This window comes from Macaca mulatta, chromosome X, assembly GCF_049350105.2.
Source record: "Macaca mulatta isolate MMU2019108-1 chromosome X, T2T-MMU8v2.0, whole genome shotgun sequence".
NCBI lineage: Eukaryota > Metazoa > Chordata > Mammalia > Primates > Cercopithecidae > Macaca > Macaca mulatta.
The window spans coordinates 142,998,961-143,264,106 of NC_133426.1; the positions used below are offsets into that span (position 1 = coordinate 142,998,961).

Below are 265,146 nucleotides of genomic sequence, written 5' to 3' on the forward strand. Positions count from 1 at the left end.
CAGCTTTATAAGTACAGGCAAGTCATTTCACCTCCTCTAGTCCTCAGTGTCTTCATCTGTAAAGTGGGAATAAAAAGAAGACATGCTGGTCCAGGCATGGTGGCTCACGCCTGTAATCCCAGCACTTTGGGAGGCCAAGGCAAGTGGATCACTTGCGGTCGGGAGTTCGAGACTAGCCTGGCCAAAATAGCAAAACCCTATCTCTACTAAAAATACAAAAATTAGCCCAGCATGGTGGCACTTGCCTGTAATCTCAGCTACGTGGGAGGCTAAGGCAGGAGAATCACTTGTACCCGGGAGAGTGAGGTTGCAGTGAGCCGAGATGGCGCCAGTGCACTCCAGCCTGGGCGACAGAGCAAGACTGCATTTCAAAAAAAAAAAAAAAAATTTATAAAGATTCAGTGAGATTGTCCACAGAAAGTCCTCAGCAGAATCTGTTCTCTAGAGAAGATCACCATGTAAGAAGCACTAAGGTGGGTCTCTACATGGTCCCCAGCACACCTGTCTGCATTCGGTGGTGCAAGTGGACAGGGTACCATCTTAAATGGTTGAAACCTCTGAGACCAAGGAGAATGCCTGGCAACCCAGGTATACATGAGAGCCCTTGCTCATGTACTAGATCAAAGACCACACCCAATGTGAAGCAAAGTGAAACCAAAAAAAGAAAGAAAGAAAGAAAAAGCAAACATTACAGTAGACCTGTGGATAGCAAAGACCCTTTTTTTGTGGTATAGTTTTATTGTCAAAAAATGTTAAGCGCAGGGGGCTTGGAGTTGCCAAATTTTTCGATAGGTTTGAGAAGATGTATGTGTGTGTGTGTGTGTATATATATATGTGTGTGTGTGTGCGTGTGTGTGTGTGTGTATATATATATATATACTTAGACGGATTCTTACTCTGTCTCCAGGCTGGAGTGCAATGGCACGATCTCTGCTCACTGCAACCTCTGCCTCCTGGGTTCAAGCGATTCCCCTGCCTCAGCCTCCTGAGTAGCTGGGGCTACAGGTGCGTGCCATCACGCCCAGCTAATTTTTTTTTTTTTTTTTTTTTTTGGATTTTAGTAGAGATGGGGTTTCACCATGTTGGCCAGAATGGCCTTGATCTCCTGACCTCATAATCCACCCACCCCAGCCTCCCAAAGTACTGGAATTACAGGCGTGAGCCACCGTGCCCAGCCGAAGTTCTATATTTAGGAATGTTTCTTTAAAAGATGATGACCATTGATTCCCAGTCTAAGGGGCATCAGCACACAAACTTCCCCCTTCCATACCACACTTTCGCACTCCTCTGAGTCATTCTTCAAGCAATTCAGCAACTTTCAGGAAAACTAGCTAAATATGTAGTTATTTTTCCCTGCCCCACTCCTGCAGTTCCACTGAGTTATCTATAAGGTAGCTGCATCCATGGGTCTGGAGATTAGGAGAAATGTCAGAATGGAAAACTGTGGACATTGATAAATGAAGTTATGGGGGTAGTCAAGGTTGTCCAGGAATAGTCTACAGATTGGAAGAGACGAAGAAAAGAGGATCAGCAATGTTCAGGGGACAGCCAAATGAGGCAGGTCCAGCAAAGGAGACTGAGGGATGACTGAATGAATGCCAAGAAAGTATGGGCTCATGAAAACCAAAGAAGGAGAGATTTATCAAGAAGGCAAGGGTCAAATACTGCAGAGACATCAAGATGAGGATCAAAAAGCCCATGGATTTGTCAATTATAAACTTAATGGTGACTTCACAAAGGTGGATGGCTGAGGTAGGAACCTTAGCATGAACCAAGTGCACAGGAGGATATGTGCTAGAGACAGCATGAGTCCGACAGGAAGACAGACTAGGGTTTCAAATCCCAGCTCCACCATGTACTATCATGTTACTCAACATCTCTGTGCCTCTGTTCATTTGTAAGTGGAGATAACAATAGTAAATACTTAATAAGGTTGTTGTGAGGCTTACATGAGCTTAATGGTATACACCACTTAGTACAGTGCCTAGCACACATGAGGTGCCATGTTCTATCTATTGGCTCAGAGCAGGAATCATAAACCACTGAAGGTATCTCATGCAGGAAGATAATTAGTTGTCTACAAAACCACTGGGCTACAGAAGTGGAAGTAGGGGGAAGTCAGGAGGCTGCCACTGGACTTCAAGGTCATATGGCTTCAAGGTCATATCATTGCAGTTGTGATCCACATGTTAGGAGGCTGCTGCCACCACTACAGTCTCTCACTCACAAAGCTGTAAATAGACACACTGGAATGTGGAGTACAAAAGCCACAAACACATCTTTGGAATCGCCTGCTGGCCACCAAACCCCAAGAAGATAGCCTCTGCCCAACTTAAGCCTTCCAAATTTTGTTGGCAGAAGTGAACATGTATCTGAACCCACATTTTATCCAGAACCCTAGCTGGAAGGGAGTCTGGGAAATGGATTTTTCAGTCTTTATGTTTTTGGAAAGAAACAGAAAAGGGGTAGGAATGCATGTGGAGCAGCAGATAATTTCCACCTCATCAATCTTTAAGTGGAACGAATATTTTCATCCTGAGTGCTGACACCAGCATTCCAACTGCGGTCAAAATATAGGATTATCACTGACTGACAAAATTCTGCCAAATTCAAAGAGGAATCAGGACAGGAATAAATATCAAGGGATAAACTTGAGCAGGAAAATATATTTTTCTCTAATATTGAAAAGCAGATGGTGAGCAGGGATATAGTTTATAGGTTTATAGGTTTGGGCCAGAAGAAGAGAGGTAGAGAAGTTAAGGAAGGTTCTATCTCAGGCCATGTATTATCTCTGTAAAGTTGGGAGCAAATGTCATCTGCCCTGAGTGAAAAAGGCTGAGACTGGCTAGAGGGCTTGGTGAGAGCAGACTAGCTAATGAGGGAAATGAGAGAGGAAGCTGACACAGCACAAGAAATCTTTCTGCACACCGGCTAGCAAAAAAAGAAGCAAAAGACTTATTTTTATAAAGCACTGTTTATTTTTATGTATTGAAAATGTCCATTTTAAAAGTCTTCAAAATAAAAACAAGTTAGAAAATTTGAGCTTGTGTTAAGAAGGGACAGGACAGAAAAGGAACCGAAAGGCCTCTACGGGCAGCAGTTTAATTACAGGGCAACAGGAACCCATTTATAGAGTATTGTAAACAACACAACTATGGCGACACTGCTCTCAGGTTAACATGGCTTCATTTCCTTTATATTATTGTTTAGTGTGTAAGCATGGTTACCACTCTGCACAAGCTTTGTTACTCAGAGTACCGAGGGCCCCTCATCAGAAGGGCCAAGTCCCCAAAACATGCATATGTACACATCGCTACAAAATGAAGACCTTTCAATATTTTCAGCAATCAACTAAAGTATTTCATAATCACAAAAATGTTTCCTACAGATGCAGTTTGCACATTTATTGCAAGCCATTGACTAACCACAGAATGGGCAGATGTGAAGATCTGTGTTGATGTTGTTATTGGTGGTGGTAGTAGTGATGATGTTTTTAATTTTTAAGTGAAGGATGTTATATCTAAATGGCTGTGCTAAAAAACAGAACAACAGTCATTCCTAGAAATTTCTTTACTCTTCAGCTTCCAAACACGGCTGTGTGTGGTTGGCTGATGTTGGACTACAAGAATAGTCCATTTCCTGTGGATGGTATAATTTCTGCTGTGCAGCAAGCAGACAATAGCCCTGTACCACATAGCTATGGGACCTTGAGAGTCTCAGTACCAAAAATAAAAAGGGCTCCTCGCAAGCTGGGGGTTTCAAACTTCAAGTTTTGCTTTTTCAGAGACAGGGGTGTCTCTCTGTTACCCAGGTTGGAATGCAGTGGTGTCATCACAGCTCACTGCAGCCTTGACCTCCTGGGCTCAAATGATCCTCCCACCTCAGCCTCCTGAGTAGCTGGGACCACAGGTGTAGGCCACCATGCCTGGCTTCAAGTTTGGTTTTTAAACATTTGCAAAACCCTCACTTATAGGCATCCATCAAATTTATTATAAAGGCAATTTTGATCAGCCCTTTGGCCTCACTTTCCAGTGACCTTCCCCATCTGGCCAAATTTCTCTTGTCTTTGGGGAAGAGAGGGGTGAGTGGCACTGAGCCTTAGGCCAACTTTCAACGGTGCTGAATTTGGATGTGTGCTGTTCTGTGACTGTCTTCTAAACCCGGTTTCTCACGGTTCTAGTTTCTGGGATAAAGTGGATGGTGCGATTCAATGAGCAACTTGAGTTAATCAGTCCAAATAATCCAGCACACAGCTATTAGAGGGGCCCTTTTGTTCTGGATGTACAAATTGGACCAGAAGCATATTTCTGTAAACACTGCTTAGAGTCCCACCCAAAGAGGCCAATGAATATTACAACTTCTCACAGCATATATGAGAGAGTAATAAAGTGAATGAAAGCTGTCTACTAGGGCACAATATCTCCTTAATACAGATTGTTTTGAAGGATAAAAGGTCACAGTTTGAATATGCAACATACATAAAGTAACTGCTCACAGTCTAACTACATTTTTTTAAAAGTAAGCAAAGCACATACATACTAGTTTACACACCACTTGGTACGGCTGGCTAAAAGCACTGGGGAAATAGAAAACTTACACACTAGGCAGAAGATGAGGGAAAGAAACCTATCATGCAATGGGAAAAGGCGGTCAACTCTGCTACTGAAAGGGGGGATTGTCCAGTAGAATTTGCTGATGGATTTGATGTTGGTGTGGGTGACCAGAGCTTCTGCCCCCGTGAGTTACAGTTTACATGACATAAAAGGAATAAGGGTACTACAGTTTTCCTGGTCTTAGAGACGACATAGGGCAGTAATTTTAAAACCTGTGATTGAGGGGAGGCATGTGATGGTCTAAGGAAGGGCAGCTGGATCACTGGGCAGATGTGTTTGTCCTTCATCCTACTCTAGCCATAGTCTGGAATATCTGCCTTCAGTAAATTAAGTACTAAGAGGCTTGCAGGTACAGGAAAGCACTGGGGGAAAAGTTGGGTTCACATTTAATAAGCCTTGGCCAGCTGCTTTGCAAGGGCAGCCAGCCCAAAGAATGTGACCTGAGGGCAATGGCTGTTGCAGAGGCACTGTGAACTGAAGGCAATCTGAAGACCTTTGAAGTAACTGGCCTGTGTTCCCTTTCTCTTTCTCACTGAATGGAAAAGACTCTGGGGCCATTTCTACCACCACCTCCTGCTTTTTCCCCTGTTGAAAAAGAAATGAACAGCCAACCAATAACCAAACAACAGCAAATGCCCAGGCGCGCACACGTGCGCACACACACGCACACAGAGGGGAGAGAGGGAGAGAGAGAGAAGAGAGAGGGAGGGAGGAAGGGAGGGAGAGAGAGAGAGAGAGAGAGAGAATGAGACTCAAACACAAAACAAAAGCCAAAGAAGTGAGCAAACTGAGTCAAATCATTCAGCGGGACATTTCAAGATGCCCTGAAGGCACACTCCACCCGGTGGCACAGTGATGGTTATGGAAGAATTGAGGTCTTGCTACTGGACTCGGCTCGAATACACTCATCTGTTTGCTTCAAAAGCCTCCGCACCAGCTTTTCTAGGTCCCTTCTTGACTTCAATTCTTCTTCCAGGCATTGCTTCATTCTTTTATTTTCCTATGATGGAGAAAGATTTCTTGATTACGAAACAGAGGGGGGCCCTTCCAAGGGCTCCTCCTGCTCATCCTCGGGGCAGCTTTCATCACTGACTCTCTTTCCTTCCTCAACCTTCCCTCCCTCAGCATCTATGACAAACCAGCCTGTCGATCCTCCTGCCTGTCTCTGGGAAACCTTTTGGATTCTTCTTCCCTGCCCTGACCCTCTTCTAATTTAACTCGCTGTTCACTTAGTGTCACTTCTCTTTCAATCCAAGTGTCTATTAAGGGGACTCCCAAATATCTCCGGTACTGACCTCATCTCCTGAGAATCGGGTCCACAATCTCAACTGCCAGCCTGGTATTTCTTTTTATTATTATTGTTATTTTGAGAGATGGGGTCTCACTCTATCGCCAGGCTGGAGTGCAGTGACATAATCATGGCTCACTGCAGCCTCAAACTCCCGGGCTTAAGTGATCCTCTCATGTACCTGAGATTACCTGGCAGCAGCTTGGTATTTCCACCTAGATATGTCACCTTAAACTAATCAGGTCCTAAAGTGAACTCAGTATCTCTCTCAACACCTCACACTTCTCCTCCTCCTGCGGTTATTGATCCCCATGAAGGGGGGTAATATTAATCTCAAAATCACATTATCGTTGTCCATAGGTTCAAACTCTGCAATATGCCATCCTTTACATTCATTTTCCTCCTCCCCAGCCTCATTGCCCTGCCTCAGTTCAAGACTCTGACAGATCTCACCCTGAGTTTTGTAAGAACCTCCTAAGTGGTCTTCTAGTCCCTGATCTCTCTCCCCTCCCATCCATCCTTCACTCTGTCACCAGATACAGTCAGTCCTCACATACAAGGCACAGTGTGACAGTGTGCATCACTGAGCCATATCGGCAGTGATGCTGGACCACATCGGCAGAAAAGCCCACAAACCATGATTAATGGTTCTCTTTACACTTACACACTGATGAATGACTAGTCTTTTCTTAAAGTCTGTTTATGGATGTCAGAGAACAGGAAGGTTGTAACTAACTTTGGGACTCTATTGTGAACTACTACATGGAAATACAGGCAAGCCTCAGAAATTTAAATTCAAGGCTACATGATAAAATCAACAAACAAAACCTACCTTGATGACACAAGGAAAATAAAAATGCCCCCTTGCTACCTTCCTCCTAGGCCTTCCCTGAAAGCATGGGCAGTGTGAGGCAAGGAAAAGAGAATGGTTCTGTTACCCAAGAAAATGACTTTTATATTTTATTACCTGCTTCAGTTCTTTGACCTCGTCCTTCAAGGCGTAAACAGTATCAACAAGGCTCCTAGAACATAAAGATAAAATTCAGAGACAAATGGCTTGCACTGAGGTACTGTTAAAATACTAAACAATAAAAGCCACTTTATAAAAATACAGATCCTGAAAAACAGTGAACTTTCTAGCTGATTGGGAATGGTACTGCTCTAAATGGCTTCCATCTTCTTCATTTTGGTGGAAGAACAACCACCACCACACATGCTTAGCCAAATGCAATGTCATTACACTTTTTCTATACTTCCCTCCTCCTTTTCTACTCACTTCCCAGCTTGGGTGAACAAAACACAAGAGACTAGGGCCCATCACTAAGTTTTTCTTTTTCTAGCTTTGTTGAGGGATAATTGACAAAGGTGTACAATGTGATGTCTTGATATATGTATACATTGTGAAGTGGTTACTACAATCAAGCTAATTAACATATCCATCTCCTTACATAGTTACCTTTCGTATGTGTGTGGCAGAAACACTCAAAATCTACACTCTTAGCAAATTTCAAGTATACTGCATTGTAAACTATACAGTCTTCCCTCCCTCGGTATCCATGGGGTATTGGTTCTAGGACCCCCATGGATACCAAAATCCACAGATGCTCAAGTCCTTAATATAAAATGGCATAGCATTTGCATATAACCAACGCACATCCTCCCACATACTTTAAATCATATCTAGATTACTTATCATACCTAATACAATGTAAATGCCATGTAAATAGTTGTTATACCATATGACTTAGGAAAAAACAATATGGTATAACACAGTGCATACATATATCAAGACATCACATTGAACACCATTGTCAATTATTCCTCAACAAAGATGGAAAAAGAAAACCTTTATTAGGTATGAAAAAAATCTGTACATGTTCAATACAGACGCAACCATCCATTTTATCTGAATTTTTTTTTTTTTTTGATCTAGGGTTGGTTGAATCCACAGATGCAGAGCCCATGCAAGCAGAGGGCCAGCTGTAGTCAACATACTGTACATTAGTTCTCCAGAACGTATTCATCCTGCATACCTGAGATTTGGTACCCTTTGACCAACATCTCCCCATTTCCCCTTTCCCCTCAGTCCCTAGAAACCACCATTCTGCTCTCTGTTTTTAGGAGTTCGATGTTTTCAATTCCCATCATAAGGTTTTGATTTATCTAGCTTTGGGGCAAGAATGAACATCACCTATCACATAATGAGAGGTATCAGAAGACTGCCTATTCTACAATATCTGTGCTGTGACATTGCCCTTTTCAGTTCTCCACTGCACATGACACAAAGTCAGAGGCATTCTTTCTGGAATATCCCAGTCAAATATTACCCAAAAAAGGATGAAGCACCCTGGCTGGATTGCATAATAGCCTTTTCCTCTCTGGGTCTCTCCCTGGACAAAGATTTTGGAGATCTAAGTTTTGGTTCTGATCCTGCCACTTACTAGTCCTCTGTTCTCCGGGAACCAGTTTCCTTCTCATCCTCCCTTCGTCTTAGTTTCTTTACATGCAAAATGGGGATAATAGCACATTTTCTGAAAACCTCACAAAGTTGTAAAAATGAATATAGTTATAATAAGAATTAACTATCATTATTTATTGAGTGCTAGCCTTTATACTTACTTCATTTAACCTCACAACAACGCTGAAAGCATTACCATCATCCTTATTTTACAGATGAGGAAACTGAGGCACAGAGAGGTGAAGCAACTTGCCCCAGGTCACACAGCTAATGAGTAGCAGAATTGGGAGCTGAACCACACTGTTTTTCGCTTGAGCCCAAGTACTTAACCATTTTGCTGTATCACTTCACACAGCAGATGTAAAATGCATTGACAGTGCCAAGCACCTTGAAATATGCTGTCCCATGCAAATTTAGGCCTGACTTCAGAAATGACTCAAGTTTAGACAAATGAATTATTTGGCTACTTTGTGTTAATTTTATGAGCCAGAAGGCACTTAACCTGATTTTCCCCCATTAGGTCACCCACACTACTGTGTAAAGGTAAGTCGGCGACATAATTTCCCTGAACTTCCTGTACCTCAATTTCTTTATCTGTGAAAGTGGTGAGAGTAATGTTTATCTAACCGGATTGCTGTAGGATTTTAAATGATGTCAAATACGTGAAAGCACAGCTTCTGACTCAAAACATGTGAGTGGCATCTGTCTGGGCAGGGAAATCGGTTCTGTGGCTGGAATTCCCAATCACTTCCTAAACCCATCCAGGGCACTGATGTTCCCATGTGCTCAGAAGCAGCTTAATGGCTGGGGAGCTGGCTACAAGGGTAGCTGCCAGCTGGAGCTGCTTTAGAGGGCTCTGTCACCTCTGCCTTTCCTTCCTCTTTCGTTTTGTTAGTGGGCAGCCCTCTAAAGTCTCCCAAATGCATGCTCAGCAAAGCAGGCCACATTCCCAGATAAGGAGGGGTTGTCCCTCACCACAGGCTCTCCATGTGCCCTACCGTCCTACCAGACCTTCTTGCCAGCTCCAAGATAAACTAGGCAAGGTTTTGCCTGCTCTACTCACTTTTCTTCCATGATGGTCTGGCCGTTGCTTCTGGTTTCTTCAATGATGAGTTTCTCTTCCTCAGGGAGTAGGACTTGCGGAATGGAATCTTTTCGAGTACCTACAAACAAGGGTTGCAAGAGGGAGGAGGAGGGAGAGTTACTAGTGAAGAGTAGAAATAGTGGGTGTTAGTTCCTTTCCACTATTGTTACAGAAGGGTCTTTGTTCATAGCATGTTGCCACATTACACCCAGAGGACAGTCACCCATCATTTGCTGACTAAATTTTCCTGACATGAGAATTCTAAATGGCCAAATATACTGATTCAATCTTCCCAAGGTGGGAAGCATTTTGCATTCAGAAAAATAAAGCAAAAGAGCCCCTGTAATACCTGTCCACAACCAAGACCTCCATTCTTTCCTGTTTTGCCTCCTCCAGAGCAAAGAGCTGACCAGTGATCACTCTTCCCTGCAAATCTCCAGGGAAGGACACACTACATCCTATGCTACAGTGTTTTGTCACTGTAGCAAAAGTCAGGTTGACAGTAGCACTGCACTGAAACACAATGTGCTTTAAGGGCCTCAGAAACATCATCACTCCCATTTGTTCTCTTTACAGTCTTATAGGGTAAAGTAGATATGTCTCCTAAGACCATTTTAATCAAGGGTGGAGTGAGGTTTGGAGATTATCACATCATCAGCAAAGATGCAGATGTCCACTACTCAGAATGTCTCCAGGCTCTGGGACAGAAGAGGTGACACAACAGGCATGGGGGCCCAACCAAACAGCTCTCCTGCACCTCCCTCACTCTGGATCCTTCCTCTCAGAGCTCAAGTGCTTAATCTTTGGTCTCCCTGAGTCACTTCTAGGCCAAGTTCCTTCAGAGGTGTGTACACTCACTGCCTTCACTTGACCACCTCCCCTTTCTTGAGGTGAGATGTGTCTCTGCCTTCTCCAGTCCCTAGCACTTTGTAGGTGCTTAATACGGGTGGCCCCCCATATCCGCAGGTTTCACATCTGCAGATTCAACCAACCGTGCATTGAAAATATTCAGAAAAAATAAAAAGCAATACAAATTTAAAACCCAATGCAGTATAACAACCATTTACATAGCATTTACATTTATTAGGTACGATAAGCAATCTAGAGATGATTTAAAGTATATGGGAAGATGTATGGAGGTGATATGCAAATACTCCACGATTTCACATCAGGCACTTGAGCAATGTCAGATTTTGTTATCTCTGGGGGTCCTGGAGCCAATCCCCTGCAGATACCAAGGGACGAATATAAGTGGAAAGCCAACTGAATGACTGGCTGAATGCAGTAAGAGCCGACGGTAGTCAGTTCTAGAGAAACAGGACTTCCAGTTAGAGAGGGATAGAAGATAGGAGGTCACCACAATGCTAAATGATCTGCTGTGTGACAAGCACAGTGCCAGACATCTTCCACGTGTAAAAGGTTGGGTAGGGAGCAAGGGTGAAGATGTGTCTTTTTAAGCCAGAATATCTGGCTGCACCTCCCAGCTGCAGACCCAACCACTCCGTCAAATGTAAAAATAGGTGGTGCAAGAGGAGATGAGGTCAGATTTTGTAGAAGGGATGCTTCTGGTATCTCTTTGTCCCCCTCTCTTCTCTAGTTCTCAAAACAAAAACTGCCCTCACTTTCCTCTCCTGGTTCCTTGAAACATGTTATCAGAGATGTGCATGCCCAAAGCCACAGCCAGGTTTTCTCTGTGAAGCAGAGTGTGACAGTCCTCTCTTCATGGCCAAATGTGTCAACTTTCACATTGAATTCCCTCCCTTCCTTCCTTCCTTCCTTCCTTCCTTCCTTTCTTTCTCTTCTTTCTTTCTTTCTTTTTTTCTTTCTTTCTTTCATTCTTTCATGCTTTCTCTCTCTCTTTCTTTTTTTCTTTCTTTCTTTTTCTTTCTTTCTCTTTCTTTCTTCCTCTCTCTCTCTCTCTTTTATTTTTTTTTGATGGAGTCTCACTCTGTCATTGGAGTGCAGTGGTCCAATCTTGGTTCACTGCAACCTCCACCTCCCGGGTTCAAGCGATTCTCCTGCCTCAGCTTCCCAAGTAGCTGGGACTACAGGTGTGCACCATCACACCCAGCTAACTTTTGTGTTTTTAGTAAACACAGGGTTTTGCCATGTTGCCCAGGCTGGTCTTGAACTTCTGGCCTCAAGGGATCTGCCTGCCTTGGCCTCCCAAAGTGCTGAATTACAGGCGTGAGCTATCATGCCCAGTAGAATGCTTCCTTTATGTCAGCCTTAGAGATGCATTACTCTGAAAGAATATGTCAAGGCACCTAAGAAATCCCCTCCCACATTCAAATGATTGGTCACTGGCTGTCCAAAATGGAGTGCTGTGGAGTATTCATTTCTTATGTAGGTGCAAAAACCTCACAAAAGGTATTCTGAATGTCTATAATAATGGGAGACAAAAGACATAATCGAAGTGACCTGGCTTTTAAAAAACATAAAGATGAATCAGAAAATATTATCTCACTTTCGTTTGTAACCTGAAAGTTGTTTGGGGAAATACCCTAACCCAATAGCTCCCTGATAAATTGTATACATTTTGGACAACCTCTGCTAAGCAGCTACATTTCCAGATTTTCAGAGCAACTTTGAAACTTGAGTTTGGTGAAGATTGTTCGTTTAAATATGCAGCTGATCAAAGATAGTATTTTGACTTCCTTTCCAAATCTGCCTATAAGAAGAGATTAGCATCAGTTCACAGACACAGGAACTCTCTGGGCCCTTTAATTCCTAACTAGTGCTGGTGAAGGTATCTGTGTACTTCAAAGGAGAACAACTTTTAAAAAATTTTTTCACTTCTATCACCTCCAACTCTTTTACTCTTGCATCTCTCTTTCTGGGTGAAAAACAACAGTGGGTAAACAAACCGCTTGGTAGCTAAAACCACCTTATCTGAAAGATGCAGTCCTGCACCACTCCTCTGCACTAAGTCACCTGCTTTCCACACCCTGCAACCCATCTGGGTTGCTTTTCTCTTTTTCTAAAAGACACTAAGCAGTAAAGAAGAAACGTCACTCACTAGAGAAAGTAGTTTGGGGGAACCTACTTGAGCCATGGCCTTGTTGAAAGTTTGCACTGGTGCAGTAGGCTTCGATCACTTTAAGGATCTGAGCATCCTCTTCCAGAGCAGCTGTACCTGTGAAATTTAATTCATCATGACTTTTCATAGATACATGCCTTTGGACCCTCAAAATGATGCAGTGCACTCTACTGCCTGGGACTGGCTTCTCTGACCAGTAGAGTTTGTGAAAGGCAAGAGAAAGAGCTGTCCAACGCTGTTTATGGAGAAGAGTGACAGCATCCTCATGGAGCTTTGGAGTCAGCCTCAGTGAGCTCAGCTTAGTGGAGGGCCTACTCCTGAAGCCCAGAGCTCTACACTGGGAACCAGGGTAGCGGGGTGGTGTTCTGTCAGTGGTCTCAGTGAGGCCAAAATCACAGCACTGAGCTTGTTGCTAGCTTAGTTCCCATCGATATACCCCAGCCTTCCTCTCCTTTAAAGTTCAAGGTTCACCTTTAGGAAGCTTTCCCTCATTAACCCCACCCAATTTTCTAACCAGTCAGTGTAGTCACTCATTCTCCCTCCCCCCTCCTCTTCTACTCCAAACTCATTCTTGCCATGGCTGGATGGCAGCACCCTGTGAACATGCCAATGTGCATAACCAGGTGTGGGGTGGAGGGTGAGGCATGCCAAAGCTGGGGTGGAGCAAATATTTATCCAAACTATATTCCCAGCTGATACACACAATTCTGCCACCTCTTTGTGAGACACCGCTTACTCCTTCACATGTGTCCTAAAGTACCTTGTGTCCCTAAGTACCTTGTTGACAGCCTTATAGCCAAATATGTCCATATCGACTGGCTGACCGACTTTGCAGTCTGTCTCCAAATGAAGCCATGTTTCTAGATGTGGGCAGGCTGATTCCCTGAGTAACTGTGAGCATCACTGAGTATGTGACTTCCGGAAGGACTTCAGCCTTCGGGTCTATTTAGTCTATCTCCCTGGAGAAAAATATCTCAAGTATCAGAAACTAAGAGGGAAAAAAATGTATCCATAAGAAATGGGTCCCTTTAGAGGTTCTAAACCAGGTGAGGCAAAATGCTCAACACAAAAATGATACAGATGACATCTGCCTGAGATGACATGAAGTGCAGCTGTAAGAAGCTTATTCAAATGTTTAAGAAGTGACCAAAGCTTTCCATGCATTCTTCTTTATATGTAAAAGACAATGTCAAGAAAAAATTGCTCCAATCATCTGCTTTCAAATAAATCCTCACATAAAAGAAGATTCTCATGTTAATTTATCCATAAACAACTTTCAGAAAGTACAAAACACATACTTTTCCTAATCACATATTCCTCCTCTGATGGTTTTCTCTCAGTCTTCCTTTTATGAAGAAATTTCTTCATCGTTTTAGGGCTTTTACTAGACTCCTGTAAGGACAGAGGTTTCTTAATGAATTAAAATTCTCCCTCAAAAACAAAAGTAAAAACACGAGTGAAACTAAATAGGATTCCTCTCCCTTATTTTGACAGTCTCAGTTAGGAGTACATCAATGTTTAACACTATGCACAATTAAAATGGTTCCAATAAACTCTAAAAGGTTAAATAAAACAGAGGCAATGACATTATCCTCTCAATTTGCACACAGGTGGGACTAAGAGTGGAGTGTGCCTACTGAAGACATGGCAGATTCTCCTGGAGGCCAAATGGCTTTAGGGAACCATCTGCAGAGAAAGTAAGGGATGTCACCCTAAAAACGTAACAGTATTCCTAATTTGGCTTACATTCCCCACTGATACAGTTTTAGGGGAACTAAGCCACTGTAACCACTAATGTAGTATTGATCACTTTTCAAAGAGCTTCAGAGCTATTTAAATAATTCTGCCTTAGAAACAGTCCCACAAAGAAGAATATAATTTCCATTTGTGAGACAGGAAAACTAAGGCAGAGAGACTAAGTCATTTTTCTGCAGAGAGAAGAATCAAATGAAGGATTTCCTAATAAATAATTTTGGGTTAGAAGTAACACACCCACAGCCAAACTTAATTTTTCATATATAAAGCCATGTATTTAACTAGTAGACAAAATAAATGTATTGAATTTGTTTTTGCCATATGAGTAACCAGCAGGTCAAAAAAATACTCATTGACAATATCCTTAATCCTTAATCCAATAATCTGTAAACAGATTAGCAACTTAGACTTAGGAAAAATCTCTCATGATCACCTTATCCCAACTTTCCAAGAAATGTGTATACATGGAGCATGGATATTAATTATTAATAGTAGCTTAAAAATACAGGAAACAAATCATTTAATTCATTTCACTCAGCCACAGTACTTATACTTGAAAAAAGACAGATATGAAAAACTCTCACATGACAAAAATAACAGGAAAAAGCAGCACTTTAAAAAAAGGCAGGAAAATGGGGCATTTTAGGGCATTATGACATTTTTATATGTATTTCACACAAGCCTGCTTTTTCAACAAAGTACTTACATGTCAGAATTGCATCTTCATATTTTAGCCACCAATTACAACAAGGGACAAAACAAGCATAAGGGAAAGCTTCATTCATCAAAGGTTACAGCACAGCATTATGATGTCACTGTAAGCCAAAGATATTGTTCTACCCTTACCTTTAAGATATAAGACATCCTCTAAAATGAATATGTAAAGAAAGAGAAGATGAGCGTGAGAGGTCGATGGTTATAATGACCAAATCCACTTATCAATAATTCTAAAACAACATTTGAAATGTTAGTGTTATCATAAATTACACAGAGGGAATATAATCACATTTCCCACATTAGTTTCAGATGCAATATTATCATGCAAAAGCCTGAGGAATACAGTTCTGTGCAGAATAACAAATGCTGAAAACAACTGAAATACATACTATCTAGTAGGAATATATTAATAACTCTTTTCCCCCAGCAGAAACGAAGTGATCATGCCTTAGTTTTAATAGATTAGTTATGTGAAGGATTAAGTCAACTTTACTCTTCAAAGCTCACCTTAATTTGAACTTAGTAACTGATAATTACAAAATATCTGTCATTAAAAAGGAGACCGAGGTAACTATGAAGTGGCACTCCTGGTTTACATAATCAAAGAAGAAAATTGGATGACTGCAAGAATTGCAGGTAAATTTCCAAAGTAAATCTGTGGGACTGCTTCCTGACCAAATTCTAAATACAGTTATATAACAAAGATTCAGTTCAAGGGTTGTTTGTCCTATCATGTCAAGTTGAAAGGATCAAAACATCCTCCAGTGTCCAAATATTGTCTTATTTTTACTGCACTTAGAGTTGGTAGCAACAATTAATCGAAACAAAAGCATGGTGGTTTAAATCAAAACACTCAAAATTGAGCTGAGTCTGCATCACTCATCAAAACACACATTTGATCTAGAAATATATGCTGCCTTTGCCCCATAATTCTAAGACTCATCTCATAACTGTCACAAACTTAATCTTCACCCAATGAGACTGATTTAAAGAACAGTTACTAATAAATGAGTATCTTTTCTGAAATCTGAAATGATTTGAGACAGGTTAGGGATAAAGCCACTGTTTGGATGGAAAAGTAATACTCCACACAGTTACAGAAGCTAGTGAGTGACACTTCCTGACTGCAACTTCTAGAGAAAAAAAAAATACACAAAACCTTTAAATCCCCACACTACCCAAATATCAAATGGCCTTTAAGGTTGTCTCTGAGAAGCCTCTTTTTAAAAGACACTCCTTTCATCAAATTCTTTTCTCATTCCAATTGAAGCAAATATCACTTTTATAGTTTGGACTCATAGCTTGGTCCCATAACACTTTACTAATTTGGTTCAAATTGATCAAAATGATCCCAAATGCTGAATTAGGTCTGCTTCATTGGCAACTCAACTACAATGAAGTAGCTCTTGAGATTTGTGTACATTATTAATGAATCTAAAGAATTATCATAATAATCATTAAGGTAAACCAGAGGCACTTCAGGAGGAGACTGGGAACACTCAGGCAGTGCACATAGATCCTATAGATATTCAGTACATATTTGCAGATGGATAATGGGAAACGGAAAATTAAGAAACCAAACAAATCACTGAGTCTAGCAATTCAAGACTGACTCACATATACCACCTATCTTAAATTCTAGCACATTCCCACAGAACTATTTGTAACAAGCTATGAAATTAACTTGTCAGAAGCATTTTATACCATAGGTAGCAAAATTACCTCTTTATAACCTAGTGCTGCTGATGGTCTAAGTGGAGGTGCAGGTCGTAGACAACTTAAACTCCACGGTTTTATAATTTGAGGAGGCTCCAAGGGTCCTCGGGGCTGTCCAGTAGAGCTAAAAGACTGGGAAAATGTCTGATGAGATGTTGGCAATCTGCCATCTGAACCCGACCTTGTGCCACACAGTGAGAGAACAACAATAGCTTCATTGGATCAGCAAAGACAGCCATAGAAAGGGATAGACGGAAGAACAAAAGTCTCCAGTTTGAGAACTGGCTCTTTCCAGTCAAGATTACGGGGTCTCTAAGAAACAGCACAAAATTGACTCAACATTCCATGATCCTGTCCTCTCTTTCTCATCTGGAATTTAATTAATTTAATTTTCTTTCCTCTGTAAGGAAAGAAAATGGAGTAGCAGTCAACATTTGAGTTCAGTGATATGTTTGGCACTCTGGTAGGTGCTTAAATAGATTATTTCATGAGAACAGCCTAAAACATAGACTCAGTCAAGTGAAGTAACTAACTAGTAATTGGCAAAGCCAAGATTTGAACCCAGATCTGAAGCCAAAGCCCATATTCTTCCGACCACAACACACAGTGCTCAAAACTGGAATTTTGGCATCATAGGTTTGTATGTTAACAAACAACACAGTATATCTTCCATCTCACTCAGCAAGTACAGTAAAATCTCATCAATTCAAATTCCAAAGTGTAAATTTGTGATAACTCAGAAAGAGACAATGCTGAAAGTTTACCTTTGAAGAAGGTTACTGAGCAAATGTGAGAGCATGAGTGAGATGACATGGAGATGTTTAAGTACTTAGGGAGGTAAACTATTTGTTTCTACTTAGCCCATTGTTAGTAGGAGAGTAACCATTGCTGATTGAAATAAGCCTTGCTTATCATTAAAATATTTTAGCAGGACTTCTGGTTAGAAATACTTTGCTGGCAGTTAGTTGGGGTACCTGAATACTGTCAAACAGAACTGCACACCTCTAAGTAAACCTTTTCATTAATTTGGATGGGCCTCATAATGAGAAATCAGAATGAGTGAGGTTTAACTGTACTTCAAAATCTACAAATATAGGCTGCCCAAAAGGCTGAGGGTGTGCTTGTTGCTTCTTCTAAATAAGTCTCCAGCAGGCAGGAGTTGATGAAAGACTCAATAATCTCTGGACAGAACACATGGACTACTTACGGAATGAGCACTGCATGATGACGATGAGGTTTTGGATAATGAACTGCAAGAAGCAGGTCCTCTGATCAGTCTGTTCAGCTGCTCTAACCATTCCTGGAAGTCCTGGTTGTTGTTGCAATGGACCACAATTCTCTCCACCACGTTACCTACATCCCCCAATTATGATCAATTTGAAAACAGAAGGCAAGGAAAAACTTGAGCTTCTCCCATTCATAAATACACTTCATGCAACTAGGACTTGGGTGTGTATTTTCAGGGGTTTTCATACCTATGGGATAACCCTGTTGAAATTTCTACAGCAGAAACAGATAACCTGTGATGATAAAGTAAATAAATATTCATGTCTGATTTAGAAAACTGTCCTTGATTTTTACTGCTTACAGAAGCTTAAAAGTAGTGTAAAACTTCACTATATACAAACTTGCAATCCAAAAACGTAAGTACATAGTCCATCTAGTTAAGTCTAAAGTGGGAATATTGTACTGGTTCCCCCAGTATCAATGTTGGAACAAGATCCAATTAAGACTATTTACAACCTTTTGGCAAATACTAAACCTTAGGCTCCTTCTTGGGAAAGAAGAGGGTAAGGCCATGATCCCAGTCTTAGCCACTGTGCCATATCAGCACCAACAGTGAAGCCACTACATATAAATGACACAGGCCTGGCAAAAGGGATCATAAGCTAAAATGTCAGGGAGAATTACTGAAGCCTGGCATTATGCTCAATTTGTGAAGAAAGTTTGATGTCTTTTCAGAACTTTTTAGAAATACAACCAAGTCTTACTAACTCATGGGCTGATGATAAAATTGCTGATAAAAGTCCATATCTTTGGCTCCTCTGCCACCAGGGAACAAATGACAGAAGGGAAGAAAATTGCATTTACATCAGTCCATTTTGTTATTCCTTAGCTCTCACAAGTAGCTCTTATGCAACAGAAGATTGAAACTAATGGCAAAGCCATGGCTTTTGAATGAGAGGAGACTTCTCTGTGCTATTGCTGTACCCTAATTATCCCAGGAAATGGAATATACTTTGCCATGCCTGCGTAAAATTTGCTCGTGGCCTATGTAACTGAAAATAATGGCATTTATTTATTAAATTCCCCTTCATTCCAAAAAGAATTGGAAGTAGTTACATGAAAAAGAGAAAATTACCTACCAGTGATTTCAAATGTGCAGTCATTCCCTTCAATTTCATCTAATCTAGTCACCACCGTTCCTGCTATTGGTATTTTTCCCTATTAGAAAAAGAACATTCTCATTAATTCTGCAGTCATACAGGTCTCTGTTTATTTCACTTAGATTTGCTGACCCTCTCAGCACTGCAAAATTATGGCTAGACGTATTTTTCCACTATGTCAAGAGCAGATAATATGATTCCCTGTTCTAAATTTTAATCAGACTAAGAAAGCAAGGGGAAAATGTGGATTGTGTTTGGCTAACACACCCTAAACTATAAGATCAGGATTTACAAAGCAGTTTCCTTTTCTAATATATTTTCATAAGAATCAGTAAAAAAAAGTGAAGGCTCAGATGTTATAAAAACTACTAATTGTCAGGCCAAGATGTAACAGGCAATAGTAACTTATAATGCTCTATATCTTGGGAGTTGACTGAGGGACGTTTAATTTCCTAAGGAATAACATGCTTCTTTAGAAGCCTGAATCATGTGCTGTGACTATAATAAGACAAACATAGGAGCAGGTCCCAGCTTTATGTTTTCTCAGCAATAATGACATGGGCCTGTACAATACTGCTGCTAATTTATCTAGTTTCCATTTATGCATGCAAAACCTAGTGCATAACTAAAGCGGTGGATATATTCAAGATAAACTCATTATACTAATACAAAGGTCTTTGATCTAAGGAACATCTGCTCTTACAAGCTCTTTAATTACAATGAAGGGTCAGAACATTCTGGTTCTCCTGGCTTGAGCTTTTAATGCCATAGTGGAGATACTGCATCTGGATGGAAACCTGTTTTCATTAGCGGGTCTGCTATGTGTTTTATGTGAAATCTACTAACCTGATAGATAAAGCCACTCATCCGAGGACTTGCAGATAACATTATCAGGACATTTGAAAATAACATAAGGTACCGCTCCTCTTTTTCCTGAGAGAGAATGAACAATAACACATGAAGAACAGAATTGGACATTTTATCTGTTGAAAATTTCTGGAATCACTGCCTTATAACATAGACCTTATATAAACAACTGAAACGTTAACAATAATTTTTTTAAAAGATACCCAACTTGAAAACATAAAACTAGTTGAATTTTACTTTGACATGGATATAAACCCACAGTTTATCACTCTTCTTCCTATACATAACAATTAAATACAAATAACCATGCTTGCTTTCCATGTATGAAAGCCTGAGGAGTCACCACAGTTTATGCAGCCAGTGAGATGTGCTAGACCTGGGCACAAAATAAGTCTCCAGGTTCACAAAATGAAAATATGTTTTACTTTGAAAAAATGGCAAAATGAAGGGGTTTTCAGGTGATAAGAAATTTAGTATGCTCTAACGTGTTAAAGTCATATTCATAAAATTAACTTTAGTCATTAAGAACAAGATAATTATTGGATTTATGTAAAATGTAAAAGTAGATACACTTTTTTTTTTTTTTTTTTTTGAGATGGAGTTTCGCTCTTTTTGCCCAGGTTGGAGTGCAATGGCACAATCTCGGCTCACTGCAACCTCCACCTCCCGGGTTCAAGCAATTCTCCTGCCTCAGCCTTCCAAGTAGCTGGGATTACAGGTATGTGCCATCACTCCTGGCTAATTTTGTATTTTAGTAGAGATGGGGTTTTTCCATGTTGGTCAGGGTGGTCTCAAACTCCCGACTTCAGGTGATCCACCCACCTTGGCCTCCCATACACTTTTTTAATGGCACTGAGGAAACCTCGACACATGAGGGCTGCTGTGAGCCCCTTCAACAGATATGCAATTAGTATACGCAAAAATTACATTTAGCTTCCATGCCCAGTCATCTTAGCTGAAATTATCCTTATGCCTGTCTCCATCTCCTTCCTTCCATTTGAGAAGAGCAACCCTTCCAGGCTAACTATTCTAACAAGTGCTCCACATTCTCTCACATCTTTGTCTCACTTAGTTTTCCTCTACAGACATCTCCTCTTCTTCTCCCAGCATCCTCTTCTGTTTTACTAGCTTTTCCTCTTTTTCTTTAACATATGTACACCTCCTATCCTAACAGACCTTGGCTTGCCCCCATGTGGCTCTTTATGCATAATATCCCATTTCTTGACATTTTATTGCCAAATTACTTGCTGCCTTCATTTTCTCTGCATTGATCCATCCCTAACTGCACCCTCCTTGCTCTTGCAAAGTCATCAATAACTGCCTTCTAGCAAAATCCAATGGCTTCCTCTTGGTCCTCACATTCCTTGCCCTCTGAACCTTCAGCAGCAGTCAGCACACTGGCCATTTTCAAATGCTCCTTGTGGAATTTCCATGACACCATGCTCCCCCAGTTCTTCTCTACCTTCCTCTTTGTCTTTTTATTTTTTCTGGCACTGATTCCTCCTGCCTTCACCCAAGAGGTTTATCCCAAAGGTGTGAATGACTAATAGTTAGACTCACTGCATTAACCTTCCCTGGGGTATCTGCATTTTAAATGAGATTGCTTATTAACCCAAAGTAATGAATCTCTGCCAAAGACGTGTCAGAGTGTAGGAAGATGTTTTGGAAGAAGGAAGACAATTCTAACACCTGATAAATCAAACCAGGTGCCATAATCAACCTTTCTCCCTTTCCCTGGCCCCTTCTTAAAAGAAATAATCCATCTTCAGCTCCCCCCCCCACCAACCCCCCGGGCTTCTCTCTGGATATTTGCTTCCTAGGAAGGCACATCTGTTAGGGACATCTAAGTCTCTGCCTCTAACTCTGACCTCTCACTCACATTTCCATACTACGTTAACAGTTGCCTATGGTACATCTCCACCCAGATATCTACAGGTCTAAAATTATATTCTTCATCTCCTCTAGCCCAGGGGCACCACTTCCTGTTGACTTTCCCTTCTAAAGATGCCTCCAATTTGCCCCTTCTCTCCATTCCCTCTGTCACCACTGTCTTAGGGGACTCCTTCTCACTTTCCATCCCAGCTGGCCTTTCTGCTTCTCGTCCATTCCCTCCAGTTCATTTGACATATATGGGTGTCAGATTAGTGTGAAACATCCCTTTCAGAGTGTTGTTCTATGACTCTGGACTCTTTCATTATTTCCCACGGCCTGCTGCATCCATCTGAACTACTCTTGCCTGATGTCAAGCTTCTGCATAATCTAATTCAACCTGACTCTATCAGTCTTTTACTATGGCCAAGTTGCTTCTTTTGCTCCCTACAGGCTGGTTTCCTTACTGTGCTGCAGCAAACCAAAGCCACATTTCTATTCTCTCCTAAGTAACAATGACCTCTGCCTTGTGAAATCCTCCCCTTTTGTTTTTGTGCCCCCTCCTCAATTCCTGTCTCCATAAGGTCTTCTTGATCTCTCCCTCCTGTGAACTTTTATGGACTCTATTGTTGAGATTGCAAAATCGAACGTTGACTATTTGGTTTGTTTGCTAGTTGCAACTTGTGTTTTAGTCTGTTTTTAATGAGTTCTTTGAAAACAGGGATCATTCTTGTTCTTTTCTCCTATCTCCCACAGCACCTAGCAGAATGTTGAGCAAAGAATAGGTGCTCAGCTTCTGATTTCAATGTTGTACCATTTCACTTTGATGGAAGAACAAGGAAGAAAAACTACTTAAGAGGCTCAGGCAGGAGGATCGCTTGAACCCAGGAGGCAGAGGTTGCAGTGAGTCAAGATGGCACCACTGCACTCCAGCCTGGGTGATGGAACAAGACTCTGTCAAAAAAAAAAAAAAGGAAGAAAAATATGAAAGATGGAAGAAATGATGTTGAGATTTGAAACACCTTACCTCACATGCTCCATACTGCACCATTACTTGTGACATAAAAATCACACTTCCCAAGTTTTTAATATCTTCTCCTTCCCATGCCTGAATAGGTTCGGACAGTATCTGTAACTCCAGCTGTTTTCTCTTCCTCAGATCTTGACATTGCCCCTACAGAACCAAAGCAGAACATAATGGAATAGGAATTCTTATGAAATAGACTAAAATAAGACCAAAGTAAGATGTGGCTTCTGACTCTTTGGTTCCCATTGAGTCCCTATTTCCTCATCATGAATCCCATGACCAGGTCTGTTTTTGATAGACAGAAAGATCCACTACCCTAAATCTCTAGGCTTGAGCCCCCAAAAGTTTTGTGAGGGAGGCCTATTTTTCATTTTGCCAAAGCGTCAAAACAAAATGCTAGAAAGAGCTTATTTCTCCCTCCCTGTAAAGAACATGGGAAAGCAAGCAGCCAAATCACACTGACCAGAGCCAGGTGAGGACCTAGTAGATTCAGATCTACTGGTTGGTGCCCCTGCTTGAGCTCCTCTTACGTTGTCTATCTTTGCATAAATAGGGCTTTAGTGACAAAATAATTGTATTTCGAACATATGCTCAATTTCCAACAAGGTAACATCCTGAAAATAATAAAAAACAAAAAATTTCTCCTGGAGTTATAGTGAAAGAGAAAATTAAATTCTTTATGCCACAGTGAATCAAACTGATAATGAAACCTAGGCACTACTGTACTTTCTTTAAGGACCAAGATTGCTATGAAAAAAATACTAAATTAGTTATTATTTCTAAAAGGATTGGAAAAAAGAGATACAACTGAATTTCATGATGACATACTGAAAATTCAAACCAAGAAACAATTTACAGTTTGCCAACACTATGTGGGGTATGAATACTATATATATATATATATATATATAGCTTAAGACACTGAGTTTATCTTAGAGTCATTTAACAGCATGCATTCCAAATTGAATACAAAACATAAGCACATGGCTAGTTCTGTTACTGTTTCCAAATGAATGCAAGATAATATTCTGGGGGGTATATTTTCTACAAAATCTCTGCTGTCCCTTTCAGCTACATGGAAACTCAAAGAAATAAATTCACTGTACACATATTTTAAGAGCACCTATAGTAGGAGTAAATATACTAAACCATCAAGGCAAGTTATATAACATAATCAGAAAGAAATATAGGTTTTCAAAAAGACTCATTTTACACTCCTATTTATACAAGAAAAAATAGAACCATAATTATAATAAATGCTGTGGGTTTCACTGGGTTGTTCTATTAGCTTGCACCATGTAAAACTGCCAATATTGGACTGTTTTTGGCATATAACAATGGCAATGTTAACCTAATACTCTGGTCTTCAACTTGTTGTTCAACTACAGACACGTCAATTACTGATCTTTCAACAAGGATTAATAATTAAACATTAGTCCAAATCACTTATAATGCTACAGAATTGTGTAAAATGAAGCTAAGTTTAATCAATTGCCCCAAATGAAGTTTTCTTTCCCCCTAAAATGGCACCAAGTGGTTTTATATCAGTGGGCTCAAGAAGATACATTAACCATCATACTGAAGATACAAGATCACAGGTACTTTTGATAGCAACCTATATAAAGCAATTGCATTTTAGTACTTTGGGTTTTTTCCCCCCTTTTAAATTTGACGAAGGATTTCTTCTTCATATGCAAAGAAAAAACTCATACCCTTTGGCATAACTAGTTGAATCCAGTATTGATGCAAATCAGTGAATGACGAGTTACACAGACTCGTCATTAGGTGAGCAATGGGGGTAAAGACAAAGAGACAAAAGGAAACCCCCCACCTACACACCAATGCTTAATGTGGCTTAATGTGGCTGAGACTGTAAATGTGATTGCTTTATACCCTCAGCCTGGCAACCTTTCTTAGGTAAGCATGATTTTTGGAGGATAAAATTAAATGAAACAATCACTGCTATACTGTCATGAAAGCTTATTATTTCCATTCTAAAGACCTTTGTATAGGGAAAGAAATGTTACATACAAATTGCTCTTTCAGGAATAAAGTATACAAAATGGAGAATTGTGATTTTAAAGTATCACCTACCATGAGAGTTTTGAATGCTACGATTGCTTTCAGAATATCCTGGTGATCTGGATGAGTATCCTATCAAAGGAATACATTTGAAAACAATGTTAGAGGAGAGAGGATCAGCAGTTGTCAAGGGTTAGGGGTAGAAGGAGGGTATGGCCACAAAGATAGCAAGAGAATTTTGGGGGATGATGGAACTGTTCTGTATTTTAATTGTGGTCATGGTAACATGAATCTTTACCTGTGTGAAAACTCATAGAACTGTGCACCAGAAGAAAAATATTAATTTTACTGTATACTAATTTAAAGATTAAAAAATAGAGCAGCATGGAAGCATCTGGAATCTCAGCAACTCTAATTATTAGGTGATTTAGAAATTAAGAGAGTTGGTAATGCATAATATATTTAGTAACTATGTAGCAAAAGGCAAGAGTTCCCATTTCCCTTTTTGCTATTATACTTTGGATAATGACTATTTAATAATAAATATAATAAATAATTATTCGGGGGACATCATTAGGTCATACTGTTGGTAGATGACAGAAGGTAGGGAATGGTGGAAACAAGAGTCGTGGTTAGAGAAAAATCAATCTATCAGTCGGGCATGGTAGTGCATGCCTATAGTCCCAGCTACTTGGGAGGCTGAGCTGGGAGGATTAGCTGAGCCCAGAGGTCAAGGCTGTGATGAGCTGTGATTGTGCCACTATACTCCAGCCTGGGTGATAGAGTGAGACCCTGTCTCGAAACAAACAAACAACAACAACAAAAATCCAAGAGAAAAATCAATCTAATTCCATTTCCTAAAATGCCTCCATTTTCTTTCAGCAATGTGAACATGGCAGATGGGAAAAGATTCCAAGTTTCATACCATATTTTCCTTCTTAAGCAAGCTCTTACACATGGCCTGCAATCCTGTGGTACTTGCAATTCCGAAAAGTGGACAGATTCAGAAATGGCTTAGAGGAATCCACAATTCCATAACTGTTTATGAAGGGAAGATAGAGATTCTTATGGGTAGATGTGCACCTAACATTGGGGCATATGGGGTATGACTTTTGGAACTCAGCTGGAGTAAGGGACGACTAAATTTCCTGCCCCACTAGTCTCAGGTGATAAAATACAGAGCTGAACAGATTAAGGGCCTGATATAAGCCAAGAATTACATTGCTCATAAAAAGTAAGGTTGTATTCCTTTACAGTAAAATTTATCCTTATCCAAATCAACTGACAGCCAAGAATTTCAGGTTTTATTCTACTGTTACCAGCCATGCCAAATGCTCTGAAATCTGCACAAAGTTTACAGTGGTGAACTAGTACTAAGGGCTTGTATTTTCTGATGATGGGAAATGAGAGGCAGCCAAAGACATGTGACCCACAGCAAATGGAGGCAGGAGGAGAACAGGCTCCACTATAAGAAAGGCTGAGATATAGGATCCAGGCAGCAGGAGCGTCTGGGATTTGTTTCTCCCCAAACTAAGTGCATATTTGTATTTCGACACTGAAAAGTAATAGAAACTGAGGCCACTCGTTTCTGGATTTTTGTGATAAGCAAGGAGGGGCAAACCTCAAACGGTTCAGCAAACTGGTTTAGCTTATGGAAAGGCATCCAGAGGTCAACACCTTCCTGAGCCCTAACTGAAATTTCACACTGACAGGCTTTGCTCACAAGCTCCCCACTGCCTCCAGCTTTCAGGCAGGTCAAATACCCTGAGAATGTGGTTTCACTCAGAGAACATGCTTTCAATCCTGACAAATGCTGACAAGCCCGGCAAAGTGCGGGTGCACCCTTTTTCTTTAAAGATAATCAAACCCCTTGAAACCTCAAAACCTTTCCCCAGACACAGGAAGAGCAACTAGGGTAAATGCAGCCTCCTCCAGCAGGCCCTCCTCTCCCACCCACACTTAAATCCCCCATGAACAATCACAAAAGAAAGCCTCAAGGAGCTAGCTCTGCTGATTGGTTTTTCATAACACGAGGCCTTTGGTTCTTGGTGAAAAAATATTCAATTATCAGGCCTCATTGCAAAATCTTAATATTTAGAAAAGATTACAGCTATGCTACAAGAGTTGCAAGTAAACTGTAGGTTTATAAATAAAAATGTGGAGGGACTCTGATGTACATGCATGATGTGTAGAGAGATACCACTAATATTGTACCCATTCATTGGTCTTTAAGGAATACCAGAATCTTCCATTGTCATCCAGAGTCAGGAAATTGAATGATGGCAGAATTCTACAGATAAATATTCCTGTCTATAGTGAACTTGTTCTTTGTACATTCTGATGTTGTTCTGCTTTATCTCCCACGATAAAGTTGGTTAATATACCAGAACCAGAGAAGATTTCTTAGTTGGATTTTGACCAAACTACTGAGAGGGCAAAAGAAAACCCCAGTTAGCAAGTAAGCATAGACTTAAGGGAAGCCACAGGACCAAGGCTTGGAAGAGAAGAGCGAAAAGGGCAAATGATCATTAATACCTAGTAGCAAAGAATAAGGATCTTATTTTGCTGCATAAAGATGAAAACTAGAAGCCTGAGAGGAGGGAAGAACAGATAAAGTAAACTTTGAATCCAAGACCTTGATTCCTCTGCAAGGCCATTTTGGAGGCAAATTGGCTACGTCCTCCAGAGCACAGGATCATACTTGGCACAGGAGCTTGAAAAAGTTCACCTTCCCTTACCTCCATATGCCGTTCCAACTCTTGCAAGAGAGTAACATATTTCTCCAGTCGCATGAATGGTTTGCTGAGGCTTGTTGTTAAAATGAGGATACCTGGGCTCGATGCACCTTGATTTTCCATGAATTGTTCCAACTCATCACTAGCAAAAGAACAAATATAGTTTTGTTACTGCTGAATATCTCATGTAAAGAATTATCAACCTAAAATTATTTTACTGTATTTCACACAACATAAAGCCAAATAAAAATGCGTTTCACTAGTCCAAACGCTGTTCAATTTGTTTTGGCTCAACTAAATCACGCTTTATTAAGCTCCTTCTGTAAAATCAGCATCAGGGCTCCTTTGGTGAGCCAGACAGTCGTGATTCCTGGTGTCATACATTCAACAATTGCTGATTGAGCATCTACTAAGTGACAGGCTCTGTTCTCTGATGGGGCTACAGCAGTAAACAAACAAACAAAAAAATCCCCACCCTTAAGGAGCCTACATTCATGGTCATGAGATATACAGTGTATCAGATGACCCAGAACTTAAAGTATAATTTAAAAAATAGATTTTCTTAATCACTTCAAATGTCCTAGTTATGGACTGGTCAGGTGCCTAAAGATAACAATCCACAAGGTTGTATCACCCACTTGTAATGTTCTAGAATCACTTCCTACATTTAGACACCAGCATGTTTGTATGACTAACCACAAAGTCACTTAGCCCAATATCTAAAACCAGTGCAGCAGGTTAACCAAACACTTACATAAGGCAGTAACTTGATGAAAAAAATGTATTAATATTTTATGAACTGTGTGTTGTAAATGTCTAATTCTAAGCCGGTGCTTTCTCTGCTGTTTAGCACCGTTCCAGATTGTTTACTTTCCACCAACAGGGATATTGAGTCCTGGGGCTGCAAGATCATTTTAATACACATTTAAGCAAAATATACTTAGAGAAGGAAAGCTACTGCCTAAGTGTCAGTTTATGTTGAAACTTCTGCTTTATTACATGGCCCTTTTACCTCTTTGGTTGGCCATGAATATCCAGTCAGTCACAAATCTTCTTGGATCTGTTGATTCGTTCCCATTCCTGCTGCCACTGCCTTAGTTCAGGACTTCAGCTCATCCCATCTGGCTCACTTCAATAGACCAACTGTTTTCCTGGCTTCCAGGCTTTTCCCAGGTCCTGCAGACTACCATTTTAGCCTCACTGCTTTCCTACCCAAGCTCTGAGTGCCTACAAGATCAAGTCTTGACTTTTTAGACTCCTACTGGCTCCACCATCTTTCTCACTACTCCCCAGCAGGAAACCCCTACTGCAAAGCGACCTACTTATTCTCCCTAGAACACATTTTATGCCATGGTTCCCAACTGTGGTGTGCTGCTATAAGGTGTGAAGTGTGTTCCAAAAACTTGCTGTAAGTAATAAAGTACTGGGAGGCTGGAAACAGAGCGGATTGCAGGTTATCCCTATTAATTATAGACACCCACCCACACTCTCCCTTCGTGGGTTTTTCTGAGCAGGAGAGAAAAGATGGAGTTTCAGCTAACGCAACAGCAGCCCAGTGTGGCACGTATGTCAGAGAAAATAAGGGCTGGGAATGGCTGCCTTAATGGAGTCTAGATCACACATGAGAGGTCATATCTAGCAATTGCTGCTATCCTTTTTATTAAACTTACAAAAAATTACAGAGACGGGGTTTTGCCATGTTGCCCAGGCTGGTCTCGAACTCCTGGGCTCAAACAATCCTCCCACCTCGGCCTCCCAAAGTGCTGGGACTACAGGCATGAACCACCGCACCCACCCTGCTGCTAATCCTTTTATCAGTTTTTGTAGTCTTGTTCCAGAAGTAGCCAAAAGGAGGGAAATGTCCTAGACTTGGAGTCATAAAACAGAGTTGGCAACCCTGAATGAGTTGCCTGAGCCTCAACTGACTCATGTTTATAAGAGAGATAAAACCTACTTCCTAATAAAATTGCAAAGCTTAAATATTGGGGGTTTTAACGCTACTATTTCATGCTAAGAATTATACATGCATTCACTCTTGTTTAATGACAACAACATTTCAACATAGGTGTTCTCCCCATTTTACAGATGAGAAAGCTGAGAGGAAGAGTGATAGTAAGTGGCTACAGTGGGATTCATACTCAGGTCTGAAGCCAAAGTCTCAGGTCTTTTCAGGATACCATACTGGCTCTCTGCAGGACAGTATTTTGTAAACTTTAGTCAATGGATGCATTATTATTATTATTATCCCAAGACAAATACCTTGCTAAAATCACATCTTTAAAAACTACCAGTACCTGTGGTTTCCAACTTAATGGAAATTCAATTGATGTTTAATTGCCAACCAAGAGCATAAAGTGCATAAAGAGGTTTAAAAATTCATTGCATATAAAATATAATTAGGGAAATAACTCGGGTTTGGAGTGCATTTGAGTAGAAAAGTAATTTGGAGAAAATCATTTTTCTAATTTATTTTCAATTTAGTAAACAAGTTTTATTTTTTCTTTCAGTGACTAAATGACTGCCCGCATCCTCAACGTTTTACTCTAATTGATGCAAGAGTTACAGCAATTAAAAGCAAATGCTAATGTGTACTTTATTATTTCCATGCAGCATTCTAACTTCTAGGCTTGCTAAATATTATAAAAGAGTTTAAATTTATTTCAATACAACATGAGATCACTATCTTGGATTAAAACACTGGTTCTTCAGAAAAGATAATTTTACTAAGGCAACAAAAGAACAAAATTGTCCTAAAATGCCTTTTGTCTGTGATAAATAGATCCTAAAAGACACATTTTATTTAGCCAAATAAACATAATACACAAATTAGTATCATTATACACAAATATAATACATAAATATATATTATTATACCAAAGAACAATCTTTTAAATGCAGTTTTTAATTTTATACAGCCCATTTGAAACAGCAGTGAATCGATTAAGACTTGCTTTTCAAGCTTAACATGTTCTGTGTATGTGGCGTGATACAATAGAAGCAGTTCTCAGTGTATAAATGCTGTTTAAAACAACACACATTTATTTCATAGAATGCATGGTGGATGGGGCTCTGGGATATTCTGGGTTGGACTGGAAAACTGAAGAAAATTATGCATACTACAATAACGCTACAGAGCTTAGCCATCTCATATAGAAGTGTTTCTGTGGCATCTTTGTATAGGTTTCTAATTTGAATGATCATAACTCTACCTAGCAGATCAGAGATTCCTCCTTTCCACCTCAATTACTCCCCCAACAGTCCTTTCAGGGGAAATCACTGTGGCCCAAAAGGGGAGGTGAGGCAAGAGGAGCTGGCTGCCACAGCCTCTGGCCAGTGGAAAATTTCAAGAGTGCCACTCACACTGGATTTAGTGGTTCCCTTTCTTCTCTTTTTCATTTATCCAGCCCCAGAGATTAGGTGGTGTGCGTCTTTTGCTTCTTTTTTTGTCCCCACTCCTTTTTTTTTTTTTTTTTTTTTTTTGGAATGGTCTTGTTCTATTGCCCAGGCTGAAGTGCAGTAGTGCGATATTGACTCACTGCAACCTCCGCCTTCAGGGTTCAAGCGATTCTCTTGCCTCTCAGCCTCCTGGGTAGCTGGGACTACAGACGCACACCACCACATCCGGCTAATTTTTGTACTTTTAGTAGAGATGGGGTTTCGCTATATTGGCCAGCCTGGTCTCGAACTCCTGACCTCCAGTGATCCACCTGCCTTGGCCACCCAAAGTGCTGGGATTACAGGTATGAGCCACCGCGCCTGGCCTTGTCCCTACCACCTTTGGTTTGTTATCAGTCTTACTTTCTCCCTTCTCTGGTCCTTCAAAGACAGAAAAGAACAGAACCCAGGCTCAGAATTTTTTCTGTGCTCCTTGTCCCCAGAGCGAGTACACAACTTTTTTTTGGCGGGGGGGGGTTCTCAAAGTCTTCATTGCTGGCAACCATGGTAAACAAAGAGTGAAGAGAACTAAGGAGAGCAAAAGCACACCACAGCAGAGACGGAAGTGAGGTCCGGATCTGTCTTAGCACCAAGTCCTCTTCTCTCTGATCTCTCATTTAACCCTCTCCCTCGTGAAAAGGATAAATGCCACACTGAAGCAAGCACAGGAGAGAAGAGGGTATTTTTGTAAAAGAGAGGTTATTCCCAGGAAGAAACAGGAGCTACCGTAGCAAGCTAGCAGGGGAGAGGGAGGGGAAATCCCGAAAGACCTTACCCAGGGCACAACAAAATACTAGAGCGGCCATTCAAAGATATGCAAATATGGGGACACATCAAGGTTGGGGTCTGATTACATATCCAAATTCAGGCCATACACGACTGCATTTTTAACAAGACACCTGCATGCAATCATACAATTTTAAGGCTGGATCCCTTCTCAGGGCCAATTGTTATGAGCATTCCTGGTATGGTACTGCCACCTAAAGGCCGAAAGAAAGAAATTCACCTGAACATTACAGCTTCAGCAAGGAAAGAACAGAAATCCACCAATGTCCCTATTTTAGCTGAAATCTTCATCTAAAAAATGTTTAATGTGAATTTTCTATGAATTTCATTTCACTGTGCTTTGCCTTTAATAGGTCAGCATAAATTGCCACCTAGATGCATGTAAAATAGCTGAGATTATATTAAAAGCACATGTGAGAAAAACCTCAAGTATTTTAATTTTCATCCCTTTTACCTGTAAATAAACCAGTAAGATAAAAATTTAGTTCTATGAGGACTCCATTGAGTCTTCCATCATTTCAAGGGATACTGTAAAATTCTCAAAAACACCATTAACTAAAATTAAACAGGGCATTATACTTCACCAAAAAGTTGAGAATCTTTTAAATCAACTGTGTAACAAACTTTAAACCATAATGTTTGAGGGAACCTTTACTTAATTTTAATTATAAAATTAAATTCCTAACATAGGTAAATGTAGTCAGTAACATTTTAACACACAGAGTTACAATGGAAACTTCTCTAAACACCACAGAAAGTCTGCCACTTGAGGTAAACCATTTCTTTCCAGTATTCATCCAGAATACTGTTTTCATATCAAAAGGAGAACATGTGCTCATTTTATTGGTGTTAAAGAATTTGCCCTTATACATACAGGACATTTATGTATTCATCAAACGAAAAAATGTCTCTGAATCATTTTTTCTTTATTGTAGATATGTAGAAAATTATGAAAACATTCCTGGAAATGACAAAAACAAATTTAGGACTGTGGTCCACTCTGGTGAGGGAGAGAAGAGCAGGAAATATTGAAGAGGACACACAGCACTTGAACTGCATCTATAATTTGTTTGTGAGCGGAATAGTGGGTACATTGGTGTACTTTATATTATCTCTGTTCTTTGTATGCTTGAAATATTTTCTACTGTTTTTTCTAAAAAGAAACTAGTAGCTGGTAGGTAGAAAATGTTTAAAGGACACATGGGGCATGGTGACACTGTACTGGGTGCTTAGTATACATTATTTCATTTAATCCTCACATCAATCCTACAAGGTAGGTGGTTTGACCCTCATTTTACAAGTGAGGAAATTAAGGCTTAGAAGTGAAGTGAATCACCTTGGGTAAAACAGCCTCTAAGTGGTAGAATTGTGAAGTGAGACATTATAAAAGTGGTAAAAAGTTTAGGCTCAGATCAGGCAGGGGCACAGGATGTAAAAGGAAACAGTAAGGAGTTCCACTTTTGAGATGGTGGCATGAGACTCATTGGACGTACTACTCAGTAAAAAAAAAAAAAAAAAAAAGCATAACAGGTGAAAACCATTTAGGCCAGGCGCAGTGGCTCACACCTGTAATCCCAGCACTTTGGGAGGCTGAGGCAGGAGGCTCACTTAAGCCCAGGAGTTTGAGACCAGCAAACTCTGAGCAACATAGTGAAAGCCCTGCCTCTACAATTTTTTTTAATTAGCTGGGTGTAGTGGTGTGTGCCTGTAGTCACAGCTGCTTAGGAGGCTGAGGTGGGAGGATTGCTTGAGCCCAAGAGTTCAAGGCTGTGTTGAGCTATGATTGTATCACTGCACTCCAGCCTGGGTGACAGAGCAAGACCTTGTCTCTAAAAAACCAATAATAATAAAAATAAATAAAATATCTAGAAGTTGTCCTAATGATATAAGATAAATGAAAAAAAAAATTCAGGAAAATCTACTAAAACTCAGTAAGAACAGGGAGAATTTACAGCATTTGAGCTATGACCAGCCCTCCCTCTTCTCCCTCCTCCCAACTCAGTTTGACAGAAGTTCCATTCTGGGCAACTGTGACCAAGAAGAGAGGCCTCCCTGGCCTCTCAGCTACCAGTCAAAAAATATGATATCTCGCCAGGAGGGACAGGCCATCAGCACATCTCTCCCCTTCAACTCTGTGTAAAAGAGACTAAATTCCTGGTGAGCGTGCCTGAGAGGTCAAAAGCTCACTTCACGCAGCCACTACACAGGCTGGAGGGTAGGCCCAATCACCCTCACCCCAGCCCACGTGTAGGGTAGAGAGTTCCATGCTGGAAAAGGCAAGCTGGAAGAGGTAACCAGAGGGTACCCATGCTTCCCAGCTCCCAGAGTAGTGAGATTTTTTCCAGAGGGAGACACAGTCCATGGGAACAGAAGAATTCTGAAGCTCTCCATGAAGAAATTTGTTTTATTTGGAAAAGGGCATGTGGGGATATTCAAGCGTAAGGGCTCATGCCAAAACAAAGGAGATTTTGGTAGTAAGCAAATAAAAGGAGGCAGGTAGTTCCTGTCACTTAAGTGCAAAAAGCTAACCCATAGGCCAGCTAGGTCACCAGAGAGAGAGCCAGGAAAAGAGACAGCTAGGAAGTGCTAAGAAGGATCAGAACAAACCTCAAAGTCTGGTCTCAAAAACTGTCTCCACTTGAACTTAATTAGATCAGATGGTGAAGCCATTTATGCCCCCATGAAATTGTCTAAAACATTAGAGCCAATCAGCTGGAAATTAGGAGAGCCTAACACCTGGGTGTGATACCAATGGGGCTTAAAAGAGAGATCAGGGAGTGAGACAGTCAAAGAGAGCTCTGCTAAGACCACTGTCATTCCAGAGTGACTGCATGGCTGACCAAGGCTGTGCCCTCTGAAGAGTGATGCCAGAGATTGTACACTGTGAGCAAAATAGACTTCACTAAAATAGTCCAATCAAGTTACTAAATAAACACACAAAAACAACAGAAACATGTCCCAGAGAGTGGGGAATGAAATCAGTATCACAGTTGTGAAATCTAAAATTACCTAAAATGCCTTGTTCTCAACAACAACAAAAAAAAATATGGCACACAAAGAAACAAGAATGTGTAACTCACACAAATAAGAAACAATAGAAATTGTCAGTAAGAGAGACAAAATGTCAGACTTAATAAAGTCTTCAAAGTAGCCATTATAAATATGTGCAAAGAACAAAAGGAAACCATGCTTAAAGAAGTAAAGGAAGCTATGATGACAATGTCTCACCACATAGAGAACATCAATAAAGATATCGAAATTGTAAACAAAAAGAAAGAAGAAGAACCAAATGAACATTCTAGAGTTTAAAAGTAAAATAACTGAAATTTAAAATTTCATTAGAGGGGCTCAACAGCTGATCTGAACTGGCAGAAGAAAGAATCTGTAAACTTAAAATACATCAATTGAGATTATGCAATATAAAAAAAGAGAAAAAAGAATAAAGAAAAATGAATAGAGCCTCAGAGAAATTTGGAAAATCTTTAAGCAAAATAACATATGCATAATGGAAGTACTAAAAAAGAGAGGAGAGAGAGAATGGAGCAGAAAAAATATGCAAAGAAATAATGACTAAAAAATCCTAAATTTGAGGAAAACATCAACCCACACATACAAGAAGCTCAATGAATTTCAAGTAGGATAAATGCAAAGAGGTCCATGCCCAAATTATAATAAAAATCCTGAAAGTCAAGGAGAAAACTGTAAGCAGGAAGATAAAAACAACTAGTCATGAACTAGAGAACCTAGATAATATTAACAGCTGATTTCTCATCAGAATCTTGGAGGCCAGAAGGCAGTGGGATGACATACTCAACAGAACTGCCAACCAAGAATTCTGTATTCATCCAAACTCTCTTTCAAAATGGAAGGTGGAGGCCGGGCGTGGTGGCTCACGCCTGTAATCCCAGCACTTTGGGAGGCCGAGGCGGGCGGATCACAAGGTCAGGAGATCGAGACCACGGTGAAACCCCGTCTCTACTAAAAATACAAAAAATTAGCCGGGCGCGGTTGTGGGCGCCTGTAGTCCCAGCTACTCGGGAGGCTGAGGCAGGAGAATGGCGTGAACCCGGGAGGCGGAGCTTGCAGTGAGCCGAGATCGCGCCACTGCACTCCAGCCTGGGCGACAGAGCAAGACTCCGTCTCAAAAAAAAAAAAAAAAAAAAAAAAAAAAATGGAAGGTGGAGTGAAAACATTCCCAGACAAGAACTGAGAGAATCCTTTCTAAAAAATCCATCTTACAATAAGCACTCAATGAAGACATTCAGGCTGAAAGCAAGTAAACCCAGATTTAAATTTAAATTCACATAGTAAAACAAAGAGCACCAATAAAGGTAAATATGCAATTATGAAAGACAGTATAAATACGTGCTTCTTCTTCTCTTAACTGATATAAAAGCAATTGGACAAAGCAAAATTTTATAATTTCATTGTTGGACCTATACACACATAAATTTAATATATTTGAAAAACACAGCATGAAGGAGATGGGTGGGAGCAAAGGTCTATTGGAATAAGAATATACCACCAGATAGTAACACAAATTCACAGGAAAAAGTGAAGGGAAACAGAAATGGTAAATAAGGAAGTTAATATAACAAACACTATAAATATATTTTTCCTTTCCTTTCTTCTCTCAGTTGTATTAATGGACATAAAATTAAATAACAATTATAACATGTATTATTGTGTATATGGAGTTAATATTTATAATAACAAAAAGGGAAGAGGAAACAGTTATACAGGAATCACGTTTTTGTATATAACCAGAATTAAGTTAGCATAAAAAATGAAGTCCATTCTCATAAGATATATATGGAAAGTTTTAGAGTAACCACTGAAAGAAACCCCAAAATATAGTGAAATATTGTAGAGAATATTTATAACAAAAACGTTTAAAATAATAGAAAATTAAAATATAGTGAAAAAATCATTAAAGCACTTCTGATTTCAGCTCTGACATCTAAAGAGCTTAGAAGTCATCACATTATAGTCATAATTTTAAAAATACTGAACAAACTGAAAATCAATGACTTTTCTTAGATTTACTGAGAACTGAGATCACAGAAAAAATCACCACCTCAAAATCTGGAGAGACAGTGAATACAGAGAATTACAGCTGAGATTAGCTTCTCTAAAGCAGAAGCCACTGGACCCAGTAACTGGCAGGAACACCTGCATAGTGATTTTAATGAATTCCTGAAGTCTGAATGTGGACCCCAACTTGAGATTTAAAAACTCCTGGAGAACCATCTTGAGGAGGTGGGGCAACACTTTTGTGGGTTTGGGATCCAAAAACCCAAAAATGTTCTCATAGTGAAGATCAGAGAAAAATCCTCTCACGTTTTGGGGTAGGAGTGGGGGCGGGGTGGAGCATCCATTTTGAAATAATCCCAGAACCTTTCCCAAAACAAAGGCCTGTCCAAAACAAAGGGAAACTATGTTGCCAAGTCTTATATGACCTGGGGAAGGTACAATAGGCCAGCTTCAGCCTTCTCTCATCTTCCTGCTCTATGTGAGAGGACTAAAAAAGGCTAAGAACTGCTTCTGGAGGTCAATTTCCAGGGACTCAGGTCTACTAAAAAATTGAGACTTGTTCATAACATTATAGAATGTATCCCCTTCCCAACACCTTATCACCACATTGACAGGGCCCCAATATATAATAACAGGGAGGGATCTGCAAGACACAGACTCTATTTAAGAAGGAGTTCTTAAGAAACCCAAAGATAGGCTGGGCGCGGTGGCTCAGGCCTGCAATCCCAGCACTTTGGGAAGCTGAGGCAGGTGGATCACTTGAGGTCAGGAGTTTGAGACCAGCCTGGCCAACTTGATGAAACCCTGTCTAAACTAAAAATACAAAAAATTTAACCAGGCATGGTGGCACATGCCTGTAATCCCAGCTATTCAGGAGACTGAGGCATGAACACTGCCTGAACCTGGGAGGCAGAGGTTGCAGGGAGCTGAGATCACACCACTGCACTCCAGCCTGGGAGACAGTGAGACGAAGGAAGGAAGGAAGGGAGGGAGGGAGGGAGGGAGGCCAAAGCTAATAAGGGAGAAGAAAAGGAAACAAGAAAAATCTAAAGCCCCTCATACGTACAGCTACAGCAAACATTAAACACAGGCAAGATTCTAGCCAGATTAACAGAAAACCTCACAGTAAACACCTAGTTACCTCAGTTCCTATTACTTAATTTATCAAGTCTACCTTCCAACAAAAAAATTACAAGGCATGCTGAAAGGCAAGAAAAAAACAGTCTGAGGAGACAAAGCAAGCTTTAAGCAAGCTTTAGAATCAGACTCAGATATGACACAGATCTTGGAATTATTAGGGAATTCAAAATAACTATACTTAATATGTTAAAGGTTCTAATGGATAAAGACAGACAACATGTAATAAAAGATGGGTAATGTAAGCAGAGTGATAGAAGCACTAAGAAATGATCAAAAGAAAATGCCTGAAATAAAAAACACTGTGACAGAAATGAAGAATGCCTTTGATAGTCTAATAAATAGGCTAAACATAGCTGAGGAAAGAAACAGTGAGCTTTAAGATATGTCAACAGAAATTTCCTAAACTTAAATGTAAAGAAAAAATTTTTAAATTGAAGAGAATACACAAAAACTGTGGAACAAGTACAAAAGGTGTAATATGTGCATAATGGGAATATACACAGAAAAGAAAGAGAAAGGAGAATAAATATTTAAAATGTTGAGCCTATTAGGCCAAGAATTGTGCAAAATTATTGACAGGCCCCAAACTGCAGATCCAGGTATCTCAGAGAACACCAAGCAGAATACATAGCAAAACATATCTATACCTAGCCATTTCATATTCAAGCTGCAGAAAGGCAAAAGCAACGAGAAAATCTTGTAAGAAGCCAGAGAGGAAAATACACCTTACCTATAGAGGACCAAGGATAAGAATTCTATCAGACTTCTCATTATAAACCATGCAAACAACAGAATGGAATGAAATATTTAAAGTGTTGAAGGAAAAAAAATGACAACCTAGAATTCCGAATACTTTCTCAAACAAACAAAAAATGTGGGAAATTGTGGCCAGAAGACTTGCCTTGCAAAAATGTTAAAAGAAGTTCTTCAGAGAGAAGGAAAGTGATATAGGTTTAAAAACAACAAACAAACAAAACTTGGATATACATGGAAAAAAGTATCAAAAATAATAAATGCAGGTATAACAAAATATTTCATTTTTCTTTTTTTTTTTTCTTTTTTTTTTGAGATGGAGTCTCGCTCTGTCGCCCAGGCTGGAATGCAGTGGCGCGATCTCAGCTCACTGCAAGCTCTGCCTCCCAGGTTCACGCCATTCTCCTGCCTCAGCCTCCCGAGTAGCTGGGACTACAGGTGCCCGCCACCACACCCGGCTAATTTTTTTGTATTTTTAGTAGAGACGTGGTTTCGCCGTGTTAGCCAGGATGGTCTTGATCTCCCGACCTCATGATCCCCGCCTCGGCCTCCCACAGTGCTGGAATTACAGACATGAGCCACTGCGCCTGGCCTCATTTTTCTTATTCTTAATTGATTTTATAGATAACTGTTCAAAGTAATAACAGCAACAGTGTATTGGGTGATTTTTACTTTATGGAAAAGTGAAATGAATTACAATAATATTATAAGGGATAAGAGGGAAGAATTGAGAATATTCTGTTATAAGTTACCTATGAAATGGTGTAGTGTTATGTGAAAGTGTTGTTAGATTTAGCTGTAAATACATGACATAAACTCTAGGGATACTGGTAAAATTTTTTAAAGAGAGTATAATTTACTAAGAGAAAAGTGGAAATAAAATAATATAAAATATTTACTAAAAATAGAAAAGGCAGAAAAAGGGAGGTAAAAAAGAAACAAAGAACAATTGCAATGAATAGAAAACAGTTACGAACATGGTAGATACTAATCCAAATATATAAATAATCACTTAACATGTGAATTTTCTAAATATGCCAATTAAAAGAATGAGACTGTCAGAGAGGATTAAGAAGCAAGACTCAACTATATTTTGTCTACAACATATATTTTAATCTATGACAATTAAAAGTAAAGAGATGAAGAAGGATATATCCTATTAACAATAATTGAAAGAAAGCTGGACTAGCTATATTAATTTCAGACAAAGCAGACTTCAGATCAGGGAAAATTATCAGGGATAAAGAGGGAAAAATATACAATGATAAAAGGGCAAATTCTCCAACAAAACATAATAATCCTTAATGTAAATGCACCTAACAACAGAGTATCAAAATACATGAAACAAAAATTGATAGAACTGAAAAAAGAGATAAATCTACTATTGTGGTTAGACTTTAACATCCCTCTATCAGGAATCGACAGATCCAGCAGCAGAAAATTAGTAAGTAGACAGTTGAACTGAATAGAACCATCAATCAAGTGGTTCTAATTAACATTTGTAGAATATTTCATTAATCAACAGCCACACTTTCTTCTCACGCTCACATGGAGCATTCACCAAGATAGACCACGTTATGGGCCATAAAACACAACTTCAATTTGTAAGAATAGAAATCAACAAATGGTGCTGGGACAACTAGATATCCACATGCAAAAGAATAAAATGGAACCATATGTGCAAATTGACTCAAAATTAATTAAAGACCTAAATATAAAAGCTAAGATTATAAAACTCTAAGAAAATAAATAGGCATGAATCTACATGACCTGGATTAGGCAATAATTCCTTAGATATAACACCAAAAGTGCAAGAAACAACAACAAAACAACATATTGGACATCATCAAAATTAAAATGTAAAATCAGAATTTTTGTTCTTCAGAGGACACCATCAAGAAACTGAAAAGACAACCCAAAAAATGAAAGAACATTTTTTCAAATCATATATAGGCACACCTCATTTTATTGCACTGTACTTTATTGAACTTCACAGATAATTGCATTTTTTACAAATTGAAGTTTTGTGGCAATTGTGTGTTGAGCAAGTCTATCGGTACCATTTTTCCAAAAGTGTGTACTCACTTTGTGTCTATGTGTCACATTTTGGTAATTCTTACAATACTCCAAACTTTTTTTAAATTTTTTTTTTAATTTTTTTTCTCGAGACAGAGTTTTGCTCTTGTTGCCCAGGCTGGAGTGCAATGGCACGATCTCAGCTCACAGCAACCTCCGCCTCCCAGGTTCAAGTGATTCTCCTACCTCAGCCTCCAAAGTAGCTGAGATTACAGGCGTGCACCACCACGCCCGGCTAATTTTGTATTTTTAGTAGAGACAGGGTTTCTCCATGTTGATCAGGCTGGTCTAAAACTCCCGACCTCAGGTGATCCGCCCACCTTGGCCTCCCAAAGTGCTGGGATTACAGGCATGAGCCACCGCGCCCAGCCACAATACTCCAAACGTTTTCATTATTATTATATCTGTTATGGAGACCTGTGATCAGTGATCTTTGATGTCACTATTGTAACTGTTTGGGGGCACTATGAACCATGCACATATAAGACAGTGAATTTAATCAGTAAATGTTGTGTGTGTTCTGACTACTCCACCCCTGAGATACAACAAAATTGAAATCAGGCCAGTTAGTAATTCTACAGTGGCCTCTAAGTGTTCAAGTGAAAGGAAGAGTCACACGTCTCTCGCTTGAAATCAAAAGCTAGAAATGATTCAGCTTAGTGAGGCAGGCATGTCAAAAGCTGAGATATGCTGAAATCTGGGCTTCTTGCACCAGTCAGCCAAGTTATGAATACAAAGGAAAAGTTATTGAAGGAAATTAAAAGTGACACTCCTATGAACACACAAATGATAAGACAGCGAAGCAGCCATATTGTTGTATGGAGAAAGTTTGCATGGTCTGGATAGAAGATCAAATCAGCCACAGCATTCCCTTAAGCCAAGGCCTAATACAGAGCAAGACCTGAACTCTCATCAATTCTATGAAGGCTGGAAGAGGTGAGAAAGGTGCAGAAGAAAAGTTTGAAGCTAGCAGAAGTTGGTTCATGAAGTTTAAAGAAAGGAGCCATCTCCTTAGCATAAAAGTGCAAGGTGAAACAGCAGGTGCTGATGGAGAAGCTGCAGCAAGTTACCCAGGAGATCTAAGATCACTGATGAATGTGGCTACACTAAAGAAGAGGTTTTTAATGTAGAGGAAACAGCCTTCTATTAAAAGAAGATGCCATCTAGGACTTTCATAGCTAGAGAGGAGAAGTCAATGCCTGGCTTCAAAGCTTCAAAAGACAGGCTAACTCTCTTGTTAGGAGCTAAAGCAGCTGGTGACATTAAGTTGAAGCCAGTGCTCATTTACCATTCTGAAAATCCTAGGGCCCTTAAAAATGAATCATGCTAAATCTATTCTGCCTGTGTTCTATAAATGAAACAACAAAACCTACATAACAGCGTATCTGTTTACAGCATGGTTTACTATTTTAAGCCCACTGCTGAGATCTGCTGCTCAGATTAAAAAAAAAAAAAAAAAGATTCCTTTCAAAATATTACTGCTCATTGACAATGCACATGGTCAACCTAGAGCTCTGATGGAGATGTACAAGGAGATTAATGTTGTTTTCATGCCTGCTAATATATTCATTCTGCAGTACATGGATCAAGGAGTAATTCTGACTTTCAAGTCTTGTTATTTAAGAAGTACATTTCAGAAGGCTATATATAACTGCCATAGTGAGTCCTCTGGTGGATCTGGGAAAAGTACATTGAAAACCTTCTGGAAAAGAATCACCATTCTAGATGCCATTGAGAACATTCGCAGAGGAGGTCGAAATTTCAACATTAACAGGAGTTTGGAAGAAGTTGATTCCAACCCTCATGGACAACTTTGAGGGGTTCAAGACTTCAGTGGAGGAAGTAACTGCAGACATGGTGGAAACAGCAAGAGAACTAGAATTAGAAGTGGAGCCTAAAGACGTGACTAAATTGCTGCAATCTCATGATCAAACTTGAATAGATGAGGTGGTGCTTCTTATGGATGAGCAAAGAAAGTGGTCTCTTGAGATGGAATCTATTTGTCATGAAGATGCTCTGAACACTATTGAAGTGACAACTAAGAATTTAGTAGTCCATAAACTTTGTTGATAAAGCAGTGACAGGGTTTGAAAAGACTGCAATTTTGAAAGAAGTTCTACCGTGGGTAAAAATGCTATCAAACAGAATCACGTGCTACAGAGAACTCTTTCATGAGAGGAAGAATCCATCGATGTGGCAAACTTCATTGGTGTATTATTTTAAGAATTTTCCCCAACCACTCCAACCTTTAGCAACCACCACTCTGATAATTTAGCAAGCATCAACGTTAAGAGAAAACTGTCCACTAACAAAAAGATTATAACTTGTTGAAGGCTCAGATGACCATTAGCATTTGTTATCAATAAAGTTTTGTTTTGTTTTGTTTTTGAAACGGAGTCTTGCTCTGTCACCCAGGCTGGAGTGAAGTGGCACGATCTCAGCTCACTGCAACCTCCACCTCCCAGGTTCAAGCGATTCTCCTGTCTCAGCCTCCTGAACAGCTGAGATTACAGGCATGCACCACCACGCCTGGCTAATTTTTGTATTTTTAGTAGAGACGGGGTTTCACCATGTTGACCAGGCTGGTCTCAAACCCCTGACCTCAAGTGATCTGCCCACCTCGGCCTCCCAAAGTGCTGGGATTACAGGCGTGAGCCACCACGCCCAGCCAATAAAGTATTCTTTAATTAAGGAATGTACCTTGGTTTTTTAGACATAATGTTATTGCACACTTAATAGACTACAGTAGAGTGTAAACACAACTTTTATATTCAGCTGGAAACCAAAAATTTAATGTGACTCACTTCATTGCAATATTCACTTCACTGTAGTGGTTTGGATCCAAATGCACAGTATCTCCAAGGTAGACATGTATCTGATAAGAATATAATATCCAGAATATATAAAAAACTGTTGCAACTCAACAATGAAAAGACAGCTAACTGAATTTTTTTTAATGAGCAAAAGATTTAAATAGACATATTCCCAAAGAAGACATTAAAATAGCCAATAAGCAAGATGAAAAGATGTGCAACATCATTAGCCATTAATAATAAGGAGTGACTGCTACTGGGGACGGGTTTTTCTGGAGCTAGGCAGTGGTGATGGCTACATAATCTTGTGAATATATTAAAAACCACTGAATTGCATAGTTTAACATCGTGAATTTTATGTTATGTAAATTATATATCAATAAAGAGACAAATAACTTGATTTAAAAACACGCTAAGGATCTGAATAGACATTTCTTTGAATGAAGGCATACAAACTTCCAGTAGGTACATGAAAGATGCTGTATTAGTCCATTTTCACACTGCTATAAAGATACTATCTGAGACTGGGTAATTTATAAACAAAAGAGGTTTAATCAACTCACAGTTTCACATGGCTGGGGAGGCCTCAGGAAACTTACAATCATGGTGGAAGGTGAAGGAAAGGCAAGTACTTCCTTCACAAGGTGGCAGGAAAGAGAGCAAGAGCGATGGGGGAAGAGCCCCTTATAAAACCATCAGATCTCGTGAGAACTCACTCACTATCATAAGAACAGCACGGGGGAAACCACCCCCATGATCCAATCACCTCCCACCTGGTCCCTCCCTCGACATGTAGGGTTGACAATTCAAGATGAGATTTGGGCGGGGACACAGAGCCAAACCATATCAGATGCTCAATATCATTATTCCTGAGGAAAATGCATATCAATCTCACCATGAGAAACCACTTCATATCCACTAATATGTCTATAATCAAAAAGACTGCCAATAACAAATGTTTGGTGAGGTTGTGTAGAAAATGAAACCCTCATACACAGATGGTGAGAAAATAAATTGGTGCAGTGACTTTCTTTTCTTGTTGTTGTTGTCATTTTGTTTTGTTTTTTGTCTGAGACGGAGTCTTGCTCTGTCAAGTGAAGCCAAGGCAGGTGGATCATTTGAGGTCAGGAGTTCGAGATCAGCCTGGTCAACATGGTGAAACCTCATCTCTACAAAAATTAGCTGGATGTGGTGGTGCATGCCTGTAATCCCAGGTACTCTAGAGGCTGAGGCAGGAGAATCACTTGAACTTGGGAGGTGGAGGTTGCAGTTGCGCTCCAGCCTTGGTGACAGAGCAAGACTCTGTCAAAAAAAAGGAAAGGGAAGGGAAGGGAAGGGAAAAGGGAAAAGGGAAAAGGGAAAAGGGAAAAGGGAAGGGAAAGGGAAAGGGAAAGGAAAAGGAAAAGGAAAGGAAACTTTCTATTGCATAAGCTGGGTGGTAGATACACAGGTGCTCATTTTATTGTGATCCTTTAAATTTGCATTTATATTATTCTTTCTGTGGATAAAATATATATCTTAATAAAAGCATTTTTTAGAAGTCTGACAGACCCAGATTCTGGTTCAACCACTTAAGATTTCTGAGTTCTTGGGCACATTACTTAACCTAAGCCTTCCAATGTCTTATCTGTAAAGCAGAGATGGCAATAATAACAACTCCCTCATAGGCTTTTACATCATGTGCCTGGCACATGGTCAGTGCTATTATTAGCTAATGTCAGCTATAAGCAGTTGAGCCACTTGCCTAAAAATTCCAAGTTCATGACTTCTCTTTCTTTAAACTACAATTTCCATATTTGCTATTCCGTAAGAGTTCAAAATTTGATCAGAGGAATAAAACTGACCTTCAAACAGGACTTACTGCAATTCAACCTTTAAAATGTCCTTACATAACATCTTTGTAAAGCCAATAAATATCGCACCTTAATAAACCAGGACAAGAACCAAAATTTCTCAATGCCATCCCCATCACGCTACCAATGACTTTCTCCACAGAATTGGAAAAAACTACTTTAAAGTTCATATGGAACCAAAAAAGAGCCCACATTGCCAAGACAATTGTAAGCCAAAAGAACAAAGCTGGGGGCATCACGCTGACTTCAAACTATACTACAAGGCTACAGTAACCAAAACAGCATGGTACTGGTACCAAAACAGAGATATAGACCAATGGAACAGAACAGAGCCCTCAGAAATAATACCGCACATCTACAACCATATGATCTTTGACAAACCTGACAAAAACAAGAAATGGGGAAAGGATCCCCTATTTAATAAATGGTGCTGGGAAAATTGGCTAGCCATAAGTAGAAAGCTGAAACTGGATCCTTTCTTTGCTCCTTATATGAAAATTAATTCAAGATGGATTAGAGACTTAAATGTTAGACCTAAAACCATCAAAACCCTAGAAGAAAACCTAGGGAATACCATTCAGGACATAGGCATGGGCAAGGACTTCATGTCTAAAACACCAAAAGCAACGGCAACAAAAGCAAAAATTCACAAATGGGATCTAATTAAACTAAAGAGCTTCTGCACAGCAAAAGAAACTACCATCAGAGTGAACAGGCAACCTACAGAATGGGAGAAAATTTTTGCAATCTACCCATCTGACAAAGGCTGATATCTAGAATCTACAAAGAACTGAAACAAATTTACAAGAAAAAATCAAACGACCCCATCAAAAAGTGGATGAAGGATATGAACAGACACTTCTCAAAAGAAGACATTTATGCAGCCAACAGACATGAAAAAATGCTCACCATCACTCACCGTCGGAGAAATGCAAATCAAAACCACAATGAGATACCATCTCACACCAGTTAGAAAGGCGATCATTAAAAAGTCAGGAAACAACAGGTGCTGGAGAGGATGTGGAGAAACAGGAACACTTTTACATTGTTGGTGGGACTGTAAACTAGTTCAACCATTGTGGAAGCCAGTGTGGTAATTCCTCAAGGATCTAGAACTAGAAATACCATTTGACCCAGCCATCCCATTACCGGGAATATACCCGAAGGATTATAAGTCATGCTGCTATAAAGACACATGCACACGTATGTTTATTGCGGCACTATTCACAATAGCAAAGACTTGGAATCAACCCAAATGTCCATCAGTGACAGACTGGATTAAGAAAATGTGGCACATGTGCACCATGGAATACTATGCAGCCATAAAAAAGGATGAGTTCTTGTCCTTTGTAGGGACATGGATGCAGCTGGAAACCATCATTCTCAGCAAACGATCGCAAGAACAGAAAACCAAACACCGCATGTTCTCATTCATAGGTGGGAATTGAACAATGAGAATACTTGGACACAGGAAGTGGGAAGAGGGGAGGGATAGCATTAGGAGATATATCTAATGTGAATGACGAATTAATGGGTGCAGCACACAACATGACACATGTATACATATGTAACAAACCTGCATGTTGTGCACATGTACCCTAGAACTTAAAGTATAATAATAAAAATAAAATAAAATAAAATAAAAATAAAGATTGTTGAGAAGAGTGACAAAAAAAAAATTTCTGTCATTTCTGGAGGTTGGTGTCAACTAATGTTCTAGCCTAGCTCTGGGAGCTCAAATCTAGGTCAGATTAAGAGAATATTCTTTTCAGTCTTGAACAGCTTCCAGAATCCATGTCCATTCTGCATCTTAGTCTCCAAGTTAAGTGAAGAGTCTCTATGTTGGACTTGCTTTTGTCCCACCTGGATTTCCAGCACATGACTTCAAAGGTAAAATTCTGTCATCAAGCCTACACTACAGTTTTCTGGCCCAGATGAATGTGTCAGTGAATGTGTCAGGGTTGGGTAGTCAGAAGCTAAAGATGAGCAAGACAGGTGTGGCACTTATCTAGGTCCCTTGCAAGGACTCATATTCTTAAAGGAGACACTATTCTATTGTTCATCATGAATCGGAAGCAACTTATAGTCATGTATAATTATTATCAGAGCCCTTTGCTTAAAGTATCTGTCACACAGCTCACACCTGCTTTGTAGCTAATCATTGCCTAAAACTTTCTCTACACAGACAAGGGAAGGCAAAAAGAGATGAACCTATGCAGTTTAGCTATGTGTCAGCAACTCAGATAAAACATTCACTGGGGCAAGGGAAAGCTAAACGATAGGCTCTAAATAGAATTTTGCTTCAGGAAAGCCCTCTCTGACCCTTTCTCCACATCCCACTAAGTTGATATCATGTTACTGTTGTCTCACAGAACCCTTTTAATTTACTGTTTCATAATATGACATGTTTATAACGTTTAATTTAATATCTGCATTTCCCTCAAGATTCTGTGCTCCATGAGGGGAGAGACCTCCTCCTCCTTGTTCATTCCTGTATCCCCATCAACCGGTACAGGGCCTTGCACATAGTAGGTGCTCAAGAATTTACTTGCTGGATTAATGGACAATCAATCCATGTAACAATGAATCAATTCCTGGCATCATGAACAGGGATAATCAAGAGTCCAACTGAAGACCTTGGATTTCCAAATGACGTGGTCCTAAGAAATGATCTCATTGTAAAATCACCTAGTTGGGGAAATGTTAACTATTTACCTGTGCTGAGTGAGTACATTTACAGCTGAAGGATGGTTTGCACAGTAAGCCAGATACATAGATTTAAAATGAGGCATGAGACTCAGTAGACAACCTCCTACTTTTTGCTGGTTTTCTGGAAACCTGTAAATAAAATGGACAAAACACAGAATGCAAAATAGGAAACAGGAGGCAAAGGAAGATTATTCCAATTATATCTGGCAGCATGAAAGCCTTCTGAATATTTTGCCAAGGTTAAAAGAGAAACTATATTATAACCATTTTACCCATGAAACTCATATTCTTGCCCACTGCTTTAAACTCTAGCCACCAAACGTAGTTCTAATACATAGAGTCAGATACTCACTTGGAATTAGTAGGTACGGTTGCTTGTTTGTTTTTAAGATGATTATTTTCAAATTTAGCTGGGTACACTAAAAATACTCTTGGTTAATTTATCTAAAGTTTGAGTACAGACAAAACTAATCAAATCCAAAAATGACATACCACAAAAGAATATTATGTAATCTTGGAGGCCTGGTGTTTGCTAGGCAGGGTAGCCTCAAAAGTTTTTAAATTAATGTTTTAAAGTATAAGCCACCTGTCTTCATTTGTAGAAAAATCAGAAAAGCATAATAAGAAAAATGAATTTCTCAGACTCCCACCATTTGGAGATACTGACTCTAAAAATGTTGACATATTTCTTGGGCTTTTTTCTAATGTTTCTCGATAAAATGGAAAACATAAGGATTATGAATCTAGTTTGCAATCTGCCCTTCTCGCTTAGTGAACATCTTTTCATATCAATAATCTAGATCCCTCTTGGTCCCTCAAGTCCCTTTAGTGTGGGCCCTCTCCATCTTTCTCCCTGGACAACCACCTCTGTCCCATTAAGCTTAAATAACAGGTAATCATCTCAGTTTCCCTGTAGAGATGAAAGCTGCCAACTTCTTCAAGATAAGCTACTTGAAAAATTAGTCTTTCTATAGAAACATGTTGCCTGATGATCATTATAGTTCACTCTGTAGTATGAAGTTAAACATCTGGACAATCTAGCTAACCATCAAAAATGTGTTGGTTCACATAAAGATATATTTTTCCTTCCCTCACTTTCTGTGTGTTTCAACTCTTAATATAATAGACACAGTATCAGGAGCAATTCAAAGAGACCAAATCTGTTAAACTGAATGAATCATTTGAATGACTTTTCCAAGTAATTTGCAATGTACAAAAGAAAATATGTAATCAGTGCCAGAGGTGTCATTCATGGTCAATTAAGACCTTATGTGTCTCCAGCGAGGGGATCATCACACACTGGGGCCTGTCGGGGAGTGGCGGGAAAGGGGAGAGAGAGCATTAGGACAAATACCTAATGCATGTGGGGCTTAAATCCTGGATGACGTGTTGATAGGTGCAGCAAACCACCACAGCACATGTATACCTATGAAACAAACCTGCACATTCAGCACATGTATCCCAGAACTTTAAGAAACATTTAAAAAATTAAAAAGACCTTATTTGTCTCTTATACTGACCAGAAACAGCAAACTCAGGTATTTTAAAATAAAGTCAAAAGTAATTTACGAGATACAGAATTCTAATACACAACTAGTGGTTTGACACTGTGAACACTGCCACCTAGTACATTGCCTATGTATTGCTACTTTGTTCAAAGCTGTAACAAATACCTAACTATGAAGTGCCCTTACCTAAGGCAACAGGTAAAAGGAAAACAAAACACAAACAGCAATGTTGCTGGCTATCCTATCAGAAATATGCCACACTTACTTTGAACATTCTTCCAAGGCTTGGCAGAGTGTCTGTTGAAATGTGCATACTTCCTCGAAGTTTCCCAGTAAAGACGTAACCTCCACAGTACTCAGACTGAAAAAAAAATACAGTACTTGTAGTTATCTCTTCTAGTCTAGTTGGCGAATAGTTTGCAAACATATGGTAAATACAAGGGAAGTAATCCCTGTATTTTAACTTTTGCCTTTCAATTTACAACAATTCTATTGTCTTAGGCAACTTCTTAAGCTTCTCCCCTTGATTTTCTTTTATATAATAAGAATAATGATCCTAAAGAAAAGGAGTGGTCGTAAGGGACATTTAGGTCTTTTATAAAGCAAGGAGTAAATTAAAACAAGTGTTTAATACTGAAGTATATAAATAGATAAAAATACATCATAGCTATGAATAAGTGTAAAAAAACCCTTGAGTACTTTCCACTGGATGAACTGGAAAAGTAATTGAAAGACATTATATATGCTCATATAATACACAAGAAAAAATAGCAAAATCAACTTTCTCCTAAACTAAAATGCTCATATATCAATTAAAGGAAATCTTTATGAGATGAAGTAGGAGGGAAAAAATAGTATCGATTTGTTTGTTTTTAGAGTGGAGTGAAGTCAAATAAAGTTTTTAGAGTGGAGTGAAGTCAAATAAAGGCAAACTGAACCACTTTATCCAGGGCCTCTGTATGAAGAATGTTCTTATCCATTCCTCCCCTACCAAACAGTAAGTGATAATAATAACAAGAGCCAACACTCATAGAGCACTGAACACTTACACAAGCATTTTACAATTAAAATCTCATTTTAACCTTATAATAACTCTATAAGGTAGGTATTATGCCAGGGCTATTACCATTTTACAGGTGGGGAAACCCAGGCATAGAGAGGTTAAGCAAATCATCCAAAGCTACAATGCCAGGAAATGCCAAAGACAGAAATTGAACCAAAACATTCTAGCTGCAGAGTCCATGCTCTTAACCACTTTTTGGGAGAAAACGTTTCTGAAGATTTGCTTAAAAAGCCAAGTTTGGGCTGGGCGTGGTGGCTCACACCTGTAATCCCAGAACTTTGGGAGGCCGAGGCAGGTGGATCACTTGAAGCCAGGAGTTTGAAACCAGCCAGACTGACATGGTGAAACCCCATCTGTACTAAAAATACGAAAAATTAGTCGAGTGTGGTGGCAGGCGCCTGTAATTCCAGCTACTCGGGAGGCTGAGGCAGGAGAATCGCTTGAACCTAGGAGGCGGAGGTTGCAGTGAGCTGAGATCGTGCCACTGCACTCTAGGCTGGGTGACAGAGTAAGACTCTGTCACACACACACACACACACACACACACACACACACACACAAACGCCCTTGTCTGCCACATGTTCTTCTCCTGGAGTGTATGGTAATACTAGGCCGGGTGTGGTGGCTTACGCCTGAAATCCCAGCACTTTGGGAGACCAAGGCGGGCAGATCACTTGAGGTCAGGAGATCAAGACCAGCCTGGCCAATATGGTGAAATCCCATCACTACTAAAAATAGAAAATTAGCCATGCGTGATGGCCTATGCCTGTAGTCCCAGCTACTCAGGAGGCCGAGGCAGGAGAATCGCTTGAACCTGGGAAGCAGAGGTTGCAGTGAGCCGAGATCTCGCCACTGCACTCAAGCCTGGGGGACAGAGTGAGACTCCGTCTCAAAATATATATATGTATAATATATTATATATTTTATTTTTTATTATATATTATATATTACATATATTAAATATATAATATATTATATATGTATATTATATATAGAAAATACCAGGGGAGTATTCCCAAGAGAATATTTTTTTGCTGACTAAGAAAGAAAGGGAAGAAGACCAAAACAAACATTACCAGTAACTCTGAGAGAATAAAAAACTGCTAGTTCCTCTGCTGTAATGCCATCCTGAATCACAAGCTGGAAAACCCCTATTCTAAAGTGAAACCTTTAGCCAACCAACTTCCCTCGTTGTTGCTCCCTCAGAGCAGTGAGAACTTAAGTTGGGGCCTTATCTGAACCTGACCGGGGGCTTATCTGGCCCCTTCGCGATCAGATAATAGTCAGTCTGGTTTGCTCAAATCACTTTGGGGCCAACAAGACAGTCAGAAGTAATGGAAACTTACTATCACTGCATTCTGAATTCATTTAGGAACAGTACAGGTCTGACTCAGGTCTCTCACCTCCTCAGCCCTGACTCTTTTCCAAAGAACTCAAACAAACCAGTAAGAAAAAAAACAAATAATCCCATCAAAAAGTAGGCAAATGACATGAACACACACTTCTCAAAAGAAGACTTACAAATGGCCAAACAACATATGAAGAAATGCTCACTATCACTAATCATCAGGGAAATACAAATTAAAACCATGAGATACCACCTCCGCCCAGCCAGAATGGCCATTATTAAAAAGTCAACAATAATAGATGTTGGCAGCCGGGTATAGTGGCTCACGCCTGTAATCCCAGCACTTTGGGAGGCCGAGGCAGGCAGATCACGAGGTCAGGAGATCAAGACCACCCTGGCTAACACAGTGAAACCCCGTCTCTACTAAAAAAATACAAAAAATTAGCCGGGCGTGGTGGCGGGAGGCTGAGACAGGAGAATGGCGTGAACCTGGGAGGCAGAGCTTGCAGTGAGCCGAGATCGCGCCACTGCACTTCAGCCTGGGCAACAGAGCGAGACTCCGTCTCAAAAAAATAAAAATAAATAAATAAAATTTTAAAAAATAGATGTTGGCGTAGATGTGGCGAAAAGGGAACACTTACACACTGCTGGTGGGAATGTAAATTAGTACAGCCTCTTTGGAAAACACTACAGAGTTTTCTCAAACCTAAAAGTAGATCTACCATTCCATCCAGCAATCTCACTACTGAGTATTTAGCCAAAGGAAAAGAACTCATTAAATCCTTGTATTGTTTTTTGATTGCTAATCAGTCCCTCCTTCATTTAAAATCTTACCATCTCCCCTCCCAGAGTTACCACTTCAGTTTCCATCTCCTCTGCCTGTCACTTCCAGAAAACAGAAAGCATGTTTCACTTGGCAGCAGGGGGCACAGTGGCTCCAGCCTGGCCACGTACTGGCTGTGTGATGGGCAAGGGAGTAAACTTGTCTGGACTTCAGCTTCTTCTCTATCCAATAGAGATAGTCATTTCTCCCAGGATACTAGACCCAATGATTTACTGATTTACTTCAGCTCTAAGAACTATGATTCACAGAACACTTCATATTTCACATGATAAGAATAAAAAATACTTTGTTTTTTGTTCTGTTTTGTTTTGTTTGAGATGGAATCTCACTCTGTCCCCCAGGCTGGAGTACAGCGGCACGAACTTGGTGCACTGCAACCTCTGCCTACCGAGTTCAAGCGATTCTCCTGCCTCAGCCTCCTGAGTAGCTGGGACTACAAGTGCGCACCACCATGCCGAGCTAATTTTGTATTTTTAGTAGAGATGGGGTTTCGCCATGTTGCCCAGGTTGGTCTTGAACTCCTGGCCTCAAGTGATCCACCGCCTTGGCCTCCCAAAGTGCTGGGATTACAGGCGTGAGCCAACGTGCCCAGCCGGCCACTGCGCCTGCCCCAAATAACACTTTGTTATGGATCATGTTTAAACTCTTACAACACAGGAATAGAAAATCTTTTCATACTGAAGTAGATTTCCATGGTGCCAGGAGAATAAACAAGTGGGAAATTTAGCAAGAAAAAAGACATTATAACTAAACAAGCATAATTTGGAAAAGGGGAGAATTTTTCTCACGATATTTTTTTCTTTTCTTTTTCTTTTGTCTGCTTGGTTTTTTTTTGTTGTTGTTGTTGTTTGTTTGTTTTCATATGGAGTCTTGCTCTGTCTCCCAAGCTGGAATGCAGATGTGATTTTGGTTCACTGCAGCCTCCGCCTCCCAGGTTCAAGCGATTTTCGTGCCTCAGCCTCCCAAGTAGCTGGGATTACAGGCTTGCACCACCAGGCTCAGCTAATTTGCTTTTGTATTTTTAGTAGAAACAAGGTTTCACCATGTTGGCCAGGCTGGTCTTGGACTCCTGACGTCAAGTGATCTGCCTGCCTCAGCCTCCCAAAGTGCTGAGATTTTGAGCCATCACACCTGGCCAAATTTCTCAAATACATTAACTTATTTAAGTTTGAAGCTGATAGTTTAGGCAACTGTTTATCAATAGTAAACTCTTTCCAAGGTAAAAAGAGAGGTTTTTGTTCTCCATTATATGGGCTGACTGGTAAATTTTCTATTTGATCATGATCTCTAGTGAAATTTAATTAATTAAAATAAAAACAAATAAATGCAGTTTACCACTATTTGTTAAATATGCTGTGCCTACGAGGATTTAAAAAAAATGGTCACTACTTTTCTTTCATGAAAACTGAAGCTTTCAATTCAGGCTTTACACAATCACTTCAGATTTCTAAGACCAGAGTAAGGTTTGAACATTTTGTCTTTAAAAACACTTTAGCATCTCTTTATCATTCACATTTGCCTGGGTGAAATAATGGCTTGAATAGTTCTTATGAGCATTCACAAAATGCCATACTCTTTCCATTCTCAGAGCATGGGAAAGAAGTTCTGCCCTGGCAAACAAAGGTCAGAGTGAGCATGAGAATTTCCAGTTGATGTGCTTTCTGAATAAAAGAACCAGGGAATTCTTTTCCTATAAGGTAAAACCAGGCACATCACTTTTTTTTTTTTAATGTACAAGATAAAAACTGTGACAGTAAGAAACACAGATCTGCTCATTCCTTTCACAGCCAGAAGAGAAAGAAAGCCAAGCTCTCCACAAGCAACATCTTGCATAATTTCTATTGCCCTGACCATGTTCTTGGCAACCTGTGATCTGTGGAAATTCTTCTAAAGGGCAAAATCAATTATTCAGTGACTGACATACGAATAATGAATCCATATGCTGACATTATGTTGCTTTACTTAGTGAGGGGTTTAAAATAAACATCTTACTTGTTATTGGACTGCAGGGGTCTTAAGTAAGTAACAAGAAGAGACTGAAGTTCTTTAGCATATTCTTTTTCAGTGTCCAGGATGTTCTGTAACACCTATGAAAAAAAAAAAGTCAATATATTATAATCATCAAAATAGTCTAAGGCAAAATGTAGCTTTGATCTTTTAACCAAGTTACTAGGAAGAGAAAAGGTCCTATTTACTCAGGCTACCATTACAAGCAAAGAACACAAAATCTGAATGCGCTTTCTTTCAATCTAGCAAACTACTTTAATTATTGCATGACAACTGGTTATATTGCACAATTCATATGAATAAAATTTTTCAGTTACCCATAACTGAATGGGCCTTGCCATTTACACAGTACTGCTTGGTTATTTATTTCTTGTCGAGACAGGATCTCTCTATGTTGCCCAGGGTGGTCTCAAACTCCTGGTCTGGATGAATCCTCCTGCCTCAGCCTTCCAAAGTGCTGGGATTACAGGTGTGAGCCCACATCAAACCCCACAGTACTGTTTAAAATGTTTTCGTGTGCTGTAAATCATTTTATCCTCAGGAAGTTCTCAGTTAGTTAACAAAGAATCATTACTCCTCTTTTATGGAGGAGAAAATTGAGGCCAGCTACCTTAGACACAGAGACTTAATGTCAGTATAATTTAAGGATCACTGTGATATCAAACATCACAAGAGATTTTTGTTTAAGTTATGTTTGTGATAAGACCTTTAGGGAATAAAATCTGAGGATACAGTGAATTTTTAAGCAGAGTTAAAACTAGTCTTTTATTAAAGGCAGAAGGTGCTACCATGAACAATTCAAAGAACAAAGTAGGCTGAAGCGTGAGAAATTTAACAAGAGAAATAAAAATTATCATTATTATTAATCATGTAATTAAAATCCTATAGGCAAAACAACCAGTATGGGGGTTCACAATTTCTCTTCCCCCACCAGTTCTAGGGTCATGTCACAACCCATTTCCAAGCCTCTTCTGGTGGCAGGTTAAACCTTCATTTAATACCTAATGTAAATGACGGGTTGATGGGTGCGGTGCAGTGGGCCAGCATGGCACATGTATACCTATGTAACGAGCCTGCACGTTGTACACATGTACCCTAGAACTTAAAGCATAATAATTTTAAAAACCTTCATTTAAGCTCTTAGAGACAACCCAGTTAACATTCTGGTATAATTTTCTTTCATATATTCTAATTCATTCAACAAAATCGACTGAGTGCCTACTCTGCCAACTGCTGTGCTGCCCACAGGGAGTTTATACTGTATTTGCAGAGACATTAAACAGAGAGTTACAATACGGAGTGAAGTCTCCTTAACTAGGAGAAGTGTATTAGCCTACCAATATGCCAGCCATATACTCACAAGACAATGCATGATGATCTGCTTTTGAAAGGTGGAATGGTCAAAACAAGTGGAGATCCTGGTAACCGTGGGTTTTCTGGGAAACAACTGGAGTGCAGGGTGGTAGTTCTGACTCTGCTGCTGACTGAGAGGTTGCTTCAGTTTAAAACTTTGCTTACATCATCTCAGATTATGATATTGCACCTACCTTGGGGACCATTATGAAGATGTAGTGACACACTGTACAGATAGGTGCTGGGTAAGTGGGAAACAGACCTACCAATTTAAAGGGTTAAAAAAGGGTTTCTCAATAGCAACATTATTAACATTTCAAACCAGATAATTCTTTGTTGTGACGGAATGCCCATATCATTGCCATGACATTGCCAAATGTCACCTGAAAGGCAATATTGCCCCTAGTTGAGAATCACTGGCTTAGAAGAACACAGGATGGCTTCAAAAGCTCGGGGTTAAATTGCAGCCCCTATACCGAGCCACTCATGTCTACTTTCAGTTCCTCTATTCCTCAGAAACTACCCTCTAAAAGTGTAAATGCAGGGTTCTGGAGGTATTGATGTTCTCAGAAATTAACCCAGTAATGGAATAGAAATATTCCCCTCCATAGAAAGTCCAAGCACGAGAATGGAAATTAGAAACTACTTTGAGATGAATGAAAATGAAAACACAACATACAAAACCTCACAGGGTGCAGTTAAACAGTGCTTAAAGGAAACTATATATTTATAAATGCCTATTTTAAAAAAGAAAAAAAGACTTTCGTTTTTCAGTCTGACATGTAAGGAGCTTAGAAGTCATTACTCCATCGTAACAGGAAGTAAATAGCTAAACAAACTGAAATAAACCATCGTTTTCTCTTAAATCTGTCAGAAAAGTGAGGTCACAGGGAAAACTGCTACTCTAAAAATTGGGGAAACAGACAGGCAGATAAAGAGAATCACAAATCACCAGAGCAGAGAGGTTCACAAGCAGAAGCCTCCACAGGAACCAGCACTAGGATAGAAAAACCTACACTGTAATTGACAAACTTCTGGGGGCTCCGGATGCACAAGTCTGAGAGTTAGGAACTCCAGGGGGGCAATATTAAGACAGCACACCCACAGTTTTGTGAGTTTAAGCTCCAGGTTCTCTCAGTGAAGATTAGAGGAAAATACCCTCATGCTTCAGGCAGAGGGAGGGAAAAAGTTGCCTTTTTGAATATGCCAGAGCACTCTCTTCATCTTAACGAGGTCTGCCCTCAGGAGAAACTATTTTACCAGAGCATAACCTACTTTTTGTTTGTTTGTTTGCTTTGTTTCTTTCTGTTTTTATTTTTTGAGACGCAGTTTCACTTTTGTTGCCCAGGCTGGAGTGCAATGGTGGGATCTCGGGTCACTGCAACCTCCGCCTCCTGGGTTCAAGCCATTCTCCTGCCTCAGCCTCCCTAGTAGCTGGGATTACAGGCATGCGCCACCACGCCCAGCTAATTTTGTATTTTTAGTAGAGACAGGGTTTCACCATGTTGGTCAGGCTGGTTTCGAACCTCTGACCTCAGGTGATTCGCCTGCCTCGGCCTCCCAAAGTGCTGGGATTACAGGCATGAGCCACTGCGCCCGGCCCAAGCATAACCTATTGAAGTTTTATCAAATACTAACTGTTATGGGAGAAGGTCAATAAGCAACTCCAGCCAGTTCTAGCCTTCCACATGGGGTAAGGAAGATAACCCAACTCCAGTCCTTTCTAGTCATCCTGTCCCACCTAAGGGGGAGAACTAGGAAGCACTGGTGAAGTTCATGGTCCAAGGACACAAGCTCATTAAAAACCAAGACCTAATCATGAAAATATAGAATGCTTCCCCTCCTTCTACACCTTACCACTACATTACTAAAGGATTATTTGCCACAGTTCCTTTACCCAGTACATCATGTCAGGCTTCCAACAACAATTTACAAGGCATATTAAAAGGCAAAAAATACAGTATGAAGAGACAAAGCAAACACCAGAACTCAAGTCAGATAACACAGGAATGTTAGAATTATCAGACCAGTGTTTTTAAGTAACTGTGATTAATATACTAAGGACTCTAACAGAAAAAGTAGACAACATGCAGGAATACATGGACATTATAAGCAGAGAGACAGACATTCTAAGAAAGAATCAAAAAGCAATGCTAGAGATGAAAAACACTGTAACAGAAATGAAGAATGCCTGCCCATGATAGGCTCCATAGTGGTCTGGGCATGGCTGAGGAAAGAATCTTTGAGCTTGAGAATATGTCAATAGAAACTGCTACAACCAAAAACCAAAGAGAAAAAAGATTGGGGGGAAAAATACAGAAGAGAATACGAAAGAACTGTGGAACAACTACAAAAGGTGCAACATTCGCGTAATGTGGAAATATCAGGAGAGGAAAGAGAAAATAATTAAAACAATAATGGTTGAGAATTTACTCAAAATTAGTTAGACACCAAATCACAAATCCAGGAAGCTCAGAGACCAAGTAGGATAAATGCAAAACAAAATTCTAAGCGTATGATATTCAAACTCCAGAAAATCAAAAATAAAGAAAAAATTCTTGAAAGAAGCCACGGGAAACAAAGTTTATCTATACGTGAGTTCAAATGAAAGTTACATCTGACCTCTCCTCAGAAACAATGCAAGCAAGAGGCGAGTGGAGTGAAATATTTAAAGTGTTGAGAGAAAAACCCACTAACCTTGAGTTCTGTATCTTGTGAAATTATCCTTCAAAGTAAAAGACAAATCAAGACTTTCAGACAAACAAAAACTGAGGGGAAGTGTCACCATTAGACCTGCCTTGCAAGAAATGTTAAAAGAAGTTCTTCACAGAGAAGAAAAACAATATAGGTCAGAAATTTGGATCTACATAAAGAAGGAAAGAATATTAGAGAAGGGATAAGCAAAGATAAAATAAAAACTTTTTTTCTTATTTTTAATTGACCTAATAGATAACAGTTTATTCAAAATAATAATAGCAGCAATGTATTTGATTATGTGTGTGTATATACTAATGTGTATTTATGTGTAAGCAAAATGAATGACAGCAATCATACAAGGGATGGGAGGTAATCATTAGGAATACTATGTTATTATAAGGTACTTGCACTACCTGTGAATATAGTGTATATCTTTGTATAGTATTATATGAAAGCGAACTGGGACTAGCTATAAAGGCATAGAGCAACCACTAAAAATGTTTATTTAAAGAAATATAATTGATATGTGAAAAAACAGAAATGGACTCATATAAAATGCTCAATTAAAACAAAAAGCAAAAAAATGTGGAAGACAAAAAGCGAACAACGAAAAGGGCAACAAATAGAAAACAGTAACAAGTATGATAGGCATTAATCCACCTATATCAATAATCACTTTAAATGTCAGTGGTCTAAATGTACCAATGAAAAGACAGACATTTTCAGAGTGAATCAAAAAATAAGACCCAACCATATGCTGTTAATAAGAAATTCAATTTAAATATAAAGACATTTATAAATTAAAAATAAAGGGATGAAAAAGGAGGTATCATGTTCATACTAATCAAAAGAAAGCTGGAGTGGCTATGTTAATTTTAGACAGAGCAAACATTAGAGCACGAAAAATTATCAGGAATAGAAAGAGCCATTACATAATAATAAAGAAGTCAGTTCTCCAACAAGACATAACAGTCCTTAATATGCATGTGCCTAAAAACAGAATCAAAATACACGGGGCACAACTTTTATAATCAAATGAAAACTCTTCCATCAAAGTTGTGGTGGAAATGTTCTCCCTTCAATCAATAATTTAAAAAAAAGGAACACTCTAGTTCCTTGTCAGTGCAAATGACAATAAATTTGCTTACTTAACCTACTCTCATTCAAAGATCAGGTGAATAAAGTATATTGATAAATCTGAGAGTATATTGATATATCTAACTTCCCAAAGAATAACAATAACAATTATGAAAAACTGTTAAATAATTTATACAAATTTCTTTATGCATAGCGTTTTAGAACTTTTAGTATGATAAGTATATTTTGAAACTCTAAGCAGGGCCAATATGATACTGTGTTTTTCAAACATATGCGACAATGGCATCATGTATTTTTTAGGCATTTTATACACATTGGTACTTGCTAATTGCTATTCCAAGAAATGAGCAAAAGAAATGAACAAAAGAAACATTTTCTTTGGCTGAGTTATATTTTCATATTATGCCTTTCAGTGAGTACTGACATTAGAAGCAGCTATATGAAAGGCCATTATAGTTGTAAACTATTGTTGTAAACTATAGTTAAAGACATTGTCCAGTATGTTGATTGGCATTCTTGGAGTAAATTCCTCCTGTGATTTAATACTCGGTAAAAAACAAACAAACAAAAAAAAAATGTGAGGCAAAAACTGCTAGAACTTCAAGTAGAAATAGATAAATCTATTATAGTTGAGACTTCACTACCCCTCTATCAGAAATGGAGAGATCCAGCAAGCAGAAAATCAGTAAGCACATACTAGAACTCAATAGTACCATCAAGCAACTGGATATAGTTGGCATCTATCGACTACTTCATCCAACAACAGCAGATTACATATTTTTCTCAAGCCTACATGAAACATTCCTCAAGATAGACCACATTATGATCCATAAAACCCACCTTAGCAAATTTAAAAGAATAGAAATCATGCAATCTATGATCTCAGACGACAATGTAATCAAACTAGAAATCAATAGCAGGAAAATACTTGGAGATTAAACAACACATCTCAAAATAACACATTTCTTTTCTAAAAATATATTTCAAAAGAAATTTTAAAATATTTTGTACTAAATGGAAATGAAAGTATAACTTATTAAAATTTGTGGAATGCAGTGAAAGCAGTGCTTGTGGGGAAATTTATAGCACTGAATGCATATATTAGAAAAGAAGAAAGATCTAAAATAAACAACCTAAACTTTCACCTTAGGAAACAACAAAAAGAAGAGCAAACTAAACCTAAAGCACACAGAAGAAAAGAAATAATAAAAATTAGGGCAGAAATCAATGAGATTGAAAACAGAAAATCAGTAGAGGAAATCAATAAAACCAAAAGCTGGCTCTTTGAAAAGATCAATAAAATTGGTGAACTTCATTGAAAAAAAGAGAGAAGATACAAACTGTTAATATCAGAAATGAAATGGCAGGATATCACTAGAGATCCCATGGAAATTAAAATAATGTTAAAGGAATATTATGAATAACTCTGCCTACAAATTTGATAACCTAGATTAAATGGAGTTTTTTAAAGATACAGTCTGCCAACACTCACAAGAGAAGAAACAGATAATCTGAATAGGCCTACATCTAGTAAAGAAAATGAATTGGTAATTAACATCCTTCCAAAACAGAAAGCATTAAGCCCAGATAGGTTCACTGGTAAATTCTACTAAACATTTAAGGAAGAAATTATATCAATTCTTTACAATCTCTTCCAGAACATAGAAGCACAGAGAATACATACTTCCTAACTCATTTTATGAAGCCAGAATTACCCCAATACCCAAACCAAAGACATTACAAGAAAACTGCAAACCAGTATCTCTAATGCATATAGTTACAAAAATCATCAATAAAATATTAGCAAATAAAATCCAGCAATAGATAAAAGGAATGCTACAACACAGCCAAGTGTGGTTTAACAAAGTATGCAAGACTAGTTCAACATTCCAAAAAATCACTAATGTAATCTATCACATCAACAGGCTAGAGAAGGAAAATCACATGATCATATCAACAGATGCAGAAAACGCATTTGACAATATACAACATCCATTCATGATTTTTTTTTAGTTCTCAAAAAACTAGGAATAGTTTCTCAACTTGATAAAGAACAGCTATGAAAAAAATAAGAGAAAAAAGAAAATGAAAAACCAACCAACAAACAAAAAAATCCCCGACATCTAACATTATACTTAATGGTAAGAAGCCAGATGCTTTCCTACTAAGATTAGGAACAAAACAAGAATGTTCCCCTCACACCATTCCTTTTCAACATCATATTGAATGTCCTAGCTAACGCAATTAAGACAAGAAAAAAATAAAAGGTATACACATTGGGAAGAAAGCAATAAAACTGTCTTTATTTGCAGATAACATGATTGTATATGTAGAAAATCTGAATAAATCAAAAAAATTTCTGGAGCTAATGAGTGATTATAACATGGTGGCAAGATGCAAAGTCAATACACAAATGTCAATCATTTTCCTTTATATCAGCAATAAACAATTAAAATCTGAAACAAAAAAACATAATATCATTTAGATTAGCACCCCTAAAAATGAAATACTTAGGTATAAATCTAAGAAAATATGTACAAGATCTATATAAAGAAAACTACAAAACTCTGGTAAAAGAAATCAAAGAACTAAATAAATGGGGAGATACCCTATATTAATGGCTAGAAAGACTCAGTATTATCAAGATGTCAGTTATTTCCAACTTGATCTACAGATTCAACATAATTCCAATCACAATCTCAGTAAGTTATTTTTTGAATATTGACAGATTCAAATTCCAAAAATAAAAATAAAATCAGTATGTTAATATCTGCACTCCCATGTTCATTCCAGCATTATTCATGATAGCCAAAACATGAAATCAGCAGATGCATGGACAGAGAAAATGTGGTATAAAAACACAATGGAGGCTGGGCATGGTGGCTCATGCCTATAACCCCAGCACTTTGGGAGGCTGGGGAGAACAGATTGCTTGAGCTCAAGAGTTCGAGACCAGCCTCAGCAACATGGTGAGGCCCTGTCTCTATAAAAAATTAAAAATTAGCCAGGTGTGGTGGTGCACACCTGTAGCCCCAGCTACTTGGGAGGCTGAGGTGGAAAGATCACTTGAGTCCAGGGGCAGAGGTTGCAGTGAGCCAGGATCACACCACTGCCCTCCAGTCTGAGTGACAGAGCAAGACCCTCAAACAAAACAAAACTCAATGGAATACTATTATACAAATAATATTTGTTTTGTCTCAAAACAAAACAAAACACAATGGAATACTATTCAATCATTAAAAAGACGAAAATCCTGCCATTTGCAACAACATGGATCAACCTAGAAGACATTATGTTAAGTGAAATAAGTCAGTCACAGTAAGAAAAATACCACATGATCTCATCATATATGTAATCTTAAAAAGTTGATCTCATAGAACTAGAGAATAGAATGGTGGTTACAAGGGGCTGCAGCAGTTGGGGGACCTGGTTGGGATGATGTTGATCAAAGGATATGAAATATCTGTTAGAAGGAATAAGTTCAAGAGAGCTCTCGTACAACATTGTGACTATAGTAAATAACAATATATTGTACTCTTTAAAAATGCCTAGAGAGGGAATGTTAATTGTTCTTACCACAAAAATGATAACTATGTGAGGTAATATGTGTGTTAATTAGCTAGCTTTAGTCATTCCACAATGACTAAACATGACAGAACATCATGTTGTACACAATTAATACATATAATTTTATCTGTCAATTATAAAAAAGACCATTCAATGGGGAGAGAACATTTTTTTCCAACAAATGGTGCTGAGAAAACTAGATATTCACATGCAAAAGAAAAAATTTACACCCGTACCTCATATTATATACAAAAATTAACTCAAAATGGATTTCAGAGTTAAATCTACAAAAGTCTTAAAGTAAACAGAGGAAGAAATCTTCATGACTTTCAATTTGGCAATGGATTCTTGGGTGACACTAAAAGCATAACAAAACAAAAATAAGTAAATTGAAATTCATCAAAATTAAAAATTTTTGTGTGTGAAATGACATTATCAAGAAAGTGAAAAGACAACTCATAGAATGGAAGAAATATTTGCAAATCATATATCTGATAAGAGTCTAGTATCCACAATATATATAGAACTATTACAACTCAACAATAAAAATAATCAATTAAAGTTGGCAAAGAATTTGAATAGAAATTTCTCCAAAGAAGATATACAAATGGCCAATAAACATACCCAACGTCATTAACTATTAGGAAAATGCTAATCAAAACCACAATGAGATACTACTTGATACTCAATAGGGTGGTTATATTACAAAGAAAAAAACAGATAATAACAAGTGTTGGTGAGGATATAGAGAAACTGAAACTCTTACAATTGTTGGTAAGAATGTAAAATGGTACTGCTACTGTGATAAACAGTTTGGCTGTTCCTCAGAAAGTCAGACACAAAGTTACCACGTGACCCAGCAATTCTACTCCTAAAGAAGTGAAAACATATGTCCACACAATAATTTGTACATGAATGTTCACGGCAGCATTTTTAAAAATAACCAAAAAGTGCCGGGCACGGTGGCTCAAGCCTGTAATCCCAGCACTTTGGTAGGCAGAGGCGGGTGGATCACGAGGTCAGGAGATCAAGACCATCCTGGCTAACACAGTGAAACCCTGTCTCTACTAAAAATACAAAAAATTAGCCGGGCATGGTGGCAGCGGGTGCCTGTAGTCCCAGCTACTCGGGAGGCTGAGGCAGGAGAATGGCGTGAACCCAGGAGGCAGAGCTTGCAGTGAGCCGAGATAGCGCCACTGCACTCCAGCCTGGGCGACAGAGACTCCGTCTCAAAAAAAAAAAAAAAAAAAAAGTCCATCAACTGACAAATGGATAAATAAAAGCTGGTCTAACCATACAATAGAATATTACTTAGCTATAAAATGAAAGAAGTACTGATACATTCTACAACATGGATGAACCTTGAAAATACTATGCTAAGTGAAAGAAATCAAACACAAAATATCACATATTATAGAATTCCATGTATGTAAAACTTCCAGAATAGGCAAAATCCATACAGACAGAAAGTAGATTAGTGGTTGCCAAGGGCTGAAGGGAATGGGAAATGGGAAGTGACTGATAATTGATAGAAGGTTTTTTGCTGGGGTGATAAGAATGTTATGAAATTAGATGAGACAGTGGCGATCATTGTGCAACTCTGTGAATACACTAATAACAGTGAATTATACACTTTAAAATGGTGAATTTTATGCTATGTGAATTATACCTCAATAAAGCTATTATTTAAAAACAAAGCACAAATTTCTCACCTGTCAATAAAAACTCTTCTGTTTTTTCTCTGACTCCAAGTCCTTATCCAGGGTCATGGCCCTCAATACTCAAGCTTGTTCATCATGATAGCTCTTTGTCCATCTGGGTTGTTGTTCACTGCAGTTCCTCAAGTAATCACTTATACTCAGCACTGATATTCATTTTTTTAATTCATAGAAATAGAGATAAATGCACTAGAATTCAACAGTACTATAGTTTATTAAGTAAAAAGGAGGAGGTAAGGCTCATATGCACATTTATTTAAAATATTTATTTGGGCCAGGCAGAGTGGCTCACGCCTATAATTACAGCACTTTTGGAGGCTGAGGCAGGCAGATCACTTGAGGCCAGAAGTTTGAGAACAGCCTGGCCAACATGGTGAAACCCCCGTCTCTACTGAAAATATAAAAATTAGCTGGGCATGGTGGCACATGCCTGTAATCCCAGCTACTTAGAAGGCTGAGGCAGAAAGATTGCTTTAACCTGGGAGGTGGAGGTTGCAGTGAGCCCAAATCAAATCGCGCCACTGCACTTCAGCTGGGTGAAAGAGGGAGGGTCTGTCTCAAAAAATATAAAAATAAAAATAAAATATTTACTTGGTTATCTATAGTATTGGTGTTGGGAATCAAAAAGGATGGGGCCCTCTTATATTTGGGAGGGAATTAAGTCTTCTAATCTTTTTGTTCACTCTTTTCTTTTCTTTCCTTTTCTTTTCTTTTCAGACAGAGTCTCACTCTGTTGCCCAAGCTGGAGTGCAGTGGCACAATCTCGGCTCAGTGCAGCCTCTGCCTCCTGGGTTCCAGTGATTGTTCTGTGGCGCTATCTTGGCTCACTGCAGTGTTGGTCTCCCAGACTCAAATGATCCTCCTGCCTCAGCCTCCCAAGTAGCTCGGCCTACAAGCACAAGCCACCATGCCCAGCTAATTTTTAATTTTTTGTTGAGACGGAGTCTCACTATGTTGCCCAGGCTGGTCTTGAATTCCTGGGCTCAAACTGTCCTCCTGCCTCTGCCTGCCAAAGTTCTGGGATTACAGGCATGAGTAACCATGCCCAGCTGTCACCCTCCCTTAAAGCACTGTCGTATATAACTGTCATAGTCCCTGAATTATAATATCTGTTGAAATAAAGGAAAACAACAGCAAACAGTCATAGCTTGAAGGGAATTTTTTAAATTAGTAAAATCATAGATATTATTTTCATCATAAAATGTGATTTTTAAAACAAACACTACTTTAATTCCATTGTTTATATAATTCACTCTCCTTCTCCGCCATTGAAATAGCCTTAATATTTCAATTCCCTTTAAAATGCTATCATATGGGGCTCTTGTACATGAAATTGCTAAGATTCTTCAAGAAAGATGCCAAGTGTCCTGCTCCAGTGGGTTTATTTGCTAGGTGAGGCAACAAACTTTCTAGGAGACCCATCTCTGCTGGAACCACTGGCATAGGACAGTTACTTCCCATGGGAGGGAGGCACACAGACACTTCCTGCTGCCTTGGAGTGAGATCTGGAGAGCTAAATGGAAATATACATTAAACTCCTATGACTGCAAGTTTTGAGAGTGGCAGAATGGACTTTACAAAATTAACATGACAAAAGTGGTTAATAAGTCTTTTTATCAAATTATGCCCCCCTCCCCCCCCAAAAAAATGCATGTGAGTAGTAATATACTAAACAGAACTTCTCTTGCTGTGGCTGGATGAGCAGGAATGCTCATCAGGGTGGATGTCTGGGATTCCTTCCCAAAGTCACTCGGAACTTTATTGCTTTCTTCAATCTCAAAATATCAACTGATGAACTTCTGAGACTGGTTCTTTATTTTTCAGGCCACAGGGCATCTAATGTAAAAGGATAAGAAGGGAAGCAGACAGAGAAGGCTATGTGCTCCCAAACAGAAGGCCTCAGTGGTGAGTCAGAAGGCAAGGAGTTTGGCAGGCCAAGCAACTTCAGAGCAGTACAATTTGATCTGATGAAATCCATTCGAACTCACTAAAATAGACTCTGTCCAGACACTGCCTTTGCCTCCCCGACTCTGTCTTCCCAAGGACAACTGGGCATCCTTTTGCTCAACCAACCTTTGCCTGAATTCAGAATAAAATAGATAGTGAGAAACCATAGGGAAAAAAAAGGTGGAGGCCTTTGCTACCGCCATCCTGGGCTATTGATTTTCCAGTAAAACACATTTCCTACATTTCCTGGAGAGGCTTTAGAGTGAGTTCATTTGTATAACTACGTTTTCCACAGGGAAGGAGTCATAAAAGTATAAAGAAATTATTTTAAGAAACTAAAATGCATAAACAATGGCTGAAAATAGAGATATTTCCAATGATAAAGGAGTCTATAATGGTCTCAGGAAACCTCAAATCAAAGCAAAATTATTACATTATAGGAATTCTGAGATAATTATGATGCCTATGAAAATGAGCTAATGTTGGTGAAGTTCTTTGAGAACAAAAAGAGCAATATATTATAATATTTATGTCATATTTGATTTATATGCCAGTAGAACCGCCTGCAGTGATTGATTCCGCACGCCCAGGTCCTTGGCTTTCACAAAACAAGCAGCACTAGTCCCCATTATCCACAGACAGATTCACGAACTCCCTAGGATCCTGTCACTTCCTCCACCTCCAGCCCTCGAATGGAAGAGTAAGATGGGAAGAGGGTAAGAAAGAAGTAAGAGCGGATATGGAAAAGAGAATCAATGGATATATGTGTAAGGTAGTTTAGGCTAGTAGAATTGAAAAGGTGAGTGAGCACTAGAAAGGTAGAAAAATCCAGGGTGGGAGTGAGAGGGTAGATAGATGAGTGAGAGAGAAAACGAGGGTGAGCAGAAAACGGGAAGCTACAGCAAAGGTTACCCAAAGCTTCCTAGGATTTTTGTAATGTAACATGCCACAGCCTTCCTCCCACCTTTTCTACCGCAGGCAAGTTCTATAAAACATGCCCTTAAGGCATCTACCATATGTTACATAAAGTAGAATAAAGCAAGAACAAAATAAATTACATTGGTCCTTAGTGATTATATTTTCCTACCTGGATGTGGGGAAATACCATCTTTCACTCTGCACACAGATGCTCATCCCCAGAGTTGAATATTAAGATTACTGTGAGTCTGGCCTATTTGTGACAGCACAAAGGACAGCTTTATTAAGTGTGCTGCAATAGTTGCAGTGAATAAAGAATTTCATCTTACAAGGGACATTTGGATGGGAGAAGAAGAGAGTGCAGTCCACTCTCTGACCTGCAGGGACTAATTACAGACAGGCACACTCTTGCCAGGGAGAATCTGCTCATATAGCTCCCCCTGTCTGAATAAACTTTCAGCTCTTCTCTGCTTGTCTAACTTCCGACCTTCCTCCAAGATTTGCCTTGAATCCTACATCCTCCATTCAACCTTTTCCTTGATTGGTTCTCATATTTTAGGTGAAGTGAGCATCAGAGCCACCTGTGCGTTAAGGGGAAGTGGTTAAGGAAGGAGTGGGAGGAGTTGTTAAAAATGCTATTTCCTGGAATCAACAGCCAGAGAATTTGATGTAGCAAGTCAGGTGTGTGGCCCAGATGTCTGCAGTTTCTTTCTTTCTTTCTTCTTTCTCTTTTCTTTCTCTTTTCTTTTCTTTTCTCTTCTTTTTCTTTCTTTCTTTCTTTTTCTTTTTCTTTCTCTCTTTCTTTCTCTTTCTTTCTCTTTCTTTCTCTCTCTCTCCTGTCTTTCTTTCCTTCCTTCTTTCTTTTTCAAGACAGAGTCTCACTTTGTCACCCAGGCTGGAGTGCAATGGTGCAATCTCGGCTCATTGCAACGTCTGCCTCCCAGGTTCAAGCAATTCTCCTGCCTCAGTCTCCCATGTAGCTGGGATTACAGGCCCGGGCCGCCACGCCCAGCTAATTTTTGTATTTTTTTGTAGAGACAGGGTATCGCCATGTTGGCCAGGCTGGTCTCGAACTCCTGACCTCAAGTGATCCACCCGCCTTGGCCTCCCAAGGTGCTGGGATTACAAGCGTGAGCCACCACACCCGTATGTCTGTAGTTTTAACAAGTTCCCCAGGTGCCTCCGAGACAAAGGATCCCAACTGCATTTTGAAAAACCCATCTTACAACACTTTACAACCTTACATCATTCTCTACCATGTGGCTTACACTATCATGTTTGTCCTGCCCTCCCAATGAGACCATGGGTGCCAAGACCTAAGTGCTGCATACAAATAAAGCCTCACAACCAAGCTGCATCAATTCCTTTCTCTGATTTTTACTTTTTAAATCTTCCTGGTATATAACATTAAATTACAATGAGCAAAGAAAGACAATGGGCAGAAGAAGATTATTAGAAAAAATAATTAATAGTGAGAGAAGTTTAACATATGGCAGCAATAATTGAGGACAATTAAGGAACCAAGGTCGGGGCAGTAAAAGCTTTATCTGGACTGCCATGACTCTCAAGGATGCTAAGTTCCTATTCAACAGGCCAGGAGTGGCCAAGTCTCAGTTACCCATATTAAACATGCCTAGTAGCAGGTGTGGGTCTGAGCTGGGTGCCACAGCCACCTTGGTCACAATGGACAACTACTTAACATTTCAAAATTGACATGACACCAGAATTGCATCAAGGCCTAAATGGGGCTGAAATCAGCAGATAATCCCTTAGAAACTTGAAAAGGGGGAGAATATGTCTGCAGATTTACAAATTCCCAGAGGTCTCTATCCTGCCCAAGTTCACAGGATGTGATGATTAATTGTATGTGTCGACCCAAGTCGTAATCCTGTAAACTTGGGCAGGATAGACAGGGTGCCCAGATATTTCGCTAAACATTATTTCTGCGTATGTCTGTAAGGGTTTTCCAGATGAGATTAGCATTTAAATTGGTAGATGGAGTAAAGCAGATTGCCTCCCTATTGTGAGTGGGCTTCATCCAATCTGCTAAGGACCTGAATAGAACAAAAAGGTAGAAGAAGGGAGAATTTGCTTTCTCTGTCTGCCTATTTGAGCTAGAAAATTGATCTTCTCCTGACCTCAGAGTGAAATTAACACTATCAGCTCTCTGGTTCCCAGGCCTTTGGACTTGTACGGAATTACACCACCAGCTTTCCTGGGTCTCCAGCTTTGAGACAGTAGAGTATGGAATTTCTCAGCCTCCATACTCACATGTGCCAATTCCTTATTCATTCTCTCTCTCTCTCTCTCTCCCCCCCACCCCGCCATTGGTTCTGTTTCTCTGGGAAACCTAATACACAGGACCAAACTAAAGGGAGCCTTGGGCTAGCAAAGACTCACTAAATGGAAGAGCATAAGAACAGGTCTAGTTGGGTGCAGTGGCTCACACCTGCAATCCCAGCACTTTGGGAAGCCAAGGTGGGAGGACCACCTGAGGTAGGAGTTCGAGACCAGCCTGGCCAACATGGTGAAACCCTGTCTCTACTAAAAATACAAAAATTAGCCGGGAATTGTGGCGCATGCCTGTAATCCCAGCTACTCGGGAAGCTGAGGCAGGAGAATCGCTTGAACCTGGGAGGCAGAGGTTGCAGTGAGCCAAGATCATGCCACTGCACTCCAGCCTGGGCAACAGAGTGAGACTCCATCTCAAAAAAAAAAAAAAAGAATAGGCCTGGTCAGAGACAAGTATTATTGGGGTGTGGGGATAGAAAAATCTGTATGGGCCAGGCGCAGTGGTTCACGCCTGTAATCCCAGCACTTTTGGAGGCCAAGGCGGGCGAATCATGAGGTCAGGAGTTCGAGACCAGCCTGGCCAATATAGTGAAACCCCGTTTCTACTAAAAACTACAAAAATTAGCTGGGCGTGGTGGCACTTGTCTGTAGTCCCAGCTACTCAGGAGACTGAGGCAGAAGAATCACTCGAACCCGGGAGGCAGAGGTTGCAGTGAGCCGAGATCGTGCCACTGCACTCCATCCAGGGCAACAGAGTGAGACTCCGTGTCAAAAAAAAAAAAAAGAAAGAAAGAAAGAAAATAAAAAAGAAAAATATTTATGAAAAAGAAAATACGTAATTTCCTGTTTTATTTGAAAAATTATATACACACATATATTACAGGCTATATATACATATATATGCATATATATGGATACACATACACCTACCTCAAAGAAAATTTGGCATGAGATTCACTAACATGTTAATAGTGATTATTTCTAAGTGGTGGGATTACATGTGGTACTTACTTTCTTTTTTGTATTATTTCTGTATCGTCTGATATTTTAAAAACAGCTGTTTATATAACTAGTTATGTAAGAGAAAAATGTTATTTCTTTTTTTAATGAAGTAAAAATCAGTCATTAGTATTCTTATAGATCTAGCAACAGAAAATATCTACAATTAATGACTCTTGGAGGGAAGAAGAGTTAATATACCATCAGTTGAGGGCACTTTTCATGTGAGTGAAATTGATTTTACAAGTCTACAAATCCTGTGGATGGAATAATTTTTTTTTATTCAACACAGATTAGGAGGACAATCAGAACACTCAAAACATATTTTGAATTAATTAACACTAAAAATTTGCCTAAATATTCAAGGCCAAAGAAATGTGGATTTAAAAAACCCAACCAACCAAAATCTCTTCACATCCATATCTAGTTACAATATATCCAGCTGGTCAATAATTAAGCAATATTCACATCAAAGTTCTACAGGTTCTTCACAGGCTATCATGGTTCCCCCAAGACATTTGTTTTCTTTATTAGGTCTGAGGTTTGGGATAATATCTACCAAAAAAATTTGTTAAACATATATATCCTCTGACCTAAGCACTTAACTTTCACCCTACAGATCTTCATATACTTTGACAAGTGATATATATATAAGCTATTCAATGCAGAATTGTCTATAACAGCAAGGAACTAGAAACAACATGTCTTCCAACAGGAGGTGGGATATATAAACTGCAGCATGTCCAGAGTTCAACCATTATATATATAGGATTGATATAAATTCCATGAGAATCACAGAGTTTACTCTGCCTTGGATAATCCCAACCACATTTTAAGTTGGTGGAATCAGCAGAGGCAGAGAGAGATCCAAAGCAGAGTGATGATATGCTCCAGACCCACAGGTAGAAGCAGCTATGGTAATATTTTCATCCATCATTCCACTACAACTTTTCTTTAAAAATTAAATAATTAGGAGTTATCTAAAAGCTAAAAGAAGTGATCAGGAAGTAAGGGAGAAGGGAATCTACCTCTGCTGGGTAATCTATTTTAGCCTTGGAAACGTAAGATAAAAGATATTAACAAAATAGTCCCCTGTGATTATTTATTGTCCATGTTAGCTAGTGAGTTCCTTCTTGATTTTTCATATTCTCTATTGCTCATGTCATCATTATGGAGCAAATTCACTGAAAAGTGAAATTCAACTTTTTGAAACAAAATGATATTCACATACCTGTATAGAGATGTTTAAAAACTCTATCCATGCACAAAGGGAGATGAGTATGCAAGACAAATGCACATAGAACACTGGGTAAAAAAGTGAAACTGTATTTCAGCTGAGGTAGTGAGGCGGGGCCAGGGGAATGACAAGGCTACCAGACAGGGAAACTTAGAGGTTAATCATGACTTGACCTTTTAATTAGTGACTGGACCAAGTCTGGAAAGGAGACGTGAAGAGAAAGCAGAGAGTAGATGAAGGAGAATGATGCGACTTCTTTTTCAAATAGGGATTTATTTTGAGTATTGCACATACCCTATTTATAGCTAACATATTTTGACATATCTGTGTTTAAGCCAGAGCCATGTCATTCCTCCCACTGTGCCAAAGGGCAGTTTTCCTTTTGGGCTCTCTTTAAAGGATGATAATATTCCAGAGGATATAATAATGAAGTCATTGATTCTGAAGTAAAATCACAAAATGCAACCACTTAAAATTTATTGCATTACAGGAACTTGGAAATTCACCTTCTAAATATCTGTTAAGGGTATATTTAACTGCTGAATTTCACCATAATTCTTACATATTAGCCAATTTCTATTTCATGCTGTTTAATAGGGCTTGCTCTGAATCCATGCTACCTTTGAATTTTTCAGCATGGTAGATATAAGACTTCTAGATATCTGTAAGAAGCATATAAGTAGAAGAGCTCCACTGTAATGCGAATGGCATTGGACTCATGCATGCAACTTTATTCAGTCTTTCCTTTGTGTCACCTCAACACATCAATGGTTTGACAAGTGAAAAAGTTCCATATAGAGTCAAGAAAATTTTTATTCATCATCTGAACACTTACCACAGTATAATAATTCTTGGTAAGTGGAGCAGTTTCAAATCCTTTGATGGCCTTGGGGGAGAGAGGTCTCTCTGTGAAAAAGACATTTAAATTATGTTAATATCACAGGAGGCTATTATGAACATTTTATAACATAGGTCAACCAACATGCTATAAAGATTCCCAGTGGAAGGATCAATGGAAATGTACATTCTTAAACAAGTGAAACTACAACTGTGCTAAACTATAGACGGTCAAAGTTAGACCTTCTTGTCTAGACCCCTCAATTTCCAAAGGAGGAATAAGCCAAGGAGTTAAGACCTAACTAAGAAATAGCAGGGCCAGGGCAAGAACTTTACTCCCGGTTGGGGTTTGTCTGCCCTCTCCATTCAACTTATTCAAAACAGATACGCAAAACCAATACTAGCCAAATGCATACAGATAGTCGCCAACTTATGACGGTTCAACTTATGATTTTGCAACTTAACAATGGTGCAACAGTGATACACATTCAGTAGAAATCATAATTTGTTTTGACATTTTCCTGCCTTGGCAAACTACTGTGTACATGACCTAATAAATACTTTATTATAAAATAGGTTTTGTGTTAGATAATTTTGCCCAACTGCAGGCTACTGTAAGTTTTCTGAGCACATTTAAGGTAGGCTAGGCTAAGCTATGATGTTCAGTAGGTTAGGTGTATTAAATGTATTCTTAATTTATGATACTTTCAACTTACAATGGGTTTATCAGTATGTAACCCCATCGTAAGTCAAGAAGCATCTGTATTTATAATGTGCAATTTACTATACAAGTATAATAAAATATAAATAATGGCAAGCATGCTTTTCTTGGGTGTGTCTACTATGCCAACAACAAAATAATCAGAAGGTTTAACTCGATGAAAACTAGCAGGACATTATTCTCTTTTAAGTATAATTTTAATATTATTCCATTGCGTTGTAAAATGCTGCCCTTCTTTTACCTAAATTAATCTTACTTATTAAACTCATGACTAAAGGAAATCCTAGGACATTCTTTAAAAAAAAAAACACACACAATAAAAATATGAGACATTCATAACAAATTTTTAGCAGTGTCACAACATAGCATCTTTCCTACCTGCATTTTCTCCTCTGCTTCACTTTGTTTTATATTTTAATTTTAACTTGCTATACTGTATGCTGTTTTAAACCCTTTCTAAAGTATGGTGCAGTATAAATAACCAAATAATAACATATCATCAGATCTTCATTTTTCTTTTTTAAATAATATTTTCAAATTATAAATCTATTGCAATCCCACCCTCAAAAATTTAAAATATAGAACAGAAAACAAAACCCAGCAATTAGCCCATTACCTAGAGCTAACCATCATCATTTAGACTGTTTTTGAAATGTGTCTTCCCTTTCTTTTTTGTATGTTTGTGAACACACACATGCACACACTCTTGGATCTTTCTAACCTTACCTGCAGTTTTATAATTCTTCTATTACAATATTATTTTATAAATATTTTCCCATTTAACCTTGATTTTTAATTATTATTGTATTGGAATGTCCCTAATATTTATTTCATACTTAATAGCATTTAAGACACATTATTTGATCTTTACAACAACTCTGACAGGCAGACTATCTTCTCATTTTACAGAAGAGGCCACTAAGATTCAAGGAAGTGAAGTCAGTTGTCTCACGTCATGCAGCTAAGAAATGGCAGAGCCAAGACTGAAGCCCAGGTATGTCTTGACAAGAGCCTGTGTTCCTAACCAATATGATACCCAGAGATAAAGCTACTGAAGGGCTTGGTCAATGGCATGGACCGGGGTTCCTGCTGGAGTTCAGAGAGGCTATGAGTTTGATCTGGGATGGTTAGAGAAGACCTTGCTGGGAAGGAGGTACTCGATCTGGCCCTGAAGGGCAGATGGAATTCAAACAGGCAGGGAAGGCAGTACAGAGTTTTCTTTTCGGGGAAGATTTCAGAAACACAGATGTATAAATGGCAATGCTCAAGGCAGAACTGTTCTTGTGACAGTGAGTTATCCAGTGGGACCAGGTTAGGCAGAGTGAAAATAAGGCAGAAAAGTAGCAATGAGGGACAATTCTGTCACTCCCCGGTGAGGACAAGTGGAGCATAGCCAGTTCCTGGAAGCTTTATGCTAGTTCAAGATCCACCTGGATCCACTGGTGGTTCATAAGGCTTTCCTGGGAAAATGAGAGCACTATCAGAAATGAAACAGGGAACATCAGTCCAGACCCTGGAGATATAAAAAGGATAATAACGGAATACTACAAACAACTCTACATACATAAATTTGACACTTAGGTGTGAAATGAACCAATTCCTCAGAAAACAAAAACTACCGCAACTCACCCAATATGAAATAGATCATTTGAATGGCCTTATAACTATTAAGGAAATTGAACTTGTAAATTTAAAACTCTGAAAAAGGAAATCTCCAGGCCCATAAGGTGTCACTGGAGAATTCTATTAACTGTTTAAGGAAGAATCAATACTAATTCCATATAATGTCACATAGAAAATAAAAGAGATCACTTCCCAAGTCATTTTATGAAATCACTATTGCACTGACACCAAAACCATACAAACGCAGTGCAAAAAAGAAAACTGCAGACCAATATCCCTCATGAATATGGATGCAAAAAATTTACAAAATATTAGCAAGTAGAATTCAGCAATATTTTAAAAGAATTGTATACTATGGGATTCATCCTAGGTTGGTTAAATATTTTAAAATCCATTAATGTAACCCATGATCTTAACATTCTTAAAAGAAAAAAGTCACATGATAATATTAATCGATGCAGAAAAAGCACTTGACAAAATTAAACACCTATTTGAGAAAAAGTAACTCATGGAAAAAATAAGAATAAAGAACTTCTTCAACTTAATAAAGTGTGTCTACAAAAAACCTACAGTTAGCATCTTATAAAAGGGGGAAAGACCGAATGCTAAATGCTTTCCCCCTAAGATCAGGAACAAGGCAAGGATGCATGTTCTCACCAATATTAATTCAGCATAGCACTGAAGTTCTAGCTCTCTCTGCAGTCTTGGTCTAAGCTGGGGAATTAACACAAAGAACAGAAGGGAGACAGATTTGGAAGGATAAACTTGGAAAGTCTAAAAAAACGTAGACCTTGCAAATGACTGGCTACATGAAACACTACAAGAGGGAATGCAAAGAGAAAAACACCAGCACTATGACCTCAGTGACAGTTTCTGGCCTCTTGTTCCTTCTTTGCTCCCCACCCCCACCCCTACCACTTCTTACTCCCGCCACGTGAAAGACTCTCTGAAACCCACACTCAGCAACATGCAAAGAAGGAATGAATATGTGGAGGTTCTGAGGAGACAAGTTCAGTCCCTGGTGGCGGATTAGAAAGTGACCTAACTAGAACGAACATGAAAATGTAAACATTTTAGGTGGTGTTCTAAGGCAATGAGGAGATTGGGTAATCCAATCAGTGTGGGGGGGGGGGGAAATCAGTCAATATAGTGAAGAATTCCAGTGGATTGTTTGTATGATATAACTCAAACAAGAGTGTCACACAAATACAGGCATAAGAAATCCTCCTGATTCTGATGTAAAGATCCCTTTCCAATTAATTTTTGATTCTTTCTCTTCCTTTGCTGGTGTGCAGATTACTATTGCCTGTTGGTGGTGATAGGACAAAAAGAAATCGAGTGACAAATAGTCTCTCTGGACAGGAAACATCTATGTGATACACCCAGGGGATTAAAACAGGAAGTCTAAATATAAAGCTCAATCCTAGCTTTGGTTTATAATGAGCAGGAAGACTGATTTCTTAATCTGCCTTAATACAAATTTAATTAACCATGTACCTAATCCCCTCAATTGATATCTATATTTACTGCTAATAAGAAGTTTTAGAAGAAGGATTTGATGACCTCTTAATTGAATCAGTGGGAGAAAATAGAATTTGTTTAAAATATCTGCTCAATCGCACTTGCCTCAATAATTTCTTGGCTTAAAAATTTTGCCAGGAAATTTTTAATGCAAAGTACCAACAAAACCCTCAACCTTTCTAGGTAACAGAACAGAGACAAAAATTTAAAAAGGATATAATCACCATTATGTTGCCACTGTACTAGCAGAAATTACTTTGATGTATTAATAACAAGTTAACTTACAAGTTACCACTGATTTTTAAGAGAGAATGGAAAATTGTATATAAGTGGCTAATTTTCTCATTTATAATGTATCTGGCTCAAATGAAATACAAGAGCAAAGCTCCTTAATATATGTTCTGTAGGCCAGGCGCAGTGGCTCAAGCCTGTAATCCCCAGCACTTTGGGAGGCCGAGACGGGCGGATCACAAGGTCAGGAGATGGAGACCATCCTGGCTAACACGATGAAACCCCGTCTCTACTAAAAAAAAAAATACGAAAAACTAGCCAGGCGAGGTGGCGGCGCCTATAGTCCCAGCTACTCGGGAGGCTGAGGCAGGAGAATGGTGTAAACCCGGGAGGCGGAGCTTGCAGTGAGCTGGGATCCGGCCACTGCACTCCAGCCTGGGCAACAGAGCAAGACTCCGTCTCAAAAAAAAAAAAAAATGTTCTGTAACTTATATAATGACTAAGTTATTAATACATGTATTTTTCATGAAATAAGATCCTTAAAAAAACATATTTTTGGTCAAAATAGGGGTTTTTTTTTCATGTAATAGGAAATCCAGAGGTAGGCAAGCAGAATTGATGACAATGGCTTCATGATGTCATCAATGTCCAGGTTCAATCATCCTTGGAGAGAGGCTTTTATCATCATGGTCACAAAAACTTACTCTACTTTCAGCCACAAGCTCATGTTAAAAAGAGGTGTGTGTGTGTGTGTGTCTGTGTGTGTTTCATACTCAAGTCTTCTATTTCTTAACTTTCTATAGTATTAGGTGGGTGATTCTTTATGCTATACAACCTCTGAGATCAGCCTCTTCTCAAAGAGCGGGAAAAAGCTATCCCCAGAGCTTTGGCCATAATTATCTCTAGATGAGAGTTACAGTGGAATCCAAAACTTAAAATGCCACTCTCCAAGGGCAAATTTACCAGAGCACAAAGTGCTCTTGTCAATGACAGACTGAAGGGAGGAAAACTATGCACAGCACTCCCATGGCACAGCAATCTGCAGGGTGAGGGTTGTATGGCTTTGGGCTTGTTTTGTTCTGCTTTTAAGACATTACAAAAGAATGTGTAGTATCAGGCTAAATGTCCCTCCGCCCTCCAGGCTGCATGTATGAATGTGTCAGAATTACTGACTCTTCAAGTGGCCACAGTGTTATATGTTTGACCCAATAGTAAGCAGACTGAGATCACTAAAGATTTTTAGTTCCATGCCTGATTGAATTTTATAAATGGCCTAAAAGGTTGTATGGCAATGGGGTTTGAAACTCTACGTTGGCTGGGCGCGGTGGCTCACGCCTGTAATCCCAGCACTGTGGGAGGCCGAGGCGGGCAGATCACCTGAGGTCGAGAGTTTGAGACCAGCCTGATCAACATTCCTTACTAAAATTACAAAATTAGCCAGGCATGGTGGCGCATGCCTGCAATCCCAGCTACTTAGGAGGCTGAGGTAGGATACTCGCTTGAACCCGGGAGGCAGAGGTTGTGGGGAGCTGAGATCGCGCCATTGCACTCCAGCCTGGGCAACAAGAGTGAAACTCCATCTCAAAAAAGAAAAAAATATATACATCAGTATGGAGTTCGTTGAAAGAAATGAAGGCCAGGCATGGTGGCTCACCTCTGTAATCCCAGAACTTTGGATGGCCAGGGCAGGAGGATCGCTAGAGCCCAGGAGTTTTGAGACCAGCCTGGGCAACACGGTGAGATACCGTGTTTAAAAAAAAAAAAAAAAAAAGACAGAGAGAAAGATTAATTAATTAATTAAAAATGGAAAAGTATTTTCTAGACCAAACGTAACACAACATAGCATTTAATTTAAAATATTCCTTGGCAGCATCCTAGATAGGTTTTGGCTTACCTACTATTTTGTGGTGGTGGCAAGAGTGGGGTAGGAAAGAATTCAAGTCAACAAAGATTCATTGAGCACCTACATTCCCAGCAAGACATTTTTATTACCTGAAGCTAGTCTCTTCCATTGTCCCTCAAGCTCACTCTGCTCAGTCCTACCACAGAACCATCGTGTGTTTTGTTTTCCCTGAACAATCACTATGATTTAGATTGTCCTTGCCTCTCTTCTGGGCCTATTCACAGCCTATCTGTCTTTCAGTGTTCAGCTTAAGCCCTATCTCCTCCATGAAGCCTCCCCTAACCTCTTTAGGCACAACGCATTCTCTGTCTCTGAACACCGATGCTCTGCTATATATTTCACACTTCATTGTCCACTGACTTATACTGTCAGTTGCCTCATCACCAGCTCTTATCTCTCTCCTGTGCTCCATAACCATACTGCCAACTACTTGCTAGAAATCTTCAGACCTATGACTCGGTGCACCTCTGCTCAAGTACAAAACACTTCATCATTTTCAGTACCAATCACCCCCCCAACACAGACACACAGAGAAACATGCACACTCAACCTCTGCCTCCTCCTATCTTCTCTATTAACAGAGTTCAGCACACATCAAACATTTCCTATGTCTAAAGCACCATGTTAGGCATATGGAGACAAGACGGTATACAAAGATGAATAAGTCCCCTTGACTTCCCTGTCAAGATGAGTTATATTCCTCTCTTCTCCTCCCACCTCTCCATAGCATCCTGTATTTAGCTCTATCACTAAACTTATCATATTGTATTCTAATGATGTCTTTCTACAATGGAGTATGAACACCCTGAAGGCAAAAGCCATGACTTAGGCTTCTCCACCACACCAGTGTCCAAGACAGAGATTGACGCCCTCATTAAGAGAAATCAACCTTTGTGGGCTGGCTAGGTGCATGACACTGCATGCCATTAAGGAGCTCACCATCAAGCTGGACCTCTAGACTTGGTATTGTTCTCATCTGTTCCCTTATCCTCAAAATTAATCATCAGCAAGTTTTTAAAATTTCATTTCAACAGTATATACTGCATCCATCCACTTCTCTTCCTCCCCACTATCCCCACAGCAGTCCATACCACTATCTGGATTGCCTGGACCTTAGCAGTAGCCTCTGCTAGTTTCTCTACACCCTTGCTGGTTATTCCCACCACTTCCCTGAAATCCATCCCCCACATTACCTCCAGAAAGATCTTCCTCAACCATGTTATCCCTTGCCTAAAACTTGACATTGACACCACCTCTTAATGTAGTTCCAGCTCAAGGTCCCATTCCTTATCGTCATGCATCTGATTCTCAACCCAAATTACCCCACCATCCACTCTTACTTCCATGCTTGAACTTAAAAATTCCCTCTAATCTTCTCCCATTCAGAAGCTTCTTCTGTCCTTCAAGACCCAATTCAAGTGCTTCCCCACTCCTTATGTTATTGTTAATCAAATTGTTTCTTCACTGTTCCTACAGCATCTTACTCAGTCCTTTGTCTGTGTTACTTACTCTGTCCTGGCCTGTAACAGTTAGTTGTGCACAAACCTGTGTTGATTACTAGACTGTAAGGTGCTAGGGGACGGCGTCTATGAGGTATAGATTGTTATAGACCCCCTGAGTGCCTAGGAGGTACTCAGTGAACAGGCTGAACAGAATTGAATTACCTATCCCATAATATTCATTCATTTTACAAATATTTACTGAGTATAAACAAAACGAACGGTCTCTGCCCTTGTGGTATTTACATTTCTAATGGTGAAATATAAACAGTAAATGAAATAAATAAGTAAATGTGTATTATGTTAGATGGGGAAAAATAATAAGCAAAAAAATTTAAGCAGGGAAGGAGGATAGAGGGAGTGGGGATAGGGTTAAATTTTCTCCTGGGTGACCAGGAAAGGCCCTCCTGTGAAGTGGACAAGTGAGTGGACCTGAAGGAGGTGAGGGAGCCAGCCGCGCTGACAGCTGGAGAGTGTTTCAGACAGGGGGACACCAAGTGAGGCAGGAGCCTGTCTGGCACAGGCAGCCAAGAGACCAGTGTGGCTAAAGTGGAATGAGTGAGGGGAAGAGAGATGAGAGAGGAGGCCAGAAGGGCAATGGAAGGCCAGATCCTGGAGGGCCTTGGAAGCTATTGTGATGACCTTGGCCTTTTCTTTTTTTGAGATGGGGAGCCATGACAAAAGTTACATTATTATTATTATTATTATTATTATTTTGAGACAGAGTCTCGCTCTGTCACCCAGGCTGGAGTGCAGTGGCACAATCTCAGCTCATTGCAACCTCCACCACCTGGGTTCAAACTATTCTCCTGTCTCAGCCTCCCAAGTAGCTAGGACTATAGACATGCGCCACCATGCCCAGCTGATTTTTGCATTTTTAGTAGAGATGGGATTTCTCCATGTTGCTCAGGCTGATCGTGAATTCCTAACCTCAAGTGATCTGCCCGCCTCAGCCTCCCAAAGTGCTGGGATTACAGGCATGAGCCACTGCACCCGGCCCCAAGATACATTTTGAAAGAATCACTCTGGGTGCTGAGTTTAGACTGGATTACAGGAGTGACAAAAACAGGGGCAGAGATGCCAATTAGGAAGCTGCTGTCATAAGCTAAATGAGAGAGGTTGTTCCGTACACTACTAGTTCCAGGCCTTCCCTGACTAGCACTCATTTCCTGGCCCAAGCAACTCAGACCTGTCCTTGACAGTTGGGTTAGATGTTTCTAAGGGTTACCTAAGTGCTCAAATCAGAGCTGGAGCTTGCCACATGAATCCTAAGCTGAGTCCTAAACCAGAGAGAATATAGAAGAAATTTTAAAAAGAAGAGCCCTAAGACCAGGACAAATAACCTGGGGCAGTCTATAAGGGAGTGGCCGGACTGCTACAAGGAATCACAGTGAGGGACATTATAAGGAGAGTCGTCAAATTGAGGGTGTGCTGTTCACTTCCCAGGTCCCCTCAGCAGTGCTTGGGATTCCTGGACAAAATTACTGCTCCTTTCAGTTTTGCAGATAAAGACACTGTATCAGGGAACAATGTTAGAGTGAATCTGGAAAATCTTTCAGGGATCCTGTCAACAAAATTAAATCAATTGAAAGATGTAGTGAGAGGTAAAAATATCTGTGAATATCGTCTGTGAATATCATCAAAACCAAGGAAATTCCAGGCAAAGCCTGTGGAAATACTCCAGGGCTCAACAGAACCTTCTTGATTCCCAGTAATTAAAAATGCTGAGAAGTCTCCATATAGGTATATAATTATAAGTCTGCTAGTAAACATGTTCCATTAAAGGAGATACCCCTTTTAACACAACACAGAACACAGAAAAGTGTGCAAATTAATTTTATCTTAAACACTTTAGGAAAAAGCTCCTAACTCTGGTTATCTGGGGGAGGGTGCAAAGAGAAGAGGAACTTTCATTATCTACATTATACAGCTGACCCTTGAACAACATGGGTTCGAACTTTGCAGGCCCATCCCATTTATACATGAAGACAATGAAGATGAAGATCTTTATGATGATCTACTTCCACCTAACTAATAGTAAATGTATTTTCTCTTCTTTATGATTTTCTTAATAACATTTTCTGTTCCCTAGCTTACTTTATTATAAGAACACAGTATATAATACATATAACATACAATCAGTAAGGCTTCCAATCAACAGTAGGCTATTAGAAGTTAAGTTTTGGAGGAGTCAAAAGTTATACATGGATTTTCAACTGCATGGGGGCTCAGTGCCCTTAATTCCCATGTTGTTCAAGAGTCAACTGTATATTTCCACAACGTTTCGTTTTACTTACAGTGAGCCTATAATTTTATTAATTAATTAATAGTATCAATTTTGAGGCATTGAAAAAGCAATAAGATATCTACAAAAGAAATGATGCGATGAGGAGCTAACCACTCAAAAGAGCCCTTGTGTAAATATTTTTGAAAGGTAAAGAGATGTAGTCATGTGAATAACTAAATGCTGTTTTATGTGTATTGTGACATATATATTTTTTTTTTTTTTTTTTTTTTTGAGACGGAGTCTCGCTCTGTCGCCCAGGCTGGAGTGCAGTGGCCAGATCTCAGCTCACTGCAAGCTCCGCCTCCCGGGTTCCCGCCATTCTCCTGCCTCAGCCTCCCGAGTAGCTGGGACCACAGGCGCCGCCACCTCGCCCGGCTAATTTTTTGTGTTTTTAGTAGAGACGGGGTTTCGCCGTGTTAGCCAGGATGGTCTCGATCTCCTGACCTTGTGATCCGCCCGTCTCCGCCTCCCAAAGTGCTGGGATTACAGGCTTGAGCCACCACGCCCGGCCGACATATTTTTATGTATAAGGGTTTGCTGGGTTTTTTGCAATATCAGTGGAGCCTATCTTCTTAAACAATATAGGGCAAGTGAATTATCAAAAGAACTCTAAGGAAAACTACTAAAGAGTGGCCAGGCGCAGTGGCTCATGCCTGTAATCCCAGCACCCTGGGAGGCAGACACAGGAAGATCACTTGAGCCCAGGAGCTCAAGACCAGCCTGGGCAACATAGGGAGATCCTGTCCACAAAATGTTTAAACATTAACTGGGTGTGGTGGCGTGCACCTGTAGTCCCAAATACTTGGGAGGCTGAGGCAAGAAGATCACTTGAGCCCAGGAGGTTCAGGCTGCAGTGAGCTGTGATAGTCACTGCACTGTGCCTGGGTAACAGAGCAAGACCCGGTCTAAAAAAAAAAAAAAAGAGAGAGAGAAAGAGAGAGAAGAAAACACTACTGAAGAGCAATTCGATGTCATTCTCTGGCTACTGTTACCAAACAAAGGTAAACAGTTAGCAGTATGCAGTGAGTTAAGGGCAATCTTGTTCAGAATCAAAGTGGCCAGCTTCCTGCAGCCCTATCATTATCATCTCTCATGTCTGAGGCATTTAGTCTTAGGTCTGCTTACAGGGCTTAGGGCTAAAAAAAGGAAGTTAGCACATGGCCTCTCTTATTATTGGATTCTGCCATGGTAAGTTTTAGAGTAGTAAGAAGGACTATGTACTATATAACATGTGCTAGAATTAGTAGACATAAAGGGATACAGTTAGGGTGGACCAGTTGTCTGAGCTTTGAATTCCTTTGCTTTTTTTATTTTTCTGCTGCCTTAATGTAATCTAAATACAATTTGTTTCAAAATATCTAATCACAGATTTTTCCCAGTTCTGTTCTACTCTTATTTTTGGCATACACATACAAGTATAAACAGTTTCTGTTAACCAATTAAAACTACACAATTTTCAGTAAGAATACCAAGAAAGTACAAGAGTCACAATCAAAAAGGCTTTGAAAAACTTCACTTACCACTGGATTTAATTTCACGGACATAATTACTGGGAAACCAGCCTGTTCTCCCATTTAATGTGCCTTCCCACCAGCCTCCTTCTTCAACTCGAGTGACGTAAATGATGTCCCCCTTACAAACTGACAGTTCATCCTCATTAGTCTGCTTAAAGTTGAATCTTGCTTTTACTATTAACTGATGACTTCCATTTTCCGTCATCTCCTAGAGAAACAAAAGCCACACCAGATTAAGCACTCATCTAAATAAGGCAGGGGTAGAAATGATATGGATTTAGGCAAATAAAGTGGAGGAAGCAAAGACAAAACCCCAAATCCATCTCAGTCCTGAGTTTTTAACTTAGGAGTCCATGAATGGGTCTCAGAGGGATTAATAAATCCCTCAAAACAGTATATAAGCTTTGGCATTTGTGAGAATGTGTATTTTGAAGTGGGTCATAGCTTTCATTTTTCTCTCCAGACCCCTCCCCATTATCTAAAGATTATCTATTTAACTAAGCCAGATAACAAAGTAGAGTGATAAGCTATTCCACCGTGGATAAGCTATTCCACCCTGCCTCTACTCAACACACAAACAGTCCACATAATTATATAACTAAGATGTACTAACCTACCCTCCATAAAAATCTGCCTCCCATCTCCTAATTACTAAGGATATCTTAATTTGGCTAAGACTTATTTATATGCAAAGATCAAATACCCCATAGTTGCCTAAGTCAGGAATTCTTTTTTCCATTTTTTTATTTGTATAGATTTAGGGGGTACAACTGCAGTTTTATTACATGGATATATGAAGTCAGGAATTTCTAATCTGTCATGTATAAACTGGACTTCCTTTCTGAGGGTCACAGACCCCTTAGAGAATCTGATGAGCACAACAGATCTTTGTCTAAACGAGTTCATACACATGGGCTTTTGTACACAATTTAAGAGGGTACCAGGGTGTAGAGCCATAGTGTTCATCAGCCTTTCAAAGGATCTGTGATCTAAAAAGGTTAAGAACCACATACTCAAATGCTTTGGAAGTAATTGGTCATAATGTCTCACTAGAAGTGGGTAGCTTTTGACAGGAAATAAAGGTTTCACCCAAAGAGTAGAAGATGAGGCATTTCCTCCCAAATAAAAGCTCCCAATAAGACCAAGTGAAAAGGCAACTGGGAGATCCCAATATAGAAGCTCATCATAGACTGAAATTTAAAATCAGGCCTTCCTCATTAGGAATGGAAAGAGAAAAATAAAAATGACAATAATAATGAGGATACTGATCAATATTTATTGATTGCCTACTATGTGTCAGGCACTATTTAGTTCTAATAAAACAAAGGATAGGGAAAATAATAGCAAATTGCCATCAGAAAGTAGCCATAATGACTTCCGTTTGCATAGCATTCTCAGTTAAGTGACTTGCCTAATTTTGTAAGGGACAGAGCTGGAGCGTCAATCTGGATTTTTGCCCCCACCACATGCCTTTGATTTGCTCCTTTGGGCCAGCCTGAATTGGTGCTCAGTTTATAATTAGTTTTCTCAGTGATGCCCAAAACAAACCGGATGGCTGTCTCACCACATATGGAGATGCAACTAGGATATCAATCTAATTTTATGGATTTTAAAACAGACGGAGAATTGGGGACTATACTTACCACTGTCTTTGACTGCCTTTGCAGCCCTGAAACTGTGCTAGAAACTGCTCCCTGTGGGTTTGTCTGAGAATTATTAGCAGTACTAAGAGAAGAGGAACGTCCACATGGTCTTTCTGATAGCTGATCTGTGAAAAGAGGAAAAGGCATGTTAAAGGAACCACTCAGGTCAGAAAAACATCTACCACATAACATTATCTTTCTCGGGATACTATCAGAGGCATCCTGGCTGTAATTCTAACTGTTATCATCATGAACACGGCAAGTGTATTTCAATCCCCCTTCCCTTTTTGGTGGCCAACTTCCTGTTCGTAACCTTACTGGCCATTGTGCTCCAGTAGAATGAAAAACAGCGACAGAACCACATTTTCTCTTAACCATTTCCCTACAACTCTTCCCTCCTGAACCAGTTGCAACACTATGCCCTGTTATCCAAGGCAGAACTATATTGGGCACCAAACAGCTGTTTGTGGCTCTTATTACTTTGAAATATTTCAAATTTCTCTCTTTGTTTTTTGGCCCATAACTCAGTGGCTCATTTCTTACTCACACGTAACAATATGTGTGGCATATATAATGTAAAATCTCCCTGATGTGTGTGGGGCAGGGTGGAGAATGAGAGTGAAAGAGAAGGTGTGTTTGGGAAAGATGCAATCTTGATACTAGAATAATTTTTTTTAACAATCAGATTCAAGAGTCTTCTCTTCCTTGAAACCTTGTGAAATTCAACCAGGCCAGAGCTGAGCTGGATGTTTTCAGTTTGTTGAGAGTATACAAAAGAGAGAAGCTGGCTTCTTGACAAATTTAAATAAGGGTTCTTTTCCTCTCCATTTATTTTTAAAAGATATAAACTGCAAAAGTCTAAAGCCCAAACATTCCCTAGGCGACAAGCTCAGTATCCAAGTAATTTCCTTGATGCTGTGGGTTTTAACTTTCACCTCCTTGTATTTTATAAATATCTGTGGCAAGGGAAGAGACTGTAAAACTTGCTAGGAGAGTTTGGCAAAAGAACGTATAATTTGTGTGGCATAATGTTAGAATTACACGATCCTCCCTGACTAGAACTGGATAGTTGTCATGTGTGTTAAATATAGTTACTTGAATTAGCTGTACTTTCAGCTATACGCCATGCAATAGCTCAAAAGCATTTTTTTTTTCCAAATAGCAAAAGAACAACTTTGGAGAAGTATTTTTACATGTATTGCTATTATATACAGCTCTTTGGACTAAAACTATAATTACTCGATAGCTTCCTAGATGCTCTAACCTATTTGGCACTTGATTATATTGTCTGTTCTTGTCCTCTAATTGTTTCACATGGGTAAGTTGAGTCTCCTTAAATAGACAGTAATTTTCTCAAAGGCAGGGACCATAGCTTTGACATTTTTTGTAGCACCTGGTGATGCTGGCTACACAGCCTCTTGACTCTCCAACAGTTTAAGCAGCAAGCCTCGTGCTTGGGCATAAGGGCTCGGTAGTCAGTTAGATGTGGGTCTGAATCCCAACTCAGCCACTAACTTTCTAGTTGGGCAACTGTTGGCCTGACTTTCCTTATCTGTAATATGGACCTAATAATAATAATACCTGCCCCCAGTGTTGTTTCAAGGATTGAATGAGATCACCTGTGGCTCTTCTGACAGCCTAGATCCAGGGCAAGAGCTCAAAGCATTTTAAGTATGATTATTACTATCCAGCTGTTGGTTAAATATTATACCAGGGAAGCAGTGAAGTTACATTCTACATGTATCATCATTTTCTTCACATTTACTAGCGTTTATATTTAATACCTCTAGTGTGGTAGGTGTTAAACATTTAAATAAAATATATTATTTTCACTCCCTATGAACCCAAGATTTCATTTTTGGTGCAAGGCTACTGAAGGGTTCCTTTACATGGACAAAGGCATACAGAAAACAATGAGAAAAATATGTCTCTAGTGGGGAAAGGGAAGTGACGGCTGTATTTTGTAAACTCTATGAAAAAGGGAACTGGTCTTTCCTTTTTCTTTTCTATTTTTTTATACTCAGTTGGCTATTCAGAGCTTTGAATGGAATAACTTCTTGGCTCTTATCATTATATTAAGGGCATTAGAATAACATCTATCATAGGTATGTTTTAAATCCTAAGCTATGAAAAATTCAAGCATTTGACATTTGTTGGGGTGTATTTGGGGGAGCAGGGGGAAAATTTGCATCAAGAGAACAATCCTGGCCAGAGTTGGCTCCTAGGGTAATCACAAACACATGGATTCAAAAATGTCACCCAGAACACATAAATCACAAGCCCAGCTTACCTTCTGTTGCTTTGTTGACAGCTAAGAGAGTACTCAGAACCTTGGAGAAATTGACCCCTGAATAAAGGTCATCAGGATCAAATACCTATGAGAAAGGAAAATTGAAACCGTAAGACACTACAAGTATTCAACTCAACAAACAAAACTATCAAAAGGCCACTTCCTCCAGCTCTCCGGAAAAAAAAAAAAAAAAAAAAAAAAAAAGTGCAAAAGCCAAGACACAAACCTCCGTATACCTTTGGGAGAAATGAGAGCAGCAGCTGAGCTGCCTAATGACATGTGGCAGGCCATCAGTGAGTCAGAGCAAAGCAGTAATGGGAAATGAGAGCCAAGCTGAGAAGGCAGCGCCCACCAGGAAATGAACAGCGCATACTCAGACCCACTCTTCTGACCTGAATGTATCAATAGTTTCAGCCCAGTTACAGGAAGCTCATATGCATGGGTTACAATTAATGTCCATCACCTACAGAATGTCCTGGACAGTCCACAAATAAGGAGGTGGAGCCTTTTTGACATGCTTGCATCTGTACAGTTTATTAGCTGTGCCTAGTTGAGTCATTGTCAGAAGTGCCTTTTTCTCTGCTCTCCTTTCTCCCCACTGCCACCCGCTGCATCCCAACTGCCTAGGATCCCAATTCCATGTTGCCCAAACTTTCTGCCCAGGTCTGCCCTTCGCTCCCAGCTTCAGTTCCCAGTTTCTGCTGCTTGACCTTGCCCCTCTCAGCTCATCATGAATTCGAGTATTTGTCTGCCTGGGCCTATGGGCTCTTCCTGGCTTTAGATGACTTTTCCAAATATGACCTCTAGCCTGTGTGATACTACTCAACTCTTGGCAAAAAACACATTAAGTAAATACATTTCACTTTACCAGTCAACTGTCAATCTGATACGCTATTGTCCCCAGTGAAGATACCAATCAGATGTTGTTGTTTACAATGCAATTTAACTGTTATCTTTGAAATGTGGTCAGTGTGTTAAAATATATTGAACCCCAAATACGTATATTTGAAATTAGAAGTGTTCTCATGCACAGGTACAATCTATTAATGTACCAGCCAACAATGTAAATATGTATATCTGTAGGTAACCAGATGCCCACTTTCTGGATGGAAATGCCCCTTCTAAAAACATTTTGTTCCCGGATGTCTAGGAGTCTCCTAAAGAAAACAGATTGCATCATTTTTTCCCCAAATGTGGTGACGGAAATAAAATGTACCTTTTCATATGGGACATGATTGGTAATGGGCATAGGATTTTGAAGGGTCTGTCTTCCCATTAGGTAGAGGCATTTGTTCCATTTTTAATCTGCATATTTTCTGGGAACCATATCAAGACAAATTTCTATCTTTTTTGTACATGTTCTTGAAAACCTATAATCTGTTTTTAGAATGAAAATATGTAATATCAATTTTTTCACGTTTTGGGGGGTCAATAAAGATACATGCAAATGCAAACCTACACCAGTCTGCCTATTCTAGGATTCACCGCTTTATTCATTTAATCAATGAATGTTTTGCATTCAAACTTAAAATGACCAAAAAGCCCAGTTGCATCTAAAAATGAGACATTAATATATTTCTGATAAAAGAGTAATACTAATATTACTAAAGAGTTAAACAACAACACAATCCAAATATATTTCTGAATGCTACAACATAAAATTCAAAGTTTTCCAGAAATACATTGACAAGAGTTCTGTTTTAGTTTGTCAAAGCCTGGGTGAACAAGAGGCAACAGACTAGAGAGAGTGTCTAGTATCTCAGGGGATTTCAGACTTATTGAATCTCCCTTAGAACTGATCAACTGGGAAAATGTTAATGACATGTATGCCAAAATAGTAGCAAAGCAAAAAATTCACTTGTTTTTAGCCCACCGGTCCTAATGGGAGTGTGCATGTGTGTGTCCATGTGGATACATGTTTTGGGTGGGTGTGGTAGAGATGAGTAGATCTAAAATAACAAGCAAAAGTTAAATATTAGCAGAATAAGGCATGAGAGCAAAAGTTGTGATTAAAAAAAACCTCTCCCTCTGGTTTTAGTTGTTCCTTATCCAGGGTTATTAAATGCTATACATGGCAACACTGGTATTATTCATTTGTACTGGTACTTGACTGATTTTGAAAATAAATAAACTGATCAGAAAATGAAATGTGCATCAACAAGAGTCACTGCATCTGCCTGAGGGAAGCTTCCTGAACTGTACCCGGTTCTCTTTTGAGAAAACCCCAATATACTCAAGTTTATCCATGGATACTGTTCTTCTTGCTGCAAGCCTATTCTGAGGCACTAGAAACTACACAGGAAGGAGTTGGAAGAAGCCTCTGGGAACTGCTAGAGAAAGCAACGCCTAAGCATTATTATTTCAGAGTAACTGGAGAATCAGATACAACCACAAACACCCTCCACCACACTATACCCTTCTGAGTCCCAAATTGAACGATATTGAAAATTCCACCCTAGATCTTTCTTCCATGCACTTCAGAGAGCTCCCCTATGAAAATGGAAATATTATCTGGAGGGATCACATTTTCAGCCACTATCAGTCATTTATGTCTTAGTGGAAATGAGAAGTGTGAGACCAAGTTTAGAGATGATGATGTGGAGAAAGACTAAGGGCTCTGGTCCCCAAATAAGGAGAAAGCAAAGGAGAATTCCCCAGTGTAGAGAGGGTGTGAGAAGAACAGGGAAAGGTAGATTACAGTACCCACTCATTTATACATTCAAAATAGAGAACCAATTCCCCTTTCTGCCTGCAAAGCACTGGAATCTGTTAAAAAGCTAATGTAAATTTGCACATTTATGCTGTATGTAATTTTCGTAAGTCATTTTCAATGAAATTTTAAAGTCAAAGTCAAATCATGGCAAAGTCATGATGATACTCATCTTCTAGTACCCTGTGCAAGCCTCACTAGTCTGTTCAGTGTCTCTGGCTTGTGACTGAGTCCCAGATTAGCTGAACTTTCTTTATACCTATTTTGGTGCACAAAAAGCCAGTTAGTTCCAGTTGGATCCGTGAAGGCCAGATGAACAGCAGGATTCCCTCCCTCCATTCATCTTACCACTACTGTGACTCAGACAAGAAAAAAGTACTACTTCTTAGACTACTGCTAGGTGGTGTCAAGGTATCATTCCTGCAATCAGATGATGCAAGGTTCAAATCTAACAACAATAAAAACATTTACTCTAACCAATAGGACAGACAGGGATTAAACTTTATTAAAGATATTTTAAGTATTTACATATAGCCAACCGAAGTTGCATTCCTACATCAGCAGATGAAATCAAACATTTATTTATTTATTTATTTATTTTTTTATTTGTGTGTGTGTGTGAGGCAGAGTCTCGCTCTATCCCCCAGGCTGGAGTGCAGTGGCGCGATCTCGACTCACTGCAACCTCTGCCTCCCAGGTTCAAGCAATTCTCCTGCCTCAGCCTCCCAAGTAGCTGGGATTACAGGGATCTGCCACCATGCCCAGCTAATTTTTGTTTGTTTTTGTTTGTATTTTTATTAGAAACGGTGTTTCACCATGTTGACCAGGCTGGTCTCGAACCCCTGACCTCAAGTGATCCGCCCACCTCGGCCTCCTAAAGTGCTGGGATTACAGGCGTGAGCCACTGCACCCAGCCCAGACATTTAATTTTTAAATGTTTCCTCACAGCTTTTTATTCTAGATATCCACAATGACAGCAAAACCTATTTGCAAACCACTAAACACCAGGTGTTAATTGCGAATTATTGGGGATCTGCCAATGTAAACTGCAAGAAGTTAATATTTCTATAGCATTACAAATAGAACCTTTTGGAGTAGTTCTTAGTTTCAACATGTATGCTATTTTATGACACTTTCCCTAAACTTAGAAAAGCCAGAAAGCATATGAGAAGAAACTTTCCCAGCTCCCTGTTCCATTCCCTCACTTATCGTATAGCTACTGTTCACTGATTTACTGAGCTCCTGCTATATTCCTGGCACCACGCTTGGACATCACATACATACTGCTATGGTCTGAATGTTTGTGCCCTTCCCAAATTCATATGTTGAAACCTAATCACCAGTATAATGGTATTTGGAAGTGGGGGCATTTAGAGGTAATCAGATCACGAAGGCATAGCTCTCATGAATGGGACTGTTGACTTTATCCAAGAGGCCCCCAGAGAGCTACCTTGTCCCTTCCACCATGTAAGGAAATAGAGAGAAGGTACTATCTACGAATAGGGAAGCAGGCCCTCGCCAGGATACCAAATATGCCTTGATCTTGGATTTCTGGCCTCCAGAACTATGAGAAATATCCTTCTGTTGTTTATAAGCTACCTGGTTTATGGCATTTTGTTCTGGTGGTCTGAACAGACTAAGATACAAATATATTTTTTATGTGCATTTGATTCTCCCAGCAAGCCCATGATGTCAGTACAATTATTTTCCCCATTCCATGGATGAGTAAACTAAGACTCAGAGTAGTTAAGTCACAGGGCAAGAAAATGATGGAGCCAATAAAGATACACAAGAAAGTGCTCTGAGGGGCATTGTAGTCCTCCATGCACGCCTTATGTTTCCATGAGACATAGAGAAAAAATGAAAAAGCAATCCATGAGTCTGTATACAAAAAGAAATCCTTTGCTTCTGTCAATACAAGTAGCATCTGTGTCATCTGCATCGAGTTTGTTATAGCCTCTAAAATGATTAATTCAACTAATCACAGCAAAGAGAAAATCTTCCATATTACAAGACTGTCTCCGCAGGGGCCTTGCTAATTCCTGTGCTGTCCTTCTCATTTCAAGGGTCAGCCTCCACCCAGGAGGCACTTGGCCACATTTGCCAAAAGAGGGGAAAAGCTGCACTAAGCTCCTCCTATTTGTTGAACCAGGTCTGCCTCATGAGCCATGGCCCATATTTGTGAGGTCCTGGTCTGGTAGGGGTCCAGCTCGTGATTACAGAACCAAGCTAAAACATCTGGGCCATGTGCAATGACACCTAGCCTCCTGATTTTCTTGACATCATGCTCTAACCACCTGAGTTAACCAGTCACAGCCGTCTAGCCACATCTTGGTTAAGAAAAGAAGGCATACCCTATCCTGGTTCAGAACTGGTCATCCTTAACGTCATGTGGTTTCAGTAACACCCAATCAACTTCTATTTAAAGGTAATTTAAGGTTGGGGGTGATTATAATAGGTTCCATTACTCAAGAGTTAAAAGTCTAATCAACTGAAAAGCAAGTGATTCATTGGGACCACAAGGACATATAGCTTATACTTCAAGCCTGTTTTTTAAAAAAGATTCCAAATATTTAGGAACATTCCAGCTCTTCCTTGTTCTTATTGCTCTTATTGAACAAAATCTTAAATTAACTTAGCTTATCTTGAATCACATTCTCTAATTCTCACAGCTGAGCACACTGCCTCTGTTAACCCCTCAACTTTGGTGGAAATGTCATTACATAGTGCAACAGAGCAAGCAAATCTGAGCTGCTTAGTCATATTTCACTGGGTGGTACCGCTCCTGGCTCTGTGAACGTGATCTGGGATGTGTGCACATAGCTCCTACTAAAAGCAGTCACAAAGTCAGCAACAAATAATGCTCTTAGCTCAGAAATTGGATTCATTACCCACTGGTATTCCACTTACTAGAATATAGTGGGTGGCATTTCTACTCTGCCTGGTTTTAAATAATAGCTGTTCCTATTTGATATGGACCAAACTTAAGCGAGCAAACCCGGCTCTCAACTTTTATTTCCTCCCTTTCTCTCCAAGATCTAATCTGTGCCTGTAGCTGAAACAACATACAGTGTTGTGGAAAGAGCACTGATGTGAGAGTCAGAAGACTGTGACTCCAATCTCAGCTTTGTCACTATTGAGCAGTCGTGAGGACCTTAGGAAAGCAACACTACCTTTATGAGGCTCCATTTCCCATCTGGAAAGTGTCTTTGAGCAAAGGAGCTCAGCGAGAGGTCTTGTGGTCCATCATCTAAATAGGAGCTCTTAAAGGCAGCATCTTGGCTGGGTCCCCAAAGCCCAGAATCTGGTCTTCAGTTCTCAAGTCTCTTGAGAATGGACTCACACAAGCCAAGCTCACAAAAGGCCAATGAATAAACCAAAAGGCCAATTTCTTAATTTTTACTAAAAATAAATGAAGCACTAAGGAGACTAAATACTCCCATTTTGTGGCCAGAGCACTCTCTCCCAATAGAGAAATCTCTCTGGTGAGCTAAATTATAATCAGAACTGTGTTGAGTACTACAGAATCAGAGCAAAGAGAGTCTGGGGTATTGCAGCCTAACATGATTATAACCTGTTTACAAGCTGATTTTCAAAATGTCATTTTTAAATGGCCTATTTATAAATTCTGGCTTTATCTTGCTGCCACTGCATCATGGCATTTGGACTGTGATCATGGACAGCTTTAACTCTCTATGTTTTCTTTTTGGCTCTGTGGATTCCTATAAAGTCACTTTACATAACTAATACGGACTCCTAGATTATTCGAACCTCATGGAATCCAGAGCCAGGAAGTTCAGCTCCATGGAGCTCCTATGACAGAAGCCAAGATCTGAGCTTGCTCCCTCACTCTTCGTTAAAAGTCACCAATCTCATTCCTGATGGCTACCTCAGCATCACCATAGGACTCTCATTCTTCCTTGTTAGCACTCCTATAGGGGAGAACCCCTTTCTCTATAACAGAGATTTATCTTTAGTTGAGTAATAACTGTTCAGGTAAGAGGGGAATTAATGAGGAACAATATAGGCATCTTAGTGGGGCCAGTCACAGGATTAAATAAAGGGAGAGCAAAAGAGAACAACTGATGGCTGGGCACACTGGCTCACACCTGTAATCCCAGCACCTTGGGAGGCCGAGGTAGGTGGATCACTTGAGTCCAGGAGTTCAAGACCAGCCTGGCCAGCATAGTGAAACCCGTCTCTTCTAAAAATACAAAAATTAGCCAAGCATGGTGGCAGGCACCTGTAATCCCAGCTACTCGGGAGGCTGACGTAGAAGAATGGCTTGAACCTGGGAGGCGGAGGTTGCAGTGAGCTGAGATTGTACCACTGCATTCCAGCCTGCGCAACAGAGCAAAACCCCACCCCAAAACAAAAAAAAGAAAAAGAAAAAGAAAGAAAAAGAAGAAAAAGAAAAATCAAAAGAAAGAAAAGAAAAAAGAAGAAGGAACAAATGGTTTTGAATAATCTCATCAAAAAGAGAGTAGGCACGAAGGAAAGGGAAAAATGAAGTATCTCTCGTCAATAGCGCTTGCCAAGCCAAGGACAGGAAGCAGGAGGCCTAGACTCAGCTGCCTCACAGTCAGCCAGCCATTGTGGCTTGGCCGGCTCCTGCCCCTCCTCCTGTGCTCCTGTCACCAGAGCCTTTGCAAAAGCACACTGGTTGCCAGTTTTGCGGGGTGGAGTGGATGGGTGAACCCTCAGCTGCTGGAGCATCTGTGTGCCAGACCTGAGGGTGTCTTCCCCAATGCCCCCACTCCCACCTCTTCAGAAACAGGGACTGACTCCCTAGTGTTCCAAATTGGAATGCGGAACACATTTTCCCAGAAACAGCATCACACCTGCCACTTAGCCTCTGTGAGTTCTATAGTTCAGCCACATTAAGTATTCAACAGGCTGTTGCGGGCCAGCCAGAAAACATAATCACCGTGTAGAGCCTTGTTTCTATGGGAAAATGTTTTCTGTGTCCCTAATAATCACTTAAAAATGAACTTTTGGAAAATAATTTGTTTTTATATTGAAGAGTGGCCAGACATGTGTTCCCAAATCAATGTCCAACATCCTTTATGCTTTTTCCTTGTCCTTTCATATAAAAGATGAACAAATGCCCGAGACATTCAGGGTACTATTTATTTTAGAACTCTTAGTGATGAGAGAATCAAGGTAAATATATGAAGTCTATGAGAATATCCTCAGAAATTTCAGTAGTCAGCAGCTCCTCTCTGCCTGTTTAACAATCCAGGCAGTTAGAGAGGAGCCTCACCTATGGAGAGAGGGCTCCCTTGGTCCCTGCTTTCCTAGCAGCTACTAAGATTTAGGGTGGGAGCCCCAGAGCCTACCAGAATTTACAGCAGAGACTGGTGGTAAATAGCCCCACACAAAGACTAGGGAGAAACAAGGGCCATGAAACAAAAGAGCCACTGCTAGTCATTTTCAGCAGTAGCCCTTCCAGTAGTATCACCTGTTGCTATCCATAATGTCCTCACTGACCTACCTTCATGTTTCTTTTTTTCCAAACAGCTACAGCTTTACAGTCTGTAGAGATATTGTAAATTTAAGCTCTCAGTGGTCTATCAGCCCAGTATTCTTTATTCATTATGCAGGTGTTGAGATTATTCCTGAATTTCCTATTAAAAGGTAGGCTCTTTGAAGTCCACATTCCCCCACAGCCCTGGCCGCAGTATTCAACATATACAAAATACTTGATAAATAACCATTCATTGGTTGATTGACAGGATGCTCTGTCAGAGAGACTTAAAGGTAAATTATGCCTAAACACAAGCCCTATGATTTCAATTTTTTTTTCACTTCTGGATCCTCAGTGTCTAGAAGAGTGCCTGTCACATAGTAGGCACTCAACAGATATTTGATTAATTAATGAGAGTTTAGATGTTCTCATCAATAGATAATTAGTCATACTTGAAGAAAAAGCATTGCAGAAAGTATAATAAACTCAGAAAGAGATATCACTTAGAGAAGAAAAAAAAAATCTCCACGCAATTTTCCAGGAAACATGTAACATCTAAAATTAGATGTACCTGTACTCATCAGCAACATTAAGCTGTGTGACCGTGAGGTGACCAAAGGTGCTTCAAACTCTATGGTTGCTAATTTTTTAAGTTGTGTGCTGAGTGTGGGCAACATCCGCAATTGCTTGCCTGTCCCAGGTAATAGAGGTTCCTCTAAACGTCATCACAAAGCACCACGACCTCATCATTACAGAGAAGAGAAGCTGCAAAGAATTGTGGGATTTTACTGCTTTTTCTGGAATTGGTTATATTTTTAACCATTTTTGTTGTAAAACTGAATAAATGACAAACACTACAAGCCACCCTCCCCTGTTCATGCCCATGCTCTAAAACTAGCTCCAACTCACAGCCAGAGCACAACGGGACATGGCAAAGCAACTTACCAGCAGCAAGAAGGGGTAACGTGTAATTGGAAAGACTACAATTCACATGCCCCAAATCCTCCTAACACCAGCTAAACTTGGAGGAAAGGATGCTGTGCCAAAGTTATTATTATTTTCTCTCTTTACTTAGAGATTACCTTCAGTCATTCATTTGGCAAAGACTTTTGGCTCTTCCCGTTTATATATCTGCGTGATTCACTTTTTCAAAAGTATGTCATTTTCAGAGACACTCATCAATGCCTAACAGACATCAATTAATTAATGAATCCTACTCCAACTTATTCCAAACAGGATTTGCACTTAGGAAACAATCCAAACACTGTTAGGTGGGCATTCAGGAGCTCAGATCTCAGAGACATCAGAAATGGTGCTTTTAGTTAGCACTCGTGTCTCTCAAAATACAGCAAAGGCATCCAATAAAAAGCCTAATATAACCCAAGATCAAGTCCACCCTCTTCAGACTAGCATTCAAATTTCTTCTCAAGGCCAGGCGCAGTGGTTCATGTCTGTAGTCCCAGCACTTTGGGAGGCTGAGGTGGGCTAACCACTGGAGGTCAGGAGTTTAAGGCCAGTCTGGCCAACATGGCCGTCTCTACTAAAAATACAAAAATTAACCGGGTGTGGTGGCACATGCCTGTAATCCTAGCTAGTGGAGAGGCTGAGGCAGGACAATCGCTTGAAACTGGGAGGCAGAGGTTGCAGTGAGCCGAGATCGCGCCACTAGCCTTGACAATCTAGCCTGTCACACTCTAGCCTGTCGCACTCCAGCCTGGGTGACAGAGCAAGATGCCATCTCAAAAAATAGTAATAATAAATAAATTTAAAATAATTTCTTCTCAAGTATCTCTAAGACAGACCTTAGCAGGCCCACCGTTTCTCACCATCATCTCTTTATATGCTCCAGAATCTTCTTTCTTCACTGTGCCTCTCTCTGACATTTATACTTCTCCTTCAGAAAGTTCCCTCAATCATCTGAATGCTAGCTATCCTTCAGGGCCCATCCCAAATTACTCCCTTCCATGCTGTTTTCCCCAAACACCATGTGTCAGTACACAACAGGCTTCCCTATTTCTGAATTCCTCTTGAATTTAGACTCTAGATTCTAGAACCACTAACTTGGACACCTAACCATACACTGCTAAATGTTGTTAAATTCCACTCTTTCACACATACATGCTGCCTCTGTCCAATAGGTAGGAGCCCACAGTGCCAGGCATGGTGCTCACTTTACAGACATTGAACAAGTTCTTGCTAAGTGTCAGTTTTCTCTCCCAATCTAAAATTCAAACAGGTATTTCTTCCACCAGAAGCACCTGCCCTTTGGGCATGCCTTTCCCAGAAGGAAAGAGAGGAGGAAAAGGCAAATTTTTTTCTAGTAGAATTTGATAAATCAAGGCTCATATATTTTCCACCACCTGGTAAAAATACATTCTTTTTTTTTTTTTTTTTTTTTTTTTGAGATGGAGTCTCGCTCTGTCACCCAGGCTGGAGTGCAGCGGTGCCATCTCAGCTCACTGCAAGCTCCGCCTCCCGGGTTCACACCATTCTCCTGCCTCAGCCTCCTGAGTAGCTGGGACTACAGGCGCCCGCCACCACGCCCAGCTAATTTTTTTGTATTTTTAGTAGAGACGGGGTTTCAGCGTGTTAGCCAGGATGGTCTCGATCTCCTGACCTCGTGATCTGCCCGCCTCAGCCTCCCAAAGTGCTGGGATTACAGGCGTGAGCCACTGCACCTGGCCAAAAATAAATTTTTTTTTTGAAGAATATGATTAAAGAATGCTGACAAAGCATTTACCTCACCAAAAAGAAGTGAAGTTACTGCCTGGGATCACTTTGGAGAAAACCACAGTTAGAGAATCCTCACAAGCAGAGCTCACACCTTGAAAGCCCAGTGAAAGCAAGAGAGTTTCAGTAATAGAAGAAATAAGAAGTAGCCTAGAGACTGGAAAGGTAGAAAAAGGCTTCCATATGACATCACAGGAGCTAGTATCTCACACCTTTAATTTTCTTTTTTTTTTAATTTTTAAAAAACTTGAAACAAGTACTCTAGCTTGGCATAAAGTAATGCTGTCTTAGGGGAAACCCAGCTTTCTTTCTGTCCTCATTTTTACCCATTAAAGAGTCATTTTTATGAATAAAAGTCAACTCCTGACCATCTACATGTAGACTCTTAAATACACAAGCTGTCTACAATGAAATTTTAAAAGTTCATTGCCATTCAAATACTCATTCATTATCCATTCAGCAAATATTTATTGAACACCTGGTGTCTATGCCAGGCAGTAATACATAAATTTGTTTTAAGATGAGAAATAAAAAGAACACTACATAAAATCTGGCAAATGAAGTCACCCACAGGTATATTAGCCCTAAAACCATTTTCTATTCTGTTGTCTCTACTTGAAGGTGATTTTTTAATCTCAAATCAAGATTTGCCCCAATACACAACACACTCCCAAATACCAGTCCTTCTTCAGAGAATGCAAAGTGGTTATACAAACAGTGTAAATGCTTATTTCCACTATCACAATGTATATTCTCACAAAGAAGTCGTTAAACTTCTTTTGTTAGTGAAAGACTGCAGTCTCCTGATTTGCATACATTTCTCAGAAATTATTAGTACATACCTCTTTTTTGCTGGAGACCTCCACATGAAGAACATACAAATTAGTGTTCAGGCCTGCTTCACAGGCAGGGCTTTTCATAAACGATGTTAAGAGTTTGACACCTTAAAGATGCCTCTTAAGGCCAGCGCGGTGGCTCACACCTGTAATCCCAGCACTTTGGGAGGCCAAGGGGGGCGGATCACTTGAGATCAAGAGTTCGAGACCAGCCTGAGCAACATAGTGAAGCCCCAGCTCTACTAAAAATACAAAAAATTAGCCAGGCATAGTGGCACGTGCCTGTAATCCCAGCTACTCAGGAGACTGAGCCAGGAGACTCACTTGAACTCAAGAGGCGGAGGTTACAGTGAGCCAAAATCGCACCACTGCACTCCAGCCTGGGCAACAGAGCAAGACTCTCTCTCAAAAAAAAAAAAAAAAAAAAAAAGCCCCTTAAAATAACGTCCATGCTTCCAAGAAGTAGGGAAACATCTTTGTTATTGTCAAGGTTGAGACAAGTCCTTAATAATAGTTTCACTTGCCACTTTGCAAACTGCTGCATTTTATCTCACCTTAATTTAATTCCTTCTTTTCCCTGTTGCCCTATTCACTCACTCAATTGACATGTCTGATCTCTGGAATAATATTCAAGTCCCCAAGAAAGTATCAACCTTGGATTTTACCAGATTTGCCTAAGTAGAACTTAATTAGGAAGGTAAATCTTCTGCCAGAAGTCCAACAGAAATGATATGTGACTACATGCTGTTTTGGATGATCCACTCTAAGCCCATACATCTCTTTGTGTGATAAGGCCCAGTTTGCCAGGGTATGACAAAGCCTGGAGCTAATCGGACAGATGTCTAGTGTCATAGGTCTTTCTTCCAGCTGACAGCAGAGGAAGTGCCATTGCCCATGCTGAAATGCAGATACAGAGTAGCTTCTGGACTAAGTGGACATACACTACCTCCTCTAAAAAGCTGGTAAAGTGAGGGCCCTAAGAAACTGGCAAGTGCCTTCACACTTCCTCATTTGCAATTCAAAGACCCGACCCTGCATTTCCTCTTGGTACTAACCCCAGATGTCATCACCAATCTCTCTGCATACCTTGTGCTGTGCTGGCAACATCCCATCACCTCTCAGACTGATCCTTGAGGGCCACCTCAATGATAACTCTAAGACCAAGTTAGAATGGGACTGGAGTAGGGGATAGCTGGCCAAGATTATGTGGTTTGAATAAAGAGGTGTATTGTGTTTTGTTGTCCCCAGAAACAGCCTGGATTACAGTCAACATTAAAACCAAATTAGAGTGAGTTAGATTTAAAACAAGATAATTTACATCTCCAGTCAGGAAGAGTCTAATAATTAATCAAATTTTCTAACAAAACGCATTCCTTTTGGTATATATTTGGTACATTCACTCCAATTCAGAAACAATGCCTTTCTTTTTTAGATATTACATACTGTGTTTTTTAAATAGAAGCCATTGATTTTTATTTTCCCCCTCAACTATGCCCAATTCATCAGGTTTATTGCTTATTTCCTGAAGGCAAGAGGGGGAGGTTTTTGGCAATCATCACCAAAAATAAAAGACCATTCACTGCATTGTTTAACTTAACTTAAACGATCATCTTGCTTTGGGGTGGATTTTTAAATTTCAAGCTATTTTAATTTTAAAATAAATATGTCTGTTTTAAAAGACAAAAATTAAACTAGTTCATCCAGGTAAACATGAGCAACTGAAAATAGTCTTTTCTCACATTCTTCTAGTTTATGCATAGACTAGAAAAGAATGAAAAGATCTGATTTTTCAATACCCAGAGGAATCCATCCAAACTGTTTCTATTATTAGAACACAAAATGGTAGCTCAAGAAGTTACTGTGGTTAACAACTGAATAATTCATAGTCTCTGAAGAATTCAGTTGCTTTGTCTTCTCCAGTTCCTCTTTACAACTGAATCCCCAAATATATTTCTAGTCCTGAGCTGTTATAAAGGAAACCATACACAAATTGTTTTCAGCAGTTAAAAATTGACCATGCTAAGCACTGAGAGCAACAGCAAGTCAATAAGCTAGGGAAAGAACAAGAACTCTTACAAGCAGTTCCTAAAACTCTTCAGAATGCATGTATATTGTCTGAAACTGTAGTTTAAAATTCCAATCTCTGTTCCATGGGTATCACTGGGCTGCAATATCACAGAAATTTAAACTGTCTTTATGTAGCCTTCCAAATAAAATATAAAAACCAATTAAATATAATATCCAAATTATTTTAAACACATTTCAACATGCTGTAATCTAAATTTGAATTATTTCTATGATGAAAACACAAAGACTTTTAAACTCAGAAACAAAAGCACTTTAATAGTGAGTGAAAGATGCTAATAACGTTGAAGGATTAATTTCTGCTGTTAAGCATGGAGAACAGAGGCCAAGTCTGACATCACTATTCATCTAAGAAGCCCAGAAATATTCAACTTTGTTTTGCCTTCTAGAGATGTGTTAAGTATTAGAAAATATTTGAGGATTTTACCTTTGACTTTATTTTTAAAAACGTTTTCCCAAAAACAAGTGGTCTCTGCCGAATAGAGCATAGAACTGAGAGACAAGATGGCTGGATTTTGTTTTTCCTATTTCAACTTTTAGCCCTGTCTAAATTCCAAATGTAACTAGTAAAACCTCAGAACTCTTGGAAAGCCCACAGTTTACCCTTCCAATTTTTTTTTTTTTTTTTCTTTTTGAGATAGAGTTTCGCTCTTTTCGCCCAGGCTAGAGTGCAATGGTACAATCTCAGCTCACTGCAACCTCCGCCTCCTGGGTTCAAGCGATTCTCCCACCTCAGCCTCCTGAGTAGATGGGATTACAGGCACTTGCCATCATGCTCAGCTAATTTTGATATTTTTGTGGAGATGGGGTTTCACCATGTTGGCCAGGCTGGTCTTGAACTCCTGACCTCAGGTGATCCTCCCGCCTCAGCCTCCCAAAGTGCTGGGATTACAGGTGTGTGCCATCATGTCAGCCTACCCTTTCAATTTTTTTAAATGTTAAATCTTCAAAAGGAAATCTTTCTAAAAATCAGTGACTCACTTCTTAAACAGAGTTAGCTTAACATAACTGAACTAAGTGAACTTTTTTTTTTTAATAATGCAATGTTTTTTATCTAATATATCCCAGAACACTGATCTACTGGGATATATTAAAATTCCAATTAGGAACTAGCTTGTATTGAGAGTTCACTCAGTGCCAAGGACAGTGCTAAGTGCTTTACTTGCTTTCTTTCATTTAACCCTAGGAAGAGGCATATACTTTTTTTTTTTTTTTAACCAGAGTCTCTCTCTGTCATCCAGGCTGCAGTGCAGTGGCACAGTCTTGGCTCACTGCAACCTCTGCCTCCCAGGTTCAAGCGATTCTCCTGCCTCAGCCTCCCAAGTAGCTGCAATTACAGGCTCATGCCACCATGCCTGGCTAATTTTTGTATTTTTAGTAGTGATGGGGTTTCACCATGTTGGTCAGGCTGGTCTTGACCTCCTGACCTCAAGTGACACACCCACCTCGGCCTCCCAAAGTGTGAGGATTACAGGCATGAGCCACCGCGCCCAGCCAGAAGCATATACTTAATAAGTGGTATTACTACTACCTCCTAGGAGGTTAGCATATACCTAATAAGTGGCCAACCAGGTCAGTCCAAGTCCAAAGCTCAAGCTCTTTAGTCCCTGCACTGGTATACTACTTCTGAAGAAAAAAAGGCTGCCCTGACCAGGACTCAAACCCAGACCAAGGCAGGAAAAGGAACATATTCTAGTGACTAGACCACATAGCATGCCTGACACCACATCAAAAGTCCCCAGAGAGTTATGTGTTTGGGGGTCTGCTTTTTATAGATTTTCTGTCTCCTTTGCTGACATGCTGTTGATTTCAGTTCTTCCATGTTATACATGGATACACAGACTTTCTGCCATTGCCAGTGTACCTAATCTAGAGCAGCCCCTCATTTCCCTTTATCACAACTTTCTATTTAGATGCTATTTTCCAGTTTACAGTGTGCTTTCACATACCTTACCTCATCTCATTTAATCTGCTATTTCTAATCAGTTTCAGGGTGAGCAACCAGATTACCCATAATGCTAACATGCTGAGATAAGTAAAAGCAATTAGGCTTTGAGCAAGGGCCTGAAGCAGTGTCCTATGAATAAAGTACATAATTCTTAGTGCAAAGATGGGACGTCTCTTTTGCAGCCCAGATCTTCTCTGAGTACTCAGTCATTCTATCAATCTTTCATCTAACAAACCCTTCCTAAGCACTTGCTCTGTGCCATGTCCTGTACTGGGTGCTAGGGTTATAAAGATGATCAGGGCTGGGCACGGTGGCTTACACCTGTAATCCTAGCACTTTGGGAGGCCAAGTCGGGTGGATCACTTGAAGTCAGGAGTTCAAGACCAGCCTGGCCAATATGGTGAAACCCCATCTCTACTAAAAATACAAAAATTAGCCGGGTGTGGTGGTATGCGCCTGTAATCCCAGCTACTCAGGAAGCTGAGGCAGGAGAATCGCTTGTACCTAGGAGGCGGAGGTTGCAGTGAGCAGAGACCGCACCACTGCATTCCAGCTTGGGCAACAGAGTGAGACTCTGTCTCAAAATAAATAAAGAAATAAAATAAAGATGATCAGGCTTCAGTTCCTACCTTTGAAAAGTTCTGAGATTAGCAGATGTGTTCACAGATAAACCAAAGCAAGGGTGGACAAGCAGTATAAAGGTAGCATGGCACAAGGGATTATGGGAAAATGGGTGTAAGCTGCCCAGTTTTGCTGAGAAGACTACCCAGAAGATTCCAGGCTGAGAAGAAAGTTGGGATCTCCCTCTGTATGGTTCTCAGTTTAGTGGCAGACACTTGAGGTCACTAGGTTGCTGAACTGTGGATAAACCAGGGAAATGGTTCTCAACTCTGCATGCACATTAGAATCACTTGCAGAGCTTTCAAAACAAAAAATCACGAGGCTTGTCCAACTTGGGAAACAGCTGGACAGTACCTACTAAAGCTGAACACATACAGACCCTATGACCTACCAGTGCCACTGTAATACATAAAACCCAACAGAAATGGGTGTACATATGCTCCAGGAGACACTCACAAGGATCTTCATAGCAGCATTGTTCACAGCAAACAAAAACTGGAAACAATGTAGATGTCCATCAACAAGTGAATAGAAAAACAAAACATGGTATAGCCACACAATGAAATATTATACAGCAAGAAAAAAAGTGAACCACTACTACCTGCAACAACATGGGTGACTTGTACAAATATTATGCTGAGTGAAAGGAACCTCATGCAAATGAGTACATACTGTATGAGTCCGCTCATATAGAGTATCAAAACAGGCAGGAAGGCAGAGAATCTACTATGATAGTGGTGGACAGTCATGATAGTAGTGCCCCTTGGTGAGGCATAGTGACTGGGAAGGGGCACGAGGATAGCTTCTGGGCACCGATACTGTTCTGTTTCTTAGTAAGGGTGCAGACTGTACAAGTGTGTCAGTTTGTGAAGATTCACCAAACTATATACTTAGGATTTGTGCAATTTCCTGAATGTAAATATAAAGTTGATTTAAGCATTTTTTTAAAAAGGAATACCAGTGGCTGGGCCTCATTGCAGACCAATTAACTCAAAATCTCTGGGTTACAAGACTCCAACATTTGTATTTTTAAAAAGCATCCCAAGTGACTCCAATGTACAGCCATGTCTGAACACAAAGGAGCTAGCTGTTCCTATATTTATTACTAGCTTTGGGGGCAACAGCCTAGCACAAGACAAAGGGAATGAGTTCTGGAGTCAAGTACATCAGTGATTACATTCCGGTTCTTCTTGGTACTGGCAGGATGAGGCATCAGTCTGGATCATCTCCAAACCTTAGTTTCCACCAGGGTATAATGAGTACAATGCCACCTACCTCCCAGGAGTGTTGCAAGGGTTAAATATGATAATAGACTTAAAGCACCTAGCATAGTGCCTGGAACATAGGAGGTGCCTGAGAAATGGTAGATACTCAACTCCTTTTCCTCCTTTGCATCTACGGTCCTAAGCACAGTGATAAACAGATTGCTATAAAGGAACAAAACTCATACTCTTCAATTTCCTCTCCTGAATGAGTTTCTTTGTAAAGATTGAAGTAATATTATACTTGGACTAATGATGTCAAATGAATATCAGAAATTTCGGGGCCCTGGCTACTCACTCTATTCAGCACCTGCTATCCCTGAATGTGAGTGGAGAGGAGGCAGACTGTAGGTAAATACAAACCACAGACCATCCCTTGGAAAACTCTGCTCTTGTCCTTACCCCTAAGAACAGCACCAGCCCTGCACAAGCAAAGACAAGGCTGAGATGTGAGTAGGCAAAAAAGAATAGGAAAAATTAGTAGCTTGGAAGACATACCATCCATAAAATGTGCCAAATAAAACACTTTTGTATAAAATGCCACGTTTTAGTAAAAACAAATGAACAAAGAAAAAACCTAGGCTGAAAGCTGGAGATGCAGGTTAGAGTTTTGATCCTACCAGTGATAAGCTGTATGACTTCGATTAACTAAACTTTTCTGTTTCTCTGTCAAGTGAAAGTAATGCCATCTCTCCTACATCCTTTCCAAGGGCATGGGGAGTTTCAGATAAGTAGAAGGCATTCAAAAAATTAAGCACCAAAGAAATGCAATATGACAATAGTAGCTGGAAATTTACTTTGTCCAAAACTCCAATCATCTGCCCCAGCACCCAGACTAAGACAGAACACTCCCTTGTTTTAATTGCTCTAAGCACACCCAAAGTGTACACCGGCCTGAAGCTGGCTTATTATGTAAGAAGGGACTGCAGCATTGCCTGGCACGTAGCATAATACTTTGCGAAGAGAAATCCTTGGAAATGCCTCAGCTGAAGCACAAGGGCAGGACCAGGCCTTATGTTTTGGAGAGAGGTGCTCTCAGTCACAGAATTCCAGACTGTGCCTGGAGCAAATGATGTCATCAGAGATCCTCTTACCGTGGTCAATGTCAAAATTAAGATAGGAAGTCCAAGGACACTATGAGTTTTCCAGGCAAATATAAGTTTAAAAAAAAAACAGTTTGAACCTTTGAATCTTGCCTTTAAAATTATTAATACTTTACAGAACATCAACTGAAATTTATCCTATTTTGTAAGGTTCTTTTTGTTTATGCGAAGCTTTTATCGACCAAAATACACATAATTGCAGAGGAAAATATATTCATTTACTGTATTTTTACTCCCACTACACATTAAGAAAAGGGAAAAATATCATGTGAGTTCTCCCTATATCCAAAAACAATAACAAATCAAAAATGAAAATATAAGACCTTTGAAGAGGCAGAGATAAACTTGAGGGCTCTCCGCCGTAGTGCTAAGAAACGAAATAGCTCATATACCTGTTGGGTTCCTAAATGACTAGAAAATGAAAACTTGAAATTAACTACAGGCACTTTGGAACAGCTTGTAGAATACAGGTCTTTTCCATCCACAAACCATTTCTGCGACAGATCTCTGTACTCAACGCAGAAAACATCCCCAAATGTATGGATGCTCGGGGTTGGGAGGGCATCAAATTAGTATTAAAAATGGTACTGTTAACTCCTGCTCTGGTTCTGGGGGAAGGAAAGAATCCAGTGGGATGCAAACCTTGCGGCCAGAGCTGGACAACTCGCCCCTAAGTTTGGCGCGTCCTCGCTCTGCGCCCTCGGCCCCCATCTCCCCCTTCCCGGCACCCTGGATCTTAGCGAACTGTGAGGCCCTGGCAGAGAACGGACCCCGCAGCTGGGGCTGCGAGCCACGGCAGTGGGGAAGAAGGGCGGTTCCTCTCCAAAGGGGGTCCTTCGGCACCCACCCCCGGGCCCTCGCGCGCTCCCCTTCCCCTGACCCTTTTGCCCCCAGGCAGGTCACCTGGCTCGGCCGCTGCCCGCCTGTCCTCCGGCTGCTCCCTCACTCCAGCCGTGCCGCCGCCGCCGCCTCCTGGAAGCCGCTCGCCCTCCCGAGTCACGGGGCCGGCGAGCGGGCGGGCAAGCCTGTGCCAAGGCTGCGGGAACCGATCAACCCAGCCGGAGCTGGGACCCTGCCCTGAGCGCGGCCGCCACCAGGGCGAAACTGGAGAGCTGGGCTAGGCTCGCCCCAGCGGGGAGGGGCTGCTGCAACTTTGCGCCTGGACGCGGGCGAGGAGGGGGCGCCCGTCTCCAAACTCTGTGCCGCTCCCGCAACCTCTCCAGCCCAGAGATTATTTTTTAATCTAAAGGGAAGTCAGAGTCTTGTCCTCAAGTTCTTGTTGCCATAGCCGTACCGCTTGGCGGGCGGAGGATCGCGGGGCCGAACTGGGGGCGCCGGGGGCGCGCCCCGCTGGGTGCGCTGGCTGCGAGCCGGGCGAGGGTGCGCAGGGCGGCGACTGGAGGGTAGCGACTGCCGGGGGAGCCAGCCCGCGAGGCTTCTCCAGACCACGCTCAGCTGCCCATGCCGGTCCCCTCCTGCCCGCAGCCCGAGCCAGAGCCGAGCAGAGGAGGGAAAGCGGCCTGGAGGCACTGGGCCAGCAGCGGGTAAGCAGTGACCCGGACCTGGATCGCAGAAGTAGGAACTGGAAGTGACAGCGGCGCAGGCAGAGCAGCAGCAGCGGCAGCAGCAGCAGCAGCAGCGGCAGCAGCAGCAGCCCTGGTAGCTGTGGCAGCAGCAAAAGCCGCGGTGTACTGGCGGCGGCCACACTGCGCATGCTGCTGCCGTCTGCTTCAGCCTCTACCGGGAGGGCTGCCGGTGGTGCCTGGCATGCTGCGGGTCACTGCCAGAGCTTCAGGCGGGATTCCCGGACTCATGGACTAGCCCTTTCTGGTGGCCTGCTTCCTCCCTCACCCCCAGATGCAACTCAGAACCCCCAAACTCTAGGGTGAGCCGCCGAGACACCCGAGAAGCGCTGGCTCTCCAGAGGCCCTTCACATACCACCCTGCCTCCAACTATCCTCGATGCCCTTCCCGGCCTTTCCGATAACAGGCCCCAAATCAAATAGTCTCTTATGAGAGAGAACGAAAACGTTCATGATAGATGGGAAATATTTAAAATCGTACTCAAAGTCTAATTTTTACAGAAATACAATGCACTCTGTAAAACATTAGGATGGCCAGACTCATGGGTGACGTTTAATGTAACTCTTGGAAATTCCATTAAGCATGTCAGATTTGCACAACAGAAGAAAAGAACTTGCCAAAATCCTCTTTGGTCTTCCTACTAGTTCCAACTGAGCAGCTAAATATGCAAAGCTTTGCCTAGCAGAAACTGATGGAAATGGGCCAGTTAAAAACAGACATTACAACCACCAGACATTACCCAACCTCTACTCTAGTCTCCTCATTTTACAGATGACTCAACTGAGGCCTGGAAAAGGAGATCCTGACTTCACACAAGTGGCAGGGTCAGGGCTTGAAAGAAGATCTGCTGATACCCATTACAACTACTGGTTAGTTGCTGGGCCTTGTGCCTAACTCCTCCCAGGAGGCACTGCGCTGCTAGATATTTAGCCTTGACTCATAATCATTAGTAGAGCTGCCTTACTTTCAGAACTCCTTCCCTGCAGAGCAGACCCTGGGAAATGGCAAATCGTCCATCCCACAAACCTCACTTTGGGGAGGGCACCCATGCTGTTCCGGTGACAAGGCAGATGGAGTGACTCAGGGAGACAGGAGGGAATGAGGGGGTGGGGGCAGAGAAAAAAACATACTGCTACCAGCTGGTACTGGAAAGAAAGAGAGAGGGGGAGAAAGAGAAAGAGAGCGAGAGAGAGTAAGAGAGGGAGTAAGAGAGGAGGAAGTGAGGGAAGGAGGAAGAGAGGGAAGGAGGAAGAAAGAAAGTGAAATAAGTACTAATTGAACCTCATATACATTCAATGAAATCCCTCCAGAATGAAATATCTTTTTAAAAAATAAACTTGGGGCTGGGTGCGGTGGCTCATGCCTGTAATCCCAGGACTTTGGGAGGCAGAGGCAGATGGATCACTTGAGGTCAGGAATTCGAGACCAGCCTGGCTAACGTGGCAAAACCCTGTCTCTACTAAAAATGCAAAAATTAGCCGGGCATGATGGCGGGCACCTGTAATCCCAGCTACTTGAGAGGCTGAGGCACAAGAATCCCTTGAAGCCAGGAGGTGGAGACTGCAGTGAGCCTAGATCACGCCACTGCACTCCAGCTGGGTGACAGAGCGAGACTCCATCTCAAAAATAAATAAATAAATAATAAACTTGGCTCAGGAGCAGAATTGGAGATGGTAGGGTATCCCTGGCAATGGGCTGGTAGTAATGGTGGCAGAGGACAAAGGCAGATTACCTTCTGGGGATATGGCAGTGGAAAGGATTGGCTAAGAGGAAAACCATAGGTTTAGAGCTTTCAGAGACCAGTCGATCATGTAGTTGTAGCCAGGACAATGCAATCAAAGAGGTACTACCCAGGCCATTCTTGACTGATCAGAAGAATTGTAGGTGCCCCCAACTCTCACCAACTTCACGGGCAACACAAAAATAAAACTGCCATTGCTAGAACTTTTGTTGTTGAGAGACATCAGTAACCCTCTACCTAGACAGGAGGATTCTTCCATATATTCTGGAAACTTTTCACTTGGGATCTGAGCATTTTTCCCTGCCTTCTCCATTCTGTAAGAAAATAAGAAAGATATATTTGGTTCACAAAAAGGAAATGCAAATAGACTATAAAGGGATAAGAGGATGTCCAAACTCATTAGTAATCATGAAATACAAATTACAGCAATAAATGAAGTGCCATTTTCATCCATCAGTTTAGCAAACATTAAAGACAAATAATATCCAGTGTTGCCAGGGACAGGAAGAAGACACTGTGTACACTGTTGGTGAGAGTGTAACTTGGTATAACATTTTTGTAGGGCAATTTGACATTATCTATCATAATTTCACACAGTAATCCAATTTCTATGAAGAAAGATCCTTCAAGAATAATCACAGATGTGCACGAATTTCTATGTGCATATATAACATAATCTACTGGTTTTTATCCCAGGAATGCAAGATTGATTTAATATATGAAAATAAATTGATGTAATACAGCACACAAATATAATAAACAAAAACCAGCAGTCATTTTAACAGACGTAGAAAAAGCATTTGACAAAATCAAACCCTTTTCATGATAAAAACAAAACAAAACAAAACATTTATAACAAACTCAGAATATAAAGAAACCTCCTCAATCTGATAAAGGGCATTTACCAAAACCCCACATCTAACATCATATCAATGGTGAAAGACTGTCTGCTCTCATCACTTCTATTAAACATTGTACCGGAGGTTCCAGCCAGAAAAATTAGGGAAGAAAATGTAATAAAAGGCATCCAGATTGGAAAGGATGAAGTAAAACTATCCCTATTCACCAATGGCATACTCTTGTATAAGAAAACCATATGGGAATCCACTAAAAAACTATTCAAACTAATGAATAAGTTCTATCAAAGTGAAGAACACAAGATGAACATGAAAAAATCAATTGGGCAGGCACCGTGGCTCATGCCTGTAATCCCAGCACTTTGGGAGGCTGAGACAGGTAGATCACTTGAGTGCAGGAGCTCAAGACCAGCCTGGGCTACATGGTGAAATCCTGTATCTATAAAAAATACAAAAATTAGCCAAGCATGGTGCTCCACACCTGTGGTCACAGCTACTCAGGTGGCTGAAGTAGGACAATCACCTGAGCCCAGGAGTTTGAGACTGCAGTGAGCTATAATCACACCACTGCACTCCAGCCTGGGCAACAGAGTAAGATCTTGTCTCAAAAAAAATTATATTTCTATACATTTGCAGTGAACAATTTAAATACCAAATCAAGAAAACAATCCTATTTTTTGATAACACCAAAAATAATAAAATCCTTTGGTATAAATTGAACCAAGAAGGTATAAGACATGTACACTGAAAAGTACAAAATATTGCTGAATTAAATTAAAGACAAATAAGTGGAAATACATCCCATGTTCATGGATCCAAACATTTAATATTATTAAGATGGCAACACTCCCCAAAGCAATCTATAGATTGAACACAATCACTATCAAAATCTCAGCTGGTCTTTTTTGCAGAAATTGACAAGCTGATCCTAAAATTCACATGGACATGCAAGGGATCCAGAATGGCCAAAGTGATTTTGAAAATGAAGAACAAAGTTGAAGGACTCATACCTTCTGCTTTTAAAACTTACTACATAGCTACATTAATCAATTCAATGGAGGAATTGGTTAATGTTGTATTTTCAACAAATGGTACTGAAACAACTGGATATGCATATGCAAAAGAATGAATTTGGACCCCTATCTCCTACCATATACAAAAATTAACTCAAAATAGATCAAAGACCTTAATGTAAAACTATATTATTCTTAGAAGAAAACAGGAAAAAAATTCAAGACATTTAATTACAAAAGAGTTTCTTAGATATGACAACAAAAGCCCAAGTAACAAAAGAGATGAATTTGACTTCATCAAAATTAAAAGTTTTTGGACAGGCAATAACAAATGCTGGAGAGGATGTGGAGAAAAGGGAACCCTCATACACTGCTGGTGGGAACGTAAATTAGTACAACCATCATGGACAGTTTGGAGGGGCCTCAAAAAACTGAAAATTGAACTACCATATGATCCAGCAATCCCACTGCTGGGTATGTTACTCAAAAGAAAGGAAATCAGTATATGGAAGAGATAACGGCGATCCTGTGTTTGTTACAGCACTGTTCACAAATTAAATTTGGAAGCAACCTAAGTGTCCACCAACAAATGAATGGATAAAGAAAATGTGGTATGTATACACAATGGAGTACTATTCAGCCACAAAGAAGAATGAGAATCAGTCATTTGCAACAACATAGATGGAACTGAAGGTCATTATGTTAAGTGAAATAAGCCAGGTACAGAAAGACAAACATCACATGTCCTCACTTATTTGTGGGATCTAAAAATCAAAACAATTGAACTAATGGACATAGAGAGTAGAAGACAGGTTGCCAGAGACTGAGAAGTGTAGTGGGGAAGGAGGCAGGGATGGTTAATGGGTACAAAAAAATGAAAAAAAAAAAAAAAGAATCAATGAATAAGGCCTACTATTTGATAGCACAACAGGGTGACTATAGTCAATAATAATTGTACATATTAAAATAACTTAGAGAGTGTAATTGAATTGTTTGTAACACAAAGGACAAATGCTTGAGAGTATGGATACCCCATCCTCCATGATGGAATTATTACACATTGCATGCCTGTATCACAACACTTCATGTACCCCACACATATATACACCTGCTATGTACCCACAAAAATTGAAAATAAAAAACAAAAATGTCTAATTAATACACTTTTATGGGGCAGGCATAGTGGCTAACGCCTGTAATCCCAGCCTTTTGGGAGGCTGAGGCAGGTGGATCATTTGAGGCCAGGAGAGCTTGGCCAACATGGCAACACCCCATCTCTACTTAAAAATACAAAAATTAGTCAGGCATAGTCACAGGCGCCTGTAATTCCAGCTACTTGGGAGGCTGAGGCATGAGAATCACTTGAACCTAAGAGGCCAAAGTTGCCGTGAGCCGAGATTGTGCCACTGCACTCCAGCCTGGGCGACAGAGCGAGACTCCTTCTCAAACAAACAGACAACAACAACAAAAAAATTGTGTTACAAAGGACACTATCAAGAAGATGGTGGGGTGCTTCAGAGAGCGCTTTGTTCCCAGATGTCTCAGCAGACTTTCCTGATCAGTTACTAAATGTGTGATCCTCTAAAGACCCTACGACATTGTAGCCATATGAGAACACACAGATGGAGGTCACTTGGAGAAGACAACTGGCCACCCAGAGGACCAGAAGGCAACAGCTTTTTTAATGTGGTCACCATGCCTCAGAGCCCAATACTCAATTTGTCGGTATGGTGCTGCATCTGCGGCTCCATTTTTCTGCATTTTCAAGCTGACAATTTCAAGCCAGTATTCTTTCTTTAGATAAATAATAGTGTGTTCTAAGCAACAATCAAGTCCTGCTCTTCTTGCTTTTTGTACATCTACAGTTTTATAGAGTCAACAAAAAATCCATTAGGTATGTCCTATGCCAGGCACTGTGCCAGGCACTTTGGGCCTGAGAGAGACTCTATCCAGTGACATTTGCAAATATTTATGTTTAGGTCTGTCTTCCAGCTACCTGGAAGCTTGAGACAAGATGATGAGTCTTCTTGGCTGCTTTATGCTCCCCAGCTCAGCTTTTGGTCTCATTCCTTATGTACTGATTATTAGACTTCTTTCTGGGTTCTAGGAGTGCCTTGATATGGCTCCTATATATCCCTTACAAGAATAATTTTGCACACAGCAATGCAAAGAACATTACCTAGTAATAACACCACAGAAAACAGCTATTGTGCATGCCTTATGTGCAGTGCTATATTAAGTGCCTTGGATGTATTATCTCATTTGATCCTTAAAACAATCATATACAGCAGATATTATTAATGTCTCCATTATACAGATAAGGAAAAAGGAGCATAGAGAGGTCAAGTAACTTTCCCAGAGTTATGCAGCCAGTAATTGACCAAGCCAAGATTCTAATCTAGGTCTGTCAAACTAGAGAAGGCATGTGCTTAACCACGATGCCAGATATTGCCTCATTACAATATTCATATAATGTTCAGGTCAGCAAGAATTATCAAAAAGAGATAAAAATGTTTCCAGTGTCTCTTATTTAAGAAGAGAGAAAATTAAGACATACATTTTAGAAATATTTCTATCTTGTGCTCACTTCAGCAGCCCATATACTAAAATTGGAATGAGATAGAGAATATTTGTATGGCCCCTGCACGAGAATAACACAAAAATTTGTGAAGTGTCCCATAAAAAAATAAAAGTAATAAACATAACTTTAAAAAAATATTTCTATTCAAAGTGGAAGAATATTTTAAGCATTGGTGCTTAAAGGAGTAAGCGTTAGTTATCAGAAAAATCCTGAACAATGCCTAACCTGGAAGGTATTTCTGTATCATCCAGTATTCTTAGAACTGCAAAGAAGCCCGGCAAACCTTCCGGCAGCTTTAGAATGCAGAAATCATTGGCAACTTCACCATGTTTTTATTTGAAAAAAAAAAAAATACCATGGTATTGGCCAGGTGCGGTGGCTCATGCCTGTAATCCCAGCATTTTGGGAGGCCGAGGCAGGCAGATCACTTGAGGTCAGGAGCTTGAGATCAGCCTGGCTAACATGGTGAAACTCTGTCTCTACTAAAAATACAAAAATTAGCCGGGTATATGCCTGTAATCCCAGCTACTTGAGAGGCTGAGGCACGAGAATCGCTTGAGCCCAGGAGGCAGAGGTTGCAGTGAGCGGAGATGAAACCACTGCACTCCAGACTGGGTGACAGAGCAAAACTCTGTCTCCCAAAAAAAAAAAAAAAAAAAAAAAAGGAAAATATCTCAGCATTTATTAAAGAAAAATTTTAAATTTCCTGAAGAGTCTGGACCATAATAGAAAAAGAGAAAATTCCATAGTAGACATTATTCTATAAGGGATATAAAGTGGTTGCCCATCACACCAACCTCAAAAGTCACAGACTCAGACCCACACATAAACAGCGAGAGAGAAAGAAACAGAGATTGAGAGAGAGGGTACAAATTGGGCAATAGGGGAAAGTGGAATAAAATATTCTGAGTCAGATATAACCTGGCCCTAGGGCTAACTTTAGGAAAAATGGTGAAGGAAGCAAAGTTTATCTGGGGCAAAGCTACCAGTATTGCTAATAATAATATCTACCACGCTGAGAATACTTACTACATTCCACGCACTCTTCTGGGGCCTTTTCATATATTTGAATTCATTGAAACGTCACATGATTCCATTGGACATTCAAAGAAAAATTGGTACCAATCCTACTAAAACTATTCCAAAAGACAGAGAAAGAGAGAATCCTCCCTAAGTCATTCTATGAAGCCAGTATTACCCTCAGACCAAAACCAGAAGAGGACATAACAAAAAAGAAAACTACAGACCGGTACACCTGATGAACACAGATGTAAAAATTCTCAACAAAATACTAGCTAACTGAATCCAATAGCATATCAAAAAGATAATACACAATGATCAAATGGGTTTCTTACCAGGGATGCAGGCTTGGTTTAACACATGCAACACATGTGATACACCACATAAACAGAATTAAAAACAAAAATCACATGATCATCTCAATAGATGCAGAAAAAGCATTTGACAAAATCCAGCATCCCTTTATGATTAAAACCCTCCACAAAATCAGCATAGAAGGGACATACCTTAAGGTAATAAAAGCCATCTATGACAAACCCACAGCCAACATTATACTGAACAGGGAAAATATGAGAGCATTCTTCCTGAGAACTGGAACTAGATAAGGATGCCCCCTTTCACCATTTCTGTTCAACATAGTCCTGGAAGTCCTAGCCAGAGCAATCAGACAAAAGAAAGAAATAAGGGGCATCCAAATCGGTAAAGAGGAAGTCAAACTCTCACTGCTTGCTGATGATATGATCGTATACCTAGAAAACCTTAAAGACACATCCAAAAAGCTCCTGGATCTGAAAAATGAATTCAGTAAAGTTTCAGGATACAAAATCAATATGTCAGTAACACTACTATACACCAACAGCAACCAAGCTGAGAATCAAATCAAGAACTCAACCACTTTTACAACAGCTGCAAAAAAAAGAATATACTTAGGCATATACCTAACCCAGGAGGTAAAAAAATCTCTACAAGGAAAACTACAAAACACTGCTGAAAGAAATCATAGATGACACAAACAAATGGAAACACATCCCATGCTCATGGATGGGTAGAATCAATATTGTGAAAAAGACCATACTGCTAAAAACAATCTACAAATTCAATGCAACTCCCATCAAAATACCATAATCATTCTTGACAGAACTAGAAAAAACAATACTAAAATTCATATGAAACCCAAAAAGAACACACATAGCCAAAGCAAGATTAAGCAAAAAGAACAAATCTAGAAGCATCACATGACCCGACTTCAAACTATACTACAAGCCTATAGTTACCAAAACAGCATGGTAGTGGTATAAAAATAGGCACATAAACCAATGAGACAGAATAGAGAACCCAGAAATAAAGCCCAATACTTACAGCCAACTGGTCTTTGACAAAGCAAACAAAAACATAAAGCGGGGAGACGACACCCTAATCAACAAATGGTGCTGGGATAATTGGCAAGCCACATGTAGGAGAACGAACCTGGATCCTCATCTCTCACCTCATCTCTTATCTCTCACCTCTCTACAAAAATCAACTCAAGATGGATAAAGGACTTAAATCTAAGACCTGAAACCATAAAAATTCTAGAAGGTAACATTGGAAAAACTCTTCTAGATATTGGCTTAGGCAAAGAGTTCATGACCAAGAACTCAAAAACAAAGGCAACGAAAACAAAGATAAATAGATGGGACCTAATTAAACTAAAAAGTTCCTGCACAGCAAAAGAAATAATCAGCAAAGCAAACAGAAAACTCACAATGTGGGAGAAAATATTCACAAACTATGCATCTGACAAAGGTCTAATATCCAAAATCGACAAGGAACTCAAACAAATCAGCAAAACTAAATAAATAAATAAATAATAAAAATAAACAAATAGGCTGGGTATGGTGGCTCATGCCTGTAATCCCAGCACTTTGGGAGACCGAGATGGGTGGATCACCTGAGGTCAGGAGTTTGAGACCAGCCTGGCCAACATGGTGAAACCCTGTCTCTACTAACAACACAAAAATTAGCCGGATGTGGTGGCGGGCGCTTGTGATCCCAGCTACTCAGGAGGCTGAGGCAGGAGAATCGCTGGAACTGGGGAGGTGGAGGTTGCAGTGAGCCAAGATCACACCACTGCACTCCAGCTTGGGCAACAGAGTGAGACTCAGTCTCAAAATATAATAATAATAATAATAATCCCATCAAAAAGTGGGCTAAGACATGAATAGACAGTTCTCAAAGAACATATACAAATGGCCAAGAAACATATGAAAAAATGCTCAACATCACTAAGCATCAGAAATGCAAATCAAAACCACAAGGAGATATCACCTCACTCCTGCAGAAATGGCCACAATTAAAAAACTAAAAAATATTAGATGTTGGCATGAATGTGGTGAAAAGGAAACAATTCTACACTGCAGGTGGAAATGTAAACTAGTACAACCACTATGGAAAACCTTAAGTATGAAGATTCCTTAAAGAAGTAAAAGTAGAACTACCATTTGATCCAGCAATCCTACTACTGAGCATCTACCCAGAGGAAAAGAAGTCATTATATGAAAAAGACACTTGCACACACATATTTATAGCAGCACAATTTGTAATTGCAAAGTTATGGACCCAGCCTAAATGCCCATCAGCCAACAAGTGGATAAAGGAAAGGTAATATATATATACATACACACACATACACACACACACACACACACACACACACCATGGAATACTACTCAGCCATAAGAAGGAACAAAATAATGGCATTCGTAACAACCTGGATGGAGGTGGAGACCATTATTCTAAGGGAAGTAACTCAGGAATGGAAAACCAAACAACATATGTTATCACTTATAAGGGGAGCTAAGCTATGAGGATGCAAAAGCCTAAGAATGATATGATGGACTCTGGGGACTCAGGGGGAAGGGTGGGAGTGGGGTGAGGGATAAAAGACTCTACATTGGGTACAGTGTACACTGCTCAAGTGATGGATGCACCAAAATCTCAGAAATCACCACTAAGTAACTTATCCATGTAACCAAACACCACCTACCTGTTCCCCCCAAACTATTGAAATAATATTTTTACAAAAGGTCACACTAATCCTAAGAGTTAGGTGCCACTATTATTCCCATTTTGTAGGTCGGGAGACTGAGGCCTAGAGTCATAGTTAAGTAACATGCCCAAGGTCACAAAGCTGCTAGTAAGAGAGAACTGAGATTTGAACCCAAGAAGTTTAGCACTAGAGTCAATGCTTAAACCACAACTATTTGTCCACAGATAATATGACTAAAGCTAATCTATTAATATAGAGTACTACTTCTGTCCCAAGGCCCTATGTTAAGGACTGTACATAAATTATCTCATAGATCTTATGAGGTTGGAGCTCTTGGCCCTAAATTATTACACAGTCTCTTTCTGTCACTCAGACTAGAGTGCAGTGGTGAGATCACAGCTCACTGCAACCTCCGCCTCTCGGGTTCAAGCGATCATCCCACCTCAGCCTCCCGAGTAGCTGGGACTACAGGCACACGCCACCATGCCTGGCTAATTTTTGTATTTTTTGTAGAGTCACCATTTCACCATACTGTCCAGGCTGGTCTCGAACTCCTGGGCTATAGCAATCCTTCTGCCTTGGCCTAGGATTAAAGGCATGAGCCACCATGCCCAGCCTTATTTGATTCTTAAAGCAATCCCATGAGTTGGCTATTAGCATGTCCATTTTACAGATAAAAATAATGAAGCACAGTGAAGTTAAGCAACTTGATGCACATGTGGAAGTATCAACTCCCTTTCAGCAACACTTCCTATACACACTGTAGGGATCCATATAATATAAAATAATGCAACAAAATTTACTACACAATTTCTACCTCAGAGCCAAGTTCTCTCAGCTTTTCAAGGCCTCTGTTCTAAAGTGTTAATGGGAAGGAGTAACAATGGCCTTTCCTCTTTTCTCAACTTGGGAAGATTACAGTGACCCTCTCCAACAGTCAGTGGCCTGCTTTTGGTTCCCCCTTAGTAGGGGAACACACCCACACAAGCTCTGTCACTGGAAGCCTGTTTACAGGGCTTGGATGCTGTATATAAAAGACATCATTGTTTGAGTTTTGATTTTGTTTTGTTTTGCTTGGAACTGGTTTCTGGAAAAGACAGACTAGCAATCCATTACTGGGGACCACCAGTCTGCTACCTCTGTTTAACTCAGTGGCCAATGACAGTGAAAATAAACCAAGTACTTTTACTACCAATCTTGATTAGCAGAGCAAAAAAAACAATAACAACAGGGAAGGCACCCGGGGTAGGCTTACTTCCACTTGGAGGGTTGCACATCCTTTCAGAAAGTCATTGATGTTGTTGATGCAGTCAGCTTCAGTTTGGGGATCTAGACAAAACTAGAGGAACACAGTGAAATGTCACTTGGAGATTGTCATCCCATGCCAAGCAAAGTATATTCATCATTTGCTGATAACTAGAGAAAGCAGGCTTCTTAAGGTGTGGGGCAACACTGCTGTCAATCCAGGAAGAGAAATAACCACTGAAGGAAGTGATGCAAAAATCTAAACGGTCGATCTTTGTTTCAAATGTCACCAAACCTTTAGTGGCAAGTCATGTCTACTTACAAGCTTTCTCTCATGCCTTCTATTCCAGTGTGCTGATGGCAAATTAGGGAGACCAAGACAGTTTTTTTAGCTTAGTTCTTGCTTTCAAGAAAGGAAGCAATCCCTGGTACCTCTCTCTCTCCTCGCTTCCCCCTGATAATTTAATAAAATTATATTTCCCCTTGGCTGTTCTCTACATTGGATCCCATTTCTTTACATTTTATCACTATGTAATCACTCTTTCTCAAGTGTAAGAAACTATAAGTAAATTTATTTGCTCAATAAAAATACAAACTGGTCCATGCAGGCAAAAGTGATATACTCACAGTCCATGATGACCTTAAGAAAGTAAATGTAAAATTGTACCTTTAAGCTACTTAAAGTGCCTACTTAAGAAATTATCTATTCTTGTGATCATGGGTTTCCAGCTATTAAAAATCTTGAATTGTTTTAAAGAGAGTAAAGTTAGTTTCACTTTGAACGCACATTGCATTCGAAACATATATCTGGTTTCTATTGCTTTTACAAACTTTATGTGACATTTTGAATTATTACTCTTAGTTGCTATATAGTCTCTCCTTCAATGGATTTTTGTAAAACGAAATCTACACTGATTTTAGTCAAACTGCCAAAAAACACCACCAAGATCTGTTATAAATCATTCTATTTTTCCACAGACTCATAAGTACCCCAAGTTCAAAACATGTCCTCGGTACACAAGGAGATGTAACATGCATCTCCACGATAGAGCAAGCTTGTGATATGAGTGTTCTCCTTGTCCCCTATTGCCGGTAGTGTCACAGGTTTTCCCTATACTACAATTTGGGGGCCAATTACTAAAGAACAACATTTCATTTTCTTACATTTTCAAACTACAAAAACAGTAAGAAAAAATGTCTAACTCTTAGAAAAATATTAAAGTAGGAGACTCCCACGGCCTGGGAAATAGAAAAATCTCAAGAGTTATATGATTGCTACTCTCTGGTGATAAGCAATCCCAAAGAGACTACGAATTTCCCTTACCTTTTCCACAGAGCCGGGCATGAGTCTGTTGATCAGTTTGCACAGAACTACCCCATTTTTCAGCGAGGACTTTAAAAACTCCTCCGGATCACAGATGGTCTTTTTAGGGGAATCTAAAACTCCCAAAGATATAAGCCATGTCACGATTTGTTCTTCTGGATTCATTACTGAGGACAGTACACTCCAAACAGCACTCTGGGGCAGCTGCAAGGACTAAGCCACATCCGCGATTGCATCTGCTGTTGTCTTCCTTTTTATGAGTTCTCTTCGGGTGCTTGCAGAGCAAAGGTTTAAAGCAACTTTTCTCAAACAACAGCGGAACCCACTCAAAATACAGGATTTTAAAACCACAGAGATCACGGTCCAAGACGTGGAAACAGATAAGAATTAACCTAACAATCCTGGATAACACTGGTTTTTCCTTTTCAAAACCTGTAAAACAAACTCATTAGGATAAAAAAAGAAGAAGAAAAACACATGCACACGCGCATACACACACACACACACACGCACACAGAGTGCGAGAAGTTATAAGGGAAGAAAGTGAGAAGGATGCTGGGGAGGGAGGAGAGACAAGCAAGCAAGTGCTTTGGGAAACAGAGGTGAGCCAGCACTTCAGGGGACCTTGGAAATGAGACACTCATGGGCCAGTCTGGGAAAACACTGTCAATAAATAGTCTAGCCCCAGTGAAAATCTGGCTTCTGTTAGGAGGACGATGCCAACTGGCTCTTAGGTCAGACAGATCTGAGCCTCATGGGGAGATACGCTGGCACAACAGGGCTCAAAGAAGGTAGGCAGAAAATTCTTCCAAGAAATAACCGGATGTCCTCATACTATCTCCCAGAGATGGTGTGTCACGATGATTCCTTGCAAAACACGTTGAGTTGCATGGTGACAACGTGCCAAGCAAACGAAGATTGTGCCTGCTGCCAGCCATCACTGTGTATAAGCAGAAGCTAGAAGAATGGCATTTTACTTTGCAGCCAAAAAGCTATGTTTAGGGAAATAGGCTAAGGATAACATCTGACATCCTGTTTACTTGCATTCTTTAGCAATTCTTTTTCTGGACCTGGTTCCACTACATAATCCAGCTGCAGTACCCTAAGCAAAGGCTCAGACTCAGTCACATAAGTGGGTAAAATACATTTGAAAAAATAGAATGTTTGAGAACAAAAGAGCACTTGTCCTCTATCTACACTACAATGTGGAAGATTCATATTTCCCCAACAAAAAAACACTTTGCACTCAAAATACTGCTCTGAAAAAAAAAAAAAAAAAAAAAAAAAAGTCTATAACAAGAGATCTTCATCATTCTCAAACATTTTCAGAACCACTTGAAATAGGCATACTATTGGGAAATGTATGATAAGGCCAACTTTAATAGTATAACTCTATGTTGGCAAATGTGTGGCACTTACCATCATCACCTTTCCTCAAGCATGGGAGACATCAGATCATTTATAGCTCTTTCCTGCTAAGCCTCAGAATTCTTTTCAACACAGCTTCAGGCATCTACTACCAAAGAATCAGCTTAGATAACCCTACTAAACATTTTCAAAGCTGCCCTTTCTTGCTCTGTCAGGACACTTGTCACACTTCACTATTATCACTTGTTGATATGATGATCTGACTCCTCCACCAGAATGTAAGCTTCCTAAACTCGGGGTCTTGTTTGTTTTATTTAACACTGTGTTACCAGCAGACTGCCAGGTATACATGGTAGATGTTAAAAAATGTTGAGGCCGGGCGCGGTGGCTCAAGCCTGTAATCCCAGCACTTTGGGAGGCCGAGACGGGCGGATCACGAGGTCAGGAGATCGAGACCATCCTGGCTGACACGGTGAAACCCCGCCTCTACTAAAAAAAATACAAAAACTTAGCCGGGCGAGGTGGCGGGCGCCTGTAGTCCCAGCTACTCGGGAGGCTGAGGCAGGAGAATGGCGTAAACCCGGGAGGCGGAGCTTGTAGTGAGCTGAGATCCGGCCAGTGCACTCCAGCCTGGGCCACAGAGCGAGACTCCGTCTCAAAAAAAAAAAAAAAAAAAAAAAAAAAAAAATGTTGAATGAATGAATGAATAAATGAATGAATGTATTCAGATGGTGTCCCTGATATAGACAGTAGCTGATTATAGCAAGGATTTTTTGTTTGTTGGTTAGTTTAAATGACTTAAAACAAATATTTTTTCTCGTTAATGATTTTTACCATTTTATTAAGCTGTAACTGACACATAAGGAACTGCATATATATGATTTAATGAATTTTGACATATACATACATCTTTGATACAATCACACAAATGCAATCCAGATAAACCTTTCCATCACCCCCAAAATCTTCCTTGTGCCCTTTCAATTCTTTCTTTCCCCTTTGCCTCCAAATCCCAGGCAACCACCAATCTATTTTCAGTGTCTATAGATTAGTTTGCATTTTCAAGAATCTTATATAAATGGAAGTACACAGTATGGTACTATCTTTTTCCTGGCTTCTTTAACTCAACATCATCATTTTCAGACTCATTCATATTATTGTGTCTGTCCATAGTTCTATAACAAGGTTTGTTTGATGTACTTGTGACTTAAGCAAAATAAGTATAGTTAATCAAAAGTTCTCATTGATGTTGACCCATGGCCAAATCTATGTAATGGAAATAAAAACATAATCCATTTGTTGATAAATAAAATTCCCAAATCTGACGAACTTAAACACATTTTTATATGTCATTTGAACAGTTTTCACAATTGCTCATCAAAATTTTACTCTACAGACAAACAAAATCTGGCAGTATTATTGAGGTATCACTTACATCTTCTGATGAAGAACAAAGCCTGAGTAAATTTTGTGAACCCAGCCTCCTCCAAAACAGGCTTGAGTTCACCAAGGTCATCTGGATAAAACTCGGCCTCGTTTTGGACACTCACTACAGCAAATATTACTATGAGTCATAAAGTATATCAGAATGGCAAGGCCACTGCCTCAAGGCAAAAGAACCAGTTCTATTTGTATAAAGATTGGAAGTTACAGTTGGTGTGCTAAAATGTCAACAAATCTAGGAATTCCAGGGTAGTGGCAAGCATATAGGTGAAATGGGTACCCACGAAACCCAGGCTGGTTAGGGACTCAAATGAAGATAGGAAGGAGCTGAAGAACTGAGGGAATGTGGGGAGAGGGGGAATCCAAAGACTGGGGTCACAGCAACACAAAGAGCAGGCTTCACACAAGAGCATGAGAAAAAAAAAGCAAAGATCTCTCACCCTACCTCAGAACCTCGGTACCACACCCTCTGGGCCACTGAACCTGCCTCTTCAAGGGCTTTCCCACTTCCATCTTCTCATCCTAATGAACTCTCTAACAAGGCACATTTGGGTTGATTTTCCAAAAACACCTCTAGTGTTAATACCCCTGTTCAAAAACCCTCAAAGGCTCTCTATTGCCTAAAGCAGTGATTGACAGAAAACAATGTTCATATGATCATCTCCTGTGAGGCATAGAACGTAAGCTAAAATAGGTAACATTTCATGAAAAATCAAAAGATCTTCAGGAAATAAGGCAAATGTGAACATTTATTAAGACTGAATGCTGGGTACACTGGTACCTGTTTTACTATTTAGTTTCATGTGTTTAAAATGTTACTAACCGATTCTCTTTCATTTCAAATCTACTAAGGCACTTATTTAAAAATAATATTTGTGAGCTCTCTTCCCAGATACTCTAGTTCAGAAGATCTGCAGTGGGATAAAGGAATCTGTGTTTTCAAAGTATCCCACTTGATTCTGATACAGATAGACCAAGGTCACACTTAGAGAAATGAGTTTATCGGTCTCTAACCTTCTACCCCATTCTAATTTCTGCCAACACTTGGGTCATTTCAATATCCACAAGAACAACAATCCAACATCATGACCCCTCAGTTCCTTGACCTTCTCAACCTGTAATCAATTTATTACCTCTCATTTCCCCTTTATGCCTATTCTGAGAAAATGGACCTGGGGCCTTGAAATATTTTTGACTTTGCCAGCTGGCATGATATGAAGTTTTATCAGTAGGCAGTGGTGGAGAGACATTGCAGGAAGAAGGGGTTTTACTTCCTGTTTTCTGTGTGCTCACTCCACAAGCTCCTGCCGAGCTCCCAGCTTTCCTATTGCCTACCTACTGCAGCACTGGTTTTCCCAACAAACAGCAGGTAGCAGCCTCCCCAGGCACTACCCTTGAGTGTTTAGGCAGCAAAGCATCTCTGATGAGACACCTTCCATGTGAACCAGCACCGTAGAGGGATATATTTCAGCAAGTTCCAGAGAATGTACGTCCAATAAGTTCCACCGACTCAGCACCAGAGCAACTTCTCCAATAAGGCCTGGATCTCAGCCTTGGGTGGAGAGGAGGGTTATCACAGCTCTAGAGGTATCAGCCATTACACATTATTTTTATATTGTCTGCTATTTATATCTGCTATCCCATATTTTTCAGAGTTTCCTTCACTTATTACGAGCCAATCCTTCAATACTGCAATCCCCTGTTATTGTTAATTCTTTATGTTAAACTTTTCTTGTTAAAATTACTATGTAATAGGCTGGGCACGGTGGTTCACACCTGTAATCCCAGTACTTTGGGAGGCCAAGGTGGGTGGATCACCTGAGGTCAGGACTTCAAGACCAGCTTGGCCAACATGGTGAAACCCAGTCTCTAATAAAAATACAAAAATTAGCCAGGCATGTGGGGCATCTGTAATCCCAGCTACTCTGGAGGCTGAGGCAGGAGAATAGCTTGAACCCGGGAGGCAGAGTTTGCAGTGAGCCAAGATCATGCCATTGCACTCCAACCTGGGCGACAAGAGCCAGACTCCATCTCAAGAAAAAAAAAAAAAAATTACTATGTAGTGTCTATGTTCTGATTGGACCCCAACTGATACATCTTATTATCTTAAATGTATACTTCCTCTCCACTTTAGCTAACCTCTTGGAAGGTTACACCTTGTACTTTTTTATCACACAAATTTCTCTGTCTCCTAAGTCATGAATTCCAACATTACTTTTTTTTTTTTTTCAAGACAGAGTCTCGCTCTGTCACCCAGGCTGGAGTGCAGTGGCGCCATCTTGGCTCACTGCAACCTCCACCTCCCAGGTTCAAGCGATTCTTCTGCCCCAGCCTCCTGAGCAGCTGGGACCACAGGTGCACACCACCAGGCCTGGCCAATTTTTTTTGCATTTTTAGTAGAGACGGGGTTTCAACATGTTGGTCAAGCTGGTCTCGAACTCCTGACCTCATGATCCACCTGACTCAGCCTCCCAAAGTGCTGGGACCACAGGCATGAGCCACCGCGCCTGGCCCAACATTACATTTTCTAAAAAACCTACCATGTTTCCAGCTTGCTTGTTACTCCCACTACAATTCCTTGACCTCATAGGTATCTCCAAATCATTTTTTTTTCTAAAATGAGTATACAAATTTACATTCCCACAAGCAGGGTATGATTTCCCATTGCTCCATGTCATAGGTAACACTTGATATTTCAGACTTAAAATCTTGTTATTTCGTGGGTATGACATTTACATTTCTATGATTACTAATGAGGTTGAGCATTTAATATGCTTATTGGCCATATATGTTTCCTCTTCTGTGAGATACTCCTTCCTACTGCCCATTTTTCTATTGGGTTGTTTGTCTTTTTGTTACTGGTTTGTGAAAGTTTGCTGTACATTAAAGATATGAAATTTATGTCATTTATATGTGTTTGCAAATATCTTCTTATATCTTTGTTTTTCATTTTATGGTGTCTTTTAAGGAACAGAGGGTCTTAATTTTTAAAAATGAAATACTTTATCTCACTCTTGTGTAAAATAAATGTAGAATTTGGCTTTCCAAGCCTAAAATGCAGTTTCGTAATCATCAGAGACCCAGGATTCTACTCTCCTGCCTCCTTGCCATACTTAGCTTGTCACCTCATAGTTCAGAATGACTATTTATGTGAATGTCGCTTAGGCAATGGTTTCTTAGATATAACACCAACACAACAAGCAACAGAAGGAAAAAAATTGATAAATTGGTCTTCACTAAAATTAAAATTTTTGTGCTTCAAAGGTATATTTGTCCATTCTCATGCTGCTAATAAAGACATATTCAACACTGGGTAACTTATGAAGGAAAGGTTTAATTGCCTCACAGTTCAGCATGGTTGGGGAGGCCTCAGGAAACCGACAATCATGGCAGAAGGGGAAGTGAACATGTCCTTCTTCACACGGTGGCAGCAAGAAGTGCCAAACAAAAGGGTGAAAAGCCCCTTATAAAATCATCAGATCTCGTGAGAACTCACTCAGTATCACGAGAACAGCAGCATGGGAGTAACTGCCCCCATGATTCAGTTACCTCCCACCAGGTCCCTCCCATGATATGTGGGGATTATGGGAACTACAATTTAAGACGAGATTTGGGTGGGGACACAGCCAAACCATATCAAAAGGACACCATCAAGAAAGTGAAAAGACAACCCACAGAATGGAAGGAAAATATCTGCAAATCATATATCTGATAAGGGACTTGTATCTAGAATATATAAAGAACTCATAACTAAATAATAATAAAAAGACAAATAAGTATAATGGATAAAAATTGAGTAGACATTTCTTGGGTTTTTTTGTTGGTGGTAGTGGTGGTTTTGTTTTGTTTTTTGTTTTTTTGGGTTTTTTTTTTGAGACGGAGTCTCACTCTGTCGCCCAGGCTGGAGTGCAGTGACACTATCTCAGCTCACTGCAAACTCCACCTCCTGGGTTCATGCCATTCTCCTGCCTCAGCCTCCCGAGTAGCTAGGACTACAGGTGCCCACCACCATGCCTGGCTACTTTTTTTTTTTTAATTTTTTTAATTTTTAGTAGAGATGGGGTTTCACCATGTTAGCCAGGATAGTCTTGATCTCCTGACCTTGTGATCCGCCTGCCTCGGCCTGAGTAGACATTGCTACAAAGAAGATGTACAAACGGCCAATAGGCACGTGAAAAGATGCTCAACATCTTTAGCAATCAGAGAAATGCAAATCAAAACCACAATGGGATTCCATTTCATACCCATTTGGATGGCAATAATAAAAAAGACAGACAATAACTAGCGTTGGCAAGAATGTGGAGAAACTGAAATCCTCATACAATGCTAGTGAGAGTGTAAAGTGATGGGGCTGCTGTGGAAAACAGTTTGCAGTTCCTCAAAATGTTAAACATAGTTACCATATGGCCCAGTTATTCCACTCCAAGAGAAATGAAAACATATATCCACACAAAAACTTATATACAAGTACTCACAGCAGCATTATTCATAACAGTAAAAATTGAAAACAACTCAAATGTCCATATCACCTGATAAATTGATAAATAAAATGTTATAATGGAATATTGGTCATAAAAAATTAATGATGTACGGACACATGCTACATCTTGAATGAACCTCGAAAACATTATGCTACATGAAGGAAGTCAGACACAAAAGATAATATATTGTATGATTCCACTTATATGAAATATTCAGAATAGGCAAACCCCTAACGACATAAAAGTAGAACAGCAGTTGCCTAGGACTGGGGTGAGTGTTGAGAGGAAATGATAAGTTATCACTCATAGGTATGAGGGTTTTAAGGGGGAAGGGGAGCAATAACAAGAATGTTCTAAAATTGATTTGGTGATGGTTGGACAATTCTATGAATATACGTAAAGCCATTGAATTGTACACTTTACATAATGTACAATAGCTTTTCAATAGTTAAATGGTTAAACAAACTGTGGTACATGCATATCATGGCATACTACTCAGGACTAAAAAGGAATAAACTATTGATATATGCAACAACTCAGATGGATCACAAGGGAATTATGCTGAGTAAAAAAAGCCAGTCTCAAAAAGTTATATGCTGTATGATTTCATTTATATAATATTCTTGAAATGAAAGACGCCCAGTGGTCTCACAATGCCAGAGGTACAATGTGTGTGTAAAAATATTGCCTCTGACAAACAGTACAAAGGCATAGAGGATTATATAGTCTGCTTTCCCAAGGAGAAGTGAATACTTTTCTTCTGGAGGGGCAACTTGGGTTCTGGAGGCATTTTGCTGACAATCTGGCCTCTGGTGGTACATCAGGAGTCATTTTCAGCTTTTCCTACTCCTTAGGTTTTGCCAGAACCCATTGGGCAACGAATATTGGAAAATCTGCCAAGGGGAAAAAATTCAAAGGCATAGAAGACTATTGTGTAAAATCACCAAATTGGATGGCCAGTGTGTTCTCTTCCCTACTCCATACCACGATGGGGTAGGTGATGATGCAGTCTGGTCACAAAGAATTGACATCATACATAATGGAACCTTCATATATTGTGAGTTGAAGATTTTAAAGATGAATGTGGAAAAGCCTTTAACAAAGATGCATAGTCCAATGTTCTCAGGGGCATTGGTGAAATGCTCATTCTTTATGACAAACTGAAGAAGCCATCTAAGTGCAATCTAAATAGAAATGAGAACCAAGAGAATCATGAGAATATGTACCATGCTTATTATTTTCAACCACTGAGAAAGTTCCATTGTCTTTTTACCCAGGCCAGATCATGTCTGTAGACATGTCTGTAGAAAGATACAGAGAAGGAGACCCGCTGTGATCACATTTGATCATTGGAACTGATTATTCTGTATATGTTGATCATGGTCGGGGGCAGCAACCATCATTATAGGTCTACAGAGGACAGATCTCAAGCTAAGCAGATCTAGAAACCACTTAGTTTAAATGTTTCTTATGGTACCCTCAAGTTTTGTTTCAGTATTTTTTTAAAAGCAGTCCCACTTGTACTAAACCACCACATACTATTTTTGCACCGTTGAATATTTGCAATATTGCTCTATGTTGGGCATTCTGCCATAAAATAATAAATACACAAAATACTCTTTTTTAAAAAATCAAATATCAATGGAGCATTGATTTAAATTATAATGCACCTATCAAATCAAATACTTAAGCAGCTTCTAGAAAGAATGACATAAATCATGTACTGACATGGAAAGATATCCAAAATATACTAAGTTTAAAAAGCAAATTGCAAAATAGCACATATGGTCTGATCCCCTTTGTAAAAATAGATGCTTAATTGTCCTTATTTAAAAAAATACAATGGTCAGTCACGGCAGCTCACGCCTGTAATCCCAGCTACTAGGGAGGCTGAGGCAGGAGAATCTCTTTAACCCGGGAGGTGGAGGTTGCAGTGAGTCAAAACAAGTCCGGGTGACAGAGTGAGACCCTGTCTCAAAAAAAAAAAAAAAGGACTAGAAACGCAGCTCTTTTTACTGAATATTCATTAGATGTTTCCTCAACTTCAGATGCAGAAGGTTAAATTGATCATACCACTCAGTTTATCATACATATAAAAACTCTCCTCCCATTTTTTCCCTTCATTCACAAACACTATTCCCCTCACAGATGCCATTCTAATATGCATAATAAATGTCATTAAATATCCATGTTCTCTCATACTGTATGTAATGCGCTTTTCTGTGCAGAAAAGAGGTTCAGGTTGTCCATTGCACAAGAGCCTTAAAAGCAATGCTATTCACAATCACAGATATTTTAATATTTTTACAATTCAAAGACTCTAAGTTTAAGAACTCAGGGATTTCAGATTGGTGATTTCAATATGACTGTACACGATCAATTCAACATCCTATTTTCTCAGTTCTTTGAGGAACAGCGAGTTTGGAGAGTATCAGGAGCTCAGTGTTTGGCATGTCATGTCATCACAATTGAAAAGGCTATTTATCATCCAAGTACAGGTTATCTTTAAAGCATTGAAAGAAGTTAGAAATTATTTGACAAAAACTGAATGTACTATTTAAGAAAAATTTATTAATAATGCTAAACAAATTGTAGGGTCTCTTAAAATTGACACCAACTTCTCCAATATAGAAACACTAGAAAAAGGCAAAAGACAATTCATTTCAACTGTATATCTGAGCCCATATATGATCTATATAACCCCATAGAGCCAATCTGTGATCAATTTCAAATTCAAATTTTAAAATATTATATAAATTCCTTATAAATTCTGGATATTAGACTTTTGACATGTGCATAGTTTGCAAATATGTTCTCTCATTCTGTAGGTTGTCTGTTTACCCTGTTGATAGTTTCTTTTGCTGTGCAGAGGTTCATTAGTTTAATTAGATCTCACTTGTGAATTTTTGTTTTTGTTGCAATTACTTTTGAAGTTTTCACCATGAAATTTTTGCCAGGGCCTATGTTGAGAATGGTATTCTGTTGGGTATTATATTCATTACCTGGGGTAATAATCTGTATACCAAACACCTGTGACATGCAATTTACCTATGTAACAAACCTACACATGCAATCGCTGAACCTATTATTAAAATAGAAGTTGGAAAAAGAAAAAAAATCGTTCCTATCACGTCGGGGTCAATGGGCATTTTGGGCGATTGTGGTGTCTCACGCCTGTAATCCCAGCACTTTGGGAGACCAAGGCAGGCAGATCACCTGAGGTCAGGAGTTCAAGACCAGCCTGGTCAACATGGTGAAATGCCATCTCTACTAAAAATACAAAACTTATCTGGGCATGGTGGCCCATGCCCGTAATCCCAGCTACTTGGGAGGCTGAGGCAGGAGAATCACTTGAACCCGGGAGGCAGAGGTTGCAGTGAGCCAAGATCACATGCCACTGCACTCTGACCTGGGCCACAGAGCAAGGCTCCATCTCAAAAGAAAAAGAAGCATTGTATAAAATATCATATTTAGCTCTTTTCTGGCTGAAACCATAGGGTATCGAAGAGAAGTTTCCTGCTGTTCCAGAAACCCTTAAGAAAAAGTGGAGGAATTTCGCAGAGCCTGAGAAAGAAGTTTGCTCAAAAGATGCTTTGAAAGGCAAGGAGGAAGTTTTTGTATGAAAAAAATGAAGCACTGTCACAAGGAATATAGATAAATGTACAGAGCTGAAATCAAAATAGCTAGGATGGCAAGAAAAGCTGGCAACTTTCTATGTACCCACAAACCCAAATTGGCATTTATCATCAGGATCAGAGGTAGCAATGCTCTGAGCCCAAAGGTCCGAAAGGTGTTGCAGCTTCTTCACTTTCTTCAATGGAACCTTTGAGAAGCTCAACAAGGATTCAATTAACAAGTTGATGATTGTAAAACCATATATTGCATGGGGGTACCCAAAGCTGAAGTCAGTAAATGACCTAATCTACAAGCGTGGTTATGGAAAAATCCATGAGAAATGAGTTGCCTTAAGTTGCTCATCAGCTTAAGGAGATTTGGGGCTGAGACGATGGGGTTTTCTAAATATACAATCATGTCATCTGCAAACAGGGACAATTTGACTTCTTCTCTTCCTAATTGAATACCCTTTATTTCTTTCTCTTGCCTGATTGTCCTAGCCAGAACTTCCAACACTATGTTGAATAGTAGTGAGAGAGGGCATCCCTGTCTTATGTCAGTTTTCAAAGGGAATGCTTCCAGTTTTTGCCCATTCAGTATGATATTGTCTGTGGGTTTGTCATAAATAGCCCTTACTATTTTGAGATACGTTCCATTAATACCGAATTTATTAAGAGTTTTTAGCATGAAGGGCTGTTGAATTTTGTCAAAGGCCTTTTCTGTATCTATTGAGATAATCATGTGGTTTTCGTCTTTGGTTCTGTTTACATGCTGGATTACGTTTATTGATTTGCGTATGTTGAACCAGCCTTGCATCCCAGGGATGAAGCCCACTTGATCATGGTGGATAAGCTTTTTGATGTGCTACTGGATTTGGTTTGCCAGTATTTTATTGAGGATTTTTGCATCGATGTTCATCAGGGATATTGGTCTAAAATTCTCTTTTTTTGTTGCGTCTCTGCCAGGCTTTGGTAACAGGATGATGTTGGCCTCGTAAAATGAGTTAGGGAGGATTCCCTCTTTTTCTATCAATTGGAATAGTTTCAGAAGGAATGGTACCAGCTCCTCCTTGTACCTCTGATAGAATTCGGCTGTGAATCTGTCTGGTCCTGGACTTTTTTTGGTTGGTAGGCTATTAATTATTGCCTCAATTTCAGAGCCTGCTATTGGTCTATTCAGGGATTCAACTTCTTTCTGGTTTAGTCTTGGGAGAGTGTATGTGTCCAGGAATTTATCCATTTCTTCTAGGTTTTCGAGTTTATTTGCATAGAGGTGTTTATAGTATTTTCTGATGGTAGTTTGTATTTCTGTGGGGTCGGTGGTGATATCCCCTTTATCATTTTTTTATTGTGTCTATTTGATTCTTCTCTCTTTTCTTCTTTATTAGTCTTGCTAGAGGTCTATCAATTTTGTTGATCTTTTAAAAAAACTAGCTCCTGGATTCATTTATTTTTTGAAGGGTTTTTTGTGTCTCTGTCTCCTTCAGTTCTGCTCTGATCTTAGTTATTTCTTGCCTTCTACTAGCTTTTGAATGTGTTTGCTCTTGCTTCTCTAGTTCTTTTAATTGTGATGTTAGGGTGTCAATTTTAGATCTTTCCTGCTTTCTCTTGTGTGCATTTAGTGCTATAAATTTCCCTCTACACACTGCTTTAAATGTGTCCCAGAGATTCTGGTATATTGTATCTTTGTTCTTATTGGTTTCAAAGAACATCTTTATTTCTGCCTTCATTTCGTTATGTACCCAGTAGTCATTCAGGAGCAGGTTGTTCAGTTTCCATGTAGTTAAGCGGTTTTGATTGAGTTTCTTAGTCCTGAGTTCTAGTTTGATTGCACTGTGGTCTGAGAGACAGTTTGTTATAATTTCTGTTCTTTTACATATGTTGAGGAGTGCTTTACTTCCAACTATGTAGTCAATTTTGGAATAAGTGCTATGTGGTGCTGAGAAGAATGCATATTCTGTTGATTTGGAGTGAAGAGTTCTGTAGATGTCTATTAGGTCCGCTTAGTGCAGAGTTGAGTTCAATTCAATTGCTTCAAAAAGAATAAAATACCTAGGAATCCAACTTACCAGGGATATGAAGGACCTCTTCAAGCAGAACTACAAACCACTGCTCAGTGAAATAAAAGAGGACGCAAACAAATGGAAGAACATACCATGCTCATGAATAGGAAAAATCAATATCATGAAAATGGCCATACTGCCCAAGGTAATTTATAGATTCAATGCCATCCCCATTAAGCTACCAATGACTTTCTTCACAGAATTGGAAAAAAACTGCTTTAAAGTTCATATGGAACCAAAAAAGAGCCCGCATTGCCAAGACAATCCTAAGCCAAAAGAACAAACCTGGAGGCATCACACTACCTGACTTCAAACTATACTACAAGGCTACAGTAACCAAAACAGCATGGTACTGGTACCAAAACAGAGATATAGACCAATGGAACAGAACAGAGCCCTCAGAAATAATACCACACATCTACAGCCATATGATCTTTGACAAACCTGACAAAAACAAGAAATGGGGAAAGGATTCCCTGTTTAATAAATGGTGCTGGGAAAATTTGGCTAGCCATAAGTAGAAAGCTGAAACTGGATCCTTTCCTTACTCTTTATACGTAAATTAATTCAAGATGGATTAGAGACTTAAATGTTAGAGCTAAAACCATAAAAACCCTAGAAGAAAACCTAGGGTATACCATTCAGGACATAGGCATGGGCAAGGACTTCATGTCTAAAACACCAAAAGCAATGGCAACAAAAGCCAAAACTGATAAATGGGATCTAGTTAAACTAAAGAGCACCTGCACAGCAAAAGAAACTACCATCAGAGTGAACAGGCAACCTACAGAATGGGAGAAAATTTTTGCAATCTACTCATCTGACAAAGGGCTAATATCCAGAACCTACAAAGAACTCAAACAAATTTACAAGAAAAAAACAAACAACCCCACCAAAAAGTGGGCAAAGGATATGAACAGACACTTCTCAAAAGAAGACATTCATACAGCCAACAGACACATGAAAAAATGCTCATCATCACTGGCCATCAGAGAAATGCAAATCAAAACCACAATGAGATACCATCTCACACCAGTTAGAATGGCAATCATTAAAAAGTCAGGAAACAACAGGTGCTGGAGAGGATGTGGAGAAATAGGAACACTTTTACACTGTTGGTGGGACTGTAAACTAGTTCAACCATTGTGGAAAACAGTATGGCCATTCCTCAAGGATCTAGAACTAGAAATACCATTTGACCCCGCCATCCCATTACTGGGTATATACCCAGAGGTATAAGTCATGCTGCTATAAAGACACATGCACACGTATGTTTATTGCAGCACTATTCAGGATAGCAAAGACTTGGAATCAACCCAAATGTCCATCAGTGAGAGACTGGATTACGAAAATGTGGCACATATACACCATGGAATACTATGCAGCCATAAAAAAGGATGAGTTCGTGTCCTTTGTAGGGACATGGATGCAGCTGGAAACCATCATTCTCAGCAAACTATCGCAAGAACAGAAAACCAAACACCACATGTTCTCACTCATAGGTGGGAATTGAACAATGAGATCACTTGGACACAGGAAGGGGAACATCACACACTGGGGCCTATTGTGGGGAGGGGGAGGGGGAAGGGATAGCAGATATACATTAGGAGATATACCTAATGTAAATGACAAGTTAATGGGTGCAGCACACCAACATGGCACGTGTATACATATGTAACAAACCTGCACGTTGTACACATGTACCCTAGAACTTAGAGTATAATAAAAATAAATAAATAAATAAAAATAAAATGTGGCACAAAATTAAAAAACAAAAAAGACAAAAGCTCCTTTTATAAACTGATGCTTGGGGTTTCAAAAAAAGAAATGAAATGAGTTGCCTTGACAGATAACACTTTGATTGCTCGATCTCTTGGTAAATACAGTATCATCTGCAGGGATGATCTTGTTAATGAGATCTATACTGTTGGAAAAATGCTTCAAAGAAACAAATAACTTCATGTGGCCCTTCAAATTATCCTCTCCACGAGGTGGAATGAAGAAAAAGACCTCCCATTTTGTAGAAGGTGGAGATGCTGGCAACAGGGAGGACCAGATCAGCAGGCTTCTTAGAAGAATGAACTAAGGCGTCTACTGTGATTATTTTTTTAATCTGGTCAGTTAACAAACAGTACGTGCTTTCAAATTGAAATAGATAAGTAAATAAAATGTCATATTTAAAGGAAAAATTTAAAATAAAGATCATAATGGCTGTATTCATTTCCTATGACTGCTATAACAAGTTACCACAAATTCAGTGGCTTAAAACAACAGAAATGTATTCACTCACAGTCTCCTGGAAGCCAGAAGTCTGAAATCAAGCTGTCAGTAGGGCCATGCTTCCTTCAGAGATTTCAGGAAAGAATCCATTCCTTGCTTCTTCCAGCTTCTGGTGGCTGCTGGCATTCCTTGGCTTGTAGCCACAATCTGTGTCTGTCTTCACAGTACCTCCTCCGTGTGTCTGTAGTCTCCCCACCGCCTCTTCCTTATAAAGACACTTGTGATGGCATTATGTCCCACTTGGACAATCCAGGATAACCTCCTAAGCCCAAGATCCTCAACTTGGGCTGGGCATGGTGCCTCATGCTTGTAATCCCAGCACTTTGGGAGGTGAAGGCAGGCAGACTGCTGGAGTTCAAAACCAGTCTGGGCAACATGGTGAAACCCTGTCTCTACCAAAAATACAAAAAATTAGCCAGGCAAGGTGGCAGGCACCTGTGGTCCCAGCTACTCGGGAGGTTGAGGTGGGAGAATCACCTGAGCCCAGGACGTGGAGGTTGCAGTGAGCTGAGATTGTGCCACTGCACTCCAGCCTGAGCAACAGAGCAAGACCCTCTCTCGGGGGGGAAAAAAAAATCCTCAACTTAATTACATCTGCAAAAATCTGCTTCCCAAATAAAGTTACATTTACAGGTTCCAGGAATTAGGAACTGATGTCTTTGGGGGACCATTATTCAGCCAAGTATAATTACCTTTACAGTGTTCTAAAAAACATATAAAACTTAATTATTATAAAATAATAATATAAACATAAACCAATAATAAAATTAACAAATACATCTACAAAAATTTTACAATTGAAATGACTGATGAAAATATATATGGAGAGTGATACTGATGATTTTTAATGTGTGAGGAACTAAAATCTGGAACTAAAAAGTTGATTACTAAAATCTAGTAAGACTCTAGGCCAGACGTGACTTGTGCCTGTAATCCCAGTACTTTAGGAGGCCGAGGCAGGAGGCTCACTTAAACCCAGGAGTTTGACACAAGCCTGGGCAACATAGGGAGACCCTGCCTCTACAAACCGAAAAATTAAAAATCAGCCAGATGTGATGGCACATACCTGTGGTCTCAGCTGCTTGGGGGACTGAGGTGGGAGGATTGCTTGAGCCCAGGAGGTTGAGGCTGTGGTGAGCCCTGTTCGTGCCACTGCACTCCAGCCTGGGTGACACAGCAAGACTCTGTCTTAAAAAATAAAAAATAAAAAAAACGATTAAGACTCTTGTTGAAGTGCTGCAACATATTTGCAGCAATAATTTATCAGTACATTTCCAAATAGCTCATGAGCTCTCAGGATATATTAATTTTGTCAACAATGACCACCATTAAAGAATGTAGCTTCCCAAAATTAAAATTTATTAAGAACTACTTAATATGTACAGTGTTAAAAGAAAGACTGTCATGTATAGTGACAAGCAAGCAAGCAAGCATTGAAACCGCCATAAAGAATTTTGTTTTGATAAAAGCAAGATGTGAAATTATTTTATAATAAATTATTATATCCTGGTGGCTTCGAGTTGCTAATTGTGATTAAATTTTGGGATTGTCTATACTTTTGTGTTCAATATTTGATTTGTACAATTTATACAAAATGAGTATGTGGGTTTTGTAACCACTCTTACTGGAAATAAATAGAATATTAATTATTTTCTTCTACTTGAGGAAGAGATAGGGCTTTTGGTTTGTATTGTTTTATTTTCACACAGGAATAATATGGCATAGCAGTGGTTCTGTTTGAAACAGATTTTTCATTTGGCTTCCATGACTCCACACAGTTTTCCTTTGGCCTCCTTGGTTTCTGTTTGTCTCTTTTGCCAGTTTCTCCTCTTCTTTCAGGTTATTAAATATGGGAGTGCTCTAGGACTCAGGCCCTGGGCAGCTTCAGTTTTCTATCTCCATTTACTCCCTGGGTGATTTCATCCAGCTTCATGGCAGTAAATCCCCAGCCCTGACCTCTACTTTGAACTCTAGACTCATATTTCCATTGCCTACTCACTATCTCCATTTGGATGATCTAATCTCAAACTCAATAGGACCCAAATTGGGCACCTAACCTTTTCGCCCAATGCATGCATCAAGCCAGTTCTTCCTAAAGGAACTGGGAGGCAAGGAGGTTTGATTGATCCATGTGAATACTGAAATCATCAAGTCTAAAAACCTTGGAGTTGTGCTTCACTTCCTCTTACTTTGTATCCTCTTCCTTACACTTTGTATCAGGGCAACTAACAAGTCCTGTCAGTTCTACACAAGTCCAGAACCAATGCTCCTCTCACTTCCTCCCCTGCTGCTACCCTGGCCTAAGCCACATTGTCTCTCACCGGGATCACTGCCAATAACTCCTCACCTGGGGTACCCAGTTCTATTCTTTCCTTTATGCAGTCTATTCTCTACACAGGAGCCAGAATAATTCTTTCAAAACACAGATGAGGTAATCTCCTTCACCTGCTCTCAACTCTCCATCATATTTAGAATATGGAACTTTCCATCATATTTAGAATAGATCCATCATATTTAGAATAAAATTCAAAGGACTTAGATAAACTACTAGGCCCTACAATATCTGACCCTTGCCTACTTTCAAGTTTTCTTTTCTTTTTTTTTTTTTTTCAACCTTTATTTTAAGTTCAAGGGTACATGTGCAGGTTTGTTATATAGTTAAGCTCGTGTCATGGGGGTTTGTTGTACAGATTATTTCATCACCCTGATATTAAGCTTAGTGCCTATTAGTTATTTTTTTCTGATCCTCTCCCTCCTCCTGCTCTCCATTCTCAACTAGGCCCCAGTATCTGTTGTTCCTCTCCATGTCTCCACGTGTTCTCACCATTTAGCGCCCACTTATAAATGTAAACATGCAGTATTGGTTTTCTGTTTCTGCATTAGTTTCATAAGATGATGACATCCAGCTCCATCCATGCTCCTGCAAAGGACTTGATCTTGTTCCTTTTCATGGCTGCATAGTATTCCATGGTGTCTATGTACCACATTTTCTTTATCCAATCTGTCATTCATGGATGTTTAGATTGATTCCATGTCTTTGCTATTGTGAATAGTGCTACAGTGAACATACACGTGCATGTGTCTGTATGACAGAATGATTTCTATTCCTTCGGGTACCTACCAGTAATGGGTTTGCTGGGTTGAATGGTAGTTCTGGTTTTAGCTCTTTGAGGAATTATCACACTGCTTTCCATAATGGCTGAACTAATTTACACTCCCACCAACAGTGTATAAGCACTTCCTTTTCTCTGCAACCTCGTCAGCATCTGTTATTTTTGGCTTTTTAATAATAGCCATTCTGAGTGGTGTGAGATGATATCTCATTGTGGTGTTCATTTGCATTTCCCTAATCATAAGTGATGTTGAGGTTATTTTCATGTGTTTCTTGGCCGCATGTATGTCTTCTTTTGAAAAGTGTCTGTTCATGTACTTTGCCCACTTTTAAATGAGGTTGTTTTTTCCTTGTAAATTTGTTTAAGTTCTTTATAGATGCTGGATATTAGACCTTTGTCAGATGCACAGTTTGCAAAAATGTTCTCCCATTCTGTAGGTTGTCTGTTTACTCTGTTGATAGTTTCTTTTGCTGTGCAGAAGCTCTTTAGTTTAATTAGATCCCATTTGTCAGTTTTTGCTTTTGTTGCAATTGCTTTTGGTATCTTCATCGTGAAATCTTTGCCCTTTCCTATGTCCAGAATGTCAAACCCTATTTTCTACTACAGTTCTCTTTGGTTGGTCTGTTCCAGACCCACTGGCCTCCTTGCATGCATGCAGGTCCCAACCTCAGGGCCTTTGCACTTTCTTTCCTTTTTTTTTTTTTTTTTTGAGACATAATCTTGCTCTGTCGCCTAGGCTGGAGTGTAGTGGCACAATTTCAGGTCACTGTAACCTCTGCCTCTCAGGCTCAAGCAATTCTGCCTCAGCCTCCCGAGTAGCTGGGATTACAGGTTCTCACCACACCTGGCTAATTTTTGTGTATTTTTAGTAGAGACGGGGTTTCACCATGTTGGCCAGACTGGTCTCGAACTCCCAACCTCAGGTAATCTGCTCGCCTTGGCCTCCCAAAGTGCTGGGATTACAGGTGTGAGCCACCACACCTGTCCTGCACTTGCTTTTCTTTCTGTTCATAAAATATTATTTCTTCCAAAAGCCTTCTTTTTGACCATACTATTGAAAATCCACCATCACTCCTTCTCTCTTTTTTTAACATCATTATAGCATTTATCACTAACCTGATATTACATTACATATTTAATTGTTTATTTGTTAGTAGCTCCCACTATAAAGTAAGTTTCATGATAGCTAGGGCTTTGTTTTGTTTACTGCTATACCCTCAGTGTCAAAAAATGCCTAGCACATAAAAGGCATTCAATAAAAGCTTGTTGAATGAATGATAAATGCCAAAATGTCCATGACCTCCTCTATGTTAGTGCTATTGTGGGTGTATTAGGAAATTGTGGGAGACTTTTTCTTTTTAAATTATGTATTTCAGTAGCATTTCATTTTATACAGTAAGAATGTATTGAATTTTTAACCCAAACAAAACAATTGTAAGATGATACATTCCTGTATGACATGAAAAAGAGAAAAAGGTCATAACATAGACACTATTTTAGTGTCTGAGTGTGTATAGAAAAATTTCTGAAAAGACATACATCAAAATGTTAATAGTTATGAACTGCTGATATGACCAACAACATGGATTAATCTCATGGATATAATTTTGAACAAAAGAGGACAGACATAAAAGAGTAAATACTGTATAATTCCACGCAGATATAGTTCAAAAACTGGTAAAACTAATCTACAATGATACAAATCAGAATAGTGATTCTTTCTGGTAGATGGTATAGACTGTGGAGGGGCATGAGGCACTGTCTGTGTTGATGGCAGTATTCTGGGTGATGAGTACACAAGTCTATTTATATGTAAAAATTCATTAAGATTTACAGTATGCAAGTTATCCTTTAATTAAAAAAATAAAAGCCAGGTGCGGTGGCTCACGCCTATAATCCCAGCACTTTGGAAGGCCGAGGTGGGTGGATCACGAGGTCAGGAGATAGAGACCATCCTGGCCAATATGGTGAAACCCATCTCTACTAAAATTACAAAAAAATTAGCCAGGCATGATGGTGTACACCTGTAATCTCAGCTACTCAGGAGGCTGAGGCAAGTGATTCTCTTGAACCTGGGAGGAGGAAGTTGCAATGAGCCGAGATCACGCCACTGCACTCCAGCCTCGACGACATACCAAGACCGTGTCTCAAAAAAAAAAAAAAAAAAAAAAAAATTAGGAGGAATACTAGAGCAAGTTCATGGGACATGCATTCTTTCTCCCTTTCACACACACACTCTCTCTCTTTCTTCATTTCAAGTTATGAGTACAGATAAGGCATTCACTTTAGCTCCTTCTACTTTCTTCCTTTACCCAGATAACCACTACTGTGAGGTTGAGGTGTATTCTAACAGCAGGTTTTATATTTGTATTTGAAAAAAATGAAATATAATTTACATTTAGCAGAATTCACAGATCTGAAAGTACAGTTCAACCAGTTTTTACAAATGCACTCACTCAGGTAACTCAAATCAAGATATGCACTTTTCCATCACCCCAGAGAGTTCCTTCATGCCCTGTCCCAATTAATCCCATGTCCTCCTGACTGAAGTAACCACTGATCTGATTTCTATCACTATAGGTTAGTCTTTCCTATTCCATAACATCAGATAAATGGGAATTTATAGTATGTACTTCTTTTTACCTGACCTCTTTCATTCAACCTGATAGTTTTGAAATTCATCCATGTTGCATACATCAGTAGTTATTCATTTTTATCGGTGAGTAGTATTTGACTGTATGAATATACCATAGTTTATATATTCTTCTGGTGAGGGACATCTGCTCTGTTTCTAGCTTGGGGCTCTTATGAATAAAGCTGCTATGATTGTCCTTATACAAGACTTTTTGTAAACTTAAGCTTTCATTTCTATGAAATACATACCTAGAAGTAGGATTGCTGTGCTGTAAAATATATACATGTCTAACTTTTTAAGAAACTGTCAAACAGTTTTCCTAAGTGATTGTATCATTTTATACTCCTATTGGCATATATGAAAATTTCAGTTGTTTTACATCTTTGCCAACATTTGGTGTTATCATTCTTTTGGCTTTTAGCTATTCTTGTGTGTAGTGATATTTCATAGTAGTTGTAATTGTAATCTCTCTGTTGGCTAACAACGTCGAGCACCTTTTCATGTGTTTATTGGCCATTCACATATCTTCTTTCAGAAATGCGTTTAAATGCTTTGCCCTTTTTTAAAAGTTGGTTTCTGTTGATATTATTGAGTTAGGAGTTCTTCATCCATTTTGAATACAAAACTTTTGTCAGGTGCATTGTAGTGTAGATATTTCCCCAGTGAGCTAAATATTAAGATAATTGAACTCATGGAGATAGAGAGTAGGATAGTTACCAAAGGCTAGGACAGGAGTTGGAGGGGGAAGGGGAGATGGTTAATGAATACAGAAAAATAGTTTGAAAGAATGAATAAGACCTAGTATTTGCTAGCACAACAGAATGACTATAGTAAAAAATAATTTAATAGTTCACTTTAAAATAACTAAAAGAGGCTTGGTGCAGTGGCTTATGCCTGTAATCTCAGCACATTGGGAGGCCAAGGTGGGAGGAGTGCTTTAGCCCAGGAGTTCAAGACCAGTCTGGGCATAGGGAGACCCTGTCTCTACAAAAATAAAATTTAGCTGGGTGTAATAGCACACGCCTGTAGCCTCAGCTACTTGAGAGGCTGAGGTGGGAGGATCGCTTGGACCCAGGAGGTCAAGGCTGCCGTGAACCATGATCACACCACTGCACTACAGCCTGGGCGACAGAGTGAGATCCTGTCTCAAAATAATAATAACTTTAAAAGTATAATTGGATTATTTGAAACACAAATGATAAATATTTGAGGTGATGAATATCCTGTTTACCCTGATGTGATTAACATGTGTTGCATGCCTGTATCAAAATATCTCAGGTAACTCACAAATATATATACCAACTATGTACCCACAAAAATTAAAAACTAAAATTAAAAAACATATATTTCTCCCAGTGTTTGCCTTGCTTATTTAAGGTATCTTTTCATGAGCATTCATTTTTCCATTTTGATGAAGTCCAATTTATCCATTATTTTTCTTTGCAATTAGTGTATCGTGTGTCCTCTAAGTAGTCATTGACTATCCCAAGGTCATACAGAAATTCTTCCGTTTTCGGCCTTGTGTGATGGCTCACGCCTGTAATCCCAACACTTTGGGAGGCTGAGGTGGGTGGATCACTTGAGGTCAGGAGTTTGAGAAAAGCCTGGCCAACATGGTGAAACCTCGTCTCTATCCAAAATATAAAAATTAGCCAGGTGTGGTGGCACATACCTGTAATCCCAGCTATGCGGGAGGCTGAGGCAGGAGAATTGCTTAAACCCAGTAGGTGGAGGTTGCAGTGAGCCGAGATCTTGCCACTGCACTCCAGCCTGGGCAACAGAGTGAGACTCTGTCTCAAAAAAAAAAGAAAGAAGAAAGAAAGAAAAGAAAGAAAAGAAAAGAAAAGAAAAGAAAAGAAAAGAAAAGAAAGAAAATTCTCCAGTTTTCTTCCAGAGCATTATAGCTTTAGTTTTTCCTTTAAGTGTGTAATCTCTCTCAAATTTATTTTGTGTATTGTATTGAGTAGGGAGGTCAAAGATCTAGTTTAACTTCCATATAAATATGCAGTTTTTCAAGTACCCTCCATTAAACTGACTTTCCTTTCCCCTGTCGAATTGCTCTGGGTTGCACACATTCTTAATTTCACTAGGCACTGCCAGATTGCTCATCAGAATGGCTGCACAGGTTTAACCTCACACTAGCAGAATCCAAGGATTTGCTCTCATCCTCTCATATTTTCACAACCACTTGATCATTAAACTTACTTTTGACAATGTGATGGGTCCAGACTTATATCTCATTGTTGTTTTCATTTGCATTTCTCTGATTACTTGTGAGGTAGAGCATCTCTTCATACACGTTTAGTCATTTTGGTTTCCCCTTACGTGATTTGCTTATTCAAGTGCTTTGCCCATTTTTCTTTCTTTTTATTGGGACAAAGTATTGCACTGTGACACAGGCTGGAGTGCAGTGGCGTGATCTCAGCTCACTGCAACCTCTGCCTCCTAGGTTCACGTGATTCTCCTGGCCTCAGCCTCCTGAGTAGCTGGGATTATAAGCATCCACCACCACACCCAGCTAATTTTTGTATTTTTAGTAGAGACGAGTTTTTGCCATGTTGGCCAGGCTGGTCTCAAACTCCTGACCTCAAGTGATCCACCCATCTCAGACTCCCAAAATGCTGGGATTACAGGAATGAGCCACTGCACCTGGCCTTGTGCCCATTTTTCTATGGTGTTGCCAGTCTTTTCAGGTAGTTTTTGAAGAATTCCTTTTAAATTTTGAATATTAAGTTTTTGCCAATTTTATACATTGAAAAGATCTTCTCTCAGCCTATCACCTGACTGTTAGTTTTATCTATGGTATCATTTTTTGGCTTTGGTTATTTAGGCAACTATAAACCTTAACAAGGCATTCACTGACTTCTACTTCTTGTTTCTTGTAGTTTCCTCTTACATTTATTTCTCTTTGTATCAATCAGTTTTCTTAGCTGCAAGCAAGAGGAGATGACTCTGGATGGTTAATTACAAAGGAAGTTCATTAGCTGGATATTGAGAAGGCCACATGATTGTTGAAAAGGCATGTGTCAATAGTTCATTCATTTTTATTGGTTAGTAGTATTCCATCATGGATGTACCAGTTAATTGAACTATTCACCCATGAAAGGATATACGGGTTGCTTTCAGCTTTTGGTTATTATGAATAAGTAAGTACAAACATTTGTGTATGGGTTTTTGTGTACGCCTAAGTTTCTATTTCTCTGAGATAAATGCCCAAATGTGAAATTGGTAGGCTGTGTGATAGCTGCATGTTTAGGTTTGTAAGAAACCATCAAATTTACTTCCAATGTGATTGTATAATTTTACATTCCCATCAACAACATACAAGTGATCAGTTTTTCCAAATTCTGGCCAGCATTTGGTGTTCTCACTATTTTTTACTTTAGCCATTTTGATACATGTGTGATATCTCATTATAATTCTAACTTCCATTTACCTGATGGCTAATGATATTGAACATCTTTTCATGTGCTTATTTGCCATCTGGATATCCTCTTCAGTGAAATGTCTGTTTATATATTTTGCTCATTTTCTAGTTGGATTGTTTTCTTACTGTTGAGTTTTGAGAGTTCTTCATGAAATTTTGATACTAGTCCTTTGTCAGATATGGGGTTTGCAAATATTTTCTCCCAGTCTGCCAGTCTGTAGCTTGTCTTTTCATCCTCTCCACACAGGCTTTTGCTGAGGAAGTTTTTAATTTTTATGAGGTCCAATTTGTCAGTTTTTGCTTTTATTGACCATATGTTTGGTGTCTAGTCTAAAAACTCTGCCTTGTCCTAAATCCTAAGAATTCTCTCCTATGAGAATGGCGTGAACCCGGGAGGCGGAGCTTGCAGTGAGCCGAGATCGTGCCACTGCACTCCAGCCTGGGTGACAGAGTGAGACTCCGTTTCAAAAAAAAAAAAGAATTCTCTCCTATGCTTTTTATGTTTTACATTTAGGTCAGAGATACATTTTTAATCAATTTTTGCATAAGATGTGAAGTTTAGTTTGAGGTTCTTTTTTTGTAAATGGATCTTCAATTGTTCCATTGCCATTTGTTGAAAAGGCTATCTTTTCTCATTGAATTGTTCTGGTACTTTTGTCAAATATCAAATGTCAGCTGGGCACAGTGGCTGACACCTGTAATCCCAGCACTTTGGGAGGCTGAGGAGGGCGGATCACTTGAGATCAGGAGTTCGAGACCAACCTAAGCAACATAGTGAAACCATGTCTCTATTAAAAATACAAAAAAATAGCCGGGTGTGGTGGTGCACGTCTGAGGTCACGCCGACAACTGAAGGATGGTGAAGGTAGAGAATTTTACTGAGCAATTAAAATGGCTCTCAGCAGAGAAGAGAGCTGGAAAGGGAATGGGAAGGGCAGGTCATCTTCCCTGAAGTCAGGAGGTCTCTTCCCTGAAGTCAGGCCATCTCTTTCTCTCTACTGACCGTGTCTGGGGTCTTTTTAGGTAGAGGACGTGCGCAGGGTGGGCCCTAGGTAGTATTGGAAAAGGCAACATTCAATTGGTTAAAAGGCATTATTCAGAAAGAACCAATCAGGAGAGAGCAGGCAAACAGGAATAGAAGTTCTCACTCTGGGCCCTGGGTTTCAGGCTGTTTTGGGTTTGAAGGTGGGGTTTCACCAGGGACCCACCTCTATCTGCCTAGGCATTTGGCTGCTTCCAGTCACTATCATTATAATGGAATATTACTTACTCATAAAAATGAATGAAGTACCAATACAGGCTACATCATGAATGAACCTTTAAAGCATTATATTAAAAAGACAGACACAAAAGATCACACACTGTATGACTCCATTTTTATTTATTATCTGGAACAGGCAAATCCATAGAGATAGGAAGTAGATTAGAGGTTGCCAGGGGCTCAGGGGGAGGGGAGAATGAGGAATTTCTTTCAGGGTTTCTTCATAGGATGTTATTTGGTACAGGGTTTCTAAAGTTGATTGCAGCGATGCTGGCACATGTCTGTGAGTATACTAAAAATCTGAATTGTACACTTTAAGTGGGTTAATTGTATGGTGTGTAAATTACATCTCAATAAAGCTGTTTACATATATATTTACATATATATATTTAAATAAGAGATGAAGTCAACATCACCAATACCATCATCACCCCCTCATAAAGCCAAGACAATTTTTTAAGATAAAGAAAACAAATTTTACTCATAAGATACGAAGTCATACTGTAAAGTTATAATAATTAAATAAGTGTAGTGCTGATTTGGGATTAGGTGAGCAAATCACTAGTGCCCAGAAACTAACCCGTGCATTTGTGGATTTGGTTTATGATAGACATAATATTTCAAATCAATAGGGAAAGAAGACTGACTCCTCAATAAATGAAATTGAGACAATTCGCTATCATCTGGAAAAAGGTAAATTTCCACCTCCTACCACACACGTACACAAATTTTGGAAGGGATGGATTAAATCTTTATATGTGTAAAACCCAACTAAAAATGTATTTAAAGAACATGTAAGAGAATATGTTTTTTACCTTGAGGTAAGGAATAGCTCTCTAAAAAGAACCAAAACAAACCAACAAAAAGCAACCAAAATCATAAACAGTAGCCTTCCTTAAACTGCATCCCAGAATTAGGCAGATTTACTAAAGTGGACACTGCCAACCCTTTAACGACGAGTGCACCCACCCTCCAGTTCCTGGGAGTGCTGCTGCTAACAGCTTATAACTGCAATCTTCTCCATAGAATTGCACTCAGTTGTTGGGAAATACCTTGTTCTATTAGTTTTCTATTGATGCAGTAACAAATTGCTACAATCTTAGTGACTTAAAAACACACACACAGGTATTATCTTAAAGTTCTGTAGAAGTCCAACATGGGTCTTTCTGGGCTAACTAAGACAGAGGATGCAGCAACAAGGAAGCAGAGATCAAGCCCTCACCCACATCAGAGGCGTTTGAACCAGAGCAACTCCATCTTGAATAGGAGCCGGGTAAAATAAGGCTGAGACCTACTGGGCTGCATTCCCAAGAGGTTAAGGCATTCTTAGCCACAGGATGAGATAAGAGGTTGGCACAAGATACAGGTCATAAAGACCTTCCCGATAAAACAGTTTGCAGTAAAGCAGCTGGCTAAAACCCACCACAACCAAGATGGCAATGAAACTGACCTCCGGTCATCCTCACTGCTACACACCCACCAACACCATGACAGTTTACAAATGCCAAAGCAACATCAGGAAGTTACCCTCTAAGGTCTAAAAAGGGGAGGCACGAATAATTTACCCCTTGTTTAGCATATAATCAAGAAATAACCATAAAAATGGGCAGTGCCCTCGGGGCTGCCCTGCCTATGGAGTAGCCATTCTTTTATTCCTTTACTTTCTTCATAAACTTGCTTTCACTTTGCTCTATGGACTTGCCTCGAATTCTTTCTTGCACAAGATCCAAGAACCCTCTCTTGGGGTCTGGATCAGGACTCATTTCCAGTAACAACCGGACACCAAATCTGTCCATTCCTTTATCTTGGACCTTCCAGATTCTGGAACCATGAGAAATAAATCTCTGTTGTTTATAAATTACCTAGTCTGTGGTATTTCATTATAATAGCACAAACAGACTAAGACACCAGGTTACCATTACCACTGTGTTAGCTAATTGGCTTTATCCAGGGGAAAAATAAAATTCTCATATCTTTATGATAGGAAGTGATTCTGACACTTGGAGTAAGATGGCGACCAAAGTTAGGCTGCTACCCTCCCACCGGAACTGGGAAATGAGGATGCTTTCTCCCTTGATGTTTACATTTCAAAGAGATGACTCTTAGGTCCATTCTTGAGAAAGATATTTGTGGGTCACAAAGATGTCAAAAGACCTATTTAGTCTGCAAAAGGATTTATGCACATTTAAAAGAGAGGAGAAAGTGCTTACAATTATAAGTTTTCTCAAATAAATGTTCTGGAAAAAAGGAGGGGAGAGAAATCTAATGCCTTATTTTCAACTGGGGTAACTAAGCCTCTTATTGTTAATTTGTATCTGTCCTTACAATCTCCTGCCTGTATTACTATAAAATAGTAACGTGAAATTTTTTTTAGTTATCTTTATTGTGGTTTTTTCCCCTTTCTCTGGGCAGTTGTAGCCATCTAAAATCAGCAAATCTGTAGTAAAATACAAAGCAAAGCAATTATTAGAAGCATGATAGAACATTAGAATTACTAAATTTGTAGAAAGTGAAATTTTTAGAAATTTTTATCTGCCTTGGGGAAAAAACCTTTGAATATATTATACTAATGCTGAATAGTTAAATTAGATTTTAAAAAGATATTTGAAATACACTTTTATTCTGATTCTAAACAAAAAGGAATGGCAATGACAGTAACAAACAAAATTTCCCCACTGAACAACATAAGGATGTTTCACATACTCATACCAAATCTCTATGCCAGTTAGGCACAACTGAATATTGTGATGTGACAGTAGCAGTCTTACATTTGAAACTCAAGAAGAAATCAATTGCATTCCCAAACAGCTAAATATGCAGGTCCAAACAATGAAGGTATTTTTTAAACTGTCACATTCACTCCAAAGCCCATTCATCTCCTTCAGCATCCCACAGATGGAGCACATGTTGCCCTTAGCTAGATAATAAAGTGGCACACACAGTGTACCACTTGACATCACAGAACAGCTGCCTATAATAGTAGACTTTTGACACTGGGCTCCAGCTTCATTCTCACAGGTCATCATCCTCATCTAGGGGAGCAGTTGTCCAAGCAACCTCTGATTTAGAGTATGTTCATACTACACTGCCAAAGTTGGGTCCATGACAACCTCTGGTGAGGCACAAGCAGGCATGGCAACAAATTCCAAGTTAGGGTCTCCAATGAGCTGTCTAGCAAGACAGAGGAAGGGCTTTTTAAAGTTATACTTTTTGGCATTTATGACAGAAATGTCGTAATACTGAAGATTCTTTATTCAGTAGAAGACAATAGATGTTTCCTTCAGTTTCCCATCTTTAATATCCATTTTGTTGCCATACAACATGAGGATGTTTTCACATATTCATACCAGATCTCTATGCCAGTTAGGCACATTCTTGTAAATAATTCAGGATGTTACCTCAAATGTTATAATGGCACACTGGGCTTGAATACAATAGCCATTTCTCAGTATACCAAATTTCTCCTGGCCAGCTGTATCTCATACAGTGAACTTAATAGATCCTCTGTTGGTGTGGAACACAAGGTGATAAACCTCAACACCTAAGGTGGCTACACACTTCTCGAATTCACTGGTCAAATGACATTTCATGAATGCAGTTTTTCCAGTACCACCATCGCCAACCAATACCAATTTGAACTGGACTTGGGGCTGTCCTTGGGCAGCCACCATTGTGTTCCTTTCAGAAGTGTCTCTGTGCCTATCCAGCTGAGGCTGAAAAGATGGCAGAAGCCCGAAGTCTTAATTAGCAACAAAAAAAGTTTCATTCATACATTAATTTTACAAATTGTTGTGATTTCTTTATTGCTTGCACTTTCAAATAATTAACTATGGAGCAATATTTTGTAGTTCCTCATGAAGTCTTGCCCAATCCAAGCCTATAGAGTAGCTTAACTCAGAACCATGCTAATTTCAGTTTTTAATTAAGAGTTTTTCTTTGATGCCCCAATAAATTTCTCCTGAGTTTCCATCAATTACATGAGTAACATCACATTTACATGGTAATTTAGGCCATTCAGTGATTGCTCCATCTTCCTAAATAACTTTAAGATGAGAAGTAGAAAGAAATCCATGGCCATCATCTAGTTAAAAGTCTTACAAGACACTGATTTTAGAGTACGGATTGAACTTCTAGTGTTTAATGTGCACAACTTTAATTTGCTTTGTGTTTGGTTTTTGGTTTTTTGTTCGTGTTTTCTTTTTTTGTTTTTGTTTGTTTGTTTTGTTTTTTGAGACAAGGTCTCACTCTGTCGCCCAGGCTGGAGTGCAGTGGCATGATCATAGCTCACTGAAACCTCAAACTCCTGGGTTCAAGCAATTCCCCCACCTCAACCTCCCAAGTAGCTGGGACTATAGGCACACACCACAACACCCAGCTAATTTTTATATTTTTGTAGGGCATGAGGCCTCGCTGTGTTGCCCAGGTTGGTCTTAAACTCCTGGGCTCAAGCGATCCACCTGCCTTGGCCTCCTAAAGGGCTGGCATTACAGGTGTAAGCCACCATGTCCAGCCAACTTTAGTGTTTTAAGCCTTAAGGAAAAATCCATCCTATGGGCCATTTTTTCCACTGGTCTAAATAGTTATATAACAGTCAGCTAAATCTCTATAAATAACAGGCATCCACCTTTGTTTATCCACCCATACTGGAGAAAATCTGCCTCCCAATGTTAGTAGTGACACTGTATCTGTCTTTTGTGGTTGCTAGTAATCTGTAGGTGCCAGATTTCTGTTCATCTGTTAATTAGATATTTTTCTTTTTTATGTCATTCTTTTTTTTTTTTTTTTTTTTTTTTTTTTTTTTTTTTGAGACGGAGTCTCGCTCTGTCGCCCAGGCTGGAGTGCAGTGGCCGGATCTCAGCTCACTGCAAGCTCCGCCTCCCGGGTTTACGCCATTCTCCTGCCTCAGCCTCCCGAGTAGCTGGGACTACAGGCGCCCGCCACCTCGCCCGGCTAGTTTTTTTGTATTTCTTAATAGAGACGGGGTTTCACCGTGTTAGCCAGGATGGTCTCGATCTCCTGACCTCGTGATCCGCCCGTCTCGGCCTCCCAAAGTGCTGGGATTACAGGCTTAAGCCACCGCGCCCGGCCTTTTATGTCATTCTTTCAATCAAGCCAGTTAATAAAACATTTTTGTGTTAAAGTTAGAACTTGAGTACCTGGATGCATACTAATTACTTTAACTTTGTTATTATCAAAAATTACTAATGAGGATGATCTCACTTGTACTCGGCCAATAATCCAGAGCATATCCACAATGGGAGTACAGTTTAGAGCTCATTGGAAATATGTAGTTGGAGGAACCATTACTGGGAGTGCAGAAATTTTGGTGTAATAATAATGTTTGCTTTCCAATAAATGTGATTCTTTATTGTGGTGATTCAAATAACCTCTGCCTGAGTAGTACTATGAGAATAGCAATCAATTTTTTAGAATACATCTTTTTGAGGCAAGAGAATCATTAGAATCTGGGAGGCGGAGGTTGCAGTGACCAAGATCACACCATTGCACTCCAGCACTCCAGCCTGGGGGACAGAGTGATACCGTGTATGAAAAAATTTTTTTAAAAATAAAGAATACCTCTTTTCAGTTGAGTTCAGTACCAATATCCATTACTCTAGCAAAGTTCTTTGTGGGAACAACTGTCTAGTCCTCCTGCGGTGCTGGCTTCACATAGAAAGCATGAATCCAGCTATGGTTCTCCTTCACTTTGATAGCCGTATGAGTGATCAGCAGCACCTGAAAGGGTCTCTCCCAATGGTGTGACAACCTGTCTTTCCTTTGAAATACCTTTATGTGGATGAAGTCTACTGTTCTATAAGGGTGGCAGACTGACTCAGGCAAGTCCTTATAACTTTAAGTCTCAGGGTTTCTAGGGAAAAGAGAAGGCCTTTTAACTATTGAACATTATTATGAGAGGATTCAGTTAAATTGGGAACAGAACATGGTCTCAGACCCAAGTTCATAGGCCTGCCAACCATAAGTTCAAAGGGAGAGATACTATGCTTACTTGCAGGGGTCACTCTAATTTTTGATAAGGCTAGTGGCAAAGCTCTAAGCCATTTTAACGTGTTAGATTACTAAATCTTGGCCAAGTAGTTTAATTTTAGAGTTTGATTCATTCACTCTACTTGTCCAAAGGACTGAGGTTTATAGCAATCTGCACACATTTGGCATAATTCCTGGGCAACAGTAGAAGTAAAATGACTTCCTCTGTCCTAGTCAATGTGCTCTGGTATCCCAGAAGTGGGAATTGTGAGTTTTAAGAGAAACTTTACCACTGCCTGAACATCAGTTTTTTATTTTTATTTTAAGTTCTGGGATACATGTGCAGAACGTGCAGGTTTGTTATATAGGTATACATGTGCCATGGTGGTTTGCTGCACCTATCAACCCGTCATCTAGGTTTTAAGCCCTGCATACATTAGGTATTTGTCCTAATGCTCTCCCTCCCCTTGCTCCCCATCCCCTAACACACCCCACTGTGTGATGCTCCCCTCCCCATGTCCATGTGTTCTCATTGTTCAACTCCCACTTATGAGTGAGAACATGCGGTGTTTGGTTTCCTGTTCCAAACATCAGCTTTTTAAATTTTATTTGATTGTGGTAAGAACATTTAACAAGAGATCTACCCTCTTAACAAATTTTTGAGAGTACAATATAGTATTACTAGCTATAGGCACAATGTTGTACAGTAGATCTTTAGAGTTTATTCATCTTGCTTAACTGAAGATCAGCTTTTGAAGACAGAAAGATTTCAGGCCATCCAAATGTCATACATACCACAACTAGACAATATCTCTTGCCTTTTATAAGCATTAGTTCTGTGAAATCTAACTGCCACCACGTTCCTGGTAAAGTTGGTTACAGAGAACTTCCTGTGCTTATATATGGAGTGCCCGTAAAGAATAGCATATCAATAGCATACATTACATAGCAAATCTCTTTAATATGTTGTGAACAATTGTATCTTTTTGGTAGGCCTAGTAGGGGTCTAATGCCTTTAAAATTCCTCTTTTGTTCACATCATTGTGTCGATGACACACCACCACTAACCAAGCAAATTGGGACTGAAGTATAGGAATTACTGTTAGGTAATTCCCACAGTCCAATCAAATTTCTTTTAGCTCCTTTTTCAATTCATTTGCTCATTTCTTTTTGTGAAGCACATTTTAAAAAATGAACAAAAACTTCTTGTCGTATTAAAAATAGAGCTTCTAAGTTTGGAGCCAGCCATGTTTTAGAAGCAGCTTTTGGCAGGGCGCAGTGGCTCACGCCTATAATCTCAGCACTTTGGGAGGCCGAGGCAGGCAGATCACCTGAGGTCAGGAGTTCAAGACCAGCCTGGCCAACATGGCGAAGCCCTGTCTCTACTAAAAATATAAAAATTAGCTGGGTGTGATGGCACATGCCTGTAGTCCCAGCTACTTGGAAGGCTGAGGCAGGAGAATCGCTTGAACCCTGGAGGCGGAAGTTGCAGTGAGCCAAGATCGTGCCATTGCACTCCAGCCTGGGTGACACAGAGAGACTTTATCTAAAACATAAAAATCAAAAATAAATAAAAGCAGCTTTTACAGCTCTATCAGCAAAATGAATTACTGGTACCTGAGAAAGCAGGTGTGAAGTCCCTAACAAATCAGCTATCAATTTTCCATGTGATTTTTTTAGTTGTTATTGAAGTCAAAAATCCTCTATTTAAAAAATGTTATCTGTTGCATGACAGACACCAAACATATATTTATTATGTTTATATTTTTATGTTTATTTTTACTCCAGAACTAAGAATTGCAGTTCTACTAACTGGTATTAACTCATCTGCTTATGCAGAATTAATTGCAGATAAAGCATAAGCTTCCGAAGCCATGTGATAAGTCGCTGCAGCTAGGAAGCTTTTTAAGTGGGTCACTTTTAGCCATACTACATTACCAATTCATAAACATTATTATATCATTTTGAACAGGAATATTACATAAATCAGGTCAGATTTTTCAAACTTTGGACATTTCAAAGCTAACAGAGAGGCTATCACCAATTTCTGCTGTTCAAAAGCCTCTTCAGATTCTAGGAACCAAACTAGAAGATCTGAAGGATTATCATGTAGTTGCTCCATCAGAGGTTTTGCCCACTCTGCAAAACCTGGAATCTACTCTCTTTAATACCGTATTAGTACCAAAACTGTGTCTCAGTCCATTTGGGCTGTTATAACAAAATAGCATAAACTGGGTAGCTTACAAACAATAGGCATTTATTAATCACATTTTGGGAGGCTAGAAAGTACAAGATCAAGATGCTGGTAAATTCAGTGTCTGGTAAGGATTCACTTCCTCATAGATGGTGCCTTCTGGTTGCATCCTCACATGATGGAAGGAGCCAGGAAGGTCTCTGAGGCCTTTTTTTATAATGGCATTCAACCCATTCATTAGGGCAACACCCTAATCACCTCCTAAGGCCCTATTTCTAATACCATCACATTGGAGATTAGGGTTCAACATACGAATTGGGGAGAGAATGAGACATAAACATTCCAACCACAGCACTACATTTGGCCGTTAGATCTGCAAAATGAGATGACTCTTAGATTGTACCACTCTAAGGCCCACAGCTGAACACAGATGCCTTAAATAGTTTACTCAGAAAAGCAATGTTGCAATTTATCTAGTGAGGCCTTATGCCCTTGTGAAGCAAAGAATTGTAACAAAGTCAAAGTGTTCGTTTTGCATTGCTCCTTAGTTTCTGAAGCTACCAGCAAAATCATCTATATTTTGAAAAATTATAGATCCTTCTGGTGAAACAAATTTCTCTAAGTGTTTCTGTAAATGACTAGATAAAACAGTAGGGGGAGTCTCAAAACCCTTGAGGAATTGTCTGCCATAAGCATCAGACTCCTTTATGAGCAAATAAGAATTTAGACTTGTCCACTTACAAGAAAAGAAAGAGGGGGAAGGAACAAAAGAAGGAAGGAAAAAAGGGAAGAAGGGAAGGAGGGAAGGAAGGAAAGAAGGGAGGAAGGGAGGAAGGAAATGAGGGAGGGAAGGAGAGAGGGAGGGAGGGAGAGAGAGAGAGGAAGGGAGGGCAGAGCATAGAAAAACAAAAATATTTTTTTCAGACGATACTGACATCAGAATAGATGAAGGATTAGTAACTACAGGTGTTAATGGGACAACAAATTAATTTACTTCTCTAAAATCAGTACAAATCTATACAGAGCTTACCCACCTTTATCAAATTTACCTTTCTTCTTTACTGGAAATGTGGGATTACTACAGGGTAAGTACCCCTTTTAAATTATCCTTTGTTTTTGTTTGTTTGTTTGTTTGTTTGAGACAGGGTCTCACTCTGTTACCCAGGCTTGAGTGCAGTGGTGTGATCATGGCTCACTGTAACCTCAAACTCCAAGGTTCAGGTAATCCTCCCATCTCAGCCTCCCAAGTAGCTAGGACTACAGGCACCTGCCATCACGCCCGGCTAATTTGTTTTTATTTTTATTTTTTGTAGAGACGAGGTCTCACTATGTTGCCCAGACTGGTCTCAAACTCCTAACCTCAACTGATCCTCCTAACTTGGCCTTCCAAAGCATGGGGATTACATGTTTTTCTAATTCTTTTATAACTGGTTTTATTATGTTTAATTGAGGTCTCAACAAAGGATATTGTTGACACATAGCCATGGCTCATCTTTTTGTTAAGCTATTTTTTATATCTCAAATTAATCCAATATTGTCATTCCCTTTGATTAAATGCTCCTTCAAGTCTTTTGTTTACTTTTAAATTCAGTTGTCTGATTATTATTATCATTATTATGACTGAGTTGTCAGAGTTCTTAATGCATTCTGGATACAAGTCCCTTATCAGATATATGATTTGCAAATATCTTCTCCCAGTCTGTGGCTTGTCTTCTCATTTCCTCAATGGAATATTTTGAAATGCAATTTTTTTTTCATTTTTTATGAAGTTCAGTTTATTTATTTTTTCTTTTATGGGTCATGCTTTTGGTGTTGTATCTAAGAATCTTTGCCTAACTCAAGGTCATGAAGATTTTCTCCTGTGTTTTATTCTAGAAGATTTATAGTTTTTTACTTCACATTTAAGTGACTTGTTTCAGCTTGTGGGGACTTTTCCAGCACAGTATGAGACTGCCACTCTTTGCCATACCTCTTTTCTTTCAGAAGTATATAGTATCCAAATCAGGTGCCTTCTCCCAAAAGGCTCCACAGACACTTCATCCACAGTACAGAATCCAGTAGCTATTAAGTTGCACAGCAGGTCTCTCACCAGTAGGTTTATAGGAGATTCAGGAGAAATGAAGAACACATGTTCCTTAGTCAAAGGACCTATCTCTATGGGAGTGACAGAGGAAAGGGGACAAGTAGAAGGCTGACCCAAAACATTCATAACCTGTATTAACCTGTCACCAGATGGGAAAAGTTATTGACACATTACAGTCCACTAGTTCTCACCTTTGGGATTCCCTCAATTTGTCAATTTTGAACCATCTGCCAAGTATTTCCTCGCTGAAAGTTTTGTTCTAGGCTCTCCTAATTCTCTTATCTTTGCAGTTTCTGCATCATCCAGAGTGTCCTTCTGCAATCCCTCTTCCAACACCCTGGCTTCTTGCAATAACAACATATAGCCTCCCATCTTTCTTTCTTCCCTTTCTGGATTGGTCATTGCGGGGTTATTCCCTTCAGTAAAGAGTTCTAACTAAGCAGAGAACAAAGCAAACTTTAATCACTTTTTTTCTTTTTTTGTTCTTAGATTATCCCAAAACTGAGTAGCTGCTGCTAAGATTTGAATAATAGTTTGCCTTTGCCATCCTACTACCTTTTCCTTAATTTGGGTTTGGATAGTCAGTGAGAGAGCTAAAATAAAGGTGGTTAGAGCCAGAGGGCAATTTTTATATGACCTTGGATCCATGCCAATAAATTTTTAGAATGCCTGAACAAGTCACTGATGGAAATTAATGAGGTACTCACCTGTCGTATGAGTGAACACCTGCAATATCTTCCAGTTCCTCTTTACAAGAAAGGTTTCAAGGAACCTCTATCCTCAGATTATCCATATTTGTGGGGGATGGGGGATAGTCAACTTCTCTTGGCCACCATACCCCTGATGTGGTAATCTTCTGGGCACCAACATCCTTGCTCCATCAAAGGATCAAAGTCTGCTCGTTGCAAAATTCCATGCAGTAGCCAGTACACATCTCCACACATGGGGCTGTAAACTGAAAACATGCTGCATAGTACTGCATATTTCTGGGGCACAGGGAAGAGAAGCCTTTAAATGAGTAAGAAAAGGATCTGAACCACCCAAGAGTCCTGGGTAGCTAGCTACTCAATGGCATCAGCTTTGCCGGCTATCCAAATAGGAAGGTCTGGTTTTCCTCACATTGAGACAATAAAAATGTAAACTATACAACACTTCAGTTCCAGTTTTGACATTCATAAGTTTAATACCTTGGTTGCCTGTCTTTTTCCAAGTGACAAGTGCAGCTACTCTCCATTCTGTTGCCTCATATGGGAACACAGTCTGTCTTAGCCAATTTTTTGTTGCTATAATTGAAAACCACAGACTGAGTAATCTATAAAGAACAGAGGTTTATTTACCTTATGATTCTGGAGGCTGGGAAGTACAACATCAAGGAGCCAGCATCTAGTGAGGGCCTTCTTGCTGTGACATAACGTGCTGGAAGGTATCACATGGCAAAAGAGTAACAGCATGTCAGCTAAGGTATCTCTTCCTCTTCTTATAAAGCCACCAGTCCCATCATGGGGGTCCTACTCTAATGAAATTATCTAATCCTAACTGCCTCCCAAAGGCCCCACCTCCAAATACTATCAAATACGAATTTGGGGATTAAGTTTCCAACACATGAAATTTGGAGGACACATTCAAACCACAGCACAGTCTTTTATCCAAGTTCTCAATCATCCCATGATAATGTCTCTTTATTATTTCTGCCTTTCTAGTTGTGTGTTGTGTGGTATGTAGATGATAAGACCTCCTGGAGGTGGAATCTGGTCTAAAACATAAAGTAGACTCAGGGCTAGGCCACCAGGCAAACTTGTATCCTCAAATAGAGCAGGTAGTTGTAGAAAGTTGTACCTTCATCTCCCTTTACAGGGAAATCTATTCTCTAAAAGATCATCACCTCCCCCTTGCCTGGGAGCCACTACAGTCAGTTAGAAGCAAAGAAGGATAAGGACATGCAGGGGAAGCAGAGGGAGCAGGCACAGCAGAGAAAGGAGGAGGAGGTCTCCATGAAAAAGAAAGTGCCTTTAATTTTTGCATTTCCCCTCTTTTTTCTTTTCATCTGGCTATTTGAATCTTTTGTTTTGTTTTGTTTTGTTTTGTTTTGTTTGGACAGAGTTTCGCTCTTGTTGCCCAGGCTGGAGTGCAATGGCGCTATCTCGGCTCATCACAAGCTACAGGCATGCACTACCATGCCTGGTTAATTTTGTATTTTTAGTAGAGACAAGGTTTCTCCATGTTGGTCAGGCTGCTCCTCAAACTCCTGCCCTCAGGTGATCTGCCTGCCTGGGCCTCACAAAGTGCTGGGATTACAGGCGAGAGGCACCATGCCCAGCCTATCTGAATCTTTTTTAAGGCTAGTCAAGTAAACCAGTGGGAGTGGAGAAGACACCAAGAAATCTATAATCAGTTGTGATCAATTAGTTGTAAACAGCACTGTACTTTGACCAGCCCTAAATCATTTTTAACACTACTCTTAGAACAATATTTATCCCATAAATACCAGGAACTCATTCGTTCAGGATGAAACCCCTCCAAGGATGTGTTAATCTATCCAAATCAAAAGAAACATCCTCCCACCACTACATAACTGGATTCTCATGTGCATAACCATCACAAATGTGACAGAGAGATATTAACTATTTAAGAGAGAGACTTGAAGGCAATATTCCTGTCTTCCCATATTTTTCAACCATATGATGACCCTGATTGAATTTTAGAGTCTACATTACCCATGTTTATTTAATAGTAACATATTGAATTTGGACAGGTTGGATTGTCTAGGTAGTAATCTCAAAAAAGAGAGCACTAGAAAGAAGACTTTTTATAATTCCAGGTCTCCTACCTGATTGTTTTATGGTTACAGACTGTCAGTTGTCTGCTCATGTCAGGAGCTACCATATATTTCCATGTTCTCATCAACAAAATTGTTGGGGAAATATAATTAAACACAAAATCTTCTCCTAACCCAGAATTCCTCTCCACAATGGTAGTAGAGAAAGAACGTTTTATTATTGAGTCAGCATTAAACCAGAGCATGATGCACATTCCAAGTAACTCACTAAGAGACTGCAAAAACAGAAAGGAATCTCACCCGCTAATACAGCCAAGCAGATACAATCCATTGTTTACATGTTTTCAAGTAAATAAATAATGACTAGTCCTCAAGTAAGAAGATTTGGCAGCATTGTTGTCACACATATTTCACCCAAACTTTACCTAGTAATTGAGGTGACATTCAGTGCTAGTTAATTGGCTTTATCTAGAGGAAAAAATAATCATATCTTTATAACAGGACATAGCTTTGCAATTTGGAGCAAGGTGCCCACCAAAGTTAGATTTCTACACTCCCACAAAAACTGGGAGATGGGGTGCTACCTCACTTGATGTTTACACTTTAAAGAAATGGCTCCCAGGTCTTTGAGAAAGACATTTCTAGGTCCTGAAGCTGCTAAAAGGTCTATGTAGTCTTCAAAAGTCTTCATTGAAATTTCAATGAAATATATATATATATACACACACACACACACACACACACACACACGTATATATGAAGAAAATATAGTTGACCCTTGAACAATGTGGGGGCTAGAGGCACTCCCTGTGCAGTTGAAAATCTCCATATAACTTTAGACTCTTCAAAAACATAATCACTAATAACCTACTGTTGACCAGAAGCCTTACTGATAACTCAGCTGATTAACAAATATTTTGTATGTTAAATGTATTATATACTGTATTCTTATAACAAAAGCTGGAGAAAAGAAAATGTTATGAAGAAAATCATGATAAAAAATGTATTTGCTATTAAGTGGATCATAAAAGTCTTTGGCCAGGCGCAGTGGCTCATGCCTGTAATCCTAGCACTTTGGGAGGCCGAAGCAGGTGATCACCTGAGGTCAGGAGTTCGAGACCAGCTTGGCCAACATGGCGAAACACCATCTCTACTAAAAATATAAAAATTAACTGGGCGTGGTGGTGCGTGCCTGTAATTCCAGCTACCCAGGAGGCTGAGGAAAGAGAATCACTTGAACCCAGGAGGTGGAGGTTGCAGTGAGCCGAGATCACGCCACTGCACTCCAGCCTGTGCAATGGGAGCGAGACTCCATCTCATAAATAAATAAATAAATAAATAAATAAATTAAATAAAAGTCTTTGTCCTCATCTTCAGGCTGAGTAGGCTGAAGAGGAAAGGTTGGTCTTACTTTCTCGGGGTGGCTGAGGTGGAAGAGGTTGAAGTGTAGTCAGGAGACACAGGCACACTTAGTGTAACTTTATGGAAATTGAATACACGATAATTTCTGTCTGACTTTTTTGCTATTTAATTTCTCTAAAAATGTGCCTATATGGTACCAATTCTTCCACAGTTTGCTTTAGTTTCAGTGCATGCATCATAGAAGGGTACATGTCATAAAAGAAGTCAAAAGCAATCTTGAATAATCAGAACCCTTCTGCTAAATTGCCTAATGTCAACTTGTTTTCTCGTACGGCTTCTTCTACATCTTCTTCATTGTCTGGCACAGGTTCAGAAACACTCATCTCTATCAGGTTGTCTTCTGTTCATTCCTCTGGTGTGGTGCTGATTAGCTCTTTAATTTCTCCAAGATCCACATCTTGAAACCCTTCCCACCACCCACCACCACCTTTTTTTTTCCACCTCCACAATCTGCTTCATTATTTCCTTGATTGGCTCTGTTGTAAATCCTGTGAAGTCACGCTGGACACAGTTTTCTCCAGCAGGAATTTATTGTTTTGGGCTTGACGGCTTTTTCCATAACAACGATGGCTTCTTCAACGATGTAATCCTTCCAGATTTTCATGATGTTCTATCAGAGTTCTCTTCCATAGCATTGACAATCTTTTCCATAGTGTACCATGTGTAATGTGCCTTAAAGGTCCTTATGGCTACCTGATCTAGAAGCTGGATTAGAGACATTGTGTTTGAGAACAAGGAGACCAATTCAAGGCCTTTGGTGTTGAACTCATAGGGATCTGGATGGCCAGGGGCATCATTCAATATCAAAAGAACTTTAAAAGGCAGTCCCTTACTGGCAAGGTACTTCCTGACTTCAGGGACAAAGCATCTATGGAACCAATCCAGAAACAGGGTTCTTGTTGTCCAAGCCTTCTAGTTATACAACCGGAAGACTGGCAGCTGGTGTTTATGTTTTCTCTTCAAGGCTCAGGGGTTTAGCTGTTTTATAGATAAGAGCAGTTCTTATCATAAAACCAACTGCATTTGCACAAAACAGTAGAGTTAGCCTGTCCTTTCCTGCTTAAAATCTTGGTGCTTGCTTCTCTTCCTTACTAACAAATGTCCTTTCTGGCATTCTTTTCCAGAATAGGGCACTTTAATCTGTACTAAAAACCTGTTCAGGCAGATATCTTTTCTCCTCAATGATTGTCTTAATGACATCTAGAAACTTGTCTGCTGCCTTTTGATCAGCAGAAGCTGCTTCTCTGGTTATCTTGACTTTTTTTTTTTTTTTTTTGAGATGGAGTCTTGCTCTGTCGCCCAAGCTGGAGTGCAGTGGCGTAATGTCAGCTCACTGCAACCTCCACCTCCTGGGTCCAAGCAATTCTCCTGTCTCAGCCTCCTGAGTAGCTGGGATTACAGGCATACACCACCAGGCCCAGCTAATTTTTGTATTTGTAGTAGAGATGGGGTTTCACTATGTTGGCCAGGCTGGTCTCAAACTCCTGACCTCAAGTGATCCGCCTGCCTCAGCCTCCCAAAATGCTGGGATTACAGGCATGAGCCACCATGCCTGGCCTATCTTGACATTTTTTTTTTTTTTTTTTTTGAGATGGAGTCTCACTCTGTCACCCAGGCTGGAGTGTAGTGACGAGATCTCGGCTCACTGCAACCTCCACCTCCTGAGTTCAACTTCAGCCTCCTGACTAACTGTGATTACAGGCGTGCACCATCACACCTAGCAAATTTTTTTATTTTTAGTAAAGACAGGGTTTCACCATGTTGGCCAGGGTGGTATCAAACTCCTGACCTCAAGTGATCCACCTGCCTCAGCCTCCCAAAGTGCTGGGATTACAGGTATGAGCCACTGCGCCTGGCCAAAAGCTGCATTTTCAATACAACATAAAAAGGTATTTTGCAAAAAGTTCAAGGTTTTCATACCTACTGGCACAGCTGCAGCAACAACTTCATCAATTTCCTTTTCTTTTTTATAATTAGTCCTTACACTGGATTCATTTATCTTGAAATGGTGGGCAACCAAAGGTCGGGCACGGTGGCTCACATCTGTAATCCCAGCACTTTGGGAGGCTGAGGCGGGCAGATCATGAGGTCAGGAGATCGAGACCATCCTGGCTAACACAGTGAAACCTGTCTCTACTAAAAACACAAAAAATTAGCCGGGCATGGTGGTGGGCACCTGTAGTCCCAGCTACTCAGGAGACTGAGGCAGGAGAATGGCATGAACTCGGGAGGCGAAGCTTGCAGTGAGCCGAGATTATGCCACTGCACTCCAGCCTGGGTGACAAAGCGAGACTCTACCTCAAAAAAGAAAAAGAAAAAGAAATGGTGGGCAACCACAGCTGCAAATCTCAATCTATGTTACATATCAAGCAATTCACCTTTTTTCTTGTAATGTCATGATTTTTATCTGCTTCTTAGGAGTACATCACTAGTGGCTCTTCATCCTGTGGCATTATTCAAGGTTTGTCCCACCATAGGTCCCATGGTGATATTCAAGGTTTATGGTATTGCACTGAACACAATGAAAAACACATGAAAATTGCAAGGATCACTTTTTATTGTGATACGCAATTTACTGGAGAGACAAACTACTCATGCAGAGATGATTAGTGTCCCACGTAGTTCTAAGCAGATGCCCACAACACTTGGGCTCACAACAATAGCAACAGGAGGTGGCTACAAAATTGTTACAGTAGTACAGTATATACTACAGTTAATTTTATGCAGTTATGACTTAACATTGCATCTCTACTGTTGTTTATATTTCTCTCTTGGACTGCACATGTTGCTATGTATAGTATATGTTTGTGTGTACATGTGAGATGCCCCATACTTTTAAACAACCAGATCTTGAGAGAACTCACTCACAATTGTGAGAACAGTACCAAGGGGATGGTACTAAACCATTTATGAGAAATTCAACTCCATAATCTAGTCCCCTGCCATAAGGCCCCATCTCCAACCTTGGGGATAACAATTAAACATGAGATTTGGTTGGGGACACAAATACAAACCATATCACAAGGATCAGAAGCAAATCATAAGAGCAGCCAAAATTCAGAGAAGGTTGAATTCTCAGTTTCGGTGAGTCTCCTACACCAAAATCAGGGTCCCAGTAAAGAATGGGACCCTAAGACTCGGAAGAGAGATTACTGAGTAGATGCATTTGGGAACCTTGAACTCCAAGATCCTCCAGAAACTTCTGGACATGCAGAAGTGCTGCAATCCTCATTTTAGAGGACAGCAGTCCCCCCACCTCTGGATTGAAGATCATGAAAGGAACTCAAATGAGGCACTGTCTGGGACAATGCCTGCCCTTCTCAGGATCTGACCCCCTCCCTTCCCAGCAATTAGAACAATAACTATGTTCAAATTTCAACATGGGATAACTGGAGAAGTGCTTGACCTGCTGAGGGAGGAGAGGAATTATACACAAAAAGAGAGTCATTACATACACAAAAGGAGCTACAGAACTTAGCTGACATTTACCAGCAAAAACTGGAAGAGTATATCTGAGGATGCTGGATCTACAGGACGGATTACAAAACTGAATAGAGAAAAGTGTGTTAATATGGAGGTACTCTCCTGTGACACAGGATTCAGCACACTGGCAAGGGCCCCAGAGGCCAGTTTTGAAATGGTTTTAGGAAGGCAGAAAAAAGCAGTGGTCCACACTAAATGAAGTAGCAATACTAGAACTTAGTGGTAGACTATAGAGGAACAGATCAAAAGGCTTAGAGAAGTGAACATGTTAGGATGGATTTATTACATGAGACAAGAAGACCGACCAGTTGACTATGTTCATTGGAGGGGCCCAGAGTATAGTTCACTGACCAAAACAATAAGGAAGGTGATAGTGAGGGGACACAAGCATTATTGAAAAGCTTCAGCCATGCGCAGTGGCTCACACCTGTAATCCCAGCACTTTGGAAGGCCAAGTGGGGAAGATCATTTGAAGTCAGGGGTTCGAGACCAGCCTGGCCAACATGGTGAAACCCCATCTCTACAACAAATACAAAAATTAGCCAGGCATGGTGGCACACGCCTATAGTCCCAGCTACTTGGGAGGCTGAGGCAGGAGAATCACTTGAACCTGGGAGGCAGAGGTTGCAGGGAGCCGAGATTGCACCACTGCACTCCAGCCTGGGCAACAGTGAGACGCCGTCATAAATAAATAAATAAATAAATAAATAAATAAATAAATAAATAAATAAAAGCTTCATAGTCGGTTGGGCATGGTAACTCATGCTTGTAATCCCAGCACTTTGAGAGGCCAAGGTGAGTGGATTCTTTGAGCCCAGGAGTTCAAGACCAGCCTGGGAAACATAGGGAGATCCCATCTCTACAAAAAGAAGAAGAAGAAAAAAAGAAAAGCTCCATAGCAGTAGCTGTCCTCTGTAAAACCAAGCTGATGATAGGAGATGCTCATACAGAACTGGGCTCCCTAGTGCTAATAGAGGTGATAGGATTCTGAAATAGGGGAGACTAGGTGACGACACTTAACCGTCAAAAGTGAATTGGTTCTAAGTATAGGCAGCAAGGTTGAAATGACACCAAGGGATGCCTCCAGACTCACAAGGATTTAATGAGATGGCCCATAGAACATTGTGTTCCTAGGGGCAATTCAGATAAACAGCCAGCAAGGGTATTACTATATATAAATATATAGATAAGCAGAAGTCTGAAGTCAGTTGCCTCAATGGAAAGTCACAGCTTCTTTTCTAACTTCCAGACCTAAGCCAGTTCTCAGACCCCAAGCCCATAAAATGAAGAAAAGGTCAGGTTCCCATGAGAAAGGGCCCTACAACAACATGGTAAGTATATTTAGTAGTATTCTCCAAGCCTTCTCCAAAAGTGTCTATGACCATTTACTCAGATAGCTGGGGAAAGGGGAATACAGAGACTCTTTCAAGTCTGCTGGACCCAGGAAATAAGTAGACACTGATACCCAGGGGCCAAAGTGTTACTGTGGCCCACTTGTTAGAGAGAAGCTTATGGGGGTCAGGAAATAATTGGGATATTGGCCCAGGTTTGTCTCACAATGAGTTCAATAGTCATCTCCATGACTCCCAAATGAATCATCGGATTGAATACATTAGCAGTTTGCAGAATCCTTACCTCAGTTCTTTGCTCTATGGAGTGAGAGCTATTATAATAGGAAAAGGCCTATGAAAGCCCCTGAAAGTCACCACCATCCCTGAAGAAAAACCTTTCAATGGCCAAAACAGTAAATAAAAACCAATATTGCATCTGGGGGAAAGGAGAAATAGCAAAGATTAGTGTCACCCTCAAAATATTAAATAATGCAGAAGGCATGGTCCTCGTCATATCTTTCTTTAATTAATCAGTCTGGGGGCTGGGCATGGTGGCTCACACCTGTAATCCAAGCATTTTGGGAGCCCAAGGTGGGCCGATCACTTGAGGCCAGGAGTTCGAGACCAGTCTGGCCAACATGGTGAAATCCTGCCTCTACTAAAAATACAAAAATTAGCCGGGCTTGGTGGTACACGCCTGTAGTTCCAGCTACTCAGGAGGCTGAGGCAGGAGAATCACTTGAACTTGAGAGGTGGAGGTTGCAGCAAGCCAAGGTCACACCACTGCACTCCAGCCTGGGCAACAGAACAAGACTCTGTCTCCAAAAAAAAAAAAAAATTAATCAGTCTACCACCTGCCCAGTAAACATGATAGTCCCAGTTGTATCTACTGAACTTGATGTAGTATCTTTACTAAAGCAAATTAACACACCTCTGGTAGACGGTATATGGCTACTGATTTGGACTAATACATTTCTTTCATACGTGTCAGGAAGGAAAATCAGAAACTGGTTCTATTCACATGGAACAGACAGCAGTATATATTCCCAGTCTTACCCCAAGGCTAAGTTATTTCTCTGCTCTCTCTTATAACTTAACGGGACCTGAACCAACTAAATACTTTATAGAACATCATATTGGTCCACTCTATTGATGGTATCATGTTAACTGGAACTGATGAGCAAGCAGCAGAAGTACCCTGGGTGTCATAATAAGATGTACATTCTAGAAAGTAAAAAAACCCTGCAAAAAGATTCGGGGATGAGCTACATGAGTGAAGTTTTTAGGGATCCAGTGGTCTAGGGTCTGGGGAATGCTGGGACATCCACTCCAAAGTGATAGACAAATTATTGCACCTTTAACCTCCCACCTTTAAGAAAGAGTCCAAAGGTGGGACTCTGGGTCTGGAAGCAATATAGTCTACACTTAGAAATACCATAATAACCCATTTATTGAATGACATAGAAGGCTACTAGTTGTGAGTGGATCCCAGGACAAGAAATGCCTCTGTAGCAAGTCCAAGCTGCAGTAAATGCAATTGCACCACTTGGGTAATATGCTCCAAAAGATTCCTTGACATGAGATGTATCTGTGGTAGAAGAAAAATGTGGACTCCCTAAGAAGCCCAAATAGGAACCGTGCAGTGCAGACCCTTAGGGTTCTGGAGCAAGGCCACGCCATCTAGAAGCAGAAAGCTATATACCATTTGAAAGGAGCTCCTGGTATGCTCCTGGGCCCTGGTAGAGACTGAGCACTTGCTCTTCAGATTTTTTTTTTTTTTTTTTTTTACAACCGGAGTCTCACTCTGTCACCCAGGCTGAAGTGCAATGGTGCGATCTCGGCTCACTGCAACCTCTGCTTCCCGGGTTCCAGTGATTCTCCTGCTTCAGCCTCCCCAGTAGCTGGGATTACAGGCATGGGCCACCACACCCGGCTAATTTTTGTATTTTTAGTAGAGACAGGGTTTTGCCATGTTGGCCAGGCTGTTCTCAAACTCTTGACGTCAGATGATCCACCCACCTCAGCCTCCCAAAGTGCTGTGGTTGCAGGTGTGAGCCACCACACCTGGCCCAGATTTTTTTTTTTTTTTTTTTTTTTGAGTCCTTGCCCTTTGGATATCAAGTATCCGTGTTCCCAGTATTGCTCATCATGAGCTTGGGTCTGTCAGACCCACCCTGTCATAAGGTTGGGCAGGCCCCAGCAGCAATTTATTGTAAGATAAAGTGGTACATCCAGCAGGATTGGGTGCTAGCAGGCCAAAAGACCCAAGCAAGCTATAGAAACAGGTGGTCCAGACACCAATGTCACCCACAACTGATGCACTGGTGCTTCTTCCTTAACTAACACCAATGGGCACACGGAAGGGGAAGTATTCCTTATGATCAGCTGGCATAAAAGGAAAAATCTCAAATTTAGCTCATGGATAGATCGGCTCAGTATTTGTGTACCAGCTGAAAATATGTAGCTACTGCCCTACAACCCCACTCAAAGGTGTCTCTGAAAGACAGTGAGCAGAGCTTTGGGTGGTACACTTGGTCACCCACTTTGTGTGGAAGAAGTGGCCCAAACTTATTATACTGATTCATGGGAAACAGTGAATGGTTTGGCTAGTTGGTCAGGGGATTGGAAGGGAAAGATGGAAAGATTGGGATCAAGGAGGTCTGGGGAAAAGGCATATGAGTGGGACTATGGGAATGGGTACAAAGTGTGAAGGGTTTTGTCTCTTTATTTTAACATTAATCAGAATGCATTCGCTGCAGAAGCAGCACTAAATGACCAAGAGGACAGGATGATCTGGCCAGCAGATGTCAGCCAGTCTGTCCTCTGCCATCCCAGTGCTTACACAATAGAGTAGCCACAGTGGCAAAGACGGAGGTTACGCATGCCCAACAACATTGGCTTCCTCTCACCAAGACTAATGTAGAGATGGCTGTGGCTGAATGTCTAATCTTCTAGCAACAAAAACCACACCAAGTCCCCAGTATGGCACCATCCCTTGAGGATATCAAGACATGTGGTGTCAAAATGATTACATTCAACCCCTTCCCTCTAAAAAGGTCAGTGGTTCATTATGACAGAGATTGCCACATATGCCACATACGAATTTTTCCTTCACTGCCTGCAAGGACTCAGTCAGCACCACTACCTGAGATCATGATGTATCTGATCTACCAACATAGAATCTCTCCTAATGTCACCTCAGACCAAGAGATTCACTTTATGACAACTGTGATGCAGCAGTGAACACATGACAATGAAATTCATTGGCCCTACAACATTGTGCACCATTCAGAGGCTGCTGGTGTAATAGAGTGATAGAATGGCATTTTAGGGCTGGTTGCGGTAGCTCACGCCTGTCATCAATCCTCGCACTTTGGGAGGCCAAGGCGGGTGGATCATGTGAGGTCAGGAGTTCGAGACCAGCCTGGTCAACATGGTGAAACCCTGTCTCCATTAAAAATATAAAAATTAGCCGGGCATGGTGGTGGGTGTCTGTAATCCCAGCTACTCAGGAGGTTGAGGCAGGAGAATCGCTTGAACCCAGGAGGCAGAGGTTGCAGTGAGCCGAGATTGTGCCATTGCACTCCAGCCTGGGCTACAAGAGCAAAACTCTGTCTCAAAAAAATAAATAAATACATAAATAAATAATTTTTTTAAAAAAGGCACTTTAAAGGCACAGACAAAGCACCAGCTTTGAAACTATCCCTGTGAGGATAGGGCACTATCCTTCAAGATGCAGTATTTGCAGACAGTCCCTGACTTATGATGGCTCCACTTAGAATTTTTTGACTTTATAATAGTGCAAAAGTGATACACATTCAGTAGAAACTACACTTCTACACTTTGAATATTGAATCTTGATCTTTTCCTGGGGAAGTGATATGTAATATGATACTCTCTTGTGATGTTGGTCAGGGGCAGCAAGCTGAGCTCCCACTCAGCCGGGCAATCACAAGGGTAAACAACCAATCCTCTACAGTGTACAACGTTGCCAGATGAGTTTGCACAACTGTAAGCTAATATAAGTGTTCTGAGCATGTTTAAGATAGGCTAGGCTAAGCGATAATGTTCACTAGGTTAGGTGTATTTAATGCATTTTTTACTAACAAAGTTGAGGAGCATCTGTACTCTAAACCAGGGATCAGCAAATTATGGACAACATGCCAAATCCAGCCCACTGCCTGTTTTGATAAATATGATTTTATTGGAACATAGCCATGCTCATTTGTTTACATACTGTCTTTGGCTGCTTTCATGTTACAACATCAGAGTTGAGTAGCAGCAACAGAGACCATATGGACTGCAAAGTCTAAAATATTTACTGTCTGGCCCTTTATAGAAAAAGCTTACTGACTCTAGCCCTAACTCAGAGATCATCATATAGTGTTCTGGCCCCAACAGGGTAAATACATGGGTGTAAGAACCAAGACATGGAAGTAAGAATGACCCTCTCATCATCACTCCTAATGAACTACTTGAGGAATTTATGCTTCCTGTCTCCACAACTTTAGGATCTATGCATCTAGAAGACCCAGTTCCCAGACGGGGATCACTTCCACAAAAGGACATAGTAGGAGTCCGACTACACCCAAAGCTACACCTATTAGCTGGTCACTTGGGCTCCTTCTGCCAATAGATCAGTAGGTATGAAAAACAGTTGCCATATTGACAGTGGGGATTGGCCCTAGATTATCGTGAGGATGTAAAGTTGCTGCTATATAATATGAGCAGGGAAGAGTATGTTTGGCATTCATGTGACCAAATGGGGCATCTCTTGCTACTGTAATGCCCAGTTTTAGCCATGAATGAGCAAGTGAAGCAACCACAGACCTGATAAGGGCATGAAAACGAGCTCAGACACACAGCGATAAAGGTATAGGTCACCCCATCAGGAAAGCCACCTAGACCAGCAGAAGAACAAACAAGTTAGGGGAATCTAGAATGGGTGATGAAAGAAGAAAAGGAGAATATCAGTTAAAGTCTCAGAACCAATCAGAGCAGTCAAGGCTGTGGTTTGTTTAAATCTCCTCTTTAAGGCTGTGGTTTGTTTAAATCTCCCACCAACTAGAATCCTGGAAAAACCATGCCCAAATACAGTGAACTTAATAGGAAGTAGCAGGTGGATCTGATAGGTCCAAGGAATGAACTGTAGACACTGTTGGTGCCTTACACTGATCACCTTCATTAACTGGTGCATCCATTCCCCAGCTACATTGAGTGCTGTGGCTAAGAGTTTACACCTTTAAACATCTCCAAATAATTACCCTTTGCTAAGAGGAGCCACCTCTTCTGAAGACAACTGGGAAATTCAAACACCTCTCACCCCCACCCCACACCACTACCAACAATAATGACCAATGACTGACTGATAGGCCTAACTTCCTTGCCTCCTAATGGAAGAACTCCTCAAGTTCCTCATTGCTACATGAAACAACTCCTGACACATGTTACAGGCCATGACCACACGCATTCCTCCCCCGTATCTTCCTACTGTCATTCTTTTACAGGTTGTTCCTAAAGAGCCCTCCCTCAATAAATCACATACACCTACATGCCTGCCTCAGGCTCTGCTTCTGGGCCTTTCATGCAAAGGCAGAGCCATTTTCCTTAAGCTTACTGACCAGAGCACATGCTCCTTGCAGTCAGGAATACCCCAAAGAAAGGGGATAAGTCACAGATGCCAAATTCTTAGTCCCAAATCACAATTCAGCATGTCACTCCTCCTCCCATGAGGAGCAGCAAAGGGCATAGAAAAGCCTGGAGTGTGACCTGAATATGTGTCCCTTCACCTGAAAACTGGGTAAATTAGGAATAAGTAATCCCCCTTGTCTTGGGTTGGCTCCCCAGAAGCAGGCTCTGAGATGAGGATTCAAGTACATGCAGTTAATTTAAGGCAGTGCTCCCAGGAGACCTCAATAAGGAAATTGAGGAAGCGGGACAGGAAAGCGGAAGTAGCTAAGCAAATGTGTAATTTCAGGCAACATCCCATGGAGGGTTGCTTCCACATGATCCCACAGGGGAATGCAGAGCATAAATTATGTCACAGGGTTTGTCCCTACTCAAGACAGAGGAATTAAACTTTCACCCAATAACCTTCATTTGGTAAAGACTATCCAGAACTTGCAAGCGGAAAAGGGTGGGGTTACAAAAAGATGAATGTAAATTCTCAGGCATTGTCAGTTCTCTGCATGTACAAGCAAAGCAGCTCCTGAAAACAGGCTTCCAAGAGAGCCAGAGAGGCAAAGGTGCAGGCCTTTAGAAGTAAATATACACAGCCGGGCATCGGGGCTCATGCCTGTAATCCCAGCACTTTGAGAGGCTGAGGCAGCTAGATCACCTGAGGTCAGGAGTTTGAGAACAGCCTGGCCAACACAGAGTGAAACCCTGTCTCCACTAAAAATACAATAATTAGCTGGGAGTGGTGGCATATGCCTGTAATCCCAGCTACTCCGGAGGCTGAGGCAGGAGAATCACTTGAACCCGGAAGGCAGAGGTTGCAGTGAGCCGAGATTGTCTCACGGCACTCCAGCCTGGGTGACAAAGCAAGACTTTGTCTAAAAAAAAAAGGAAGTAAATAAACACAAAAGCCAGGGAAGGAGTTCAAGAAATTGTTAAAGGAATCTGAGAGGATCTGGGCAGAACAACAGTAATCAGTACAACCTCCTAACATTTAATGGTTTTTTTTTTTTTTAACTGTCTTTATACATATTTTATGTATCATATAATTCACCCATTTCAAGTGTACAATTCACTGATTTTTAGTAAATTTACCATGCTGTGTTAACTATCATCATAAATCCACTTTAGAATGTTTTTATAACCCCAATAAGATCCCATTTATTGTTACTCCTTTTCCCCATCATGAGGACCAAGCAACTACTTTCTTGTCTCTAGGGAATCATACCGTTTGTACAATTCTGTGACTGGCTTCTTTCACTTAGGTCCATCTAGGTTGCAGCATGTATCAGTACTTCCTTGCTTGTTATGGCTGAATAATATTCCATTGTTTGAATATACCACATTTTGTTTATCCAGCCCTTAGTTGATGGACATTTGGGTTGTTTCTACTTTTTGGCTATCATGAATAATTCTACTCTGAAAATTCTTGCACTAGCCTTTGTGTGTACAAGTGCTTTCATCCCCTTTGTGTATATACCTTGAAGAGGAATTGCTGGGTCATATGGTAAATTTATGTTTAACTTTTTAAGAAATTGCCAAACTGTTTTCCAAAGTGAGTATACCATGTACGTGCCCATCAGGAATTTACGAGGATTACCATTTCTCTGTATCTTTGTCACAATTCTTTACTGTGTGCTTTTTTCTTTATTTCTGTAATTCTAGTACATATGCAATGATATCTCATTGTAGTTTTAATTTGCATTTCCATAACTAATGATATTGATCATATTTTCATGTTCAATGTATTAAAAACACCTTTCTTGAGGCACAATTTACATACCTTAAAATTCACTGGTGTAATTGCTCAAATCAACAATTTTTAGTAAATTTCCAGGGTTGTACAACCATCACTACAATCCACCACAAAGTTTCCATCAACCAGGGGAGATCCCTAATGTTCATTTGCAGTTAATCTCCACTCCCTTAAGCCTAAGGAACAACTAATCTATTTTCTATCTATACACATTTGTCTTTTCTGGACATTTAATATAATACTGGTCAGGCGTGGTGGCTCATGCCTGTAATCCCAGCACTTTGGGAGGCCGAGGAGGGTGGATCATTTGCAGTCAGGAGTTCAAGACCAGCCTGGCCAACATGGTTAAACCCCATCTCTGCTAAAAATACAAAAATTAGCCAGGCACGGTGGCACGCACCTGTAGTCTCAGCTACTCGGGTGGCTAAAATATGGGAATCGCTTGAGCTCAGGAAGTGGAGGTTGCAGTGAGCTGAGATTGTGCCTCTATACTCCAGCCTGGGCAAAAAAGCGAGACTCTGAAAACAAAACAAAACAAAACGTCAGTTTATAGCATTGCTCAAGTCTTCAGAATATTTGTTCTATCCATTACTGAGAGCAATAATGAAGTCTTGAACTGTTCATTTCTGTCTTCAATTCTGTTATTCTTCTTGTATTTTGGGGCCCTGTGGTGAGTATGTGTACATGTTTATAATTATCAATTCATATCTCTAATGAATTGACCTTTAGTCATTATATAATGTTCTAATTTCTCTCTAGTTACATTTCCTTGTGTATTAGAGTCTAGTTTATCTGATATTAATATAACCACACCAGTAGTCTTACGTTTACTGTTTGCATGGTACATCTTTTTTCTTTTTTGTTTGTTTTTTTTTTTTTTTTTGAGACAGTCTCACTCTGTCTCCCAGGCTGGAGTGCAACAGCGTGATCTTGGCTCACCATAAGTTCTGCCTCCTGCGTTCAAGCAATTCTCCTGCTTCGGCCTCCCGAGTAGCTGGTATTACAGGCGCCTGCCACCACACCTGACTAATTTTTGTATTTTTAGACAGGACTTCACCATGTTGGTCAGGCTGGGCTCGAACTCCTGACCTCAAGTGATTTGCCTTTCTCAGCCTCCCAAAGTGCTGGGATTACAAGTATGAGCCAACATGCCTGGCCATCGTTTTTCATCCTCTTAATTTCAACCTACTTGTGCCTTTGAAATTAAAGTACATCTCACGTAGACAGCATATAGTTGGATCTTGGGATATTTTTCCCACTCCGACAATATCTTCCTTTGATTCAGTTGTTTAATCCATTCACATTTAATATTATTGGTATGACTGGATTTATGTTGGCCATTTTGATAATTTTTTCTGTATGTCTCATCTTTTATGTTCATTTGTTCCTCTTTTATTTTCTTCTTTTGTATTAAACATATATTTTCTACTGTACCTTTTTAATTCCTTTGTTGAATGATTTCTCTATTTTGAGGGTTTTTTTCTTTTTAGTGATCGCTCAATTCTTTTGTACTAACTTATGTATTCACCATTTGTGGTACTCTTCAATTTTTTCTGTAGTTTCAAATTCTTTTTGGTGTCATTTACTTACTGTAATGTAGTTTCATCCCTGTCTCCTTCTTTATGCTATTATCATCATATATATCACATTTTGGCTGGGCACAGTGGCTCACGCATGTCATCCCAGTATTTTGGGAAGCCGAGGCAGGTGGATCACTTGAGGTCAGGAGTTTGAGACCAGCCTGACCAACATGGTGAAACCCACCTCTACTAAAAGTACAAAAATCAGCCAGGCGTGATGGTGCACACCTGTAAATCCCAGCTACTCAGCTACTCAGGAGGCTGAGGCAGGAGGACTGCTTGAACTCGGGAGGCAGAAGTTGCAGTCAGCTGAGATCATGCCACTGCACTCCAGCCTGGGCGACAGAGTGAGACTCTGTCTCAAAAAGTTAAAAATTTGGCCGGGCGCGGTGGCTCAAGCCTGTAATCCCAGCACTTTGGGAAGCCGAGGCGGGTGGATCACGAGGTCAGGAGATCGAGACCATCCTGGCTAACATGGTGAAACCCCGTCTCTACTAAAAATACAAAAAACTAGCCGGGCATGGTGGCGGGCGCCTGTAGTCCCAGCTACTCGGAGGCTGAGGCGGGAGAATGGCGTGAACCCGGGAGGCGGAGCTTGCAGTGAGCCGAGATCGCGCCACTGCACTCCAGCCTGGGCGACACAGCGAGACTCCGTCTCAAAAAAAAAAAAAAAAAAAAAGTTAAAAATTTAAAAATTTTAAAAATCGTATATATTACATCTTTATATGTTAAAAGTCTAAGAATATGATTTTATAATTGCAATTTTATGGAATTATTTTAAATCTATTAAGAGAATAAAAGATTAATTGTACACATACACATATAAGGGACTTCAAAACGTTTGTGGGAAAAATGGAATTAAAAACAAAAATGTAAGGTCAGGCGTGGAGGCTCATGCCTGTAATCCCAGCACTGTGGGAGGCTGAGGCAGATGCATCACCTGAGGTCAGGAGTTCGAGACCAGTCTGGCCAACATGGTGAAACCCCATTTCTACTAAAAATATAAAAATTAGCACTGGATGTGGTGGCGGACACCTGTAATCCCAGTTACTTGGGAGGCTGAGACAGGAGAATCGCTGAACCCGGGAGGCGGAGGTTGCAGTGAGCCAAGACCGTGCCATTGCACTCCAGCCTGGGCAGTAAGAGCAAAACTCCATCTCAAAAAAAAAAAGTAAATATAAACTTTATTTCTCAACATAAACTCCATCAAGTTCAAGACACTTCGGTAACGGATGATACCAGTCATTTAGTCCATCCCTAAAGAACTGAGGGTCCTGAGAATTTAACCATGTCTATGCTGTCTGTTTTATATTACTAGCAGAAGAAAAATGGGTGCCCTCTACAGATTCTTAAGATTAGGAAACAAAAAGAAGTCAGAAGGAACCAAATCAGGACTACAAGGCAGATGCCTAATTATTTTTCATCAAAATTCTCACAAAATTGCCCTTATTTGATGACAATGATGAGCAGGAAAATTGTTATCGTAAAGGAGGACTCTCTGGTGAAGCTTTCCTAGGTGCTTTTCTGCTAAAACTTTGGCTAACATTCTCAAGACATTCTCATAATAAGCAAATTTTATTGTTCTTTGGCCTTCCAGAAAGTCAACAAGCAAAATGCCTTGAGCATCTGTAAACACTGTTGCCATGACCTTTGTTCTTGACTACTGTGTTTTTGCTTTGACTGAACCACTCCAACTGTTGGTAGCCATTGCTTTGTGCTTTGCCTTCAGGATTGTACTGGTAAGGCAACATTTCATATCCTGTCACAAGTCTTCAAAGAAGTGCTTCAAAATCTTGATCCCACTTATTTAAGATTTCCTTTGAAAGCTCTGTTCTTGTCTGAAGCTGATCTGGCTACAATGGTTTTGGCATCCATCAAGTAGAAAATTTTCTCAACTTTAGTTTTTCAGTCAGAATTGGGTGAGCTGAACCAACTGAAGGGTCTATGATGTTGGCTATTGTTTCTGTCATTGATCATTGGTGATTATTAGGTACTCCTTCAATTAGGGCATGAGCAAGATGAACTCATGCCTTAATTGAAAGAGTACCAATTGAAGGAGCAACTTTTCTCCTCACAAAATGATGTGGTTGGTCTGCCACTGTGGGCTTCATCTTCAACATTGTCTCATCCCTTCTTAAAATGAGTTATCCATGCTGGGCACAGTGGCTGACGCCTGCAATCCCAACACTTTCGGAGGCCGAGGCGGGCAGATCACTTGCAGAAGTTCAAGACCAGCCTGGGCATTATGGTGAAACCCTATCTCTACAAAAAACATAAAAATTAGCTGGGCATGGTGGTGTACACCTGTAGTCCCAGCTAATAGGGAGGCTGAAGTAGGAGGATCACTTGAGCCTGGGGGGTTGAGGCTGCAGTGAGCCACGAACATGCCACTGTACTCCAGCCTGGGTGACAGAGCAAGACCCTGTCCCAAAAAATAAAAAGGAAATGAGTTATCCATTTGTAAACTGCAGATTTATTTGGATCTTTGTCCCCACAAACTTTTCATAATGCATCAACGATTTCACCATTCTTCCACCCAAGCTTCACCATAAATTTAATGTTTGTTCTAACTTCAAATTTAGCAGAATTCATGTTGCTCTGATAGAGGCTATTTCCAAACTGATGTCTTATTCTTTTTATGCCTCAAACTAGGGCATTAAGGTATGTTATAACAAGTTAGTACAGGTTTATTTGGATGCTAAAATTTTTGGAATCCATGTATAGTTTTTTCATAATATGCATTTCCATGAACTTTTAGAAAACTCCGTGTGTGTGTGTGTGTATGTGTGTGTAGATATATACACCTTACACTGTTTATAATTGCCTACATAATTACTTTTACTTGTGCTTTTCATTTGTGTGGATTCGATTTAATATCTAGTGTTATTTTCTCCCTAAAGAACTTATTTTGGCATTTCTTTTGGGTTTATTCTTCTAATTTCTTGTAAGGCAGTTATGCTAGCAATACATTTTATCATTCATTTGGGAATTTATTTTGCCTTCAGTTTTGAAGAATACTTTTGCTGCATATGGATTCTTGCTTGACAGACTTTTCTTTAAGCACTTGGAATATATCATCTTACTGCCTGCTGGCATCCCTTGTTTCTGATGAGAGGCCAGGTGTTAATCTACACGTTTCTTACATTTGTAGATTCATGGAATCATCACAATCAAAATGTAGAATTGTTCCATCATGATAATGCTCCTTCATTCAGTCTCTATAGCCACATTCAGCCCCTCCATGCCCCACTCCTTGGCAACTATTGATCTGTTCCCCATCTCTATAATCTTGTTATTTTAATAATGTTATTTAAATGAAATCATACATTATGCAACTTTCTGAGGTTGACTTTTTCACTCAGCATAATTCTCTTTTGATTTATCTAGGTATGTGCATGTATTGATAGTACATTTTTTTTTTTTTTTGCTGTGTAGTATTTCATGATATGGATATAGCACATTTTGTTTAACCATTCACCCACTGAAATGTGTTAGGGTCATTTGCAGTTTGGGCTAGTATAAAGCAAGCTGCTTTCAGCCAGGCACAGAGGCTTACACCTGTACTTCCAGCACTTTTGAAAGCCAAGGTGGGCAGATCGCTTTGAGGTCAGGAGTGAGACCAGCCTGGCCAATATGACAAAACCCTGTCTATAAAAAAAAAAAATACAAAAATTAGCCAGGGGTGGTAGCAGCAGAGGTTGCAGTAAGTCGAGATCGTGCCACTGCACTCCAGCCTCCTGGGTGACAGAGCTATGCTCTGTCTCACAAAAAAAAAGGAAGGAAGGATGGAAGGATGGAAGGATGGAGGGATGGAAGGATGGAGGGATGGAGGGATGGAGGGATGGAGGGATGGAGGGATGGAGGGAAGGAGGGAAGGAGGGAAGGAGGGAAGGAGGGAAGGAGGGAAGGAAAGGGAAGCAAGCTGCTTTCAACATTCACATACAGGTTTATGAACCTAAGTTTTCATTTCTCTAGAATAAGTGGTGGCCAAGAGTGCACTTGCTGCATCACATAGTAAGTGAGGTGTAATTTTTTAAGAAACTACAAAAATATTCTCCAGAGTGGCTATACCATTTTTACACTGTTACCAGCAATGTATGAGTGATCCAGCTTGGTAAATCCTTACCAGCATATGGTGTTGACATGGTTTGGCTCTGTGTCCCGCCCAAATCTCATCTTGAATGGTAACCCCCATAATCCCCATATGTTGAGGGAGGGACCTGGTAGGAGGTGATTGGATCATGGGGGCATTTCCCCCATGCTGTTGTCACAATAGTGAGCAAGTTCTCATGAGATCTGATGGTTTTATAAGTGTTTGACAGTTCCTCCTCACATACTCTCTCACCTGCCACCATGTAAAACGTGCCTGCTTACCCTTACACCATGATTTGGTAAGTTTCCTGAGGCCTCCTGAGCCATGCAGAACTGAGTCAATTAAACCTCTTTCCTTTATAAATTATCTAGTCTCAGATAGTATCTTTATAGCAGTGTGAGAATGGAGTAATACAGGTTATCACAATTTTTTTTTTTTTTTAGTTTTAGCCAACCTGATAGTGATATAGTGATCTCACTACAGTTTTAATTTTCATTTCTGTAATGTCTAATGATGTTATCTTATGATGTGCTTACTTACCATCCATTGTCCTTTTCAGTGAATGTCTGTTCATATCTTTAGCTCAATTTCTTTTTCCTTTTTGAGACTAAGTCTCGCTCTGTCACCCAGGCTGGAATGCAGTGGCAAGATCTCAGCTCACTGCAACCTCCACCTCCCAGGTTCAAGCGATTCTCCTGCCTCACCCTCCCGAGTAGCTGAGATTACAGGCACCTGCCACCACATCCTGCTAATTTTTGTATTTTTAGTAGAGACAGGGTTTCACCATGTTGGCCAGACTGGTCTCGAACTCCTGACCTCAGGTGATCCACCCACCTTGGCCTCCCAAAGTACTGGGATTACAGGTGTGAGCCACCACACCCAGCACTCTTTAGCTCAATTTCTAATTGAAATGCTTGTTTTTTTAACTGTGGAATTTTGAGAGCTCTTTATATATTATAGATTCAGGGCTTTTGTCAGATATGTGGTTTGCAAATATTTTCTCAGTCTTTGCCTAGTCTTTTTATTCTATTAATGGGGTCTTTTGTAGATCAAAAGTTTTTTATTTTGATGAAGTTCAATTTATCCATTTTGTTTCCTTTGTGGATTGCACTATGGTGTCAAATCCAAAAACTCTTCACCTGTCTTTAGGTCCAACAGGTTTTGTCATACTTTTTTTTCTAAAAGTTTTATAATTTTACACTTAATATTTAAATATGAGGTCCATTTGGAATTAATTTTGTATAAGTCATGAGGTTTAGGTTAAGATTAGCTTTTTTATTTTTAACCTAGATATCCAATTGTTCCAGCACTGTTTATTAAAAACTCTATTCTTCCTTGAGTTACTTTTATGCCATTGTCAAAAATCTTTTAGGCAGCTAGGCATGGTGGCTCATGCCTGTAATCCCAGCACTTTGAGAGGCTGAAGCAGGCGGATCCCTTGAGGTCAGGAGTTCAAGACCAGCCTGGCCCACATAGTAAAACCCCATCTCTACTAAAACACAAAACTTAGCCAGGTGTGGTGGTGCATGCCTGTAGTCCCAGCTACTCAGGAGGCTGAGGCAGGAGAATCACTTGAACCCGGGAGGCAAAGGTTGCAGTGAGCCAAGATAGCGCCATTGAGCTCCAGCCTAGGCAACAAGAGCGAAACTCTGCCTCAAAAACAAAAAACAATAAAAATCTCTTAGGCATATTTGTATGAGTCTATTTTTGGGTTCTCTATTCTGTCCTATTAATCTATATGACTACCCCTCAACAAATACCACATTGTCCAGATTATAGGATTTGCATATTAGGCTTTAACATCAAGTAATTTCTCCTACTTTATTCTTTCTCAAATTTAAGTATTTTAGAGACTGTTCCTTTTCATGAAAAATTTTGAATAATCTTGTATATGCTATCTGCATCAATCGATATATTATTATTTTCTTTTTTGGGGGGGTTGGAGGAGGGCTTGGGGAACAGGGTCTCACTCTGTCGCCCAGGTTGGAGTGCAGTGGCGCAATCTTGGCTCACTGCAACCACCACCTCCTAGGCTCAAGCGATTCCCCCACGTCAGCCTCCCAAGAAGCTGGGACTATAAGTGTGTGCCACCATGCCCGGCTAATTTTTGTGTTTTTGGTAGAGACAGTGTTTCACCATGTTGGCTAGGCTGGCCTCAAACTCCTGACCTCAAATGATCTGCCCACCTCGGCCTCCCAAAGTGCTGGGATTACAGGTGTGAGCCATTGCATCCAGCCTATTTTCTTCCTTAGTCTATTGATACAGTGGACTACATTAATTGATCTTTGAATATTGCACCGGTCTTGCATTACTGGTTTAAATCTCTTAATCTGTTTTAGTCAAGGTTCCCCAGAAAGAACCAATGGAATACACATAGAAAGAGATATATAAGAAGGGATTTATTAGGGGAATTGGCTCACTCAATTATGGAATCTGAGAAGTCCTACAACAGGCCATCTGTAAGTCTGAGAACCAGGAAAGCCAGTGGCATGGCTCAGTTCCAGTTCAAAGACCTCCAACCCAAGGAAGCTGGTAGTGTAATGCTCAGCCTGAGGCTCAAGGCCCCAGAGCCCAGGGGGCTGCTGGTGTGAGTCCCAAAGGCCAGAGAAACAACTGGATTTCTTACATCTAAGGGCAGGAGAAGAAGGGTGTCCCGGATCCAGAAGAGCAAGAATTTTTCCCTTCCCTCAACTTTGTGTTACACCCAGGCTCCCAACTGATTGAACAGTGCTCAGCAACATGAGGGCAACTCTTGTCCATTCAGTTCACCAACTCAAATGCCAATCTCCTCTGGAAACACCGTCACAGACACACCTGGAGCAGCCAAATCATTCTAATCTAATGCCAAACTACCTGAGCTTCCCTTTAAGCAAAAGAGGGATGGGCTCAGTGCTTAATGAAACATTAATAATAATGAATTATCTACCAGTTTTCCAGAATTCCTTAACCAGTCGGCACCCAAAATCAATCATCACAGTTGTGGTGTATAATTTGCTTTGTGTGTTACTGCATTTGATTTGAAATACACACACACATACACACACATATATATATATATGAGACAATCTGGCTTTGTCACCAAGGCTGGAGTATAGTGGCACAATCATGGCTCACTGTAACCTCCCATCTCCCAGGTTTAAGCAATTCTCCTGCCTCAGCCTACCAAGTAGCTGGGATTACAGGCGTGCACCACCACTCTCAGCTAACTTTTGTATTTTTAGTAGAGACAGAGTTTCACCATGTTAGCCAGGCTGGTCTTGACTTCCTAGCCTGAAGCAATTTGGCTGCCTCAGCCTCCCAAAGTGCTGGGGTTACAGGCATGAGCCACTGCACCCAGCCTGATTTGCTAATATTTTATTAAGGATTTTTGTTTCTATGTTTATGAGACACATCAGTTTATAGTTTTTATAGTTTTTGCTTTTGTGCTCTCTTCAGTTTTGGGATCACAGTAATACTGGCCTCATAAAATGAGCTAGGAAGTGTTCCATCCTCTTCTATTTCTGGGGGGAGATTGTGTAATATTGATGTTAATTCTTTAAATGTTTGGGAAGATTCTTCAGTGAACAAAGTGATATAAGCACGGAGATTTATTTTTTAGAAGACTTGTAGTTATGAATTCATTTTCTTTAATGGTTAAAGGACTATTCTGATGATTTGGGGTTTTTGTTGTTGTTGTTGTTTTGAGATGGAGTTCCGCTCTTGTTGGCCGGGCTGGAGTGCAATGGCGCCATCTCGGCTCACTGCAACCTCCACCTCCTGGGTTCAAACGATTCTCCTGCCTCAGCCTCCTGAGTAGCTGGAATTAACAGGCATGTGCCACCATGCCCGGCTAATTTTGTATTTTAGATAGAGACGGGGTTTCTCCATGTTGGTCATGGCTGGTCTTGAACTCCCGACCTCAGGTGATCCGCCTGCCTCAGCCTCCCAAAGTGCTGGGATTACAGGCACAAGCCACCACGCCCGGCCGTTGTTGTTTTCAAACTACTGTGCTCAAGTGATCCTCCCCTTATCCTCCCAAAGTGTTGGAATTACACGCATGAGCCACTGCACCTGGCCCGATTTATCTTGATTTAGTTTGGGTATCTGCACAGTTTTGGAAAAACTGACCAGTTTCCTCTAAGTTGTCAAATTTGTAAGTGTCAAGTTGGTCCTAATATTTTTTCATTTTAACAACCGTAGGCTCTGTAGTGATATTCACTGTTTGAATCTGATAGGGGTACTTACATCGTCTCTCCTTTTACCTTTGTCAATCTTGCTACAGGTTTATAAATTTTATTTTTATTTTTTAAGAATAACTAGGTTTAAGGAGGCAGAAGTTGTAGTGAGCCAAGATCACACCACTGCACTCCAGCCTGGTGACAGAGCAAGACTCTCTCAAAAAAAAAAAAAAAGAATAACCAGGTTTTTTTGCAACATATATTTTAACGTATTTTAATTGCTATTGATACATAATAGTTGTACTTATTTATCAGATACATGTGATATTTTGATATGTGTACAATGTGTGATAATCATATTAGGATAATTGAGGTATCCATTACCTCAAGCCTTTGAACATTCCAATTCCTCTCTTTTAGTTATTTCAAAATGTACAATAAATTAGAGATAACTATAGTTGCCCTATCATGCTACTGAACATGAGATCTTATTCCTTGTATCTAACCGTATTTCTATACCCATTAACCATCACTTTTTATCCTCTCTTCCCACTACCCTTCCCAGCCTCTGGTAACCACCATTCTACTCTCTATCTTCATGAGTTCAATTTTTTTTTTTTTAAGCTCTCAAATATGAGTAATAACATGCAATATTTGTCTTTCTGTGCCTGGCTTATTTTGCTTAACATAATATCTTCCAGCTCCATCCATGCTGTTACAAATGACAAGATTTTCTTCTTTTTTTATGGATGAATTTCATTGTGTATATGTACCACATTTTAGAAGAACGGATTTTTGTTTTATTGATTTCTCTATTGTTTTCCTGTTTTCAATTCCAGTGATTTTTCTTTTTTTCTTGTTTTTTTTTTTTTTTTTTTTTTTTTTTTTTTGAGATGCAGTCTCACTCTGAGGCCCAGGCTGGAATGCAGTGGCGCAATCTCGGCTCACTGCAACCTCCAGCTCCTGGGTTTGAGCGATTCTCCTGCCTCAGCCTCCCGAGTAGCTAGGATTACAGGTGTGTGCTACCACACCCAGCTAATTTTTGTATTTTTAGTAGAGACGGTGTTTCACCATGTAGGCCAGGCTAGTCTCAAACTCCTGACCTCAAGTGATCCTCCCGCCTCAGCCTCCCAAAGTGCTGGGATTACAGGCATGAGCCACCACGCTTGGCCTCAGTGATTTCTGTTCTTACATTGTTTCTTTTCTTCTGCTTTCTTTGGTTTATTTTTATTTTTTAATATTTTTTTTTTTTTAGTAGAGATAGGGTCCCACTATGTTGTCTGGGCTGGTCTTGAACTCCTGGGCTCAAGCAATCCTCCCACCTCAGCCTCCCCAAGTGCTGGGATTACAAGCATAAGCCATTGCGCCCAGCCCTTTGGTTTCATTTGCTTTTCTTTTTCTAGTTGCTTGAATCAGGAACTTAGATTATTAATTTAGATTATTAATTTGAGATCTTTCCTTTTTTCTAATATAAGCATCATTTAGTATTACAAATTTTTCTTTCATGGAATTGTAAAATGGTATAGCCACTTTGGAAAATAGTTTTGTATTTCCTCAAAATGGCAAACAATGAGTTACCTTAGGACCCAGCAATTCTACTCGGAGGTATATACCCCAAAGAACTGAAAACATAGGGGTTCATACCAAAACCTGCTCAGGAATGTTCATAGTAGCATTATTCATCATAGACAAAAAGTATAACTCCCAAATATCTATCAACTGATGAATGGACAAACCAAATATGATACATTCATACAATGTAATATTATTTGACCAAGAGATGAAGTGCTGATGTATACCTCAATGTGCATGAACTTTGAAAACATTCTAAGTAAAAGAAGTCAGTCATGAAAGACTAAATATTGTATGATTCAATTTATATGCAAGCACAGAATAGGAAAATTCATAGAAATAGAAAGTAGTTATTTCTGGGCCCAGGGGCAGAAAGGAATAGAGAGTGACTAAGAGTAAATAAGGGGTTTCCTTTTAGGGTGATGGAAATTTTTTTCTTTTTTTTGGAAACAAGGTCTCACTCTGTCACACAGGCTGACATACAGTGGTGTGATCATAGCTCACTGCAGCCTTAACCTCCTGGGCTCAAGCAATTCTCCTGCCTCAGCCTCCCAAGTAGCATGGACTACAGGCACGTGCTACCTACCATGCCTGGCTAAAATATTCTTAAGTTAGATAGTGGTGATGGTTGCACAACTCTGTAAATATGCTTTAAAAAGAAAAAAAAAAAAAACCCAAAACATTGAATTGTACACTATAAAAAGTAAATTAGACCAGGTACAGTGGTTCATGCCTATAATCCCACCACTTTGGGATGCCAAGGCAGGATCACATGAGCCCAGCAGCTCCAGACCGGCCTGAACAGCAAAGTGAGACCCCATCTCTACAAAACTAAAATCGGCCAGGCGTGGTGGCATGTATTTCTATTACTGATTTCTAGTTTGGTTCTACTACAGTCAGAGGACATATTCTGTGTGGTAGGCAGAATAATGGCCACCCAAAGATGTCTACATCTTAATCATTGGAACCTGTATGTTATGATACATGGCAAAGAGGAATTAAGACTGCAGATGAAATTAAAGATGCTAATCAGTTTACTAAAAATAGGAGATTACCCTGGTTTATCCACATGGGCCCAATCTAATCATAAAAGTGGAAGAGGGGCCAAGCGAGGTGGCTCACGCCTGTAATCTCAGCACTTTGGGAAGCCGAGATGGGTGGATTACCTGAGGTCAGGAGTTCGAGACCAGCCTGACCAACATGGTGAAACCCCATCTCTATTAAAAATACAAAATTAGCAGGGTGTGGTGGCGCATGCCTGTAATCAGAGCTACTCGGGAGGCTGAGACAGGAGAATCACTTGAACCCAGGAGGCGGAGGCTGCAATGAGCCAAGATCACACCACTGCACCCCAGCCTGAGCAACAAGAGCGAAATTGGGTCTAAAAAAAAAAAAAAAGTGGAAGAGGGAAGCAAAAAAGAGAGATGCAGCATGACAAGGATTTAATCTGCCATTGCTGACTTTGAAGATGAAGGAAGCGGGACACAAGCCAAGGAATCTGTTAGCCTCTAAAAGCTGGGAACAGCTTCAGTTTACAGTCTGCAAGTAAACATGGACCTCATTCCTATAACCACAAGGAATTGAAGTATGTCAACAATTGAGCAAGGAAATGGATTCTCCCTTAGAGCCTATAGAAAGGAATGCAGCCGGCCAGGCACGGTACCTCACACCTGTAATCCCAGCACTTTGGGAGGCCAAGGCAGGTGGATCACCTGAGGTCAGGAGTTCGAGACCAGCCTGACTAACATGGTGAAACCCCATCTCTACTAAAAATAGAAAATTAGCTGGGCATGGTGGTGCATGCCTGTAATCTCAGCTACTCCGGAGGCTGAAGCAGGAGAATCGCTTGAACCTGGGAGGCAGAGGTTGCGGTGAGCCGAGATCGCACCATTGCACTCCAGTCTGGGCAAGAAGAGTGAAACTCCCATCTCAAAAAAAAAAAAAAAAAAAAAAACAAGAAAGAAAAGAATGCAGCTCTTCTGGTGCCTTGATTTTAACCTGAGACCCATGTCAGACACCTGACTTACAGAAATGTAAGATAATATATTTGTAATTATCTAAACCACTAAGTATGTGGTAATTTGTTACAGCAGCAACAGAAAATATGTTCCGAGTTGAATTTTTTTTTAATTGAGTTTTATGACCCAGGATATGATTCTATCTTGGCGAATATTTTATGGGCACTTGAAAGTAATGTGTATTCTGTTGTTGGTAGAGTGTTCTATAAACGTCAACTGGATCCTCTTAGTTGATGACATTCTTCAGTTCTTCTATATCTTTGCTGATTATATTTACAGTAGTCTGTCAATACTGAGTGTGGATATTGAAATCCCTGTCTACAATTATGGATGTTTAAATTTCTTCTTAATTCTATCAGTTTTTATTTATAAAGGTTAAGCTTTGTTGTTTGGTGATTATAGATGTTTAAATTTCTTCTTAATTCTATCAGTTTTTATTTATGAAGGTTAAGCTTTGTTGTTTGGTGCATACAAAATTAAGGATCATCATCTTCTTTAGATTGATCCTTTCATCATTAAATAACGCCCCTCTTTATCCCTAGTAATTTTCTTTGCTTTGAAGTCTACTGTATCTGATATTAATACATTCCTGATTATTTCATTATATACTTGTATGACATCTTTTTCCATCCTTTTACTTTCAACTTACCTATGTGAACCATGTTTTGAAATCAGTTTACTGTAAATAGCACATAGTTGGATTACATTCTGTATCTACTCTTCCAATTTGTGTTATAATTAGTATATTCAGATCATTAACTTTCATAATAATTATTGATGTGTTAGGGCTTATGTTTGCCATTTATTTTTTTTCTGTCCCTTCTGTTTCTCAGTTTCTCATTCTTCTGTTTTTCTTTACTTTTTTTTTTTTGAGACAGTCTTGCTGTGTTGCCCAGATAGGAGTGCAACGGCGCCATCTCGGCTCACTGCAAACTCCGCCTCCCAGGTTCAACTGATTCTCCTGCCTCAGTCTCCCGAGTAGCTGGGATTACAGACATGAGCTACCACGCCTGGCTAATTTTTGTAGTTTTAGTAGAGATGGGGTTTCACCATACTGGCCAGGCTGGTCTTGAACTCCTGACCTCAGGTAATTCACCCGCCTCAGCCTACCAAAGTGCTGGGATTACAGGCGTGAGCCACCACACCTGGCCTCATGTGAGTTTCTTAAACATTCTGTAGAATTGTATCTTGAATTAGTTATAGTATTTTTGAACATACCACTTTGTATTGGCTTAGTGGTCACTCTATCACAATATAAATACATAACTATTCACAGTCTAGTGATATCAACAATGTATACAATTTATGTTTTGAATGAAGTGCAGAAACTTTGCTTCCATTTAAGTCTCTTCACCCTCCCCACTCTTAAAACATATTTACATATTACATCCATTTAAAAATATAATTATATGCAAAGCATATGTGGTGACAATGTACATTTCTTCTACATACACTGACCACCATATCAGATGATATGACTTTGGTTCAACCACCAAATATTTCTAGAACTGTTGAAGATAGTCTATTATTCTTATTCCTACTTTTACCTACTCCATTGTTCTTTTTTCTTTTTGAAGTTCCACATCTTCTGTTGTAATTTCCTTTCTGTTTGGAGAACTTCCATCAGCCATTCTTTGAGGGTAGGTCCGCTAGCATCAAATTCTGTTTTCCTTTGTCTAAAAATGTCTTTATTTCTCCTTCATTCCTCAAGGATATTGTCACCAGAGAGAGAATTTGTAATTGATAGTTATTTTCTTGAGATAACTTATAAAATATTGTGCCACTGCCTTCTGACCTCCATTGTTTCAGGTGAAAAATTTGCTGCCATTCAAATTGGTGTTCCCCTATATACAACACATCATTTCTCTGTAGCCACCTTCAAGACTTTTCCTTTTAGTTTTCAAAAGTTTAATTAAGATGTGTCTTAGCGGGTCAGGTGCGGTGGCTCATGCCTATAATTCCAGCACTTTGGGAGGCCGAGGCAGGGGGATCACGTGAGGTCAGGAGTTCGAGACTAGCCTGGCCAACATGGTGAAACCTCGTCTCTACTAAAAATACAAAAATTAGCTGGGTATGGTGGTAAGTGCCTGTAATCCCAGCTACTGGGGAGGCTGAGGTTGCAGTGAACCGAGATCATGCCACTGCACTCCAGCCTGGGTGACAGAGTGAGACTCCTCTTAAAAAAAAAAGTATCTTAGCATGTATTTCTTTGAGTTTATCCTCTGGCATTCATTCACAACTTCTTGAATCTGTAAGTTTACACCTTTCACAAAATTTAGGAAAATTTTAGCCTTATTTCATCCAATATATTTTCAACCCCACATTTTCTCTCACTTCTTATTCTGTAACTCTTACAATATGTGTTATTTACTTCTTTTGTTATTGTACCACAGGTCTCTGGGGCTCTATTCTTTTTTTTTTTTTTTTTTGAGACTGTCTCGCTCTGTCACCCAGGCTAGAGTTCAGTGGCACAATCTCGCTGCAACCTCCACCTCCCAAGCTCAAGCGATCCTCTCACCCTCATCCTCCCAAGTAGCTGAGACTACAGGTGCACACCACCATGCCTGGTTAATTTTTATATTTTTGTAGGGAAGGGGTTTTGCCACATTGCCCAGGCTTGTCTTGATTTTCTGAGCTCAAGCGATCTGCCCACCTCAGCTTCCCAAAGTGCTGGGATTACATGCATGAACCACTGCACCCGGCCATATATTTACGTTTACTTTCTATCTGTTGCTCAGATTAATTTTTTTTTTAGACAAGGTCTCACTCTGTCCCCCAGGCTGGAGGGCAACAGCACAATCATAGCTCACTGCAGCCTCCATCTCCTGAGCCCAAGCGATCCTTCTACCTCAGCCCCCTAAGTAGCTTGGACTACAGACATGCACCACCATGCCCGGCTAAATTTTAAGTTTTTGGTAGAGATGGGGTCTCACCATGTTGTCCATACTGATCTCAAACTCCTGAGCTCAGGTGATCCTCCTGCCTCAGCCTCCAAAAGTGCTGGCATTACAGGTATGAGCCACTGCACCTGGCCTCAGATTAGATAATTTGTATTATTTTATGTTCATGTTTACTGATTCCTTCCTCTGTCATATTCATTCTGCTATTGAGCCCGTTCAATACATTTACTTATTTGCTCAGTGCAAGTAATCCCCACCCCACCACACCAGCAATCTCATCTTCTTGCCACTTCATGATCCCTCTACCCACCAAGACCCTAAAACTTTGAACTCTGGTGAACATGCTATCAATATGCCTTTGTGTAGCTCTCCCCTTACTTCTTTGATGCCCCGTGGTGACCCACTGCCAACTTTTCCATACAGGGAAGGGAAGGTATGAAGAGAAAAAATGATTAGAAGTGAGGGAAAGGGGCCAGAGGCGGTGGTTCACGCCTATAATCCCAGCACTTTGGGAGGCTGCGGCGGGTGGATCACGAAGTCAGGAGTTCAAGGCCAGCCTGACCAAGATGGTGAAACTCTTGTCTCTACTAAAACTACAAAAATCAGCAAGGCGTGGTGGCGGGCACCTGTAATCCCAACTACTCTGGAGGCTGAGGCAGGAGAATCACTTGAACCGGGAGGCAAAGGTTGCAGGGAACTGAGATCACGCTACTGTACTCCAGCCTGGACAACGAGAGACTGAGACTCGGTCTCAAAAAAAAAAAAAAAAAAAAAAAAAAGAAGTGAGGGAAAGGAAAGAAATAAAGAAAGGGATTGGGAAATGAGAAGGGAAACGAAGAATGTGGGACACGATGGTTATATGGGAAAGATAGATGGTAACAGAATAAAAGAAAACATGGAAAGGGAAAGAAAGATGAGAAGAGGGCTGGGCATGATGACTCACACCCGTAATCCCAGCACTTTGGGAGGCCCAGGCAGGCAGATCACAAGGTCAGGAGTTAAGAGACCAGCCTGGCCAATATGGTAAAACCCCATCTCTACCAAAATATAAAAATTAGGTGGGCGTGGTGGTAGGCGCCTGTAGTCCCAGCTACTCAGAGTAGGCTGAGGCAGGAGAATCGCTTGAACCTGGGAGGCAGAGGTTGCAGTGAGCTGAGATCACGCCACTGAACTCCAGCTTGGGTGACAGAGCGAGACTCCATCTCAAAAAAAAAAAAAGAAAAAAAAAGATGAGAACAGATGGAAAATTGGAGGTGGGGGGCAAATGAAAGGAAATAGGTAGAGAAAGGAAAGAAAGGGAAGAGGTGCATAGAAAAAAAAAGATGGAAAAGGAACAGAAGCAGAGAAGGAAAGGGAAGATAGGAAGGGAATAAAAAACGGGAACCTATGGCATTTTTTCTGTTTATGGGTCATGTTTTCCTGTTTCATGGCATGTTTAGTAAATGTTTCACTGTAGATTGCACACTATGAGTGATATGTTGTAAGGAATCTGGATTATGCTGCATCTTTTGAAAAGTATTGAGTTTTGTTCTGAGAGGCAGTTAATTTTCTTGATCCTTGATCCTAGTGAGGCATAATTTAGGCTTTATTATGGCAGTCTTAGTCTTTTTTTTTTTTTTTTTTTTTTTGAGACAGTCTCACTCTGTCACCCAGGCTGGAGTAGAGTGGCACGATCTCAGCTCACTGCAAGCTCCGCCTCCCGGGTTCACGCCATTCTCCTGCCTCAGCCTCCCGAGTAGCTGGGACTACAGGCGCCCGCCACCATGCTTGGCTAATTTTATTTGTATTTTTAGTAGAGATGGGGTTTCACCGTGTTAGCCAGGATGGTGTCGATCTCCTGACCTCATGATCCGCCTGCCTCAGCCTCCCAAAGTGCTGGGATTACAGGCGAGAGCCACCACATCCGGCCTTTTATTTTTTCGAGATGGAGTCTTGCTCTTCTCCCAGGCTGGAGTACAGTGCCCTAATCTCAGCTCACTGCAACCTCTGCCACCCGGGTTCAGCGATTCTCTTGCCTCAGCCTCCCAAGTAGCTGGAATGACAGGCGCACGTCACTATGCCCAGCTAATTTTTTTGTATTTTTGATAGAGACGGGTTTTCACCATGTTGGCCAGGCTGGTCTCAAACTCCTGACCTCGTGATCCGCCCACCTTGGCCTCCCAAAGTGCTGGGATTACAGGCGTGAGCCACCACGCCCCGCCTAGAGTAGTCCCTACTCTAGGAGGTGGTTCTTTCCCCTAAGGTGTGGTTTTTCAAGTGAATGCCTATGATGTTAAAAAGTTCTCTCCACTCTGGCGAGGTCAGAACCTCATATTTCTCAGTACTGTGCAACCTCTAGTATCTCCATTTTTTTTTTTTTTTTTTTTTTTGAGACAGACTCTTGCTCTGTCACCCAGGCTGGAGTGCAATGGCGCAATGTTGGCTCACTGCAACCTCTGCCTCCTGGGTTCAAACCATTCTCCTGCCTCAGCCTCTCAAGTAGCTGGGACTATAGGCATGAGCCACCATACCCGGCTAATTTCTGTATTTTCAGTAGAGATGGGGTTTTGCCATGTTGGCTAGGCTGGTCTCAAACTTCTGACTTCAACTGATCCGCCCACCTTGGCCTCCCCAAGTGCTGGGATTACAGGCATGAGCCACTGCACCTGGCCTTCTCCATTCTTTTTTCAACCCCATAGCAGCTGCTCTTTTCTAGGCCTCAAAAGATCTCATACTACGCATGTACAGCCCAGCCCTCAACAAAAGACCCACAGGGGGCAGAGGGAGAAGAGATTGGCAAGATGGCACCTGGCAAGAGATTCTCCAGTAGCTGCTGACATCGAGCAGACAAGTGAGGTACTGTCCCCACTACCTCCCTTCTTCCTCCCTCACCCCTGGAGACATTCTCCTTCCCCTCCTCCCTCCACCTGGGGGAGGGGGGTGGGCATGGTTCCTGGGACATCATGTAGGACTCTAAGGAAGAGAGCCAGGAACAGCACTGAAAATCATCGTGCTGGGGAACAGCACCTCCCGGAAGACCTCCTTAGCTGCAGATTTTGCTCAGAAAACTTTCAGGAACCAGTACAAACTATAGGACTTGATTTATTTTGAAAACGATAACATTGCCAGGAAACTTGAATGCTACTCTCTAGTCTGGGATACAGGAGGCCAGACAATAGGAAGCAAAATGTTGGACAGATGCATCTATGGAGCACAGGAAATCCTCTTGGTATATGATATTACAAGTTATCCAAGCTTTGAGAATTTTTAGAAGATTAATGAAGAAAGTGAGTGAAGAGTCAGAAACTCAGCCACTGGTTGCCTTAGTGGGCAATAAAATTGATTTGGAGCATAATCGAACAGTAAAACCTGAAAAACACTTACGGTTTTGCCAGGAAAACGGTTTTAATAGCCACTTGGTTTCAGCCAAGGCAACAGACTGTCTTCCTGTGTTTTCAAAAAGTTGCTGCTGAAATCCTTGGAATCAAATTAAACAAAGCAGAAACAGAACAGTCACAGAGTGTGGTGAAGGCAGATATTGTCAACTACAACCAGGAATATGGCAAGAGCTGTTAACCCTTCTAGAAGCTCTGTGTGTGCAGCTGGGTGAGCTCATTTTTCCATTGTGTTGATAGTTCCGGCTGCCCTTCACCTCTGGGTGTGTCTGAGAAATTCTAAGAACTTGTTTTATCAGTGACCATCTCTGTAGTTCAGTTAACACTTTCCTCCAAACTTGCTTCATCCTTGTGTGTTCCTCCTAGCCGTAGGCATGTACTTGGATTCAAAAGAATTAAACACTGGGACCACACACATTGCATTCAAACTGGAAGGCTCATTCTCCGGAATTAGACTGTTTCACTGAAAAAGAATGGTGTCTGGCCAGGCACAGTGGCTCACGCCTATAATCCCAGCACTTTGGGAGGCTGAGGTAGGTGGATCGATCACCTGAGGTCAGGAGTTTGAGATCAGCCTGACTAGTATGGTGAAACCCCGTCTCTACTAAAAATACAAAATATTAGCCGAGCATGGTGGTGTACACCTGTAATTCCAACTACTCGGGAGGCTGAGGCAGGAGAATCGCTTAAACCCGGGAAGTGGAGGTTGCAGTGAGCCAAGATCTCACCATTGCACTCCAGCCTGGGCAACAAGCGAAACTCCATCTGGGAAAAAAAAAAAAAAAAAGAAAAAAAAAACAATGGTGTTGCTTCTCTGTATGTTCTTCCTTTTTTCCCTGATGTAAATGTTTTAAACAAATATGGAAAGTATCCTAGTCTTGATCATCAGCCAGGATCTTGTCACAGTGGTTTCATTCTCTCATGTGAACTCACACATGTCAAAGTATACTTCAGTGTGCAAATATCACACAACTAACATATTTTGCCTATAGATACTTGAGAAGGTATTCTGTTGCTATCAGTTGCAAATAAAAATAAAGCTGTCATCTAACTGAACATGCTCAAAATAAGCCTGTAATAGAAATATTTTTTCATTTTTAAAAAGGGGCCTGGCCAGGCGCGGTGGCTCACGTCTGTAATTCCAGCATATCGGGAGGCCGACGCAGATGGATCACCTGAGGTCAGAAGTTCGAGACCAGTCTGGCCAACATGGTGAAACCCCGTCTCTACTAAAAATACAAAAAAAATTAGCAGGGCATGGTGGCAGACGCCTGTAATCCCAGCTACTCAGGAGGCTGAGGCGGAGGTTGCAGTGAGCTGAGATTGAGCCATTGCACTCTAGCCTGGGCAACAAGAGCGAAATTCCGTCTCAAAATAAATAAATGAATAAATGGGGCCTAAATTGCCTATTTTGTAGACTGTAGTCATGATGTATTGTGTAATAGGTTAGATGACTTTATGAATTTAGATAAATGTTCAGCTGATGCTCCACCTGGAATTTCTCCTGCAAACTGCGTAAGAATAGTCCAGGAATGAGTTATGACATAGGTTTTGTTTGTTTTGGGGGTCTGTTGTGGTGGTGGGTTTTATTTTTTCAGATTTTTTTTGTTTTTGAGACAGGGCCTCCGTCACCCAGGCTGGAGTGCAGAACCACAACCACACTCACTGCAGCCTCGAACTCCCAGGCTCAAGCGATCCTCCCACCTCAGCCTCTCAAATAGTTGGAACTACAGGCAGGTACCACCACACCCAGCTAATTTTTAAGTTTTTTGTAGAGATGGGGTCTCGCTATGTTTCAAAGGCTGGTCTCAAACTCTTGGCCTCAAGTGATCCTTCTGCCTCGGCCTCCCAAAGTGCTGGGATTATAGGTGTGAGCTACCACACCTGGGCAGTGATATACTGTTGAATCTTTGCGAATCAGACTGTACCTGATGTTCAGATGTTTTTCTCTCACAAATTTAAATTTTCTTAAAAGACCCATAGGGTGGTGGCTCACGCCTATAATCTCAATACTTTGGGAGGCCGAGGTGGGCAGATCACCTGAGGTCAGGAGTTCAAGACCAGCCGGCCAACATGGCAAAACCTCATCTCTACTTAAAAATACAAAAATTAGCCGGACATGGTGGTGGATGCCTGTAGTCCCGGCTATTCGAAAGGCTGAGGCAGGAGAATCACTTGAATCTGGGAGATGGAGGTTACAGTGAGCCAAGATGGCACCACTGCACTCCAACCTGGACAACAGAGTGAGACTCCGTCTCAAAAATCAAAAAAAAATTTTAAAAGACCCGCAGGGAACCCCCACACCAACATCTGGGGGACACTATGTTTTTCCACTTCAAAACCCAAACTGTGATCTTTGCTTCCCTTGTCCAGTGAGTGAGAACAGTGTGCTGTGTTTGAACTTCACCTTCCTGTGCTACAATCAGAAAATTGCCCCTAGTCAGAGAATTGAATGAACATGGGGCTCCATGGGGCTCTCCTCATGTGGTTTTCTCAGGGATTGTATTTCTAGAGTACTTATTGTACAATGTCTCAAAACAGTTGCCTCATTATATGTTGGTTAGTTTTACAGTTGTTTATGGGGAGACAGCAGGTGCTGTATCAATTACTCCATCATTTCCAGAAGTGGAAGTTACTTTGTTTACTTCTCTGTGTGTTACACTTCAATTTTTAAAATCTTTTTCATGCCCATTTTTGTGGTAGAATAAAAACGGTTTTGTTTGTTTTATGAGACAGGGTCTCGCTCTGTCACCCCAGGCTGGAGTACAGTGGTGTGATCATAGTTTACTGCAGGCTTAATGGGCTCAAGCAATCCTCTGGCCTCAGTCTCCTGAGTAGCTAGGACTATAGGCAAGTGCCATCATGCCCAGCTAATTTTATTTTTCATGGAAACAGGGTCTATGTTGCCTAGGCCTCAAGCTATCCTCCCAAAGTGCTGAGATTACAGTTGTGAGCCATCACACCCAGCCAAAATGTTTTTTAAAAGCTAAAGGAGGCCAGGTGCAGTGGCTCACGCCTGTAATCTCAGTACTTTGGGAGGCTAAGGCGGGCGGATCACGAGGTCAGGAGATCGAGACCATCCTGGCTAACATGGTGAAACCCTGACTCTACTAAAAAAATTAGCTGGGTGTGGTGGTGGACGCCTGTAGTCCCAGCTACTTAGGAGGCTGAGGCAGGAGAATGGCATGAACCTTGGAGGCGGAGCTTGCAGTGAGCTGAGATCGCACCACTGCACTCCAGCCTGGGCTACAGAGGAAGACTCTGTCTCAAAAAAAAAAAAAAAAAAAAAAAAAGCTGAAGGAAGATTATTACAACATCATACAGGCTTAGACCCCTCAGGACTGAAGGATTAGTAAACCAAGTAAAATACCAACCATTAACTGAGGTAAAAAATATATACATATATACAAAATGGGTATTTTAGGAAGAATATTATAATTACCAATTATTGCCTTGTGACTAGTTACCTAAGCAAGAGTTATAGTCTCTACCTGAATTTCTCCTTTTACTGCATCATACTGTTGTTTTCTCTTCTCCCAATATTTTATATAGAATGTTTAGGGATACAGTTTAACATTTTCAGTTTATATATTGGAAAAATAAGACTGCAGACATTCTGCACTTGGAGTTGAATGCAACTATTCACAAAACTTAGGGTTGTCTTTGGGGCAGCCATAAAGCAGTACACTTGAAGATGTATGCCCAATAGTTAAAGTATGTTAGGCAGTGGTATTTTTGGAAGAACAAATGAGAAGTGAAGCATATTCATTCAATTAACATATACTTGCTGAACTACTACTATGTTCTAGGCATCATCTCAGGCTTTGGGGATGCAGGAATAAAACAGGCAAAGATCCCTGATCCTATGGAGATTGTAATTCTATCAAGAGAAGACAAAAGGCCGGGCGCGGTGGCTCAAGCCTGTAATCCCAGCACTTTGGGAGGCCGAGGCGGGTGGATCACGAGGTCAGGAGATCGAGACCATCCTGGCTAACACGGTGAAACCCCGTCTCTACTAAAAATACAAAAAACTAGCTGGGCGTGGTGGCGGGCGCCTGTAGTCCCAGCTACTCGGAGGCTGAGGCAGGAGAATGGCGTGAACCCGGGAGGCGGAGCTTGCAGTGAGCCGAGATCGCGCCACTGCACTCCAGCCTGGGCGACACAGCGAGACTCCGTCTCAAAAAAAAAAAAAAAAAAAGAGAAGACAAAAAGAAACAATGGGTTTTTAAAAATTGGTACGTCGGCCCGGCACAGTGGCTCACACCTGTAATCACAACACTTTGGGAAGCCGAGTCGGGCAGATCATTTGAGGCCAGGTGTTCAAAACCAGCCTGGATAACATGATGAAACCCCGTCTCTACTAAAAACACAAAAATTGGCCGGCCATGGTGGTGGGCACCTATAATCCCAGCTACTCAGGAGGCAGAGGGAAGAGAATCCCTCAAGCCTGGGAGGCGGAGGTTGCAGGGAGCAGAGATCATACCACTGCACTCCAGCCTGGATGACACAGTGAGACCCTGTCTCCAAAACAAAAAAAAATAAAAGTTAGGGAAGAGGATCAGCAAGAGACTGGAAGTAGTTATCAATAGGGTAGAAGAAAAAGAAAGTGTAGTATCCTAAAATTAGGATACTATCAGGGAAGGAGTCAAATATGGAAGTAAGAGGAAAATTCAGATTGAATCTAACAATGTGCAGGTCACTGGTGACCTTGACAAGAGCAGTTTCAGTGAAACTGCTTTGACTGAAATGCGAAGTCTTTTTGCATTGTGAGTGAAAGCTTGACTGAAATGAATTAAAGAGAATGTAGTAAGGGGAATTGTGGCAGCAGGCATACGTAACTCTTTCAAGACATTTGGCCACAAAGGAGAATAAGGAACTGGGATAGTATGTGGACAGCATAGTGTAGTGCATAGTTATTGTTGATTTTACTGTCCCACATCCATTCTACCTTCTCATGGTACATCAATTATCTTCGAGCATTAACTTCTCCCCCATTGTATACTTGCTTTGTGGAACCACCACCTGCACTCAAGCTGTAAGTGTTGGTAGAGAAAAATATATAAACACGTTTAACTAGTTTCTCTATAAATTCATGATACAAATCTCAAATGGGACTTAAGACTACCAAATACTTCTCTAGTTTGTTCACTTTCCAATTTTTCAGATGACTGTCTCATTTATTATCTCTCCTCAAACCTCCACTTCTCACTCCTCCTCACTTTCAGCTGATAACTTTGCCTCTAAATAACTAGAAGAAACAAACAATACTAAAAGTTTCCTGGCAGGGTACAGTGGCTCACGCCTGTAATCTCAGCACTTTGGGAGGCTGAGGCGGGCAGATCACGTGAGGTCAGGAGTTCAAGACCAGCCTGGCCAACATGGTGAAACCCTGTATCTACTAAAAATACAAAAATTTGTCAGGCATGGTGGCAGGCACCTGTAATCCCATCTACTCAGGAGGCTGAGGCAGTAGAATCCCTTGAACCCAAGAGACAGAGATTGCAGTGAGCCGAGATCATGCCACTTCGCTCTAGCCTGGGGAACAGAAGGTGATCCATCTCATAAATAAATAAATAAGTAAATTTCCTTATTTTCCCACAACCTAATCTACTAATCTCTTGCTTGTCCACTCTCATTCTTTGCCTTCCTTCCCTCGTAATGTGGTAGATGAAATACTTCTGCTCTTTTGTTGTTGTTGTTGAGACAGAGTCTCGCTTTGTCGCCAAGGCTGGAGTGCAGTGGCCGGATCTCAGCTCACTGCAAGCTCCGCCTCCCGGGTTTACGCCATTCTCCTGCCTCAGCCTCCTGCATAGCTGGGACTACAGGCGCCCGCCACCTCGACCGGCTAGTTTTATTTTTTTTTAGTAGAGACGGGATTTCACCATGTTAGCCAGGATGGTCTCGATCTCCTGACCTCGTGATCTGCCCGTCTTGGCCTCCCAAAGTGCTGGGATTACAGGCTTAAGCCATCATGCCCGGCCAATACTTCTGCTCTTCACGTCACCCTATAACTTTTTTGGCTTCCATCTTCCCTTATCTGACGACTTCATTAATACTGTCATCCCCTCATTCTCATGTCTTAATTTCTGCCCCTTTACTGGAACAGTCCCACAAACCTATATTCTAGTGCCAGGCACAGTGGCTCACACCTGTAATCCCAGCACTCTGGGAGGCCGAGTTGGGCAGATCACCTGAAGTCAGGAGTTTGAGACCAGCCTCATCAACATGGAGAAACACTGGCTCTACTAAAAATACAAAATTATCCGGGCATGGTGGCGTGTGCCTGTAATCTTAGCTACTTGGGAGGCTGAGGCAGGAGAATCACTTGAACCTGGGAGGTTGCCGTGAGCCGAGATCACACCATTGCACTCCAGCCTGGGCGACAAGAGTAAAACTCCGTCTCAATAAAAAATAAAAAATAAAGATATTCTAGTATCTCCCATTTTTAAAATACCTCCCCTGACCCCACATCCTCCTACTTTTCTGTCCTTCACCACAGCAAAACTTCTCGAAATAGCTCAATCTAGTTCTTGTCTTTGTTTCTGTGCCATCCTCACCTCAACCCACTTCAAATACGGTTGTGCACCCTCCATCCCCCTGAAATGGCTTTTGTTGACTGCATGTTAGTACGCCCAACCCATGTAGCATGTTGTGTCGAATGCTCACTCCTTTTTCTTTACCTCTGAGTGGCATTCAACAGTCATTCTTGCAACTTTCTCTTGGCTTTCTAGAAAACACACTATCCTGATTTTCCTCCTACCTCTGAGCCCACTCCTTTTCAGATTTCATGTTACATTCTCACCTCGTGGGCCTCTAAAATGTTGGAGCATGCCAGGATTCAGTCCTTGGACTTCTCGATTTACATTCCTCCTGAGTGATCTCACCCACTTTGATATTCATACCTTATAGTGCCATCCACATGCTTATGACTCCCAAATTTACCTCCAACCCATACCACTCCAGCAACCTCATTACTTACACCTAATTTTACATGTGACATTTCTGTGTGGATGACTAAACGTCACCTTAAGTAATGATTCATAAAGTATTACATGTATTAATATACATGACAGGTCATGTAGCATACTAGTTAAAAACATGATTTCTGGAACAACACTACTTGAAATCCAAGTCTATCAGTATATAGGTATGTAACTTGGGTAATTAACTGAATTTCCTCATGCCTTCAATGAGAGGATACTAAATAATAGTATTTACCTTATAGGTTCTTGTGAGGGCAAAAAATTTTTTTTTTTTTTTTTTTTTTTGAGACAGAGTCATGCTCTTGTCGCCCAGGCTAGAGTGCAGTGGCGCGATCTCAGCACACTGCAACCTCCACCTCCAGGGTTCAAGCGATTCTCGTGCCTCAGACTCCCTGAGTAGCTAGTATGAGAGGCACCCACCACCATGCTCGGCTAATTTTTACACTTTTAGCAGAGACGGGGTTTTGCCATGTTGGCCAGGTTGGTCTTGAACACCTGACCTCCAGTGATCCGCCAGCCTTGGCCTCCCAAAGTGCTGGGATCACAGGCATGAGCCACCGCGCCCGGCAATGAGGAACAAATATGTTCATGAAAAGTACATAGAACAAAGTCTGAGCCTGGAGCCATGAATCACACCTGTAATCACAACACTTTGGGAGCCCAAGGCAGTTGGATCACCTGAGGTCAGGAGTTAAAAGACCAGCCTGGCCAACATGGTGAAACCCCATCTCTACTAAAAATACAAAAAATTAGCTGGGTGTAGTGGTGGACACCTGTAATCCCAGAATCTCAGGAAGCTGAGGCAGGAAAATCACTTGAACCAGGGAGGCGGAGGTTACAGTAAGCTGAGATTGCACCACCGCACTCCAGGACACAGTGAGACCCTGTCTCAAAAAAAAAAAAAAAAAAAAGGTTAGTGAAGAGAATCAGCAAATGACTGAAAATAGTAGTGATAAATAGGGTAAAGGAAAAGGAAAGTGTAGTATCCTAAAATTAGGATACTATCAGGGAAGGAGAGACTAACAGAGTCAAATATGGAAGTAAGAGGAAAATGTGGATTGAATCTAACAATGTGCAGGTCACTGGTGACCTTGACAAGAGCAGTTTTAGTGCAATGAGAGTGACAGCTTGACTGAAATGAATTAAAGAGAATGTGGGAAGAGGAACTGCAGGCAGCAGGTATAAGTAACTCTTTCAAGACATTTGGCCACAAAGGAGAATAAGGAACTGGGATAGTATGTGGACAGCATAGTGTAGTGCATAGTTATTGTTGATTTTACTATACCATATCCATTCTACCTTCTCATGGTACATCAATTTATCTTCGAGGAGTTACTTCTCCCTCACTGTATACTTGCTTTGTGGAACCAGCACCTGCACTCAAGCTGTAAGTGTTGGTAGAGAAAAATATATAAACATGCTTAACTAGTTTCTCTATAAATTCATGATAGAGATCTCAAATGGGACACAAAACTACCAAATATTTCTCTAGTTTGTTCGTTTTCCAACTTTTCAAATGACTGTCTCATTTATTCTCTCTCCTCAAACCTCCACTTACTCCTCCTTACTTTCAGGTGATAACTTTGCCTCTGAATAACTAGGAAAAAGAAACAATATTAAAAGTTTCCAAAAGTTTCCTGGCAAGGTACAGTGGCTCACGCCTGTAATCTCAATACTTTTAATCTCAACACTTTGGGAGGCTGAGGCGGGCAGATCACTTGAGGTCAGGAGTACAAGACCAGCCTGGCCAACATGATGAAACCCTGTCTGTACTAAAAATATAAAAATTAGCTGGGTGTGGTCGTGGATGCCTATAATCAATCCCAGCTACTCAGGAGGCTGAGGCAGGAGAATCCCTTGAACCTTGGAGGCGGACTTTGCAGTGAGCCGAGATCCTACCACTGCACTGCACCCTGGGGGACAGAGGGAGACTCCGTCTCAAAAAAAAACCATAAAAGCTAAAGGAAGAGTATTACATCACACAGGCTTAGAACCCTCTGGATTGAAGGTTTAGTAAACCAAGTAAAATGCCAGGATTAACTAAGGTAAAAAATATATATACAAAATGGGTATTTTAGGAACGATATTGTAATTAACAGTTATTGCCTTGTGACCAATTACCTAAGCAAGAGTTATAGTCTCTACCTGAATTTCTCCTTTTACTGTATCATACTCTTGTTTTCTCTTCTCCCAATATTTTATATAGAATGTTTAGGGATACATTTTAACATTTTCAGTTTATGTATTAGAAAATTTGGAGGTAAGATTACAGACATTCTACACTTGGAGTTGAATGCAACTATTCACAGAACTTTAGATTGTCTTTCTTCGGGGTGGCCGTAAGGCAGTACACTTGAAGATGTACGCAAAACAGTTAAAGTGTGTCCAGAGATATTTTTGGAAGAACAACTATGAGAAGTGAAGCATATTCATTTAACACATACTTGTTGAACTCCTACCATGTTCTAGGCATCACTTCAGGCTTTGGGGATGCAGGAATAAACAAAACAGGCAAAGATCCCTCATCTTAGGGAGATTATATTCTATCACGGGAAGACAAAAAGAAACAATGGGTATTTAAAAATCGGTACCTCGGCAGGTCGCGGTGGCTCACGCCTGTAATCCCAGCTCTTTGGGAGGCTGAGACAAGCAGATCATTTCAAGTCAGGAGTTCGAAACCAGCCTGTCCAACATGGGGAAACCTCGTCTCTACTAACACTAGAAAAATCAGCCAAGGCCGGGCGCGGTGGCTCAAGCCTGTAATCCCAGCACTTTGGGAGGCCGAGACGGGCGGATCACGAGGTCAGGAGATCGAGACCATCCTGGCTAACACGGTGAAACCCCGTCTCTACTAAAAAATACAAAAAACTAGCCGGGCGAAGTGGCGGGCGCCTGTGGTCCCAGCTACTCGGGAGGCTGAGACAGGAGAATGGCGTGAACCCGGGAGGCGGAGCTTGCAGTGAGCTGAGATCCGGCCACCGCACTCCAGCCTGGGCGACAGAGCCAGACTCAGTCTCAAAAAAAAAAAAAAAAAAAAAAAGAAAAATCAGCCAAGTGTGATGGTGAGCGCCTGTTAATACCAGCTACTCAGGAGGCTGAGGCAGGAGAATCACTTGAGCCCAGGAGGCGAAGATTGCCATGAGCAGAGATCACACCACTATACTCCTGCCTGAGCGACAGAGTGAGACCCTGTCTCAAAGGAAAACAAAAAAAAAAAAGGGTGGTTAGGGAAGATGATCAGCAAGAGACTAGGAGTGATCAGTGGGGTAAAAGAAAAAGGAATTGGGCTGGGCACGGTGTCTCTCGCCTATAATCCCCGCACTCTGGGAGGCCAAGGTTACTGGATCACCTGAGGTCGAGAGGTCGAGACCAGCCTGGCCAACATGACAAAACCGCATCTCTACCAAAATTACAAAAAATTAGCTGGGGGTAGTGGCGGGTGCCTGTAGTCCCAGCTACTCAGGACAGTGAGGCAGGAGAATCACTTGAACCCGGCTGGCAGAGGTTGCAGTGAGCCGAGATCACGCCACTGCACTACCAGCCTGGGAAATAGAGTTAAGACTCCGTCTCAAAAGGGAAAAAGAAAAATAAAAAGCGTATTATCCTAAAATTCAAAAAAAGATATTCTATCAGGGAAAAAGTGACTAATGGAACAAAATATGGAAGAGGAAAATTTGGATTGAATCTAACAATGTGCAGGTCACTGGTGACCTTGACAAGAGCAGTTTCAGTGGAATGATGAGAGTGAAAACTTGACTGAAATGAAATTAAACAGAATGTGGGAACAGGAATTGCAGGCAGCAGGCATGAGTGACTTTCAAGACATTTGGCCACAAAGGAGAGTAAGGAACTGGGGTAGTATGTGGACAGCATAGTGTAATGCATAGTTATTGTTGATTTTACTGTCCCATATCCTTTCTACCTTCTCATGGTACATCAAGTTATCTTCGAGCATTTACTTCTCCCTCACTGTATACTTGCTTTGTGGGATCAACATCTGCATTCGAGCTGCAAGTACTGCTAGAGACAAATATATAAGCATGTTCAACTGGTGTCTCTATAAATTCATGATGCAAATCTCAAATGGGACTCAAAATTACCAAATACTTCTCTAGTTTGTTCGCTTTCTAACTTTTCAAATGACTGTCTCATTTATTCTCTCTCCTCAAATCTCTACTTTTCACTCCTCACTTTCAGCTGATAACTTTGCCTCTAAATAACCAGGAAAAAGAAACAGTATTAAAAGTTTCCTGGCAGGATGCAATGGCTCACACCTATAATCTCAGCACTTTGGGAGGCTGAGGCGGGCGGATCGCTTGTGGTAAGGAGTACAAGCCCAGCCTGGCCAACATAGTGAAACCCCGTCTGTGCTAAAAATACAAAAATTAGCCAGGCATGGTGGCGGGCACCCATAATCCTGTCTACTTGGGAGGCTGAGGCAGGAAAATTGCTTGAACCTTGGAGGTGGAGGTTGTGGTGAACCGAGATCGTGCCACTGCACTACAGCCTGGGCAACAAGAGCAAGACTCAAACAAAAACAAAAACATAAAAACACATACAACAAAAGGACATACATTAAATGCATTAAAGTGATTGCCAGTGGTAGGTGAATGTATGGGAGTCGGAATGGGAAAGAAAAGTAAAAACAAAATGAGGACGGCTCTGTGTGTACTAATCAGAATACACCAAAATATTTGAGGAGTATGACGAACTCAGGAGACAAAGGAAGAAACTCAGCTTTATCCTGTCCTTGACAAGATACTGATCTAACAAAGTGCGGTTCCTTCCCCTCATTCTAGCCCTAAAGATGACACACAAGAAGAAAATTGATTAAAATAATAAAATCTAACACTTATGCAGCATTTACCATATGCCAGGAACTATTAACTCATTTATCTTAGCAGCCAATGATATAATTATTATTCCCATTTTATAGAGGAGAAAACTAGCGAGGTTAAGCAACTTGCCCAAGGTCACACAGCTGGTAATGCTGAAACTGGGATGTGAACTCAGTCTAGATAGAACAGAGAAACACCTAGAGACAGGGGAGGGCGAGTTTGGGGTAGGAACGAAGTCAGGTAAGGGTAGCCTAAAACGGAGGAGGGGGCTCCATGGACAGAGGAGAAGCTAGGGGTGAAATGTGTCATTGTGCCCTTTCTCCTGCAACATTGCACCAGAAAGATCATCTCCCACCTCATCACCACAGCAAGACAAAGAACATCTGTGCCAAGCCAGTGGGAGGTGGGTTCCATTTAGGCAGCACTGGAGCCCAGTTGAACAGGGGACCATATTACATGTGCAGGCACACAGGCCACCCTGAAAACTATACCTTCAGCTGGTCAATACAACCTATACTTTCAAGGCAAGAATTTGGCCATATGTTCCTTGAGGAATTCTTTCCAATAAAAAAATCCCTGAAGAAATTGACATCAGGGTATCTCATTCTGTTTTCTGAGTACCTGTGACTGGGTAATTTATAAAGAATTGATTCCTTTTAGTTTTGCTTGCTGAGAAGTCCAAGGTCAAGGGGCCACATCTGGTGAGAGCCTCCTTGCTGGTGGGGACTCTGCAGAATCCAAAGCAGTGCAGGGTATCACATGGTGAAGAAGCTGAGTGTACTAGTTCAGGTATCTTCCTCTTCTCATAAAGCCACCAGTCCCACTCCCATGATAATCCATTAACCCATTAATCCATGAATCACTGGGAATTAAGTTTCAACATGGGCCAGGCACGGTGGCTCATGCCTGTAATCCCAGCACTTTGGGTGGCCGAGGCAGGCAGATCACCTGAGGTCAGGAGTTCAAGATCAGCCTGGCCAACATGGTGAAACCCCATCTCCACTAAAAATACAAAAATTAGCTGGGCATGGTAGCGCCCACCTGTAATCCCAGCTACTTGGGAGGCTGCAGCAGGAGAATCGCTTGAACCTGGGAGGCAGAGGTTGCGGTGAGGCGAGATCACGCCATTGCACTCCAGCCTGGGCCACAAAAGTGAAACTCTATCTCAAAAAAAAGTTTCACCATGGGTTTCGGAGGGAACATTCAAACCATAGCACAGGCGTTCACCAACAAACAGCATCCACAGTGAAGCTCAGTAAAAAAGCCCTCAGAGCTTATAAACATGTTAATCTCCTCTCTTCTTATAATCATGAACACAGAGCCAAAACTTTCCAATTATTTGAGGAAAGTCCCTAATAAGAAGTTTGAAGTAGAAAAAAACAGCAATAGTAACTTCAAAGAAAAAGAAATACACTCTAAAAGAAGAAAACTTTAGGACTTTAAGAGATTAATATCCTTAGAGAGCTTACTATAGAACTACAGTAATCAGGCCGGGCGCAGAGGCTCACGCCTGTAATCCCAGTACTTTAGGAAGCCAAGGCTGGTGGATCACCTGAGGTGAGCAGTTCGAGACTAGCCTGGCCAACACGGCAAAACCCCATCTCTACTAAAAATACAAAAATTAGTCAGGCATGATGGTGGGCGCCTGTAATCCCAGCTACTCGGGAAGCTGAGGCAGGAGAATCACTTGAATCGGGGAGACGGAGGTTGCAGTGAGCTGAGATCATGTCATTGCATTCCAGCCTGGGTGACAAGACCAAAACTATGTCTCAAAAAAAAAAAAAAAAAAAAAAAAAATCCTACAGTAATCCAGATAAAAACAGACATAGACATTACCGATCAATTTTTTTAAGTACAGTAATGGACACAGGTATGTATGTTTCCTATTAAGATACTGAAGTACTGGAGGCTAGTCTTTTCAAAAAAAGATACTCAAATGCCTATCTGTATTTGAAAAAATCAATTTCAACACCTACCTCATACCCAAAAAAATTCAAAATGGATTACAGACATAACACAAAAGTTAAAACCACAAAACTTGTACAGGCATGGTGTCTCATGTACGTAATCTCAGCATGTTGGGAGGCCTAGGCAGGTGGATCCCCTGAGCCCAGGAGTTGAAGACCAGCCTAAGCAACATGGTGAAACCTTGTCATGAGGTTTTGAGACCTGGTCTACTTACAACACTTACAAAACTTCTAGAAGACAGGAAAAAATATTTATGACCAGGGAGTAGGCAATTTTGTTAGGTCACAGAAACCAAGAACCATTTTTGTTAAACTAGATTTCATTTGCTCATTGAAAAAAATAAAAAATAGGCAAGATAGACTGGGAGGGGAAATTCAAAACACATCTGATAATTTGTATCCAGAACACATGGAGAAATTCTGTAACGTTTAAAAGCAGGCAACCCAATTTTTAAGACGGACAAAAGTCTCAGACACTTTGTGATAGTAGTTATGCCACATGGCTAACTAAGCACGTGAGAAACTGCCCACCCGCCTGGCCAACATGGCAAAACCCCATCTCTACTAAAAATACAAAAATTGCCGGGCACGGCGGCTTATGCCTGTAATCCCAGCACTTTGGGAGGCTGAGGCGGGTGGATCATGAGGTCAGAAGTTCGAGACCAGTCTGGCCAACATGGTGAAACCCCATCTCTACTAAAAATACAAAAATTAGCTGAGCGTGGTGGTACACGCCTGTAATCCCAGCTACTTAGTAGGCTGAGATAGGAAAATCACTTGAACCCAGGACGCAGAGGTTGCAGTGAGCTGAGAGCACACCACTGCACTCCAGCCTGGGCAACAGAGCAAGACTCCATCTCAAAAAAAAAAAAAAAGAAAAAATACAAAAATTACCCTGGCATATGGGCCAGAGATGGTGGCTCACGCCTGTAATTCCAGCACTTTGGGAGGCCGAGGCAGGTAGATCACGAGGTCAGGAGATCTAGACCATCCTAGCTAACACGGTGAAACCCCGTGTCTATTAAAAATACAAAAAATTAGCCAGGCATGCTGGCAGGCACCTGTAGTCCCAGGTACTCGGGAGGCTGAGGCAGGAGAATGGTGTGAACCTGGGAGACAGAGCTTGCAGTGAGCCGAGATCATGCCACTGCACTCCAGCCTGGGCCAACAGAGTGAGACTCTGTCTCTATATAAATAAATTAAATTAAATTAAATTAGCCCGGCATAGTGGTGGATGCCTGTAATCCCAGCTACTCGGGAGGCTGCAGGAGAATTGCTTGAACCCAGGAGGTGGAGGTTATAGTGAGCCGAGATTGCACCACTGCACTCCAGTCTGGGTGACAGAGCAAGACTGTTTCAAAAACAAAAAAAACAAAATGTCCCAGTATGAAGTACAATGTGAGACATTGGAGTAGATCCTGGAATGGAGAGAAGACAGCAGAAAATATGTGAAATCTAAAGTCTGTTTTTTCTTTAAGACATGGTCTGTCACCCAAGCTGGAGTGCAGTGGCATCATCTCGGCTCACTGCAGTCTCAACTTCCTGTGCTCAGGCCATCCTCCCATCTCAGGTTCCTGATACCACACCCAGCTAATTTTTGTATTCTTTTGTAGAGTTGGGTCTCACTATGTTCTCCAGGCTGGTCACCTGGGCTCAGGTGATTGCCTACCTTGGCCTCCCAAAATGCTGGGATGACAGACACGAGACATCACACCTAATCTAGTCTGGAGTTTAATGGTAACATACCAACATTAGTCTCTTAGTTGATAAACACCATAGTTACGTAAGATATTAAAATTACGGGAAATTGGGTAGTGCATATACGAAAACTCTATACAACTTCTGAAAATTTAAAATTATCCCCAAATAAAGCTTTTTTAAAAAAGTGCTCAGCATCATTAGTCATCAGGGAAATGTGAATTAAAATCACAATACTACTCCACCCACCAGAATGGTTAAAATGAAGCTGATCAACAGCAGCACATGTTGTTAAGGATGTTATGGAGCAACCAGAATTCTCACAAATTGCGAACGAGGCCATGCACGGTGGCTCATGCCTGTAATCCTAGCCCTTTGGGAGGCCAAGGAGGGTGGATCACCTGATATCAGAGACCAAACTGGCCAACATGGCGAAACCTCGTCTCTACTAAAAATACAAAAATTAGCTGGGTGTGGTGGCAGGTGCCTGTAATCCCTACTACTTGGGAGACTGAAGCAGGAGAATCATTTGAACCCAGGAGGCAGAGGTTGCAGTGAGCCGAGATCGTGCCACTGCACTCCAGCCTGGGTAAGAGACTCCCTCTCAAATGAAAAAAAAAAAAAAAATGCTACTGAGGGCATAAAATGGTACAACCACTTTGGGAAAACATTGGTAGTTTCTTAAAAATTAAACATACACCAGGGTCCTTAAAAAATGTCATTTTGGGCCGGGCGCGGTGGCTCAAGCCTGTAATCCCAGCACTTTGGGAGGCCGAGACGGGCGGATCACGAGGTCAGGAGATCGAGACCATCCTGGCTAACATGGTGAAACCCCATCTCTACTAAAAAAAAAAAAAAAATACAAAAAACTAGCCGGGCGAGGTGGCAGGCGCCTGTAGTCCCAGTTACTCGGGAGGCTGAGGCAGAATGGCGAAAACCTGGGGGGCGGAGCTTGCAGTGAGCTGAGATCCGGCCACTGCACTCCAGCCTGGGCTACAGAGCAAGACTCCGTCTCAAAAAAAAAAAAAAAAAAAAAAAGTCATTTTGGTTGGTCAACATCATTTTGTTGAGGAAAAAAAAAAAAAATCAACTCCTGGCTGGGACCACTATGTGGAGTTTAATACATCCTTTCTGTGTATGCATGGGCTTTCTCTCTGGGTACTAGGTTTCCTCCCATATCCCAAAGGTATACTTGCAAGTCTGAATGGTTCCAATCTGACTGAATGTGGGTGTGAGCATGCCCTGCAATGGGACGGTCTCCTGGCCATGATCAATTACCATGTTGACCTTCAGCTGGCTACATAGGTTCTAGTTTCTTGAGACTCTGAACTGAAACAACTGGGTGAATAACTATATAGCTTTTCAATTTTTCTTAAATTGAACTGGGCAAATAATTATATAGCTTTTCAACTTCTCTACTTTTCTTAAATGCATGCACAGCTCACGTTTATTTCAATGTTTAGTATTAGATGTGTTTTGGCTTTTATTTGGTGCCAGGTGCAGTGGCTCACACACCTGTAATCTCAGCACTTTGGGAGGCGGAGGAAGGATTGCAAAGTTCAAGACCAGCCTGGGCAACAAAGGGAGACTCCCCGTCTCTACAAAACAAAAAAACCAAGCCAGGCATGGTAGCACACGCCTGTAGTCCCAGCTACTTGGGAGGTTGAGGTGGGAGGATTGCTTGAGTCCGGGAGGTCAAGGCTGCAGTAAGTCATAATGGTACTACACGCCAGCCTGGGCAACAGAGTATGATGTCTCAAAAAAAAGTCTGACGTTTCTAACTACAAATATGCTGTAGGAACTTAATTCTTGTGTTAATTAGCCTATGGTAAAATTGGTTTATTAAATTTTCCAAGAACCCTTCAATAAATCTTCAACAATGTTGAAGATTACTGTATTATCTACCCTGTCACTTCATGAATTCCACTCAAGATATTTATCCAAACGAAACTGTTACGTCCAAGACTCGTACAATACTCAAAGCAGAATTTGTAACAGCCAAAAATTGGAACTAGCCCAGATGTCCATCAATAGTTACGTCATACACTGCAATTCTACTCCACAATAAAATATACATGCAACTATGTGGATGAATCTCAAAAACATTCTGTAAGCAGCTAGACATAAATTACATCAACAGAATTTACATAATCAAAATATGCAAAAAACATCTTATGATGGAAACCAGGTCAGTGTTTGTTGCTGGTGTTGGGAGGTGGTCTAATGAGAACGGGCACACACAACTTTCTGGAGCAATGTTCTGTGTCTTGATGTGCTAAGCATTTCTCAAAACTGATCAAACTGTACATGAGATCAGTGCATTTCACCATATACTTTTTTTTTTTTTAAGTGCTACTCATTCCTCAGTGGATGAGCCACAAATTCACCATAAGGACTAAACTTTAACACCAGATACTGAGGAGGCATGGATTAATAACTCACACATCATTGGCTAAGTGTTTCCAAAATATTACTTTGGAAAAAATGCCTAGCGATCTCTCAAAAATGTACATCTATCCTGATTCAGCAATTCTGTACCCGTTGTCATCTCAGTAATTACAAAAACTAGTATAAGAACATTTATAGCAACTTTATGAATGAAAGCCAAAAACAGGTTTCCATGAATGGGAAAGCATACTACACTCATACTTGGCAATATGGAACTACTGATGTATACATGGCTAAAACTCTAGTATTTGGAGATGATGGTAATTATCTTGATAGGGTACACATTTCTCACAGTTCATAAAACGGTACACTTAATACAATTTCAGATTTAAATGCTATTTTAAAAATTGATTCAAGTTGAACTCATTGATAGAAAAGTTCAAGTTATTTTTCAGGAATTATATTGACATGTACAACATATAGTACTGATGGGATGGGTAATGTTTTCCTGGAACAATAGGTATAGAGTTGGCTAGGCGCGGTGGCTCACACCTGTAATCCCAGCACTTTGGGAGGCCGAGGTGGGCAGATCACTTGAGGTCAGGAGGTTCAAAACCAGGCTGGCCAACATGATGAAAACCCTGTCTATATTAAAATACAAAATAAGCTGGGTATGGTGGCACATGCCTGTAATCCCAGCTACCTGGGAGGCTGAGGTAGGACAATCGCTTGAACCCAGGACACAGAGGTTGCAGTGATCTGAGATGGCGCCACTGCACTCCAGCCCGGGGGACAGAGCGAGACTCCATCTCATTAATAAACCCCCAAAAAACAATAGGTGTAGAGCTGAGGCTATTTACAGAATGACAATACTTAGGGCTTTCTCTCCCATCTTAAAGCTTAGCTGCATCTTTCTCCACGTGATGAGTTCTGTTCAACTGACTACATAACCCAAATGCAATGTCCAGTTTTAGATGCAAATGAACATCAACTAATCAAATATATACAGGACACTAGATAAAGAAACTGAAAACTACAAATTCATAAACATATTATCATATGCTTCGCTTAACCCAAAGCATTTAGAATCCACAGCCACAACTGAGTAGCTGCTGACCTGTTTATCCCGAAGAGTTAAGCAGGAATTAAATAAAAACACTACAGTTGATTCCTGGTTTATTTAGCCTCTGCTTCTTAGGTGTGTGATTGTGCTTCCACTTAACTTTTACAATGAGGATTGAAGTTATCTACATTCCGCCCGAAGCTTACTCTCAAAAAAAAAAGGGAGGCCTAGTCACATGAACAGCCTCAATGACTCTGGACATTCCCATGCAAAACTGATTAAGTGTCATCAATGCAACAGAGCTAGTGTTTGGGGGAGGCAGATATGGGAAAAACACTTAAAAACATAAACCCCTAATTTCTTAAAAGTAAAAAAAAGCCCCTTGCCACAAAAAAGATGCCATGTTAAAGTTTTATTAAGTTTCAATACAAAACATTCCAAAAAGTGAAAAGTGATCTATAATACCCAAGTTCTATGTTCAACTACCAGTTAAACAAGGAAAACATTTTCTGTATCGTTTTACAACCAGTATAAACCCAGAAGAATCAAGATCCGATTCTTTTTCCACACATCTGCTAGGTCAGTAAACTATTTATCAAACAGGTATCTGGTCATTTTAACATACTCCTTGCTTTGAACTTAATATTCCTATTTGGTACAATCTCTATATCCTATACTATCTTAAAAGATATCTAAATACCTTAAATATTTAGGATATCTCAAGAGCCAAAAGGTCCTCACAGAAGCTGTAACTCAAGTAATCATAAGAGTATAGAAGGTTTGGGCTGAGACAACTATGGAAGTGCAAAAACCACATAAATTTGGTCATTAACCTTGGGGTCTGTGATTAGTAGTAGGTTGTCAAATGAGAGTTAAAAACGTGGTACTATCCCCAGTTGCAAATGTTCCAAACAAGACAGTGCCATAACTACATGACAAAAAAAAAAAAAAAAAAAAAAATCATAGAAGTTGGGTTAGTTCCTCTAATCTAACAACTCAAGTCTGTTTCCTTTGAGAGCATTCTACTATTGGCTCTAGTCTCCAAACCAATAAACTAAAACTTGTTTCCAAGACTGGGAGGTAAAGTAGGCTTATAAAACAATATAGCAAAACAAAGCCAAGTGGCCTACATGTTTCCAGTGTGCTTACCATCTTAGCATGGTTACTTTCCAGATGTCAATCATAAGTTTTATTCTACAACTAAACTGTTTGTGGATAAGTCACCACCAAAAAATGTTTCACTTTCTGACAGACACTTCACTAAATAGAGCTACCACCTATATCCATCATTTTTATAATTCAACTTAAGTTCTAAATTGAAGAGTTGTCCCCGTGACTTTAGCTAAACAAAATGAAAGCCAAAGCTGTAAAATCTATGTAAAGAACCACAAGAACTTCCTGACTACCTCCACTTACCAATTTCCTTAATTACTTCCCCTTTTCCATTTGGCCAATTACTTGCTTTAAGTAACTACCACTCGCTCCCTAGTTATGAGTGTTAATCAACACTGATGCCTTCCTCAGATCCACAGGAACCCCTGAAGGCAAAATCTATTGCCTGCACCAAACCAATTCTGACAGCACTGCTTATGCAACTGTAGTGACTTATTGACAATCAGCCGCCTTCTGCTTCAACAACTCTGTAAAATGAAAAACACATGGGATCCTGTTACATAGTATTTGTTTTACTGTGAAGTACTTCCCCCCAAACTATCATTTAAATGTATTTTTTGTTGTTTTAGCTAAAAATAAAATTGCTTTAAAAAGCAAGCTCTGGGCAGGCGCAGTGGCTGACGCCTGTAATCCCAACACTGGGAAGCCGAGACAGGCAGATCACTCAAGGTCAGGAGTTCGAGACCAGCCTGGCCAACATAGTGAAACCCTGTCTCTACAAAAAGTACAAAGATTAGCCGGGAACGGTGGTGCACACCCGTAGTCCCAGCTACTTGGGAATCTGAGAGGCAGGAGAATCGCTTGAACCTGGGCGGCGCTGAGTTGAGATCATGCCACAGGGAGAAGCCATCTCAAAAAAAAAAAAAAAAAGAAAGCCGGATGCAGTGACTCACGCCTATAATCTCAGCACACTGGGAGACCGAGGCAGGCAGATCACCTGAGGTTAGGGGTTCAAGACCAGCCTGGCCAACAGTGAAACCCCATCTCTACTAAAAATACAAAAAAATAGCCGGGCACAGTGGCAGGCACCTGTAATCCCAGCTACCTGGAAAGCCGAGGCAGGAAAATCGCTTGAACCTAGGAAGCAGATTGCAGTGAGCTGAGATCACGCCACTGCACTCTAGCCTGGGCAACAAGTGCAAAACTGCCTCAGAAAGGAAAAAAAAAGAACACGCAAGCTTTAAAAATCAACCACAGGCGGCTGAGCTTGGTAGCTCACGCCTGTAATCCCAGCACTTTGGGAGGCGAGGCAGGCAGATCACAAGGTCAGGAGATCGAGACCATCCTGCCTAACACGGTAAAACCGCATCTCTACTAAAAATACAAAAAAATTAGCCGGGCGTGGCAGCGTGCACCTGTAGTCCCAGCTGCCGGGGAGGCTGAGGCAGGAGAATGACGTGAACCCAGGAGGCAGAGCTTGCAGTGAGCTGAGATCGCGCCACTGCACTCCAGCCTGGGCAACAGAGCAAGACTCCGTCTCAAAAAAAAAAAAAAAAAATTGGTAACATTAAAATTACATACTATGTCATCATTATGTCAAAATCATGTTAATCAAACAGGGAACTTGCAGCCACAGTTGCATCATTAACTCCACATTTAGTCAATTTGTATTGTGGCTGTGCAAATGAGCAGGCACTAACTAGTAACAATGAGAGTATATCCTTTTACAAAATGCACTGAGCAAACTTTTTTTCTCCTCTTCTTGAGACAGGGTCTTGCTCTGTCACCTAGGCTGGAGTGCAATGGCGTGACCTCGGCTCACTGCAACCTCTGCCTCCTGGGTTCAAGCAATTCTCCTGCCTCAGCCTCCCGAGTGGCTGGAATTACAGGCGAATGCCACCACTCTCCGTTTTTTTGTTTGTTTTTTTTTTTTTTTTTTAGTAGAGATGAGGTTTCACCATGTTTGCCAGACTGGTTTCTAACTCCTGACCTCGTGGTCTGCCCGCCTTGGCCTCCCAAAGTCCTGGGATTAAAGGCATGAGCCACGGCGCCCAGCCAAGCAAACTTCTTACGTGTGTACTTCCTGTTGAGAATGCTTGCATATGAAGAGCTATTAGCAAGCTTTATGAGTTCAAAAGTAGCTAAGAATAATCGCATGAATGAGCCACACTCATTAAAATGTAACCTCACTCTATATTCACCATGAAATGTGCAGATATTACACATTCAAGCACTTAATTTCATCAATTCCAAGCACTATTTTTACAGATGAAATGAGGACCACAGTATCTTGCCAATGTCACAGCTAAACTAAGTGGTAGTTACACAGCATTTAAACCTTCAAAGGCCACTGCTTTCAACACTTACCTTAGCATTTGATTTCTCTTACTGCCAGCTTTATCTACTGTGAATCAATCAGCACTCCACGACCATAATGAGCATAATCATCAACCTGCAAAAGTTAAATAAATGAAAACTAGTTATCTCTCTTAAGGAAATTCTTTAAAACTTGCCTATTACTGCCCTCTTTTCCAGAGAGAAAAGGCAAGTTCAGACTTGCAGCTTAATATATTTCATGTTCTACTACTTCTCTTAAGTGGTGGAAGATTCACTGGCTCGGGATGGACTGGAATGGCTTAAATGGTTAAGTTGCATGGCTTATGGATTGTCATTCTGTTCCAATGGTGCACTGCCACGTTAAATCCATAAGTTGAACGAACAAAACTTATTTGAAGGAATAAGTGCAGTATAAGGATTTTTAGTTGGAGGTCTTCAAGTTTACTATATTCAAGAGCATCTTTTTCAACTTCATGGCTGGACCTGGGTCATGGTGCCTCAGGTTTTGCTTTTTAAAGACCACTTGCAATAGATTTTCTCCATACAGTGTAGTTTCATAGAACTAAAAACAAGTCAGGCATCCAACTAAATGTCAAGTTTGCAATGGCTTACAGGGGTAAAAAGGGGGACCCCAAACTTAAGCCATTTCCTATATTGACTAAAAGACTAATTTGAAAAAAATGTTAAAACATATGAAGCATGTTTAAAGGTCTTCATCAAAAATGGACTTTGAAAAAAATACCCCCTCCCAAGCCCCAGATCGCCATTGGTAAACAACAGCTTTATTAATAAAGCCTTTAAGTGTCATACATGCTTAAAAAAAAAAAAAAGAATCCAAGTGTTGAATTTGGAAGACTTCTAATATGCTATTGAATATTTCTTTTCTCCAAAAGTTTTTTTAATCTAGAAGGCATTTCCATTGCCTTGAGGTACAGTATGTTTCACTGTACTATGAGGAAGGTAAGTGTTCAATTTCGACTTAGACGGAAAAACTAGTTTGCTTTGCTTACCATCTTTGCTGTTTCACAGGCATTTGATGCTTTAAATCTGATGTGGAATGCTGATAGATTCACTTTTTAGAAGTCATAAGCCTTTAGGAAGTTGGAGATAACTTCATTGCTTATCTATTTTCTCCTTTGCAATCAAGCTGTTCCTTTAAAAGTGAGACACTACAGAGTTGCAAAAATTTGAAACAGTAAGAGCAAGCACCTTTGCAGCTTCATGGTTGGTTTTGGCCAAACTTTTTATTTAGTATTCTGTAGTTGTTTAACACACACTTAAATGGTCTTATTGGGGGAGGGGAAAGGGGAGGTTCTTGCAGATTCCCAAGGAAATGTGAGAAAGGCAAAATGGCCAGCATTATCCATTTGCTTTTTTGGGTTTACTGGGTGAATAGCACTTTCCTTACACAGGCATGTGATTTCAGGTTTTTCATACTGAGAACATTGAGATTTCAGTTGGAAGACACCCTGAAATCTTATAAGTAGCATACCCCAACCACCCTCTAGTAGCTAGCTTGTTTGTATAGGTAGAATGATTCATCTCTCCATTTTAGATGGCTAGATGTTCTGTGGAAGATCTTAGAATTGCTTGCCTCATTTACTGGGAAAAATCAAGATAGGAAGTGGCCTTTAGGGATACTTTTACTTGGAAAGTTGCAACACTAGTACAAGTCTTAACACATTTAACATTTGCTTGTTGAAAAGCAATGTCATAAAGTCAAATAAAATTAAACATGTTTTACTTTTTGCCTCACAAGAACATTTGCTTGTTGAAAAGCAATGTCATAAAGTCAAATAAAATTAAACATGTTTTACTTTTTGCCTCACAAGAACATAAAAATTATGGAGGGAAACTTAACAGGGCATTTAAAAAATGTAACACAATTTTTCCTTTTAGTAGTCCTTGGGTAGTTATGACAGAATAGTTTCCACTTTTTGTTTCTTTGAACTGGGATTTTGGTCCAAAGTTTTGTTTGTTTCTAGTATCTGCTTCTGCCTCCCCCTCTATCAGATCGGCTTCCTCCACGGCCACCACCTCTTGGTGCTCCGCGGCTTGAACTGCTGTAGGAATCACGTGGAGGAGGGTACCCCCTTTCCATAGAAGGGGGAAGCCCTCTGTCTTGTCTGCCAACCCGATCACGACCACTTGAGTAGAGATCACTTCGGCTGCTTGAGTAACTGTCTCGACTTCCACCATATCCGTCACGTGAGCTGCTGTAATCATCATAGCGACTGCTTCCACCATAAGATGGCGGGGGCCCTCGTGTAGGTGGAGCACTACGTGAGTTACCTGCAGGGTCAATGGTCAGGTAATATGGCAACACTATAAATTGTATATATACAACATTTTAAATCTGAATTTACAGAATTCTTGTATTAAAAGTTTACTTTCTCAACTGGGTGGGAGGTTTTAAACTCTGCCATTGCTGGCCATAACAGGGATTTGCTCATCTGCTGAGATATGGAAATGGATTCATTTTAATGTTTGTTTGAAAAGACTGAAGACGGTGTGTATTTCAAGAGGATATTCCAGAGAGCTTGTTATTTTATAGTAGACACTCAGCCACTTTCCAGTGATAAGTTGCAATTTTGAACTGTAGAACTTGCCTTCATATTGCAATGGTAAATATTTGATCTTGTTAATAAAATTTTTAAATTGTATTTTCACTGTTGGGGGAAAACACATAAGGCTGCCAATTTAAGCAAGCAAAATCCCCTCCAAAGCAAGCAAACAGCCTCAAAAGAAACTTAGAAAAACAAAAAAAAAGCCCCTCACAAAACTAGGAAAAGCCCAGCTGATAAAGTTACCCCTTTAAAAGCAAGCAAACATCCCTTTAAAAAGCAAGCACCACGCAGCCTAAAAAACTGGCTCACGAACCTAAAAACTCAAGCTGGTGATACTCAAGACCCTTAACCAGTATCTTACCATAACTCTCATATGAATCTCTGTAGGAACCTCCACTTGGATGATCTGAATAGTCACGATCACGACCATATCCATCTCTATCGCTAAATTAAAGAGAAACCTTTAAGTCCCAGAGCATCAACTTTTATAGCAACTTTTCTTACATGCAAGCCACAGAAGCAGTCACTTACCTATAGCCTCTTGATGGATAGTCATCACGTGAACTGGAATGACCATAATCACGGTAAGTATAATCTCGTGGTGGTGGTGCATAATCTCTAGTATCACGAGAACTTGGGTAATCTCTGCTTGAATAGCTACAAACACAAAAGTTTTGGTTCATGCTTTTGATAAGCTTTCCTTCAACCTTAATTATTAATTTAAAAAGCTGCAATTTTCTATTACCTGTCTTTAGTAGAATACCCATCATCTCTTGGGGACAAATAAACATCTCTACGAGAGGGCAGTGGCTCCCTTCGAGGTGGACCTCCGTAACTATCTCTTCCACGTGATACAGGAGCTTAAGGAAAATTACATCACTTTTTTTAAACACAGTCAGAGAAAGAAGTTAAAACGTGAACTTACATTCAGGCTATGAAAACGAGACTGACTTCAAAGATGACATTACGGAGGCTAGATCATCTCATTTTTTCTAGAATTTCCGATTCACATTTTAAATTTTTTTCAGTGCTAATTCCATTTATCTAGATCACCTAGAACACATGACCAAAATTTTTTTTTTTTTTTTTTGAGATGGAGTCTCGCTGTCACCCAGGCTGGAGTGCAGTCCTGTGATCTCGGCTCACTGCAACCTCCGCCTTCTGGGTTCGAGTGATTCTCCTGCCTCAGTCTCCGGAGTAGCTGGGATTACAGGCACCCTCCACCGTGCCCGGCTAATTTTTGTATTTTTAGTAGAAACAGAGTTTCACCATGTTGGCCAGACTAGCGTCAAACTCCAGGCCTCGTGATCCGCCCACCTCAGCCTCCCAAAGTACCAACATTACAGGTGTGAGCCACCGCGCCCAGACTCCACAAATAAAGCTAGGGGGGTGTGTGCGTGCGCGTGCGTGTGCGTGTGCGTGTGTGTGTTTTGAGAGGGAGTCTCTCTGTTGCCAGGCTGGAGTGCAGTGGCATCATCTCGGTTCCCTGCAACCTCCGCCTCCCAGGTTCCAGCAATTCTCCCGCCTCAGCCTCCCAAGTAGCGGGGATTACAGGCACCCACCCTATGCCCAGCTAATTTTTGTATTTTTTTAGTAGAGACAGGGTTTCACCACATTGGCCAGGATAGTCTCAATCTCTTGCCTTGGCCTCCCAAAATGCTAGGATTACAGGCATGAGACACCACGCCCAGCCAATTAAACTTTTAAGCATCATTTACCTCTCAATTCTTTGTTACAGTAGTAGCACAGATTGTCATACATGGAACATTTACCTCTCCCTCCCATTCCACTGCTACTGCGAACTGGTCCTGAAGGTGCAGATCTCTTGGGAGGAGGACCCCCACTTCTTGGTGGTGGTCCTCTTTTTACTGGGAGTGGTCCCCTGGAAGAACTCATGTTAAAATTCATGGAATATCCACCGTCATCTACATCAAGAATAGAAAAGAAAAATATTACTACTCACAAGAATCAAGAAAGATATGAGAGTTTTTTTTTGATACGGAGTCTCGCTGTCGCCCAGGCTGGAGTGCAGTGGCGGGATCTCAGCTCACTGTAACCTCCGCCTCCTAGGTTCAAGCAATTCTCCTGCCTTAGCCTCCCGAGTAGCTGGGATTACAGGTGTGCGCCACCATGCCCAGGTAATTTCTTGTATTTTTTTTTTTTTAGCAGATACAGGATTTCACCATGCTGGCCAGGCTGGTCTCGAACTTGACCTTGTGATCCTCCTGCCTCGGCCTCCCAAAGTGCTGGGATTGCAGGCGTGAACCACCAAACTCGGCCACTACAAAATTTCCTTTGCTTCATGAAGAATATGACCATTAGGCCGGGCACAATGGCTCAGGCCTGTAATCCCAGCACTTTGAGCGGCCGAGGCAGGCAGATCACCTGAGACCAGGAGTTCAAGACCAGCGTAACATGGTGAAATCCTGTCTCTACTAAAAATACAAAAATCCAGGTGTGGTGGTGCATGCCTGTAATCCCAGCTACTCGGGAGGCGGAGGCAGGACAATCACTTAAACCTGGGAGGAAGAGGTTGCTGTGAGCCAAGATCGTGCCACTGCACTCCAGCCTGCGCAACAAGAGCTAAACTCTGTCTCCCAAAAACAAACGAACGAACAAAAATGACCATTATTAATTTGGCTAGTCTAGTTTCACTTGTACTTGACGGAACATGCAGTGCAGTTATATAGACTGGGGAAGTAAGAACTGAAGGTAGTCTTAAACTTTTTTTTTTTTGAGGAGTCTCACTCTGTTCCCCCAGGCTGGAGAGTACAGTGACACGATCTCGGCTCACTGCAACCTCCACCTCCCGAGTTCAAGTGATTCTTCTGCCTCAGCCTCCTGAGTAGCTGGGATTATAAGCGCCCACCACCATGCCCAGCTAACTTTAAAAAATAAAAATGGGCTGGGCGCAGTGGCTCAAGCCTGTAATCCCAGCACTTTGGGAGGCTGAGGCTGAGGCGGGTGGATCACGAGGTCAGGAGATCGAGACTAACACGGTGGAACCCCGTTTCTACTAAAAAATACAAAAAACTAGCCAGGCAAGGTGGCGGGCGCCTGTGGTCCCAGCTACTCAGGAGGCTGAGGCAGGAGAATGGCGTAAACCCGGGAGGTGGAGCTTGCAGTAAGCTGAGATCCCGCCACTGCACTCCAGCCTAGGTGAAAGAGCGAGACTCCATCTCAAAAAAAATAAATAAATAAAAGAAAAATGATTTCATTTTCATGTCCAACACCTTGGCTTATCAATTTTTAAATGCCTTTCCTACAGAGTAAACTACTTGGACAAGAAGTAACACTGTCCACGGTCTAACACTATAATCTCACATGCTTCCCATGCTTTCAACTGGCAATCACTTTGATAGATGAACAAGTGTTGTCAATTTCAAAAGTTGGCACCTTTCCTCAAGGACTTAACCAAAGCATCCATTTGGTGGGAGCTTGCAGTCCCTAACTTACACACCAAACCCGAGGTCTACGCAAGTTATTACCCATGTGTCCTCCCCGTGAGGGAGGTCCCCTGGTTCCTCCACTTCCTCCTCTTCCACCTCTAAGACCTCTTGGAGGGCCTCTACTTCTTGGAGGTGGAGGCGGTCCACGTCTACCACTTTCAAATGATGGTTTGGTGGCTTGTTCCACTTTGATGGCTTTTCCATCTAATGACTAAAAAAAAAAGATATGGTTAAATCAAGATTTAAACAATTTGCACATCTACTATGCACTAAGACACTAACGGGTCCTTCAAAATACAGTTATGGATAAGTGTTGCTCACTAATTAGTCTAAGAAAAAACACTGCAAATATAGCCAGTTAAATGGGGCTTTTCCACTTAAAATTCTTAATACTTGAAAATGATACTGATGGTCTGGATTGAAACATAACGTGAATCCACTGCATTACTGTATGGTAAAATTTAAAACAAGGCCAAGTAGGTATCAGTTTGTTATCAAAACTAAAAGCCAAGTTATCAAAATATGGTTTATGGATCTCAAGACAAAATGTATCATGTTGGCTAGGTGCAGTGGCTCACACCTGTAATCCCAGTACTTTGGGAGGCTGAGGCGGGTGGATCACCTGAAATCAGGAGTTTGTGACCAGCCTGGCCAAAATGGTGAAACCCCGTCTCTACCAAAAATACAAAATTATCCGGGTGTGGTCGCGCGTGCCTGTAATCCCAGCTACTCGGGAGGCTGAGGCAGAATAATCATTTAGAAGTCGGGAGGCAGAGGTTGCAGTGGGCAGATCACACCATTGCACTCCAGCCTAGGTGATAGAGGGAGACTACCAAAAAAAAAAAAAAGGTATCACGTAATGTCATAATTATTCTGAACCGAGAGAATGTTAACAGCGTAAGATATAACTCACTACCAGATTTGGTTCTGCAATTACAGAATACTCTTTGGAACGGGATCACAAACAGGATGAGTCCCAGACAGGTATATACTGAAAAACGACGAAAACTCAAAAGCTGCCCTAGACCAGACTTGGGCAACTATGTTATGTTATGCACTGTTAACAGGTTATCATCCATTGGGTAGACAATCTCACCTTTCCATTCATGTCTCTGGCTGCATCCTTAGCGTCTGCTGGGCTTTCAAAGGTGACAAAAGCAAATCCTCTTGATTTGTTGGTTTCCCGGTCTTTCATCAAGAGTACTAAAAAGTAGTTTTCAGAAAAATAAAGCGTTACCCTAGTTCAAATGAAATAACCAAAGTAAATGTGTAAACAGAAAGCTCAGAACTTCTTAGAGGACAAAATACATTATCATGTCAGACGATCAATGCAATCAAATTCATCATAGCTTATATTTTAATTATCATAGCCCAGCCTGTACTGCCAGACAACTCACCTTCCACTATTCGTCCATATTTGCCAAATACTGCTTCAAGAGCTTTCTCATTTGTTTCCGTATTAAGCCCACCAATGAAGAGCTTTCCTGGGCGATCTGCTTCAACCATTTTTTTTTTTTTGCCGGTGAGTCTGTTGAAAAGGAATAGTATTACCTCACTGCAAAAAGTTCCTCAAGTTTATTGGACACTTTTACTTTGGCACATTTTTCATATTTTCCACTAAAACCATTGTTTCTTAATAACTAAAGAAAGGGATAACAAACTAAGCCTCAGTCACAGTAGGAAGCAATTTGAATTAAGTAGATTAGTAACAATGCAATTTACATAAAACTGGTTAAAAGGGCCAGTTTAACTCTCACCACTACCCTTGACCACCCATAGCTGTTCTTAAGCAACAGCTGCTTAACATCTGAAAAACCAACTTCTAGTTCTAGTTCTGTTGCCTTTGAAAGATTCAATTACTCATCACGCCCTTCCTAACGATGGGGTTTTAAAAGACTCCCAAGGTCACAGGCCAGGCACAGGACCTTAACACCAAGCCCTCTTCCAACGTCCTCTTTTCCTATTTAGAATTCCCTACTAAATCCAAGGAGAAATGTGAAGTTTGAGCCAAGTTATGCCGCCTCTTCTCCACCGGCCCCCGCCCTACCTAAAATTCTACTATCCAGCCAAAAAGATAAAAACAAATTGTCAACCTCGTTTCCTATTAAGTAACGGAACGCGGACGCACACACTAACACTCGACACTCCGTGACTGCAGCGGAACCTAATTAAAACTCGTCATTAAAAACCGCGTGTAAAAGACAAAATGGCGACACTTGGATTCAACCCAGAACCACTGACACTGGTCAGGGGACTAACTTTTACCACCAACATTGGCTGGGAACATTCAGAGGGCTTCTTCTCCGGGGCCGCCAATGAATACGTAGCCCGCAGCCCGCATGGAAGTCCACATGCCCATCATTAGCGCCAGCGCCATACCAATGCAGGTATCGCGGTGGTGCGGTCGCTCCTCGCCCCGCTCCAGCCTACAAAGCCCCGACCTCCGCTACCAACTCCCGCAGGCGGCAGCCAAACTTTCTCGAGAGGCATACAACCAAACGGGCCCCCTCATTTGTTTTCCCTCGACCCCTTCTGCTTTATTTAAATAGGTCGGAACCTTTGGGTTCTTAAAATGGCGCCCGCCACCCCCATCTCCAGGGAGATATAATCCCCAGTCCTAACACGGCGAGAGTGTCACGAAAAACGGACTGAGGAAAGGAGACACGTACCGGAGGGGTGACAATGGGTTCAAGCTCCAACGAGCTCGCCGACACGGGCCTCCGAGCAGCTCAGCACCAGTGGCGGCTGCTCCGTCGGAGGACCAAACCGCGAAGCCGCTAGCACTACTGCGCAACGAGGGCGAACAAAGGAGACAGCAAACTTTATACTGCCCGGGAACGAGGCTGAAGGACCCGGATGGAAACGGAGCTTAGAATTTGAAACGCAAAGGGAGGGGGGAAGTAGTTCCCAGTCTCCCCATTGGCTGCCTCCTCTGTCACTCACTCTTCTCTCCTCCCTTTTTCCCGGGCCCTCCGTGTTGGGTCGGCGGACCTTTCTAACCGTTTTCCCTACCCCCACCCGTTCTTTACAAACGCGCTTTTTTTGCTTTGCTCTAAAATGGTGCACAGGCTTCATTTAATACAGAACTGAAATTATTGAGCGCCTAGTGGGCCAGGCACGATGCAAAACTTTACTTTTACTTTTCCATTAACTCTTCTAATTGTCAAAATGTGATAAGGGAAGATACTCCTACTATACCAATTTTGCAGGAACGGAAAACAAAGAAGTTTTGGCAATATAATATATTTTCAAAAATTGTCTTTAACAAGTGTTTTTAGTGGGTGTGGGCATTTCTAATAAATACATGTAAATTTCAGATGAGTAAAAAACATACAAAACAGCATGCAGATAGTTAATTCACATAGAACAATTACTGAGCACCTTGTAAATAGTGGGCTCTAGGCTAGGCCAGGAAGATGAAACCCCAGGAAAAGACAAGAGTCAGGCCTGTGGGTAAGGGTGCCGGATTTAAGAAATGAAAATACGAGGCCGGGCGCGGTGGCTCACGCCTGTAATCCCAGCACTTTGTGAGGCCGAGGCCGGTGGATCACGAGGTCAGGAGATGGAGACCATCCTGGCTAACACGGTGAAACCCCATCTCTTTTTAAAAATAAAGAAATTGGCCGGGCGCGATGGCTCAAGCCTGTAATCCCAGCACTTTGGGAGGCCGAGACGGGCGGATCACGAGGTCAGGAGATCGAGACCATCCTGGCTAACACGATGAAACCCCGTGTCTACTTAAAAAAACTACAAAAAACTAGCCGGGCGAGGTGGCGGGTGCCTGTTCCCAGCTACTCGGGAGGCTGAGGCAGGAGAATGGCGGGAACCCGGGAGGCGGAGCTTGCAGTGAGCTGAGATCCGGCCACTGCACTCCAGCCCGGGCAAGAGAGCGAGACTCCGTCTCAAAAAAAATAAAATAAAAATAAAAATACAAGAAATTACCCAGGCGTGGTGGCACGCGCCTGTAGTCGCAGCTACTCAGGTGGCTGAGGCAGGAGAATCGCTTGAAACTGGGAGGCGGAGGTTACAGTGAGCCAAGACTGCGCCACCGCACTCCAGCCTGGGCAGGCGACAGAGCGAGACTCCGTCTCAAAGGAAAAAGAAAATGCGGGACGCTAATTTATTCTACGAAGCTGTTAAAAATAAATAAATAAAAATATGGAACGCGGCCGGGCGCGGTGGCTCACGCCTGTAATCCCAGCACTTTGGGAGGTCGAAGTGGGCAGATTGACTGAGCTCAGGGGTTTGAGACCAGCCTGTGCAACATGGTGAAACCCCGTCTCTACTAAAATAAAAATTAAAAAATTAGCCGGGCGTGGTGGCGTGTGCCTGTAGCCCCAGCTACTCGGGAGGCTGAGGCAGGAGAATTGCTTGAACCCGGGAGGTGGCGGTTGCAGTGAGCCGAGATTATCCCACTGCACTCCAGCCTGGCAACAGAGCAAGACTCCGTCTAAAAAGAAAACAAAAATGTGACGCCCAGTTAAGTTTAAATTTCAGATAACAAATACTTTTTTTAGTATATTATGTCCCAAATCTCATATTTTAAAAATTCACTGTTTATCGGAAATTCAAATTTGAGCATTCTATATTTCATCTGCCCATCCTACTTGTTAGGGGGAAACTACAAAATTTTTTAACTTAATTTTTGTGTTAAAGAAAGAAATTGAATACAATTAACAAAAGAATGTCATGTTGTGATTAACGCCAGGGAGGAAATAAACTAGTTGCTTTGATGGACAATATTAGGGAGAACAAATTTGATTAAAACATCAGGGAAGGTCTATGTGAAGAGGTGACTTTGGAGATCAGAACTGAAGGAAGAGAAGAAACTAGCTATGGGAACAGCTGAGGGAAAAGCCTTCAGGAAAAGAAGAGAATACTAAGCACAAAGTAGAGAAGAAGAGCTTGGCATATATCAAGGGACAGAAAGAGGGCCAGGTGACAAGAATTCGAGGGGCATGAAATGAGGGAGCCAAGATTGGCAGGACCTTTGAGCCCATTAAATGACTGTAGGGGTTAAGTGTGGGGAAAAAGACACTAATAGGGCTGTGGGAGCAGACCAGAAAGAGAGGATGGTGGCTTGAATTAGGGTGGTGGCAGTGGACACGGGGAGGAAAGAACAATTGTTAGATGACTATGTCTAACAATTAATGGTGTTATGGTCTAAATGTTTGTGTCATCCCCCAAATTCATATGTTGAAATCCTAATACCCAAGGTGATGGCATTAGGAGGTGGGGATTTGGGGAGAAGATTAGGTCACAAGGGCAGGGTCCTCATGAATGGGATTAACACTTTTATAAAAGAGGCCCCTGCCCACCAATGTGAGAACACAGTGAGAAGGTACCATTTACATGAACCAGAAAACTGGTGGTGGTGGGCCCTCACCAGACACTGAATATGCCGGCATCTTGATCTTGGACTTACCAGCCTACAAAAATGTGAGAAATAAATTTCTGTTGTTTATAAGCCAGCCAGTTTATGGTATTTTGTTATAGTAGCAGGAATGGACTAAGACAGATGGGAAAGGGGTGGGGAAGAATTGCGGAAACAGAAAATCATTATGGATGACTCCAAGTATCTGGTATTAGTGGGACAGATGGTAACAGTCATTTACGAAAATGGTTTCAGAGGAGCAAGTTTGGGATATAGGGGCAGAAAAATCTGAAGCTCAGAGCATAGATCTGTGCTAAATTATCATCTCAGAGATGTAATAAAAGCCATCAGAATGTATGAAACCACCAAACAAGAAAGTACAGTGGGAAAAGAAGGCCCAAGATCACATAATAAGAGCTATTAAAAAAATATGTGGAGACAAAACAACTGGGAGGAAATATGCCAAAATGTTACCAGTTTATCTTGGAGTGGTAGAATTTATGGACAATTTTCACTTTTCTTCTTCTTTTTTTTTTGAGGAGTTTCGCTCTCGTTGCCCAGGCAAGAGTGCACTGGCGCCATCTTGGCTCACTGCAAACTCCGCCTACCCGGTTCAAGTGAGTCTCCTGTCTCTGCCTCCTGAGTAGCTGGGATTACAAGCATGCGCCACCATGCCCAGCTAATTTTGTATTTTTAGTAGAGACAGGGTTTCACCATATTGGCCAGGCTGGTCTCAAACTCCTGACCTCAGATGATCTGCCCGCCTCGGACTCCCAAAGTGCTGGGATTACAGGCATGAGCCACCGTGCCAGCCCTTTTCTTCTTCATAGTTACAATTACCTGCCCATGGTGAATTTTGATATATGCCAGGCAGGTTGTAGTAAATAATACTCAGGTCATGGGTAAAAAGCCCCCAAGGAGCTTCGAAACCAGCTCTGAATTATTAACATTAATAGGGGGAGTAATGCCCAGTAGGACGAGAATATTTGTTCTTGTTTTTTTTTCCCCCCAGCCAAATAATAAAAAGTAAATCAAAAGGCATGTTCATTTGCCTTTTGAATGAGTTATGTAAATTATCGAGTCTGGAGCCATTTGAGAATTGGCAAAAATGACTTAAACACCAGGCTCAGCAAGCAGAACCTGTACCCCCAGAGGGAGCCAGGATAAATCCCTCACCCTGTGGAAGCAGGCACTCTCTTTCTCTGTCTCAAATCCAAACAGAGACTACAGGACTCTCCTGTAGGCTCTGAGTGTAAATCAGGTCTCCTCTAGTCTTGGGCAGAATGGGGCAGGCTCGACAATAGATAACCCTGTCCTCTTGGGTCTCAAAAAGGAAATGTGCATCCCGGTAGACCAGCTCACTTTGGCCTCTGCAGTTCACACCCAGGAATGTGGGGGAGGAGAAGTAGCATGCTGGTGGTGTTGGGTGCAAACACCACTTCCAAGGACCAAAAGCGAGTGGGTGGGGTAGGGATGGCTAAGTTAAAGGAATTGTAGGAGGGGATCAGTTGGCCATGTCGTCCAGTAGGGACAGAGAGGAAAAAGAAGCAGCTTGAGGGGGAAGCAGAGTGCTACTGACTAGATCCGAAGGGCATTAGAGAGGGGAGCCTTCTTTTTTTTTTTTTTTTTTTTGAGACGGAGTCTCGCTCTGTCGCCCAGGCTGGAGTGCAGTGGCGCTATCTCGGCTCACTGCAAGCTCCGCCTCCCGGGTTTACACCATTCTCCTACCTCAGCCTCCCGAGTAGCTGGGACTACAGGCGCCCGCCACCTCGACCGGCTAACTTTTTTGTATTTTTAGTAGAGACGGGGTTTCATTGTGTTAGCCAGGATGGTCTCGATCTTCTGACCTCGTGATCCGCCCGTCTCGGCCTCCCAAAGTGCTGGGATTACAGGCTTGAGCCACCGCGCCCGGCCTTTTTTTTTTTATTATTTGAGACAGTATTTCGCTCTTTTGACCAGGCTGGAGTGAAGTGGTGCCATCTCGGCTCACCGCAACCTCCGCACCCCAGGTTCAAGTGATTCTCCTGTCTCGGCCTCCCAAGTAGCTGGGATTACAGGTGTCCATCACCATGCCCAGCTGATTTTTGTACTTTTAGTAGAGATGGGGTTTCACCATGTTGGCCAGGCTGGTCTTGAACTCCTGACCTCAGGTAATCCACCCGCCTCGGCCTCCCGAAGTGCTGGGACTACAGATGTGAGCCACTGAGCCCGGCCGAGAGGGGAGCCTTTTTAAGAGGTGGAGTATGGTAATCAGATTTCATCTTAATGAGATTACTGTGGTTGCAGTCTGGAGACTGTATTGGGGGAGGGAGAGACAGGAAACAAGGAGACAAATCAGAAGGGTATTGCTGATGTAATGCAGGAGAGGGGGACGTGGGCGTGCTGAGTGTGAGGGACTCTGGCCAACAGGCAGTTGGATAAGCAGGTCTCACACTGCCCAAAAGTAATTTCCGAATCCCATCCCTCCTCCTCATGGATCTTCTAGATTTTTCTCTTTGCCTCTTTCTATTTACTCTTTTATATTGTCATTAAATGTAGTTGCATTTTTTTTCTTTGCTATAATCTTTCTTTTGCCTTATTGTTTTGTCTTCAGATGCCATCTCAGTGATCGACAGATACACTGAGTCAAACGATATTACTTCACTACTGGGTAACCTTGGAATATAATCAGTGCTAAATAAATGGCTGAATTGACTTGCAATCTCTTCTTATTCTTCATGGCACTCAGCATGAGATGGGTGCATAGGAAGTTTTGATTATAATTTTATTTTATTTGATTTTTGAGATGGAGTCTCACCCTGTTGCCCAGGCTGGAGTGCAGTGGTGCAATCTCAGCTCACTGCAACCCCCACCTCCTGGGTTCAAGCGATTCTCCTGCCTCAGCCTCCCGAGTAGCTGGGACTACAGGAGCCCGCCACCTCGCCCGGCTAGTTTTTTGTATTTTTTAGTAGAGACGGGGGTTTCACTGTGTTAGCCAGGATGGTCTCGATCTCCTGACCTCGTGATCCGCCCGTCTCGGCCTCCCAAAGTGCTGGGATTACAGGCTTGAGCCACCGCGCCCGGCCCTGGCTAATTTTTTGTATTTTTAGTAGAGATGGGGTTTCACCCTGTTGGCCAAGCTGATCTCAAACTCCTGACCTCAGGTGATTCACCCGCCTCGGCCTCCCAAAGTGCTGGGATTATAGCCGTGAGCCCCTGCACCTGACCGGAAGTATTTAACAAATAACTGGTGGCCTTGTCTTAAATCCCGGTTTAAATACAAGTGGCTCATATTTTATATTAAAAAAGGAATAACAATATGCAAACCCATACTTTTAAAAGTTGCAACCAACTAAATTTAAGAAATAACTCTTCAGGCCAGGCACAGTGGCTCACCCCTGTAATCCCAGCACTTTGGGAGGCTGAGGCAGGCGGATCACAAGGTCAGGAGATCAAGACCATCCTGGCTAACACGGTGAAACCCTGTCTCTACTAAAAATACAAAAAATTAGCTGGGCATGGTGGCGGGTGCCTGTAGTCCCAGCTACTCAGGAGGCTGAGGCAGGAGAATGGCAGGAACCCAGGAGGCAGAGCTTGCAGTGAGCCGAGATCGCCACTGCAACACAGCCTGGGCGACAGAGCGAGACTCCATCTCAAAAAAAAAAAAAAAAAAAAGAAAAGAAAGAAAGAAAAAGAAATAAACTTTCAGTCATCAAACTGGGAATCACTCTGGGATGAGTAAACTGAAGTTCTCCTGTCAGGCTTGCATTTTTACAGGAAGGGCATTTGTAATGTCACTCTGTTTCCAGTTATGCTCGTTCTCCAAACTACAGAAAGATAACCCTGCCACATGTTTTAAAAAAAAAAAAAAAAGAAAAGAAAAAAAAGTCTGTTATCTAGAGCAAAGCAGGAAGGAAGAAGGGAAGGAAGAAGTAGATGTGATTAAAAATTGGGAAACTTTCCAAACCACTTTAAGTAGCCGCCATCCAGAAGATAGCCTACTTAGCTTAGCTACAAAGAGCAAGAAATGAAAACTTTTTAACCAACATATGGCTCTGGTATCTATATTGGAACTGACTAAATAAAGATAAAATTCTACTGTATCTTTCTCCACAATGGAGACGATGCATTTTAACCAAACTTCATATCCAATTAAAAGGAACCAAAGTATGCCTTAAGAAACATTTGGGCCAGGCATGGTGCCTCATGCCCGTAGTCCCAGCACTTTGGGAGGGCAAGGCAGGTGGATTGCTTGAGGTCAGGAGTTTGAGACCAGCCTGGCCAATATGGTGAAATCCCCACTAAAAATACACAAATTAGCTGGGGGTGGTGGCATGCCCCTGTAGTCTCAACTACTTGGGAGGCTGAGGCATGAGAATCACCTGAACCCAGGAGGCAGAGGTTGCAGTCAGCCGAGATCGTGCCACTGCACTCCAGCCTGGGTGACAGGGCAAGACTCTGTCTAGAAAAAAAAAAAAAAAAAACAGATGTGGTGGCTCACGCCTGTAATCCCAGCACTTCAGGAGGCCGAGGCGGGCAGATCGCCTGAGGTCAGGAGTTCAAGACCAGCCTGACCAACGTGGAGAAACCCCATCTCTACTAAAATTACAAAATTAGCCGGTCATGGTGGTGCATGATGAAATTCCAGCTACTCGGGAGGCTGAGGCAGGAGAATCGCTTGAACCCAGGAGGCAGAGGTTGTGGTGAGCCAAGATTGTGCCACTGCAGTCCAGCCTGGGCAACAAGAGCAAAACACCGTCTCAAAAATAAAAAAATTTAAAAATTAAAAATAAAATAAATAAAAAATTAAAAAAGAAAAAAAATTTAAAAAATAAAAAAGAAAAAAGAAACATTTGGTGGGGAGGGGGTGTGATGAATTTTTTAATAAATTGTGTCAAGACAATTAGCCATTTGAAGGGAAAAAAAATCTGGATCCATGCCACACTTTTTACTCCAAAATAAATTTCAGCTCAAAGATTTAAATGTAAACACTAAAACCATTGAAGACTAGAAAAAAATGGGTAGATGCTTTTATAATCTTGTCATGAAGACGATTTATACATTTATTCATTCTTTTAGCACTTTTTTTTTTTTTTTTTTTTTGAGGCGGAGTCTCGCTCTGTCGCCCAGGCTGGAGTGCAGTGGCGCGATCTCGGCTCACTGCAAGCTCCGCCTCCCGGGTTCCCGCCATTCTCCTGCCTCAGCCTCCCGAGTAGCTGGGACTACAGGCGCCGCCACCACTCCCGGCTATTTTTTTTGTATTATTAGTAGAGACGGGGTTTCATTGTGTTAGCCAGGATGGTCTCGATCTCCTGACCTCGTGATCCGCCCGTCTCGGCCTCCCAAAGTGCTGGGATTACAGGCTTGAGCCACCGCGCCCGGCCAAGCACATATTTTTTCAATGCCTACTATGTGCCAGCACTGTTTTAGGTGCTGGGAATACATCAGTGAACAAAAAGACAACAGTCCCTGCTTGCCTGGTGCAAACATTTTATTGAAGGGGTGCTATGGTTTAAATATTTGTATGCTCCCCAGATTAATATATTGTTTTTGTTTTTTTTGTTTTTGTTTTTTTGTTGTTGTTGTTTTGTTTTTTGAGACGGAGTCTCGCTCTGTCGCCCAGGCTGGAGTGCAGTGGCCAGATCTCAGCTCACTGCAAGCTCCGCCTCCCGGGTTCCCGCCATTCTCCTGCCTCAGCCTCCCGAGTAGCTGGGACCACAGGCGCCGCCACCTCGCCCGGCTAATTTTTTGTGTTTTTAGTAGAGACGGGGTTTCGCCGTGTTAGCCAGGATGGTCTCGATCTCCTGACCTTGTGATCCGCCCGTCTCGGCCTCCCAAAGTGCTGGGATTACAGGCTTGAGCCACCGCGCCCGGCCTTTTTTGTTTTTTTTTTTTGAGACAGAGTCTCGGTTTGTCGTCCAGGCTGAAGTGCAATGGTGTGATCTTGGCTCACTGCAACCTCTGCCTCCCGGCTTCAAGCGACTCCCCTGCCTCAGCCTCCCGAGTAGTTGGAATTACAGGGATGAACCACCACACCCAGCGATTTTTTGTGTTTTTAGTAGTGATGGGGTTTTACCATATTGGCCAGGCTGTTCTCTCGAACTCCTGTCCTCAGGTGATCCACCCGCCTCAGCCTCCCAACGTGCTGGGATTACAGGCATGAGCCACCACGCCCAGACTCTTCATCGTTTTTTGTTTGTTTTTGTTTTTGTTTTCTAAGAGACTGGGTCTCACTCTGTCGCTCAGGCTGGAGTGCGGTGGTGTGATCCTAGCTCACTGCGGCCTCCAACTTCTGGGCTCAAGAGATCTTCCTGCCTCAGCCTCTGGAATAGCTGGGGCTACAGGCACTGATCACTACACCCAGCTAAAATTCACATATTGAACTCCTAACCTCCACGGTGATGGTATTAGGATGTGGGCCTTTGGGAAGTGATTAGGTCAGGAGGACAGGTGGAGCCATCATGAATGGGATTAGTGCCTTTATGTAAAAGACCCCAGAGTGACCCTCACCCCTTTCTCCTTGTGAGTACACAGGGAGAAGTCAGCAGTCAGCAACTGTTCCTTGGCGAACAGGTATATACAAACCTACCCCCAAAACCTGAGCGGGGTGAGAGGCCAAAGAAAGGGCAAATCCAGGCCGGGCGCGGTGGCTCACGCCTGTATTCCCAGCACTTTGGGAGGCCAAGGTGGGCAGATCACGAGGTCAGGAGTTCGAGACCATCCTGGCTAACATGGTGAAACCCCATTTCTACTAAAAATACAAAAAAAAAAGTAGCCAGGTGTGGTGGCGGGTGCCTGTAGTCCCAGCTACTTGGGAGGCTGAGGCTGAGCTCGCGCCACTGCACTCCAGCATGGGTGACAGAGCGAGACTCCGTCTCAAAAAAAAAAAAAGAAAAGAAATGGCAAATCCAGTTTGTCAGAAAGAAAATATTTAGGACGGGCGTGGTGGCTGACACCTGTAATCCCAGCACTTTGGGAAGCTGAGGCGGGCAGATCACCTGAGGTTGGGAGTTCGAGACCGGCCTGGCTAACATGGTGAAACCCTGTCTATACTAAAAGTAAAAAATTAGCTGGGCATGGTGGTGTGCACCTGTAATCCCAGCTACTCAGGAGGCTGAGGTGAGAGAATCGCTTGAACCTGGGAGGTGGAAGTTGCGGTGAGCCAGGATCACGCCACTGCAATCCAGCCTGGGTGACAAAGTGAGAATCCATCTCCAAAAAAAAAGCAACAAAGAAAGAAAACATTTAATAGGGATTTACAAACAAAAGCAATGCTTATGGCAGCCACCAGATGGTGGATCCATGCACCCGCCCTCCAGAAAATATCCTTATTAAGCAAGCTTTTAGGGTAAAACAGGTGCAACTGGTTACGTCTCAGACTGTCTTGCCAAAACTCATGACCGCTGGGGAAATTAGATAAGCGTCTTTATGAGGAGTTATTTATGCTTCAGGCATTGTTCTAAGACCTTGCTGCAGAACAACACTTTGGTATGCAGGAGTCAAACATCAAGTCGTTAAAAAAAAAAAAAAAAAATAGTCGCATGGTGGTTTCACTTCAAGATGGCATCACTCTTGCCATGCAACAGGCTCTTTTCCTAAAGCAACCCAGAAGAGGGTCCTCACCAGAACCCAGCCATGCAGGCATTCCGATCTTGGGCTTCTAGCCTCCAGAAATGTGAGAATTAACTTTTTTTTTTTTCTTTTTTTTTTTTATTGAGACAGAGCTTTGTTCTTGTTGCCCAGGCTGGAGTGCAGTGGCGCCATCTCGGCTCACTGCAACCTCCGCCTCCCGGGTTCAAGCAATTCTCCTGCCTCAGCCTCCCAAGTAGCTGGGATTACAGGCATGTGCCAGCACGCCCGGCTGATTTTGTATTTTTAGTAGAGACGGGGTTTCTCCATGTTGGTCAGGCTGGTCTCCAGCTCCAGACCTCAGCTGATCCGCCCACCTCGGCCTCCCTAAGTGCTGGGATTACAGGTGTCAGCCACCACGCCCAGCCAATAAGTAACTTTTTATTGACCCAGTCTATGGCAATTCGTTATAGCAGCCTGAATGGACTGAGAGAGGATATATAATATAAACAACAAGCCAAATAAATAAATAAATTAGAAGTATGTTTAAATGTGGAAAGTGCTATGAAAGAAATAGAGCATAGCGGCGTTGGGGAGGTGGGGTCAGGGTGCAGGGCAGTAAGAAGTACGAGTGGAAGAGTGCAAATTTGAAATGGTTGGCCTCACTAAGTGACATTGGGCTGGGTGCAGTGGCTCACGCTTGTAATCCCAGCACTTTGGGAGGCCAAGGTGGGCGGATCACTTGAGGCCAGGAGTTTCAGACCAGCCTGGCTAAAATGGCAAAACCCCATCTCTACTAAAAATACAAAAATTAGCTGGGCATGGTGGTTGACGCCTGTAATCCTAGCTACTCGGGAAACTGAGGTAGGAGAATCACTTGAACCCAGGAGGCAGAGGCTTCAGTGAGCTGAGATCGCACCACTGCACTCCAGCCTGGGCGACAGTGGGAGACTTTGTCTCAAAAAACCCACACACAAGGCTGGGCGCGGTGGCTCACACCTCTAATCCCAGCATTTTGGGAGACCAAGGTGAGCTGATCACGAGGTCAGGAGATTGGGGCCATCCTGACTAACATGGTGAAACCCCGTCTCTTTTTTTGTATTGTAAAATACAAAAAAAAAAAAAAACATTGCCAGGTGTGGTGGCACGTGCCTGTAGTCCCAGCTACTCGGGAGGCTGAGGCAGGAGAATCTCTTGAATCCAGGAGGCAGAGGCTGCAGTGAGCCGAGATTGTGCCACAGCACCCCAGCCTGGGTGACACAGCGAGACTCCATCTCAAAAAAGTAAAAAAAAAAAAAAAAAAAAAAAGTCACACACACTTAAAAGAGGTGACATTGAAGCAAACACAAAGGAGGAAGTAGACACGTGGATATCCAGGAGAAGAGCATGCTGGGAAGACAAATATACCTACCATGTTCTAAGAACAGTAAGGAGGTCAGTATGGCTAAAACAGAGTGGGAGAATACAAGAGTAGTAGGAGATGAGACTGATAAGTAGCCGAGGAGCCAAATCACGTAGGTTCATGTAGGCCATGGTAGACTTTGGCTTTTACTGCATGTGAAATGGGAAGTCGCTGGAGGGCTTAGAGCAGAAGAGTGATGTATCTTACTTACATCACAACAGGATCACAATCACATTGGCTGCTGTGTTGAGAATACACTGTAGGGAGCAAGGGTGAAAGCAGGGAGACCAGTTAGGAAACTTTTATAAATAGTGCCTTGGATCACAGTGGTAGCAGTGGAGGTGGTAAGAAGTTATTGGCTTCTGAATATATTTTGAAGGTAGAACCAAAAGGTTTTCCTTACATGAAATCCAGATGGCATGAAAGAAAAGATTGACTCATTTGACAAGAAAAGCATTCATTCATTCTCAAACTGCTTTGATGGTTCATTCTTCTGTAGTGGATCTTTAAATGTTAGAGTTTCCCCAGCTTTATCACTAGACCCTCTTGTCTTTTCATTCTGTCCTTACTCCTTAAGCAATTTCATTCATACCCAGGGTGTTAATTACAGTAAATATCCCTAAGACTCTCAGATTTATATTTCTATGCCAAATCTTAGTCTTGAGCTCCCCAACTTGCATATCCAACTTCCCACTTGACATTATCACTTGGCTGCCTTAAATTCATTCACTCATTCCCTTAATGAATATTTATTGAGTACCAAATATGTGTTAAGCACTATAGTATGGGCTGGTATACAATGGTGAATTAATAAAACAGACTTGGCCCCCTGCTCTCATGAAGCTTCCAGTCTAGTGAGGATGGGGGTCAGGGGTGGCAAGAAAATAAACAAGAAAACAAACAAAAAGTAAAAGTTGCTATAGAAAAACAAGTTGCAGTAATACAGAATAAAAAGTATGTATGTGCAAGGGGAGGACATCTACTTAGAATAGTCAGAGAAGAGCTTTCTAAAGAAGTTTCATGGAAGCTGAGAGTTCAAGGATAAGAAACAACCACCCATGAGAAGAACTGTAGAAAGAACACTGTAGACAATAGCAACAGATATCGGGGGAAACCCCACCCCCAATATTCAACGTGGGTTCTTTTCTGTTTCCCTAAGCATTGACTGGTCTGAGAAATAAAGGGAAAGAGTACAAAAGAGAAATTTTAAAGCTGGGTGTCTGGGGGAGACATCTTATGTCAGCAGGTTCCGTGATGCTCCCTGAGCTGTAAAATCAGCAAGTTTTTATTAGCGATTTTCAAAAAAGGGGAAGGAGTGTACAAATAGGGTGTGGGTCACAGAGATCACATACTTCACAAGGTAATAAAATATCACAAAGCAAATGGAGGCAGGGCAAGATCACAGGACCACAGGATGGGGTGAAATTAAAATTGCTAATGAAGTTTCGGGCAGGCATTGTCATTGATAACATCTTATCAGGAGACAGGGTTTGAGAGCAGACAACCCGTCTGACCAAAATTTATTAGGTGGGAATTTCCTCGTCCTGATAAGCCTGGGAGCGATACAGGAGACCAGGGCTTATTTCATCCCTTCATCTTCAACCGTAAAAGACAGCTGCCCCCAAAGCAGCCATTTCAGAGGCCTACCCTCAGGGGCCATTCTCTTTCTCAGGGATGTTCCTTGCTGAGAAAAATAATTCAGCGATATTTCTTCTATTTGCTTTTGAAAGAAGAGAAATATGGCTCTGTTCCACCTGGCTCACCGGCAGTCAGAGTTTAAGGTTATCTCCCTTGTTCCCTGAACATTGCTGTTATCCTGTTCTTTTTTCAAGGTGCCCAGATTTCATATTGTTCAAACACACATGGTCTACAAACAATTTTTGCAGTTAACGCAATCATCACAGGGGCCTGAGGCAACATACATCCTCCTCAGCTTACGAAGATGATGGGATTAAGAGATTAAAGACAGGCATAGGAAATCACAAGGGTATTGATTGGGGAAGTGATAAGTGTCCATGAAATCTTCACAATATATGTTCAGAGATTGCAGTAAAGACAGGCATAAGAAATTATAAAAGTATTAATTTGGGGAACTAATAAATGTCCATGAAATCTTCACAATTTATGTTTTTCTGCCATGGCTTCAGCCAGTCCCTCCATTCGGGGTCCCTGACTTCCCGCAACAGCAAAGGCTCTGTTGAGGAAAATAATTTCATGTATTTGAAGAACTGAAATGAAGCCACTATGGCATAGTAATCAAGGAGTAACAGTGATAAATGATTAAGCTGGAGGGTTAGGAAAGTGTCAGATCATCCAGAGCCTTGTAAATTATGGCTGGGAGTTTGGGAGTTTAGTCTAAGAACAAGAAACCATTGAAAGGCTTTAACCTAGGAAAATAATTTGAGCTGATTTGTGGGTTTTTTGTTTTTGTTTTGAGACAAAGTCTCACTCTGTTGCCCAGGCTGGAGTGCAATGGCACTATCTCAGTTCACTGCAACCTCTGCCTCCCGAGCTCAAGTGATTCTCCTGCCTTAGCCTCCCCAGTAGCTGGGATTACAGGCACATGCCACCATGCCCAGCTAATTTTTGTTTTTTTAGTAGAGACAGGGTTTCACCACGTTGGCTAGGCTGGTTTAGAACTACTGACCTCAGGTGATCTGTCCACTTCGACCTCCCAAAGTGCTAGGATTACAGGCGTGAGCCACCGCGCCCAGCCTGATTTATGTTTTTGAAAGATCACTCTGGCAGCTGTGTGGAGAATGAGTTACCGGGGGCCAAGTGTGGAAGCCGGAAAACCACTTAGGAGTTAAAGCCAGTGTTTTGAGTGACAGATGATGTGACTCAGACTAGGTTAGTGGTCATGGAGATGAAGAGGAGTAGATAGATCAGAAATATATTTAGGAAGTTGAAACAATGCACACTAGCCTAGCTAAGAACATGGACTCCAGTGATAACTGCCTGGCTTGAAGCACAGCTCTGCCACTTCCTAGCTGTGTGAATTTGGGCAAATCCATGACCTCTCTGTGCCTCAGTCTCCTAATTTACAAAATGGGGATAGTCATATTTATAGGAAGTGTGAGGATTAATATTCACAAAGCATTTAGAACCATTCCTAGAGCACGGTAAGCACTATATTAATTGTTAGCTATCAATAATTTTAGTGGATGGCTGGGTGTGGTGGCTCATGCCTGTACCCATCACTTTGGGAGGCCAAGGTGGGAGAACTGTTTGAGCCCAAGAGTTCAACACTAGCCTGGGCAACAGCGCAAGACCCCATCTTATTTAAATATTAATAATAAATGATAGCAGATTGACTGTGGGGAATGAGGGTGGAACCAAAGGTGATTCCAGGTTTTGGCATGAGCTACTGGATATTTTCTTGAGATACTAGAGTGGCAAAACCTCAGTCTTGGTGGAAGCTACTAATTCATTGTCCACATCAACTAGAAAAAGTCATAGATTTTCAATGGAGTAGATTGAGTCTGTTATAAAATTCATGATCACAGATGTCAAATGACGGATCCACATATCACCTAACAATTCTACTTTACACCTTTGGTCAATTCACTCTCCTACCTTCTGCAATCATTTTTGTTAAACCTATTCCATTCTTCTGTAACCTTCTACTCCAGCACCAAGTTCCCCCTGCACTCACACTTTCAATATTTGATCCAAACTCCTATTTTACAGAGAAAATAGAAGCCATCTGATAGGAACTCCCTTGTCTTCTGGTTACCAAACATATATATCTACCCATCTCTGTACCCATCCTATCTTCTTTTCCTCCTGCTACACAGAATAGTGATTCCCAAAGTGTTGTTAGTTCCCTCAGAATAGCAGCATCAGCACCGCCTGGGAAATAGTTAGAAACGCAGATTTGCAGCCTCATCCCTAACCTACAGAATCACAAACTCTGGGGTAGGGTGAAGGAAGGGGCAGCATTCTATGCTTTAACAATCCCTCCAGGAAGATTCTGATGCACTCAGCTTAGAGAACCACTGCAATAGAAAAAAATAATACCTTCTCTCATTTACGGCCTACCCTTCTACTTGTACTTCGGATAATGTCCTCCCTGTCTTTTTTTTTTTCTTTTTTCTTTTTCTTTTTCTTTTTTTTTTTTTTTTTTGAGAGGGAGTCTCGAGTCTCGCTCTGTTGCCCAGGCTGGAGTGCAGTGGCATGATTTCGGCTCACTGCAAGCTCCACCTGCCGGGTTTATGCCATTCTCCTGCCTCAGCCTCCCAAGTAGCTGGGACTACAGGCGCCCGCCACCACGCCGGGCTAATTTTTTGTATTTTTAGTAGAGACAGGGTTTCACCGTGTTAGCCAGGATGGTCTCGATCTCCTGACCTTGTGATCCGCCTGCCTCAGCCTCAGCCTCCCAAAATGCTGGGATTACAGGCGTGAGCCACCACACCCGGCCTTTTTCTCTTTTTCTTTTCTTTTCTTTTTTTTTTAAGAGGGAATCTCACTCTGTTGCCCTAGCTGGAGTGCAATGGTTTGATCTCGGCTCACTGCAATCTCTGCCTCCCGGGTTCAAGCGATTCTCCTGCCTCTGCCTCCTGAGTAGCTGGTATTACAGCCACCTACCATCATGCCCAGCTAATTTCCGTTTTTTTTATAGAGATGGAATTTCACCACATTGGCCAGGCTGGTCTTGAACTCCTGACCTTAAGTGATCTGCCCGCCTTGGCCTCCCAAAGTGCTGGGATTACAGGCGTGAGCCACCACGCCTGGCCGTGTCTTCTTAAGAATTTTATATAATTGGCCGGGCGTGGTGGCTCACGCCTGTAATCCCAGCACTTTGGGAGGCCGAGGTGGGCGGATCACAAGGTCAGGAGATCGAGACCATGGTGAAACCCCGTCTCTACTAAAAATAGAAAAAATTAGCCGGGCGCAGGGGTGGGCGCCTGTAGTCCCAGCTACTCGGGAGGCTGAGGCAGGAGAATGGCGTGAACCTGGGAGGTGGAGCTTGCAGTGAGCCGAGATTGCGCCACTGCACTCCAGCCTGGGCGACAGAGCGAGACTCTGTCTCAAAAAAAAAAAAAAAAAAAAGAATTTTATATAATTAATTGTTCTTTTCTTCCCTCCTGTGTATTCAACCACTCCTTCTCAACTGGAACTTTCTTGTGTACATAAACATGCTCAAACCTTTCTCATATACAAAAACTCCTCTCTTAATGGTTCATCTCCTTCTAGCTACCTCATGATAGTTTTCCTCTCCTCCACAGCCAAACATGTTAAAAGAGTTGTCAGCATAAAAAAGAAAGGAAATCCTGCAGTATATGACAGCATGGGTGAATTGACATTATGCTAAGTGACATAGCCAGTCACAGAAGGACAAATACTGCATGATTCCACTTGTAAGAAGTAGCTAAAATAGTCAAACTCATAAAAGCAAAGAATAGAATGCTGGCTGCCAGGGACTAGGGAGGGGAGGAAATGTGGTGTTGCTAATCAATGTGCATTAAATTTCAATTGTGCAAGACGAGTAAGTTCTAGAAATCTGCTATAAAACATTTTGCCTATAAGTAACAATACTGGGCCGGGCATGGTGGCTCACGCTTGTGATCCCAGCACTTTGGGAGGCCGAGGTGGGCGGATCACTTGAGGTCACGAGTTCAAGACCAGCCTAGTCAACACGGTGAAACACCATCTCTACTAAAAAACATACAAAAATTGGCCGGGTGTGGTGGCGTGCACCTGTAGTCCCAGCTACTCGGGAGGCTGACTCACAAGAATTGCTTGAACCCAGGAGGCAGAGATTGCAAAGACCTGAGATCATACCACTGCACTCCAGCCTGGGTGACAGAGCAAAAATCTGTTTCAATCAATCAATCAATCAATAAAACATAAAAAGTTCAAGTAGTGTCTATTAAATTTTTATTTTATTTTATTTACTTTTTAGATACAAGGTCTCAGTAAGTTGCTCAAGCTGCCTCAAACTCCTGGGCTCAAGCAATCCATCTGCCTCAACCTCCTGAGTAGCTGGGACTAAAGACGTGTTCCACTGCACGTAGCTGTCTATTATAATTTTTTTTTTTTTTTTTTTTTTTTGAGATTTGAAATGGAGTTTCCCTCTTGTTGCCCAGGTTGCTGGAGTGCAATGGCACGATATCGGCTCACTGCAACCTCCACCTCCTGGGTTAAAGTGATTCTCCTGCCTCAGCCTTCGGAGTAACTGGGATTACAGGCGCGTGCCACCACGCCTGGCTAATTTTGCATTTTTAGTAGAGACAGGGTTTCACCATGCTGGTCAGGCTGGTCTAGAACTCCTGACCTCAGGTGATCCTCCTGCCTCGGCCTCCCAAAGGGCTAGGATTACAGGAATGAGCCACGGCGCCCGGTCTGTCCATTAGAATTTTAAATAAGCATACCCTTTTTGTTGTCTACCCTAGAGAAGAACCATCATACAGGCCCAGGGCAGCATGTATGAAGCCATTTTTTTTTTTTTTTTTTGCAGAATTGTTAGCAACTGGGAAAAAAATGAAAACAACTTAAATGACCATCGGTAGAGGAATGGCCAAGAAAATTATGACATACTCATAATATATAATATCAAGTTTCTGTTAAAATAATGCACTAGTTTATTCTATACGTCATGTTATACTATACATAATGTGTATACGTAAATGATATGTATATGTAAAATTATACTACACATGATGATAATATGTTACTACTTAGAAAAAAACAGGCTGGGCGCGGCGGCTCAAGCCTGTAATCCCAGCACTTTGGGAGGCCGAGACGGGCGGATCACGAGGTCAGGAGATCGAGACCATCCTGGCTAACACAATGAAACCCCGTCTCCACTAAAAATACAAAAAAATTAGCCGGGCGTGGTGGCGGCGCCTGTAGTCCCAGCTACTCGGGAGGCTGAGGCAGGAGAATGGCGGGAACCCGGGAGGCGGAGCTTGCAGTGAGCCGAGATCGCGCCACTGCACTCCAGCCTGGGCGACAGAGCGAGACTCCGCCTCAAAAAAAAAAAAAAAAAAAGAAAAAAACAGCAAGGACCCACACCAAACAAATAACAACGATTACCTCTGAAAGGTGGCGGAGAAGACTAGATTGGTGGCAGTGGTTAAAGGTGATTTTAGTCCTCTCTGTAATATATTAATTTTTAATTTTATTTTATTAATTAATTTATTTTTGAGGCAGGGTCTTGCTCTGTCATGCTACCATCCCCAGCTATTTGTTTTTGTTTTTGTTTGTAGAGACAGGGTCTCGCTATGTTGCTCAGGTTGATCTCAAACTCCTGTCCTCAAGTGATCTTCCCATCTTAGCCTCCTCAAATGTTGGGATTACAGGCATGGGCCATCGCACCCCCTTGCCTGTTTCAGTTTTTAAAAAGAAGAATATATATATATTTGTTGTACTTATGTTATTAAAAACAAATAGAATGAAAGAAAGGGTTGTCTATACCAACTACCGCCATTTCATCATCTCTCAATTCTCAACTGCTCCAATTTGACTTTTATTCTGATCACTTCTCACAAATAGCTCTCCTTCATGTCACCAATGACATTCACATCACCAAATTAAAAAATATATATATTTAAGAAAATTAGGCAGGCGTGGTGACACGTGCCTGTGGTCCCAGATACTTGAGAGGCTGAGGTGGGAGGATCACTTGAGCCAGGGAGGTTGAGGCTGCGGAGAGCCATGATCCTGTCACTGCACTCCAGCTTGGGTAACAGAGACCTTGTCTCAAGAAAAAAAAAAAAAGAAAAGAAAAAGAAAAAGAAGTAGTCCTACCAGATTGCGGCCACCCACTCTCATGACCTCATTTTAACCTAATTACCTCTTTAAAGACTGTCTCTGGCCAGGCGCGGTGGCTCATACCTGTAATCCCAGTGCTTTGGGAGGCCGAGGCGGGTGGATCACGAGGTCAGGAGATCAAGACCATCCTGGTTAGCATGGTGAAACCCCGTCTCTACTAAAAATACAAAAAAGGCCGGGCGTGGTGGCTCAAGCCTGTAATCCCAGCACTTTGGGAGGCCGAGACGGGCGGATCATGAGGTCAAGAGATCGAGACCATCCTGGCTAACACAGTGAAACCCCATCTCTACTAAAAAATACAAAAAACTAGCCGGGCGAGGTGGCGGGCGCCTGTAGTCCCAGCTACTCGGGAGACTGAGGCAGGAGAATGGCGCAAACCCGGGAGGCGGAGCTTGCAGTGAGCTGAGATCCGACCACTGCACTCCAGTCTGGGCCACAGAGCGAGACTCCGTCTCAAAAAAAAAAAAAAAAAAAATTAGCCGGGCGTGGTGGTGGGCGCCTGTGGTCCCAACTACTTGGGAGGCTGAGGCAGGAGAATGGCGTGAACCTGGGAGGCGGAGCTTGCAGTGAGCCGAGATTGCGCCACTGTACTCCAGCCTGGGCGACTGAGCAAGACTCCGTCTCAGGAAAAAAAAAAAAAAAAAAAAAAAAAAAAAAAAAAAAAAGCTGTCTCCAAACACAGTCACATTCTGAGGTTCTGGGGGTTAGGACTTCAATATATAAATTTTGGGGCAGGGTGACACATTTCAGCTCATACCATGAGGTAACTACAAATAGCCTTTCTGCTGGTCCTTCCATATCTGGTTTGGCCCTTCTGTTATCACATCTTCATGAAGTAGTGAGAGGAGCTGATAATGTCACTGCCCCTCCTCCACAACATGCACGTACACTCACATTGTTGTAATTCTCCAGTGACTTTCCAATGTGTTTAGGATAAAGTCTTCCTTTTTTTTTTTTATAGGGCCTACAAGACAATAGTGGTCTGACTTCTGCTGATGCACTTGTTTCCTTGCCTAAAACACTTCCCCCAACCCAACTGGTCCGCTAACCTAATAATTTCACATGTTCTTTGAAATCTGGATTACTGCCCCCACCATTGAGTCAATTCTTTGTTTTTAAAATTGCCTTTATTAAAGTATATTTTACATATAAAACTCACCCATCTTAGGTGTATAATTCAATGAGTTTCAGCAACTTTACTAAGTGGTGCAGTCATCATGAAAAATCAGTTTTAAGACATTTGTGGCCCCCAATTATTAGGGGTACAAAAGTAATTGCAGGCCGGGCACAGTGCCTTATGTCTGTAATCCCAGCACTTTGGGAGGCTGGGAGGGGCGGATCACCTGAGGTCAGGAGTTTGAGACCAACCCGGCCAACATGGTGAAATCTCGTCTCTACTAAAAATACAAAAATCGGCCGGGCGCGGTGGCTCAAGCCTGTAATCCCAGCACTTTGGGAGGCCGAGACGGGCGGATCACGAGGTCAGGAGATCGAGACCATCCTGGCTAATATGGTGAAACCCCGTCTCTACTAAAAATACAAAAAACTAGCCGGGCGAGGTGGTGGGCGCCTGTAGTCCCAGCTACTCGGGAGGCTGAGGCAGGAGAATGGCGTAAACCCGGGAGGCGGAGCTTGCAGTGAGCTGAGATCCGGCCACTGCACTCCAGCCTGGGCGACAAAGCGAGACTCCGTCTCAAAAAAAAAAAAAAAAAAAAAAAAAAAAAAATCAGCTGGGCATGGTGGCGCATGCCTGTGATCCCAGCTACTCTGGAGCCTGAGGCAGGATAATTACTTGAACCTGGGAGGAAGAGGTTGCAGTGAGCTGAGATCGGGCCAATGCACTCCAGCCTGGATGACAGAGCAAGACTCCGTCTTGGGAAAAAAAAAAAAAAAGAAAAAAATGAATTGCAGTTTAGCCATTGAAAGTAATGGCAGCCAGGCTTGGTGGCTCATACCTCTAATCCCGGCACTTTGAGAGGTCAAGGCGGGTGGATCACTTCAGGTCAGGAGTTCGAGACCAGCCTGACCAACATGGTGAAACCCTGTCTCTACTAAAATTACAAAAATTAGCTGGCTGTGGTGACACATGCCTATAATATCAGCTACTTGGGAGGCTGAGGCACAAGAATCGCTTCAACCCTGGAGGCAGAGGTTGCAGTGAGCTGAGATCACGCCACTGCACTCTAGCCTCTGCAACAGAGCAAGACTCCATCTCGAAAAAGAAAGAAATGGCAACAACTGCAATTATTTTTGCACCAACCTAATAAGTGCTCCCTCATGCCCATTTTTAGTTAACCCTGTACCCAGCTCCAGTGCTAGGCAACTACCAATCTACTTTCTGTCTATAAATTTACCTTTACTGGACATTTTATTTTACTTTATTGAGACAGGGTCTTGCAATTTTGCCCAGGCTGGCCTCTAACTCCTGGGCCCAAGGGATCTTCCCGTCTCAGCCTGCTGAGTAGCTGGAACTGTAGGTGTGCACCACCACACATGCTTTTAGACATTTTTATTTTTATTTATTTATTATTTTTTTTTGAGGCAGAGTTTTGCTCTTGTTGCCCAGGCTGGAGTGCAATGGCACGATCTCGGCTCACTGCAACCTCTGCCTCCGGTGTTCAAGCGATATTCCTGCCTCAGCCTCTTGAGTAGCTGGGATTATAGGCGCCTACCACCATGCCCGGCTAATTTTTTTGTATTTTTAGTAGACACGAGGTTTCACCAGGTTGGCCAGGCTGGTCTCAAACTCCTGACCTCAGGTGATCCACCCACCTTGGCCTCCCAAATTGCTGGGATTACAGGCATGAGCCACCACACCTGGCTGGACATTTTTTATAAATTAAATTATACAATATGTGGTCTCTTGTGTGTCTGGCTTTTAAATTTTTTTTTAATTTTTTTTAAATTTTTGAGACAGAGTCTTGCTCTGTCTCCCAGGCTGGAGTGCAGTGGCGTGATCAAGGCTCACTACAACCTTTGTCTCCCGGGTTCAAGCGATTCTCCTGCCTCAGTCTCCCAAGTAGCTGGAACTGCAGGCAAATGCCAGCACGCCCATCTAATTTTTGTATTTTTAGTAGAGACAGGGCTTTGCCACGTTTGCCAGGCTGGTTTCGAACTCCTGATCTCAGGTGATCCACCTGCCTTGGCCTCCCAAAGTGCTGGGATTACAGGTGTGAGCCACCGTGCCCAGCCGTGTGTCTGACGTTTTGCACTTAGTATGTTGTTGAGAATTCTCCATACTGTAGCATGTGTCAGTAGCTCATTCCTTTTTACTGCCAAATAATATTCCATTTTATGGATACACTGTTGGGAGAAAAGCTGAGTGTTGGGAGAGAAACTGAGGCAGGGCTTGCATGTCTGTTAACGACTTGCTGGCTCCTTGCTTCTAGCACTCCCATTATCTCAAGCAGCCATATGTTTCTCATTCACTTGATACACTGTTTCCTTTCAACCCCCACATCCTCACCACCTGTTTCTTTGTTTGAGCACCAATAAATAGCACAGGCTCCCAGCGCTGGGGCCTTTGCAGCCTTCACCCTTGCAAGGGCTCCCTGGTCCCACTTTCTCTCTCAAATAGTCTTTTTCTCATTTGACTCTGCTGGACTTCATTGCTCCCACGACCTGGTGTTGGGTCTGATCACCCCAACAATACGCCATATATTGACTATCCATTCACCAATCTATTGACATTTAAGTTTCTGTTTACAGCTTTTGGCTATTATGAATAATGCTTTATTATAAATAATGCAAATGCTATGAATATTTGCATAAAAATATTGTTGTGGACACCTGTCATCATTTATCTTAGGTTTGTAACCAGAAGTGAAATTGCTTGCTTGTATGGTAGGTTTATGTTTGTCATTTTGAGGAGCTGCCAAAATGTTTTACAAAACAGCTGCACCATTATACATGCCCCCAAGCAATGTAAGAATGTTGCAATTTCTCTACATCCTAGTCAACATTTGTCATTGCTTGTCTTAATTTTTATAGCCATTCTTGTGGTTATGGAATAGTATCTCAATTTGCATTTCTGTACTGATAAATGATGCTGACCACCTTTTCATGTGCTTTTTATTTATATGTCCTCTTTGATGAAATGTCCACGTATTTTGGCCAGTTTTCATTGAATTGTTTTATTATTGAGTTGTAAGAGTTCTTCATACATTCAGGTTACAAGTCCTTTATCTGATACGTGTTTTGCAAATATTTCCTCCAAGTCTGTGAGGTTTTTCTATTTTCTTATTTTCCTTTTTAAAATTATTATTATTATTATTATTTGAGATGGAGTCTCACTGTGTTACCCAGGCTGGAGTACAGTGGCTCGATCTCGACTCACTGCAACCTCTGCCTCCTGGGTTCAAAAAATTCTCCTGTCTCAGCCTCCCGAGTAGCTGGGACTCCAGGAGCATGCCACCACGCCTGGCTAATTTTTGTATTTTTTTTTTTTTTGAGATGGAGTCTTGCTCTGGCTCTGTCGCCCAGGCTGGAGGGCAGTGGCGCGATCTCTGCTCCCTGCACTCTCCGCCTTCCAGGTTCACGCCGTTCTCCCACCTCAGCCTCACGAGTAGCTGGGACTACAGGCACCCGCCCCCATGCCCGGCAAATTTTTTGTATTTTTCGTAGAGATGGGGTTTCACCATGTTAGCCAGGATGGTCTCGATCTCCCGACCTCGTGATCCGCCCGCCTCGGCCTCCCAAAGTGCTGGGATTATAGGCATGAGCCACCGCACCTGGCCCTATTTTTTTTTGTTTGTTTGTTTTTTGAGACAGAGTTTCTCTCTTGTTGCCCAGGCTGGAGTGCAGTGGCTCGATCTTGGCTCACTGCAACCTCCTCCTCCTGGGCTCAAGTGATTCTCCTGCCTCAGCCTCCCAAGTAGCTGGGATTACAAGCGCCTGCCACCATGCCCGGCTAATTTTTTGTATTTTTAGTAGAGACGGGGTTTCATCATGTCGGCCAGGCTGGTCTCAAACTCCAGACCTCAGGTGATGCACCCGCCTCAGCCTGCCAAAGCGTAGGGATTACAGGCGTGAGCCACCGTGGTTGGAGTGCAGTGGCCGGATCTCAGCTCGCTGCAAGCTCCGCCCTCCGGGTTTACGCCATTCTCCTGCCTCAGCCTCCCGAGTAGCTGGGACTACAGGCGCCCGCCACCTCGCCCGGCTAGTTTTTTGTATTTTTTAGTAGAGGCAGGGTTTCACCCTGTTAGCCAGGATGGTCTCGATCTCCTGACCTCGTGATCCGCCCGTCTTGGCCTCCCAAAGTGCTGGGATTACAGGCTTGAACCACCACACCCGGCCTAATTTTCTTTTCTTTTTTTTTTTTTTTTTGAGACAGAGTCTCCCTCTGTCACCCAGGCTGGAGTGCAGTGGCCGGATCTCAGCTCACTGCAAGCTCCGCCTCCCGGGTTCACGCCATTCTCCGGCCTCAGCCTCCCGAGTAGCTGGAACTACAGGCACCCGCCACCTCGCCCGGCTAGTTTTTTGTATTTCTTAATAGAGACGGGGTTTCACTGTGTTCACCAGGATGGTCTCGATCTCCTGGCCTCGTGATCCGCCCGTCTCCGCCTCCCAAAGTGCTGGGATTACAGGCTTGAGCCACCGCGCCTGGCCTAATTTTCTTAATGATGTCTTTTTTTTTTTTTTTTTTTGAGGCGGAGTTTCGCTCTGTCTCCCAGGCTGGAGTGCAGTGGCCGGATCTCAGCTCACTGCAAGCTCCGCCTCCCGGGTTTACGCCATTCTCCTGCCTCAGCCTCCCGAGTAGCTGGGACTACAGGCGCCCGCCACCTCGCCCGGCTAGTTTTTTTGTATTTTTTAGTAGAGACGGGGTTTCACCATGTTAGCCAGGATGGTCTCGATCTCCTGACCTCGTGATCCGCCCGTCTCGGCCTCCCAAAGTGCTAGGATTACAGGCTTGAGCCACCGCGCCCGGCCAATGATGTCTTTTGGAGTGCAAACATTTTGAATTTTTGTAAGGTCAAATTTACCATATTTTTTCTTTTATGGAACATGCCTATAGAGTTGTATCCATGAGATGTTTGCCTAAGCCAAGGTCTCAAAGATTTTCCCTTATGTTTTATTTTAAAAGTTTCGTTGTTTTAATCCAGTTTTTTGTTTGTTTGTTTGTTTCTTTTGTTTTTTGAGACAGTCTCACTCCGTTGCCCAGGCCATAGTGCAGTGGCGTGATCTCGGCTCACTGCAACCTCCACCTCCCGGGTTCAAGTGATTCTCCTGCCTCAGCCTCCAGAGTAGCTGGGATTACAGGCACCTACCACCACACTTGGTTAATTGTGGTATTTTTAGTAGAGACAGGGTTTCACCATTTTCACCAGGCTGATCTCGAACTCCTGACCTCACACAATCTGCCTGCCTTGGCCTCCCAAAGTGCTGGGATTACAGGCGTGAGCCACTGCACACGGCTAAGTCCATGATATATTTTGAGTAAACTTTGTTTATAATGTGAAGAGGGTCAAGCTCATCTTTTTGCATGTTGCATCTTTCTGCAGCACCATTTGTTAACTATCCTTTCCCCAGTGAATTGCTTTAGCACTCTTGTCAGAAAACAACTGACTTTAAATACAAGGATTTATTTCTGGACTCTTAATTCTGTTTCATTGATCTATATGTCTATTCTTATGTCAGTACCGCATTTTCTTTTGTTTGTTTTGTTTTGCTTTGTTTTGTTTTCGAGACAAAGTCTCTGTCGCCCAGGCTGGAGTGCAGTGGCGTGATCCTGGCTCACTGTAACCTCTGCCTCCCAGGTTCAAGCGATTCTCCCGCCTCAGCTTCCCGAGTGGCTGGGATTACAGGTGCCTACCACTGCACCCAGCTAATTTTTGTTTGTTTTTAGTAGAGATGAGGTTTCGCCATGTTGGCCAGGCTGGTCTCCTGACCTCAGGTGATCCACCTGCCTCGGCCTCCCAAAGTGCTGGGATTACAGGCGTGAGCCACTGTGCCCAGTCAGAAATCTTTTCATATTTTATTGCTTCTGTTTCTCTGGAGAACCCTATTACAATGTCCTTCATCAGGTTGAGGAAGTTTTCTTCTATTCCAAGTTTGTTAATTGTCTTTATCAGAAATGAGTGGAGGCATCTTAGACAAATTCTTTCATCAAATCCTTTCAATAATCTTATGCCAGCATCGGCAAAATAGGGAGACTTCGTCTCTACAAAAATATTTTAAAATTAGGCTGGGTGTGGTGGCTCTCGCCTGTAATCCCAGCACTTGGGAGGCCGAGGCAGGTGAATCACCTGAGGTCAGGAGTTCGAGACCAGCCTGACCAATATGGTGAAAACCAGTCTTTACTAAAAATACAAAAATTAGCTGGGTATGGTGGTACGAGCCTGTAGTCCCAGCTACTCGGGAGGCGAAGACAGGAGAATCACTTGAACCCGGGAGGTGGAGGTTGCAGTGAACCGAGATCACGCCACTGCATTCCAGCTTGGGTAACAGAGCAAGACTCTGTCTCAAAAAAAAAAAAAAAAAAAAAATCAACATGCATTCATTATTTGCATGACAGTCATGATTTATCTTTCTTTGAAAACTATCTTTTAACAGTGGCAAGGATAGGACAGCAGGAAGCCAGAGATGAAAGTAAAATGACACAGTTTAGTCATTTTAGACATGAGTGGCCCTCATGCCAGGATGTCCCACGCTTGGGTCCCCAGCCTTGTACCCACCTTGCTGCTCAGCCTGCTTGCTGACCCCCAAAAGGCTACAGCCAAATGTGGTATCTCCTTCACTTGCTCCAAAGGATTCAAATGCTGTGGCGACAGCTGCTGCCAGGAGAACGAGTTCTTCTCCGGCTCCTTGAGGTTATTCTGAAGTCCACCCTGGGCCTAACCCACATAGAGCCACCCCCTCCCTATAGCTTCAGCCCTGAAGAACATAGTGGGGAACAGAAGGGCATTGACAATCCACCCTTCTGAGTCACCTCCTGCCTGGAATCTTGTCACCAGGAACTTCCTCCTCAGTGCCTCCTGGATCAAGCTAGAGACTGCTGGCACCCCGGGAGTGTCCCTCCCCATCCTGCTATGTCTCTGTTCATTCTCGGATTTAACTTATTGTTTTTTCTGCCCCTGTTCCACCCCAGCTGCCTCTCTTGTCCTGTGGGTTGGGCTGGAGTGACAGCATCTGTGCCCCCCAACAAGCCCAAGTGAGAGGCTGCCGGAAGGAAAATGCGAACCATTGGAGGTGCCCAGCAGCAGAATGGGCTCCTCTGAGGGGTAGTAAGAACCCCATTTCAGGAGGTATGCAAATCTTGACTGAATAGCCAACTCGGAGATTTTATCAGGGCACTTCTGTATTTGTGGGAGATTGGAGTGGATGAACTCTGAGCCACCTTCCGAACCTACCTGAATAGAGAAGAACTCACTGTATCCCCTGCAACACATGTTAAACACACATGCTCACTGAAAAAAAAAATAAATAAATAAATGTTTAGACACTGGGATAAATGTAAGTAGGTTTAAGGAGAAGATAAGGCCGGGCGCGGTGGCTCAAGCCTGTAATCCTAGCACTTTGGGAGGCCGAGACGGGCGGATCACGAGGTCAGGAGATCAAGACCATCCTGGCTAACACGGTGAAACCCCGTCTCTACTAAAAATACAAGAAAATTAGCCGGGCGAGGTGGCCGGCGCCTGTAGTCCCAGCTACTCGGGAGGCTGAGGCAGGAGAATGGCGTGAACCCGGGGGGGCGGAGCTTGCAGTGAGCCGAGATCGCGCCACTGCACTCCAGCCTGGGGCACAGAGCAAGACTCTGTCTCAAAAAAAAAAAAAAGGAGAAGATAAAATCTTATTGCTAAGGTTAGGCTTGAAAAGCAAGAAAGGACAAAAGACTGTTGAGTTACCTAGAGAAATTGCTGTACATAATTAGGGTTTCTTTTTTTTTTTTCTTTCTTTTTGTTTTTTGAGAGACGGAGTCTCGCTCTGTCACCCAGGCTGGAGTGCAGTGGCGCGATCTCGGCTCACTGCAACCTCCGCCTTCTGGGTTCACACCATTATCCTGCCTCAGCCTCCCAAGTAGCTGGGACTACAGGTGCCTGCCACCACCCCCAGCTAATTTTTTGTATTTTTAGTAGAGACGGGGTCTCACCGTGTTAGCCAGGATGGTCTTGACCTCCTGACCTCGTGATCTGCCCGCCTCAGCCTCCTAAAGTGCTAGGATTACAGGCGTGAGCCACTGTGCCCGGCTAGGGTTTCATAATTAGTATTTAATGAGCATCCTTGCTAAATTTTTTAGTATATAGAAAACTGTAATAAAGGCATATACCCTTTTGTGGCCGGGCACAGTGGCTCACACCTGTAATCCCAATACTTTGGGAGGCCGAGGGCTGATTGCTTGAACCCAGAAGTTCAAGACCAGCCTGGGCAACATAGTGAAACCCTGTCTCTACCAAAAATACAAAAAATTAGCTGGGTATGGTGGTGCGTGCCTATGGTTCCAGCTACTCTGCAGGCTGAGGTAGGAGGATTGCTTGAGCCTGGGAGGCGGAGGTTGCAGTGAGCTGAGATCACACCACACTGGTCTTGAAAAAAAAAAAAGGCATATACCCTTTTGATAAAAAGTTGATACTGGTGCAGGAATCAGATTCTCAGTCCAAAATCCAAGAGTTCAAAGGAAAAACCTAAAACCTTCCACTCTCACAATATCATAGAGTATGTAAATAACAAGAATAATTACTCGTCTGGGCACAGTAGTTCATGCCTGGAATCCCAGCACTTCGGGAGGCCCAAGTGGACAGATCACTTGAGCCCAGGAGTTTGAGACCAGCCTGATCAATATGGAGAAACTCTGCCTTTACTAAAAATACAAAATTAGCCAGGCGTGGTGGCAGATGCCTGTAATCCTAGCTACTTGGGAGGCTGAGGCAGGAGAGTCACTTGAATTGGGAGGTAGAGGTTGCAGTGAGCCGAGATTGTGCCATTGCACTCCAGCCTGGACAACAAGAGCGAAACTCCGTCTCAAAAAAAAAAAAAAAAAAAAATTAAAAATTAGCCGGGCATAGTGGTGCATGCCCATAACGTAGTCCCAGCTACTCCAGAGGCTGAGGTGGGAGGATCCCCTGAGTCCCGGAGGTGGAGGTTGCAGTGAGTTGTGATCTCGCCACTGCATTCCAGCCTGGGTGACAGAACAAGACCCTGTCTCAAAAATAAATAAATAAATAAATACAAAAAAAGGATAATTACTCCAAAGGAAAACTTAACCCTCAAAGTGTTAAGCCTGTCACATCAAGCTATTTTGATGGCTGCTTCTCTATATGAAAGTGGTAAGTGTGGACCCAGCACAGTGCCTCACGCCTATAATCCCAGCACTTTGGGAGGCCAAAGTGGACAGATCACTTGAGTCCAGGAGTTCGAAACCAGCCTGGTCAACATGGTGAAACCCCATCTCTACTAAAAATACAAAAAATTAAGCTGGGCGTTGTGGCGGGCGCCTGTAATCCCGGCTACTCAGGAGGCTGAGGTGGGAAAATCACATGAACCTGGGAGGCAGAGGTTGCAGTGAGCCAAGATTGTGCACTCAGCCTGGGCAACACAATAAGACGGAGTCTCAAAAAAAAAAAAAAAAAGAGGCCGGCGGATCACGAGGTCAGGAGATGGAGACCATCCTGGCTAACACAGTGAAACCCCTCTCTACTAAAAATACAAAAATACAAAAAATTAGCCAGGCGTGGTGGCGGGAGCCTGTAGTCCCAGCCACTCGGGAGGCTGAAGCAGGAGAATGGCGTGAACTCGGGAGGCCGAGCTTGCAGTGAGCCGAGATCGGGCCACTGCACTCCAGTCTGGGTGACAGAGCAAGACTCTGTCTCAAAAAACGGGGGGAGGGGTAGGTGTGGATAGAAGAAGATTTAGAATTAACAATTGACTAATAAGGGAGGCCGACAGAACTATAATACACTGTGATAAATGATAAATCAGAGGTACATGTAGGGTACTTGGGAGTGCATATCAGGGGCACTTAATTCAACTCTGTGTGTGTGTGTGTGTGTGTGTGTGTGTGTGTGTGTGTGTGGTATATGTGTGGAGGCAGGGGTGCTGTCAGGGAAGATTTACTGGGAAAAGTAACTTTCAATTTAAGAGCTGAACTATTTACAATAGCAAAGACATGGAACCAACCCAAATGCCCATCAATGATAGACTAGATAAAGAAATGTGGGCCAGGCATGGTGGCTCATGCCTGTAATCCCAGCACTTTGGGAGGCCAAGGTGGGCGGATCATGAGGTCAAGAGATCGAGACCATCCTGGCCAACATGGTGAAACCCCATCTCTACTAAAGATATAAAAATTAGCCGGGCATGGTGGCACAGGCCTGTAGTCCCAGCTACTTGGGAGATTGAGACAAGGGAATCGCTTGAACCTGGGAGGTGGAGGTTGCGGTGAGCCGAGATCCCGCCACTGTACTGCAGTCTGGTGACAGAGCAAGACTCTGTCTCAAAAAAAAAAAAAAAAAAAAAAAAAAAAGAAATGTGGTACATATACACCATGGAATACTATGCAGCCATAAAAAGGAATGAGATCATGTCCTTTGCAGGAACATGGATGAAGCTGGAATCCATCATCCTCAGCAAACTATCGCAAGAACAGAAAACCAAACACCTGAGGTTCTCACTCATAAGTGGGAGTTGAACAATGAGAACACTTGGACACAGGGAGGGGAACACCACACATCAGGGCCTGTTCGGGGAGTGGGAGGTAAAGGGAGGGAGAGGATTAGGACAGATACCTAATGCATGCAGGGCTTAAAACCTAGATGATGGGGCCGGGCGCAGTGGCTCATGCCTGTAATCCCAGCACTTTGGGAGGTCGAGGTGGGCAGATCACAAGGTCAGGAGTTCGAGACCAGCCCAGCCAATATGGTGAAACCCTGTCTCTACTAAAAATACAAAAATTAGCCAGGCGTGGTAGCGGAGCCTATAGTCCCAGCTACTCAGGAGGCTGAGGCAGGAGAATCACTTGAACCCGGGAGGCGGGGCTTGCAGTGAGCTGAGATCATGCCACTGCACTCCAGCTGACAGAGCAAGACTCCGTCTCCAAAAAAAAAAAAAAAAAAGGCCGGGCGCGGTGGCTCAGGTCTGTAATCCCAGCACTTTGGGAGGCCGAGGCGGGCGGATCACAAGATCAGGAGATCAAGACCATCCCGGCTAACACGGTGAAACCCCGTCTCTACTAAAAATACAAAAAATAGCTGGGCGAGGTGGCGGGCACCTGTAGTCCCAGCTACACGGGAGGCTGAGGCAGGAGAATGGCGTGAACCCGGGAGGCGGAGCTTGCAGTGAGTGGAGATCGCGCCACTGCGCTCCAGCCTGGGTGACAGAGCGAGACTCGGTCTCAAAAAAAAAAAAAAAAAAAATCTCTGTACAAGTTTTTTCTTCCTTTGAGTCACATTCTCTTATGACCTCTCTGTACTGTTTTTGCATTGTTTCTGTTAATCTGAAATTATCTCAAAATAAAAAGTTTAAAAAAATCATCTATTGGCTCTCCATTGGCCTAAGGATCAAGTCCAAACTCTACCTTTGCTTAGGAAGCACTGCATGATCTGACCCCCACCCGATGCACACATACACCTTTCTAGTATTAAACTTCTGTATGGCTGAAATCTTGCTTGTATATTTCAGCTCTTAATTTTTTGTTGTTGTTTATTTCTTTTTTTTTTTTTTTTTTTTTTTTTTTTTTTTGAGACGGAGTCTTGCTCTGTAGCCCGGGCTGGAGTGCAGTGGCCGGATCTCAGCTCACTGCAAGCTCCGCCTCCCGGGTTTACGCCATTCTCCTGCCTCAGCCTCCGGAGTAGCTGGGACTACAGGCGCCCGCCACCTCGCCCGGCTAGTTTTTTGTATTTTTAGTAGAGACGGGGTTTCACGGTGTTAGCCAGGATGGTCTCGATCTCCTGACCTCGTGATCCGCCCGTCTCGGCCTCCCAAAGTGCTGGGATTACAGGCTTGAGCCACCGCGCCCGGCCCTATTGTTTATTTCTTTCTTCCTTTATTTTCTTTAAGTTCCGGGATACCTATGCAGTGTGTGCAGGTTTGTTCCATAGGTATACATGTGCCATGGTGTTTTGCTGCACCTATCAACCGGCCATCTTGTCTTGTTTTTCTTTTTTTTTTTTGAAATAGAGTCTCGCTCTGTAGCCCAGGCTGGAGTGCAGTGGCATGATCTTGGCTCACTGTAACCTCTGCCTCCCAGGTTCAAGCAATTCTCCCACCTCAGCCTCTCGAGTAGCTGGGATTACAGGCACCTGCCATCATGCCCAGCTGATATTTGTATTTTTGTAGAGATGGGGTTTCACCATGTTGGCCAGGCTGGTCTCGAACTCCTCACCTCAGGTGATCCACTCGCCTCAGCCTCCCAAAGTGCTGAGGTTACAGGCCTGACCCACCACACCCTGCCAGATATCTTTTATACCCCACTGAGCCTCATCTAATAACCATGGTACAATGATCAAACTAAGAAATCAATATTGGAACAGGGTGACTATAATCAATAATAACTTAATTGTACTTTTTTTTTGCGACAGAGTTTCACTCTTGTCATCCAGGCTGGAGTGCAATGGCATGATCTTGGCTCACTGCAACCTCTGCCTCCCAAGTTCAAGCGATTCTCCTGCCTCAGCCTCCCGAGTAGCTGGGATTATAGGCGCCCACCACCATGCCCAGCTACTTTTTGTATTTTTAGTAGAGACAGGGTTTGGCCATGTTGACCAGGCTGGTCTCGAACTCCTGATGTCAGGTGATCCACCCGCCTCAGCCTCCCAAAGTGTTGGGATTATAGGCATGAACCACTGTGCCCGGCCAGTTGTACATTTTAAAATAACTAAAAGAGTGTAATTGGGCCAGGCACCGTAACTCATGCCTGTAATCCCAGTAGTTTGGGAGGCCAAGGCAGGCAGATCATCTGAGGTCAGGTGCTCAAGACCAGCCTGGGCAACATGGTGAAATCCTGTCTCTACTAAAAATACAAAAATTAGCCAGGTGTGGTGGTGCATGTCTGTAATGCCAGCTACTCAGGAGGCTGAGGCAGGAGAATTGCTTGAACCCAGGAAGGAGAGGTTTCAGTGAGCCCAGACCACGCCACTGCATTCCAGCCTGGGCAACAAGAGCAAAACTCTATCTCAAAAAAAAAAAAAGAAACAAACAAACAAACAAAAAAAAGAATGTAATTGGATTGGTCACAATACAAAACATAAATGATTGAGGGGATAGATGCCTCCTCATTCTCCATGATGTCATTATGTCACATTGCACGCCTGTATCAAAACATCTCATGTACCCCCACAAATATATACACATACTATGCACCCACAACAATTTTTTTTTTTTAGAGGGAGTCTCACTCTGTCGCCAGGTTGGAGTGGAGTGGCACGATCTCGGCTCACTGAAACCTCTGCCTCCCGCGTTCAAGCGATTCTCCTGCCTCAGCCTCCCTAGTAGCTGGGACACCACGCCCGTCCAACAATTTTTTTAAAAGGTAATTATCACATAAAAAAGAAATAAATAGGCCGGGCACGGTGGCTTACGCCAATAATCCCAGCACTTTGGGAGGCGGAAGCAGGCGTATCACCTGAGGTCAGGATTTTGAGACCAGCCTGGCCAACACATAGTGGAACCCCATGTCTACTAAAAATACAAAAATTAGCCAGGTGTGGTGGTGCACGCCTGTAGTACCAGCTACTTTGGAAGCTGAGGCAGGAGAATCGCTTGAAACTGGGAGTTGGAGGTTGTAGTGAGCTGAGACCACGGCACTGCACTCCAGCCTGGGCGACAAAGAAATAAATATTGGCACAATACTATTAAACTAAACTACAGACTTTATTCAGGTGTCACCAGTTTCCCACTAATGTCTTTTTTCTGTTTAGGATCCAATTCAGGATCCCACATTGCATTGAGTTGTCTGTCCAGTGAAGGATTTTAAAGAGCAGTGAGACATGATCAGATTTGCACTATCAATTTGGGAGAAGCATATTTAGATTGGGGGAAATTGGGAGGAAAAAAGTGAGTCAAGGCAGGAAACCTAAGGGGTAGGCTAGTCTGGTCCTGTCAGCACACAGCATGGAAGGTAAGATGTGGCCTCTGGAGCTGGCATAGTTGGCCTACCATAGCACATTAGTTCCCTTTTGGAGGTTCCAATAAACTGATCTAGAAACATGGCTTAAATAGAGCATGATTCCACTGGATCACAGTATTCCTTTGTTCACTACTTAATTTGGGTATGTACATATTGAAGTGGACTGGAAAGAGGATGGAAACTGCAGCTGGGATACCTCTAACTGCATATGATTAGAAACTTGAAAAAATTATTAAAGACCTAATAGTGGTAATAATCTGTCTTTTTTGTTGTTGCTTGTTTTTGAGACAGAGTCTCTATCACCCAGGCTGGAGTGCAGTGGCGTGATATTGGCTTACTGCAATCTCCACCTCCTGGGTTCAAGTGATTCTCCTGCCTCAGCCTCCCAACTAACTAGGACTACAGGCCCCCACCACTGCGCCTGGCTAATTTTTCACAGAGACGGAGTTTCACCATGTTGGTCAGGCTGCTCTTAAACTCACAACCTCGAATGATTCGCAGCCTCCCACAGTGCTGCGATTACAGGCGTGAGCCACTGCACCCCACCCTGTAATAGTGTTTTTTTTTTGTTTTTTTTTTTTTTTGAGACAGAGTCCACCTCTGTCGCCCAGGCTGGAGTGCAGTAGCATGATCTTGGCTCACTGCAACCTCTACCTCCTGAGTTCAAGCGATTCTCCTGCCTCAGCCTCCCTAGTAGCTGGGATTACAAGCATGTGCCCCTATGCCCGGCTAATTTTTGCATTTTTAGTACAGACGAGGTTTCACCATGTTGATCGGGCTGGTCTCGAACTAGTGATCTCAAGTGATCTGCCTGCCTCAGCCTCCCAAAGTGCTGGGATTACAGGCATGAGCCACTGCACCCAGCCTTCACTCAATCTTTTGTTTGTTTCTGAAACATTCTTAAGGAACATAGCTGGAAAATTAACAGCTATATTACATCATAAAAGGAGTTTTAAAAACTACCAAATACTTTATACTTCCTTTTAATATCATTACTGAGAGGTGAAGCCAGCTGGACTTCCTGAGTGGAGTAGGGACTTGGAGAACTTTTCTGTCTTACAAGGGGATTGTAAAATGCACCAGTCAGCACTCTGTGGCTAGCTAGAGGTTTATGAAATGCACCAATCAGTGCTCTGCAAAAACGCACCAATGGGTACTCTGTAGCCAGCTAGAGGTTTGAAAAATACACCAATCAGTGCTCTGTAAAAATGCACTGATCAGCACTCTGTAGCTACCTAGAGGTTGGTAAAATGGACCAATCAGTGGTCTGTAAAACAGACCAATCAGCACTCTGTAAAATGGACCAATCAGCAGGACATGGGCAGGGACAAATGAGGGAATAAAAGCTGGCCATTCTAGCTGGCGGTGGCAACCTGCTTGGGTTTTGCTCTTCACAGTAGATCTTGCTGCTGCTCACCCTTTGGGTCCGTGCCACTTTTAAGAGCTGTACCACGGCCGGGTGTGGTGGCTCACGCCTTTAATCCCAGCACTTTGGGAGGCTGAGGCAGGCGGATCACGAGGTCAGGAGATCGAGACCACAGTGAAACCCCATCTCTACCTGGCTAACATGGTGAAAACCCCATCTCTACTAAATATACAAAAAAAATTAGCCTGGCATGGTGGTGGGCACCTATAATTGCAGCTGCTTGTGAAGCTGAAGGCGTGAACCTGGGAGGCGGAGCTTCCAGTGAGCTGAGATCGTGCCACTGCACTCCAGCCTGGGCGACAGAGCAAGACTCCATCTCCAAAATAAATAAATAAATAAATAAATTAAAAAAAAAAAAAAAAAAAAGCTGTAACACTCACCGTGAAGGTCAGCAAGACCACGAACCCACGAGAAAGAACCAACTCCAAACACAATTATATTCAAGAACTATATTAGATATAAGAAGACCTTTCTCTCTCTCTCTCTCTCTTTCTTTTTTCCCGGAGTTGGAGTCTTGCTCTGTTGCCCAGAGCTGAAGTGCAATCATGTGATCTTGGCTCACTGCAACCTCTGCCTCCTGGGTTCAAGCAATTCTCCTGCCTCAGCCTCCTGAGTAGCTGGAACTACAGGTGTGTGCCACTATGCCCAACTAATTTTTGTATTTTTAGTAGAGACGGGGTTTCACCATGTTGGCCAGGCTGGTCTCGAACTCCTGACCTCGTGATCTGCCCTCCTCGGCCTTCCAAAGTTCTGAGATTACAGGCGTGAGCCACTGCACCCAGCCAGAAGACCTGCTTTCTAGCCTCAGCTTGGTCATCTATTAGCTATGTGATGTTGGACAAGCAAATTAACTTCTCTTCAGTTACCTCACATAAAACAAAGAGATTAATAACTAACTTGCCTACCTGACATGAGCACTGGGAGGATTACATAAAACGACTAGGAAAGAACTTTGCAATTTCTACTGCTACATAACAAGAGGGAGAGGGCATTATGATCTTTGTCATCTACACTTACTCTCTTTTTAAAAATTTTTATTTGGGGCCGGGCGCGGTGGCTCAAGCCTGTAATCCCAGCACTTTGGGAGGCCGAGACGGGCGGATCACGAGGTCAGGAGATCGAGACCATCCTGGCTAACACGGTGAAACCCCGTCTCTACTAAAAAATACAAAAAACTAGCCAGGCGAGGTGGCGGGCGCCTGTAGTCCCAGCTACTCAGGAGGCTGAGGCAGGAGAATGGCGTAAACCCGGGAGGTGGAGCTTGCAGTGAGCTGAGATCCGGTCACTGCACTCCAGCCTGGGTGACAGAGTGAGACGCCATCTCAAAAAAAAAGAAAAAAAAAATTTTATTTGGTCGGGCGCAGTGGCTCACGCCTGTAATCCCAGCACTCTGGGAGGCTGAGGCAGGCGGATCACCTGAGATCAGCAGTTTGAGACCAGCCTGGTCAACATGGTGAAACCCTGTCTCTACTAAAAATTACCCGGGTGTGGTGGCCCATGCCTGTAATCTCAGGTACTCAGGAGGCTGAGGTAGGAGAATCGCTGGAACCCAGGAGGTGGAGGTTGCAGTGAGCCGAAATCGCGCCATTGCACTCCAGCCTGGGCGACAGAGCGAGACTCTAGTTTAAAAAAAAAAAAAAAAAACAACTGAAGAGCAAGTGGTCAATCTCTTCCAGGGTCCAGGAGCAAACCAGGAACTCCTTTCAAATGGTATATAGCTTTGTGCTTCTAGATGGCACGGCCTTGCTCCAGAACCCTAAGTGTCTGTACCACCACACCCGGCTAATTTTGTATTTTTAGTAGAGATGGGTTTTCTACATGTTGGTCAGGCTGGTCTTGAACTCCTGACCTCAGGTGATCCACCCACCTCGGCCTCCCAAAGTGCTGGGATTACAGGCGTGAGCCACCACGCCCGGCCACTTTTTCATTTTTATTTTTAACACAACAACCAACCAAGTAGGGTTTATTCTAGAGACACAAGGCTGATTTGGTACTTGAAAATCAAGGTAGGCCGAGTACAGTGGCTCACGCCTGTAATCCCAGCACTTTGGGAGGCTGAGGCAGGTGGATCACTTGAGGTCAGGGGTTCAAGACTGCCTGACCAATATGGTGAAACCCCATCTCTACTAAACATACAAAAAATTAGCTGGGCGTCGTGGTGCACACCTGCAATCCCAGCTACTAAGGAGGCTGAGGAAGGAGAATCGCTTGAACCCAGGAGGCAGAGGTTGCAGTGAGCCGAGATCACGCCACTGCACTCCAGCCTGGGCCACAGAGCAAAACTCTGTTTCAAACAAATAAACAGAAAAATCAGCGTAATCCATCACATTAATAGTCTTAAGAATAAAAGAAGATCATAGCAATTGGTGCAAAAAATTTGATAACATTCAATATGATGAACACTTTCAGCAAACTCAGAAGGCAACTTCCTTCACCCAATAAAGGGCATCTATAAAAATATGTTAATCGGCCGGGCGCGGTGGCTCACGCCTGTAATCCCAGCACTTTGGGAGGCCGAGGCGGGCGGATCACAAGGTCAGGAGATCGAGACCACGGTGAAACCCCGTCTCTACTAAAAATACAAAAAATTAGCCGGGCGCGGTTGTGGGCGCCTGTAGTCCCAGCTACTCGGGAGGCTGAGGCAGGAGAATGGCGTGAACCCGGGAGGCGGAGCTTGCAGTGAGCCGAGATCGCGCCACTGCACTCCAGACTGGGTTACAGAGCGAGACTCCGTCTCAAAAAAAAAAAAAAAAAAAAAAAAAAAAAAAAAAAAAAAAAAAAAAAAAAAAAATGTTAATCTCACTTAATGGTGAAAGACTGAAATGGTTTTCCCCAAAGAACTCCACCCTCACCACTTCTACTTAACATCATATTGGAAATCCTACCAGCAAGGCAAGAAAAAGAAACAAAAGGCACACATGTTGGAAAGAAAGAAATACAGCTGTTGCTATTTGCATACAACATGAGAAAGTATACAGGGCTGGCCAGAGGTGGCAGGCAGGGAGGCTGGTACCCGTCCTTGCCGTCTCACAGGCTTTGTTGTTGGGGAAAACCAGGCCTGCCTGGTGGATGCTTTGGCTGCTCTGGGGCCTCATACATCTTTCAGGGTTTTAAGGAGGCAGAAGATAAACATGGTTTGGATGGGCCGGCTGACCAACTCCTAGAGCCTCTAAAATACACAGAATATGCTGGAATGGGTTAATAGGCTTCTGGAAGGTAGTCATGTTGCCCACATCAGTTGAGTAGCCTGTGGTGGGTGTGCTGTTTACGTGGATGGTGTCTTGGCTTATCTCCAGGACCAGCTTGGTGCCCAGCAGGTGGCTGGAGCTGGCGACAACTACACACTGGTGGCATAGCTGCGTCTTGTAGACTTTGGTGATGCTTTACTTCTTGAGGTTGACATAGGCATACATAGGCCGTCCCTGCAGGGAGCCTTAATGGAAGACCTCAGTGGCACTGTTAAGAGTCTGACCAGGGTCCCTTACAGGCGGGGTCTACGTCCTGGAGGTGACCCGGGAGGCAGGGATGTAAAGGTCACACCTTCCCGTGGAGCGACGGGCCCTCCTAGGGTTTGGTTCTTTGGTGCCTGGAGGAGCTGGTATCCATGCTCCAGGACTAGGCCTGGGAGACTGTCCTGTTTTTTCATTATGCACATGTTTTCAACCAAAGGCAGACCAGAGAGCCATACTAATGCAGCGGTGAAACACACACTTTTTATCCAAGCTCTGGTTACTTCCAACCGTGACCACTCTCACGCTTCCTAGCTCCCTTTTCCCATTCCTCTTCACAAAGGCTGTGCCCTGGCAATGATGCTATTCTGCCCTGCAAATCTTTACATGAGCTTCTCTAATTCTTTTGATTAAGTTCAACCTTTTCACTCTCACAACTCCCTTATTTTTCATCATTCGCACATTTCCTTTCATTTCTCCTACAACTTTTTCAACGTCTCTGGTCCAAGAGTTAACTTGCTACATTTCTACTCGCCTTGGCTCACCGCCAGCACGATGCCTTTGTTCTGTCTTGAATCGCCGCCTGCCAATCACCAGGAGACGCAGACCTCTCAGAGCGAGGGAACTT

At 41.5% G+C, this 265,146-nt stretch overlaps 2 protein-coding genes, 7 long non-coding RNA genes, 2 other non-coding genes and 2 pseudogenes across 51 annotated transcripts; 8 read left to right on the top strand and 5 right to left on the bottom strand.

Annotated features, from left to right (window-relative positions):
* Nucleotides 1–2,958: 2,958 nt before the first annotated feature.
* Nucleotides 2,959–122,255, bottom strand: ARHGEF6 (Rac/Cdc42 guanine nucleotide exchange factor 6). 30 transcript variants are annotated; one of them, XM_077987416.1, is made up of 23 exons: nucleotides 121,998–122,225; nucleotides 120,684–120,767; nucleotides 88,843–88,927; nucleotides 86,553–86,677; nucleotides 84,916–85,117; nucleotides 79,206–79,286; nucleotides 73,609–73,679; nucleotides 54,933–55,027; nucleotides 49,951–50,046; nucleotides 48,184–48,306; nucleotides 27,582–27,720; nucleotides 24,916–24,975; nucleotides 22,822–22,968; nucleotides 19,905–19,991; nucleotides 19,038–19,116; nucleotides 17,879–18,024; nucleotides 16,678–16,803; nucleotides 15,085–15,105; nucleotides 13,782–13,875; nucleotides 12,490–12,579; nucleotides 9,423–9,522; nucleotides 6,869–6,923; nucleotides 2,959–5,613 (listed from the first exon to the last, which is right to left on the bottom strand). In XM_077987416.1, exons 1-23 carry the CDS (start codon nucleotides 122,160–122,162, stop codon nucleotides 5,473–5,475), a joined length of 2,412 nt encoding a protein of 803 aa, XP_077843542.1. In that variant the 5' UTR covers nucleotides 122,163–122,225; the 3' UTR covers nucleotides 2,959–5,472. The 30 variants fall into 30 exon arrangements, with proteins under 30 accessions (XP_077843542.1, XP_028697485.1, XP_014983778.1 ...); NM_001266573.1 differs by lacking the exon at nucleotides 79,206–79,286 and having other exon boundaries at nucleotides 3,884–5,309; nucleotides 5,349–5,613; nucleotides 121,998–122,255; XM_028841652.2 differs by lacking the exon at nucleotides 79,206–79,286.
* Nucleotides 31,034–34,816, top strand: LOC144338735 (uncharacterized). The gene is made up of 2 exons (XR_013413063.1): nucleotides 31,034–31,318; nucleotides 33,399–34,816. It is a non-coding gene; the product is annotated as an uncharacterized LOC144338735 (long non-coding RNA).
* Nucleotides 39,818–43,738, bottom strand: LOC144338732 (uncharacterized). The gene is made up of 2 exons (XR_013413060.1): nucleotides 43,607–43,738; nucleotides 39,818–42,648 (listed from the first exon to the last, which is right to left on the bottom strand). It is a non-coding gene; the product is annotated as an uncharacterized LOC144338732 (long non-coding RNA).
* On the top strand, nucleotides 115,379–115,485 carry LOC114675188 (U6 spliceosomal RNA). The gene has a single exon (XR_003726283.1). It is a non-coding gene; the product is annotated as a U6 spliceosomal RNA (small nuclear RNA).
* Nucleotides 122,256–128,827: 6,572 nt separating the features above from the next.
* Nucleotides 128,828–225,283, bottom strand: RBMX (RNA binding motif protein X-linked). Of its 12 annotated transcripts, XR_013413069.1 has the most exons (15): nucleotides 225,155–225,283; nucleotides 223,883–224,013; nucleotides 223,582–223,688; nucleotides 222,525–222,696; nucleotides 220,809–220,961; nucleotides 219,782–219,896; nucleotides 219,568–219,693; nucleotides 219,398–219,480; nucleotides 216,500–216,584; nucleotides 194,072–194,164; nucleotides 159,282–159,360; nucleotides 158,652–158,899; nucleotides 138,313–138,434; nucleotides 137,257–137,451; nucleotides 128,828–130,473 (listed from the first exon to the last, which is right to left on the bottom strand). XR_013413069.1 is itself a non-coding variant. In XM_015128308.3 (9 exons), the coding sequence occupies exons 2-9, from the start codon at nucleotides 223,989–223,991 to the stop codon at nucleotides 218,451–218,453; spliced, it is 1,176 nt and encodes a 391-aa protein (XP_014983794.2). In that variant the 5' UTR covers nucleotides 223,992–224,013; nucleotides 225,155–225,283; the 3' UTR covers nucleotides 217,695–218,450. The 12 variants fall into 12 exon arrangements, 5 of the variants coding, with proteins under 5 accessions (XP_077845531.1, XP_014983794.2, XP_077845528.1 ...); XR_013413068.1 differs by lacking the exons at nucleotides 128,828–130,473; nucleotides 137,257–137,451 and adding an exon at nucleotides 157,831–158,015 and having other exon boundaries at nucleotides 138,340–138,430; XR_013413067.1 differs by lacking the exons at nucleotides 128,828–130,473; nucleotides 137,257–137,451; nucleotides 138,313–138,434 and adding an exon at nucleotides 157,636–158,015.
* Nucleotides 141,040–145,398, top strand: LOC144338741 (uncharacterized). Its single transcript, XR_013413089.1, has 2 exons — nucleotides 141,040–141,106; nucleotides 145,003–145,398. It is a non-coding gene; the product is annotated as an uncharacterized LOC144338741 (long non-coding RNA).
* LOC106995334 (GTP-binding nuclear protein Ran-like) lies at nucleotides 150,549–151,496 on the bottom strand (annotated as a pseudogene).
* LOC144338739 (uncharacterized) lies at nucleotides 188,652–195,956 on the top strand. Its single transcript, XR_013413087.1, has 2 exons — nucleotides 188,652–188,851; nucleotides 194,989–195,956. It is a non-coding gene; the product is annotated as an uncharacterized LOC144338739 (long non-coding RNA).
* LOC694111 (ras-related protein Rab-28 pseudogene) lies at nucleotides 193,651–194,297 on the top strand (annotated as a pseudogene).
* On the top strand, nucleotides 199,546–201,391 carry LOC144338738 (uncharacterized). Its single transcript, XR_013413086.1, has 2 exons — nucleotides 199,546–199,815; nucleotides 200,470–201,391. It is a non-coding gene; the product is annotated as an uncharacterized LOC144338738 (long non-coding RNA).
* Nucleotides 203,965–207,627, top strand: LOC144338740 (uncharacterized). Its single transcript, XR_013413088.1, has 2 exons — nucleotides 203,965–207,272; nucleotides 207,386–207,627. It is a non-coding gene; the product is annotated as an uncharacterized LOC144338740 (long non-coding RNA).
* On the bottom strand, nucleotides 223,764–223,835 carry LOC114675222 (small nucleolar RNA SNORD61). The gene has a single exon (XR_003726312.1). It is a non-coding gene; the product is annotated as a small nucleolar RNA SNORD61 (small nucleolar RNA).
* Nucleotides 225,284–253,456: 28,173 nt separating the features above from the next.
* Nucleotides 253,457–256,632, top strand: LOC144338737 (uncharacterized). Its single transcript, XR_013413085.1, has 3 exons — nucleotides 253,457–253,524; nucleotides 255,406–255,835; nucleotides 256,431–256,632. It is a non-coding gene; the product is annotated as an uncharacterized LOC144338737 (long non-coding RNA).
* The last annotated feature ends 8,514 nt before the right edge of the window (nucleotides 256,633–265,146 follow it).

Excerpts from the sequence above, each read along its gene's own strand:
- ARHGEF6 (XM_077987416.1), bottom strand. The coding sequence starts at position 122,162 with ATGAATCCAGAAGAACAAATCGTGACATGGCTTATATCTTTGGGAGTT. Across the intron at positions 50,047-54,932 it reads CCCCTGCAGTCCAATAACAA|TCTGAGTACTGTGGAGGTTA; the intron begins GTAAGATGTTTA and ends TTTTTTTTTCAG. Across the intron at positions 27,721-48,183 it reads AATGTACTCACTCAGCACAG|TGATGAGTTGGAACAATTCA; the intron begins GTAAATAGTTAA and ends TTCTTTTGCTAG.
- RBMX (XM_015128308.3), bottom strand. The coding sequence starts at position 223,991 with ATGGTTGAAGCAGATCGCCCAGGAAAGCTCTTCATTGGTGGGCTTAAT. Across the intron at positions 220,962-222,524 it reads CTCACGGGGAGGACACATGG|ATGACGGTGGATATTCCATG; the intron begins GTAATAACTTGC and ends TTCTTGATGTAG. Across the intron at positions 218,762-219,397 it reads AGATTCATATGAGAGTTATG|GTAACTCACGTAGTGCTCCA; the intron begins GTAAGATACTGG and ends TTGACCCTGCAG.